The sequence below is a fragment of the Solanum verrucosum genome, unplaced genomic scaffold, assembly GCF_900185275.1.
Source record: "Solanum verrucosum unplaced genomic scaffold, falcon-dt-bn FXZP01000098.1, whole genome shotgun sequence".
NCBI lineage: Eukaryota > Viridiplantae > Streptophyta > Magnoliopsida > Solanales > Solanaceae > Solanum > Solanum verrucosum.
In genome coordinates, this window is record NW_026020320.1 from 110,608 (window position 1) to 398,965 (window position 288,358).

General features: G+C 35.5%; 6 protein-coding genes across 14 annotated transcripts; 5 read left to right on the forward strand and 1 right to left on the reverse strand.

The window, feature by feature from the left end:
- The first annotated feature begins 55,617 nt into the window (after positions 1 to 55,617).
- LOC125835359 (uncharacterized) lies at positions 55,618 to 56,757 on the forward strand. The gene is made up of 2 exons (XM_049514477.1): positions 55,618 to 56,186; positions 56,256 to 56,757. Exons 1-2 carry the CDS (start codon positions 55,618 to 55,620, stop codon positions 56,755 to 56,757), a joined length of 1,071 nt encoding a protein of 356 aa, XP_049370434.1.
- Positions 56,758 to 112,851: 56,094 nt separating this feature from the next.
- Positions 112,852 to 171,654, forward strand: LOC125835363 (helicase protein MOM1-like). 8 transcript variants are annotated; one of them, XM_049514487.1, is made up of 21 exons: positions 112,976 to 113,091; positions 114,435 to 114,965; positions 118,973 to 119,237; positions 119,346 to 119,864; positions 130,574 to 130,655; positions 131,271 to 131,410; positions 131,680 to 131,873; positions 132,034 to 132,164; positions 132,767 to 133,027; positions 133,376 to 133,516; positions 142,440 to 142,691; positions 145,302 to 145,442; positions 145,527 to 145,835; positions 146,442 to 146,612; positions 153,214 to 154,135; positions 154,243 to 154,421; positions 165,288 to 165,392; positions 166,997 to 168,961; positions 169,321 to 169,935; positions 170,012 to 170,237; positions 170,498 to 171,654. In XM_049514487.1, exons 2-21 carry the CDS (start codon positions 114,443 to 114,445, stop codon positions 171,406 to 171,408), a joined length of 8,052 nt encoding a protein of 2,683 aa, XP_049370444.1. In that variant the 5' UTR covers positions 112,976 to 113,091; positions 114,435 to 114,442; the 3' UTR covers positions 171,409 to 171,654. The 8 variants fall into 8 exon arrangements, with proteins under 8 accessions (XP_049370437.1, XP_049370439.1, XP_049370444.1 ...); XM_049514485.1 differs by having other exon boundaries at positions 118,973 to 119,129; positions 119,238 to 119,864; XM_049514486.1 differs by having other exon boundaries at positions 112,977 to 113,091; positions 118,973 to 119,398; positions 119,507 to 119,864.
- A 16,317-nt stretch (positions 171,655 to 187,971) lies between these two features.
- Positions 187,972 to 188,454, reverse strand: LOC125835360 (probable galacturonosyltransferase-like 10). Its single transcript, XM_049514478.1, has 2 exons — positions 188,317 to 188,454; positions 187,972 to 188,253 (listed from the first exon to the last, which is right to left on the reverse strand). The coding sequence occupies exons 1-2, from the start codon at positions 188,452 to 188,454 to the stop codon at positions 187,972 to 187,974; spliced, it is 420 nt and encodes a 139-aa protein (XP_049370435.1).
- Positions 188,455 to 189,610: 1,156 nt separating this feature from the next.
- On the forward strand, positions 189,611 to 228,201 carry LOC125835362 (protein CNGC15b-like). Its single transcript, XM_049514479.1, has 8 exons — positions 189,611 to 189,639; positions 189,901 to 190,453; positions 190,587 to 190,799; positions 191,298 to 191,590; positions 192,109 to 192,220; positions 192,300 to 192,536; positions 192,671 to 193,403; positions 228,106 to 228,201. The coding sequence occupies exons 1-7, from the start codon at positions 189,611 to 189,613 to the stop codon at positions 193,364 to 193,366; spliced, it is 2,133 nt and encodes a 710-aa protein (XP_049370436.1). The 3' UTR covers positions 193,367 to 193,403; positions 228,106 to 228,201.
- Positions 228,200 to 236,701, forward strand: LOC125835356 (uncharacterized). Of its 2 annotated transcripts, XM_049514474.1 has the most exons (15): positions 228,200 to 228,288; positions 228,407 to 228,518; positions 228,610 to 228,711; positions 231,331 to 231,435; positions 231,573 to 231,611; positions 231,711 to 231,794; positions 231,886 to 232,001; positions 232,236 to 232,337; positions 232,453 to 232,566; positions 232,694 to 232,750; positions 233,033 to 233,099; positions 233,260 to 233,313; positions 233,466 to 233,540; positions 235,481 to 235,516; positions 236,563 to 236,701. In XM_049514474.1, exons 1-15 carry the CDS (start codon positions 228,269 to 228,271, stop codon positions 236,659 to 236,661), a joined length of 1,182 nt encoding a protein of 393 aa, XP_049370431.1. In that variant the 5' UTR covers positions 228,200 to 228,268; the 3' UTR covers positions 236,662 to 236,701. The 2 variants fall into 2 exon arrangements, with proteins under 2 accessions (XP_049370431.1, XP_049370432.1); XM_049514475.1 differs by lacking the exon at positions 231,573 to 231,611.
- Positions 236,702 to 284,529: 47,828 nt separating this feature from the next.
- LOC125835355 (UDP-xylose transporter 1-like) lies at positions 284,530 to 288,063 on the forward strand. Its single transcript, XM_049514473.1, has 7 exons — positions 284,530 to 284,672; positions 285,439 to 285,623; positions 286,004 to 286,071; positions 286,144 to 286,276; positions 286,671 to 286,832; positions 287,256 to 287,528; positions 287,939 to 288,063. The coding sequence occupies exons 1-7, from the start codon at positions 284,552 to 284,554 to the stop codon at positions 288,041 to 288,043; spliced, it is 1,047 nt and encodes a 348-aa protein (XP_049370430.1). The 5' UTR covers positions 284,530 to 284,551; the 3' UTR covers positions 288,044 to 288,063.
- Positions 288,064 to 288,358: the final 295 nt, after the last annotated feature.

Genomic DNA, 288,358 nt, shown 5'->3' on the forward strand with positions numbered 1-288,358 from the left:
CTCTGTATCCTTTTCGTGATGCAGAGAGGGGTGATTATCTGGGGATTGAAATTCTAAGCGCTTTTGCGACACGGACCTAGGCGCAATTATTTGCCCGACCTTTTCTTCTCCTTCCTAACTCGATTCAACGCATACCCACTGCAATTCTAAGGTCAAAATTCAATAATTTTCATTACTCAAAAAATAATAGCAAAACCCACACGAAGAACTATCAATTAACTCAACTCATTTGCAAACCCTCGCCTCAAGAACTCAAAACAACACTTCATTACCAATTAAATTCAAGAACTTAATAATCAACTTCAAGAATGAATTTCTGGGTAAGATTATACATGACTGGCATGAGGGAGAACAAACCCAACACTATGAAAGCTTACATACCTTAAAAGAACTAAGTTCTTGGCGATTTTTCCAAAATCTTGAAGAACTTCTTGAAACTTCTATTTTCTCCTCTTGAATTTTGCCCTAGAATTCTTGAACACTTTAGACTTAGGCGTAAACTTATTTTAATCATCTTTGACCCCTCATTGGGTGAAAAAAATGCTTAAGGCTAATGGGGTAAGGAAAAGACCAAAATACCCCTCCATAATTCGGATGAATTTCCTTAACTGGATAGGCTAAATTCAAACAGGCATATCTCCCTCACCCAAACTTGAAATTTATCAAACTCAATGCCGTTGAAAAGAGGATTCAATGATATTTCATTTGATATCTCATGGGACACCTAACTCATCTTGTGCTGAAAGTTATGGTCGTTTGAAGTTGAGCCAAAACTCACAATTTAATTCTAACTTGCACAAATCTCAAATTAGTTCTTTCTAAATTTAGCTCTTTCTTAGACCTAGGTGTTACATAAGAGGTCTTCGTCAATAAAATTACCCAACTAAAATTCGAGGTTGAATCCCATAGAGAATGAAATAGCGCGAAGAATTCTATTAACAATTTTGGAATGTAAATTCATTCATTTGTAGTAATAAGAACAACTGGGCGGATGATTCCACCAAATTTAACAAAAGGGTTTGGTTATTAATAGTCACAATTAAACTAGAATTTTAGGAAACTAAATAAGTAATAAGAAATCTAGGGGTGCGGGGATTAGAAATCGATATCACGTAGGGGTAATTGTGTTTCTCTATAGTGATGAACATTCATGGATATGTTAGGTCATCTTCAATAACACTAATCTTCTTTCGATCTCATAGCATCAGTTCCTCAATCTCCTTTCAGTCTCATCTATGTGCATAATTAAACAACTAAATATCTTATTGTCATGACCCAAATTATAACCTAGAAGTGACATGGTGCATAGAACCCCGAAAGGGCTCTACACAAACCACTTAGCATACATCATACAAGATAATAGAGTTTAAGAGTTTAAAAGACAGTTTATATCATAAAAAGCTTGTCAAAACGTAGTGGAAGTCTAACATATTCACAAATTCGTGTATTACATCAAGAGTGATTGGGGCGTAACGCATACATCACATACAATCTATAAAAGTAAAGACAATAAGCAATAAAGGGTTCGGTCCTCAAAACATAAGGAATCAACACTCTCCAAAAGCTACTAAGGTGATCACTAGCCACGTTGATGCGGAATCGAAGCATCGAACCCTACATTTTGGAAAAAATGTAGGCAAGAGTATGTGTTAGTACAAACAATGTACCAAGTATGATAGCTATGCATAAACGTTACAAAATCATGCTAAAAGGACATTTCATGTTATCCAAAGACCAAGTTAAACATAAGACAAGTGGTTAGAAGCATAATCATGATCATGCACTACTAAAAAACTTTTAAAAACCACGAACAGAAAAGCGACGAACGGTGTCGCATCAAAAAATGACGCAATTTGCCACATTGTCCATCGCTTTTTAATAAAAATAATTATTTTACAAAAAGCAATAGATGGCATCTCTTATTTTGTCGCTACTTTTCACGGATATTTGCATCAATTATATATATATAATTAATAATTAATTATTTAATATATATATAGACGTTGTCTGTCACTTTTAATTTAAAATAATTATATAAAAATTAAACAATAACTACGTTGTTCGTCGCTTTTATTTTATTTTATTTTATTAATTATTTTTTTATGAAATGACGGACGGCATCTTTATGCCCGTCGATTCTTGGTCAAATATTTTAAACAAGTGACAGAAAGTGTCTCTTTGTCCGTTGCTTTTTTGTCAAAATGTTGGTCAACTATTTTAAAAAAAGCGACGGACATAGAGACGTTGTCCGTCGCATTTCATTAAATATTTGATAGATATAGACGTGATTTCCCCCGTTTCCCATTTCCAATTTCCCATTCTCTCCGCTCCTCACTGCCACCGCCGTCCCTCCGTTCGTTGTAGCCGCTGGTTCGAGTTATCAGGAGCTGCCAGAGCCACCGTGAGCCTGTAACTGCCAGAGCCGCTGCCGCTTCCTTCCCCTCTCTCTTCATTCTCTCCTTCTCCTTTAAGGTTAGGGTTTAATTTATAAAAAAATCAATTTGAGCTATATTTGATTTTGTTAGTTAATTAATTGTAATTAGTTTATTGATTGTTTGTTTGAATTAGGGATTATTAGTTAGTGAGTGAATTAAAATTTTTAATGTTAGGGTTAGTTTGAATTAGGGTATCTCAGGATTTGTTTTAATTTGGGTATTTCTTGAGTTAATTAGTTTGATTTTGGAATTTTAGGACTAGTTTGAATTAGGGTGTTTAAGGAGTTGTTTGAATTTGGGTATTATTTGAGTTAGTTTGATCTTCGGATTTTAGGACTAACTAGTTTGAATTATATTTGAGATTTTAGGACTAATAGTTTGGATTTGGGATTAGGCTAGCTAGTTTGAATTTGGGATTTTAGCACTATTTGATTTTGGGATTTTAGGACTTGTTTGAATTTGTGATTTTAAGACTAGTTTGAATTTGGAATTTAGGAATAGTTTGAATCATATTTGAGATTTTACGACGAATAGTTTGAATTTGGGATTTATTAGGACTAGCTAGTTTGAATTTGGGATCTTAACACTAGTTTGATTTTGTGATTTTAGGACTAGTTTGAATTTGGGATTTTAAGACTAGTTTGAAGTTGGAATTTAGGACTTGTTTGAATTATATTTGAGAATTTAGGACTAATAGTTTGAATTTGAGATTTTAGGACTAGCTATTTTGAATTTGGGATTTTAGGAATTTGAATTTCAACTTAATTAGAACTTATAATTTATTATAACTTGAATTTAATTAGAAATATGAACTTGAAATCTTGTTGACCTTAATTAATTAGAACTTAATTAATTTATAATAACTTGAAAAGTTAATTAGGAATATAAACTTCACTTTGAACTTAACTAGATCTTGAACTTAATTAATTAGTATTCATTAATTAATTAAGCTTTAACTTTGTAGATCTTGAAATGTAGTATTTATACTAGCAATATAAATTAGTTTAATGTAGTAAAATTATTATTAAATTTAATTTATAATATAATTGAATATCTATATTTTTGTAGATGGATCATCGTTTGTGGATGTATAATATGCATTATGAAACTGATGCTGGTTTGAAACTTGAGTTTGTTGACGGTGTTAGAGATTTTATCGAACATACATTAACACTTGATATTTTCAAGAATAATGGATTGGTTAGGTGTCCTTGTAGTACATGTAGGAGCTTAAAAATTTTGAACCAGATACACTCATGGTTCATTTGTACCGTTATGGATTTAAGCCTAGATAATTTGTATGGGTTGATCATGGAGAAAAAGATGGATTGAATCGTATGTTTTGTAATTCAATGCTTGTGAATGAATATAATATATGCTTGCACCACATGGCCAAATTAGGGTTGAACATGATGATAGGGTTGAACATGATAGGGGGTTGAACGTGATAGGGTTCATGAAATGATCAATGATGCTTTTGGGGTTCAGGGTGGGATGAAACCCGAACAATATTTTAATGAAAATCCTAATGAAGAAGCAAGACGTTTCTATGATCAATTAGAAGAGTCTAGTCGTCCACTATGTGAAGGGAGTCTACATTATGCCTTGTCAGTTACAGTTAGATTAATGAATATTAAATCAGATTGGAATGTTCCTAATGCGGCTATGGTCTCAATGATTGATCTTTTGGGTGAATTATTAAATTTGGAGTTTAACATACCTAAGAACTTCTATCAGGCAAAACGTTTGGTTTCAAAGTTAGGATTGACGTATGATAGAATTCATTATTGTGTTAATGGTTGCATGTTGTTTTACAAGACTGATAGTGAATTAGAAATTGTATATTTTGTGGACATGCTCATTATAAGAGGACTCCGGCTAGAAACATGGTCCTAATTAAGGCGATGCATTATCTACCTCTTATTCCTAGGTTAAAGAGGTTGTATGCATCAATGAGGTCTACCCTACATATGAGATGACATCGTGAATATAGAAGGCCGCCAGGTGTCTTGTCTTATCCATCTGATGGTGAAGCATAGAAGCATTTTGATAATGTATATCCAGATTTTGCTAGTGAAACAAGAAATGTTAGATTGGGGTTGTATGCAGATGGCTTCACACCATTCTCTAATGCTGTTTTGCCTTATTCTTGATGGCCGATATTTCTTACTCCGTATAATCTTCCTCCTAAAATGTGCATGACCAGTCGCTACATCTTTCTAAGTTGTGTTATTCCAGGTCCTCGTAATCCAAAAAAATTGATTGATGTCTATCTGTAACCATTGATAGATGACCTCAACCAATTGTGGTTTGATGGCGTTTTGACTTATGATATATCAACTAAGCAGAATTTTGTTATGTGTTCTTCTTTAATGTGAACTATTCATGATTTTCCTGCATACGGGATGTTGTCTGGTTGGATGACAGTTGGAAAGCTAGCATGTCCATACTGCATGGAAAATAGTAAGGCATTCACTTTAAAGCATAGCAGAAAAAATACATGGTTTGACTGTCATCGTCAGTTCTTACCAATGGACCATGAGTTTAGAAAGATGAAAAATGCATTCAGGAAAAATAAGATTGAAAGTGACCCCCCACCTTCATTACTCACAAGGCATCAAATTTGGGAGAGAGTTTCCCAATTACCTAAAGTTACAGAAGTTTCACCTTCTAGACTTCCTGGATATGGTGTTGAACATAATTGGACCAAACAAAGCATATTTTGGGAGTTGCCGTATTGGAAGGACAATCTGCTACGACATAATCTTAATGTGATTCACATTGAATTTTTTTTTTTAACATAGTGATGGATGTTAAGGGAAAGATAAAAGACAATCCAAAAGCTATAATGGACATAAAGGAATGTTGTAGGAGAAGAGAGTTATGGTTGCAGGAATTACAAAATGGTAAAATAGTTAAGCCCAAAGGCAGTTTTTCATTCACATTGGATGAGAAACGTGACATTTATGTGTGGGTTAGAAATTTGAGGATGCCGGAGGGCTATGCTTCTAATTTAGGAAAGCGGGAAGATATGAATGAAGGAAAATTGATAGGTATGAAAAGTCGTGATTGTCATGTATTCATGGAAACTTTATTCCCTATCGCTTTTAGCCATCTACCCGAAAGGATATGGAAACCAACCACAAAGATAAGTCTTTTCTTTAAAGGTTTGTGTTCTGGAAAGTTGTTCGAGAGTAGTTTAGACAGGATGGAAGAAAATATTTAGGTTATAACTACTAAGTTGGAGAAGATATTTCCATGTAGTTTCTTTAACGTGATGGAGCATCTTCCAATTCATTTTGTACAAGAGACCCGCCTTGGAGGTCCAGTTCAAACAAGATGGATGTATCCATTTGAAAGGTAACATTGAAATATTCACTAAGTATTTTTTCCTTTATTAACATATATAGATATATACATGCAGAAAAATTGACAGTTCCAAACAAACAATTAAGCAAAGGGGAAAGATCGAAGGATCGGTTGTCCAAGGTCATATTGGGAGAGAAACTGGTGATTTTTATTCTTATTACTTTGGGAATGGTGTGTCATGTAGGAGAAACAGGCCCAATCGCAATGATGAAGGTGATATTTATCCTTTATTTCCACCGATATCAATTGTTAATCAAAATGGACGAGGATCTAAAAAGTGTGGAAAGCGAGGCTTCACTAGTATGGAAATGCAATCAGCTGTGACACATATTTTGCTTAATTGTCTATAAATTCAACCATATCTTAAGTAAGTGTTAAAAATATGTTATCAAATTACATACTAATAAGTGTTCATTAACTAATGAAATATCTGAATGTACAATGATCAACTTGTTCATAAACACATGGGGTAATGAAGCCATATATACGGAATTTTCCAAATGGCTAATAGAATATGTAAGTGGGCAAGCTTACATTGAATCAGTAATTATTTAATAATGTATTCATGTTATACTAAATTATATAATTTTAAATAACAATATATTGGTTTACGATGTATGCTCAAATGTCGAACATCTACAATTAGTGAGAGAAGTTGCACTTGGACCTGAATCTCAAATTCAGACAATGAATAAGTATTGTGTCAATGGTTTTAAGTTTCAAACTGAAGAAGTTTCTAGGAATAAGAAAACAAATAATAGCGGTGTCTGCATACAAGGTGATGTTGATGGTACTGGCCAAACTATTGAATATTATGGTGTCATTCATGAGATTATTGAAGTACGGTATTTAGGTTGGCCTAAAAAGAAGATCGTATTATTTTGGTGTAAGTGGTTTGACCCATCACATAGAGGCACAAAAGTGGACCAACAACATAATATAATTGAAGTTAACCACACCAGAAAATACAGAAGTTATGATCCTTTCATCATTGCACATAATGCTAAACAAGTGTATTACGCTCCATATCCATTGCGTAGAGACAAAGTTGATTGGTGGGTTGTTATAAAGACTAAACCTGTGGGAAGAATTGAAATTGACAATGTCTTAGGTGTGGCGTACCAAAATGAGGTTGCAATTGTTCAGCAACAAGTTGATGTTGAATTGGAAACCACACCAGAACATCCTCAACATATATTAGAAGAAGTATCTCATGATGAGATAATGATAAATGTTGAAGAAGAAATAAATGAAGATGGGGAAAATGATTTATTTGATAACGAAGAATATGACAATGAAAATGAAACAACTGAGGAGGAAGAATGGGAGAATGGTGGAAATGAAACAAGCGAGGAGGAATAAAAGTATAATGATAGACTATATAGCTAGTATGTAAGTTATTTATTTTGATAATACTAATTTTATTTTATTTATACTTTTTATATATTATCCATGTAAATTTGCATACAGAAATCATCGGGGTCACGATAATAGTCTCGCGAGCATATTGGAGTTAGTCAGCCTAATAAGACTAAAAAGAACAAGTCTAGGAGGATATTCCAGGATTTCTTTCTTTTGCGTCGGAGCGCATTACTCATGATACTTATTTATTGGATGTTCCATTTGGTACGGCGGATCCTCGGCAATATTATCCTAATTACCGTCGACCAGCCGGTGCTTCCTCTACTTTACAATCACTGCCTCCACGGTGCTACGAGGACCTCCCTTTACAGGCTATTCATCGAGCACGACCCTTATCAACAGGTAGGTTATCGGCTGGCCATACTCCATCTCCCACATGTACATCTCCTCAGCTATCTTCCATGAGGATTAGAGATTCTAGTAGTGAGCAGTCAGATGCTATGGACGATACACCTCTATTGACTCAGCATTATGTGTATCCTAGTGTATCACCTACACCTACACCTACACAATATGAGACGTCTGCTCTAGCACCGGGACAGAGGGACAAGATTAGCAGAGTCATGATTGAGTCGGATGGGTCATCGTAAGTTTGTTTTGTTATCAATTTGTTACTTTATTTTACTTATTTGAGCATCTAATCTATATTATTCATGAAGTAACATGTTTATTATGTGTTTTGCTGGTGGTATCCTGCAAAGGCTGTTGCCCGGGCTTTAAAAGACTCTATGAGAAGGCATTTTACACAGGCTTATCACTCCTGGAGTGAGATCCCAAACAGTATACGTCAGGCGATGTTTAATGAATTTAAGGTACATAATTTTTAGTTAAGTTTATTAATTTTAGTATCCTTTAATTTTTTTAATTATCTAACGCTATTCATTTTTTTAGACCGTGTACTTGGGAATCGAGATTTCATATGGTCATTGTGACCACATTTGAGAGGAGGGCATCCTCGAGACTGTCTAGCTGGCTAAAGAAATCTCGGGATACTGATTAGTGTCAGAGTTGAATGTTGCCTCATGTGTTTGATGGATTGCACCAATATTGGAAAACAGATAAGTTCAAGGTGATGTCCGAACAAGCCAAAATGGCTAGAGGTAGTCTTAAGGGTGGCTCATTGCACACTGGAGGTGCAAAGAGCGTCAGAACAATTATAAGAGAGATGGTAAGTTCTAATTCAAACTTTTAAATAAATAATTAGTTGATTAATATTGTTATAATATAAATTTCATTTTTATTTATAGGAAAAAGAAATGGGGCGCACTCCCCTTGTACCGAAGGTTTTCAAGAAGACTCATGTGAAGAAGAAAGAAAATGAGTCAAATTCGGATGTGTGAGTGGAGGAAAGGGCCGAACAAACTTTTGTAAGTTATTTAATTAATATCAATATATATATATATATATATATATATATATATATTGATGCTAATTTCATTTTTAATATAAAGGGTGTGCATCACCAGTACGTGAATGATAATCTAGATAGTTCGGTCCAAATGATATATGAACTGTCCAATCAAATTTGGACAAAAAAAGTTGTAGGGGGGACACATAAGAGTAGAGTCTATGGTTGAGGCTCTCGAAATGATGTACGATGACTCTTGTCAGGCTTAAAAGGTATTGGATCGTCATGTCAAGCCAAGGCAATTGACGGTGTTCAAATCGTTGCTATACTGGCACAGATAGAAAAACTGACACCAGCACTGAACGAGTCTGAGCAAAAATGACTAGTTGAACAAGAAAGCATGAGTATGACAATTTAGCAAATCAAAGAACAAGTATTGAACCTCGCTTGTCGACCTACATCTACATCGTCACTTACCAAGGGCACTAACGACGACAGTGAGGAGGATGATGATTATATAGATTGTACTACTTGATTATCTTCTCTTCCTTTAGTTTATGAACTCTTTTTTAGTTTTGAAACAAATATTGAAAGATTTTATAAGTTTTTGTATTGTGATTTAGATATTTTTGAAGATTGATTTAATTATGTTGTTTCATATCTTGTGTGGGATGTTTAGATTGTATTTTGTTTGATTGGGATGGTTCAATTTGAATTGAAATGATTTATATTTGCAGGTGGACTGTCAAAAAATGCAAAAAAAAGCGATGGACAAGGTGATTTAGTTCGTCGCTTTTTTGCATTTCCTTTTCAAATAAACCCAGAAAAGCAATGGACAGGGTCCTCTAGTCCGTCGTTTTTCTGGGTTTTCCAAAAAATTAATTTCCAGTAAAGCAACTAACAGGGTCCTTTAGTCCGTCGCTTTTCTGGGATTTTCAAAATTTAAATTTCCAGAAAAGCGACAGACTGCGTCACTTTTTGGAAATTAAAAAAAATTAAAATATAAAAAAAGGGACATTGTCCGTCGCTTATCAAACAAATTCTGGGAAAAAAATCGGTAAGCGACGCAATCCATCACTTTTGGAAAAGCATCGACCTAAAGAGCGGCGAACTTGACTGCGTTGCTTTTCCATCGAATTTGTCCAAAAAAATGACGCAGTCCGTCGTTTGCGGTAGGTTTTTAGTAGTGATGGTCAATGCAAGTAAAAATCATCTTTGAACACATGTGAGAAACTTTGAGAAGTAACCTTAGTTCATCATTATTGTGGGAAGAAGCCTTAACCGACATATAGACCATGCGAGCTATGACATGGAATTTGGTGTCTATCCCAAACCGAAAAGGGATGTACTTGGCAAGGTAAGAACCATAACTTCTAGCTTAAGTGGATCCACTAGCTAATGTCTATCTACAACAATCATTCTATGTTGGCACATAGGTATGGGATAAGGATATTGCTACTAGAAACCCAACCTCTAGCTACGGGAGAGCTTCCTTCTCAATATCGTCTCGGTGCTAAACATAAGTCCCACGGAATAGTCAATAGTCTTTACTTGTCTTGTCTTATCATTTGGAGGCATGGGTAATCGCCACTTCCCTTATCATTCATGGAAGGCACATCAAGTGGCCAATCCAATCTAGGTTTCATTAGAATAGGTCCTAAATCTTGACTCAAAGTTAGTTGAGAAAGCCTTTCAACCCTATGAATCATTTATGTAAGAAATCTTTTCACAACAACAATAATAACATTTATGCTTTACTTTCAAAGCAACTTAAATCTTTTTTCATCATTTTCATAAAGGACATGCATATCTTCATAAATCCATCTTCATAGTTCAAAACCCACCTTTGATCATCATAGTCCAGAAAACATGGGTTATACATGAATCACAGGTATTCAACTTAAAAGCATGCAATTACTTCAATTCATGCATAAGAAAATATAAAACAATTAATTGAATCAACACTGAAAGGAACTCATGGCAATTGAATAAAACCCTAGTTTGATTGGAAAATCTACCTTTCAAAAATTGGAAAATTTAGGAACCTTATGGAGGAAAGAGCTTCATATGTGAAGACTATCATACCTTGGAGTTCAAAGCCCAAAAGATATGGTGGATTGGAGACATGATCTTAAAACCCTAGACTTCCTCTTCTTCTTTAGAAAGAGAAATATTTGAGAGGATGACTTGATCAACTTTTTGAAATTTAAGAGAATGAAATGAATTGGGTGATTTTGGGGGTAAAAATCATTATATAGGGCCTAGGGTAGAAGGTAAAATGACATAGTATTGAGTTAAAATAATTGGGAAAAGACCAAAAGCCCCTTTAAAATAATTGTCGAACCCTCTCCAACGGGTCTGACCTACGTTCTTTAAGTCCTACCATGGACCGTCCTGGTTGACCGTTGGTGGGTTCAGAGACCTCAATTTTGGACCCCTAATAATGGGACCGTATGTACAGTTCGTGGGTCCACTAACGGACTGATACGTCCAAACTTACACTTCACTTAAGAAGTATAAACGGTCGATGTCAATTTATAGAACTCAACTGGAGTTGAGGTCAATCCCACAGAGAATTTACTTATAAAAATAAATTTTACAGATGCTTTTATTTAATTGTTGTTACTATTTCCTATAGAAAACAATTAGGAAATATGAAATGGGGTTTAGTTGTGATGTTCAAGTTAACATTAAGAACATGATTTTAACTTCCAAGTTGTGATAGTTGATGAATAAAACCAGGATTGTGTTCCCTATGACTTTATCAGCTAGTGTTGAATCATTAACAAGTGTCTATTTGATTTTTTTGTCGCAAATTACCAGCGAGTTAGGTTCATCTAACACTTCTCACTCTTATTAGATAACTTTACTCTATTCCTCTCAGTCTTAGAGTGTTGTCAATGTTTACCCTTGCATATTTGGTGTAAGATTCTTTTCTCTCAAACTTGAGATTTTACTCCAAAACAACAAATTAATTCTGCTTTTTCCTAACTACCACTTTTCTCTCAAACAAGTGGTACATACAAGCAAGTTCTAATGTGTGCACTCATTAGAAAGAACAAATAATGAAAGCATGAATTAGGTTTTGCAACTAACAATAGCACTCTACTAGTTCTACGAATTCACACTTAAATTATTGTCATGGTTCCCACAGCCCTAGTTATGGTGTTTAGCCACTCATGATTTCAACAAAATAAACAAAAATAGATATAGAATACATTAAAAGAAATCACTTACGAAGATTGTAAATTCAAAGCAAGCTTGATAATCAAACAAGTAATCAAAAGCTTCAAGTCTTGATCCAAAATTTATCGATAAAAACCAAAATTCAAAATGAGGAAAAATCGTACTACATTCATACAATGACGAGGTAATTCCAAAATTAAACCTAGTTAATTCAAATATTATGTCCAACAAGAGTTATACTCGAAGTAGGACTGAATTGTCGGGACTTTACACTGACATCAACACAGTCCGTTAAGAGCTTCACGGCCCGTGAGGGAAGTTGTGGTCTCACACTTAGACAGTGTGAGACTCCTTTTCCTGGTGTCTTTCACGGGCAACCAAACAGTCCGTTAACTTTACCACGGCCCGTCAAGGGTCTTGTGGTCTTCATTCCACACTTAGCTTCTTAAGGTCTCATCATTGGTCCATCTTCACGGAGCTCAGGATGGTCCGTGAAAGAGACCACGACCCGTCAAGGAAGTCGTGGTCTTCACTTAGGCATTTTCTCAGTTGACCTTCTTCACTACTTCCACTCCACAAGTCTCAGCATGGCTCTTTATGAAGACCACAACCCGTCAAGGGCTCCATGGTGCTCCTTCAATGCATTTCTTTCATAATTCCTTTCTAACTTTCCCACACAAGTGTAAACCTGTCTAAACATCATCAAACACATCAAATCTACATAAACTCACTCAAGTTCTTGCATTAATCCTTAGTTTTGAGTGTTAAATGTGTCATGGTTTCACGGCTCATCAACACCCTCAACTTAGAACCATTTCTTATCTTCAACCGATGAAAATAAAACATTTGACGATATAACACTTGAGCTACAATACTAGTAAGCAGCAGTTATCTCAACTAACGCTTTTGTCAAAAATTATTTGTCTAACATGCAATGATCAATGTACTACATCTCATTACTCACAGTCAATAATGCTTACTAGTGTCAACTATCAGTTAACTCAATTCAACTATCAAATGCAAACAAAGTGCCCTCACACCTGAAAAGTAGGACTAATCAGTACACTCAACTCCAAAAGAACTTCTAGCACTACAGATAAACCGACTATAAGCTTACCCTTGTTTTTTACGCTTCATCTATCAAACAACCAGAGTAGGATCACTATAGGACTTTATTGGCTTGTAGCGTTGGCTTGGGTTAGGGAATGGAACTTTGGTTTTATGAGTGACTAAATTACCTTGATTCTCCAAAGTTCTTGTTAGCACACAACTTTTCCTCAAGTGGTTACAACCTCTATTTCCTTAGCACATCCCAACAGCCACACATTGCTTTTGTTTTTTTCTTCTTTATTTTATTTCATATATATATATATATATTGAACCATTCACATTCTACCCATTTGACCATGCATTGTAGTTTCGTGCCTTCGGAGTAGCCAAGGATATGATTTCTAAATTGATTTCCTTTTATCTAGTCCATGAACATGCTCAACTTAGGCTTTTGGCCTGAGTTGTGGCATCATGCTTTCGGAGAACCATGGGTACAATATCAAAAAGGTGACAACAAAATTCTCTTCCAGGCTCAAATAGGGTTCAAGTGTTCCTGATTTCATTTGGTAGTTGTTTTTGGTTTTAAGTGACTTTAAAAAAAAAGGCCTAATGATCACTTCATATCCATTTATTCACAGACTATAACAAGACTACTCAAGCAAGTTCTAGCTTCTATAAACAGTGTTAGACTTCACACTAATCTCAAACTCGTATGGCACATGCTTGCATTTTCAGTATTATACTCAGCCAATTTATGATCCTAGCTAGCAATGCTCAACATGCAAGTATCTAATATGTTGTACAAAGAGCCTAACAATCAGATTTCAGATTAAGCACATTTTTCTTGATTTTTTAAGACAAAACACAAGATTTAGCTATTGTTAGCAATTGTCGACACATCAGAACCAATAAAAATCTAACAAAACTTTCAACACAAAAGAACCATTACACATACATCAGAATCAACACAAATCCACAAACAAAACTTGCGAACACAAAAGAGCCAACCTCCATGCATGCTAACACCTAATGACAAGTTGCTCACCACCCCCTCCCGAAACAAAATGACTTTGCCCTCAAAGTAAAGAAATAAACATAAAACAGGGGTTGTGAGAAGGGGTCATACCTACAGCACACATGGTGCCGGCAGTCAGAGCAATGCCAGCACCTTTACCAATAGGTGCGTTCTCAGATACCTGAACTGAGGCAGGTTGAGTGCTACCAATCGGGTATGTTAAAGTACTACTAGAAGCGCTGACCAACACCGCTTCTCGTCTCTGCTGCTCAAGTTACTTCCCCTCTTGCCAGTCTCTTAGATTCCTTCCTGTCTTTCTTGAGCTATCGTTTTTCCTCTTTGGAGAGGTCTGTCTGCTGCTCCTCATAAAAAACTACATCCTTTTGTTTTCTCTTGTTGTATTTTTCTTTGGGTACATTAACCCAGATGTCGTCTAGAGCCTGAGTGGTAAGGGGCTCACTGAATAAGCTCATCAGGGAATTTGGAACAACATGAGAAGGCACAGTGACTGGATTTTTGGCCAGTTTAGCAATGTCAGCTCGTATCTCAGTCAACTGCACCTTCAGCTCCTCAGTATTTACCAAATATGTAGCTTGTAGTTGATTGTTCACACGGACCTAAAGACCGTCAATCCTATTTTTTAGCACCACGAGCTATTTCTGAATCTCATCCTTCAGTTGTTTCTCCACTGCTAACACATCCCTCTGTACTACCTGAGGTAGTTTGAGCACAATCTGGTCTACTATGTAGCGGGTCTGCCTCTAATCTGCAACTAAGCACTCGAAAATCACAGTAGGTATATTAACAAAGGTACCTGTAGCTTGGGAAGATTAAACTAGTGGTGGTGTTGTTCTGGCATCTAGTTGAGAGGATTCACCCTGCCCACTACCACCATCAGCTCGTGGTATTTCAACTGGTATATGTGGTACTATTGCCAAAGATCCCACCGCCCCAGATTTTACACCAAAAAGATGGTTGCACACAACTTTTATTTTGGATGACGTGGTGACCTTGGATGCCTCGACCCAATTTTCCACTAGTTTATTTGGTGGAAATTAGCCTGCATGCAAAGTTTCCCTATCAGACAGGGAAATGACAAACAAACTCTCTCATTCAATGCTATGTCCCGCATCTCTGTGGCGATGATACGACCTACATTCACTAGGTAACCAGCCATGAGGAAAGCAACCAAGGATGCGAGAGAGGGTGACAAAGTATTAACATTAGTTGTAGGTCACAATTGTGCGGGAACAACAACCCACCAAACCTTGGTCGAGAATGACAGTGACACCTTCGTAATATGCACCTGTGTCCCTGACACCCACGTTGCAGCCTCTCCCTCTGTGGCAATCAAACCAGCCATCCAATGCATGACCCGCTCCCGCAAACTCGGATCATCCATCTCAGTATCACTCATCACTGCATGGTGCTTACCTTCAAAAAGTCCAACCGATGATGGTGTTGTGTATTTTGGGTTGTGTAGCATCCTTTTGATTGTGTCTTAAGAGATATCTGCGGACTGGCCCCTTACCAATACTAAATCAAGTTGTCCCCATATGCCTGCAACTACTTTCTGCCTCCCCCCCCCCCTTCTTTGTTGTTTCAGTGTATGCAGCAAAATTCATAAGTGTGGCTGCATATGAGGCATAGAATTCTCTTGTAAGGTGGCGTGTGTACTCTCCGGGTGATTTGTTCATCCACTCGAAGTGATGCATTTTGAAAAACTTATACATATCAGGAGATGCATGGATATCGGTTACCACCACCCTGGACTCGGGTAAAATTGGTCTTTCGCCAAAACCTCTCATTTTGGACACTATCCCATGCTAAAAAAATCTCAGGATCTGTCTACAGTCCACATCCTACGAAAATAGTCAATTAATTGTTGCCTCACCACTGGGTTAGATTCAAGTCGGTGAACAAATTGCACCATCGGCACCCAGTACTATCATCACCAGCATCTTCTTAGACCACTTCTTCCGACTCTGCTTTCTACTCTAGCTGAGGCTCATTCATACTCTTTTGAGAACCGATGTTAGAGTCTTCACCACTCTCGAACTCACTACCTTCCTCTTCAGACTCAGAAGGAGTGTGCTGAATAGTAGCTTGTGTTGTTCGTGACCTAGTAGCTCGTGGGGAGTGATCTTCAATTTCAATATTTATTCAGACCTCTGAGCTACTAGATTTCTCCTTATTTTCACTCTAAGTTGGGGATGGAGGTGGTGAAGCATGAAGTAGTGCAGCCTTTCTTCTAGGTCCCATCGAACCTGGAAAAAAAAGTGATTTAATACTGGCATTAAATCAATGACGCACTAATAGGTACTTAGAGTTCCTCTGTGTTCGTACAACGTGACGCCTTGCCTTAAGAATGTCGTCACCCAATCTATCATTGGTAGGGGCCACGTAATAAATATGAAAAGCTAAAATGACTAAAAGGAATATATTTATATATATAACGGAGGGCCACACGGGTCGTGGTGGGTACCGCAGCTCGTATCGAGCTTTGTGAACATGATACATTGTACAAGGATTGTAGCATACTTCACTAGTTATTGTTCAGGAGGGCTTTACGGTCCGTGAAGTGCATCATGAGCCATTTTGGCCCTCGTGAACATAGCTAGTGATTAAACTATCACCCAAGTGTGGTTCACGAAGGGTTTCATGGCCTGTGTTACTACACGGTCCGTTAAACCTCTTGTATACTTACACTTTGGCCAATTTCTCAATCATTTCTATGCCATATGCTCTCTTAACAATTTTTCATCAATTAGCAGCACACAACAACAATTTAGTAAAGCTCTCTCATACATGGATGCAACTAATGTACGAATTCCACAAAGAACTACCCAATTAAGAGTAATTTCCCTCAATTTCAATCATGCCCATATCTGAACAACCCCAATTATCAATATTACAATGATCCTTACTCAATGATAGAAAGTGCACAAACTTAATAGAGTATTTTAAGATTAAACTACACCTATTACGTTCATTCATTCTAATGTCATCACAAAACACACATACCCCTATAGATGAATCCCAAAAATGCAACCAATATCAATATACCCACAATATACAAACCCCACAAATCAGTCTATCAAGTAAGAAATACAAAAAATCAAACAAAAATTAGAAGTTCTAAGTTGATTATAGATAAGATAAAACTTATATCAAGTAGGGAGATGAACTTACTTTAAATTTGCCCAATTTTTCGCAAAGAAAAAAAAGAAGAACTTGATTATAGTGTTTTCTTGCAATGTAGACTTAGGGTTTTGATCTTCTCTTTGATTTGGCAGTTATGAGTGATGAGAAACCGTTTAATAGCACTAAGAACCGTTACAAGTTGGAAAAGAGAAAAAGAACTCCAACCTTTGGCGTTTTAAAGGATTTTAAAATGTTTCAATTTGATTAGGTTGTGCGCGGATCAGTTCGGGTTAATTGGGAACTGCCGACTTAACTGAGACGAGTCGTGAACATGCTCATGATGAGCATCACGGCCCGTGTGAGAGCCCATGAATAATCCTTAAGCGAGAAAACTTACTTGTAGGTTACGAGGCAAAATGGTCTGTCTGAAGCCAAACGGACTGTAAACCCTGTCGTAAACCATTTTTGCTCCTTTCCCAGTAAACCCTTGTTGTTGGCCTTTTGTTTCACGAATCGTGAGGGGGCTCGTGAAGAGCACCACGGTCCATCATGTTTGGCGTGACAAACCTTCAGTTTTTAACTTGTCTCCAATTTCCCAAACTCTTTCCTGCACACATTATGAAACTATAAAATCAATGAAAACATACAAAAATTTAAACTACCTATTATAATAACAATCATGGGTTGCCTCCCATGTAGCGCACAATTTAACGTCGCGGCACGACACATGTTACTTGATTACTTAGAATTAATCATGCTTGAACTCCTCAACTATTTTCACCTCTTCCGAGAATCCCTAGTATGCTTTGACTTTCTAGTTGTTGGCTTTGAACCTCTCGCTTTTTGCGTTCTCAAGTTCAATCGCACCCAACTGAAATACTTGAGTTACCTTGAATGGCCCTGTAACACCTCGCTATTTAAAAGAACTAGAAAAAACAAAATAATAAAGAAACCATTTTTGGAAATAATAAAATTTGGAAAGTTTGACAAAGTGAAGCTACGTTTGAGTTTTGGGATAACTTCAAACGACCATAACTATGAGCACAGGAGGAGTTAGGTAGGCTAAAAGATACCGTAGGAAATATCTTTGAATTATATTTCCAACATGACTGAGTTTACTCAATTTTGAGTTCGTATGAGGGAGATATGCCCATTTGAAGTTGGGCTAATTAGATAAGGAAATTCAAAACCGAATTTTAGAAGGGTATTATGGTATTTTCACTACCCGATTAATTAAATTTGTTTTTGGTAATTAATTTGGGGTCTAAACTGATTGGATTCAGTTTACGCTTCATAAAAATAAGTTAGGGTTTTGAGAGAAGAGAAAACAAGAGGAGGAAAGAAGAGAAGAAGCTTAGAATCGTCGCGTTCTTGAAGATTTGCTTGTGGATTTCGCCAAGGGTTGATCCCCTACGAGGTATGTGAGATCAAAAGGCATTGGGTTCGTTCACCCACGGGTCAATCATGATTTAATTAAGCGAAATTATGTTCTTGAAAGTATAGAAATTGAGTTCTTGATGGATTTATTTGAAGTTTCTATTGGGTTCTTGATTGTTGAAGTTGTTGAGAAGTTCTTGATTTAAATTCATGAAATTAGATGTCATTTTGAGTAGATTCTTGCATATTTTGGTTATGTAGTCGAAATTAAGTGTTTGGGGAAGGAACCAATCTAATATGGAGGATTTAGAGATGAAAAATGACCAAGGAAATTGGTCAAAAATTAGGGAATCGGGGTGGGGCGCCGCGCCACTCATAGCGCCCCACATCAGGGTCTGTAGCTAGGGCTATGGGGCACCACGCCAGCCAGTGCGCCCAAACCCAGACTCTGAAGTTTTGAGGCTGGTGCCCCGCACCACTCAGAGCGACAGGGTTGCCAGGCCTTCCACCTTTTCAAACTTCTTTCCGTTTGAGTTCCCTTGAAATGTACCTATAATTTCTAGTTGAATTCTACACTGTAAGGTACGTCTAAACAACATGAAATCATCTATAACATGAGATCATGAGCCTTGAATCTATAATTCAATTCAAGTAGAGTTAAGAGTCAAGTCAAGAGAAGTTCATAGAGTCTTCCAAAGGTCTTTTACAAATGTTTTAACTTGTTTTAAGACTTGAGTTTTGAGTTGAGTAAAGAGTAAATATTGAAGTTCTTTTCTTCAAAAGAGTATATCGGGACTATGTATTTCCAAAGAGTAAATGTTTTCACATTTAAACAAAAAAGGAAACTCCGATTTCCAATAGACCTTATGACCTAGTTTTCAGTAAAGAACAAATGCTTTCACAATTAGGCAAGAGAGGAAACTTTGATTTCCAAGAGAGCCTTTGAGCTAAGTTTTGAGCAATTTTCTCAAACCACAGAAAGAAGTTATGTTTTTAAACATATGAGCTAGTATCTTTTGGGAGTAGTATTGAGTACCGATATGGGGGATAGTTTAGACAACTCCCAGCCCCCATAAACATGTAGCCATCATGGGTTGAAAAAGGGTCATGCTTTTTAGATGATTCCTTAGTGTTTTTTAGCACAGACTAGTGGATCTACATAGTAGTTAGGTTATATGCCCTTGGCAAGGTATAGGACAACCCTAGCAGCGTGAGGTAAAACGTTGTATCATCACATAACTCTAAAGTGATGCTTGTCGGTTAGATATAATCCCACAGAAGTATTTTGTATTCTTATATACATAGAGTTAATTGTGGCTTTATATACGTCCAGAGTATTTTTGCACACATACATAGTTACTATTGTATTTCTAAATACACAGAGTTGTTATCCATATTTTAAAAGTTTTTCTTTATATTGCATTTATATTACTGCTTTATTTTGAAATGAGTTAAGTTGATATGAGTTGAGCCCATGTATGTTTCTTCAGTTCCTTTCAAGTTTATGTCTTGGTTTAGAATTCCTCTCGCATGCTCATACATTCAATGTACTGATGCCATTTGGCCTGCATCATTTTATGATGCAGATACAGGTAACCAGGATCAACATCCAGCACTTCATTGATTCTAGTTGAGCTTCAGAGTTATTGGTGAGCCTCATTGCTTTCGGACGACCCCTTTTTACTGCTTTATAGTTAGTTCATTAAGATGTCGTGTGTCTTGTCCCGACGTCCATCTCAATTGTTAGAGGCTTTATAGATAGTTAGTTTGATGTTAGTTCTCGAGTCTTTCCATTTCAGTTATGCTTGAGACTTGAGTTGCCACTTTGGACAACGAATGTCTATTAATAATACATTCTCAGTTATCTTTGAGCTTTCAGTTTACTTTTAAAGTACAATTATGTTTGAGTAAAGTCTTCCGCTAATAGTTAAGCCAGGCCAAGGGTTCGCTTGGGGCCAATAATGGTTCTCGAGTGCCAGCCATGTCCAGGGTGTAGGCTCAGGACGTGACAAACTTGGTATCAGAGCACAGAGTTCAAGAGTCCTAGGGAGTCTATAAAATCGTGTCGGTAGAGTCCTAGTTATCGGTGTGAAGCGCGCCACATCTATAATTTGGAGGCTACAACATTTTAGGAACTAACTCACTTCTTTCATACTCATTTCGTGCGATAGAGTGTATCTCTATTAAAGTCTTTTTCTAACTCATGTTTGCGCGTGTCTTTCAAATCATGCTTCCACGAAGAGTTGTCAGAGGTCACCCGTCTAGTAGGAATGTTGAACCACAGGAACAAAAGGTACCTAATGCACCAGAAGTATAACCCCAAGGAGAGGTCACCAATTTTGAGTTCTGTGAGGCCATCCGGATGTTGAGCAAAGTTGTGACCAACCAAGTTGGGCAGCAGAGAGAGAATCGGCAGGAAGTGGCTGATACTTCTAGAGTTCGTGAGTTCTTAAGGATGAATCCTCCAAGTTTCACAGGTTCAAGTGACATTGAGGACCCAGCCAACTTTGTTGAGGAGCAGTATGAGTTTATTTGTTGATGGGTTGTCTTGTCTGTAAAGCAAGGAATGCAAGGCAGCTATGCTGATAGGGGATATAAATATAGCAAGGCTAATGATCCATGTGCGAAAATTTGAGGAGGACAAGCTGATGAATAGAGAAGATTTTAAGAAAAAGAGGGCTAAGACATCAGGGAACGAGTCCGGGCAGCAAAAGAGTAAACTGATCTTCCTTTCAATAGAAACAAAAGGGACCTGCTCCATCATCTTCTAGTGATCCTGCACCAAGAAACAAAGGTGAGTTCCAAAATCAGAATTCCCAGAATTTTAGAGCTAGACCTGCATATTCTCAAGGTAGTATGGCACAAGGAGGTACTAAGACTCTGCATGTGTTAAGTGTGATAGGAGCCACTCAGGGGTGTGTCGTGATGGCTCCACTAGTTGCTTCAAGTGTGCTCATAATGGTAATTTTATGAGAGAGTGTCCTAAGAACAGTCAGGGTAATGGTAATGGGGGCAATAGAGCCCAATCTTCTTTAGTTTCTCCACCAGACAGAACTGCATTTAGAGGAGCTACTTCAGGGGGCAGGCGGAGGAGGAAATCTCCTTTATGCTATCACTAGTCGCCAAGAGCAAAAGGATTCACCAGATGTTGTCACTGGTATGATCCAATTCTTTAATTTCGATGTTTATGCTTTGCTAGATCCAGGAGCGAGTCTATCTTTTGTGACTCCTTATGTTGCGATGAATTTTGATGTTCTTCCTGAGCAACTTCTTAAGACTTTTCGTGTTTCTATTCCTATTGGTGAGTCTATTATAGCAGAGAGTCTATTGTGATTGTACAATTTTTGTCAATCACAAGAGCATCATGGCTGATTTAGTTGAGTTAGACATGGTAGATTTTGATGTCATTCTAGGTATGGACTGACTTCATGCCTGTTATACATCAATAGATTGTAGAACTCGAGTAGTCAAGTTCCAGTTTCCCAGTGAACCAGTTATAGAGTGGAAGAGTAGTTCAACAGTGCCAAAGGGTCATTTTATTTCATACCTTAAGGCGAGAAAGTTAGTTTCCAAGGGGTGTGTCTATCAGTTAGTCCGAGTTAATGACTCTAGTGTTGATATACCTCCTATTAGTAAAAGAGTTTCCAGATGATCTTCCCGGAGTCCCTCCTAAGAGAGAAATAGACTTCGGTATAGATATTTTTCATGATACTCGTCTTATATCTATTCTATCATATAGGATGGCACCAGTAGAGTTAAAAGAGCAATTGAAAGATCTCCCAGAGAAAGGTTTTATCTGACCAAGAGTCTCACCTTGGGGTGCTCCGGTCTTATTTGTGAGAAAGAAATATGGTTCTCTTAGAATGTGTATAGATTACCGTCAGTTGAACAAGGTTACTATCAAGAATAAGTTTCCTCTTCCGAGAATTGATGATCTCTTCTATCAACTTTAGGGTGCCACTTGTTTTTTGAAAATAGACCTCAGATCTGGCTACCATCAGTTGAGAGTAAGGGGATGTGATATTCCAAAGACAGATTTCAGGACCCGCTATGGTCATTATGAGTTCCTAGTTATGTCCTTTGGTTTGACCAATGTGCATGCTGCATTCATGGACCTTATGAATAGAGTATTCAAGCCTTATGTAGATATGTTTGTTATTGTATTCATTGATGACATAATAATCTATTCGAGGAATGAGGAAGATCATACTAGTCATCTCAGAGTAGTTCTCCAAACTCTAAAGGATAGAGAGTTGTATGTTAAATTCTCTAAGTGTGAGTTTTTGCTTGAGTCTATGGCATTCTTAGGCCACATTATTTTCGGTGATGGAATTAGAGTTGATACTCATAAAATAGAGGTAGTGCAGAATTGGCCTAGACCCACATCTCTAATTCATATTAGGAGTTTCTTGGGGTTGGCTGGATATTATAGAAGGTTCGTCGAGGGCTTCTCATCTATTTCATCCCCTTTGACCAAGTTGACTCAGAAAATGGTATAGTTTCAATGGTCTGAAGCTTGTGAGAAAGCTTTCAGGAATTGAAAAAGAGGTTGACTACTACCTTAGTATTGACCTTACCAGAAGGTACATAAAGTTTTGTGGTATATGGTAATACGTCCCAAGTTGGACTAGGTTGTGTGTTAATGCAAAATGATAAAGTTATAGCTTATGCCTCTAGACAGTTGAAAGTTTATGAGAAGAATTACCCAACCCATGATCTAGAGTTGCCTGCCGTAGTATTTGCTTTGAAAATATGGTGTCACTATCCTTATGGTATTCATGTGGATTATGACATGAGTATTCTTTATCACCCAGGTAAGGCTAATGTTGTTGATGATGCCTTGAGTAGATTATCTATGGGTAGTACTGCCCATTTCGAGGAAGATAAGAAAGAGTTAGCAAAAGATGTGCATAGACTTGCACGATTAGGAGTTCAACTATTTGATTCCACAGAAGGAGGAGTAGTGGTGATGAATGGGGTTGAATTATCATTAGTGTCAGAAGTGAAAGAGAAACAAGACCAAGATCCTATTTTGCTTGAATTGAAGGTAAATGTTCATAAGCAAAAAGTAATGGCTTTTGAACAAGGGGGAGATGGTGTATTTAGGTATCAAGGTAGGTTGTGTGTACCAAGGGTGAATGAACTCCAAGAGAGGATCATGGAGGAAGCACATACCTCCAAATATTTTTATCCATCCGGGTTCCAAAAAGAAGTATCATGACTTGAGAGAAGTTCAACAGATTAAAGTAGAGCACCAAAGGCCCGGTGGTATGGCTCAGAATATAAAACTTCTGGAATGGAAGTGGGAGATGATCAATATGGATTTCATCACAGGTTTACCAAGGTCTCGCAGGCAACATGATTCTATTTGGGTGAAGCTGGGTTGATAGGACCAGACTTAGTTGATCAAGCTATGGAGAAAATGAGAGTTATTCAAGAAAGGTTGAAAACAATGCATAGTCATCAGAAATCTTACACCGATGATAGGAGAAGAGACTTAGAGTTTGAAGTAGATGATTGGGTATACTTGAAGGTTTCACCCATGAAGGGTGTTATGAGATTTGGTAAGAAGGGGAAACTTAGTCCCCGATATATTGGTCCTTACAGAATATCCAAGAGGATTGGAAATGTAGCTTATGAGTTGGAGCTACCCTAAGAGTTAGCAGTGGTTCATCCAGTATTTCACGTCTCCATGTTGAAAAAGTGCATGGGCGATCCTTCACTTATCATACTAACTGAAGATGTTGGTATCAAGGATAGCTTATCTTATGAGTAGATTCCTGTTCAGATTCTAGACCACCAAGTTCGCAAGTTGAGGATGAAGGAAGTAGCATCAGTCAAAGTTCTATGGAGAAATCAATTTGTTGAGGGAGCTACTTGGTAAGCTGAGGAGGATATGAAGATGAGATACCCACATCTCTTCGAATACGGAGAATTTCCAAATTAAGGTACTAATCTTTTTTCTTAGCATTTATTTTAAGTTGGCATGTTGTATTTACATTTTGCTTGTTGGGTGTTTGAGCTAGGTGTTAGACGTTACGCCCTAGCTTACTAAGAGTATTCTCATTCAAGGACGAATGTTCCCGAGGGGGATATATTGTAACACCTCGCTATTTGAAAGAACTAGAAAGAACTAAAATTAGAAAGAAATCATTTTTGGAAATAATCAAATTTGGAAAGTTTGACAAAGTTAAGCTAAATTTGAGTTTTGGGATAACTTCAAACGACCATAACTCCTAGCACAGAAGGAGATAGGTGGGCTAAAAGATATCGTAGGAAAGATCTTTGAATTATCTTTCCAACGCTACCGAGTTTACTCAATTTCCAGTTTTTACGAGGGAGATATGCCTATTTGAAGTTAGGCTGATTAGATAAGGAAAGTCAAAATCGGATTTTAGAAGGTTATTATGGTCTTTTCACTAGCCAATTAATTAAATTCGTTTTTGGTAATTAAGTTGGGGTCTAAACTTATTGAATTCAGCTTACGCTTCATAAAAAAAAGTTAGGGTTTTGAGAGAAGAGAAAAGAAGAGGAGAAAAGAGAAGAAGAAGCTTAGAATCGTCGCATTTTTGAATATTTACTTGTGGATTTCGCCAAGGGTTGATCCCTACGAGGTATGTGAGATCAAAAAGCATTGGGTTCGTTCACCCATGCGCCAATCATGATTCAATTCAGCGAAATTATGTTCTTGAAAGTATAGAAATTGAGTTCTTGATGGATTTGTTTGAAGTTTCTATTGGGTTCTTAATTGTTGAAGCTGTTGAGAAGTTCTTGATCTAACTTTATGAAATTAGATGTCGTTTTGAGTAGATTCTTTCATATTTTGGTTATGTAGTCGAATCTAAGTGTTTGGGGAAGGAACCAATCTAATCTAGAGGGTTTATAGTTGAAAAATGACCAAGGAAATTTGTCAAAAACTAGGGAATGGGGGTGGCGCCCCACATCAGAGTCTGTAGTTAGGGCTCTAGGGAGCCGCGCCAGCCGGTGCGCCCCAACACAGACTCTGTAGTTTTCAGGCTGGCTCCCCGCGCCACTAAGAGCGCCAGGGTTGCCAGGCCTAACACCCTTTCCCACTTCTTTCCATTTGAGTTCCCTTGAAACGTACTTATGTTTTCCAGTTGATTTCTACATTGTAGGGTACGTCTAAACAACATGAAATCATCCATAACATGAGATCATTAGCCTTGAATCCATAATTCATTCAAGGAAAGTTAAGAGTCAAGTCAAGTGAAGTTCATAGAGTCTTCCAAAGGTCTTTTATAGATGTTTTAACTTTGTTTTAAGACTTGAGTTTTGAGTTGAGTAAAGAGTAAAGATTGAAGTTCATTTCTTCAAAAGAGTGTATCGGGACTATGTATTCCCAAAGAGTAAATGTTTTCACATTTACACAAGAAAGGAAAAACTGATTTCCAATAGACCATATGAGCTAGATTTAAGTAAAGAACAAATGCTTTCACAATTAAGCAAGAGAGGAAACTTTGATTTCCAAGAGAGCCTTTGAGCTAAGTTTTGAGTAATTATCTCAAACCACATAGAGAAGTTATGTTTTTAAACATATGAGCTAGTATCTTTTGGGAGTAGTATTGAGCACCGATATAGGAGAGATTTTAGACAACTCCCAGCCCCCATAAACTATGTAGCCATAATGGGTTGAAAAAGGGTCATACTTTTTAGATGATTCCTTAGTGCTTTTTAGCGCAGACTAGTGGATCCACTTAGTAGTTAGGTTATGTGCCCTTGTCAAGGTATAGGACTGCCCTAGCAACATGAGGAAAAACGTTGTATTATCACATAGCTATAAAGTGATGGTTGTCGGTTAGAGAAACTCCCACATAAGTATTTTGTATTCTTATATACACAGAGTTGATTGTATTTTTATATACATCCAGAGTTTATATTGTATCTTTGCATACATACAGAGTTACTATTGTATTTCTAAATACACAGAGTTGTTATCCATGTTTTCAAAAGCTTTTCTTTATATTGCATTTATATTACTACTTATTTTGAAATGAGTTAAGTTGAGATGAGTTGAGCCCAGGTATGTTCCTTCAGTTCCTTTTAACCTTATGTCTTGGTTTAGAATTCCCCTTCCATGCTCGTACATACAATGTACTGATGTCATTTGGCCTGCATCGTTTTATGATGCAGAGACAGGTAACCAGGATCAGTATCCAGCGCTTCGTTGATTCTAGTTGAGCTTCAGAGTTGTTGGTGAGCCTCCTTGCTTTCGGAGGATCCCTTTTTACTGCTTTATAGTTAGTTCATTAGGATGTAGTGGGTCTTGTCCCGAAGTCCATCTCAGTTGTTAGAGGCTTCATAGACAATTAGTTTGATGTTAGTTCTCGAGTCTTTCCATTTCAGTTATGCTTTAGACTTAAATTGCAACATTGGCCAGCGAATGTTTATTTATAATACATTATCAGTTATCTTTGAGCTTTTACTTTACTTTTAAAGTACAATTATGTTTGATTATAGTCTTCCGCTAATAGTTAAGCCAGGCAAAGGGTTCGCTTAGGGCCAGTAATGTTTCTCGAGTGCCAGCCACGTCCAGGGTGTAGGCTCGGGGCGTGACAGGGCCAGACCATTTGGATCTCAATTTCCCAGAAAATAGACGAAACCTTGAGTTGAAAAGTAGCACTAAGTCACTCCAACTGAAAGTCCTCTTTTCAATGTGCTTATCCTCTCATAAGCTCTATAACGGAATTCATCCATTTCTTCATTCCAACTCAAGTTCAACTTCTTCAGCACTCAAAGTGCCTTATTCTCCAACTCTACGGGAAAATGACATGCCATTCAAAATACTAATTGATATGGAGACATACCAATAGGTGTCTTGAAAGCGGTTCGATATGCCCACAGAGCATCATCTAATTTCCTTTCCCAATCTATAATATATTGGCATTCACTGTCTTCACCAATATTGCTTTGATCTCCCAGTTCCACACCTCTACTTGACCACTTGGTTGCAGATAATACAATGTTGCTACTTTGTGTTGTTTAACCCCATATTTAGCCAAAAGTGCAATGAAAACTTTATTACAAAAGTGTAAGCCTCCATCGTTGATAATAGCTCTAGGTGTGCCAAACCTTGAGAATGTGTTCTTCTTTAGAAAACCAGCAACACTTTTACCATCATTTTCAGGCAAGGCCACTACCTCAACCCATTTGGACACATAGCCTACTGCCACCAGTATATACTTCTGCCTATAGGAGCTCACAAATGGCCCCATGAAGTCAATCCCCCACATATCAAACAACTCCACCTCCAGAATCGGTGTCATTGGTAGCTCATGACGATAAGAGATAGCTCTTTGCCGCTGACATACATCACAACCCTTGACCAAATCAAACGAATCATGATGGATTATAGACCAGTAGTATCCACTCTGAAATACCTTGTGGGCAGTCCCTGCACCCCCATGGTGACCACCTACCGGAGATGAGTGACAGGCTTCTAAGATACTCAACATCTCAACTTCAGGTACACATCAACGGATGATGTTGTCAGCATACATCCTGTATAGATACGGTTTATCCCAGAATTACCTACCCACATCATGTAGGAATTTCTTCCTTTGTTGAAATGCCAACCCTTCAGGCATCAACTCACTGATATGCCAACCCTTCAGGCATCAACTCACTGACGCGATAATTAGCAAAGTCAGCAAACCAAGGAATGAGATCAAGAGTGGCAGTTAATACATGTTCATGTGGGAATGATTCATTAATGTCTAACTCAACTTCTTCTTTCTTCTCTGCCTCCAGCCTAGACAGATGATCAACTACCTGATTTTCACAACCTTTTCTATCTTTGACTTCAAAATCAAATTCTTGAAGTAACAGCACCCATCTTATCAATCTTGGCTTTCCATCTTTCTTCGCCATTAAGTATCACAGTGTTGCATGGTCAATGTGAACTACCACTCTAGTACCCAGCAAGTATGACCTGAACTTTTCAAATGCATACACTACAGCAAGTAGATTTTTCTCAGTGACAGTGTAATTTCATTGTGCTCCATTCAGTACCTTGCTAGCGTAGTAGATCGGGTGAAAGATCTTATTACACTTTTGACCTAACACAACTTCCAAATTAGTACCACTCACGTCGCACATTACCTCAAATGGTTCCGACCAATCTGGGCCAATAATCACTGGGGTAGAGACCAATTTTTCTTTCAAGCACTCAAAAACTTTTATGCACACATCATCAAAGACAAATTTCACTTCTTTCTCCAACAGCTTGCATAAAGGGTGTGAAATTTTTGAGAAGTCTTTGATGAATCGCTGATAGAATCATGCATGATCCAAAAAACTCTAAATTTCTTTTAGACATATAGGTAGCGGCAGCTTTTCAATTACCTCGATCTTTTCTTTGTCTACCTCCAGTTCTTTCCGCGACACCTTATGGTCTAGGACTATGCCTTCCTTGACCATGAAGTGGCACTACTCCCAATTAAGCACCAAGTTAGCTTTCTCACATCTCTGTAGTGCCCTGTGAAGATTTAACTAACAATCATCAAATGTGTCATCTACCATAGAGAAATCATCCATGAAAACTTCCAAAGTCTTTTCTACCATGTCCAAGAAGATGGACATCATACACCTTTGAAAAGTTGTGGGTGCATTACATAATCCAAATGGCATGCGTTTGAACGCAAAGGTACCAGAAGGACATATGAAGGTGGTTTTCTCTTGATCTTCTAGTGCAATTGATGGATGGTTATACCCAAAGTATCCATCTAAGAAGCAATACCAACCTTTACCAGCTAACCTATCAAGCATCTGATCCATGAATGGCATTGAAAAGTGGTCTTTCAAGGTCCACTTGTTCAACTTCCTGTAATTCATGCACACTCACCAACATGTGACTAGTCTTTGTGGAATCAACTCATTCTTTGCATTCGCAACCACTGTCATACCACCAATCTTGGGGACACACTGCACTGGCTAACCCAATGACTATTTGAAATGGGGTACACCACCCCTACGTCCAACCACTTAATAATCTCCTTTTTAACCACCTCTTGCGTTTGTGGATTTAGCCTCATGGTGCTCTATACTCGAACTACAATCTTCCTCAAGTTGGATTTTATGGGTGCAAATACCCGAAGGTATTCTAATGATGTCAGCAATAGTCCAACTGATTACCCTTTTGAACCTTGTCAAGACTTGGACTACGGCATGCACTTGTACATCATTAAGATCTATAGCCAAAATGACTAGCAATATGTTATTAGTACCCAAAAAGACATACCTTAGGTGGTTGGTTAACTGTTTCATCTCAGTAGACGACTTTACTGGATGACTTGGCATGTTCTTTAAGTCTAAGTCTAACTTCTTCAGTGTGTATGAATATGACATCATGCCTTGCAGGGCATTCAGAGTCTCCACGTAATCGTCCCGGGGATCCTCTTCAAAATTCATTATCATTGCCGCCAGTGTCTCCACAGCAAATCTTTTCTCAATCGCAGCTTCGAAATCACCGTCATCAATGACATCAATTGCAAACACCACACTCATTTCATGTGGTTGCTTCATGGACCTGCATATTCTGAATTTCACCTCTTCATTGTTGATTCTGAATTTTATCTCTCCACTCTCAACATCAACCAAAGCTCTACCTGTGGCCAAAAATGGTCTTCCCAAAATTATGGGAACTTCAAAATCTACTTGGCAATCCAGAATCACAAATTAAGTCGAAAAGATAAAATAGTTCATTTTTACTAGTACATCACACAAAATACCCACAGGTCACTTCACTGACCTATCTTCCATCATCAACCTCATCGTCGTAGGTTTTGGAACACCTAAACCCAATCGTTTATATATCGCTAGTGGCATCAGATTGATGTTTGCCCCTAGATCACATAGGGCTTTTGCAAACTCAAATGCTCCGATGGTGCATGGGATAGTGAATGCACCTGGGTCCTCCTTTTTCTGCACCAAGGATCTCGTAGCAATGGCGCTACAATGACGGACATTGTCGGTCAGCTCAAAACTTATAGATCTCTTCTTTGTGACTAAGATCTTCATGAACTTAGCATAACGTGGCATCTGCTCGATAGCTTCTACTAATGGGATATTTACCAACAACTACCTAAGCATGACTATAAACTGTGCGAAGTTCCCATCTTCGGCTTTCTTCTTAAAACTTTGAGGAAATAGGAGAGGTGGTCTTAGTATCTATTGTAAAGGCAAATTTACCTCTGCTTCTGTTTCCTTTAGCTTAGTTGCTTTCTATGTTTGTTTAGCCACATCTACATTGCTTGCATTTTCAGCTTCAGCCTCTGCTTCCTAATTTCTCATGATATTTTGTTCCTGCTCAATACCTGCAGGTTAAATAATTCATTTAAGATCTTACTGCTTCTGATGGTGATTGCCATGCAATGCCCATCCTTTTTGGGGTTCTCAATAGTGTCACTAGGTAGTGAACCATTCTTTCTTGGATCTAGCGATGTTCACAATTGTCCCAACTGTTTCTCTAACTGTTTGATGGACGTTGTGTGAGAATCCACCAACTGACTCATACCGGAGAAATCACTTTTCATCTCTTTTACACCTGCATCAATTGAGTCAACCTTTTGCAATACCTTAGCTAACATATCCTTAATTCGGGACCCCCTGGAACTACCACCTACTCTCTCTATTACCTAGAGGCACATATACCCCACTGCAGCCATTTCTGTACCCATCTCTATTCTTCCAGTTGCCTTGCTCTCGGTTTCCTGACCTTTCATATTGCCCCTCTCTTTGGTAGCTCAAACCTTGATTTCCTGAATTATATCCTTGGTTTCCTAAGTTATAATTTTGGAAACCCCCTGATTACTCAAGTATTTGGCCTCCTCATCTAAGTCAATGTCCTGATCTTCATACTTATGTGACGCACCAACGACATTTACCTTCTATGGACCTGACATGATGTGTTTTGTGAGCAGATCCATCTGAGTCCTCATGTGGGCCATGTCTTCATCATTTTCTTCTTCACGTTTCTTCTGCTCAGCTGAAAGCTCGAATGTTAATCTAAGATCCCTGACCTCAGCATCTCTTGTGTGCCATGCTCTATTGTTCTTTGAGATTTCATCCATTATTAACATAATTTCTATGAATGGCTTTCTAATGAATGAACCTCCACGCGCATCAACAACAGGCTTAGTGAAAAAATTAAGTAATCTATAGAATGCCTGTTTTAAATGCCTTTCAGTAAGGCCATGGTTCGGGCACTTCTTCAACCTTTGGCTGAATCTCCACCAAGTATCATGCATTGCTTCCTATGGTTATTGCTTGTGTGTACTTATCTCGTCCTTCATTTGCAGTTCTTTTGATTCACGAAAGAACCATTCCAAAAATGCTTCCTTCAGTTCGGTCCAAGTCCTGATTAAATCATCTGGCAGTCCATTCAACCAGTTTGTCACCTCCATAGTTAGAGACAATGGAAAGAGCCTCCGCCTCATAGCGGTTTGACTAACCCCAGAAATTTCCTGTGATTTGGATATTGCTAAGAAGTTCATCAAGTGCTGGTTGGCATCATCACCAACTGCACCTCTGAACATTCCCTTCAAGTTCAACAACTGAATCATTTTACTGGTAATTGTGAATTTCACACCTGGAGGTAATGCTGGTAGCACGATTGCTCTGGTGGCTCCAACCCCATCCAAGTCTAAGGCATTCTCTTCGAACGCCATATGAGTTGGTTGTTGAGCTCTACCCCTTGGAGCTAATGGTTGTCAGTGAGGAGGAGCTATCTCTTCCACTCCATCATGTTCCTGAACCATCCTAGGTGGTTCATTCACAGCGATTCGCTGATCACCTCTAGCAACAGTCTCAGCCTCAAATCCTAGTCTCTACCTCTGAGCTTCAAGTTCTTGTGTGTTAACCATCTTGCAAATAGTTTTGCTAAGTTCTGGATTGTAAGGAATTGATAGAGCATCCTTACTTCTGGTATTTTCCATACACAATTGAACTTACATGTCAAAGACACAAACAAAGAACAAGATGTAAAATTAGGAAATATATCTACAATCAGAATAATTGATAGTAAAATATTTCTGAATTGAAATTCCCCGGCAGTGGAGCCAAAATTTGACACGTCCAAACTTACACTTCACTTAAGAAGTATAAACGATCGATGTCAATTTATAGAACTCAACTAGAGTTGAGGTCGATCCCATAGAGAATTTACTTACAGAAATAAACTTTACTGACGTTTTTATTCAATATTTGTTACTATTTTCTATAGAAAACAATTACGAAATATGAAATGGGGTTTAGTTGTGAAGTTCAAGTCAACACTAAGAACAAGATCTTAACTTCAAGGTTGTGATAGTTGATGAATAAAACCAGGATTGTGTTCCACGTGACTTTATCAACTAGTGTTGAATCATTAACAAGTGTTTATTTGATTGTTTGGTCACAAATTACCAGCAAGTAAGGTTCATCGAACACTTCTCAGTCTTATTAGATAACTTAACCTCTATTCCTCTCGGTCTTAGACTGTTGTCACTTTTTACCCTTGCATATTTGGTGTAAGATTCTTTTCTCTCGAACTTGAATTTTTTCTTTAAATCAACAAATTAATTCTGTTTTTTCCTAACTACCACTTTTCTCTCAAACAAGTGGTAGATACATGTAAGTTATAATGTGTGCACTCATTAGAAAGAACATATAATGAAAGCGTGAATTAGGTTTTGCAACTAACAATTGCACTCTACTTGTTCTACGAATCCACACTTAGATTATCGTCATGGTTCCCACAACCCTAGTTGTGATGTTTAGCCACTCATGATTTCAACAAAATAAACAACAGTAGATATAGAATACATTAAAAGAAATCACTTACGAAGATTGTAAATTCAAATCAATCCTGATTTTCAAACAAATAATCAAAAGCTTCAACTCTTGATCCGAAATTAATCGATAAAAATAAAAAGTCAAGATAAGGAAAAATTGTACTACGTTCATACAATGACGAGATAATTCCAAAATTAAACCTAATTAATTCAAATATTATGTCCAACAAGAGTCCTACTCGAAGTAGGACTGAATTGTCAGGACTTTACACGGACAACAGCACAGTCCATTAAGAGTTTCACGGCCCGTAAGGGCAGCCGTGGTCCCACGCTTAGACAGTGTGAGACTCTTTTTCATAGTGTCTTTTCGGGGCAACCAAATAATCCATTAACTTTACCACGGCCCGTCAAGGGTCCTGTGGTCTTCATTCCACACTTATCTCCTCAAGGTCTCATCACTGGTCCATCCTCACGGAGCTCAGGAAGATCCGTGAAAGAGACCACGGCCCGTCAAGGAGGTCGTGGTCTTCACTTGGGCATTTTTTTAGTTGACCTTCTTCACTTCTTCCACTCCACAAGCCTCGGGACGGCTCGTTATGAAGACCACGTCCCGTCTGGTTCTCTGCGGTGCTCCTTTGGTGCATTTCTTTCACAATTCTTTTCTAACTTTCCCACGCAAGTGTAAACCTGTCTAAACATCCACAAACAGATCAAATCTACATAAACTCACTCTAAGTTCTTGCATTAACCTTAGTTTTTAGTGTCAAATGTGTCATGGTTTCACGGCACATAACGAACCGTACACCTCAACCGTGGGACCCAACTTTTGATCCTAAAATTTCACCAAGTCTGAGATAGACCTACGGACTAACCTACGACTCATACATTGAATGATATACCGTCCTGGTGAATTGTCAAGAGTACTGGGATTTCACAAACTAAATCATTGGGAGCTTGACAACGATAGTCCCCACTTACGGTACGTGGTCCGACCTACGGACCGTTGGTGGTTCCGTCTGTACTGGCACCAGATCCATGAAACCTACAATTTTTACCTTCTTTTCAAATCTGAGGTGTTACACTAACTCTATTCTCTTTTTCGATGCAGAAACAAGGCAAATTGATTTGATACATAATCTCTATTTTCAAGCAAATTACAGATATTAAACCTAAATTGATAGTATCGAACTAATTACCCACTCTAATCAATCAGAGATCGGAAGTAGGAATTAAGTTTGAGACATTAACCCATAAATTAACCCCATGCTAATTATTCCAAATTCATGTATGAACAATAACAAAACTGAGCATAACACAATACCACTACATTAAATCAACACTAAACCCCATAAATCAACAAATCATAGTCTGCCTTTCACATTCGGCATATTGTCGAGTACCACATTTGTTCGCCTTTCAAGCCTTCAATCTTTCTCCAAGTACTGTCACCTTCGGCGATGGTCACCTTGTTCGCCCTTTGCATTCAGAGAGTCGTTGTTCCTCTTTTAGTTCGCCGACCTGTCTCAATTAATTCAATTGTTGTGCACTGTTAGCTAACGGCAAGGGAACTAATAGGGCAATCTGCCCTTCATGTTAGGCGATCACCAATGTGGAGTTTACACTTCTTTTCATGGTTTTGGCCCTTGTTCACACATTCATCCTTGCCTTGTCCATTAGTCTTCCTAGCTACAAACTGTCAAAATATCATTAGAATAGGATAAAATTAGGCATTGAGGACATGAATTATTGATCTAAATAGGTCTCAAATGAGTGTAAATTTACCACATTAATGCTCATCAAATAAATATATGACTTATCATTTCTCTAACAATTTGACGCGATATAGTGAAACAAACAAATCAACTGTAAATTTTATCATATAGTGAAACAAGACATATAATGTGAAATTGCATCAATAAGAGTAGATGTAGGGTGAAGGCTACAATTGCATGTTACATCCAGAACATAATATTAAATTTTTTTATGTGAAGTGTGAGATGAGCGAATGTAGTGTAGTGTAGTGTACTGATATAGTGTATAGTAATGTTAAATTATTAATATTTAACTTTTATGAAGGGTAAAGTAGTATATTGCTATCTTTTTAATGGGTTATCGGTTTAACTAATAACCCAATACTAAAAATTGATACCGAACCGATAACCCAATAATTTTTTTTATATAAAATTATTAAAACCCCATTAAATCAATAACCTGATAACAATAATCCAATAACTTTTTTTTTTGTTCGATTTATTGGTCAGTTCGGTTTTTGCATACCCCTACTTTATATGTAGCACTTCTTTCTTTCGTTTCAACTACAAATATAAGACTTTAACTTATTTACATACCTAATACTTACGTCAAATAAATATATACCCAAATCTATAATATTTATAAAGTATATTCCTTCATCTCAATTTATGCAATACTTTTCACTTTTCGATATTCAAACTATATGATCTTTGATCAACATTTTAAAAAAATCATCATATTAATGAGAAAATTGCAAGTTTACAACTTACTATACTTTTTAATATCTAAATTTCAGTCTGAAAAAATTAAGTTGATCTAAAATTAACATTTGAGAAAGGATAAGTGGTACATAATTTATTTGAAACAAGCAAATTAAAGAACACAGAATGGAAATGGAAATTAAATAAAGACAACAACTTGTTTCTTCTTCTAATTAACATCAAAGACAACCATTTGATAGGGGGCGCTTTACCAACTGAGCTAATAGCCCGCCGTGTAAGCCTCTTACGTATCTTAACAAGTAATGGTGCAATAGCACTCATAGCCAAAGCATTCTCCACTGACACTGCTTTTATAGTAAGGACAAACATCGTTGCAAAAATTTGGACATAGGGCTACATGTTGGCTAGGAACTTGGCACCAATTTATTGCCTTCACGCCCATCTCTGCTCATTATCATAAGTTTAAAAAAATTGACACAAATTAAAATAAGATATAACAAATAATTAACCTATTTTTAGATGAATAAGTTCATATAATATATATTGATGATTGGAATGAATCTCACATCGATGAAAGAGAAGAATTATGGATTTCTAATAAGATTTGGATAGTTCTCCTTTTTAGCCATCTTTTAAGGTGTGAACTAAGGTCAGATCTTAATTCTACATGATATTAAAGTCAAGTCCTACGTAGAACATAATATATATGTGAGAAATTATTAATATCAAATCATGTATTCATAATTCCAAAAGGGTACGTACCTTTGTTGGGTGCAACCATCAGAAGTATGAAAATGGCCAGAAATAAACAAGTGTAGAAGAACCCCATTATATTTTATGTTTATTTTGTAGAGAGAAGCTTATTCAAGTGTGATTTTGTTTGATATGGATGTGAGAATTTATAGAATTATTTCTTCATAAGATTCAAAACCCTTTTACCTTTTCTATTATATGGTGCATGGGGTACGCTCAGCAGCAGAGTCAAAATTTTCACTAAAGAGGTTCAAAATTTGAAGTAGTAAATATATGATTTAGTCAAAGGAGGCTCAATGTCTACTATACTCTCTCTCTCTCTCTCTCTCTCTATCTCTCTCTCTCTCTCTCTCTCTCTATATATATATATATATATAATTTTCCATTCAAAGGGGTTCATCTTGAGTCCTAATCCAAGTTTGCTCCACCCCTATATACACTTTTATTTCATTACCAAATAAAGGAGATGATGATCAGAAACATATTTGAAGTATCATTATTTTTGTGAATTTTGTATATGAACTATTGTGACTCGACTCAAACTCATCATAACCTTTTTTGTCACTCTAAAGGGGCTCATCATAGCCCTTTTTGTCATTAACTATAACTTGCACGAGGTATCACAGTGGGGCCTGTCTTCTGTCCGGTTCTTGGGTCCAGTCGAACCTCTTTGAAATTACATACTATCAGGTGTTTGTGTTTACAATCTAAGCTATCACCAACTATTCATCAAAAAAACATGTCGAATTCAAATCAGATTAAACAAGGTATTTGAATACAAACTGCTAAAGGCGATAAACTTAATTTGCCTATAAAATTTTGTCCACGTGACCATATATGACTCATTAGTTTCAAAATATGTTTTGATAAATAGTTGGTAATAGATTAAATAAAACACACAAACATCTAATAATTCATATAGAAAACTCGAAAAGAATAATACTTCCAAGTATTATTTTACCATTATTATCTCTTGCTTCATTAATTAGTCAACTCTTTGATCCTTGTATTTTCATCTAGTTGTATTTTTTGAATCAGCTGGAAAAAAAATTAAAAGAGATTCTCGGTATTTGGCCCTCAGATACTTACATAAATATACTATATTAAAAAAATAATTACCATTTATAGCAATAATATTTTTTTCACTTGATCACTTTTAATATATTTATAATACAATTTGAATACATATTACTAAGAACAATTTATTATTCACATATAATACAAATTTTATTGATGGATAATATATTTATCACGCCTTTTAATACATTTATAATACAATATGTTAATTTCTTACCAAACAAGCATAAAACAGTTATAATACATATATATTGCATACATAATTCACTTTTAATATATATCGCAGATTTAACATAGTATTGCTATATATTGGTATAAATGGTAATAAAAAAAAAAGTATCACTAAAATGAGTAATTATTTATTAAAATGTACTCATTCAAGTAATTTTTCCAAATAATTACTCCTATTTAGTCACTATAGGTAAGAGCCTGTGCCAGCACGGGCCCAACATTGGTGATTTCTCATCGGACAACTCATTACACTTTAGCATAAGGATATGTACTATAAATTCCTTGAGAAAATCATAAATGTCTTCGATGGAGTATAACATTCCTCTACTATGTAGAAAAAGACTCCTTTTCCAGTCAGCTTTACATGGTCAAACACTTTGATAGGTATCTTTGTTTTATAGTTTGTACCAAAACTATTAAAATCTTAGAAAAAGAAATGAAAGTCAGTATTTGCAGACCAAAAAAAATTATTTGCTAATAATTGTAACAAAATGCTAGATATTGTATCATACACTTTTTGTTTAGTAGTAGATGACATGAGCACTTATCTAATTTTTTTAGAATTGCTGGAAAAAGGGTGTGTGACATCACCATTTGAAAACTCACTGAATATGCCAAGGCCTGTAACAAAATTGCATACTTCAAAACTTGTCAAAACATATGATTTCATGTATGTTAAATACTCTAAGTAGAGCGTAATAGTAGATACACAAATAAATGGATCCAGCAGTCGAAAGTTCAAATTATTATAAAAGAAATTTATCATACAAACAAATCGAAAACAGATACAAACTAAAATCAAGTTAGCTATAAATGATTGAAAAACTAAATCACCTTACCTGTGTATCACGTAATGTAATCTTGGGGATTGGCAATGACTGAATTTAGAAGCTCGTGCTTGGAACTTTTAATTACATGTGAATAACAGTGCAAGTCAAATTCTAGCATACAAAATTGATAGATCAACAGTAGAATTTTGAAGTTCGATATTTGGAGAATGTAATTTTTTTTTGTTTGCAAATGTTCGAAGAAAGAAAGCATGTTTTTTTACAACTCGAGTTTTCCATTCACCTTCTCAAATTGTTCTGACACGATAAATAAAACAGTTAATAGCAATCAAGAACTTACCTTTACAGTTAATAGCAATCAGAAAAAAAAGATGGAGACTTATAAGGACGGTGATCCTTTACGCTTACGCTATTTAAAGACTACACATGGTGAACACAACACAAGATCAGAAGAAAAATTCAAAGGCATAAAAGAAAGTAGAAGGAGAAAGACAACACTTACAATCACAACAGTTGGGAAAGAGTAAATCTTTTACAAATGTGATATAAATAGATAATAAATTTCCAGTTGTTTCTTCAAATAGCAAACCTCATCGGGGCTAATTTTCTAATCCCGGAAAGAACCAAAAAAAAATCTCAAATTCAATTTTATGTTCATTCATATATCATGCATCACCAAATTGAAGCTAAAGTAGAAACATATAAACATCCCAACAGGCCAAATTGCACAGAACAGATACTATTACTCTCTCCGTTTAAAAAAGAATGACCTCATTTTCTTTTTAGTCTGTTTCAAAAAGACTGACCTTTCTTTTTTTGGTAATATTTTAATTTCAGTTTTTTACGTGGTATGTTTAAGGCCACAAGATTAAAGGATAATTTTATACATTTGACGTAACTTTAATTTAGGACCACAAGATTCAAATCTTTATTTTCTTAAACTCTGTATCAAGTCAAACTAGATTATTCTTTGTGAAACGAAAAGAGTATTACTAAATCCGATCGAAGAGGCAAGATAAAACACAGAAAGAGAACAACAAATTAAATCACCAGACCCAAAAACCAAGGAGTCACTCAAGAGAGCAGGCAAACGATAAACCCAGAAGATGAAAAAGATACATACCAAAAAGGAGAGGCAGCACAAGCGAGTAAACTGATGAAACATGGCGGACTAAACTACAAATGGTTAAGACATTCATTAGAAGGAACATTATTCTACCACACAGAGGGATGAGATCCTTGCAGAAACACTTTAGTACACGTGTAGTTTTCCAGAAGTGGACAAAAGAAAATCAAACGAAAACACTAAAATACCCCTATAGTGAAACAGGTATGGTGACGAAGAGGCCATTGCTTGTAGCCTCTTCTATATATTACTAGATGAGTTTTTCCCATGCGAATATCATAATTTAGTTTCAACAAAAAAAATTTCTTGTAATCTTTTATGAAAAAAAATATATATATATCGACCTGCTCCAGTTCAGAGCATTAGATGTAAAACTTTATTGCCTAACTGAACTGAAACTAAAAGAAATAAGGATGAACATAACTATAACTGCAATACATGAGATCAGTGGCCGACGGAGCCAGGATTTTTAATAAGGGGTTCAAAATTCAAAGGAGTAAACATACGAACTAGTCTAAGGGGGTTCGACATCTATTATATACATCTAAAAAAATAATTTTAACCATGTATATATATATATATAGTAATATTTTCCGTCGAAGGGGGTTCGGATGAACCCCTAAAGACATGTTGGCTCCGCCCCTGCATGAGACATGCTTTCATTTTGTATGAATCCTCTGCAATGTATTAGATTCTTAGAGTGTACATTTCCATTCTATTTGTTGGAGAATAAAAAAAGAAGAAACAACGTATAAGAAGATAAATGAAGGATTGCAGAGAACTTTCACGTTATATTTCTGATATTTTTTAAAGAAAATACATAGGACACTTTAAATAGAAATTAAGACTCAACCACCTAAGAGAAACATGACTCACTAACTTAACCACAACCTTATCCACTAAGCTAAATATTAGCAACTAATAGAAGATATGTTTTGACTCAACTAGGACTCCTAACAAACGTGTTACTCTGCCAACTAAATAGGAACCTCTAATTACGTTTGAATCAATATTCAACACTATCTAGGTTTGCAAATTTTCGACCTGCCAGGAAAGTGGAGCAACTGAATGAAAAACAGGATTTTTTGAATTTGGCCTTCCATCCAGCATCATCTTAATTTTTAGCACAAGTGAACTCAATGACCAAGAAAGAGCAACTTTATTACTGAGTATTTGCTTCAGCTGTAGAGAATCTGCTTCTAAGAAAATGATACTTTCCATGTTGTCCATACTATGAAACAACAGTGAAATCAAAATGGAAGAAGCTTCAACAATAATATTTACGTATATTCCTTTTGTATCTGCCTCATCATTTATCACTGCAATGCCAATATGTTAGTTTACGTGATTCTACCTAACTATTTTGGCGATATAACATAACCTTGTAATCCGATAACTGAAAAAAAGGACATGGTTACAATTATTATAGATTAGGATAAGACTATCATATTTAAGTATTTGTAAACAACTATCTACCGTAATCTGAAAATATTACTTACTATCTGGAAAATAGAAAAGTAAAACTTAACAGTTGAAAAGAGAAATTTAATGCTCCTCCTGGATATTAAGCTAAAAACGCAACTTTTTGGGGAAACATCATTGTTCAATTATGCAGACATAGATGCAAAATCCAACAGCTGAAGGGGAAAATTTATCTATCGTTTATAGTTAAAATTATAGTGTTATCAACAACAAAAGGTGTAAAAAATCTCCTAGGGCATCTCCAATCCAAATACTAAATTTTACACCAAATTTGGTGTCAGCACTATTTGTGGTGTAATCAACTCCAATCCACTGCACCAAATTTTACACCAAATGGAAATATTTTTCTCTCTCTTCATTATTATATTATTATTTCTTATTTCATTTATATTTTTTTATTTCATAAAACAAATTCTTTCTAAATCATTCACCATATATAATTCATATTATTTCCTTTTATAATCATTTAATATAAAATTATTTTGTACCATAATTTTTTAAATAATATAAATTGCTAGCAAATATTATACATTATACATAATAATGAATAATATAAATAAAAGTGAAATCATTAATGAAATACAATTAAATAAACATTACATAATTTAAAAAATTATTTTAAATTCCACATAAATATTCAACTTTCAAGATCACTATGGTGCTCCCAGAATGCTTTATTAATGCATTACGTAGTTCAAAATGAGCAATGTTTACATTTTTAATTTTTGTGAAGGTTCATTGTAGTTATATCCAATTATAATTTATAGTAGAATTAACATAAATTTAAATTTTAAAAAAAGTCATATATAGAAAAATTAATTTATAAAAAAACTAAATTTTATATCTAAAATTAATATTATAAAAATATTACATAAAAAATAATTAAATATACAAGAGATTTAATTAAAACATACAATTTATATAATGTTTAATTAAAAGTTTGTATAATGAAATAATATTAAAATATTCAAAAAGTGAATTGGTGTGATGAATAGTGTTACACCAAATTTGGTGTAAAAATTGGTGTGGGTTGGAGCTAAAAACACCAAATTTAGGGTTGTGTAAAATTTGGTGTTGGGTTGGAGATGGTCTTAGGTTCGTTGGGGCTTTAATGGCAAAACGTAAATAAAGTGTGGGATTTAATTAAAAAATGTATAAAGGGAGAAAAAATACAACCAAGATAAACAATTGTAATCATTAATTAATGACATTTAGTGACAAATATATGAACAAAGAAATTCAAAAAAAAAAATTACGATTAAGTCAAATATCAATTGTTTAGTGTCGCCTCTTCATAGAGGTTCACTAGCAAGGAAAAGTATACCTTCGGACCTTGATGACGACATTGAAGAGCACCTTAAATGAGGCGAAGCATTCAACTCATTTTGAGCCTCGCTTCAGGGCTTAATCGTGCCTTCAATAACACTAACTAAAATGTCATAAATAACAAAAATTTCTTACCTTGGAGATCTACTCTTACTTCAGACTCTACAATCAATAGTTGTATTTAGAGGTGGCGGAATGGGTAATTTATGTGGGTATTCACTCATATTTACCCATTTTAAATGGGTTGGGTACCCAACTCATTTTAAAATGGGTAAAAACTAATAATACTCATATTTACCCATTTAAAAGTGGGTAGTTAAATGTATAATATGGGTAAAAAATGTTCATTCATAAAAGAAAGAAAAGTGATAGGGGCGGGTGGTAAAAAAAAGCTTTTCTAAAAAATATATATTTTTCTATAAAAAAAAATTTTACATTTTTTTGGGCTAGGGGAGGGGAGGGGGGCTGGTAGGGGTGGGGTGGTAATATTTTTTACATTTTTTTGGGAAGGGGGTTTGGTTGGGGAGTGGGTGGTAAAAAAGATTTTTTAATTTTTTTTAATAAAACAATTTAAATTTTTTTGGGATGTGGAGGGGGGGAGGGGGTAGAAAAAAAATTACATTTTTTTTTAATGGGGGGTGGTTAGTAGGGAGATTGGGTGAGAAAAAAGAACTTTAAAAAAATATTTTTTTAATAAAAAAAGAAACTATTTTTTTTACATTTTTTTGGGACAGGGGAGTAGGGAGGGAGGCTGGTAGGGAGGGTGGAGTGATCAAAAAATTTAAGAAGATTTTGTTTTTTAAAGCTTTCTATTATAATATTGGTATCCATATTATCCATTGGGTAGCTCATTTTTACCTATTTAAAATGTGAGTCGAGTCGAGTTGAGTTTTTTATCCATTTTTATAATTAATTCATTTTCGATCGATTCATATTCGACTCGACTCACTCGTTTGTCACTCCTAGTTGTAGAAATGGAAATTTCAAAAGGTAGCATATAGGTCATGTTCGTAACATGCTTCAATAGTCACTTTATCATTTGATAATAATATAATTGAATATCTTCCCCGTGTAATTAACTATCTCAAAGCCATTAGCTTCATCATGTGTAAACGAAGTCTCCTAGCATCTATTTTTTTTTTTTGGAGGGGGTGTTTGACAAAGAAGTTTCCTCTACTTCAACATTAAGATGCATCTGATTTATTGTATTTAATAGGCAAAAGGTTTTGTGGACCCTTATACTTGCATGTGTTTGCATTATGAACTCTTCTACTGAACTATTTATCAACTGAACCATTAAACTCAATAAAACACAATATATCAAACCCCTCTGACCATTGACCAGACTTATGTGGCATTAAGATGGTTGAGTTGGCGAGAGAGTGTAATTACACGCATCTGAAGGCAAGTGAACATCATATTTAAACTTAAAATATTTAAAAAATAAAATAAAAAATTTTAAGAAGAAAAAATAAGTTTTAAAAATACCCTCTTCTTCCCTCAACTCCACGTACTTTTTCGCTGCCATCCCCATCCCTACCTCAATCCTTTTTTCTTTCTTCTCCACACCTATTGTCATCTTCTTTAACGGATCCTTGCCATTAGCACCTCCTTGACGTCAAGTTTCAAGTTGTTATTAGTGGAGGGAGAGAGTAGCACTGGTTGATTTTATGGTGATGCTCGCTGGAGTCCACTGATTTGTAGTGGAGTGGGAGAGAGAAAGGCGATGTTGATACCTTTTTCCCAGAACGGGAGGCGGCGAGGGTATTTGTTGATACAAAGGATAGCATGGAGAGGAGAGGCGGTCCCTGATGATTTGCAGGGGGTCATCGGTGGTGTGGGCTATGGCGGCTTAGGGTTGCTGATTTTGTGGAAGTTGGAGAAGGAGGAAAGGAAAAAGGTGAGGGTTTGTGATGGAAATGGAAACGAGTGAAAGAGAATGTACAGGTCTCGCCAACAAGAGGAGCAGTGGGGCGATGACTTTCGCCGATGGATTTTGGATATTACACGGTTGAAATGAGATATGAGGCATGAAGTCCCAAATTTTACTTAAAGAATCAATTTAAAATTTATTATTTACCTTTTATTTAATAAAATTTTGGTTAATAATTTTTAAAAATAGTTAATGAAGATAATTATGACATGTTATCAATTTATGTGACATGGGTTTGACATGTCATCTATTTAAGGATGAGTGAACTACACACATGGTGAGGAACATGGCTAAATAGAAGGGATCATAATACAAACGCATACAAGTACAAGGGTCCACCATACCCCTTTGCCTATTTAGTATGCTACTTTAATGAAATATGGTGAGGAACATGCTATATTCAGCTTCAAGTACATTTTCTCTTCCCCCCACCCCTATTTTCATACCCAGCTTTTTCAAGATCTTAATATTTCAATAATCTTCGGTGTTAATTGTGACATCAGAAAAATTTAAATACTATTGTGTGTTGTGATAGATACTATTAACCATATGTTAAGATATAATATTTATTATAAAATTAATATTTACTAAGTTTTAATAGATCATATATCCGTTTAAGGTGTTTGTTTACTTATATAGTAGATGATTAAGTGTGTAGAGTTTTAGATATACACAGAGGATTAAATCATCGGTTCTTATAAGTATAAAGTTTTTTGTTCACAATCTAGGATGGAAATTGGACATGCCATCGGTGTGATTGTAGCACAAGATTCTTTGTAATTTATCTTGATTATGGGAAAGATATAGTTCCAACTTCTTGTGCTAATACATTTTGTATGTATTAAACGGGACCAAGTAGAGATAATTGTTTTAGACTGACTGACAAAAACATATTCTCTAAACATATTATGATTTGTATATATTAATTATCGTCTTGATTCATTAAAAGGTAGATTCATAAGAATTTTTGGTCATATTTGATTAAATAGTAGTGAAGTATTAGTTTCATGCACTAGCTTAGACCTTCCTCCCTATCGGATGAATTGATACAAGTCATTATGCATTTAATCGTCTAGTTTTGATAACTCTCCTAAACTGAGTAATATATGATTGGATCAATGTAACTAGAGGATTTTCACTTGACTTGAACAGTAGACTCTCAGTCTGAGTTAGGTATGTATAAGTTTATGGAGTGAATAATCGGTCATTGTACATGTGTATTGCATGGGTAGTTCTCCAATCCCATCGATTGGCTATTCGAGATGCATGGATATATATGTATAAATGAGCTCTGAATTTTGCTATTTAGGATTATTCGAAATATTATGATCTATATAATGTATTATATCTCATATTCTCAATAGACTTTACGCACTCACTTAGTACTACTTAAGCTTTTCTTTTGGTAGAGATAAGATATTAATTCAAAGAATGCATTGTACATGTACCTGATGTTAGAAGGAATTATTTTTAGTTTCTAACTAGTTAAGAGATGAGTATTTAATATATTTGTTTGTAACTCTCTTATCATTAAGTTTGATGAACATTTTATTTCTTATGGTATATTGATGCGTGATTTTTTTATTAATATTATATCTCATGAACTGAATTATATTAATTTGTCTCACAAGGGAAAATATCTTTTAAATTGAATGAAACTTATTTGTACATTAGCGTCTAAGTCGTTTACTCTGAATAAAATTTTGAGGTTGATTAATGAATGGACATAACGGTTCATTGAACGTGAAGTCATTATCAACATGTGACTCTTATTTAGAAGGAAAAATGACTAAGAGACCTTTCCTCTTAAAAAGGAAAAAGAGGTAATGATAAGTTATAATTAATTTATTTTGATTTGTGTAATAAATGAGCATTTGGGCAAGAGGTGAATTTGAGTATTCTAAGTTTTCAAGAAGGTTACTCATGATATGAATAAATTTTATGATGTTTTGTAAGTCTAAATGTCTTGATAAACTCAAAATATTTAAGACAAATGAAAATAGCATCATGAAAAATATATAAAGTCATTGCATTCTGATTGTAGTGACGTAAACCTCTCTGCAGAGCTCATGAGCCACTTATCTTATAAAATAATTGCATTTCAATTGTCTACATCAGATACTCTATAATAGATTGGTGTAGAAGAGAAAAGAAGTAGACTCTTATGAAGATGATAAGATTAATAATTGACTTATTATTAGTTATTTTGTTTCTTTTGGGATAGGTTCTAATAACTATATATCACATTATGAATTCAAATTCTTTCAAATCAGTACCTTGAACAACTATAGATGTAACACCCAAAAATTTCTAAGTTAAGTCTCGAACCATTCTTCATTTACTTATAGGGTCATATCGGGTGATTCTTAAATATCCTATATGTGTAAAGGTATATACTTTAGTGTGGAAATGATTTTGGATATCAATTAAGGTCACTAGAAATTCCTAGTACAAAGTAGAGTTGAAAGTTTCCTTATCGATTAAGTTTTGATGTAAGATTCTACATGGGTCAACTTCAAAGGACCATATCTCTTAGAATATAAAGAGTTACATGGCTCATAACCTATCAAATTAAAGGTATTTGAATCTTCTTTCCAACGCCACCTATTTCGTGTCAATCCAACTTTTGAGTAAAAAGTTATGACCATTTTAGTAACCTGATACAGTGCAGTGACGACTTAACCGACGGGAAAACATTAAAAAGGGTCTTTTTATCTTTTTACCTCTAAGAAAACCCTAAACAAATTTCTTGACTAATTAAAGTCCCAAAACAATCATATTTTCATCTCTTAATCCATCATTTTGTTCTCTCTCAAACCCTAAGGAAAAATCAAAGTAGAAGACTACATTCAAGATTCTTTCAATCTTTTTCAAGATTCTTTTTCAAGGTAAGTCTTTCTCCAAGAATTTCATTCTTTCCAACTCAAATTCCTCCATACAATTATGAATCACTAATGAAAATCATAATTCTTGGCCATGATGTTTCAAGAAACTAATTCAAGAATCTCAAGAAATGTTTTCTTGATTGTTTACCCTCAAGCTAGGGTTTCAAGGCTTCTAATAAAGTTCTTCCTTAAGATTCTTCAAGAACCTTGTTCTTCCAGGTATGTAAGGCTATCATAGTGTTGGACTAGTTCCTCCTCACGCCCTACAACTACTTTCAAATCAGTAAAAGAGAAATCTAGGATTCTACCCCTATATTTGAGTATTCCTGAGATGAGTTGATTTTGAGTTCTATAGTTCCTGTTTCTTTTTAAAACTATATTCCTAATTATTGAATTCCAATATGTTATGCATTAAAATTCTTTATTTGATTCGTTCATGTTTATATTTCAGTATGAATCCTATGAATTGAGTATTTTTTAGAGGAGAAATATCGTTGAGTTATGAGTTTTGAGTTCTTGATTCCTTGAGTTCTTGAGTATGGAGTTATGAGTACTGAGTTTCCTTATTGCTATTAAAATCCCTGAGTTGAGTCGTTCATGTCCATAATTCCACATGAACCCTACGATTTGAGTTATAAATTTTGAAAAACTTTTTAAAGCCAACACTTGAGTTCTTAAATTGAGTTTTTAGAAAGTAAAGATGAGTTTTGAGTAAGGAATTTCTAAAACATGATTAGTATGACAATCGAGTATGTCATCAATGTATGAGCGGTATGGTATCTAGATATACCATCAATGTTTATGCAGTATGACTTCCTGAGTCATCAATGATCATATTAAAATATGATTTTTATATGTTTTTAAGAAAGAATTTTCAAGTATGAATTGAGTAAGAGTATAAAGGGACTATGTATTCCCAGAGGAATCAATTTTTACATTAATAAAAGAGAAACTGAGATTTCTAAATGTGTTATGAGTTCAAAAGATATTTCAAGAGCAGATACCTCTTTGAAGAGGATAGTTTGAGCAATTATCTCAAACCAGAGGAAGAGTTATGTTTTTAAACATATGAGCATGATATATATTATTGGGAGTAGTATTGAACACCGATATGGGGACGAGTTCAGACAACTCAAAGTCCTCGTAAACCATGTATGCCAACATGGGTAAAGGGTCATACTTTTTAGATGTTTCCTTATTGCATTTTAAGCATAGCTTAGTGGATCCACTTAATTGAGGTGTTCTATACCCCGAAAAGGTATAGGACAGTTCTGGCAGCGTGGGCGAGACGTTGTATCATCATGTAGCTCATAGTGATGATTGTCGGTTAGAGATTCTCCTAATAGAGTTAAAGTGTATTTTTATATATCACTTATTATGTTGAGTTCAGAGATGAGAAAGTATTTTGTAAAGCTTTAAATGATTTAACTCATTTATTTCTTTACATCCAATTAGAGTAGATTGTTATCTATTGCAGTCCTTTCTTTCAAGTTTTTGTTATTCAACTATATTACATACTCGTACATTTAATGTATTGATGTCATTCGACCTGCATCTTTTAATGATGCAGATACAGGTTCTTAAGATCCTCAACAAGAGTCTGTTGAGATCACTTCATCCACTCGTCTGCTTATGAGTGAGACCTCCTTACTTTTGGAGTATTCCAGTTTTATGAGTTGTTAGTAGTGTTCTTTTGAGGAGTCATGGGTCCTGTCTCGACACTCATCTTTATACAGTAGAGGTTTCATAGATAGACAGCTTTGGAGAGTCTTTTAGTTTTCAGATATTTTATTTAAACTTATGATTCATACTCAGTATATTCAGCAAAGTTTTGAGATTTAGTAAGCTATTTTAAATGCTTCTTTCAATTTGATGCTTGAGTTAGTCTTCCGCTTGTAGTCAGTCAGGATGAGGGTTCGCTTGGGGACCAACAACGATTCTCGAGTGTCGACCACGTCCAGGGTGTAGACTCGGATCGTGACAATAGAACAAGTTGGATTTGACGTAAGTCTAATCTATGATATGTCCAGATATAATATTGTCCAGCACATGTGCTGAGTGGGAGAATAAGAAAATTGGAATTAAGAACGGAATGTGTGTGTTAATTTGATATCCTAAAGAATGAAATAAGGTTTATTATATTGTCCTAAAGAAAATAAGGCAATTGTTAACACAACCACCTGATTTCTAGAAAATGATCATTTAGTAAACCATATTCCTAGAAGTAAACTAGTTTTACAGGAATTGAACAAAGAAATAACAAATGAGTCAATTATAAATTCAGACGCTCAAGAACATCTAATGGGTATGTCAGAATTGACGTTCCATTGCATTTAAGTAATGGGAAAAACGTTACTAGACATAATAAAACTACTATCTCAAGTAGTGAGAGTGATGTGAGCAAAAGAACACTGCATGAAAAGTTGTTGATATTTCAATAACCAAAGACTTTGAAGAAAATATTAAGACTCAAGAACTTGAAAGTGTGATTATAGTATTAGTACTTAGTCGTAGTGGAGAATCATAATGAAGATTGATTGGTTTTGTATGCTTGAGAGAACTTTCATGATAGAACTCCTGAAAAGAAGTACACTCTTGGAGGGTTTCATGATAAGATCTCTCAAGATCTAGTACAAAATTAATATGTTACGACAAAACACTACTATACAAAGTTGCATGAGAAAATAGCTTGGTAAATTTATTTCGATAAGAAATAAATGAATGCCCGTGAAATTTGTAAATGCATAGTTAAGAGTCTAAGTGGGAGATTGTTAGGGTATATACTATTAATCATGTGTTTAGACATAGTATTCTAACAATTTTCAAAATTATATATCTAAGTGGGAGATTGTTAGGGTATATATTATTAAACCATGCATTTAGACATAGCACACTATAACAATTGTGATGGTTAAAAGTCTAAGTGGGAGATTGTTGGGATATATACTATTAACCATATGTTAAGATATAATATTTATTATAGAATAAATATTTATTCAGTTTTAATAGATCATATATTTTCTTATGGTGTATGTTTACTTATATAGTAGATAATTTAGTGTGTAGAGTTTTAGCTTATACACAGAGAATTAAATCATCGGTTCTTATAAGTATAAAATTTTATGTTCTCAATTTAGGATGGAAATTGGACATGTCATCGGTGCGATTGTAGCAAAAAATTATATGTAATTTATCTTGATTGTGGGAACGGTATAGCCGTACTTCTTGTGTTAATGCATTTTGTATGTATTGAATGGGACTAAGTATGAATAGTTAATTTAGAATGGCTGACTAAAACATATTCACTAAACTATTAAATGTACTTATATTATTAATCCTGGTATAACTATTATGATATGTCTATAAATTAATTATCGTTTTGATTTATTAAAATGTGAGATTCTGAGATGGGTCAATATGTCTGGTAGATTGGATGATAATAATATATATTGGTGAAATACCAAGTTAGTTGATGGAATCCATGTCTCTTTATAGAGATTGATCGATATGCCTTTTTGAGAAATTTATAAGTTTTCATCGTGTCAAACCTTGCAAGTGGATTTATGAATCCGACACATGAAATAAGTTAAGTAGTGCTCAAAAGGAAATTAATCATTAAATTAAATTCGTTAGTAATTTAATTTATTGATTAGTATATATGTAATTTTAACATGGGGAATGACATAAGTGTTTAATGGAGAATTTTGAAATATAAATAGAGGAGTGCAATTACAAATTTCGAGTGGAATGATTTGTAATTTATTATGATAAGAATAATTCAAATTAATTATTTGGAATTATTTCCATAATAGGAAGCCTCAATCATTAATTTAGTGGTCCCTATAGCGCCCATATTTAACTAGAACTCAGAATCCTATTTCTAAAGGGAAAAAAAGAGTCATGCGTGGTTTTCTTGTTTTTTCAAGAAAACTAGGTTTTCTTCTCCTTTTTGGATTTGGAAGGAATCTCTACACTACAACAAAAACGACTTTTAGCGGCAATAAATATAGACATTAAGAAAGAGTGTTAATCAATATCGCCAAAGGCTTTAGGGACATATACAAAGAGTGTTAATTGCCGCTAAAAATACATATTTAGTGGTAATTAAGAATTAATTGCCGCTAATGATCATTTTTTCTGTAGTGCTATAAATAGAGATTCTCCTAACCTAGAAAAAGATTGATTAGTTTTCTATTCGATACCTGTCCACCCAAGTATTGAGAGAGTTTGGATGTGAACTTGGGATCATTGTAGAAGACTGCAAAGTTGTTGTCTATCTTGAGGATTCGCTTGAAGATCTTTCTAACTTGGGGATTCGTTTGAAGGTATTTGCTCACGCTTCAAGAGGTAATTCTTGAATTAAATTTCAGCATGTTTATGTGTTCTAGCATAATTGTATATGTTCTAGCATAAACGTTATCGGTTATCTATTATTCATGTAAGATGTAAGATTCTGATATGTTTTCGTTGTGCATATAATTTTCCAACACTATGTTTAGACATTTGTCCGTGTTTTATGTTTTTATCTTACAAGAACATATATTCCTGGTCTTCATGACCGTTTGTGATCATTTCTTCTTTTTTTTCTCTATAAGAATTCATTATTAATTAATCTATAAAAATGTCCAAACTGCAGATTGTACAATCAAACCAACATACCTTCACACTTTGACAAAAGATTTTTTTACTCCTCACCACATTTTGTAATATTTATATTTGTGGTAGCTCATAAACCACTTATGCTGGCATAGAAAGACTAATAGTTATAGTAGTCTAAGGTTGTATATTTTAATGCTGCAAAATTGTATTTCTTTTGGAAGTTAGACCTCACTTTTCTCTATATTTTTTATTAAAATGAATAAAGGACTACTAGGTCAAGAGAAATAAAAAGAACTCACATCTTTAGTATCAAGAATTCAACTGTGAATAAAAGCTCGTTGTTTCCATGAAACATCTGATACATTTCAGCTAATAAAGTTGTTATCTAGCCATGTGAATCCAAATATGATAAAGTAGCACAAGAACACAAAAGTAACATTGGAATGTTAGAATAGTTCTCTATCAAGCAAAAGTTTAAATGTGAACAAAACTAAGTCAAAAAATTATTGAAACAGTCAATCATCAAATGCGAACAAGCAAATAGTAAATACCTATATTTTCTTCTGCGAGGTCTAATATACCGTGAGTTTACGGTATTTTTGATGCATTTCACTTGGAGTTTTGTGTGATTCTTGAGCATTTTGTTATCAGATATGATGGTTTTTGTGTAATTCTTGCAGGAAATAGGTTCGAATGCGGTTGATTGAGATAAGAGCTGAAAATTGCAGAAGTGGCCAGTGACAGAGCTAACCACGAACCATAGGTCCAGTGATGGGTCGTAGGTGCTACAGCGTAAATGAGGGTTCAAGGAAGTCTGACCAAGTGTGGAACCACAGAGGTCAACGACGCCCCGTAGATTGAATGACGGACCGTCTTGCACGTCCGTCGTTTGTGATCAGAAAGTTGAAGTTCCAGTACTTGTACTATGGAGGCAAGTGACGGATCGTAGCTCAACACACGGACCGTAGGTGGAAACCATCGTATGAAGGCCCTAAAATATTTTCCAAGTGCTGATCTACGGAGGGAGACAACAGACCGTAGGTTGACCCATGGTCCATAGGTCGTGTCGTCAATTGAAACCGCGTTTGAGCTGTTATTTCCTTATTTTGTTTCCTACTTGGTTTAGGATTTGTTTACTATAAATATTAGTTGTTATTTCTATTTTTAGGGGTTAGAAAATATTGGAGACTTTTGTTTTGGTCTTTTGGAATTATTTTGCAAACTCTTAGCAATTAATTTCCGAAATTTGGTTTTATGCAATTTCACTTTGAATTTCAATTCACGATTTAGGTTTTCATCTATTCTAATTGTAAGTTCATGATTTCTTTTAACCCTAATATGAATTATGAACTTTCAAGCATGAATAGCTAAATCCACAACTAGGGTTGTGGGAACCATGAGCAATTAACAATGTATGACTAATAACTAAGTAATTCTTGAATAGTATTTATGCATGTATTATTAATCTTTTCGTTTAATAGTCTTTCTAGCGGTGCACAACGTTAGAACTCGCCTCGTTCCTACTTGCCTTACCAAGGGGGTAATGAATGAGAAAAAGATCCAACAACAGATATTTAGTTAAGGATTTGTTGTTATCTAATATTTTGACTTTAACAAGTTGACGTGAGGTTGAATACCCAACTCAATTGGCATGAGGACTAATCTGGGGTAAAGGTAAGGGTTAGTAAAGCACACACATGTAGATTTACCAAGTTGCGAGTGAAAGTTTCAACTTAGATCACCAATCACTTAGGAATACATAACTTATCAGCCCTGCATGTCAAACACTAGGATAGAATTAATATTATTAGGAATACTGCGTTAAGAGCTCGTGGGGAACACATATGCCCTAGTTTTCATCTCCTATTGATATTTCAAAATTGCAAACATGGTTACTTGTTACTGATACAATCAACAATCTTTTATTTTATTTGCAAAATCCCCCCCTTTTTGTTACTTTTCTCGAAATAGTTTGACTAAACGAATATAATAGTGAGTTAGCTGAAGTTTAAACCATATTTCTCATGGGATCGACCCTAACCTTCAAGTTAGGTTCTTTACTTGATAATGATCACTTATACTTCTTTCGGGAGGTGTAATTTGAGTGGATCAAATTTTGGCGCCGTTGTCGGGGAATACGACTTTTAGATTTATCTAACTTCATTATTGAACTTTAGTCAAGTATTTCTTAATTTTATATTTCTTTGTTTTTATTTTCTACAGGTCTTACCTCTTGTGTATGCCAAGTACATGGATTCAAGGCGAAACCTTGACCCCCTATGATCTTGAAGTGCGAAGAACTTTAAGAAGAATGGCAAATTAAGGGGTACACAATAATACAATCGGAGAGGGTCAAGGAGATGGAGTTAGGTTGCAACATCCTAGATTTATGAATGTGCCCACTCTGGTTCATGGTGGTAATCTAATAGGGTAACCCTCAGCCAGCACCGAGGATTCGTGATAACTACAGAGTTAACAACGATGCGGTTGAATCAAATGGGCCTATTGTTCTCCCTCCTCTACCTCCAGGACATACATTTGTGGTGACCAGTAGTCTTATGAAAATGCTTACAACAAGAGGGTTGTTTGCTGGGTTAGCTTCAGAAGATACATATGCTCACATGGCTAAATTGACAGTGTCTATAAGAGCTGTGTGGGATGACCAGAATTGAATATGAATGTCATAGGTTTGAGAGTATTCCCATTGTCGTTGGCTAGTGATGCTACTGTGTGGTTTTCTGAGCTGCCATACAATTCAATCTATACATGGGACCAATTATATAAGGTGTTCATGGCAAGGTATTTTCTGGTGTCCAAGAAGTTAAATCACAAGGATAAACTGAATAACTTCACAACACTACCTAGAGAGTCGGTAAGCAGTTCTTGGGATAGGTTCACTGGGTTCATGGTGAGTGCACTTTTGAGGAGATCGCTGAAAAACTTGAGAGAATTTCCCAAAACAATAAGGCATGGAGCACTAGAAAGGAAAATATTGGTAGGAGCACGTTTGTTGTCCAAACTGCACCAAGTAAATCAAATGATGATATTCGTGAAGAGATGGCTCAAATGAGGACTGAAATTGGCTTGGTATTAAAGAATGTGAGTGGAAGTGCATAGAAAGTGAATGTAGTGAATAATCTTACTAGAACCCCACCATCGCCAATTGCGAAGTGTTACTATGAGGAAGATGTGAATTTGGTGAATGATCAGACGGGGGTTTCCGAACTAACGCCCAAGGTTCCAATTCGGATAATTGGTGCCAAGGTCAAAAAAACCAAGGTCGAAACTATGGAAACTACAACCGAAATGGAAACCTCAATCGTGATAACAATTACAACAGATATAACTATGGAAGCATGAATGAGAGAGTTGGGCCCTATGTTCCACCTGGTAATAAAGAACCTGGTAATAGAGAGGTTGGTACTAGTATTACTCCCAAAAAATGATGAAGAGGTTCGATGCAAGTGATGAACATGTGAAGGAGATGCGTACTGATTTATTTGGGATTGATCAAAAAGTTGATTCCCATGCAGTGTTGATCAAGTAACTTGAGCAGCAGTTTAGTCAGTTGTCTGCTATTGTGAACCCACGTCAGCCTGGCACACTTCCTAGCAAAACCATCCAAAATCCAAAAAATGATGGGCATTGTATGACAATCACTACTCGTGGAGGAAAACAGACTATTGATCCCCACATGTCGTCTGAGATTAAAAGAGTGGTAGAAAAAGATTCGGATGAGATCGAGGTTACTGGAGATCCGAAAGATGCTACAGAAAAGAAAGCTGAGGTGACCTAAAAAGTTGTTCCCATGCCTAGACCTCCACCTCCCTTTCCACACAGGTTGGTGAAAAAGATTGAAGAAGCAAAATACCACAGGTTTATAGCAATGTTGAAACAACTTTCCATCAATGTCCCGTTGATAGAAGCTTTGGAGCAAATGTCTGGGTATGCAAAATTCATGAAGGACTTGGTGACCAAAAAGATGGCTGACAGTTTTGAGGATGAAGAGAAGTTACAACATTGTAGTGCTATTTCTACTACGTCATTTATGCAGAAGAAAGAGGATCCTAGAGATTTCACTATTCCTTGCACCATCGGTATGCTGCGCTTCGTGAAGGCCTTGTGTGATTTGGGTGACAGCATTAATTTGATGATATTGTCGATTTATAAGAAGTTGGGTTTAGGAGCTCCAAAACCGACTGCAATGCATTTACTTATGGATGATAGAACTGTGAAGAGGCCCATTGGAGTGTTGCAAGATGTCCTTGTGAAAGTAGAATCATTCATCTTTTCGATGGACTTTGTGATATTAGATTGTGAGGTTGATTTTGAGGTTCCCATCATTTTAGGGAGACTATTTCTTTCTATTGGACGTGCGTTGGTTGATATGAAGAGAGGGCAGATGAAGTTTTTATGAAATAATGAGTTAACTTTTAACATATACAGGTCTATTAAGCATGAAAGTGATCTTATTTCTGTATCAACGGTAAATCATAAGGTGGAGCAGGAATTTGAAGTGTCCATTGAAGAGAGGTTAGGTGTTGATGCACTAGCAGTGGTGAAGATGAATTTTGACAGTGATGGTATTGATGACTATGATGAGCTAGTTGTTGCACTTGATAGGTTCGAGTTTCGTTTCAAGCCAAAACGGTTGGAATTAGATATGAAGAATCAAGACACCCCACCTGCAAAACCGTCTGTTGATGAGCTTCCAAAACTGGAACTTAAGGTTCTTCCATCCCACTTGCGGTACGTATTCTTGGGACAAAATAGTACATTGCATGTAATCATTATTGCTGACTTGAGTGAAGGGAAAATAGAGGCCTTAGTATCGGTACTGAAGCGGTTCAAGAGGGCAATTGGATGGATTATTGCGGACATTATTGGGATTCCTCCGGGCATTTGTTCTCACAAAAATCAACTCATGCGACAGCAAGCCAAGTATTGAGCATCAAAGGAGACTGAATCCCCATATGCAAGAGGTTGTGAGAAAAGAGATTATTAAATGGCTGGATGCTGGAGTTATATATCCCATTGCTGATAGTAGTTGGGTCTGCCCATTTCAGTGCGTACCAAAGAAGGGAGGAATCATCGTGGTTCCCAATGCTAAAAATGAGCTTGCTTCGATGAGGTCAGTGACTACCGCAAACTAAATGCATGGACAGAAAAAAATCACTTTCCAATGCCTTTTATAGACCAGATGCTGGATCGTCTCGCTGGTAAGGGTTAGTATTGTTTTCTAGATGGGTATTTGGGCTACAATCAAATCTCCATAGCTCCGGAAGACCAAGAAAAGACCACTTTCACTTGTCCATATGGGACTTTTGCCTTCAAAAGGATGTCATTTGGGTTATGTAATGCTCCAGCGACCTGTTAGCGGTGTATGATGTGGATATTTTCAAATATGTTGGAGGACACGATAAAGGTATTTATGGATGATTTCTCTATGGTAGGTTACTCGTTTGATGACTGTTTGACACATTTGGCTAAGGTACTAAAATAGTGTGAAGAGTACAATTTTGTGCTCAATTGGGAAAAGTGCCACTTTATGGTAAATGAAGGTATACTTCTGGATCATCGGATTTAGCAGAAAGGTATTGAGGTTGATCGAGCTAAAGTTGAAGTAATATAAAAACTTCCACCCCCATCTATGTTAAAGGTGTTAGAAGTTTTCTTGGGGATGCAAGTTTCTACAGGAGGTTCATAAAAGAATTCTCAAAAATTGCACATCCATTATGCAAACTGTTGGAGAAAAAGTGTAAGTTTGATTTTGATGATGCTTGTCTGAGAGCATTTGGAGAGTTGAAAGAAAAGCTAACTTCGCACTTATCATTATTTCACCAAATTGGGGACAACCGTTTGAAGTGAAGTGTGATGCAAGTGGGGTGGCGCTTGGCGTAGTATTGGGACATAGGCGAGAGAAGATTCTTCATCCTAAATACTATGCAAGCAAAGCCTTAAATATTGCACAAAAGAACTACACTATGAATGAACAAGAACTGCTTGCTGTGATTTTCGCATTCGAAAAGTTTAGGTCCTATTTTCTTAGCACTAAAGTGATTGTTCATACTGATCATTCAACATTGAGGTATCTGATGGTTAAGAAGGATGCAAAACCGAGGTTGATTAGATGGGTTATTTTGTTGCAAGAGTTCAATTTTAAGGTAAAGGATAGAAAGGGAACAAAAAATCAAGTCACCGATCATTTGTCAAGATTGGAGGAGGAAGCTATGTTTAGGCTAGGAGATGGGGGTGAGATTAATGATGCATTCCCTGATGAGAAGGTATTGGTTGCTTCTTATGACCTTATTCCATGGTTCGCAGATTTTGCTAATTATTTGGCAAGTGATTTAGTGCCTTCGAATTTGTCATTTGATGAAAGAAAAAAGTTCATGTCTGATGTGAAGAAATTCTTTTGGGAAGAGCCTTACTTGTTTTGTGTTTGCGCTGATGGGAGTATTCGTCGTTGTGTGCATGAGGTTGAGATGATGAGTATACTTGAGGCGTGTCATTCGTCAGCTGTTGGTGGGCACCAAGTGGTATTCGGACTGCTCATAAGATTTTGCAGTGTGGTTATTACTGGCCTACCATCCACCAAGATGCTCATGATTTCGCCAAGTCTTGTGATCGTTTACAACGAGAAGGAGGAATTTCAAAGAAGCAAGAACTACATATGAACCCGATATTGGTGATTGAGTTGTTCGATGTTTGGGTTCTTGACTTCATCGGCATGAGTTTGCATGGGATGAAAAACATTGTTGTTGCGGTTGACTATGTATCCAAATGGGTGGACGCAATTGCTCTTTCAAACAATGAGGGAAAGAGTGTCACCGCATTCTTGAAAAAGAGTATCTTCTCCAGATTTGGTACACCTAGGGAAATCATAAGCGATGGACTCACTTTTGTAAAAAGTTTTTCAAGGCGTTACTAGAGAAATATGGTGTTCACCATAATGTAGCCACTCCTTAGCATCCGCAGTCTAGTGAGCAAGATGAGGTGTCAAATAGAGAGATAAAGCAAATCCTTGCAAAGATTGCGAACGCCGATAGAACTGATTGGTCAAGAAGGCTTGATTATGCTCTATGGGTCTATCGCACCGCATTCAAAACTCCCATAGGTATGTCCCCCTGCCAACTTTTATATGGGAAGTCATGTCATTTTCCTATAGAGCTAGAGCATAAAGCAATGTAGGCACTCAAAAAGTTGAATTATCGGGGCGCCGCTTCAAGTCAAAGATTGAATGAGATGAATGAGCTCGATGAGTTTCACCTAAAAGCATATGAGAGTTCAACCTTGTATAAGTAGAAGATGAAGATGTACCATGATCAAAAGATTGAAAAGCGTGAATTTGCTCCCGGTGATCTTGTATTGTTATTTAACTCAAGGTTGCACTTGTTTCCTGGCAAACTCAAGTCCAAGTGGACCGGGCCATTCAGAGTAACCCAAGTATTTCCACATGGAGCGGTTGAACTCAAGAACAAGGAAGGAACGAGGTTCAAGGTGAACGGTCAAAGGATAAAAGTCTATTTTGGGCAAGCTGAGAGTGTCAATGAGGTAATAGAGAAATGAAGTCTTGGGGAAGTCTGAGTAACCAAGGGATATACGTCGTGTCACGACATTAAATCAAGCGCTGCTTGGGAGGCAATCCAAGATGTATATTCTAGCCAACTATTGGAATTTACTTTTCGATATAGGGAGTTTTTCTTAAATTTGTAGTTTTCTAGATAGTTGTTTATTAATTTTTCGTTTTAGTGTTGGCTAGATAAAGATAGAATAGGGTTTGTGTCTAAAAGGTGTCCAGAAAATGTAAAAAGAAAGTCCTAATGTTTGCTAGGTGTTTAGGGAAGAAAAGGCAATTCTGCAGAATTTAAGTTGATGTAGTGGTCTACGGGTCCCATCGATGGTCTGTCGGTCAATCCGCAGACCGTGGATGGCATATGTAGATCCCAGGTATGTTTTATGATTTTTACTAAGTGTTGGAATGAACAACGGTCCCCATCGACGGACCGTAGGTCGACCCACGGACCATCGACGAGGTTTTGTGGGTCCAACTTAGGGTTACAGTCGACCCGACCCGGACCACATTAAAATAAAACCTTTCATTTAAAATACATTTCCCATTTCCCTCTTTTCCCCCAAACCGTTTCCAATTGTTACTACACCCAAAAGGACCCCTCAAACTCCCCAATTACATCTATAAAATCCTCCCCTTCCATTTCTAATCACTTACTAATTCCATTTCCTTCATATCTCTCCCAAATCCTCTATTTCCCCTCAATTTTCCCCCATTACTACCAAGCAAACAAGGTTCGGGTTCGGTGTCAAGTTCTGCCTTAGGAGAACAGAATTTCCCTAACTACGCACTCACCAACTTTGCTTACTTGTCAGGTAAATCAACTTCACCAAAACTATGAATTTCGTTTCATTGTTTAAATTGGAAGTCACAAAGTTGAACTAGACCTTGGGTAGTTAATCATGTGTGAAATTGTTTAAAACTAGTTCATAGACTACTCTTGGAACGATGGTGTGTGTGTTATTGTTTTGATTGCATAATTGGGTTTGATAGGTCTAAGTGGTGTTTTGACTTAGGGTTTCACTATCAATTTGATTGAATGTGAAATGTGAAATGATCGAAACACTAGGAATGATGAATTACCACATAATATGTTGAAATGCATGTTTAGACTTAGATTGATTGATTGATTGTTGAAGTAAATGTGTTTAATGAAATTTGGAAATTCATGTGTGGCACAGCTCTGGTAAAGGGCCACAACTAATGGACTGTAGAGCCACCTACATACCATAGGTCATGGTCCGTCAATTGGATAAACACAAATAGTTTCTAAGTTGCGAACCACGGTGTGGACTACGGTTCGTCGTTCCATCAACTGATCGTTCTGCGCATCTGTGGTTCCAACATCAAAGACCCAAAAATGGGCTCTCTGACCTACGGAGGGGACCCACGACCCTTCACTCCATCGATGGAACGTAGGTACCCACTGTAGGTCTCTAAACCAGCTACTGCCTGGAAAAATTATTATTTTTCGTCTAAGTCCTATTCTTGTTCTAAAAAACTTTCTTAGGTCTTTTTAAATTCTTCAAGTACTAACTAAGCTTCTTCAGGTACCATGTCACAAAAACAAGCTCTTGTTTACTCAAGGAGAGGCAAGTCAAAGTATGTCGCCCTAACCAACCGCCTGCTCAATGAGTCCAATGAGGAAGAATACGTCCAAGAGACGACCAGAGGTTCCCCCCAGCTTACGAGGAATAGGGCCAGGCATGTTATATCATCCAGTGACGAGGTCAAGGTCATTGCCTCCCAATCTGAGGAGGGGGATTCACCTACAGGAGAGTCGCAATCCGACTCTGAGTCGCATACCGGCTCCTATTCCAGAGTCACTTCCGCTTCTTTTTTTATGCCGATAGCAAGGGAGATGCCCAAGACCCACCCAGCATGAGAGTTGAGATGGTTCCCAGCACCACAGAGCTGAACAGATGAAGCGATGCGGGTCAGTACCATATATATGATGACGGGAAGGTGTTAAATGAACACAAGAAGATGGCCAGGATAGTTACTGAGGAGCACTGGGTACTGACAAAGAGCCTTCATACTATGCCCGCTAATGAGGAACTATTCAAGAGGCACAAATGTGAGTGGATGGCACAGAGTCTAGGTAATTTTAGCGATGAGATGACTCGTGAGTTCTACATCTCATACGCCGCTACTATCCGAAATGATATGCCCATACGAGTTAAACCACTAGCCCAACCTGCACTTCAGGCCACACTGATATGGAACATCTCCGAGGTTACCATTCGTCATTTTATTTATGGCCCAGCCAATACTCTTCTGATTAACACCGCAGAGTACGACTATAGGATGGGTATTGTTCAGAGTGGGGCATTTCAGAGGGATGCCAAGAAGAGAGAGACATTACTGAGGTGGATGGCCCGTCATATAACTAAGGATGGAGAGGACACTTAGTGGGTGAGAAATATTACAGTGCCTATCAAAAAGGCAACCATGAGCTTCGTCGTCCCCTACACAGGCGGACAACATTGTTACTTGGGACAGGGTTGTGATGTTAGCAACGATTATGGTGGGGATGGAGGTTGATTTCTCCCGTATCTTGATTGTCGAGATACATGAGAGGGCATTCAAGACTACTATTACTCAGCTCTTCCCATGCCTTATCTTCCATCTCTGCAGGGAGGCTTCGGTGCCTATTTGGCATTGTGATAGGTTGACAGAGGCAACCAAGACTTTGTACATCGACCTTATTAGAGATGATGCCAATCTTACTGCTACGCGGATGGAACCATATGTTGACCTACCTCCCCTGGGTGTTGATCTTGCTGAGGATGTGAAGCATATTTAGGCTGATGACACTACCATACCTCCCACTTCTGCGGATGCACAGCCCACCTCATCTACCGCCATCAGTCAGGCTGTGAGCTCATCTCGAGCCACTCCCCCTCCAGGATCCACTTTAGCTCCTCTGGCCCGAGTCCAGAAGTTGGAGGCCCAGATGGCTACCTTGTTGCAGCACATGGGGCCCTAGATGTAACTATTTGTTTGTCACGACCCAGGGGTACACCCTAGACCTAACATGGCGTACAAGACCCCGAGAGGCCTCATACAAGTTACTTAGCTTTCATAACATAAGATAATCGCAAATGGTACGGAAATTTAAAACATTTTTCCAATACAATCAAAAGTCTCATAAAACGAAACAGAAGTCTTTAACATTGTCTCAAACCATCTAATACTTGAATAGTCTTGGGACACAGACCATACAAAAGTTCTAACATAAAAGAAAGACATAAAAGGAAAGGCGATCAAATCCTCGATGCTATGAGGACTCACCAAGTCTTCACTTCCTTACTTCTACTATGATCCTAGCCACGAGAATGGAAGTCAATATCGCCGGACCCTACATTTGATAAGAATGTAGGCAAGAGTATGGTTAGTACAATAATGTACTAAATATGATGGCTAGCATAAATCATAAACCTACGCATAATGTAGGCATTAGTCAACATAAGACATATACCATAATCATAAGAGACAACAACATAAGGCATAGGCTATATGCATAAGAGATATCAACATGGTCATAGGCATAATCAATGCATCTAGATCAACATAATATAAGAGAACACTTCATAAGAACCCTGAAAGCATGTTTGTACAATGCATGGATAAGACCCAGCTAAGCAAACCATTTTAGGCCCTCATTCATAATCATCATCTTTTGATCTCATTCTTAGCTTATTTCTCATAGACAAGGGAACATTCACTTTTAGTCACATATATCAAGGAAGGCAACTATAGCAACAATCCAAGCTAAGCATACATCATGCAATCAATCTCATATAGAAACATACTTACAATACTTCTTTGAAGTAATCTTGGTTCATCATACACATGCTACTTTGATTAGGGACTTGTCCCTATTTATTCATTCTTACTAATCATGGAAGAGTATCTCTCTACTAGTCCAAGACATACCATTACTCATGAATGGTTACGATTTACCAATTCAAGGCTATCAAGGAAAAGCACCTTACTATGCTAGACCAAGTTATCATGGAAAGCACACTCTCATGCAAGTCCAAGCTACTCAATGAAGAGTATTATTGCTCAATCCAAGCTATAATGGAGTAGTGTGGCCTCACCAAATCAAGCTATCATGCAAGCATTCTATTATGCTAGTTCAAGCTACATTGGAAGGGTACGAGTTCTAAATCCAAGGCTATCCATGAGTTCTACTACCTCAACCTACCATGTATTGTTTTGTCTTAACAAGTCAAGCTATTCATGAAGGGATACGGAGATTACTACTAGAAACCGTAAGACAAGCTATTCATGAAGGGATGGAGATTGCTATTAGAAACCCGAACTTAACTGACGTAGAATGTTTCCATCTCATAAGACATCCATGGGAAGCCCAGACTCGACTAACGTAAAACACTCCCATCTCATTTCAATATCCACTCAGTGGTAAGAATAAATCCCACATAGTACTTATGAAGTCTTACAAAACTCATGTATCATGGAAGGATGTCCTTGACAACCAATCCAAGTTAGTTCACTAGGATAGCTCGTTAGATCATGCGTAAGAAACCTTTCAACGTCCATGTCTACATGTAAATCTTAGATTCATTTAGTGAGAAAGCCTTTCAACCTTAGAATCGTCATTATGTAAGAAAACCTTTCACATCATGTTCATTATGTGTTCATGAGAATGTCCTTTCAATCAACACAACAACATTAGCTTAATCATTGACACCTTACTCTCAAAGTGTTCTCAAGCAATTACATAGATTCTATAACAACATGCATATGTTCATAATATAGGTCATGTGGGTAAACCTTCCACAACAATACCATATACAATTCAGCATTCATCATATAGCTTCCCTCTCAAAGCCTCACTAGTCTTAACTCATCATGTTAGCTTTACTCCCAAGCCCTACTAGTCATAATTCAACATATAAGCTTTATTCTAAAATCCCTAACAATAATGATTCATCATCCATGCCTTAGTCTCAAGACAATTCTAGTCTCAAGCCTTCCAATTTATAATTCATCATACATACTGATCTTAGTCAATTCATGTCTACAAGTTTTACTCTTAGCAATTCATCTCTATGTGCTTCCATCTTAAGCAAATCTATAATGTAATTCATCCATCCTAGAAGATCACATCTAAGCCCTCAATTTCCCCTTTCATTGCCTAAAACCCAACTATATCAAATTCACTCTAGAATCATAGGTTAAGCATGAATACATGTATAATCATACTAAAAACATGAAATTCCATCATAAACAATCATAAATAATCATAATCCACTCTATTATATCATAACCCACGACATTAGAAGAAACCCTAGTTTGACTTGGGGAATTCTTCTTCTAAATTGGAGAACACATGGGGGCTTCGTGGATGAAAGGAATCCATGAATGAAATAGCCATCATACCTTGATTACAAAGCCTACCAAGCTTGAAACAATGGAGACTTTACTTAACCTAGCTTGACCCTCTTTTTCTTCTTCTTCACTTTCTAGAGACAGAATTATTTGAAAGGGATTTGGGTTTTCTTTTGAGGGTTTAGAAATAATGACTTAGAATGACTTAATTTAGGGGTATAAAGCCTTATATAGGTGGTCTAGATTAGCGTAAAACGACACCACTTAATCCTAATTAAAACTAGAAAGCCCCAAAGTACCCCTAAATTTAACCACCAAAAACTGCCTTTCTGCCTCATCCATGAGACCCCGACCACGGGGCGTAGGTTGACCTATGGCCCATACTGGATGGGGGTGGTTTGGGTTCAGAGAAATGTAAAAATTTACACTTGACCTACGGACCCAACCACGGGGAGTGGACCCATCCACGAGGCGTGGGCCCTGGCGTAGGTAGGCCTTAGGCAGTTTTCTAGGGAGCTCATCCATGAGGCTTCCCATGGAGTGTGGGTCCAACCACGGGGAGTGGATGGCCGTCATGGGTGACACCTTGATATTCTAACATGCTAAACCCTCTATTTAAATTTGGGGTGTTACACTGTTGAGAAGTCTGAGGCTTGTATGGAGCAGATGATGGACGCCAAGATTTAGGCAGTTAAGAGGCGGTTAGATGCATTCGAGTTGAGATTCTTGAATAGGCTTTCCCCCACCATTGATGTTACCACTTTCCAAACGGAGTTGGCTAGGATTCGTACTGATGTTGATGCTCTTTTGGCCCTGCAAAGGTTGTACCGGAGATTGCACCTGAGGCTAAGGAGGAAGAGGTGGCGATGTTTGTATTCATTGGAGATTCTATGCCACCACCAGACTCTTCCCGTGCGGCTGGGAAGCGCCACCGCTCTTCTGAGCACACTTCAGATACTGATGAGGCTCGATGGGCAAGAAAGAGAGAGCGGCAGGAGTTGGTGATGGCTAGAGATAGTCAATTATTGATGAGGAGATGGGGCAATAGAGAGCCCATGAGATAGGTGTTGGTCCATCTAGTTCGAGGAGCACTACTGAGGGTGTTCCCACTATTGATGAGGGCGATACTGATGGCGTTCCTATTGTTGATCCAACGGGTTTCGGGAAATCGGACCCACTCGCTTCCTGATGAGTCATCGGAGCTTATGCGACATAGGTTTGCTTCACCCTATGTTTTATTTTTCTTTAATGTGCATTGAGGGCAATTGCACCAATTTTTCATGGGGGTGGGGTAAATGGGTTGTGAGTAAAATAAGGTGAAGTCTGAGTAACCCAACTCATAACCCTCCCTTGGGGTTTTCTTGTCTGTGTTCTTTTTCCCCAAGGGGTTGTTTTACTTTTATGTTGAACCGGCATATGAAGGATTGTATGTGTAGAAGTAGATAGAAAGAATGGAAGCATGATGGCATAAAACGTATGATATTGATACCTGTCCAAAAATTTTGAAAATGTGCTAGATCTATAATCTGAATGTGTTGGATCTTCATGTGACATGATAGGAACTGGTGTGAAAGCATACTTAAGCTAAAACTTGAAATAGATGCTTCAATAATTCAATAATGAAACAATATGCCAAGAGTGTGTGAGATGATTTTGTATGTTCATGCAGTGTGTGCCTGTAACACCCCTAAATATTAACCAAGAGTCGCATGTTGATTTACCATTGCTTAATTACTACAATATGTTTTACTCTCATTTTAGGAACTTGAAATGTTGTGATAATTGCTAACTTGCTTAACATAAATTGTGATAGTAATTTAAGGGATTGTGATGGGGTGTTTAGGTAATATTCTAATTAGAATTATGTATAACTTTAAAAGGAGATGAGGGATATATATATATATATATAGGTGTATATGTATGCATTTTGGGCAGCATACAAATTTTTGGGCAGCACCTTTGAAGGACAGCTGCCCAAGGGATAAACATCACTTGTTTGACTATATATTTTCACCCCTCCTTTAGTAATATCATTTTCCTCAAGCCTTAGAACCTTAGAAACATATCTAAATAGATTTTTCTTCAAAATCACAAGAGAAAACTTGGTTCTTGTGGCTGGAATTCGAGACACACACTTCTTTTTTGGTAAGTAACGAAATTTGTTCATGAGCTGGGTAGTGTTTGGTAATTTATGCATATATCGTCCTCTAGAACTCCGTTTACAGTGAATAAATATGATTCGGAAAGCTAATTTGTAGACCTATAACTTTTATGTTTATGTAAAACTCTGATTTAGCTTTTATAGAATCGAAATATGGGACGCAACATAGGACAAGTTCTGTCCAGATTTGGAAATTTGAAATCCTGTATGGACAGCTGTTAGTGTTTTGAATATATCTTTTTATAAAAAAAATATTTTACGGTGATTCTTGTTTTTTTGTAACCTTAAGAGGTGTAGCTTCATCTTTTATGAAGGTTATAAAGTCTAGTTTTTCCGTTTTCCTTTTCAAATCCAAGTTGCGACATAAGGTACTAGGCTTGCCAGAATCACTATTTTGGGAGCATAGTCATGTTTGTACAGGCTAAGCTTACTTGTTATGATAATTCTATTTTACACCAATATTATTGAGCTGCTGGGAATTAAAGAAGTTATTTAATTGTATTTTTTAAGGTTGTATATACTCGTGAACAAGTTGAGGACCTTGATACGTAGTGGTCTACGGTTTGAACTCTTGAAGTTGTATTGGACTGTTTCTTTGTTAAAGCACTGAGGTTTGTGTATAAACTTGTATTTTCATTCTTTTAACTGCTAGTATATCTGAAATTTGATCTTGGTACCTTGGTTACTCTTGTCACTTTGCATTGTTATATTGGTATCCTTTGAGAAGTTAAAGACGCTTGTGTAACTCGCCCACTTGTATGGATTGTTTGATCACCTGGCACTCTTGTTGGGACCTTGTCCTTCTTGTGGTTGTGACTTTATCACTATTGGCATGCCTCTTGATTCGGATCATTTGCCATCTTGACTCTGAATTTTTAGTTCGTCTTAAGTATGGAAGTTGTCCATTTTAAGTACGAATTAGAAAGCCATTTTTAATATGGTTCTTGGTTCTCTTGATTATTGGGCTTTGACCCTTCTTGATACAGGGCGTCGGCCCTTCTTGATACTTGTTTGTGCTTGGTGTGAAGACGTGATGTACATATTGGGCGAGCCTTGTTATTGAATCTCTTGGAAAATGGTGCTATGAGCGTTCTTGACAATTGGACCTGTAAATATCGAACTTGATACTTTTGATATATTGTTTACTTGATTTATTTATTATGTTCGATTATGCTGCCCGTGACTTGAGAAAGGTAGTTTTTTTGAATTTGATGGCTCCGAACCTATAGTTTTACACCACTAAGCTATATGCTTAGCGATAGTTTTTTCTATCGTAGGGAATGAGCGAGTGGATGTGTGAAGCTGGCCATTGGAGAGGGAAATTTCGAGAGCGTTAAGGAAGATCACATTTGCATATAGGCATCTATATTTTGTATAAACCTTGGGATTTGTACATGATCTATGTGTTGTATATTTACATGGAATTTTGAGGACTAATTTGATCATGTCACCATGGGTTGTAATATAAGTATGGCTCTATGTTTTATTCTTTTGGGGTGTGTAAGCCCAAGTCTTGTAATATATTAAATTTACCACTAATTTTGAATGAATGTGTGAAGCATGAACCACCTAGTTTGGGTACTTGGAAGTTGGTAATATTTTTTTATGTCATTTTTTTTCTAGTGTGAGTACAATATATGCATAAAAATCTCGTGAGTTATTGGCTTATATTATTTTGGAAGGGTCGCTACAGTGCCAATCTAGAACATACCCCGTTAGTTCTGTTAAGATCATCTAGGCTAGGAATTGGGAAATTATCATAGGCCCTTGTTCAAATAAGTCCACTTAAGCCTAAAATGATCCAACCAAAAGAAATAAATGCTCCATTTTGATCCAAATGTTTGAGCCTAATGAAGACCACTTCTTTCAATACACATAACTCACCTTCCCTAAAAGATTGTTTTGCCCCTAGTCCCTCCTTGGACATGTGCACCTTAACTTAGGCCAAAAGCCTGAGTTGAGGGTGGCTAATTCAGAGGTTACCTTAATCTCAGCCCTGGTCCGACCTTGGACATTGTGCACCTCAACTCATGCAAAATACATAACTTGAGGGTGGCTATGAAAAAGGAAAACTGCAAGAAAAGGGTATGAAAAGAGTTTTGTGTAGAAGAAGAAAAAGGATAGAAAAAGACGTGGTTGAATTCAAAAGAAACAACACAAGTGATAATGAGGCTGAATACCAGAAAAATAAAAGTGAAAAAGAAAAGTGAAAAAAAAATAATTAAAAAGGTAAGTCACACATGTGCTGAAGAAAGTCAAGGAAAAGAGCAGAAAATAAAAATATGTTAGAATTTGTTGAGAAAAGAGGTAATAAGCCAATGTAATGTCAAAGAGGGCGGAAAAGTCACTAAAAATACCCAAATGTATCCTACCTGACTCTGAGCCTACGTTACAAGCTAAGAAAGTCTTTTAGTGATCCTAATGATCTGGAGAGTCTATGCAGTGAAAATAAGGGCAAGCCTATGGTATTGAGCACTAACTGTATTGAATTCACTTCTGAGAGTGAGTGTTTACCGAATCCTTAAGCTTAAATATCTTGTTATTGTGTGAAAAAGGATTTCTTTGAAGTAAGGGCACTAGTTACATTGTTGGAGAGTTGGTACCATGGTGATTGTTGAAAGTGTATATGATGATATCTATTGGTCCGTCTATGTCATGTTTTGATCCGCATGAGTTAGCTTATTGAGTGTAGATTAAAAGATTTGCACTGAGGGAAGGACTTGATTGAGAAAGCCATTTGATTGCTTGAGTTTGTATGTTTGCTTCTACATAAGTATCGTTTAGAGTGTTAGTGTGTCGCTTGAGGACAAACAACATTTTTAAGTTGAGGGTGTTGATAAACCGTGAGTTTACGGTATTTTTGATGCATTTTACTTGAAGTTTTGTGTGAGTCTTGAGCATTTGGTTATTATATATGATGGTTTTTGTGTAATTCTTCCAGGATATAGGTTCGGATGCGGTTGATTGAGATAAGAGCTGAAAATTGCAGAAGTGGCCAGTGATAGAGCGAACCACGGACCGTAGGTCTAGTGACGGGTAGTAGGTGCTACAGCGTAGATGATGGTTCAAGGAAGTCTGACCAAGTATGGAACGAGAGAGGCCAACAACTCCCTGTAGATTGAATGACGAACCGTCCTGCGTCCGTCGTTTGTGATCAGAAAGTTGAAGTTCATGTACTTGAACCACAGAGGCAAGTGACGGATCGTAGCCCAACACACGGACGTAGGTGGAAACCGTCATTTGTAGCCCCTGAAATATTGTCCAAGTGCCGATCCACGGAGGGAGACCACGGACCGTAGGTTGACCCACGGTCTGTAGGTTGTGCCATCGATTGAAACCGCGTTTGAGCTGTTATTTCGTTATTTTGTTTCCTATTTGGTTTAGGATTTGTTTACTATAAAATTAGTGGTTATTTCCGTTTTTAGGGGTTAGACAATATTGGAGACTTTTGTTTTGGTCTTGTGGAATTATTTTGCAAACTCCTACCAAATAATTTTCGAAATTTGGTTTTATGCAATTTCACTTTGAATTTCAATTCAAGATTTGGGTTTTCATCTATTCTAATTGTAAGTTCATGATTTGTTTTAACCCTAATATGAATTGTGAACTTTCAATCATAAGTAGCTAAATCCACAACTAGGGTTGTGGGAACCATGAGCAATTAACAATAAATGACTAATAACTAAGTAATTCTTGAATAGTGTTTATGCATGTATTGTTAATATTTTCTTTAGAAGTCTTTCTAGCGGTGTGCAACGTTAGAAATCGCATCGTTCCTACTTCTCCTACCAAGGGGGTAATGAATGAGAAAAAGATTCAAAAACAGATATTTAGTTAAGGATTTGTTGCTATCTAATAGTCTAACTTTAATCAGTTGACGTGAGGGTGAATACCCAACTCAATTGACACGAGGATTAATTTGGGGTATAGGTAAGGGTTAGTAAATCACACACCCGTAGATTTACCAAGACACGAGTGAAAGTTTCTACTTAGACTACCAATCACTTAGGAATACATAACTTATCGGCCTTGTATGTCAAACACTAGGATAGAATTACTATTATTAGGAATACTGTATTAAGAGCTCGTGGGGAACACATATGCCCTAGTTTTCATCTCCTATTTATATTTCATAATTGCAAACCTGGTTACTTGTTATTGATACAATCAACAATCTTTTATTTTATTTGCAAAAATCCCCATTTTTTACTCTTCTCAAAAATAGTTTGACTAAATGAATATAATTGTGAGTTAGATTAAGTCAACCATATTCCTCGTGGGATCGACACTAACCTTCAAGTTAGGTTCTTTACTTGATAACAATCGCTTATACTTCTTTCGGGAGGTGTAATTTGAGCATATCAAGGTCTACAAGAGACACAACATTTATTTTCAATAGTCTGGATTTAACCATTTTCTTGAGTAAATGTATGCTTATAAACAAACAACACTACCTGCGCACAACACAAAAATTAGATGCATCAATGACTACCTATTTAAGCTAGTACAATATGAATAATATAAAAAGGACCAATACACAAGCCCATGAAGCACATCTAAACCTATCAGCCACTCATACCTCCAAGGGAATGATTAATAACTATATTGCTCGGACACGGGTGCGGCATCAAAAATGAAGAGTTTGTGCAACTAAAATTAATAACAAGCTAACTATACATTTTGGATTAAATGGACAACAAGTGTCAACTGAACAATAAGATCAGATTTTTTCTATATATCGGATTCAACTCAGTTAGTTACATTAATGACAATAAAGTTATAAAATAAAAAAATAAGGCTTCATCAAAAATTCTAAGAGTTACATACTACATGAATGAATAAGCCAAACAGTTCTCATTCTGTGGATATACCTCTCGAGATTGAAGGACCATAAGGATGGAAAGTTTTCTTTCAAACAAAGTACACTACTCTTGAACCCACAAACTGTATAGCCATAAAATCATGATCTAGCAAACCTCAAGAATTAAAAGGAGACATTAGAAGTTAGATCAAAAAAGTAATATTTTTCAAGAAACTCATCAAACATGTGTGACACAAATAGTTTTACCTAAAAATCTAACAAAACTCAATTCTTATCTAAAAAGATCTTTTATTATTTCCAAAAGTGGGGCAAAACAAATTCAAACTTCAAGTAGGATCATTCATATGTCATATTAAACACAATTTCATTAGCAGTGACTTTTTGATAAGAAGAGTCGCAAAAAAAAGAAGGTAAGGAGACCAAATAAAAAAGAAACAAAACTAAAATTTAATTTAAGTTTAAATAATGTCTTAGACCACGATTAAAGTGAAAAGTACACTTATATGTTCTGCTTATGATAACAATGTTATAGAGCACGAGACAAGGATATTGGAAAGATTGTGGCCTTAAAGAAAGTTTGTTTTTATATCACGGGAAAAAAAGCCCAAATTAATTGAACAACAATATGAAAGTAGAATAGCACAAAAAATAAATGAAACCTAAAGTGGAAGAGACACCAACCTGAACTTAGTTATATCAAAAGCAGAAGACATATGGTCATAAATAATTCAAGCCAAAAATTTGATGACATTGAAAATAAGCCACTAAAAGAAAAAACTGAGGAGAAGATTGAAAGAGAGAGGAGTATATTGAAGATAAATATAGAAGCAGTCGATTATTGAAAGAGTAACTGAAACACTTGTATAGACATTTCTTCCCCGATCCCCTTCTTTTGTATCATTATGCACTACGAAAAAGGGAACTTAAACAATGTAACGACCCGAACCGTCGTTATTTAGGAAAGGCAAAACTTTGGGGAAAAAAAATTGGACCCCACCATCCCGCCATAGCGGGATGTTGCCGCCAAGGCTACAACACTCCAGCGGGTCAGAGAGCGCTAGGGCAGGATATTCAGGGGTACAACTTAAATAACACAAAACCTTATTTTCTCTTTTTTCCAAAAAAACACCAAAAAGAGGCGAGAATCACCCCAGAAACCCTCAAAAGGTTGCTCTAGGCTTGGGAAGGAAAGATAAAGAGATTTCTAGCATAAAAAGGTCGATAGATTGCGGACTTCCGGTTAAGATACACCGTCCCGTCGTCCGGAAAACCAGATTTTGAGCTACAATCCCTCTGTGAATGTTTGGCGCCAAGGTAGGCTAGGTTTATTAATTGAGTAGTTATAAATCCATGACTCACTCGTAGTATATTGGTAATTGACAGTAGTATTCATGCTTAAGCTTTTGTGCATCGAAAAAGAGATGATTATGTGTATATTCCTAATTTTTACATCAAAAGTATACCATAAGAGGAAGACCTATCCCATGAACTAGGTTTATGTGATGGTTGATTCTCTATGTTGTGAAATAAACTTGTTAATGATTTTGTAAGATACATACATGTATGGAATTAGGGATATAATAGGTTATACCTAATGAGAAAACTAAAATATGTACAATTGCATGCCATGAACCTAATACTTGATTGTATGGTTATAAGTATGTGTATTATGGATGTGATTGTGATTGTGATTGTGATTGTGATTGTGCTATTTGGATCGGGTGTCACGAACTGACACACTAACTGGGATTGGATGTCATGTACCAACATACATATTGGAACGGGTGTCACGTTCCGACACACTAACTTGGATCGTGTGTCACGATCTGGCACACTAACAATTTGGGTATGGTTCCCTGAGAGGACCACTTGTGATTAATATCTTCGTATCTACCTGTTATTGATAATGTGGAATTGAACATTGTTCCTGAAAAGATAACTGGATTGTACATTATATTTATATATGTGAGTTTGGGGTGTCGTAAGGTAATTATGTATATTTAGTTAATGAATGAACTATGAATGGTTGGGTCCAAATCGGGATGCGGTATGGTAAGTGGACACCAAGGGTCCAGGTGTTACCTTGTGTACTTTAGAGAAGTGGTTTGTGTCCTTAAAGTGCAAATTGGGGTGGTGTTATGTCGTAAAGGTTAAATAGATAGGTGTCACCCTGGAAGGGGCTAGTATTAAAACGGTTAACAAGACTTGATAGACGTACTATGGGGTTATGGGTTTAGTAGTGACATGGGTGAAGTAAAGGTGTGTCGTGAGTATTGATCGGGTCGGTAGTGGTCATATCTGAAATCTCTCCTAAGAGATAGACGATTAAGTTATGACTAATGATATACCGTGATTTTAAGGTATTTTTGATGCGTTTCACTCATAGTTTATGTGTATCTTGGGGTATTTTGTATTAGAAATAATGTTTTGTGTATCACGCTTGCTGGGAAATAGGCTTGGATGCGATTGATGAAGACGCGAGCTGAAAAGATGCAGAAGTGACCACCAACGGAGCCTCCCACGGACCGTAGGTCTAATGAGGGGACGTGGGTGGACAGTCGTAAGTCTTGGTCTGAGAATTGAGTTTCAGAACTCAAACCACGACTAGCAAGATGGACTGTAGCCCAACCCACGGACTGTAGGTGATGCATCATAGGTGGAACATCAGGGAAGTCTGACAAAGTGTGGAACCACGGAGCAGTCGACAGATCATACGTCAACCCATGGTCTGTCCTGCATATTTGTCGATGGTGATCTGAGAGTTGGAGGTTCCAGTACCTGATGAAATTTTCTAAGTGTTGAGCCATAGAGGGGACCTATGGACCGTAGGTCGACCCACGATCCGTAGGCAAAGCATCGTTTGAAACCGCGTCCTGGCAGTTTATTTCCTTATTTTGTTTCCTATTTTATTTAGGATTTGTTTTCTATAAATAGGATTTATAAACCTCATTTTTAGGGGTTAGACATTACTGTAAACTCTTAGTTTTTGGTGTTTTGGGGATTAACTTACAAACTTTAGCAATTTGATTTTTGGAATTCGTTTAGTACAATTTTCACTTTGAATTTCAATTGAAGATTTTAGGTTTCATCAATTCTACTTATAAGTTCATGAGTTCTTCTTATCTAATTATGAATTGTGAATTCTCAAGCATGAGTAGCTAAATCCACAAATAAGGTTGTGGGAACCATGAGCAATTAACAAAGTATGAATAATAATTAAGTAATTCTTGAATAGTGTTTATGCATGTATTGTTAATTCTTTCTCTTAGAAGTATTTTTAACGGTGTGCAACGTTCGAACTCGCATGGTCGCTACTTGCTGGACCAAGGAGGTAGTTAATGAGAAAAGAATTAACAATAGAGATTTAGTGGATGCTATCTAATAGTCTAATGTCAATTGGAGCGAGGGTGAAAACTAAGTCATACATTGATGTGATGTCTAATCTAGGGTAAAGGTAAGGGTTAGTAAAGCATACATTCGTAGCTGGACCAAGGTCCGAGGTGAAATTCCCTACTTGGAGGACTAATCACTTAGGGATACCTAACTTACCAACTTTGCATGTAAAACACTAGGAAAGGATTGCTATTATTAGGATTACTGCGTTAAGAGCATGTGGGGAACACACATACCCTAGTTTCTCTACCATATTGATAACTCAAAGTTTGAATCTTGCTTACGTGTTACTTAATCAACAATATGTTACTTGCTTACAATCCCCCCCCCCCCTTTATTTACTTGTCTCGAAAATAGTTTGACTAAACGAATATAATAGTGGGTTAAGTTTAAGTCTGAACCATATTCCTTGTGGGATCGACCCCAACCTACAAGTTGGGTTCTTTATTTGACAACGATCGCTTATACATCTTTAGGGAGGTGTATTTTGAGTGTATCAAATTTTGGTGCCGTTGCCGAAGAATACGGCTTTTAGATTAAGTTTAACTACATTATTGAACTTTAGTCAAGTATTTCCTGATTATACGTTTTCTTTTCTTTTCATTTTCTAGAGATTGCTACTCTAGTGTATGCCAAGTACACGGAGTCGAGGTGAACCATTAACCCCCTACGATCCAGAGATGAGCAAAACTTTGAGAAAAATAATAAATCAAGGGGTCCACAACAATCCAATCGGAGAGAATTTAGGTTGGAAGAAGCACGTTCATAGTTTAAGTTGCACCAGATCAATCCAATGATGACATTCGTGAGGAGATGGCTCAAATGAGGGCAGAACTGGGTTTTGTATTGAAGTATGTGAGTGAAAATACATAAAAGGTGAATGCGGTAAACTACCTAACTAGAACTCTACCACCGCCAGTTGAGGAATGCTACTATGAGGAGGGTGCGTATTTGGTAAATGATCAGACGGGGGGTTTTCGAGCCAACGCCCAAGGTTCCAACTCGGATAATTAGCACCACCGTCAAGGAAACCAAGGTCGGAACTATGGAAACTATGTCTAGAATAGGAACTACAATCGTGATAACAACTACAACTAGAACAACTATGGCAATAGAAATGACAGAGTTGGGCCCTATTTTCCACCTTGGAATAGGAATCTAGCAATAGAGGCTGGGGATAGTACGTCACGCATTAAGGATATGATGCAAAATATGATGAAGAGGTTTGATGAAACTGATGAGAATGTGAAAGAGATGCGAAATGACTTGTCAAGAAATGGTTAAAAAGTTAATGCACATGCAGTGTCGATCAAGCAACTTGCGCAGCAATCTAGTCAGTTGTCCACTATGTGAACCCACGTCAGCCTGGCACACTTCCTAGAAACACCATACAGAATTCAAAGAATGATGGGCATTGTATGGAAGCCACTACTCGAGAAGGTAAACATACTATTGATCCCCCTATGTCGTCTGAGGTTGAAATTATGGTAGAAAAAGATGCATATGAGATTGAGGTTACTGGAGAATCGAAAATGCTAAAGAGAAAAAAACAAAGGTGACCCAAAAAGTTGTTCCCATGCCTAGACCATCACCTCCATTTCCACAGATATTGGTGAAGAAGACAGAAGGAGGAAAATACCGCAGGTTCATAAGTATGTTGAAATAGCTTTCCATCAATGATCCGTTGATAGAAGCTTTGGAGATAATGTCTGGGTATGCAAAATTTATGAAAGATTTGGTGACAAAGAAGAGGGCCGTCAATTTTGAGAATGATGAGAGGTTTCAACATTGCAGTGTTATTGCTATTAAGTCACTTGTCCAAAGGAAAGAGGATCCGGGAGCTTTCACTATTCCTTGTACCATCAGGATTTTGCACTTTGCGAAAGTTGTTTGATTTGGGTGCTAGCATCAACTTGATGTCGTTGTCTATTTATAAGAAGTTGGGTTTAAGGGCTCCAAAACCGATTGTGATGTGTCTACTCATGGCCGATAGAACTGTGAAGAAGACCATTGGTGTTCCCCAAGATGTCCTTGTGAAAGTGGAGTCATTCATTTTTCCAGTGGATTTTGTGATACTTGATTGTGAGGTCCCACCATCTTAGGGAGACCATTCCTTGCTATTGGGCGTGCCTTAGTAGACATGGAGAGAGCGCAAATGAAGTTCTGACTGAATAATTAGGAGGTAACTTTTAACATTTGTAGGTCTATGGAGTAGGAAAGAGATCTTAAGTCGGTATAAGTGGTAAATCATATTGCGGAGCGAGGTTCTGATGTGTCTATTGAAGAGAGGTTGGGTGTTGATGCATTGGCAACGATAATAATCAATTTTAATGGTGATGGTATTGAAGACTATGATGAATTAGTTGCCGCACTTGATAGGTTCGAATTCCATTCCAAACCAAAAAGATTAGAGTTAGATATGAAGAACCGCGACTCTCCACCTGCAAAATCGTCTGTGGAAGAGCCTCCAAAATTGGAGCTCAAGGATCTACCATCTCATTTGAGATATGTATTCTTGGGTAAAGATGACACTTTATCGGTAATCATTACTGTTGATTTGAGTGGGGAACAAGTAGAGGCATTGGTTTCTGTGTTGAAGAGGTTCAAGTGAGCTACTGGATGGACTATTGCGGACATTATTGAGATTACTCCAGGCATTTGTTCTCATAAAATCCAACTCATGTCGGAAAGCAAGCCAAGTATTGAGCACCAAAGGAGACTTAATCAACCTACGCAAGAGGTAGTGAAAAAGGAAATCATCAAATAGTTGGATGCTGGAGTCATATACCCCATTGCAGATAGTAGTTGGGTTTGTCTTGTTCAGTGTGTACCTAAGAAAGGTGGGATTACTGTGGTTCCCAATGCAAAAAATGAGTTGGTCCCAATGAGGCCGGTGACTGGTTGGTGAGTATGCATGGACTACCGCAAGCTTAATGCCTGGACAGAAAAAGATCATTTCCTTATGTCATTCATGGACCAGTTGCAGGATCGTCATGCTTTAAATGGTTGGTATTGCTTTATAGATGGGTATTCCAGCTACAATAAAATCTCCATAGCTTCGAAAGATCAAGAGAAAACCAGCTTCACTTGTCCATATGGGACTTTCGCCTTCAAAAAGATGCCATTTGGGTTGTGTAATGCTCCAGCGACTTTTCAGAGGTGTATGATGTCGATATTTTCAGATATGGTGGAGGACACGATTGAAGTATTTATAGATGATTTCTCTGTGGTAGGTGACTCGTTTGAAGGTTGTTTGATTCATCTGGCCGAGGTAATGAAACGATGTGAAGAGTGCAATCTTGTGCTCAATTGGGAAAAGTGCCACTTCATGGTGAAAGAGGGTATAGTTTTTGGTCATTGGATTTCTAAGAAAGGTATTGAAGTTGATAGAGCCAAAGTTGAGGTAATAGAATAGTTTCCACCACTTATCTCTGTTAAAGGTGTTAGAAGTTTTCTTCGGCATGCAGGTTTTTACTGGAGGTTTATCAAAGATTTCTCTAAAATTGAACACCCATTGTGCAAAATACTCAAAACGGAGTGTAAGTTTGGTTTTGATGATGCCTGTTTGAGAGCATTTGGAGAGTTGAAAGCAAGGTTAGCATCAACACCTATCATTATTTCACCGAATTGGGGGAAACCGTTTGAAGTGATGTGTGATGCGAGTGGGGTGGCGCTTGGTGTGGTATTGGGACAGAGGCGAGAGAAGATTTTTCATCTGATTTACTATGCCAGCAAAGATCTAAATGTGGCTCAAAAGAACTACACTGTGACTGAATAGGAACTCCTTGTTGTGGCTTTCGCATTCGAGAAATTTCGATCCTACTTTCATGGTACTAAGGTCATAGTGCATACTGACCATTCTGCATTGAGGTATCTGATGGCTAAAAATGATGTAAAACCGAGGTTGATTAGATGGGTATTATTACTGCAAGAGTTTGATTTTGAGGTGAAGGACAAAAAGGGAACAGAAAATCAGGTTCCCGACCATTTGTCCAGATTAAAGGAGGAAGTTATGCTCAAGTTAAGAGATGGGGCTGAAATTAATGATGCACTCCCAGATGAACAGGTATTGGCTACTTCATATGATTTTATCCCTTGCTTCGCAAATTTTGCTAATTACTTGGCAAGCAATTTGCTTCCATCTGATTTGTCATTTCACCAAAAGGAAAAAGTTTATGTATGATGTGAAGAAGTTCTTCTGGGATGAGCCTTACTTGTTTTGTATTTGTGCTGATGGGATTATTCATCGTTGTGTGCCCGAGGTTGAGATGATGTGTATACTAGAGGCGTTTCATTCATCGCCTGTTGGTGGGCACCATAGTGGTATTCGAACTGCTCACAAAATTTTGCAGTATGGGTATTACTGGCCTACCATCCACCAAGATGCTCATGATTTCGCCAAGTCTTGTGACTGTTGCCAAAGAGAATGAGGAATTTCAAAGAAGCAAGAGTTGCCTATGAATCTGATATTGGTGATTGAGTTATTTGATGTTTGGGGCCTTGATTTCATGGGTCCATTTGTGAGTTCACATGGGATGTAGTATATTCTTGTTACGGTTGACTATGTATCGAAATGAGTGGAAGCAATTGCAATTTCAAACAATGAGGGAAAGAGTGTCACCACATTCCTAAAAAAAAGTATCTTCTCCAGATTTAGTACACCTAGGGCTATTATCAGGGTGTTGCTAGATAAATATGAGGTTCGTCACAATGTCGTCACTTCTTATCATCCACAGTCTAATGGGCAAGTTGAGGTGTCAAACAAAGAGATAAAGCAAATCCTTGCAAAGATTGTGAACGCCAACAAAACTGATTGGTCAAGAAGGCCTGATGATGCTTTATGGGCCTATCGCACCACTATCAAGACTCCTATAGGTATGTCCCCCTACCAACTTCTATATGGGAAGTCATGTCATTTGCCATTAAAGCTAGAGCATAAAGCAATGTGGCAATTAAAGAAGTTGAATTTGGATTGGGGCACCGCATCAAGTCAAAGATTGAATGACATGAATGAGCTTGATAAGTTTCACCTAAAATCATATCAAAGTTCAGCCTTGCACAAAGAGAAGATGCAGAAATATCATGATAAAAAGATTGAAAAGCGTGAATTTGTTGTGGGTGATCTGATGCATTTATTCAACTCAAGGTTGCGCTTGTTTCCTGGAAAGCTCAAGTCTAAGTGGACCGGGCCATTCAGAGTCACACAAGTATTTCCACATGGAGCGGTCGAGTTTGAGAACAAGGAGGGAACGAGGTTCAAAGTGAACGGGCAGAGGAACAAGGTCTACATGGGAAAATCGAAGAGTGTGCAAGAAGTGATTCAGGCCCACTATCTTGATAAAGTCTGAGTAATCAAGGTTTTTGCGTCGTGCCGCAACGTTAAATCAAGCACTACTTAGGATGCAATCCAAGATGTACAATCTAGCCAACTATAGGTTTTTCTTTTCGATATAGGAGTTTTCTTCTTTCTTTTTTATTTTTGTAGCTCTTTAGATAGGTGTTTATTTTTATGTTTTAGTGTTGGCTAGATATATAGGGTCCGTGTCTAAAAAGTGTCCAGAAAATGTAAAAAGAAAGTCCCAATGATTGTTATGTGTACAGGGATGAAAACGCAAAATCTACAGAAAATAGTTGTGCAGTGGTCCATAGGCCCCATCGACGGTCCGTTGGCCAATCCACGGACCGTGGATGGCGTCCGTAGATCCCAGGTAAGTTTTAATTTTTTTCTAAGTGTCAGAGTGGCCTACGGACCAGACCGACGGACCTTAGGTCGACCCACGCACCGTCGACAGAGTCTCATGGGTCCAACCTTGGGTTTCTGCCTGACCCTACCCAGACCCCTTTTTAATAAAACCTTTAATTGTTAAAACGTTTCACACATCCATATTTCCCACCAACCGTTACAACCATTCATTCACCCTATATTCCTCCATTAATCACCCTCATATCACTCCTAAATCACCCATATCAATAATCAATCTCCAATATCTCCCTCTTCTCTCCCTAATCACTTCCATTTTTCTACCCCAACGATTCCAAGGTCCGGGTTCGGTGTCGAAGGCTAGCAAAGGTTCAAGGATTTTCATTGCACTAACACACTCACCAACTTTGATTACTTGTAAGGTAAACGATTTCAACCTAACTTTGAATTCATTGTTCATTGTTCATTGTTCAAATCATGAAATCACGAAGTTGAACTTGACCTTGGGTTGTTAATTTCCTATTTGAATGTTAAAATATAGTCTAGAAACACCCTAGGAATGATAGTATGTGAGTGTGTTAGTAAATTCAACCAAATATGTAGGTTGTTAGATCTAATCGAAAGTTTTAACTTAGGGTTTCATTGTTTTGGTTGTGTTAACAGTTAAACTGTGTGTAAATTACAACCCTAAGGATGATGAACTATTGAATAATGTGTTGAAATGCATGTTGAGACTTAAATTGAGTAATTACTTGATGAAATTGTGCATTGACTAAAAGTTGAGGATAACCTCGCACAAAACTAACCCACGACTTCAACCCATAGACTGTAGATCGAGGTCCGTGGACCAGTGGCACATACAAAATTTCTTAAGTGTAGAACCACGGTGTGGACTACGGTCCGTCGTTCAATCGATGGACCGTTTTGAACATCTATGCTTGCCACATCAGAGACCCAACTTTGGGTACTTTGACCTATAGAGGGGACCCACGGGCCGTCGTTCTATCGACAGACCGTAGGTACCCACCGTGGGTCACAGGTTCAACTACTGCTTGAAATTTTTTTGAGTTTTTGTCTCGGTCCGAATCTTGTTCTAAAATTCATCCATGTGTTTTAACCTTGTTTTGATAATAACAACTCTTCCACAGGTACCATGGCTCTGAAACAAGCTCATACCTACGCACGAAGGGGCAAGTCAAAATCAGTCGCCTCTTCCCGATGCCTGTTGAATGAGGACACGGATCAGGAGTATGCTCCACCTACCACCAGAGGTTCCCCTACTGTACCACGGACCACTAGGAGACAGTCCCGGCAGGTGGTGTCCACTAGTGATGAGGCCACACCCCCTCCCCCCGTATTAGGAGGGGGCCACTCAGGTTGGAGAGACACAGTTTGACATAGAGACACAGTCCGCCTCCAATCCTAGCGGCAGCACCGCTTCTTCATTTGAGGCTGATAGCTCAAGTGACATCGTGACACCTACTGAGCCTGCTTCTAAGGCTGATGAGCCAAATAAATGGTGTGTTAAGGACCAGTACTAGTTGGATGAGAATGGCACTATGTTGAACGAACACCGGAGAATGACAAGGACCATTACTGAGGAGCGTAGGGTCCTTACAAGCAGCTTCCACACTGCACCAGTTATTAAGGAGCTTTTCATGAAGAATAGATGCGAGTAGATGGCACAGGTCCCAGGGAACTATAACGAGGAGATAACCAGAGAGTTTTATGCCTCTTATGCTGCCACCGTCCGGAACTCCATCTCTAAACGGGTCAAGCCCGTAGCTCAACCTCCACTTCAGTCCACTTTGGTGCGGGGTTTCCCAGTTGACATCTCAGAGGCCACCATTCACCGGCGCATATATGGCCCAGCCCACACTCTGTCTATCAATACATCAGAGTTTAACTACAGGATGGGCATTGTCCAGAGAGGGTCTTTCCAGAGAGATGCTAATCCGAGGGATACACTCTTGAGGTAGATAGCACGTCATATTGCTGCAGATGGGGAGCGATCTCAGTGAGTTGGGACACCTAGCCTGGGTATTAGGAAGGCTACACTGAGCTTCGCTGTAAAGTTCTTCCGGTTGTTGGTTCGGAATAGACTGTCCCCAACTTAGGCGGACAATGTGGATACATGGGGCCGGGTCATGATAATTGCAGCCATTCTAGAAGATTTGGAGATCGACTTTACTCGCATCTTCATAGCAGAGATCCATAAGAGAGCCTTCAAGACCACCACCACCCTGCCATTCCCGTGTCTCATTTTCCAGCTCTGCAGGGATGCTTCTGTTCCCGTTTGGCATTGTGACCGGTTGCTAGAGGCGACCAAGACATTGGACATCGGCCTACTTCGAGATGATGCCAACCTTGCTGGACCACGGAGAGAGCCCTAGGTTGATATCCCGTCATTGAGTGTTGATCTTATTGTTGATGTGGAGCAGGTCTAGGCTGATAAATCTACTATTCCAGCCCCTACTAATGCACAGGTTCCACCCTCTACTGCCACTAGCCAGGCCCCGAGCTCATCCTGAGCCACCCCCTCTTCAGGGTCCACTATCGTTCCGCTGGCACGAGTCCAGAAGCTGGAGACACAGATAGCCACATTGTTGCAGCATATGAAGCCATGAATGCAGTGTTCTATTGAGGAGTCTGAGGCAAGGACGGAGTAGATGATGGGTTAGAATATTCAGGCCGTTCATAAGCGCCTAGATGCTTTCGAGTTGAGTGTCTTGGAGAAGCCTACCCTACCATTGATGTAACTAATCTCCAGATATAATTGGCTAGCCTCCGTGATGATGTTGCTGCCCTACTATCCCCTGCTGAGGAGGTACCACAGTCTGCCCCTGTGGTACCGGAGGATGAGGTGGTGATGACTACTCTATTTGGCGATACTATGCAACCACCAGACTCTTCCCGCACTGCTGGGAAGCGCCCCCACTCCAACCGCACTTCTGATACTGAGGAGGCTCGCGTCAGCAGTTTGAGGTGTCCCAAAGAGCATCTATACTTGATGAGGAGAGGAAACAGTAGTTGGCCGTGAGGTGGATGTTAGCCCATCAGGCATTCCGAGCACTTCTGATGGTGCTCCCATAGTTGGTGAGGGTGCTACTGATGGCGTCCCTATTGTTGATCCAGCGGGCTCCAGGAAATCGGACCCACCCGCTTCTTGAGAGGTCTTCGGCATATTTGCGCCACACATTTTCTTCACCCTAAGATTTACTCTTTATTTTTTTGTGCATTGAGGGCAATTGCACCTTATTTTGTTGGGGGTGGGGTAAATGGATTGTGAGTGCTAGGGTGAAGTCTGAGTAACCCAACTCATAATCCTCTCTTGAGGTTTTCTTACATGTGTTCTTTTCCCCCAAGAGACTGTTTTACTTGATGTTGAACCGGCATGTTTAAGACTGTATGTGTAGAAGTAAGTAGAAAAATGAAAGCATGATGGCATAAGAAAATCATGAAATTGATACCCGTCCAAAAATTCTGAAATGTGCTAGATCTTTAGGTTTGATGAGTTGAATGTGTTGGATCTCAATATGACATGATAAGGAACCAGTTTGAACTCATGACTTAAGCTAAAACTTGAACTGGTAATCTAATAATCAGATAATTAAACAATGTGCCAAGTGTGTGTGAGAAAAGTTTGAATGTTCATATAGTATGTATCAATCTAGAACTTGCCCCGTATGTCCTGTTAAGATAATCTAGGCTAGAAGCTGGGAAATGATCATAGGCCCTTGTTCAAATAAGTTCACTCAAGCCTAAAATGATCCAACCATATGAAATAAATATTCCATTTAATCCAAATGTTTGAGCCTAATATAGACAACTTTTTTAATACACCTATCTCACCTTCCCTAAAATAATTATTTTGGCCCTGGTTCTTCCTTGGACATGTTCATCTTGACTTAAGCCAAAAGCCAAAGACCTAGCATCCGTTATTAGTTAAGCATCTAATCCAAAAGAGGAGTACAAGGCAATCACAAATAGAAGACAAGTACAGGTTGTCTCTAAATACAACATAAAGACAAAGCCTAGCCAACACAGATGGACATCAGTAGCTCTAGACGCCAAGAGCTCACCCTAATCCCCAAAATCCCAAGCTGCTCCGCACGACCCCAAATAAATGGCGATAATTCAATTGCAATTTGCAGGGGACAAAACTATAGTATGACTACCAAAAATGGTACTCAGTAGGCAACGAAGTTGTAATGACCCTCAAGGTCATCTTTTTCATCTTTCGATCTTTCCAGCATTTAGATTATTCCAATAGCGACCACAAGTCATTTATGACACTTGTTGAGACTAACAGTTTGATCGTCTGGTCATTCATTTAGATTTTATGCAAGTTCTCATATTTTGGAGCTTTTGAAACTTGAACGGTTGAATTTCAATCAAAAGTTTGTGAATATGGCCTCAAAATATAATTCTGACGGTTTCAGCAGCTCTAAAAGGGTTGTTTTTTACTAGGGGCATGGTTTGCTTGGGCCTTGAAACTTCTGGTGTGAGTTTGTGTCGTTAAGCATTTTAACTTTGATTTGAAGCTTAAGCCAAGGGTTGACTTTGGTAAACATTCTCTGTAAACATGCTCGGATGAGAATAATTATGTTAGAGCGGTTAGCTCCGAAATATTGAGTTTGAGGTAGAACGACCTTTCGTGCGGTTTCCTAGGCTTTCGGTCTCATTTTGAGCCTTCTTGTGGTTTTTAGTTTAAAATAAAACTTTGGGTGTGGGACACACTTTTTATCGAAACGGCCTTGGATGGAAATTTGATGGGTTCATTGAGTCTGGAATGTTGAATTCAACGAGGTAGCATATTTTATTTGCACGCATAGGGTTCAAATTGAATCTGCAGCACCCCGTCGGAGAATTCAGAGTCTGAGCAACCTAGTTGAAGTGATGATATATAGTGCACGCTTTTAGCTGTCACGACCTGAGTCTACACCCTAGACGTGGTCGGCACTCAAGACCCATTGTTGGTCCCGAAACGAGCCCTCATCCTAGCTGTCTACAAGCGGAAGACTAACTTAAGCATGCAAAAGCTTAAAACTGAATAAAATTCAATAAACTCAATTTTTCGAAACTTTAACTCAAATGAACAACTTAGAATAAAAATAATATATTCAACTTGCCATAAAATAGGCAACTTAAGTCTTTAAAACATTTAATAAAATAGATTAATAATACAGACTTCTAAACTATACTGACTATCTATGAAGCCTCTAACAGATAAAAATGGAAGTCGGGACAAGACCCACGACATGCTGACTAAACAGAAAAGTAAATGAAATCCTCTGAAAATAAGGAGGCTCACCATAGCAAACTCGAACTCCCGGATGTATCAACGAATCTCCTGTTGATGATCCTGAATGCATGTGTCTACATCATGAAAAGATGCAGGCCAAATGGCTTAGTACGTGAAATGTACGAGCATGTAAAGGGAATTCTAAAACATAAAAATAAGCTTGAACTTGATAAATAGAAACATACTTACCTCTTCTCAAACTTACTCAACTCAAGGAATACTCAAGGATATTCAAAACTACCCAAACTTACTCAACTTAGAAGTACTCAAGGATAAGATACTCAACTAAGAGATAAGATAGTCAACTCAAAGATATGATATTCGACTCTGGGTACTCAACTCAATATAAAGCAACAATACACATGCAATTTATGGAAAGCTTTATAAAACAGTAAAAAAAACTTAGTTCGTTAAAGAAAATGCAATAACAAACTCAAATTTACATATATAATAAAGTAATATAGTTTATATGGGAGTTTCTCTAATATGAACCTAAGTGGTGATACAGCATCCTACCTCACGCTGCCAAAGACCGTCATATACCTTGTCGGGGGTATAGAACCTAACTCATTAAGTGGATCCACTAGTCTATGTTAAAAAACACTAAGGAATCACCTAAAAAGTATGACAATTTTCTACCCATGATGGTTACATGGTTTGTGGAGACTTGAGTTAATATGAACTCGCATCCCCATATCGGTGCTCAATACTACTCCCAAAATATATTTAGCTCATGTGTTTGTAAAAACAAAACTCTTTCTTTGGTTTGAGATAATTACTCAAAACTTAGCTTAAAAGCTCTCTTGTAATAGATGTTCCCTTTCTTGCTCAAAACTCTTTTGGAAATCTCAGTTTCCTCTCATCTTAAATGTGAAAACATTTACTCTTGAGAATACTTAGTTCCCATATATCATTTTAAGGAAAATGAACTTTACTCTTACTCTTTACTCAACTTCAAAGCTTAAGTCTTAAAACAAAGTTTAAACATTGGTAAAAGACTTCTTAAAATATGGTTCATGCCGAATTATGGACTTGAACGACTCAATGCAAGGTTTTCAATAACCATGGATAGAACTCAAATACTTGGAACACAAGAACTTCGATGATACTACTCATTTCAAGAATGCTAAACTGAGAGAGTTCATGCGGAATTTATGAACATGAACTACTCAAATCAAGGACTCAAAGATACATCCCATCTCAAGATTGTTCGACTTATAGTGTTCATGCGGGATTATGGACATGAAATGGTCAACTCAAGGACTCAAAAATACTTCTCAAAATTGATTAGGAACTAAACACTTAAAGGCTTAGAACTTGAAGATACCACTTCTCTGCTGGATACTCAACTTACAAAGTTCATGCGGAATTATGGGCATGAAACAACTCCACTCAATGGTCTACATAACAATATAGAACTCATGTATACGATTCTTCTTATTCTCTGACTTACTTCCTCAAAGCTTAGTTCAAATAGATAGTTGATCTCAAAGGATTCGCAATTGAACTCAAAGGCTTTCTTGAACTCTACTCTTAACTCTCTCTTGAAAGTGAATTATGAATTCAAGAGTCATGGTTCATTATAGGAAAGATCTTGTGATGACAAAGTAGACTCATGAACACGTTTTCCTCAACCTATTACCCACTTACTCGAGCCTTGAAACAAATTACTAGAAGTTGTAAAAGACTCCTCATAAAGGCTCAAAGGGACTTTCTTAGAATGTTCGAATGAATTCTCAAAACTTAACCATTAACTCTACCTTGAATTTGAATTATGGATTCAAGGGTTATGCTTCAGAATGTAGTACCTCTCAATAGTTTAGCAGGGTTAAGATAGTTGATCACAAGAACGGGAGAAGACCCAAATTAAAGACCACTGGCGCGACGCGGAGATGGAATTAAATATTTGATCGCAAAAATAAATTTTAGCACAGTGGACTCCGTATCCTCTCCGCGACGCGGAGAGGGGGTTACTTTTTGGGGGACTGATTGTCTAAAATACCTCTGCGACGCGGAGCTAGGCACATATTTTCGCCCGATCTTCGCTTCCTCTCTCTAACTCGAATCAACTCACACCTACTACAGTTCTAAGTTCAAATTTCACGAATTCTTTTAACCCAAAACAATTTCAGTGAAACCCACACAAGGAACTATTAATTAACTAATCTTATTTGCAAACCCTCGCCTCTAGTACTCAATGAGAAATTCATTATCAAAGAACGAAACAAAAATCTCAAGAACTCAATAAGATTATCAATATTGGCTAAAACTCAAGAACTTCTCAAGAACTTAATAATTCAATCTCAAAAACGAATTCAAGGATAGAATTAAACATGATTGGCGTGAGGGCGAACAAACCCAACACTATGAAAGCTTACATACCTGAAAGAATCATCTTCTTAAAGAACTTGAAGGAAAATCTGGGAAGATGAACTTAGCCTTAGCGTTTCTTGATTTTCTTGAACGTAGAATCTTTGGAGTGAATGAGAGGGTTTGATTTATGAAAAACTGGTTTTCTACATGTTTAGGGCAATTTAGATTACCTCCTAAGGGGATTTAAGACTAAAATACCCTTAAATAAATAAATAAAATGAGTTGGGAGTCGGAATGATTTTTCACTAGGCAATGAGGTCCGTATTGGCTCCATAACGTGGAGCCATCGCGGAGTTGCTGCCAGGCTTGAGCGTCGTTAGTAAATCAGTCATAACGTTTTACTCAAAGTTCGGAATTTAGCAAATTCGGAGGAGTTGGAAAGAGGACTAGAAGGGCTTTAATTTAATATATTATGGGTCTCCTAACCCATCATGTACTAAAAGGTATGGTCATTTGAAGTTGACCCAAAACTTAAGAAAAACTTAGGAATGACTTGAATGAACTTTCTTAAGTTCTTCTTGGAACTCAAGGTGCTATATCTAGTGACCTTAATACTCAAGAAATTTTAAATTCCTTGCAAAAAATCTCACTCGCTACGAAGAACGGTTTGAGTCTTAGCTCAAAAAATTTCTGGAGTGTTACAATATCTCCCCCTTGGGATCATTCGTCCTCGAATGACGACTGGACTGGGTCAAGAATAGGGTTACTCCAATTAAGGTCTAAGTCTAATGGTATGCTCTTACTATATTCAAGCTTAACCCAAATCCTTAAGTTCGGATTATATACCTCTCTATAAGAAATCTCATCCCAAACTATTACTCTCTACCACCATATTGGGCTCATATCAAGAACCACCAAATATTTAACAACACCACATGCAAGCTTAGTACACTAACAACTCCATGGACTCCTACTAATCAGCTCCTTAAGAAATTAGCAACACTTGAATTGATTTCTCATCTTATCATCTCCCCCTTAGGTCTAAAGCTAACACTTGAAATCTATGGACCTATTCCACATTAACAACTCAATTATGCTATCTAGGCACACATGGAAAATCATAACTTAATTGGAACCTCATCTGGTAACATACCATCTCGGCACACCTCTTAATGCTCTTGTGACTTAGCCACACTTCACTGCCCTTATCTAAACGTTAGGGTCTCTCACTGGTACCACTCATATCTATTGCAGCTAATCACCTCAATTCCTCACCTACTCTTGTCAAGTCTTCTAGATCAAATCTTAAGACTAACATAATCACCCTCATGTTGACATTCCTTTGATCATGACACTCATCTCAAATTCAAGCGTAATGTTTATGACTAAACCCGAATATTAATATGATTGATCACTTACTATACTAACTTACAACTACTAGTTACAAATTCAGAAACACTCGTCCACTAGGACCTTATGACAAATAGTCAATCCCCACCTCTTAGTATTCATACTTACAATTTACTATCACATTTCCAATCACAACTTGAGTACTACGCACTCATTCACTATACATCAATGCCTAATTTGTTCTATAACACTTTGAATATTATGGGCTCTCCCTCAAAATCATAAGCCTAGCTTAGATCTATCACCTCATGAATACTCCTGCTCTTCTATTCAACACTTACACCTAGTTTTTACATACACAATGACACTTAATCACAAACTCCTTTCTAGCTACAACACACTTTACCTCCTATGATGGAATCTTCACAACTCATCACTTCTTAATCTACCCATAAGGGAAAACTCCCCATTACTAACTTACTAGGTGCATGACTATAATAATATAGCTCTTCAAAACACTATCTCCGTTTCTAGGATTACTAAACCTCTACATACTTTCCTCTAACTCTGGGCTCTTTCACTACTACTGCTCATGATCTCGTAACTCGTGCTACCTTTTCAGGTGAAAATATTACCCATGCTCTAAACATACTTCCTCATAAAGATCTCAGCTGAAAACACGGCTTAGGGAAAAGAGTATAACTCTCTTTTAGCTCAAACGCACGATTCATATGAATATGAGTATATTCCTCTGAAACTCAACACTTAACACTCTTGGGCTTCTCTCAATCCCCTTTGGAGTCTCATTACTTTCTCAAGACTCTTGCTAAGAACAACTCATCGACAAAGAATTGACTCTGGTTTTCAACCACCTCTAGTATGATGGGTAGTCGAAGGAATAGGAGAACACACGAGTTAGAATAAGTCTCTAAGACATAGCTCTATTGCACGATTAAGAGTATGAAAGAAGAGAAACTTTTGTTAAATGTTTGCAGTCCCTCGTTTATAGTAGTGGGGGCCTCACAACCATAAACAAGATCCTACTGACACGGCTTCATAGACACCCTAGGACACTTGAACTCTGTGCTTTGATACCAAGTTTGTCACGACCCAAGTCTACACCCTGGACGTGGTCGGCACTCAAGAACCATTGTTGGTCCCCAAGCGAATCCTCATCTTGGCTGACTACAAGCGGAAGACTAACTTAAGCATGCAAAAGCTTAAAACTGAATAAAATTCAACAAACTCAACTTTTCAAAACTTTAACTCAAATGAACAACTTAGAATAAAAATAATATATTCAACCTGCCATAAAATAGGCAACTTAAGTCTTGAAAACATTTAATAAAATAAATGAATAATACAGACTTCTCAATTATACTAACTATCTATGAAGCCTCTAACTGATAAGGATGGAAGTCGATACAAGACCCACGACATGCTGACTAAACAGAAAAGTAAATGAAATCCTCCGGAAATAAGGAGGCTCACCATAGCTAACTCGAACTCCTGGATGTATCAACGAATCTCATTTTGATGATCCTGAATACATGTGTTTGCATCATGAAAAGATGCAGGCCAAATGGCTCAGTACGTGGAAAGTACGAGCATGTAAGGGGAATTCTAAAACATAAACATAAGCTTGAACTTGATAAATAGAAACATACTTACCTTTTCTCAAACTTACTCAACTCACAACTCAGAGATAAGATACTCAACTCAGAGATAAGATACTCAACTCAAAGATATGATATTCGACTCTAGGTAATCAACTTAATATAAAGCAACAATACACATGCAATATATGGAAAGCTTTATAAAATAGTAAAAACAACTTAGTTCCTTAAAGAAAATGCAACAACAAACTTAAATCTATTTATATAATAAAGTAATATAGTTTATGTGGGAGTTTCTCTAACCGACAACCACCACTATGAGCCTAAGTGGTGATCCAGCGTCTTACCTCACGCTACCAAGGACCGTCTTATACCTTGCCGGGGGTATAGAACCTAACTCACTAAATGGATCCACTAGTCTATGCTAAAAAGCACTAAGGAATCATCTAAAAATTATGACCCTATTCTACCCATGATGGCTACATGGTTTATGGAGACTTGAGTTAATATGAACTCGCATCCCCATATCGGTGCTCAATACTACTCCCAAAATATACTTAGCTTATGTGTTTGTAAAAACAAAACTCTTTCTTTGGTTTGAGATAATTACTCAAAACTTAGCTTAAAAGCTCTCTTGTAATAGATGTTGCCTTTCTTGCTCAAAACTCTTTTGGAAATCTCAGTTTCCTCTCATCTTAAATGTGAAAACATTTACTCTTGGGAATACTTAGTTCCCATATATCATTTTAAGGAAAATGAACTTTACTCTTACTCTTTACTCAACTTCAAAGCTTAAGTCTTAAAACAAAGTTTAAACATTGGTAAAAGACTTCTTAAAATATGGTTCATGCCGAATTATGGACTTGAACGACTCAATGCAAGGTTTTCAATAACCATGGATAGAACTCAAATACTTAGAACACAAGAACTTCGATGATACTACTCATTTCAAGAATGCTAAACTGAGAGAGTTCATGCGGAATTTATGAGCATGAACTACTCAAATCAAGGACTCAAAGATACATCCCATCTCAAGATTGTTCAACTTATAGTGTTCATGCGGGATTATGGACATGAAATGATCAACTCAAGGATTCAAAGATACTTCTCAAAATTGATTAGGAACTCAACACTTAAAGGCTTAGAACTTGAAGATACCACTTCTCTGCAGGATGCTCAACTTACGAAGTTCATGCTGAATTATGGGCATGAAACAACTCCACTCGATGGTCTACATAACAATATGGAACTCATGTATACGACTCTTCTTATCCTCTGACTTACTTCCTCAAAGCTTAGTTCAAATCTATAGTTGATCTCAAAGGATTCGCAATTGAACTCAAAGGCTTTCTTAAACTTTACTCTTAACTCTCTCTTGAATGTGAATTATGAATTCAAGAGTTATGGTTCATTATAGGAAAGATATCATGATGACAAAGTAGACTCATGAACACATTTTCCTCAACCTATTACTCACTTACTCGAGCCTTGAAACAAATTACTAGAAGTTATAGAAGACTCCTCAAAAAGGCTCAAAGGGACTTTCTTAGAATGTTCAAATTAATTCTCAAAATTTAACCCTTAACTCTACCTTGAATTTGAATAATGGATTAAAGGGTTATGCTTCGGAATGTTGGACCTCTCAATGGTTTAGCAGGGTTAAGATAGTTGATCACAAGAACGGGAGAAGACCCAAATTAAAGAACATTATATTGGTGCGACGAGGAGATGGAATTAAATCTTTGATCGCAAAAATAAATTTTGGGACAGTAGACTCCATATGCTCTCCGCGACGTGGAGAGGGGGGTACTTTCTGGTGGACTGATTGTCTAAAATACCTCTGCGACGCGGAGCTGGGCACATATTGTTGCCCGATCTTTGCTTCCTCTCTCAAACTCGAATCAACTCACACCTACTGCAGTTCTAAGGTCAAATTTCACGAATTCTTTTAACCCAAAACAATTTCAGCGAAACCCACACAAGGAACTATCATTAACTCATCTTATTCGCAAACCCTCGCCTCTAGTAGTCAATGAGAACTTCATTATCAAAGAACGGAACAGAAACCTCAAGAACTCAATAAGATTATCAATATTGGCTAAAACTCAAGAACTTCTCAAGAACTTATTCAATCTCAAAAACGATTTCAAGGAAAGAATTAAACATGATTGGTGTGAGGGAGAACAAACCCAATATGATGAAAGCTTACATACCTGAAAGAATAATCTTCTTGAAGAACTTGAAGGAAAATCTGGGAAGATGAACTTAGCCTTAGCGTTTCTTCATTTTCTTGAGCGTAGAATCTTTGGAGTGAATGAGAGGGTTTGATTTATGAAGAACTAGTTTTCTACACGTTTAGGGTAATTTAGATGACCTCCTAAGGGGTTTTAGGACTAAAACACCCTTAAATAAATAAATAAAACGAGCTGGGAGTCGGAATGATTTTTCACCAGGCAGTGAGGTCCGTATTGGCTCCGTAACGCGGAGCCATCGCGGAGCTGCTGCCAGGTTTGGGCATCGTTAGTAAATCAGTCATAACTTTTTACTTAGAACTCGGAATTTAGCAAACTCGGTGGCGTTGGAAAGAGGACTAGAAGGGCTTTAATTTAATATTTTATGGGTCTCCTAACTCATCCTGTACTAAAAGTTATGGTTATTTGAAGTTGACCCAAAACTTAAGAAAAACATAGGAATGACTTGAATGAACTCTCTTAAGTACTTCTTGAAACTAAAGGTGCTACATCTAGTGACCTTAATACTCAAGAGATTTTAAATTCCTTGCAAAAAATCTCACTCACTATGAAGAAAGGTTCGAGTCTTAGCTCAAAAAAATTTTGGGGTGTTACATTATCGACCAGAATTTAGCGACTAGTTTCGGGTATTTATACCCAGAAATTTCAGTTTTCATACCTCATTTACAAAAGGCAATTTCTCCCTCATCCATGTTCGGATTTGAGTGATTCAAAGTCCGGTGTGATCATTGGGAGTGTGGCAACTTTGTTATGTGATTAAAACTTGTTGAGGAACCTTTTTTTTAGGTGAATATGAGCTCGAAGCTACTTCCTTAGCTTGGTTTTCTTGTTAAATTGTGCATGTTGTTTATGGTTGTTTTCAGGCCTTGGATTGTGTCTAATTTTGGAACAAGTTCAAGGCGTAGTTTAAGACCTCTTGACGGAGACAGTTTTGGTACTCCCATCGCGGGTCCCACATTTCAGTTTTGACTTAATTTTGGGTCCATTTCCAATTGTTGCGATTTTAGTGTCAAAATATCCATAATGGCGTTGTGATTGTTAATTTGATAGTTTGGCGGTGGTCGGAGGTGTTTTGGATGTGGATAGCTCGTGTGTGGTGGATTCAGATCACTCGTGTTTGACTTTGAGGTAGGCTTCAGTCTATTTTCTTGATTGAACTTCTTAGATAATGCCTAGTATAGAATTCATATAATTTTGGATGGTATTTACCGGGTATTTAGCTTTCCTCTTGTTATTCCATCCTTTCTTGATTCTGTAGGAGCCTTGGACTTATTGTGGGTGTTGGAATCCTTAGTTTAGGTTGTGGCTTCTCTTATGGTGTAAATGATCTTGCTAAATCTTGTTAGAGTTGATTCGTAGTGGCCTTAGACTAAGTTGTACATTAGATGCTTTAGGTTGCATTTTATCACCTCATAGTTATGATTTGCTCCCTTTTGAGCTTGTTTTGGTTGATTTTTGTTGTGCTCAGTCTGGGACTAGAGCGGTGTGATTAGGTTCTGGCGTCGTCCCTTGAGTTTTCTCCCCCTTTATTGATTTGAATTCTCTTCTTGATCCCTTTGCATGTTGATAAGCGATAGGCATGTTGTATCCTTATTGATCTTATGATTATACTGTTGGACCTGAGGCCGTATGTGAGGACTAGTTGGATCCCAATTTAGTACTCTATGCTTCGGTATCGTGGTTCATTAGTTGTATAATTATTTGATTTTGAGTGCATTTTTTGAATTCTGGTGATGGCATGCATTGCATTGTTTGTTCATTCTCATGAATTTTGTGGTACGATCCCAGCCCATGTATTGGCATAGTTATCGTTCATGTTGAAATACTAGTTTACTCAGTTTTTGTTCTAAATTGGTTTAACGAGAATCGTACCACTTGGATCACTTGACTTACTTATTTTTAAGATTACGAGGCATTAGGGAAGTGCTTCTTTTTCTACTTGAGATATTAGAGGCATCTGGGATGTGCTCAGCTTTTACTTGACTAGTCGGTGCATCTAACCCTTTCTTGCATCCTTTTGATATTTGATAACGCTCAACTACACTTCGTCCAATTCTAAGTGTAGGCGGTCGCTAACAAGTATAATCTCAACTAAGAGTTGGGGTCGATCCCACAAGAGTGATACAGTAAATAATTCAATTGAGAAGTAAAAACTTGTCCTAATCGTTTGTAGAAGTAAAGGTTTTGCAACATTAAAATAAATCACAAAGTTTTAACGATTAATATCAAATTATGGGATTTGGGTAACCGATTTAAGACAAACAACACGGGAAGTAAGCAAGTAGAGATTAGACCTTATGAGTGTGATCAGTTGAATGCTAATTTCGTGTAATAGGTGATTACTAGTTGTCAAAGTTGTTGAATCTCAATTGGTAGTCTAGGTTTTGAGTACAATAGTCATTTCTCAATCAACTATTGCGCTTAAAGTGAGTTCTTTCGAACCTCAACAAGCATAACACAGCCAAACAACTCATTCCTTAATTAACCCACTCTTTCGAGCTGGGTTTGCAAAGACGCAACCAAACTCACTTTCTCAAGCTAGATTTTAAAGATATAATCAATACAACTAACAATCAATCATTCTACTATATTACCTCTTTCTCAAGCGAGCATAGAGAACTAAGCTAGAATTGTATTTGCAACAACAATTCCTCAATAAAAACATGAACAATTAATTAAACCCATTTCAAAACAACATTAAAATCAGCAACTAACAATACCCATTAGCTAATTAAAGCATTCAACTACATAATCACACCCCTAAGGTAAAGGGTTTTAGCTAAGCATAATGAAAAACAAGAAATCGTTACCAACTAAGTTTTCCATCTGATTTGCTATGATCAACAATTTCCAAATGATGAAATTGAAGTTAAAATCTCACGATATCTCAATCTCTACAAAAATTGCAAAGACAATGTTCTAGAATGTAAAAAAAAAAACTCTAAAAAACCCAGAAGTCAACAGTGTGGGAACTCATTTTCTTCTTTCATAAATTGTATTTATACGTTCCCAAAATTTCAACACGGAGCCAACTCGGTGAAGTAAGTCGGGATCGCCGACTAGTTCGACGATCCACTGAGTTTCTCCTCTTCTCGCCTTTTGGCCTGGCTCCTTCATCAAATAATTTTGGAACTTTTGGCGAGCTTGATCCTATTGCCGATCCTTTCGGCGTGTCGCTGAATTTCCCGTTTGCTCGCCAAGTTGGTTTTTCCCATGGGCTATTTTGCTGGAACTTTTGGTGAGCTGAAAGTCCACTCGGTGAGTCGTCGAGTGACTTTGGCGAGCTCCACCTTTGCTTTCCTTTAACTTTTTCGCTCATTTTTGCATCATAATGTCCTTGCCTCACTCTTATACCTTCATTGATACACATCAACATATTAACATCAGTTATGAGCGTAAAATAGGCATTGAGGACACTAAATCCTTGAATAATAAGCCCTAAATGAGTCGAAATCCCCTACTCATCAATCTTGTTGGCACCTTGGGAGTCAACTGGCTAGGAAGGCATTATTGGTTATTCACGGTTTGAGGTCGTTACTTCTTGTTCGAGGCTGATGCTCATGGTTCGAGGTCGTTATTTCTAGTTTGAGGTTGATGTTGATGGTTCGAGGTAGTTGTTCCCACTGATGTTGATGTTTTATGCGAGGTCCTAACCTCTGGTTAGAGGTTTGAATGGTTACTAATGGTTTTGATGCTCACCATGCATTCATATGCATTGCCTATCACCAGTATACTTGTTTTTTGTGTGTACCCTCCGATTTATGGGTGTCGGTTGAGTTATGCTTGTTGTTTGTACCTATTTGGCTTATGGGGTACCGATTAGGTTATTGTTTGACTATATTCTACTATTTGTTGTTGATTTATTGTTACCTAGTAGGTTTTGACTTTAGAATTGTAGTTGTGGGTCCTCCTGACACTAGTTAGTTGACTTGGTATCTTAGTTGCTTGCGATTAGGTTGTTGGTTTGCGATTCAGGTACGTTCTTAAATCGACTTGTTACCCCATGTTTCGTGTTTCTATTCTATATTTATTGTCTACTTTAGTATCTCATGTTTATTTACTTGTGCTATATTTTCCTTATTACTTTTTATTTATGTTTGTGTTATCTTTTGACCTCAGTCGGTTGTTGCCTACTGAGTACTGTTTTTGGTACTCAAACTACACTTTTGCCCCTAGAAGATTGCAATTGAGTTATCACTGTTGATTTGGAGTCGTGCGGAGCAGCTTGGGATTTCGGAGATTAGGGTGAGCTATTGGCATCTGGAGCAATTGGTTTTCGTCTATGTTGGCTAGGCTTAGTCTTTATAATGTATTCAGAGACGGCTTGTACTTGTCTTGTATTTGTGAAAGCCTTGTACTCCTATTTTGGATTAGATGATCAACTACTAACTGATGCCAGGTCTTGGTATGGTTCTTGTATTGTTTTTGTTGATTATCCTTTTTCTGCTTTGTTCTAAGCTCTCACTTTTTGTTGTTGGCTTCTGCTTATGGCTACACGCTAAGGTTAGGCTTACCTACTGGTAGGGTGTAGTAGGTGTCATCATGACCTGAGAAATCTAATCGTGACACATTTATACCTAGAAGTAATTTTTCAGATTTAGGAAATTTGAACTTAAAAAGGGCAAATAAGTCAACAAGTTTTAGTGGATAATTTGGTCAATCAACATTTATATTCATGCTTTTATAATAATAATAATAATAATAATAATATATATGATTAGTTATTTACTAGGAATTTTTGCCTTTATTGGAATAATTTTAGGAATTTGTTGATTTTATCATGTGAATTATTGCATGTCTAGGAAGGGCTTTTTTTTTTTTAATAATTTCTTTCATAGATGTAATAAAGAAAAAAGTTGGACACCATCTGTCTATTGATTGTTTTTTCTGATATATTTATTTTCTTTTTCAAAGTTCATGTCATAAAATTATATAATAGTTTTCCATAAAAACTGTGGCCTCTAATATTTTTGGACACATTTATAGCATTTATCAAATTGTATATCGTTATTAACATAATATTGTATCAAGAAGAATAGTTGTACACATGTAAGAGCATACTTTTTTTGTTTGAGCTTTGCATTAACTATGTTTGTGTTACTCGTAAGGATGGTTCTATTGGTGGAACAGATGGTATCTCATAGGAAGGTCAGAGATCAATTATTTTTATTAATGTTTTTCACTCGAGTTTGTCGCAGCGGAATTTTCTAGTGAGCTTTATATCTCTTGTGTGATTTGAGAATAATTGTACATGACTGAGTTTATTAAAAGGAAAAGTACACTAAATAGACTAGAAATTTAAAATATTATTCTCACATACCCCATCCTTTAATAATTTTAAATGTGTTCAGTCGGCACAAAAAATTTACATTTCATGCCCCACATAAGATTACATGTGTGTGTTTTAATATAATACTTAATTTAATCAATTAAGTTGTCTGCTTGATTTCCTTATAAGATTTTATATTTTTAATTTATTTGTTCTCCAAATTTCTTCATCTCCACAATAATTTAACCCTACAAATAAAATACACAACGTGAGAATAATTCATAAAATTCATGCTCAAAAACGACAATAAAAACACTAAATATGATTAAAGACTTAATTTTTTTTATTTCTTTCTTCCTAACAATTCAGAATATTTTCTTTTTTGTTCCTTTTTCTCTTTCTTTTTCTCCTATTAACTATTTATTTTTTACTTTGTTAGTTTCAATTCTTTTTTGTTTTGTTTCATTTCGTTTTGTTTTATCATAATTTTTTATATTCTTTCATTAGATTATCTTGTTTCCTACCCATTGCAATAATTTTGTATTTTCTATATCTCTTTTAAAATATTAAAAAATATATATTAACCTATTTTTAGATTAATATAAATTAAAGAGTAAATAAAGTGTGTTGGTAACATTCTGTAAATTAAAAGAGAAGAGAAATGTTATAAGTGTGTTCATTTTCTCTAGTACTTTCATAATACTAAATTCAGCCCTCATTTTCACAGAAGAGAGAAGTAGAGCTTAAGGACTTCAATTCCATAAGCTACATGAGAATTTTTTACTATATTGTTGTTGAGTTTCTCAATATGATTATGGTTAAGCTGAAAACAAACACACAACTAAGGGAAACAGATCAAAACTTAAGGAAATAGCTAATTTTTTTATCAATGATATGAGTTCTGCTATTATGTCGGTTGTGTCTCTATATGGATATGTTTCTTTATAGCCTCTATGGTAATTTCTCTAAAAAGTCTCGGTTGTCACCCTCCTATTTTCTTCTTTTATCCATCCTTTTAGATTTCTTCTAGGTGTGAATTTGTATAACCTGCTTACTTTGTTGGAAAGAAAACATGCACAAGAAATATAAATCAGTTAATTTAAATGTTAAACATACAACCGAGGAGCTCTGATAATTGACTACTTAACGCATGATCTTTAGCACATCTACTTTTAGCAATTAGTTGTTGTCTTAGGATGGCTAAGTGAAATATCTACTTGAAAAACATTAGTAAAATAACTTGCAGATCCACTACTTCCAGCAATTCGTTGCATCCCAGCTACACCAATAAAGCTCGAGAAAGAGCTATAACGACGACTTATCTTATTACACTGTTCCAATACTTTGTTTACTGTAGATTTGTCCGACAATTAGACTAGCAAATCTCCGAGACAAAAATAGTTTAATCTCCTTCAACATTTATTTAAGAATATTAGCTACATCACAGAAAATTTCTTGCTTCTTTGGAATTCCTAAGTGAAATTTCTACTTGAAAAACATTAGAAAACCACATGTATCATCTCTACTTTCAACAATTAGTTGCTTCCTAACTATATACAGAATCAAGGTTTGAAGTGGCTTTATTTTTATCCTGACGTACTTTGTAACTTTCTTCCAGTTAATAGAGAAAAAATATATATTAAGTGTGTTCATTTTCTCCAGTAGTTCCATAATACTAAATTCAGCCCCTATTATTATAGAACATAGAGTTTAAGAACTTCAATCACATAAGCTACTTGGAAGTTTTTACGTGTGTTCATTTTCTACAGTGGTTTCATAATACTAATATCAGCTTTTATTTTCAGAGAAGAAAGATTTGAGCTTAAGGGCTTAATCAAATAAGCTATGTGGGGTGTTTTTATGTTTTTACTATATTGCTGTTGAGTTTCTCAATTTGATTATAGTTAAGGTGACAATAAACACACAACTAAAGGAAACATATCAAAACTTAAGAAAATAGCTAAATTTCTATCAATGAACATGAATTTTATTATTGTGTCGGTTATGTCTCTATATGGATGTGTTATCTTCTTTTTTTCCATCCTTTTATATTTCTGTTAGTTGTGTGTTTGTATGATCTTCTTTCTTTGTTGTCAAGAAAATAGGGAATATAAATCAGTAAATTTAAATGCTAAATCAATTGTCGAGGAACTCTTATTATTGACTATTTAATGTATGAGCTATAGTAACACTTCTACTTTTAGCAATTAGTTGTTGCTTCAGAATTCCTAAGATAAATTTCTATTTTAAGAACATTAGCAAACTCACCTGTAGATCATCTCCTTTCAGCAATTAGTTACAGCCCATCTACATCGACTAAAGCTCGAGCACAAGCTGTTAGTGAAAAACTGACAAGATAACAAAAAATACAAGATACAATTGAAATAAAATGAAGAAACAAAAATCTCTTCAGGCTGAGGCGCGGATATCTCGCTCTCTTTAAGGAGATTCAAGCCCACTGCAGCAAATGTTTTCACCGGTCCAGCAGTAGTTCTTCTTGACTTGTCTCCTCCAAGATACAACAGCCTAATCACAATATATAACTCAACAACTCTGGACAAGAGTTGAGTCCAAAGCTCCACAAAAAAGAACACCTCCCTTCAACTAATAAGAACTCTCTTTTTGACAAACTTTTCCTCTCTATCTTTTTCTTATGTGTTGTGTATAACAAATCAAATGAAGACCACCACTATTTATACTACAAGAAGTCTTCCTAGCAATGAATAGGAAGATAATGGGGTAGTAAATAGTGAAGATAATGGTCTTAGGAGTTATATAGGTTACAAAGAATAATGGGAATAAAGTGTGAAATAAAGTGAGTGCATCCAATGGCACTAACGGGCAGAATGTAGAGTTGCACAATGGCACAATAATGTGCACCAAATGAAAATGTCAGAAACGGCACAATCAATGTAATTAAGCCTCCTAAAACATTGTTCCAAGGATAATGCAAAAGAGACTAACGTTCTGAAAATGGAATGTGCATCTTAACTATAATTGTATAATATTAAAATGCTCCAAAACCAACACAAGCTATAATTGCGGCTGGTTTCAACTTTACTACTTCACACCTATATTTTGTGCAATTCTCTCTAGTAGTTGGACTCATAATTCTCTCGGACAAGTTGTTGGATAGATTCCTTTGGATGAGTTGCTAAACTAGCAAATCCTTTTCAGCGCACACTACAATTCACTTCTCGCCTTTTCTGATTGCTCATTTAGTTGACCTTTGTTATGAGTGGTTTGCTTCCCCAATTTGATGAACTTCAATTGTAGCATTTTCTGCCTCCATGCCTTTTTTATATTTTCTGAGAGAATATGATATCTTGTTATTGGATGCTTCTTGCTTGTAATTTGTCCAATTGGTCACACTACATGCGATGTTTTATATATTATATACTTTGATCTCTTGACACATTTATTCTCTTATTTCAGGTCTTACAATATGAAGTTCACAAAGTTTACATGTCAGAGATATCAATATGAAGAATAGTTGCGAAAATAATTTAAAGATATTATTCAATATATTAGTAGGAACAATATAAGATTTTATAAGTGTGGCATTCATATTTTGAATTAGTACTTCCTTTTATTTGTCTAGATATTATGTGATATATTTTATTTTATGAATTAATAGTAATATTTTTTTAGTATTTGCTAAACTTTGTCGTTACTAATCTAGATAAATGTAGTATTATTATTAATGGCGGCTAAACAATTGTATCTTTTAATATTGCCTTCAAACAATTGCCATTAAAGATGTCAACTATTAGAGGCAATTTTATTGAATTTACCTGCCATAAAAATCGACGTTAAAAGGGAAAACTAAGACATTTTATTGGAAGGGATATTGCAGCCATTATATGCCATAGAAAAATTGTCGTTATAACTACTAACTTTTAGCGACTATTTATATGGATTTACTGTCTAAAAGAATGGATGCTAAAACACTCTAGTTAGCCGTTAGGAATTAGCTTTAGTAGCTAATACAAATGCCGCAAATAATTACAGTAAAAGTTAATGATTTTTAGCGGCAATGCATGCTACCTATTACCAGCATTTCGCACAATGGCCACGAAAGCCTTTGCCGACCTCGGCATTGCCGGCCAAATACCATTGGCTGGTACATGTTATAGAGGCAAATATTATTGTCACTAATGCTGTATTTTATTGCCATTAAAGGGCACGTTTGTAATAGTGACGTATTAGGATAAAATGTTAGTAGGTAGTGTAGTATTATTTTATTTATTTTGGTTGTTATTTGTCATTGTTGTTATACTAGTATTATTGTAGTTCTTGTTTTTATATTTCACTAGTTTTTCGACACGTGCGTTGCACGTGATTACCAATTCAGAAAATATATGTTATAGTAAATAGTATTGTTTATTTAAGCGAAGATTTGAATAATAAGCTTTGCACAAAATAATATTGCAGATTTTTTCGTGAATGTTCAATGTGGATCATTATATATATCTCATATTCACGCGAACCTATGAAGATGGTCAATGAAAATTTTTATTTGCTAAATGCATATATTTATTTCAATTTGCTGAGGTTCAATCATGTAATTGGCCGTATCTCAATAATATTACCTTATAGACAATATTTGTTGTGTATTTTTCTTGTCATCTAACCAGATGTGTTTGCACGTGTATTTCACGTTAAACTGTTCAAATGTCATATAAACATGTGAAGAGAACAACTATATTTTATATTTTAGAACTAATTTAAAATAATATATTTTGAAGTTAGAATTTAAATAATATATTTTAAAGTTAGAAGATCTTGTTAACTTGATAATACATTTGTGACATATATAAAACTTTAATCTAAATACAAATACCTACCCAATATATATATATACTGTAATATTAAGAAATAGTAAATAAGTAAAACAAAAAAACAATGTTTATATAGTAATAACTATTTTGAAGCAAACTTCCTAACATTATAAATCACATTGATAAATAAATTCACTATTTTGTCTTGAACAGCAAAAGAACAAATTGTGACCATTCTTTAACTCTTGAAAAGTTTAATAATTTTGAAAAAAGATGATCAAAAGCATATATTTACATCACATGAGAAATTGTAAAAAAAAAACAAAATAAATTTAGACTACATCATGTTAACTTTATATATTGGAACATTACATACTAATGTATATATTATGCAAATTGATGGCCTTTCGGTAGTGCCATCTAGAAGTTCATCAGTCAACAACTTTGAGGAAACAAAACAAGGCAGTTTACTCAAACATCAAAGATCACTATAAAAAGGGGAGGTAACGACAACCGCATTTTGACAATAATAATGACGGTGTGTTCCTTCACAAACAGTTAAAAAAGAAGAGAAAATGTGAAGGTACAATATGCAACATAGAGACACCAGAGAAATATTTAGTGAAGGAAAATGATAGATACATTTCTTGTAATCCCCATAATAAAATTTCCCCTCTTTTTGCTTAATTCTTCTATTGTTGGTAGAACATTGAAGCATATCATCAAAGGAGAGTTAACACAACAACCATGTACTTAGCAAGTTACAAATGGACCTGTATTAGCAATTGATTTAATTTTGATATGATAAATTATTGCAGAAAAGGCAGCACCAGGCTGTCATACAACTAATGACACAAGTAATACACCGACGAAAATGTACATTTTCTTTTTCACCAAAAAGAAATCTTTCTTTCCACTCACAAACTCAACAGTAATCAACATATACTAAGAGCAAAGGAATCACTTACAACCTTATTCGAACTAACTCAATGACAATAAATCTCATGAAATCTATTAAAATGCAAGAAGAAGAATAAGAGTAGAAGATTAAAAAAAATTGTGGTTGAAAAAAATGAGAGGACGCCCCTCTATTTATAGTCAACAAAGGGTGGTATGAACAAGTATTTTTGTGTCTTATTGTAAAAGTCATGAACTTTTGAAAAGTCACAACCCTTTGGAAAAGTCACAACTTATTGAAAAAGTCACAATTCTTTGGAAAAGTCACAATTCATCGAAAAATCACAACCCTTCGAAAAAAGTCACAACTTATCAGAAAAGTCACAACTCATCGAAAAAGTTACAACCTAAGTTAGGGATATAATAGTAATTTAACATTTAAGTTAGGAGTTCATGCTTTTAAGGTAATATAGATTATCACACTATTTTTGTTGTTACTTGATATGTTTCTCATTGTCTCTGTTTTCTTTGTACATGGATTTGTTGCATGCACTTGAGCCAAGGGTCTTTCGAAAATTGAATCTCTACCTCCAAGAGGTAGTGGTAAGGTTTGGGTGCATTCTACCCTCTCAGACTCCACTTGTGAAATTTTACTGGATATATTGTTGTTGTTGTAAATTATGAATATAAGTTAGAAAATAACGAAAATGTATGATTTATTGAATAATAAAATGATAAGTAAAGGAAATTAAGAAATAAATACTAATTACTTAGTAAATAACAGCCCGGGTGAGTTACATGAAGGTCAAAATTGGGTGTCAACAAGGATTTCTCCTATAGTTTATGGTCCTTCGGTTTCTATTATAATTTGTGCCTTATACTTTGATGACTATCATATTATTTGTTGTAGTTATTTTCGTGTTACTATCAATTGTTATTGTTACAATTTGTAATTTCTTGTACTCCTATTACTTCTTAGTCTGAATTTTCTTGGATTTTTTATTTTTTTTTTAGTCAAGGGTCTATAAAAACAATCTCTCTACTACTGAAATAGAGGTAAAAATTGTATACACTTTGTCATCTCCATATCCAATTGTATGAAATCATATTGGATATATTGTTGTAAAAAAATGTTGAACAATATATTATATAAATGGATAAGAATAGGAAATAACACATTTTTATAAATTTGATAATATGCGTCAGTAATATTTATGTAGTTTTTAAAATTTGTGTGCTCAGTAATATGAATTGCATTTACAAACGTAACTATTCATTCATTACATCTATATTTATTAATTAACGTACATACGTGCAAAACACATATAGTAAGTTTTGAAGCGGAGGAAGTAACAATAATGAATTACTATTATTAATTTATTTTTATTTATATTTAGAAGTATGAAGAATGGAAAGAGCAAGGTAAAAATTATCTTTTAGATCTAAATAATTTCGAATACATGGTTTACTATTCTCAAAATACGTACACATTTAATTGGCTTGGTATGTATTATGATGTTTATATAAATGCAATTTATGCTATTTGATATTGAATACTCCAGTGCGAGATGTATGCACTTCTTTATTCTTTGGATGTAATATGTACTTAATATATTTTTTTCATATTAAATATACTATGGAATTAGAGAAGGTCACTATTTTTTTTTAGTAATCTGATTACCTTTTAAAACTTATGTAGGAGAAATCTTTTGATCTAAGAACTTTGTCTTATCACGTATTTATTTAATAATTAATTTAATTATTATAATGATCTATTGGACTCGTTAACGGATCCTTTTGAATCTAGTTGGTGAAAATATGCGTAAATGACTATTTATCCTTTTCTAGGATATTCTAATTTTTTTGGTAATTAAGTTTTTTTTTTCTAGTTTATTCTTGTGTCCCACTTCCACATGTATAATGAGGCCAAAACTGGACTTACATAACCCACACCTAAAGTTCTCTATCACTGAGGTAGAGGTAAAATCTGCATACAATTTGCCCTTCTTAAACCTCATTGTATGAGATTATACGGGATATGTTGTTGTTATAATAAAGTACAAAGGAATAAAAACAGAAAAGTTATATAATTATAAATTTGATGATATGGGTTAGTACTATTTATGTAAAATATTTATATATTATTAACGCATATACATGCAAACACGTACATTAAAGTAGTAGATTAAAATTAAGGGAGTAACAATAATGATTATTATTATTGTTATTATTACATTAGAAGCATGAAGAATGGAACGATTAAGGGAAAATTATATTTTATATATAAATAATATCGAATACGTGGATTACTATTCTCAATAGTTATAATAGACCTTTTCAGAATTAAAGTTTCTACTGAAATAAAGGAGAAAAGGCCCAAAATAGTCCCTCATCTTTGATTTAAGACACAAAGTCATCTTTGAGTTTTCACATGAAGCATTAATAGTCCCTCATGTTTGCATTATTGGTGCACTTTTGGTCATCTTTCAAAATTTTGCCTATTTTTTAACATTGATTTTATTCATAATTTATGTATGGAATGTTTAATCGTCATTTTATATATTTAGTAGAAATAATAACTTCTTGTGAGATATTGTGAGAAAAAAAACAACTTATTTTGTTTAGTAGAAATCGTATTGCAGGTAAAGTCGAAAGGTTCATAACGACGATTTCACGTACAATAGTATAATTTTTTCTTTTCTTGCAATGTCATATATTAAAATGTTCTTAGTTTAGCTGCAGTAATATTTATATTGAATAGAACAAGGTGTTCTTCTTCTCACCTTCTCTCACATAGAGTTATTATTTCTACTAAATATATAAAAAGACGATGGGACATTCCTTACATAACATTATAACAAAATTAATGTTAAAAAATAGGCAAAAGTTTAGGGGAGGACCAAAAGTGCACCAATATTGCAAACATGAGGGACTATTAGTGCTCCATGTGAAAACTCAAGGATGACTTTGAATCTTAACCCAAAGATGAGGGACTATTTTGGGCCTTCTCTCGAAATAAAGAGACCCTATCACTCCTCACTTTCCATTTTCAGTTCTCAATTCTTTCCTTTCTCGTTCCTTATCCGATAAATTTCTTTTCCCTTTTATGTTTTGTCTTTTCCATTTTCATGATTTCAACTTTTTTTATCAAAGGCATAATACATAAATATGTCATTTAACTTAACTTCACTTCATATTTATGTCTGCCAACTCTGAGTGTACATAAGTAGACATTTCAACTTGTATAAAGTTGAACAAGTAGACACATGAGTCCTACGCGACATAATACACATAGGGTATCACGTATGATGGAAATTGTCATGTAGGATGCCACATAAGACGTGTGTGTATATTTGTTCAATTTTATACAAGTTTTAGTGTCTACTTGTGCACACACAAAGTTGGAGGACATAAATGTGAGTTGATGTCAAGTTAAAGGACATACTTATGTATTATGCATGCCCTTTATTAAACTAGTTTCTGGGCATGTGTGTTAGCACGTGGCTCTCATGTAAGTATTTATAGATTTGTGTAATGAAAAATAAAATGCAATACTTACAAATCTATCTATCTATTACCTTAAAAACATGAACTCCCTAACTTAAATGTCAAATTACTATAATGCCCCTAACTTAAAACACCCATCTATAGTTGTTTGAATAACATATATTCTTTAGAAAGATTGTGACTTTTCCGATAAGTTATGACTTTTACCTAGGGTTATGACTTTTCCAAAGGGTTGTGAATTTTCTGATGAGTTGTGACTTTTTCAATAAGTTGTAACTTTTCCAAAGGATTGTCACTTTTCCAAAAGGTCATTACTTTTCAAATAAGGCACAATAAATATAGGAATTTCCTCTCATTTTCAACAACAATTTTTTTCTAATCTTCTTCTTCTTGCAGTTTAGATTTTTAGTATGATTTATTATCGTTGAGTGAGTTTGAAGATCAGTGGAATTTGCATTACCACTATTCTGATGAAGTAAATCATTCTCTCCTAAGAGGGTATATTTCAGAACTCGAGTACTTGAGGGAAATAATTTTTGGTGATACAATAATCATTTTTTTTGCTTAATATATATAGTTGTATGTCATGTTCCAATATATGAAACTAATGTGGAAGTAGTTTAAATTCATTTGTTTTTGTTAACAATTTCTCTTGCGATGCAAATATATGCTTTTGAAAAATTATTGAACTTCTCATGAGTCAGAAAATTGTCACGAGTCGTTTTGTTGATGCTCAAGACATAGAATGATTTTATTTACAATGCTATTTATGTGATTGAGATTGTCAGAAAATTTGCTTCAAAATAGTTACTACAATATATACATTTTCCTTTCGTTTTACTTATTTACTTCTTCTTTTATAATATTTATGTATTTTAGTCTAAGGAAATTCATATAATTTATAATGACACCGGGTTGAAGGGTGTAGTAGTTTAATATTAATTTTTATTTAATTGCTCTTTTTAATGATATAAACATTTTTATTACATGTCAATCTTAATATATATATATAAGCAAGGCCTACTCCCTCCCATCTCAGGAACAATTGAAGAGAGTTATCTCCAGTCACGAACATTGGCATACAAAAAGTAGGAATGGATAAATAACACATAAATTGAGGGCTATGCGGATCCTCATACATATATGAAATGGAATAAAGTTGGACCAATCTACTTATGAATGTAACCACAATTAATATCACTACGGTCGGGCTATTGAACACGGGGGTTTTTGTATTTAAATTAAAGTATCATATATGTCACAAAAGTATCATCAAGTTAATGTGAAATAAATGTGCAACACGTGGAAAGCTTTAAAGTGTAAAGTTGGATTACTAGTTTTCCCCTACAGTAAATTAAAATATGATTAACTATCTAAAGAAACAATGAAATTAACTAGAAGTCCTATTTCTTTAAGTAAATGCAAAATTAATAAGAAATTCAGTTATTGCACTTTAATTCTTTAGTTATGACATTATAAATTCTCTTAGTTATTACTGATTATTGCAAACGTTATTCACACCCTTTTACATCCTTTAGTTATAACATTATGAATTCTGTTAGTTATTACATTAACGGAAAAAGGCCTAAAATATCCTCGAAGTATTGAAAATGGTACACAACTACCCCCATCCACCTATTGGCTCCCAAATACACCTCCCCATCCACCTATTGGCTCCCAAATACCCTCCCCCATCCACCTTTGGGTTCAATTTTAGTCACTTCATTAACGGAGCACCATTTAAAATAATTAAATAATCCTTTTAATTATGTGGCGCTCAACCATTAGTTGCAATTTAATTATTTAATATAATTTTAAACCCACCCATTTTTAACTAAACTTGCCTGCCCCAATACAAAAAAACCCAACTAATAAAAAAGAACCCTAAAACCTCGTTCTCAAGTTTACACTCCATTTCCCCAACTTATTTGCAAGAGAAATCATCCCATCTGCAGTGTAATTATACTATATCATCAGCACACTCACAGGTGGTAGAAAAAAACTTATGGAAAGCTTTTCAATTGTATCTTCCAGGCAGGACGACATTAAAGTATGAGACACATAATTTTGAGTTGTAATACATGTTTTAGGGTTGGGGAAATGGAGTGTAAATTTGGGAACAAAGGTTTTAGGGTTCTTTTTATTAGTTAGGTTCTTTTTGTATTGGGGCAGGCGGGTTTAATAAGTATTGGGGCGGGTTTAGTTAAAAATGGGTGGGTTTAAATTATGTTAAATAATTAAATTGCAATCAATGGTTGAGTGTCACGTAATTAAAAAGATTATTTAATTATTTTAAATGGTGCTCCGTTAATGAAGTGGCTAAAACTGGACCCAAAGGTGGATGGGGGTATTTGAGAGCCTATGGGGAGGGTATTTGGGAGCCAATAGGTGGATGAGGGGTAGTTGTGTACCATTTTCAATATTTCGAGGATATTTTAGGCCCTTTTCCGTTACATTAATTATTCCTATCTTTTTTCTTTCCTTATATTAATTTTTTTCCCAATAATTGTTCACATTCTTATACCGCTCCTATATTCCTGATAACACAACATTGTTATTTACCCTTGAATGAATCATGTATGGTTGAATAAATTGAAAATCGCTTACAAAGATATGAACCAACAATGAACATCATATATTATGTACCTTATAAAATAAGAATTAATGTACTAAAAAATAGTTCTAAAATATAAATGTAGTTGTTTTCTAAATATTTTCATATGACATCTAAAAAATTAATTCACGTATTTTAACTTTTAAAATATTTATACTATTAAGCGTAAAATACACGTACAACACACATGTTCGAGAACTAGTAAATCTTTAAAAGTGTGACAAGAAAGGCCAAATAAGGGACACATTTTAGTATTTAAAATTAATTCATTTTAAACAACGAACTGTATATTTTGAACTTTGGTTAGTAATTAGCAAACTTGCAATAAAGTCACAAATGACTAATTTGTGCCCAAATAAAAATAAAACTTACGACAATTAGAAATTCATAAAAAATTAAATTAAAAAAGTCTAATAGAGAGAATACACACAAAAAATAGAGAAAAAAAAATACAACATACACAATTACACATCTTTCTTTAAGTTTTTAATCACTACAATATAGATGAAAAAAAGAAATATAGAATCATTACTTAACTATAGAATAAAAATGATAACCTAGGTTAAAGGTCTCGTGAAACAAAATAAATAAATTTATAAAGATAAAAAATGAAGTATTACCAAAAGATATATTAAAAATTTTAAGAAAATATTTGGAGATTAGGGATATGAAAAGATAAGAGTTATGGATATTAAAGTGTAACAATTGAATAGGTAATTAAGTATGTGTTATTAATGTGAACATCTAAAGCAAAAAGAAAAAAAAGAAGAGAAAAATAATAAATAAATGAAGAATAGAAAATAAATTAAAATTAAGAAACCATGTAAAAAATACATGCAGAAGATGATGAAATTAGTGATCTCGTGAGCACAAATTTGAGAAATTTCAAGTTTCTATCATGCAAGTATTAATGAGTTTAAATTAATAAAACTAGACCCATTCTTTAATGACAATCAAGAAGGCATTATCAATGTGCATCTTTCAAACCTCGCTTGTAGAGGAAATTTAATACAGCATACTGTTTTTTTATATTGAAAATTTCACTCGAATATCTTTACAAAACAATTTTTCATGTGCCTACAAGCAAAAATAGAATTCTCTCTCACACACATAGATAGTTTGTAAACCAACTCTAAAACGTTTTAGTAACTAATTCTAACATAAAACACACTGAAAGAACCTTTAATAATGAATTGAACGAGGAGAAGAGACTTTGAAATAATGTTGGCTAACTTTTTCCTTTCTTATTATATAAATTTTAAAGTGATGTTTAACATGACATATCAATAATCATACTCCCTCTGTCCCTAATTACTTGTTCATTTTTCCTTTTATAGTTGTCTCTAATTACTTGTCTATTTTGACAAATCAAGAAAGGATAATTTTTTTTTACCTATTATACCTTCAATTAAATGATTAATTACTTTGAAAAATATAGAACTTTTCACCCACTTCATAATTAATAGGGGTAAAATGGTAAACTCACTATGTCATTAATTGTTTTCTTAATTGGTGTGTCAATTCAAAAGTGGACAAGTATTAGGGACAGAGGGAGTAATAAATAAGAAGTTATAGGAATATTACCTTTTCCGTATGCATGCATCTATTTTTTTTTCTACCCGATATTTGATGCTCATTTTGAATTTCGATTAAATTTGGATTCGCATCGAAAAGTTCTACATTGAAGTTAAAACACTCCCTAATAAATACATGAATCTATTTACTCATGTTCATCATAAAGGATAATACTTTATTCACATAAATTATATTTATGGGAGAAGTTATAGAAAGAAATTGTGGGAAAAAAGGAAACGTTGAATAATTTATGTAGAGATTTTTGAAATTATTAATTTAAGCTAAACGTAATTGTTATTATTAGTATTATTATTAATTATTATATATTAATATAGATTATAGATGATACAATTTTATATTTAAATAATTAAATATTTTATAACATTTTAATTTATAGCATAAGTAATAGTGTAATTTTATTTTTAACTTTGAGACTTTCCACCTTTAATAGTAAGGAAAATACATAAATGCCCTCGGCTAAATGCACATATTTCGATTGGGGTCCCACTTCCACGTTTTTAATGGGGTCAAAGTTGGAATTAGCAACACACGCCCAAGGTTCTTTTTACCCTTTGCTATTTTCGGTTTCTGTTGTGTACTATTTTCTTCTCTTTATGCCCAGCAGCTTAAGGGACTCGTTGATTTCGAGGAGAAATCCTTTCGTACTATAATGTCGAATTGTTGATTCGGACGACAAATTTCAGTTTACAGGTTGAAACTAGGGTTTTGTTCAGAGCAATTTGACTGAAACTTTTCTTGTTTCAGGCTGTGAAGGATTTAGGGTTTTTTGAGGTAAATTTTTTTTTCTTCAGTCATTAGGTAAATTGTTAGTGGTCCAACAGTTGATTTGGTGTACATAGGGGCATGAAAAAAATATGCTAGTAACCTCATGCATTGTTCTGTAAGTGACTTTTCAGTTATGGTGTTTCTTCTAATCTGATTTTAATGCGAATAATCGGAATATTGGGTGTTAATATGATATATTTTGTGACAAGTTGGAATTTTGCTTGAAGGTGTAATTCTTACATTGTCTGTCTGAGTGGAATCGGGTTCTTGAAATTGAGCTAATCTTAGACCCCTGATATTTGATTTTGTTCCAATCATATTATTATAATATATGATACATTTTGCACAAATTGGAATTTGTTTTAAAGGTGTAATTTTTTTTTTTGGGTTTTATTTCAATCCTCAGAAGTTGGCTTTTGGGATAATACGTGAATTAGATAAAATATTGATAATTATTTCTATATTTTCACCTGAGACTATAGTTTTAAATCCTGATATGGGGTTTAACGATACTACGGTTTACTGTTGTTATTATTGTTATGTTCTTTCAGAATTTACATGCAAATGCAATTTTTTTTTTTTGAGAAAAGGGTAACTTTGTATTCATAGAAAAAAAATCATCATTCAAGAAATGATGAATTGAAAACTTACATCCCATAGTGTGATGGGCCCACCCCATACAGTTTACATGCAAATGCTATTGTAGTACTGTTCTTTTCTAATGTTAGGAAGAAGAAAAGAAATCCATGTGTTTTGATTGATTACTGTTGTTGCTGTCAAACCTTGTCTTGTAGGTCAGACTGTATTGATTTAGAACAATGAATTCAGGCATTCGTGTTTAAAGCTAATTTTTATGGAAGAAAGTATTTGGATGTAGGAAGTGAGTAATTTGTCCTTGTCTTGAAGAATACGGCATGTAGGCATGGGCAAAGATTTGGGGGGAGGGGGGGGGGTCGCAAGGGTGGTTTATCCAAACCCCTTCACTTGAAAATTACACGGTATATACAAGGTCAGAATTGTTTTTAGTGTATATAGTAGATGCCTAAAAATTGTCGGTCCACCACTGCATGTAGGTGAACTGGTGTGGTTGGGGAAATCTGTTTAACTGGTCCAACTGAATGAAATGCTTCACAGGATAACTATTTTTTTTAGACTGTTACATATGGCATATTTCTGCAGACTTCAGTAATTTGTATATATCTGATTAAGGGATGGTGATCGCTATCATGCTCTTCATATGTTATCTTTTTTAATCGTCATCAAGGGATCACTAGTTTCCTGTTGTTTATTCTGTGGATAATGGGTACTACAAGAATAATCTGACTTAATTTATGGCTTGTTGTTCACAGCTGAACGGATGGCTAGTGAAACTCGGTCTGGGAGGAAAAATAAGGATACTGAGAGCAATAAATCAAAGAATAAACAGTCTGATAAAGGTTCATTAAGTTCTGGCTCTGGGAAGACAGATGGGTCCAGTGTAAGAAGGTCAAGTCGAGAAACAAAGCAAGCTGCTTCAAGCCCATCAAGTATAAGGAAGTCGAAGCGTCTTGAGAAGCAGTCACCAACCCCGCCAGCTGTTAAGAGGAGAGCTGCATTAATTAAGAAACCAAATTCTCCGAGCCCTTTAAGAAGGTCTGACAGGGGTAAGAAACATACCCCATCTAGCTCGTCAAGATCAAGTTACTTAGGAATAGGATCCGATTCATCTAGTGTCAAGAAGGAAAAAAAAGAGAAAAGTGTGAAGGAGCTGATAATGGAATCTGAAAGATATAACACTAGCAGGGAGAATGGTGCAGCTTCGGTTGGCTTGAAAAGGAAGAGAATGGATGCGCGTAGTTACAAGGCACTGTTCAAAATGCAAAGAAAGAGATATACTGCAGGTTGACTAATCTTTCTCTTGTCTCTCTCATCCTCCTATAACAAGGGGTACCCTTTCTTGTTAATGTATTCCTTGTTTTTTCTTCTTGTAATAACAAATTAATGCAACATGAAGTGCACTCTCTCCTGGAATGGTGGGATGAGTAAAAAGACTTACTGAATTGCCTATAGCTTTATCATGGCAAAGACACTTTAACTGAAGTCATGACGTATTGACCACCAGATGGCTGTGCAAAATGTGCCTATTAGATAGGAGACACTGAGAAAGTAAAAAAGATAGAACGCCTTTAGTTCAGACGCTGTTACATGGAAAAGAAGCCATTAAAACATGTGGCATCCAAATTATTTTAAAGATGTTTTTGAGCCAAAAAGATTTAAAAATCTCCTTTTACAACCCCTTCCCCTCGGGGCAGATCCAAGATTCCGAGAAGGTGGGTGCACTATTACGAAGAGGTGAATTCAGGATATAAATTTGATGGGTACCTTTAGGTTGTTACTATTGAACTCATTACACATTTGAATTTATAACAACAACAACATACCCAGTGAAATCCCACAAAGTGGGGTCTGGGGAGGGTAAAGTGTACGCAGACCTTACCACTACCTCGTGGAGGTAGAGAGGCTGTTTTCGGAGGACCCTCGGCTCAAGTACATCCAAACCAAGTAAAAGAAGAGGAAACAGTATATAAAACATAACATCCAATAAGAAAAATAGTGCATAATCAACAACGGAGACAATAACATCAAGAAAATACTGTGAGAGGTGAAACGCAGTAAACAACATATGGCTATAGGATCACAGACAAGAACTACAAGTGCCAGGCTAGGACTACTACAAACGCTACCAACCCATACCCTCGCAAGGAAAGACAACACGCTAACCCTACTAACCTTCAACCTTAATACGTGACCTCCACTCCTTCCTATCTAGAGTCATGTCCTCGGTAATGTGAAGCTGAGCCAAGTCCTGTCTAATCACCTCTCCCCAATACTTCCTAGGCCTACTTCTACCCCTCCGCGTACCCTCTACAACCAGCCCCTCGCACCTCCTCACTGGGGCGTCTGCGCACCGTCTTTTCACATGCTCAACCCATCTCAGTCTCGCTTCCCTCAGCTTGTCCACCACAGGGGCCACTCCCACCTTCTCCCGGATAACCTCATTCCTAATCTTATCGCTCCTAGTGTGCCCACACATCCATCTCAACATCCTCATCTCCGCAACATGCATTTTTTGAACGTGTGAGTTCTTGACTGGCCAACACTCCGCTCCATACAACAAGGCTGGTCTAACTACCACTCTGTAGAACTTACCTTTAAGTTTAGGTGGAACTTTCTTATCACACAAGACTCCAGAGGCAAGCCTCCATTTCATCCAAGCATCCCCAATGCAATGTGTGACATCATCGTCAATGTCACCACTTCCTTGGATTACAGCCCCAAGATACTTAAAACTTTCTTTCTTAGGAATGATCTGTGTGTCAAGTCTCACTTCCCCATCTGCCTCATCCAACGCATCACTGAATTTGCACCCCAAATATTCCGTTTTGGTCCTACTCAACCTAAACCCTTTGGACTCCAGCGTTTGTCTCCACACCTCCACTCGCATTAACTCTGTCCCGCGTCTCATCGATCAGTACTATGTCATCCGCAAATAACATACACCATGGGACCTTCTCCTGAATAGACCGCGTCAACTCATCCATCACCAAAGCAATTATAGGTTTATAATTTTCTTACATATATATCTGAACTCCATGTCAAAACTGCTGGGATCTGTTAAGCCCATTGACTCTTTGTACATCCTCAATTGATACTAGTTTTGATATTCACGTTTGGCATAATTGTATAAACCCTTACAGTGAAAAAAGGAGAGTAGGGATTTTAATGTGTTAGACTTGGATTTTTTTGGAAGAATGATCAAACAAAGGAATAAAAAAAAGAAGAAAAAAGTAGTAACTTAGTGGGTGCTTGGATTGGCTTATTTTAAGTAGCTTTTGGCTCTTAACCTCTTTTTTAATTTTGGAAGTGTTTGGGGAGAGGTGATTAGACAGGACATGGAGCAACTTCGGATTATCAAGGACATGAAATTAGATAGGAGGGTGTGGAGGTCGCGTATTAGGGTAGAAGGTTAGTAGGTTTGGAGTTGTTGTGTTGGTCTTCGAGGGTTTAGGCTGGTTGGTGTTTGTCGTTGTACTAGCCGTATTATTATGGTTCTTGCTTTTGATATCTATCATCGTCTGTTGTTTACAATGTCTCGCTTATCGCACTATTTTGTTGCTCTTGTTCCATTCTGGTAGGTTTTGCACTGTTTAGATGCTATGATATCTGCATTGTGTTTTTCTTTTTTGTACTTGGATTTGTTGCATTTGAGTCGAGGGTCTTTCGGAAATAACCTCTCTACCTCCACGAGATAGTGGTAGATAGTGGTGAGGTCTGCGTAGACCCTACTTATGGACCTCATTGGGTATAATGTTGTTGGGAAACATAAAAAGTGCTTGAAAGCACTTTTTTTAGGCTGAAAAAGTACTTTAAATAGAGCCAAAAGTCAAAAGTTGGGTGTTCCCAATATATGGCTTTTAGTTTTAGCTTATAAGTCACTTAGAAAAAAAGCCAACCCAAACACCCCCTTAGAATGCAAGGACATGTCCATTCCCATGGGTAGGCCCAATTTTGTAAAGAGAAATGAAAAAACAACAAGATAAACATAGGATTTGAACCCCCTACCTCACTTAGAGAGGTGTACCCTATAACCATGACTCTTTGAGCTTGGGTGCACACATAAATATTTAAGTATTTTTGAAAAAATAGCATTACTATACATGATCTAGGGAGGGGAGCATGGGTGCACATGAACCCAAGCCCAGCCTAGATACGCCACTGCCTTTCCTCATCCTTTCTTCCTTTCTCATTTCAGTTTTACATTTTTTGGGTGTGCAGTCTCGTGATAAGTTCTGGTCCTTCAGATATGAGTCCAAAAATGCTTTCCCTTCCCTGTTTTCGTCGTGTAGTGGTGCAGTGCATATTCATATTGGTTATGGGGGCTGCGAGTGTCATTTAGTGGTGAAGTAGGAGGGGTTTTATCAAGAAATATGGAGCAGTCATGTTCTTTTAGGTGAATGGGGGTGTGCATGTGTTTTATGTACTATATGGTCTGTCACAGGATGGTGTTTTGGATTTGTATACTCAGAGTTTCTATGGGTGAAGGAGGGTAAGAGAATCTCAGGTGGTATTGGTTTCCAAGAAGGTGCAGTGGAGGCGAGTCTATATTGTCCCCTTTCAGCATAGTGAAGAAGTTATAAAGATGAGTCTTTGGTGTATGTGGGTGTTACTTTAAGAGAAAGGTGAGTGTTTTGGTTGAGGGTTTTTAGAAGATATGACTGTTTGCGGTTTTTATTTTTTTTGATTGGAATATGGACAGTAAAGACAGTGAAGGAATTTTCTGGTGGTGGAAAGAAAGTGTTTAGTGATGCTGTGTGCTTTGGGTGGTTGAGTGAGGAGGACTTCTCGTCCCTGATAAAAAATGATGATGAGTGAAGAAGCTGGAAAACCCTCAAGTTGGCTTCTTATGGCAGTGAAAAAACGGTGCATCTTTTAGTTTTCTTTTTCACTTGGTTCTTTTAGGTGTTTTTGGGAGATGAAAGTCAAACGATGAGAGAGAAGAAGCATCAGAAAAAACAAAAAAAAAAAGAAATAGTTGTGTATTTTTCTTGTATTGACGTGTGTCTAGGACATGTATCTGCATAATTTAAAGTAAGTTATTGTACCATGTCATTAATGTGTGGTTAATAGGACACATTTTTGACTTAACATTAGGTTTATCATAGGTCATACCCTCAGATAAGGTGTCTAAATGAAGAATTCGGACAACTTTGTGGGGCTATCTATGTATTCTTTATAATTTCAATGCTTGGAGTGAAGTTTTTTAATCTAACTGAGTTGGCATTGTCTTATTTGGTGTTTTGGAATTGCTGAAATTTTTATACTGATGTAGATGTTTTCTCCTGAACAGAAAATAATGACAAGTTGGAAAGCCCAAAGAAGCCATCAAGAGTTGATAGCATTGCCAGTGATGAGACAGACTGCAAGCTAATCAATGGGGATAATGAATCTCATCAAGGAGTTGTAAATGAGTTGAAAGAACATCCTGATGAGGTTGCTTCTGCGAGGTCCATTTCTAGCTTAGAAGCTTCTGCTGCAGATGCTTCGGTAAATGATGTAGTGGAATTACCATATTCAAAGTTGAAAGAACATCCTGATGCGGTTACTTCTGCCAGGTCCATTTCTAGCTTAGAAGCTTCTGCTGCAGATGCTTCGGTAAATGATGTAGGGGAATTGCCATATTCAAAGTTGAAAGAACATCCTGATGAGGTTGCTTCTGTGAGGTCCATTTCTAGCTTAGAAGCTTCTGCTGCAGATGCTTCGGTAAATGATGTAGGTGAATTGCCATACTCAAAGTTGAAAGAACATCCTGATGGGGTTGCTTCTGCCAGGTCCATTTCTAGCTTAGAAGCTTCTGTTGCAGATGCTTCGGTAAATGATGTAGGGGAATTGCCACATTCAAATCGCAGATGCTGTTCTACAGAAAAATCTGTTGCTCTTCCTGCAGAAAATGGTTTGGAAGTATCTAAAAATGGTTGCACAGTGGGAGAAATTTCTGGAGATTCCGAAAGGTCACCAGAGAGCTGCTCTGTGCCTGAAAATAATTTGCATATTGCTGGGTTGGCGTGTTCTACTTCTACAGATGGTGATATTATCTTGAAAAGTGGTGAACTAGGCACTGGTAATTGTTCTGAGACGCATAATGATACATGTGACTTGGCTGAAGTGTTTCCTCCACCACTAGGAGATCTTGAAAAGCTTGGTTACAGTGGGGCTTGTGCTTCATGCTCTAGACAGAAAAGGTGACTTTTCTGCTTTTTCTGTTTACATTCTGTTTCTACCAATTCGGCGTAGCCATAATAACTCGACGTTAGCATAGTGAATCATCACATTAAAACTTAATAGCACAGTGTCCTTCTGATAATTTAGGGGTCACTTATGCTAAGACACAAACGTATTACATGCACTTGACTTATAAAGTATTCCGGGGATAGCCAAAACTATCTTCATAGTGCTTTATTTTTATAGGTAATGTGAGAATATTATTGATGTAAACCAGCATTCAGAGAAAGCAAGGGGCTTGGGACTTCCATGTTTGAGGTCTCAAGCTCGAAACCCCTTGCCAGCAAAAGCAAGGGGTTTGCTTTTTGGGTTGAGCTCGTCGCACCGGGCTTGCCTAGTGCGGGTTACCTCTCCTATGTGGTTTGCGAGCTATGGCATAGGAGCGGGGTTTTTACCCTGTGCGCACTCAAAGGGTAGCGGCTGCGAGTTTCCCTTGTCATAAAAAAAAAGAGAGTAGTACATCCAAAAAATAACGTTACAATGTGTGTAAAGAACTGAGGAAGTCAACCAAGGCTTCCTGCTCTTAACACATTTGCCGTGGCCACTTCAAAAGTATACACTTGTGTTTAAGATTAACTACATTGTCCTTCTGTTTCAAAAACTCGAGCATTTCTTTCTCTTCATATGACCCACCAAATCATAGAGTTCGTGATGCCCTTAGTGGATTTAATCTTATCCATTTCATGTGGTCAAATGTTTTAATGTGTACCTTAGTTGTGTTGAGATGTTTCCAACTATTTTGTCTATATTGCACACTCAATTGGTGTGAGAAAGTTTAAGGAAATGTGGATTAGTTTCTCTGTGTGTCTTTTGGGGGTCGTTTTTTTTTTTTGAGAATTAAACAAATGGCAGTAAGCGGGATTTGATCCTTTTGGGGATATTTTTTTTTGTTCATCAAGACTGCTATTTCTTTTCCAAAGCATCAGTTCAGAAATGATATAAACAGTATGTTCCCCAAAACCAATATGAAGACGCCCAATTGACCCTATTTACCTTTTTAGGATAAAACAAGATGTTATTAGGTTCGAACTTTGGTAAAACTGTATCCTATACAACAAGAACAGCAACAATAATGGCTCATTGCCACACTATTTGAGGTTGGCTATATGAATCCTCTAATTCTATTACACTCCAATTGGGACTACTTTTATTCCAATATGCAATAATTCGTCCTTGATCACAAATACGGGTTCTTAAACCAAATATTTTCTAAATCTCACACTTTTTTTTGATAAGGTAACTTTGTATTCACATAAAAAAAAACTCATCAAATAACAACTGATGAGGTGGGATTTACAACCCCATAGGGCATCCTGATAACCAAAAACCCAAAAAAGAACTTTACAATTGTCCTATGAAGTCCACTAGACTTACTACCTCCCCACCATATCCTGTTTACACCAAAAATACAGCAAACTCAGACTCTTCATCTTGATCTTCTGAATGCTGCTAGCTTGCCCGTCATGGGATCTTTCATTCCTTTCCCTCCAAAGTGTCCACCAGATGCAAGCTGGAATATATTTCCACCCGTCCTCTATTGATCTTCTTCTTCTGCTCATTCCTTCCCAGTGTTTCAGCATGTCTAAAGAAGTTTCTGGCATTACCCAACTAACTCCAAGTATACATAAGAACATGTGCCACAGATTTACAGCTGTTTTGCAATGTAGGAATAAGTGGTTGTTAATCTCTGCCTCTTTATCACACATATAACACCTTGAGCAAATCTGTATACCTCTTCTCTGTAACCTTTCGTGAGTTAAACATGCTTTTCTGATCACCAGCCATGAGAAACATGACACCTTTAGTGGAATTTTGATCTTCTAGATTAGCTTCCATGGCCACTCCATTTTCATCCTCCGGTTATGATTCATATTCCAGTAGCAGGAGTAGCAGGATTTCACTGTGAAACTCCCTTTGTTGTGTAGCTTCCATATTGGACTGTCAGGTCCTTCTGTGACACCTGGGAATGGGTTCAACACTTGTAACAGCCCAACTACTCTACTAATTTCCCAGTCATTTAGAGCCCTTCTACACTTGCAACAGCCCAACTACTCTACTAATTTCCCAGTCATTTAGAGCCCTTCTTAAAATTAGGTCCCACCCTTGAGGAGTCCATACCTGTGCCACTGTAGCCATCTGTTGTAGACTTAAAATAAATAGATTTGGGAATAAGGTTTTCAAGTCCCTATCCCCTATCCAAATCTCATTCCAAAAATCAGTTTTAACCCCATCTCCATTTTTGAATGATATAGTGGAGGCGAAAGAAGGCCATAGTCTTCTGATAGTTTTCCAAACAGAGCACCCAAAAACACCTGTTGTTACTTCATCAGTGATCCAGATAGACCATATTTACGTGAGATGAATCTTCTCCATAATGCCAAATCTTCAATACAGAACCTCCAAAGCCACTTTTTCAAGCCTATTAGTCTAATAGGGAGCATATATAAGATCATTTCAAAAGTTTTAACCGAATGACTTAAGAAAGTGGTCTATAATTTGGTGGATGCCCAACAAATGGCCTCCGTAAAAGGTAGGCAGATCATGGATGCAATTCTGATTGCAAATGAATGTGTGGAGGAGAGAAAGAACAGTAAGGTGCCAGGCATTTTATGCAAATTGGATATTGAAAAAGTCTACGACCACTTGCATTGGGGCTTCCTCTGGAAGTCTTTGGAAAACATGGGCTTTGAAGGAAAATGGCTAAAATGGATTAAGTTTTGCACTACAACTGTGAAGTTCTCTATTTTGATAAATGGTGCCCCCTCTGGTTTTTTCTCATCAGAGAGAGGACTAGACAAGGAGATCCTTTATCTCCTTTCCTCTTTATCCTGGCGATGGAGGGCCTAAATGACATGCTCAGAACAACCCAAACAAGAGGATGGATAAGAGGATTCAATGCTAATATGAATAACAGACAAAGTCTGGCCATCTCCCACTTACAGTATGCTGATGACACATTGATATTTTGTGATGCAGACAATTCTCAGCTAAGTACTTGAGAGTAATTCTGATCCTTTTTGAAGCCATCTCAGGCCTACACATCAATTGGGGAAAGAGCTTCATCTTTCCTGTCAATGAGGTGCCTAGGATAAACATGCTTGCAAATATTCTAGGGGGGAAGGTAGGGGATCTCCCCACAACATACCTTGGCATGCCTTTGGGTGACGAGCAGGTCAAAAGGTATCTGGAACAACATTCTAGAAAAGTGTGAGAAGAAGCTGGTGAACTGGAAGAGTCAATATTTGTCCTTGGGAGAAAGAGTCACACTCATTAACAGTGTGCTAGATGCTCTACCCACATATATGATGTCTGTTTTCCATATGCCTACAAATGTGATTTGACAGAATGGATGCAATTAGGAGGAATTTTTTGTGGCAAGGAAATTGTGATCCTAATAATCATAAATTCCATCTAGTGAAGTGGGACCAAGTCATTCTCAGCAAAAAGGAAGGAGGTTTGGGGATTAGGAATCTGAAAATCCAGAATCAAAGCTTACTTATGAAGTGGTTATGGAGATTTGCCTCACAAGAACAAGCTCTCTGGAAGGAAACAATAAAGGCTAGGTTTGGTATGGAGAATTTGTGGATCACCAACCTGTCCACACAGCCCTATGGATCTGGAGTATGGAGATCCATCAGAAATTTATGGATCAAATTCTTTAACAATGCAAAGTCAAGGTAGGGAATGGTGGACGGACGTTGTTCTGGGAAGATAAATGGGTGGATCAGGTGACTTTGAGAAATAGGTTCCCTATTTTGTTCAACATGACCCTTCAAAAAGAGGCTACAATCAGAGAAATGAGAGATAATCAAGGGTGGGATCTAAGGTTTAGAAGACATCTAAATGATGGGAGGTCAATAAAATAGTTGAGCTACTCAACATTCTAGGGCAGTGCAAAGATCTAAACACAAATGAGGACAATCTATTTTGGAATCCAGATGAGCAAGGTAGATTTTCAGTTGGCTCGGCTTATAGAAGTTCACAAAGACCTGGTACTGGCCTTGGAAGATGATTTGGAAAGTCAAGATACCATTCAAGATAGCATGTTTCACTTGGCTGCATTCACTCAACACAACCTCATGAAAAGAGGCATGCAAATCTGTTCCAGGTGTTGGTTTTGTGAATGTGAGGTCGAGACAATTTGAAGTTGAATTGCCTGGTTCTTTTCTTTTTTTTGGTGTAAACATGAATATCCTCAAGATGCAGAGGATATTCCTAGTATTTTAGAGTTCTTATGACCTCCATAGGAGTTCTTTGCTTTTTGCAACTTTTGGATGTAAGTATTACTAGAATACTCATTATGTATTCTTTTGTTTATAATACAAGTTACCTTTCTAAAAAAAAACCACTTTTTCAACAAACTAACATTTTATACTTTCAACTTTTTTTATCCCCATACCCCCTTGTATTTTGTTGAGGGTCACCTCATCCCATTTGACTAGGTTGTACCCAAGCTTCTCTTTGTTCCCCCCTGCCACAAGAAGTCTCTCCTTAATTTGTTGATTTTCTTCTCTATGTTTCCTGGGATTGGGAATAGGCTCATCATGTAAGTTGGGAGGGCATCCATTACTGACTTTATGAGAGTTAATCTGCCTCCCATAGATAGGTATTGGCTCTTCCATTTTGTCAGCTTTCTCTCACTTCTTTCCAACACTTTACTCCATACTTCCACTTCTTTATTTTTTGCACCAAGAGGCATTCCAAGATACTTAGTTGGTTAGGAATCCATTTGGCATCCTAGGTTCTCAGCAAGTATCTGCATATTGGTAACTTGGTTAACAGGGTACAAGCAACTTTTATGCCAGTTAACATGTAAACCTGAGATGCCCTCAAAAATGGTTAGGATGGCCCTCAAGTGCCTGATTTGCATTACTTCAGCTTCACAGAATACCAAGGAATCATCTGCATATAACAGATGTGTGATTTCCATAGTATTTCCCCTATTAGCATTTGCAGGGAAGCCTCTTATCCACCAGTTCTCACTTGCTCTTCTGATCAAGAATTGAGGCCTTCCATTGCTAAGATGAATAGGAAGGGTGATAACGGATCACCTTGCCTTAGACCTCTTTGTGATTGGAAGAAACCTTCTAGACTACCGTTGATGATAAGAGAGAATTTTGCGGTAGATATACAAGTTTTGATCCAGTTTGTCCATTTGTTCCCAAAACCCATGTCTCTCAAAATTTTTAGAAGGAAAGACCAGTTGACATGGTCATAGGCCTTTTCAATATCAAGTTTACATAGGACTCCAACTAGCTTCTGCTTCACCTTACTGTCCACCAATTCATTGTCCAATAATGCTGCATCCATGATCTGTCTTCCTTTCAAGAATGCCATTTGGTGTTCATCTACCAATTCTCCCATGACAGTCTTCATTCTTTCTGTAAGGAGCTTGGCTATGATTTTGTATATTCCACCAATCAGGCTTATTGGTCTGAAGTCCTTCAACTCTTCTGCTCCATATTTCTTGGGAATTAGTGCTATAAAAGTGGCATTGAAAGATTTCTCAATCATTTCATTCTGATGGAAATTTTGGATTGTTTGCATCAAATCATCTTTCAAGGTTGCCCAACAAACTTTGAAGAAACTCATGGTGTAGCCATCAGGCCCTGGGGCCTTATCCCCATCACATTGTTTGATAATATTTAGCACTTCTTCTTCAGTGAAAGGCCTTTCTAGCCAATCTTGTTCCTCCTGGGAGATTCTTGGACAGTTAACATACTCAAAAGAGTGCCTCCACATCTCAGATTCAGTATAGAGTTTCCAGTTTCCTGTAGAACTCAATCATATTAACCTTGATAGCTTCTCGATCTTTAACTTCCTCCCCGTTGATTATCAATCTATCAATGTTATTGTATCGCTTGTGGGATGTTGCCATTCTCTGGAAAAACCTAGTGTTATTATCCCCTTGTTTTTGCCAGAGAACACGGGACTTTTGCCTCCATCTAGATTCCTCATTTTTTGCCAAATCCTCCAACTCCACCAGAACTGTTGCCCTCACCAGTAGTTCATCCTCAGATAAAGTTCTAGTGTTTTGAGCTAGATCAATATCCACTAATTCTTTGAGAACACTATCTTTCCTGTTGCATAACTCCCCACACACTGATTTGCTCCAATCTTTGAGTTTTTGCTTCAACATTTTTAGCTTCACACTCAGCTTGTAGTTAGGGCAGCCCTCCACTTCAAATTCGTTCCACCAACTATGGACAAGCCCTTCAAAACCATCAACATTGAGCCACCAGTTCTCAAACTTGAAGTATGACTTCCTGTGGTCAGAGTGACTCTGGGCATGATCAATTATCTGATATTCCCGAAAGCTTCTTCCCATTCCGTTGAGTACATAAACCTGTCTAGTCTGGCAGCACTGTGGTGATTAGCACCCCTGAACCATGTGAAAATCCCTCCATTTTGGTGAGGGTCGTGTAATTCCATTTCTTCAATCCAGCTGGAAAAATCAGTCATCACATTTGTGATCCGGTTGCATCCTCTCCTTTCTGCCATAACTCTAACCGTGTTGAAGTCTCCACAAGTTACCCATGGTCCTTCGCATAGTTCTTTGACTGCTGCCACCTCTTCCCAGCAGTCTAGTTTCTCACTCCTGGTGTGAGGAGCATACACACCAGTGAGAAACCAACTAAAGGAACTTTGTACTGCATCAAATCTGTAAGTAATAGAGTATTGGCCAATTTCTACCATACTCCCTGTCCAGATTCTGCAGTCCCACATGATTAGGATTCCACCCCTACTCCCATCTGCTTCTATATATCCACACCTCATCCATCTACTAGACCACAATTGTTTGACAATGTTTTCAACCCCCTTATTCACCTTTGTTTCTTGAAAGCAGTAGATATCTGCTTTCCATTTCAGCAAAGCACTTTTAACAATATTCCTAGTGGACATCTTGTTAATCCCCCTTACATTCCATGATAGTAGCTTTATCTTCATTTAAAAGTCAAGTTAAGAACTCTCCCCCTTGTTCTGGACCCCTCAACCTCCTGATTTAAACTGGATTGTAGATTTTTTAGTTCATTTTTCCCAATCCCCCCATGCTAGGTGTTGTACTTGTACCTTCTATCATCTTGTTCTCCAAAGCAAACTTTCTCTCGTCCAATCTCATCAATAGGGCAAGAGTCTCTTCCCTAAAACCTTCAAAAGCAACTCCATAGGTGGAGCTTAATTCCAAAATGTGGGAATTAATCCAGTTGGATGCTTCAATCTCCTCTCCATTAGTTTTTCTAGGGATGTTCGAATCTACTGGTTCAACATCATGAATTTGCATGTTTTGTTCTTCACAACCAACATCTGTCTCCATCGAACAGTCCCCTTTTTCCTGCAATTTCATAACCCCGCTTTCGTCAATCATATTCTGCGAAGCCGTCTCTTGGTGAATATCTGATTTTTCCCCTTGTGTCTTCATTGGAGTGGGTCCTTTCTCCATAGAAATTTCACCTTGTGGAAGCTTCGATGGGGACTCCCAGTGGCTTAAAGCTTCTAGGAATTGAGATGCCAATATTTTAATTTCATTCATGCCCTCATTAAAAGGCATGTGCCCGTCATGTGCCACTTCTTTATTTTTTCCTGAAATGTTTGGGCTAAATTGGCCCAGTTGGCCCAAAGTTGCATTTAAGCTTTTACTGCCAGAAACCCTAAAGCTCAAGTCTGCATTTAAACTTTTATTGCTAGAAACCCTCAAGCCCAAGTCAACATTTAAACTTTTATTGCTAGAAACCCTCAAGCCCAAGTCAACATTTGGGGTTCTAAAATTCTCCCCACGTGTCTCTGCCATTGCACGTGGCTGGACAACTTTATCTGCTGCTCCTCTTAACACTACAGAGTCCTCTACAAAAACCTTTGGTCCATCAATGGGAGACCGCTGGGTAAAAACCTTCTCACTGGAGCTTTGAATGTTGTTTTCTCCGATGGTCACCTTCGCCGGAGCTTCCCCGTCCACACCTGCATCGTGTAGAGAAAAGCACCATCATCTATCGTCACTTCCTTTGGCACGTCAGACCCGTTTCCTTTGATTTTAATTCTCGCCCATTTAAGATGATTTCGCAGTTGGGTTTCTTCTGTTTCTATCCACCCCCTACTGAAGTCCCCAATAGCTTTGAAGGTGTGGTGCTCCCAGAAGTGTAACGGCAAACCCACCACCCTGATCCAAATTGCGTTGGTTCTATCTCCCCCTGCTGACGCACACACTGTTGGACTCCACCACTGCATTTTCGCCGGCAAGTTTCTCCATACCCAGTCCCCTTCGACTACTTGTTCCGCTGTTACCTTGGATGCAAATTCGAAAAGGACAAAAACCCTCCCCCATATCATAAATGTTCAGGCCATGGACTCTTTTCCATAAACTACTTGCCCATCTTCTCACCTCTGTCAAGGTAGGTGCCTTGCCTTTACTAGTCATAAATTCGCCCACCAAACTCTTCTTCAGTACCTTGCTTTGGCTGTTTGCATCTCCATTAATGCAGATTACCCCCCCCCCCCCCCCCCCTCTTATTATATTTTCTGGCATGTCCTTCCTCCCCTTATTAGTCCATTTGCTACTCTTTAGCATATCCACATAGGGAATATTACTATCAACCAGTCTATGTGTCTCTAGATTCCCCACACGCTTGTAACTATGGATGAATCTTCCAATCTTCTCTGCAATACCTGACCATCCTGAGTTAAAAGATAATTCAGGGACTATAATGACTGCCCTTCTTTTACCTCAACATTTATCAGGCTGATGTATCTTCCATATTTGTTAAATTCCTTGCGCAATAAATCTCTGTGAGATCATCTTTTTTCTTCGACCTTCTGACTGTGTTCCCCTTAGCCTTGAATGCTTCTCGCATAATCGAAGATATCCATTCCATGGCCTTGCCGGTGAAAGATATCCTCGTTATTGACTTTCTACTCCTTTCTGTCCAGTCATACCATTCCCTGCTGTGCCTGATGTTCTTGTAATGTCATATGATTTGAACCCTACTGCAAAATAGATCGTGTCGTCCGTAATGGAAAGGAAAACGAGCCCAGTGACAAGAAAGAAAAGAGATGAAAGAAAGAAAAAAGAGGAGGAAAAGAAAAAGATGTCCGGTGATCGGAAGGATCACCGGAGGAAGATAGTGAAAACTAGGCTAGATCATGTCCTCGGGAGTTGTGCCTGGGAGCTTTTTCTTTTGTAAAACTATTGCTATCTTATAATTTTTCATATCTTTCTAAATCTCACACTTATCCCTACTTAATAGAAAGAAACTCACTTATCCCTACTTATCAGAAAGAAACTCACTTATCCCTACTTGTCAGAAAGAAACTCACTTATCCCTATACTGAAATACAAATCTCTTAATCAAATGGACAAACAAAAAGGATTCATGGCAAACATCAAACGGTTCAAACCTAATGCAACAGTGTACCCAAAACGATTAAACCTCAATTCTAAGTATAACCTATTTTTCACCAAGTCCTTACGAATCCCAAGAGCTTGTAGGTCTTTTGAGACAATCTCTCAATATGATTTAGCTTTCAAAGACTTTAAATTATTACAGTCCACACCTTTGGACCAGCACAATAAGCAATTTAGAGGTCTACGTAGGATATGAAAATATCATTTCAGAAGACATTATCTTATTTTATCCTTTGTGTACCCGGTTGAACATAATGTCAGATGTTGTCATTTCTACTAAGGACTTTTTTTTTACATCTTGTCAATTATCTTTTTTGACAAAGGTAACAAGTTTGTTTATAAATCTTCAGCACTAAGGCTGGGATCCCAAGAATTTCTGCTAAAGAATTAATTAAGTAAATAAAAAAGTGTTTCTCCCTAACAACTTGAGCTTTGATTGTCATGCACTTCAAACATTGTATTAGTTAGAGAAGACAGAGGTCCTGAGGTTGAGCTCGAGTCTTTCCGCCACCCATTGCAAAAAAAGAATTTCCATATGCTCGGCCATCAAAAAGAATGAATCCGCATGTGAGGGTGTGTTAAAAGACATAATTTAGTAAATAAAAGTGAGCTCTCTAGCTTCACACTCTTCAACAATCTCTAATATTGGCTTATTTTGTATAACACATCCATCTTAACATTGTCATTGACTCATTTCTGCGATACACTTGTGGATTTATTGGGTTGTAGAGGTCTTATATCCACTTGCTTGATGCTTTGCACACTTACATTTCAGTCGTCCAATATGGTCTCTGTGTTACATCTTCACGTATCATGCATCTTAACTTAGATATTTGTATTGCATGCATTGAGAAAATGTAATCCATTTAATATTTGCCTCAACTTCAAGTTGATGATGTGTGTAAACCGTCTTTAGTCTCATACGGCTGTATACATCCTTGCAAGGAAAATTGCTCCTAGTTTTTTTGCACATTGTTGCTAAATCGTCCCATGGCTTTTTATTCATCATATTTTTGATGTATTATTACTTTTTGGTTCTCCCCACTTTGCTCCCTTGTTGACTCAAACCCACAAACTTGGGGTTGGAGGTGGAGGGTGCTTGCCACTAGATCAACCCTCTCTTGTCTTATTGATGTATTGTTACTTTTGGGTCTTGGATATATTTATTAGATTAACAGTCTGTACTTCCATATGTCAGAGACAAAATTATGGTTTAAAGTTTCTATCTTTTACTTTTGCAGTTGTTTACTATTTTCCATTCACAACTTGCAGGTTAAATCATGATTCACCAGAGGAGGAGCTGTGCTCATGTGCTGGAACAGGCAGGGATTGTAGTAACCTTTCTAGTCTCAAGGTTCGTGCCTTTAGACATGGACAGGTAGAAGCAGCTTGTATTCATAGTAGACGCGGCGGTCGTAAAGACCCAATAAACTATCTAAAATTGAAGTATCAATAAGCAATGTATGCAACAAGTTTTTCGGTGACTTCAAAAGAAAGCAGTTGATCATTAATTGGTAATTAGATTTGGAGAAAGATTATAAGACCAACTATACATGTATACTAGATAATAGAACATGTGACAAAAATATAGAAGCAGCTGAATCCAACGCATATTGTATGGTAGTCAACGTGAGAAGCTTTTCAGTTTTCAAAAAACTGGGAAGTCCTAAATCGCCAACTAGCTGTCAGTTTGTTCGTATTATACTTTTCTTCTTTGTAGTATGAGTATCATCATGTCCTTGCCACTTTGTCTTAACATGTAATGGGTCATGTTAGTTCAATTATCAGTTATTCTCACCGTTTATGGTCCATTTCATTTAACGAAGGGGATTCACATGCCAGAATAAGAAATTCTGTTTTATGGCCAGCAGCTGTGCATACACCAGAATTCAGAGTACTATTTTACTGTTATGAATTTGCTTTCTCAATATTTAATAATTTTCTTATGCTCAAATGCATTCCATTTTAGGATGGAGTTGGTTCTGAAGCTGCAATTCTTTTCGATTCTGGAGAAAGATGCAATATACAATTGAATGAGGCACTTTCAGTTTCTCAAAGGGGCAGTGATGAAAAAATGTGCGCCATATGCAAGCAAGCTGGAAAGATACTGTGGGTACCATTTGCAATTATGCACAATTATGTGATGATCAATAATGTCATACTGAGAAAAAAGTCAGCTCTACCTAATATCATTTGCTTTTTCTGTTTTTATTATTTTGTTCCCAAGACATTGTCTGGTTACTGGATTGTGGAAACACCCAGTAATGATTTTTCCATTTGGGTTATGCATTAATAGTTGTCAGTAGTAGTATAGCCTGGATTAGAATGTCCATGTCAATGCCTTGATTTTTATCATTTGCACTCAACATACTTTTCAGGATCTGCGATGGAAGAGGTTGCAAGAGATGCTATCATCTCTCTTGCTTAGATCCTCCACTAGATGATTTTCCACCAGGAGCTTGGCATTGTACCTTGTGTGTCAAGAAAAAGATTGAATCTGGTGTACATTCAGTGACGGAAGGAGTAGAATCAATTTTGGATGTTAGAGAAGTGGAAGTAGCAGATGCCAAAGGTTTGATGTAAAAGTATATTACATGCATAAGACATTTGTACTGGAGCTGTGATTATGTGATATGACTAGTTATTGACCTGTGTCATATCTCTTAATGTTGCTTGACTTCTGTTGATTCTTTCTCCTTACTATTATGTTTTCTTCTTTGCTTTTATGTTAGGAACGCATAGGCAGAAGCAGTATCTTGTTAAATACCATGGTCTTGCTCATGCACACAGTCATTGGGTTGCAGAGGCACAATTGCTTGTTGATGCACCATTGCTTATTGCAAACTATAATCATAAGAATCAGGTCAGAATTACTTCTCTGAAGACTTTTAGGGGTCGTTTGGTAGAGTGGAAGCAAAATTAATGCATGCATTAGCTTTGTGTATTAGTAGTACCTTGTTTAGTACACTTTTTCATGCTATGTATAATTAATGCTTGCATTAGTTATACAGTCTATTGTGTATAATTATTACCATGGATTTCTAGGTATTAGTAATGCAAGGGTTTTAATACATGCATTAGCATGGTTAAAGACCTCATTGCCCCTCAAAATATTTTTTACATCTTTTCCACCATAATTATGAAGGGTATCTTTGTAATAAATATTTTTAAACCATGCATGCTATTTTTAATTCACCAAACCAAACAATGCATAAGAAATCATCTATGCATAATTAATGCAAGCATAACTAATGCAAGCATTACTAATACACTTGGTTTAGCATGAGTTTTATACACTCTACCAAATGACCCCTTATATGTTTTCTTTATTCTTCTCGCACATTTTCTGCCAAGTTGAGGAAGTGGATCATTATATGCGCAAACACATGCAAAGAATGATATGCATTTATCATAACAAATACTTTTTTGGAGTTTTCACAAGTAGCAACTTTTCCATCATTTTAGGATGTGAGGTGGATCTCAGAGTGGACAGTGCCACATCGTCTCTTGAAGAAAAGATCACTGATGTTCTCCAAGCTGCATGGTCAAGATGCAGGTGAAAATAACAAATGCCTGTTTGAATGGCTTGTGAAATGGAAGGGCCTTGGCTATGAGTATGCTACATGGGAATTGGGGAATTCTAATCTTCTGAACTCACAGCATGGTGAAAGCCTCATCAAGGATTTCAATATTCGTCGCGAAAAGGCAAAACGGAGAATTGACAAGGTGCTTATTATCATGATATTGCATGAATTTCTGTCAACAATTTCACTTTAATCTGATAAGTGATAAGTATCTTGCTGTTGCTCAAGTACTTTAAAGTGTCTTGTACTAGTTGGTTTTATAACTCAATATTCAAAATTTTGCTCTGATTTTTATGCAACCTCAGTTTCCTGCTGTGTATTGACATAAACGGTAGGACATTCCCTGCACTAAACATAAAATTTTGGCTGTTGTTTGAGGATATTTTGAATGATTAGTCACGAAGAAATTTGTTATGTTTTGTGTGCTTCAAGTCATATATTGGAAGTCACCAACTTTGTAATATTATTTGTATGTCTTCTTCTGCTGCAGAATCATAAGGGGCAACTTGTCAAACTATCGGAACTTCCTGCTGGAGGTTCACTTATAACAGATTCTAATCTGCTGAACAATTTGAACAAGCTACGCGAGTGTTGGTTTAAGTGTGAAAACACCGCTGTCTTTGATGACAAGGTGAGTTCATTTTACAGGGAATGCTTTTCTAGGTGGGAAAAGAGATACTGCTAAACATTCTATATAATGCGGAATAAATAATGGATGGCTATATAATTATAATATATGCACGTCAAAGCAGTTGAAAAGGATTTGAATGTCGAGTTTGATTGATAGTTCTGAAGTTCTCATTTGATGCTTGGTCAATGTTATTGTTCTTCATATGCGCATTGACCATCTTTGGAAAAACTTTGTATTCCCGTCTCCCTGCATGGGCCACAACACCCTGGATCTTTGCCTCCAAGCTATTTTTTCCCTTTTAGTGCTCTTCAAATTCCAAAAAGAGGTGCTTTTTTGATCATCTTCTCCTCATTCAGACACCTTTGTTATTGAATAACATCCATTCTGAATAAATAATTTCCCTATCTCCAGGTTTCCATGGTTATTTTAGTTCCATTCTTTCAATTTCCCTTTGATAGCTTTGAGTTTTCCTGCAAGAATGTAATCTTGCAAGAATGTAATCTTCCCCTCGATGATCCATGTGCGATTTCCCCCTTCCAGCTGAAGATCCACTAGCTCCATATCTTCAATGATTTATAAATCTGGTATTTCTAGTGTAGTACCTCTTTTCCGAGGGGAATCCAATTATGTTGAAATATCCACCTACCACCCAAGGATTTGTGGAAAAACCCTTAGATCCCTAATTTCCCACCAAAATTCTTGTCTTTCTCTGTTGCAATTTGGAGCATAAATCCCTGTCATATGCAAATTGAAATCCCAAGTTTGAGACTCAAATCTACATGTCAAAGAACAAGAACTAGTAATGATCATCTCCTCCTTCCATATTTTTTTTTTTATGACAAGGGAAATCCGCAGCCGCTACCCTTTGGGTGCGCACAGGGTAAAACCCCCGCTCCTATGCAATAGCTCGCAAACCACATAGGAGAGGTAACCCACACTAGGCAAGCCTGATGCGACGAGCTCGACCCAGAAGGCAAACCCCTTGCTTTCGCTAGCAAGGAGTTTCGAACTTGAGACCTCCAACATAGAAGTCCCAAGCCCAAACCAAATTGAAATTCCAAGTTTGAGACTCAAATCTGCATGTCAAAGAACAAGAACTAGTAATGATCATCTCCTCCTTCCATATTTTTTCTTTTTGATGACAAGGGAAACCTGCAGCCGCTACCCTTTGGGTGCGCACAGGGTAAAACCCCCGCTCCTATGCAATAGCTCGCAAACCACATAAGAGAGGTAACCCACTCTAGGCAAGTCTGGTGCGACGAGCTTGACCCAGAAGGCAAACCCTTTGCTTTCGCTGGCAAGGGGTTTCGAACTTGAGACCTCCAACATGGAAGTCCCAATCCCAAACCACTGGGCCACCCCGAAGGGTCTCCTTCCATATTTTACTATTCCAAATTGTTAGATTACTCCATATCAGTTGTTTTTTCTTCTAAAAATGAGAAAGACTACCCTAATAGTTCCACTATCCTCCAAATGGCTGTACTTATTCCCATGAGTTTCCATATATTGCTTGGGAGTCCCCATGACTAATGGTTTTATCTCTCGTCTCTTTGATAGCTTGCAACTATTGGTTTTCTTAAATAGAGCCAATGCGTCCTTTTCATATCCATAAAGATCAACCCCGATTTGCTTGCTTAATTCTATAACATTCAAATGAATCCCTAAAAATGCGTCCATTTCTCCCTCAATCTTCTCCTCCTGCAACTATATCTTCAATGGTTTTGCTTCCTCAATTTACTAGAGGCAGACTTGCATATGCATGTCTTTTTTGCCCCTTAATAGTGTCAATTTGTGTTACCTCTCTTTTAATGTAGTCATGACATCTTAATAATCATCAACTTCTTAAATGACCAGTGGCTAAGGGTGTGGCCTAGCGGTCAATGAAGTTCTTGAGAACCTTGAGGTCTTAGGTTCAAAATTCAGTGGAGACAAAAAACACAAGGTGATTCTTCCCATCTCTCCTAGCCTTGGTAGACAGGGTTACCTGGTACCTGTTGCTAGTGGGGGGTGGCAGGTATATCTTGGAATTAGTCGAGGTGCGCGAAAGCTAGCTCAGACGCTTGAGTCATAAAAATGACTCAATCTATAACATTCAAATGAATCCCTAAAAATGCGTCCATTTCTCCCTCAATCTTCTCCTCCTGCAACTATATCTTCAATGGTTTTGCTTCCTCAATTTACTAGAGGCAGACTTGCATATGCATGTCTTTTTTACCCCCTAATGGTGTCAATTTGTGTTACCTCTCTTTTGATGTAGTCATGACATCTTAATAATCATCAACTTCTTAAATGACCAGTGGCTAAGGGTGTGGCCTAGCGGTCACTGAAGTTCTTGAGAACCTTGAGGTCTTAGGTTCAAAATTCAGTGGAGACAAAAAACACAAGGTGATTCTTCCCATCTCTCCTAGCCTTGGTAGACAGGGTTACCTGGTACCTGTTGCTAGTGGGGGGTGGCAGGTATATCTTGGAATTAGTCGAGGTGCGCGAAAGCTAGCTCAGACGCTTGAGTCATAAAAATGAATAAAAAATCACCAGCAGCTTTGGTTCTTGAAATTGAGGTAGATGGAGAATATTCTCTTTCTTTGTTCTCCATATTTCCAGAGCTGTAGGGAGTTCGCAAATGTAGACTTGTTTGCCTCAATTTCAATGAGCATTATGTCCATTCTATTAGAGAAAAGTGGAGACCGGTTTTAAAAGTTGACTTTAGTGAATCAAATTGAGCATGTTGTGAAACTTTCGTTCCACCACCGCTTTGGGTCACTTGGGCTGTTGAGTTGGCCCAAAATTTTACTCATTTAAATTTATGGCCCTCTGGTTGCTGCCACGTAGCCTTTATTTTACTTAGCTTAAATTTTAAGAGATATGTTCATGTACCCCCCCTTCCTCCCGCCTCCATCCATAATACAACTACCTACTCTGCCCTCCTCGATATAGGGCTTTATGCCCGACTATCTTTCATAGGCTTTGCTTTTTTTCCGGAGAACACCCTCGTCGGGGTTTCACACCAAATGGGTACAGTGAAAACTAGACCTGTGTTTGCAATGGTTATCTCCTTCCGGACTTCCCCACCATCTCCTTTAGTTTTAATTCTCACCATTTTAGATGATTCTTTGGAAAAGTTTACTCTTTTGTTTCCACCCATATGCCACAGGGATATCTTAAGGCTTTGAAGACTTTTTTTGTCCAGAGATGAATCGGTAAACCCATAGCTCTGTTCCATGTCCACTTCCCTTAAATCCTTTATTTTTGATTAAACATGAGAAACTTTCCTCCATTTTTTTCTTGTTTGTTTCTGGAAGAGTTGCTAGTCATTCTCTTCTTTCTCCATCCTCTTTGAATGTTTTGACATACCATCCACATCAAAATCAAATGGCTTCAAAGTTATGTGTGCAAACCTATAATTGTAGTATTACTTCACAAATATATAATTAATCTCTTTGTTCGTTGTTAATTGAAAAGTCCTTTTCGATATTTCTACTAGCTTGTATTTGTTGATAATAAGGGGTGATTTGATTTGAGGTACAAGCAAAAGTTAATCTTGGTATATAAATCAGTGTTGCTTTATACCATGCTTGATTTCCTGGAACATAAATTGTATACGTTGTGCCGAATTTAATACTGAAGACCAAATGTTGTATAGTTAATACATGTATAAGTTATATGGGAATATATGTATTATTTTATATGCAATAGCAACAACATATGGATGAATATGGTATTCAACAACCCAGTTAGCCACTCCAAACCTACTTCATCCTTAACCCTAAACCGTCTCATGTATGCCTTTTCCACCAGTATTTCTCCATTCTCGTCCTTGATAAACTTTATTTGGTCCACATCATGGACTTGACTTGGTCTGCCTATGTAAATTTTTATCCCTGTCTTTGCCCTTAAGCTCTTCATACAAGTGCTCAAAAGTTGGTAACCTACTGTAAAATTTTTTGCCCGTCTTTGCCCTTAGCCGTTGTAACCACTAGCTTTGCTTTCTTCTCCACCTTTTTATACTTCTTCCTATTCTTCCGCTTGTCCTCCTTGTCTAAGCTTTCTAATAATGCCATTTACGCAACCTTCTTAGCTTCCACTTTTTCTTGGACCTCCCATTCCACTACTACTCCCATTTATGTCCACCTACTTTACCCTTTGAGACCCCTATCACCTCTCTAGTAGCTTCCTTGATGCAGTCCACATACTATTTGCGTCCCCGCTACTCCTAAGCCCCCATAGCAACCAACCTCTCCCCAAGTTCCCTGCCTTTGGCATTAGTCAAGTCTTCCCATTTGATCCTTGGCTGGTCATAAAGAGTCCCTCCTCCGTCAATATTCAAAACCATAACTACGAGCTTATGTTGGGTTGTAAGATTCTTTCTTGGGATAACCTTGCAGTCCTTGCATAAATCTATCACTCTTACTAAGGAGTAGGTAATCCATTTAAGTCTTAGCCACCACACTACAGTAGGTTACCAAGTCCTCCTCCCTCTTTTGGAAGCACGAGTAGCTATGACCAAATGGAGAGCTTTAACGGTAGAGCTCCTCCTTCATTTCTATCCCCAGAGACGAAGCTGCCTTGTACAACATCATAGCCCTTGAAGTGGTCCCTATGTGACCATTAAAATCTTCACCTAGAAATAGCTTCTTGGTGTGCGCGATGCCTCTCACAACCTTGTCCAATTCCTCCCAGAAATGCATTTTGACCTTGTCCAAACCTGTGGTGCATATGCCCTAACCATGTTTAAAGTCAGCCCTCCCACAACTAGCTTAATGACCATCATCCTATCATTAACCCTCCTAACCTCTACCACTTGCTCCCTAAATGAAGTGGGTTTGAATGAGTTGAGTTGATAAAATAAGCAGGTCATTAACCTGCCCAAACCTAAACGGGTTGTGCAGGTCATGATTTTGCCACCCCGAAGTATAGACAAGCAAGAAAATACAGAGCTTTAACTAGAGCAACTTAATTACTTAAAACTAGAGAAGAACAAGAAAATTAATAGGTGAGCAAAGGAAACCAACTCAAGAAAGATAGAACTTGGAATCTACGTCATAGATGTCGCCACATGCTGCCACCGCCGCCTCCTATCACCGACACATCTTCCTCTCATGACCTCTGATGGCTGTCGGAAAATTTGGGTACTTGTGCAGATCTGACCGAGAACCTAGAAGTGAAAAGAAAAGAGAGGAGAAAGTGGAAACGATCTGGCTGGAACGGATTGTAGATGAAGAATAGTTAGACGGGATAGGAGGTGGAACTAGCAGTCTTCTGAACACCTTCATGTTTGCTATCATGTATCCCAGACAAGACAGAAGATACCAATGGTGGGTTTGGCACGAGATAGACCCTATCTTTGAAGAACAACAACCCCTCTCGAAAAGCCCAATTGTCATCCATCTCTCCCTGTTCAAATTGAAGTTCCTGAAGAACTTGATTTCTGACCGAACTTTCGGCTGATAAATAACAAATAACATATCTTCAACCTCTTCTCGCCGTGATAATGCATCTGCAGCAGTATTCAATCTCCCGACCTTGTATTCCACCCGAAAATCAAACCCCGTCAACTTGCTAAGCCATTGTTGTTGAGGAGTAGTAAGCCGTTGATTTAACAAGTATTTAAGGCTGTAGTGATTTGTTCGAATTAGAAAGGCTTGACCTAAGAGTTGAAGCCTCCAATGTTGAACTGCCTTTGCCAAGCCTATCAATTCATGTTCAAATGTTGGAAGTTTCATGTGTCGGTCTACTAACTTACGACTTAAAAAAGCAATTGGATGTACTTGGCTACTTGCTGTGGAAGGATTGCTCCTATTCTAACACCCGAAGCAATACACTCAACAACAAATACTTCTTCAAAGTTTGGTAATGGTAACACAGAGTCAACAACCAATGCCTTTTTAAGAGTTTCAAAAGAAGCAAGTGCATCATCACTCCACTTAAAAGAATTCCGCTTAAGCATACTTGTTATGGGGGCAACAATTAAACCGTAATTCAGGATGAATTTACGGTAATATCCTGTTAATCCTAAGAATCCAAGCAATGTTGTTGTTGATCGCGGTTGAGGCCAGTCCACCACGACTTCAATTTTGCTAACATCAGCTGACACACCTATGTTTGAGATTATGTGGCCAAGATAAGCTACTTGATTTGTGCTAAAGGAACATTTGGATCTTTTTAAATAAAGGCGATGAGCTTGCAACAACCCAAAGGTGATTCGTATGTGTGACAAATAATCCTTCCAGGTCTTGTTATGCATAAGGATGTCATAAAAAAAATACAAGTACAAATTGATGTAGATACTTTCGAATTACTTCATTCATCAATGCTTGAAAGGTTGAAGGAGCATTAGTCAATCCGAATGGAATGACAAGGAACTCAAAATGACCATGATGTGTTCTGAAAATCGTCCTCTCAACATCCGTAGATTCCATGTGGACTTGATGATAACCAGAGCGAAGATCAGGCTTGATGAAAAATCTTGTTCCATGCAATTCTTCAAGTAATTCCTCTACTACTGGAATATGGAATTTGTCTTTTACCGTTTTGTCATTTAACTCCCTATAATCCACACAAAAGAGCCATGTTTTATCATGTTTCCGGACTAGTAGTATAGGTGATGAGAATGGAGAACGGCTGGGTTGAATAATGCCTTGCTGAAGCATCTGATTACATTGTTTCTCAATCTTATCTTTCTGAAAGTGAGGGTAGGATAGGGCCGAACTACCACCATACTAGTTCTTGGCAGCAAACATATGCTATGGTCACAGGACCATAATGGAGGCAGATCTACAGGTTCTTGGAATAGCTCCTTGAATTCAGCTAACATCTTCTCGAACTCACCTTGCTTAGAATCCTGCAAAAGATGTAGTTGTGGTTGATATAGTTGTTGTTGTCCATGTAAAATGATCTGCTTCCCCTTTACGTGAAAGCTCATGGTCAATAATGCAAAGTCCCACAGAGTAGGCCCTAGTGTTTGCAACTACTTGATACCTAGGACAATATCAAAAGCATCCAAAGGAATCACATATAAATCAACACAGAAGGAATGATTTAACTACACAAAATTGCATTGCTGTGCAAATGCCCAAATTGAAAATCTTCTCTCCATTTGCCACTGATACATTGAGATTTCTTCGCTGTTGGATAGGCAAGTTTAAACGTTGGGCCGCCGTTGAGCTAATAAAATTGTGTACTGTCCGAATCTACTAAGCTAAGCAACAACTTCTTATCGATTACAACTTGCAACTGCATAGTATTTGCATGTTGTTTGGCTGTGATAGCATGGAGTGAGATGGCAGGCTCTCCACGGTCCGTTGGTACTTCTTCAGATTCCCCATCCTCTACTTCCAACCAAAATAACTTTTTTGCACCGATGGCCTTGAACATAAGGATCATCACAGTTGTAGCACAATCTCTTTGTACATTGGACAGCCATCTTGGCGCGAGTCAACTTTTTCACAAAAGGATTAGAAGCACCTATCATAGGACTCAGAGTTACTGGTGTAGTGGAAGCCATTGCACTAATGTTTGAGGTTGAACCATAGCCCCTTTGTGTGCTAGAATAAATTTGGATTTCTTCTCAAATGCTCTCGCTAGACTCATTGCTTGTACTTGGTTAGATGGGTTGTGCAATTCCACATCTTGATGAATAAAATAAACTAACCTTGCTGTGAATGTATTTACTTGTTGATCTATACGTACAGATGATGCATGAGCCAAAATTTTTTGGAAGTTCCTCTGATAGTCTTCAACTGAACTAGTTGTTTCAAGTTGATCAATTCTCCTAATGGATTGCTTTTCATTGGTGGGCCAAAACGGAAAGTACAATATTCCTTGAAGACCCCCCATGTTAAATTGGGTTCCTCTTATTCTAGTTGATAAACCCACAATTGCGCCTCCCCTACCATGTGAAAAGCAGCTAAACCTTCTTTTTGTTGGTTGTTTGTGTGCTGGTTAGTGAAGAATTTATCACAATGGTGAAGCCAAATCAGAGGATCTTCACTGCCATCATAAGTAGGAAAATCTAATTTAGTGTATCTGGGAACAATACCTCTTCCTCCGTTGTTGTCATAAGTACCAAAATATTGTTGTTGTTTCTTCCTCCCAAGACGCACCTCTAGTTGTTCACCTGCCTTGCCAATTCGTTGGACAGAAGCAGCGCTATTGTCTCCAACTTCAACTCCCTTCGCATGTGCCGTGGTGTGGATTAAGGTTTCAATTTGCTGCGATAGTTGCTAGAATTTGGCATCCATCCTTGCTTTTGAAGTTGCTACTTTTGCTTCAGTTTGAGTTTGGGCTTCGTGTAACAGATTTCACAACTTTGCTTCTACCGTATTATCGTCCATGGTGACAATCTCTGATACCAATTTGTTAAGGTCCCTAGTTTTGGATCGAGTTGCTGGACGATTAACTGAAAAGTCAGGCCTAACAGTCAGGTCTAAGCCCTTGTTCTTGTTCCTTGACTTGCCTATGATTGCTGAAATTTGCAATTCATTCGGGGAATTGCAGACCTAGGAACTTGTTTGAGAAAGTTCCGAATCTCTAAAACTTGATAAAATCCAACTTATTTTATTAATAATGTCAGCTCTCTTAAATAGAGGCTTACAATAGAAAGCGTCCTAATAAATTTGAAATTATAAAAGTCCTATAAAACTAAAATAATTGGAATCCTAATCCACTCAGGGAAGTTCTGTTCAACTATAACAGCTAAAACAATAATTCAGAAATATTAATCATTCTTGCGTCTGTTATATTGTTTTCTGACAAATGCATCGATAACATAATCCCCATGTAAATAATCTCTATTCAAACAATCCATGTATAATTAATACAACAAACAAAACAATTGCTCAGTTCTCGAGTTTAAGACAATAACCTGAAATGATCATTTATGGGCGCATAAGATATGGTTTGACTAATATGATAATATTTTTTGCAGGATCGTATAATGAAGATGGTTTTGTTTATTCTATCTTTGTCTGATGTCTGCTGTCCTTTTCTTATTGTCACAACTTCAAGTTCGCTTCCCCAGTGGGAAGCTGAATTTACACGATTGGCACCAAGTATTGATGTTGTAGTGTACAGTGGAAGTAGAGATTCTAGAAGGAGAATCAAGTCATTGGAGTTCTATGATGAAGGTGGTTTCATGATGCTTCAAATACTTTTATCATCTCTGGAAGCCTTCATTGAGGTACGGCTTAAAATAGATTATTTTGGATTTAATTTTATATATTAGGACCTTGACAGATATAATCAGCGCCAAGATTCCTAACTAGTAGCTTGCGATGATGTTTTCATCAGGTCTATTGGATATTCCACTGAAGGTTGTATCATTTTATGAAATGTTCTTTGTTTAACTCTTCTATTATATCCTATTTAGTTGGTCGTTAGTTTTAGTTCCCAATTTCTTGAGGATTCATGTTTCTCAGAGGATGAGAGCTGGAAGCTATTGGAAATTGACCTGTATTCATGCAGACATGCTTCTCCTCAAAAAAGTTATAACTATCTCCTAAAAGCTTGTGCACTTGCATGATTCTTGTGATTCTGAATAAATTCCTCCTTTGGCTAATTTCACCATTAAATTTTATCTGGAAGCAACTTTTAAATCCCAAGCGAAGTTATAAAATTTCACTAACACTTCTATATGCTGCTTTGTGGATAAGACATGACTATTTGTTTTCAAAGAATAGGATTTCACCTAATATTTGGGGTTAGTTTGTGATGATGTAAAAGAAATAAAACAATCTGTACTTGATAAAAAAAAAAGAAGAAAGAAAAGGCAAAATAATGAGCAAGTATATGTTAATGAAGAAATGCAGTTTCTTTCTTACCTATTCCTCCCAATCTGTCATTATGTAAATGTGGTACTTGAAGTAGAGAGCTACCTCTATAATCCTTGGGATTAATATTAAGATCTTAACTTTATAAAAATATAATCAAAAGAATATGTGTATTAACTGTTAGTTGTGTTAATGCAAATGGAGCTTTGGTGTTTCTAGTGTCTCTGGGTTTCTTTCTCGTGCAAGCTTTCTTGTACTTTTTAACATTCGTTGCTGCCTTTGAACTCAAAGGTCACCCTTAGTATCCAAGCAACTTTTAATTTTTTTTTTTTATTTAGACTTTGTTATGATTTTGGTTGATAGTTAAGTTAAAGTTATGTAGGAATTAGTCAGCAAGCTAGTTACTTCCAATTCAGTTTTGGGATCTCTCTGAGTTGGCAAATCTTCGTTTTGAGTAACCTAAATGTTTTTTGTTTTTGTGATAAAGGTAATGCTTCAGTTTGAAAAGGCGCATTGCTTTACTATTAGTTGTCATGTTTGTCTCCACTTCCTTTTTTTGGGTTAATTACTGCTTTGATTTGCTTGAGCCGAGGGTCTTTCCGAAACAGCCTCTCTAGCTCAGAGAGGTAGTGGTAAGGATTGCACACACTCTACCCTCCCAGACCTCACTTTGTGGGATTTCACTGGGTATGCTGGTGTTGTTCAGTTTGAAAAGTTTTTCTGCCGTAGTACCCTTGTATTGCATTGAATTCTTTTGGTGCCAAACAGTTCAATTTTTCTTCTCTATGTAAAAGAAACTTGGAATGTTGTCATTCTATCCTTTGGTGTGTGACTTTAGATTATAAATAGTTCCTAAAAGTTATGTTTTGCTTATTCCCTTGTAATATTATAGCCTTAGTTTTTAATACCATTATTCAATTGGGTTTTCAGTGTATTTTTGACTTAGTTGAGAGGCCAAACATTACTCTCTGATACTCATGATTTATGATAAGGGAAAAGTTCAAGAACAAGCACCCTTAGGTAATAGTTCTTCCTCCTCTCTGCACCTAGAGTAGTCCTTTATTCTGTATTTTGGGCTACTTAGCCTTTTCTCATCTTAAATATATTCCAAGATCCTAATTCAAGTGTTGTTCTATGCTTCATGCTGTGAACTTATTGACAAGAAATCCTTGGTAGATCTTTTTAGAACCTTTTGGTGTGGATTTTCACTGGTTTAACAAGAATATAGTAGTCATTCTAAGCCATCCTAAGTTTCATTAGTTTGTCAAGGGAGGTTCCACTTCTTATGCATTGTAAATTGGGGCGTTGCCCCCTTTGCAACTATTTCCTCTTCTTGTTTGGGGTTTTTGTGTGTGTGGTGGGTGGGTGGGTGGTGGTGGAGGGGGGGGGGTGGTGGTGGTAGAAAACTGTTGGGTCTAGCAGTAGGCTATGGATGGTTGTTCTTACACTATCATGTGGTTGCTGAGCTGTCTGTACTTGAAGTGGATTGAGCGAGTGGATCAAGTCCTGGGAGATGCTGGGCCTCTGGTTTTCCCTGAAGTATGTTGATGGATAAGCTGGTATAAACTATATACACAACCTGTAAGTTAGGGATGACATACATCATAGAGACAGAGATTGAAGAGTTTGTTAGAATATAGTCTTAGGAGAGGAGGTGAAACTTGTAAAATGCTGTTTAATCTTTTCCAGTTGTCCCACAAACATTTTGTGCTTTGAGTTTCATCTAATTATTTAGTTGCAACTTGTAACTGTAGTCCTGATGGCCTTTACTTTAAAGAAAAAGGAAACTATATTTCCTGATGACTGATGAACTTCCTAGGTCTGGGCCAGAAAATGAAACTTGCAGAAATCATTCACAGATGATGTTTCGAATTCCGCCCTAAAGTTTCTCTTTTCTGATTTGGTTTTCATTTGATTCCCCAAAGAATGAAAGTGTATTCTTCTGTTTACCCAAATATTCGAAAGTTCTTACTGCTTCAAAGTTCTGTAGCTGTGCTTCTTATTCTCTCTTATTTCTGCAGGATGTAGAAATATTGAGCGGCTTGAGTTGGGAAGTGACTATTATTGATGACTGCCAAAATGTAGGAATTTCTGGTCGTGTGGAGCAAATTAAACTGCTTGCTACTGGCGTAAGGGTGCTTCTTTTCAATGGTCCAAAGAAGGTATCTTCCATATCTTGCCTTTTTCCTTAGTATAACTGCTTTCATTTAACACATCATCCTTATAAGACCCTCTATTTTTAACAGATCACCTCATCTGAGTACCTTAATCTACTCACGTTGCTCGAATGTAAAATTGGTCTGGACAAGACTGGTGGCCTGGAATCTGACTTCAATGACCATCTTGGAAAAATGAAGAGAGTCACAAAGGTCACTGCACCTTGCAGCAAGCCTGAATCTTCCAAGTTCGTGGAGTATTGGGTTCCTGTTCAGATTTCTGACTTGCAGCTTGAGCAGTATTGTGCTACATTACTCACAAATTCTACTGCTCTTCGCACTTTCACTAAAAGTGATCCTGTTGGGACTCTCCGAGATATTCTTCTCTCTGTGCGAAAGGTTAGGTGTGTCATTTCATTTGACATTTTTGCATTTATGGATGATAGAAGTGTTGTTACCCTTTTTCTCTGTTCTGTTTTCTCTTCGAGATGGCAAAGGTGATTGGTTCTTGCGGCATTGAACATTGAGAAAAAGAGAGCTTCTGAACAAAAACATTTATCTTGACGATAATTAACTAACTAGCTTAGTGGCAGCCAAGGGTGACGCGTAGTGGTCAATGAAGTGGGAGGAGAATCATGAGGTCTTAGGTTCAAACTACAGTGGAGGAGGCAAATAGTACTAGGTGATTTTTTTCCATCTGTGTAATCCCGGAAGGCAGAAGGCAGAGTTACCTGGTACCTGTGCTGGTGGAAGGTAGCAGGTATCCAGTGGAATAGTCGAGGTGCATGTAAACATGCTTGGACACTAGTGTCATAAAAAAACTAGCTTAGTGGCACAATGAAAGTGAAAGCACTGTTTTGGAATTACGATTTACGTTGAACTGTTGGTGTTCCATTGCCATAGACAATATTAACTTTTAATGTTCATTCTCGTTGTCAGAAGTCAATGAAAGCCACTGCTATATTGATAGTTCTCTGAATTATATGTGCTTGCTTTTGTTTGTAGTGTTGTGATCATCCATATATTCTGGATCCTTTGCTGCAACCCTTCAATAAAGGGCTTTCTCCTGCTGAAATGCTGGAAGTAGGAATAAAAGCAAGTGGAAAACTACAATTCCTTGACAAGATGCTCGCAGAGATGAGACTCCGACAACATAGAGTGGTTGTCCTTTTTCAGGTATGTATTTCCGGTACTGTCTTAGAACTAACTATTTATTCATGGAGTCATATTTGAGTGCCTATATAGAATGGATCAAGTAAGATAGACTCATCTTGTCTATAGCATCTCACAACCATTTAAAGACAGTTGCTTGAACATATTGAGAGACGGAATTGAAGGGATATGAATAACAAAATAAAATTTGTACAAGAACCACATAGGCTAGACTTATGTGAATTATACACAATCCAGACAAAGGCCAACGCAGCCCATTTATTTTCTGAACTGCAGGTCATGGGCTGGTCCTGTTAACTGTCTTTAGGGTCAGCTGTGGGTTCATCCTGCTAAAATATTTAATGGTCCCGGCTCAAAAGTTGAACCTCTGAACCATTTTAAGCAGGCTGTACTGGGCCTGGTAATTAAACACGATTTCTTTTTTAAAATTTTCATATGCCTTACCTTTTGTGTTAAGTTATGTTTACTAAATCATGTTATCATAAGTAAATTGTTGAAACCATTCATAAGTAATATGGGCACATCTAGAGATATTATCTTTAGCAACAGTAACATTTTATTCAAATTCATCACCAACTTCTAGATGTGTATAAAATAATTCAGTAAATTGTTCTGCTTTACCTAATTTCATGACGATTTGATAAAATATCTATTTGACAAATGTCAGGAATAAGATGAAAGTATTTTTGAATATCTTCTTTCATCACAGGAATAGCCAGTCCAATTGACTTATGAATCTTAAAACTATAAAACAATGAACTTTCAGCTAAATGAAGCAATATACTCTGTTTGATTGGACATGGAGTTCAAGAAATAAATGGAGACTTTTGACACCTAAGCTAATATATGCAAAGTACCAAAATTCCCTTACAACCAGTAATTAAATGCACGGTGGTGAAAGTTACACATATCGTTTCATTTTTTCTTTCCTAGTAATGCCTTTGAATTGGGTAATCCAATAAAAGCGGATTCTTCTTCCGTCTCTCGTCATCCAGAGGAAGAATCACTATCTATCTATTCATATACACTAGTTACGGTAGCCCGTGCTAGCACGGGCCCACCATATGTTATTTCTTTATTTCAATTTATATGACATTAATAGAATTTTAAGAGTCAAACAAATTTTTTGTATGTCCTTTAAATATTTTTTTTTGAAAATGGCAACGTCATGGGTTGTACTCAAACCTTATATACAAATGCACTCTAGACACTCCTACTCTATTTCTATATTGAGTCTAAAACATCAACTATAGAGGCAGTGTCATTTGAGTATAATTGATTACACCAAAAACATAACAACAAAATGCAGTTTAGTTTAACATCCTGCACACTATTTTCTATGCCTTCAAAACATCTGGAATTCCTTTCTTTCCAGATTGCCCACCATATTGAAGCAGGGATAATTCTCCATCTAGTTCTGTCTTTTGCAAGGGCACCTGCCTCCTCCCAGCTGTACAAGGCCTCAGTAACTCCTTTAAATATTAAGTTGCTAATTATTGTGATTTATAATACTTTATGTAATTTTCAATAATATATGTTACTCTCTTTGTCCCAATATATGTGACATTGATAGAATTTCGAAAGCCAAGCAAATTTTGTGTATGTCTTTCAGATTTTGAAGTTATTTAATTATAAAGAGTTATAGTACATTTTATGTCATTTTCAAGTAATATATGTTACTTTTTCTATCCCAATCTATGTGACATGGGTAGAATTTTGAAAGTCAATCAAATTTTTTATATGTCCTTTAAATTTTGAAGTTGTTAATTATTGTGATTTGTAGTACTGTTTATGTTATTTTTAATAATATATGTTATTTCCTCTATCCCAATTTATGTGGCACTAATAGATTTTGAGCTTCAACCAATTTTTTTAGATGTCTTTATAATATTTTAGGTTTAATTACCTCTTTCTGATTTTTGAAGATCCATTAATATGCTTTCTTCATAATTATTGGTAGAGCTACCTTTCAGTGTTGATGGTTTAGCAACATACCCTTAAAAGAACAGACCAACGAAAGCTTCCTCTTATTGCTCGTTATGTGTATTATTAAGTAAACAGTACTCTAATTAATTCTACTAGAGATCCACTAATTGAGTGCTGAGAGAAATTAATGTGAGAAAAGTATTGAAAGAAAGATTTAATCCTAGTATATGTCAGTCACCAAAGCAGCCATGTGGTAATAAGAAATACAACTAAGCTAAATTTAAGTGGGCCCCATGTTTTAAGAAAGTTGTACGAATTATTTGTATTTTTAAGGGACAAATTAGTCCAATAGATACAAAAAGTTGAAACGCAGCCACACTACTCCTTTAACTAACCAATTGAATTACTTCTTTCATGTGAAATTACAAAATAGCCTCTTAGGACTTTTCTGTCAATTCCCATAAACGGGAAGCCCCTCACATTCACTCTTATTAATAGTAGTAATATCAACAAATGTGGTTCCAGGGCTCAGTCGTTTGCCAAGCTTTTATTTTATATCAAGTGGCCCCAAATAGTAATGTCTTTAAGGGTAAAACTGGGATGCTAATTTTTAATAGTTTCTAGATAGAAAAAAGTGTCATTCTTTTTGTGACCGGCTAAGAGGAAAGTTTGTCACATAAAATGGGGCAAATGGAGTAGTATTTATAGTAGAATAATAAAGCTAGAAAAGTTTTACATAATAATGTAAAATTGCTCTAATATTTCCTAATTACTATCTTTTAATGTGTCATCGTCTGACTAAACTAATGTGTTGTATGTGTCAGGAGTAACTTAAATGTTATTGTTTTGTCTAACATTGAACAAATTGAGTTTCACTTGGCTAGAGTATCTATGGAAGTTGTGCATACTCATAATTTCTGCTCCTTACAGTCTCTCTTAAGGTTTAGTCGTCTAAAAATAGTATCAACTACAAATATAATTGTGTTTCTGACATTTGCATTTGGCACTTCGAATATTTAAGGATTGTTTGAACTATCAAATTCAAAATATGACAGGCACTTCTAACATGAAATATTCTCGAAATTGTAAACTCAATTGACTTTTAAAAGTTTTCACTATGTTATCATCATTGCTGGATTGTTGAAAGCAATTTAAAGCATTTTAAGATCAGTACCATGAAAAGCAACTTGTTGCCAGAAAACTGGGTGTCTCCCTCCTCTGGAAAATGCTGTCACATAACTCAAGGTAGGGAAATATCACTGTCTAGTTTCTAGGTGCACATTCTGGGAGCACTGAGGGCTCTCCGGTGTACCTGCACAGGCAAGATATCAGATGGGGGAAAATAGAATGTACTTTGCGGTGGGGTTTGATTCTTATGACATCACTAGACTTAACTCAAGGTCGCAAGTTTGGTTCGATTGGGTGGAGCACAGCCGTAATCTGATGCACAGAACTACATTCAACAGAAAAACCATGGGGTAGATATGCTAGTCTTACTGGAAGCTTCAAGGATAATGAAGCACAGACAAGAAGATGTAAAATAAAAGAGGAGCATGCTCTATTTTTCTACTCAAGTAAAAACAAGTTTGCCAGATTATAAGCATTGTAGCTGTACAAGGTGACAACAAATCTGTCATTATCCCAGAAGTTACTTTTAATGTTGGTTGGAGGGACATCACATTTAAGATTAGTAGGTTCATAAAAGAAGACTCAGATCCAAAAATTCCATATTCTAAAACTATCATAACCAGTTAATGGAGAACCAGTAAATGGAAGTCGAAGGAGTCAACCTTATTACAGTGACCAATGTTATCAAAAGCAAAAAGCGCAAAATAGCTCTAAGGTCTGTTAGGGCTTTAAGCGCAAAATAGCTCTAAGGTCCGTTAGGGCTTTAAGCGCAATGGGGCTAAATAAAACATGGGCTTTAATGAAAAGAGGCAAAGGCCAAAAGAATACAAATATATATGTTTAGTGAAAGACCAAGACTAATAATAGTAAGCATTAATGACAAATATATGAGCAAAAAAATTCAATTTTTGATAAAGTGAAATATCAATTATTAATTGTCACCTTTTTAGAAGAGGCTCATTCGCAAGGAAAAGTATGCCATAGAACCTTGAAGATAATACTGAAGCTCATATTAAGCCAGGCGAAGCACTCAACATGTTTTAAGTCTTGCTTCAGGGCTTAAGCATGCCTTTGACGACATTGCTAGTGACAACAAAATTATTGTACTGGAGTGCACACAACTGCTGAGAATGGAGTGTTAGGAAGATGTTTGTTTGGCCATTTTGACAAAGAGATGAAAGAAAAACCAACACTATCAAATATGAGAAGATGGATGGACGTATCAACATGAAAGAATACTTTTTGGGTGAACATTTATGAAATGGCGGATGATAAATTCTTATTTGAGTTTCCAACAAAATACATGGTGAAGCATGTGCTCCAAAAGGGAATGGAGTTGGATAAATTAAAGATTCCATTGGAATAGTGGACTGCGGTAGTTGGATGTTTTACAATTAGATGAGGTAGAGAGTGGACATGGGTCAGAGCCATGATATTTCCCCTTCATCTATGGACAAATAGGATCTTCAAAGCAATCAGAGTGCAGTGTGGAGGTGGCTAGAAACAAAGGGGGAAGCATCTATGAAAAACCACCTTAAATGGGCAAGATTGAAGGTTAAAGGAGATGAAAGAAGTGTCCAAAAAAAGCTGAAGATTGAGGATAAATGTTTAATCTTTATTATATCATTTTGGAGTGAAACATCGACCATGGTGATTGCTTGTGAAGAGAAGATCCTTTTGGAGTACTCTCAGGTTTTAGAGATGCACAATGAAGCTCTTAGATTGGACAACTGTTTTAAAGAGTGAGGAGGTCACGTAGGACCCGTAGACTCCAACACACATGTCGGCGTATTATCCGGAGAGGAAAAATAGTGACAATTTTTCTCCTGAATTTGTTGCTATATTGCACAACAATGGCTCTGATATCATGTTAGAAATAATGGGGAATTTTTTAATTGAATTGTGTATCTGCACTATTACACTGAGCCTTTTTATAGACACTATATTACAATTCTTTTCCACATACGATGGCATATACAAATCCTTTTCCTATTCTAACAACTATCTTAAAGCAGTTTTAGGAGAGATATGATTAGTGATGAGGATATCTGAGACAAGATGAGAGTGAATTTAGTGGAGGACAAGATGTTGGAAGTGAGGTTGAGATGGTTTGGGCATGCGATGAGGAGATGCACGGATGCTCCAGTGGGATGGTTCATAAAAGGTAGAGGTAGACCGAGGAAGTTTTGGGGAGAGGTGATTAGATTGGGCATGGTGCAGTTTTAGCTTACTGAGGCCTTGACCTTAGATAGGAGGTTGTGGAAGACCGGATTATGATAGAAGGTTATTAGGTAGGAGTGCATTGTCCTGTTGTTTGTCCATACTAGTAGTCATATTATTACTCTTGTAGTTTTTTGTGCTTTGGTTTCTATTATTATGTGCTGTTTCTTGTACTTCTACTATCGTAGAATTTTGTTGTAATACTATTCTGTAACTATCTACTGCTTTTGTCACTATCTTTTCTTTCTTGTACTTTCACTACTATTTATTGTTTTTTCTTGAGGCGAGAGTCTATCGTAAACAACCTCTCTACCTTTGAGGTAGGGTATGGTTTGCGTACACTCTATCCTCCCTAAACCCACTTTGTGGGATTACACCGGGTTTGTTGTTGTACCTTAAGCAGTTGTAGGGTTGCTGCCTGGACTTGTCTTTAGATGCTAAAGTATTATTAATAACTTACTAAAATTACCTATGGAAAAAAAATGTAGACTGTCCTCCTTTGTGCAATTTCATGAATCATCAAGTTGTTTCTCCTATAAATTTGTCTGCTAGATTCTTTTGAATCTTTTTATGATTAATTCTATCTTTAATGACCTTCTTACTAGCCTATAAGCTTAGACATGCCATCTGAAAATCTCTCTGGCCTAAATAAGAACAAGTCCACTTTGTTTAGGATGTCCTACATTGATTGGGAGAATTGGATTGTTGTTTCATTTATGATTTTGGGAATCTTTTGACCCAGTTCTTCAGGCGTATGCTGTGTTAGAGTGTCCCTCATTAGTTGAGGGGATGCGGCGTTGTTTCTGTATGTGGTCTTGGTCAATTCTCACCTCATGTGTTAGCTTTTTAGGTTGTGTAAACCTAAAGTTTATATTCTTATCATACTTGAACAGGCATGTCAGTGGGCATCCATCCCATGTGTACCGTCAAGCATAGTGGTTGCTTTATTGCACTAGTGACTTTTTTTGTGTTTTTTTTTTTGGGGGGGGGGGGGGGGGATGGTGTTTAGGCCAGTTGGCTGCACCTCTAGTCCTCTACTTCCCACCAACTCAAGTATGGCATAACTGTGTCCGCCAAAGGTTAGGTAGATGGGAAGAAGTGGAACAGTACGTAATATATGTGTCACACACACCGACAAACATACATCAGGACACCAGCATCCTCTCTCTCTCTCTCTCTATATATATATATATATATATATATACATATATACACTGATAGACGTACACAAGGACGCATCATTATGATGTCTGAAGTTCTGTGAAAGTTTTTTGTCACTTTCTCTTCAATTTCTTCACCTGATTGTCAAAATCCTCCTCCTTGAATGCAGTCTATTGTTGGCTCTGGCTCGGGGGCATCTATTGGTGATATTCTGGATGATTTTCTGCGTCAAAGGTTTGGTGAAGATTCTTATGAAAGAGTTGAGACAGGTGTTGTTATGTCCAAGAAACAAGCTTCACTTCACAGGTTTAACAAGGAAAGTGCGCGCTTTGTTCTTTTACTAGAGAACCGTGTTTGCAATCCGAGCATTAAACTACCGTCAGTTGATAGTGTTATTATATATGACAGTGAGACAAATCCTGCAAATGATTTGAGACAACTCCAGAAGTTATACATAGATTCACAGTCTAAATATATCAGTGTTTTCCGACTGTATTCATGTTTCACTGTAGAAGAAAGAGCCCTTGTCCTTGCTAAACAGGACCTGAATCATGATAGTAACTTGCATAGCATAAGTCGGAGCCCCAATAACACCCTTATGTGGGGAGCCTCAAATTTGTTCAGTAGATTGGATGAGTACCACTCTGGAGGCATTCCAACCTCAATTTCAAATAACTCATCAGGGCAGTTGCTTTTAAATGACGTTATTAGTGAGTTTTCTGCAATAGTTTCTACAAGCTCTGACAACAAGGACATATGCCATTCCATTATTTCAAAAGTTCAAATGAGCACGGGAACTTACAGTGCTAATATCCCGCTGCTTGGTGAGAAAAAAATGGAGTTGAAAATCGGAGTAGAACCTCAAGTTTTTTGGAGAGGGCTGTTGGAAGGAAGAAATCCGGAGTGGAGAAATTTAAGCAGAGCAACCCCAAGGAACAGAAAGAGAGTTCAATACTTTGATGAATCACCAGATCCACCTAATGGTGATGATGAAGCAGGAAAGAAACGCAGGAAGGTTGTAAATCATAGTGTGGATTCAATCCCCAGTCACCCCTCACCTGGAAGAGGTGAAGTTGCAGCCTCCAAAGGAGGTATCCCTTCAATAAGCTATTTTCAATACATTTCCTGTTAGAGTTTGTCGTCTCATTTGTATAAATATGTTGAGAAATATCAGCTGCTAATTCTTAGTTGGATCCAGGTGCTCATGAAAATGATGATATTGGTGGGGAGCATGTTTCTAGGTCTCCATCTCATCTGTTGCACGAGGCAAAACCTGTCAGGCCAGAAGAAGGGAGAATACTGTACAATGAGCAGAAAAGCCTTCATGTCCATCTGAAAGCTGAGTTTGCAAAACTGTTTGAAGTGCTAAAACTTTCGGTATCCATTTCCTGCCTGCCCTTTCTCAAAAGTTAGTTTTTTAAAGTTGTAGTTGTCTTTAGAGAGTATACAGGTGCTCTGATGAACAGTGAGGGTAAATTGGCAATCTTCGCTTGTCCAGATTAATCATAATGCGTGGGTTTTGGGAGGGCTTCTGAATCTATGAATCTGTTACGTTTAAAAGAAAAGTTCTTCATGTTAGGAAAATATACCTTTCATATTCATGGTGAAAGAGTTGTATGCATTTGTTGATAGCTTCTAGTGAATAAGTATGATATTAACCTGTCGAAGGTTTAATCTTTTTATGTATGAGTTCCTGGCCTTGTGATTACCCCTGAATTGGCATCTTTTCCTTTATTTAAACTCTCTTCAAGTGGATATATTATTCTGCAGTTTTTGGCACAACAGTAAGCACCACAACATCCTTCCTGCAGTACTTGTACATCCAAACCTGTCCAAGCTTGGGAAACCTAGTATGGTTAATAAGACCTCCATCCATCTGCCTTGGTGAGGGTGAACTGTGCTAGTCAATTCGCCAAAAAGCAGAGAGTCAATTCACATTGACAAATGGTATAGAGCATGTTTTTCTGGGATAGGGTGAATAAATTTCATTAAAATGGCAAGGAACCCAAGGTATACCCCCAAACATAGAAAACCTACAATAAGAGATGGTTTTCTATGAAAGACACCCAATTTTCTTTATTTTTTTTTTGATGACCGATACCCAATCTTCTATACAACAAGGAACCTCGTGGGTGCACCAAAAAGAAATAAGGGGTAAGAGACTACTTCTCAACTTTACAAAAGTCATCTCCACCTCAAAAGCTGTCCTATTTCTTTTTCTCCAAACAACCCACATCAGTGCAAGTGGGGCAACACTACAAGTCCTTCATCTTCTCCTTCTTCCGTATTTCAAGCTAAATATCAATCCTTTCACAATGCCTGGCATCACACAATAAATTCCAAACATAGGATTTCCCACCATAACCTCGAAAGCAACCCGACAATGAATCAGGACGTGGTCTACATTTCCTTACAGAGAAAACACCAACAAAATTTGCTTGCCAAATAAGAAACACACGTTCCTTGGTACCTCAGGGAACCGAATTAGGTGGAAAAGTAACCCCTTCCAAATTAGTAGCTTTTCATAAAAAGTCTTGACAGAGAAGATACCATTGTTGCCCTCCCCAACCTCCATATGTCATGGCTACCTTGTGGGACACTTTGTTTGTGAAGTAAATCATTCAAGCTTTGCAACTTTTGTCACCTCCTGCTCTTGAAAATTCCTCCTTAAAGCTCAGGTCCCAAGAAACTTCATCTTGTAGCTTTCAAACTCTTTGGACTGTGATTCCTTTTGGCAAGAAATTCTGAGTATATCTGGGAACGATACCTTTGCATATTGTCCCCACACCACCTATGCTCCCAGAAACATACCTTCCACCCATCCCTCTACCTTAAAAGACACATTGTCACTAAACTCCTCCAATCCCCTTAAAATATTCCTCCATAATCCACATCTATAGGGCATACTATGTTGTTCGGACTCTTCAAAAAGGTCCACGGGTGCGTGTGGGATTCTCCAAAAGTAGTGTATTTTTGAAGAATCCGACACGGGTGACGCTTTTAGTTCTCCAACCCCCTTCCAAGACCACATATTTTTCTGCTATGATCTCTCACCAAAAAAACATCTTCCTCATCCCAACTCACCGTAATCATTTCCCTAATAATGCTTTATTGAAACCTTCAAACTTGTAACTCCCAGTGTTCAGGAAAGCGAGCGCTTCATCGCTTAAAGCGATGAAGCGAAGCGATGCGAGCCTTATACGCTTCACATACTAGAATGAGTATGTGAGCGCTTCATCGCTTAAAGCGTGAAGCGGGGCCTTATCGCTTTTTTCCGCTTCACGCTTCCCTGAACACTGGTAACTCCTAATCCACCCCAATGCTTAGGGGTCATAACTGTTTCCCAGTGCACCAAATGGTATAGAACATGCATAGCATGAGAAATGGCGTCGTTCATTTGATTGTTCCATTTAGCATATATGTGTATGTTCTGGCTGTTAAATAGCTTTCATACCTTTGTTTTAGTAGCTTTAAGTTAAATAACACAGAATCAGGAATACATGAGCAGTATGCATATTGCATTTTCATCTTTGGAATTCTACACATAACGGGATAGTGTGCTGGTATAGCTCTTTCTTCTAACACTTGCAGCATCCATTTTTTTAAGCCATCCTTCAAAATAAGCCGGTAAACTAGTTCAGCTTCCCATTAACGGGGTAAAATTGTTTCTACAAAAATAATCAAGGGCACTAAGTTTGCTATTTGAACTTCTTGTATTGCTGCCTTTGTGATAAAGGATAACAACTTTTATGTCTGGGTTATTCCTCAAATTTGTGAATTGCGTAGATTTCCAGTACTTTAGCAATATTAAGGTTTTATTTTCCCGTTCTTCTATTATCTGAAGATTTTGTTGCTATGTTTTTTTTTTTTGGGAAATGGCAACTTTTTCATGTATATATCTGTGAAATTAGGTATTGGGCCTAACTCACACCCCAAAAGCTAGCTCAAAGGGAGGAGGATTGCCCAAGCCTTATAAGGAGTCCACCCATTTCATTGACCACCAATGTGAGACTTTTGTCATTCTTTAACAATATCCATAGATATACTACATCAAAGTGTAGTCCCCTTCCAAAAGTGTTACAATCTAGGAAACCTATTTGCACTTTTTGTTACAGATAGTCTAAAACATTAAAAATATCTTGTCTGTCCTAACACTTTTTGTTCACACCAAAGTAATACAAAGCTAGGCAATTCATCTTAAAATTCTATAAATTGCTCTGCTTGCCCTCAAAACATCTTTGGATTTCTTTCTTTCCACACTGTCCACCATATGGGACAATCTTCCATCTCTCCGCCTTTTCCTTAGCATTATGAACTCTAATCCAACACTTCAACACTCCTATATTTCTTGGTTTCACCCAAGTGATTTTCCTCAAAACACATGAATAATCTCCATAGCTGGTCTACACATTTACAGTGTAAAAAGAGATGATTTCTTTGTTTGTTCTTCACACAGATAACATCTGGAGCACAATTGGTACTTCCTCTTCTTCATGTTTTCCCATGTCGGTACTGCTTCTCTACTTCTCTGGTCAGCAACCAAGTGAAGCAGTTGACCTTATATAGAAATTTTAGTCCCCATATCATCTTTCAAGGCCACTGATCCATCCTATTGTTTGAAGTGGTGAGATTACCGTATGCTGAATTTACAGAGAAGACTCCTTTGTTGCATAACTTTCACATTGCAGTATCTTCTTCCCCAGGTAGATTGTTGAAAGGGGAGAGTGTTGTAGAGGGCACCTATCCTTTCCACCTCCTCGTCATTTAGATTTCTCCTGAGGTGAAGGTTCCATCCCTGGCATGTCCTCATTTTTGAAACAGAGGCATGTTGCTGAAAGCTTAGTAGGTGTAGATCAGGTAATAATTGCTTCAAAGGTCTCTGATCTATCCACTTGTCCTCCTAGAATGACGCTTGCAGTCCATTCCCCACCTTGAAATTTACTCTAGGCAGTAGTAATAGCCATAAGTTATACTGCAACCATAAGGGGTGGCACCATTTTGCTAATCCATTTATCCTCTATCTCATACTTTGCATTGATGGCCTCCTTTCACAACAATTTTTCTCATGTGACAAATTTCCATAGTCACATCGTCATTAGGCTTCTGTTTTGCATCTTTATAGTTTTGATCCCGACTTCCCCTTTCTTCTTGCTTTTTATAGCCTCTTCCCATTTGACCAAATGAAATTTTCTCGTCTTCATTTCCTTGCCAAAAAAAGTTTCTTCTTAGCATGTCGATTCTCTTGATCACATTGTCAGGGGCTGGGAAGACTGACATCATGTATGCAGGCATTACATCCAGAACACTGTTGACCATGGTCAATGTAAAGGAAAGGTACCGACTCCTCCAATTTGTTAACCTTTTCTCACACTTTTCTGTTACCCCATTTCGTATCCCCTTTAACTTGCTTTTGGCTCTCAAAGGCATTCCTAAGTAAATAGTAGGTAGTTCCCCTACTCTTCCACATGGAAGAGCTACCACATTGTCCATCGCTATCACTTCATTGATAGGGTATATGTAGCTCTTACCCCAATTGATTTAAAACCAGAGACAACTTTAAAAATAAGAAAATCACCCTAAGTATCAGCATCTGGTCAGTAGCTGCTCCACAAAAGACTTCGAGTATCATCTGCATACTGCAAATGATTTATCTCCAGGTTGTTTATGGTTCTGTTGTCCACCTGAAACCCCCTGGCCCAATCTTTTTCTTTGGTTGTCTGTATCAAGTTACTTGGACCTTTTTTCCATGGCTAGGATGAAAAGGGAAGGTGATACGGGATCTCCTTGTTCAGTCCCCTTTGAGAGGAGAAAAATTGACAGAGGTTCCTATTTATTAGGACTGAGAACTTCACTTTGCTAATGGATTATTTCACCCATCTTATCCACTTGGCGCCAAAGCCCATCCATTGCATTATATCATTATCAAAAAATCCAAGTTCAAGTGATCATAAGCATTTTGGATATCAAGCTAGCATAGAATCCATGTTGTTTGTTTATTTGTCTAGACTCCACACACTCATATGCTGCATCCATAATTTGCCTTCCTTTTATGATGGCCATTTGTTGTCCGTCTCTTCTTCAGTCGTTCTGCCAAAAGCTTTGCAATATGTCACGACCCAAAAACTCAAGTCATGATGACACCTACTAAATCCCACCCGTAGGTAAGCCACCTCTTGGCACGGAACTAATGATAATGGGCCTAGGATGTGGAAGAAATAGACAAAAGCATAATAAACTAGATTTGAGATAGAAAGAATGGAAATGAGACCATACTTATATATACAATCCTTGAACGAGGACAAAATACAAAGATCCATCCAAAACCTGATGGATGCTAGTGCAAAGCTACTACAAAAGACCAAGTACAGACTAGACATATACAAGAAATATACAGACTGTCATGAAATACAAAAGACTAGCCCAAAATGTACAAAAGGAGACGAGTCAACGACGAACTCCAATAAGCTCACCCTCAGTCTCCGAAATACCAACCTAAGCAACACGAGAACAACAGGGTCAACTAGAGCTCAAATTTGCATCAGGGAAAAAGATGTGGAGTGTAGTATGAGTACTAGAACAACGGATACTCAGTAGACATCATAAGTCGACCGAGTTCACGATTGCAATAGCATAATAATAGGCGAGTAACTAGCAGGGTAATAAGGCACAAGTAAAGGCATAGCTAGACATGACACAGTAAAGATATAACGAAAGCAATAAAGTAATCTAAAACCTAACTGGACCCATAATCCCAGAAGGCACATACAAGGCAATAATATACAATCATACAATCAATAACCCAATTGAATCCCCATAAGCCCGACAAGCACACATCCGAGCTACACTACAAGGCATCACTCAGAAATAACCATGAAGCTTTCTCGGAATCTGGCATCGGGGCAATACCATGTAACCTAGCATCTCTCAGAATCTTGCATCGGAGTAGCTAGTCCCTTGAACAATCTTACATCGGAAAGCCTTGATAGAACCTAGCATATCTTGGAACATTACATCAAAACTGCTTGTCCTTTTCCGGAACCTTACATCGGAAAGCCTTAGAAACAAAGTCAATTTCGGAATCTTACATCAGAACGACTACACAAAACCTAGCAGCTCTCGAAATCATACATCGGATCAGCTTACAGAATCTTGGAATATTCCGAAATCTGACACTGGAATCAGTGTTATCAAAGGCGAAAAGCGCAAAAAAGCTTTAAGGTCCGTAGGGGCTTTAAGCGCAAATCAAGCGTGGGTTTTAACGAAAAAAGATGCAAAGGGAGAAAAGAAAACAAATATATATGTTTAGTCCAAGACTAATAATTATAAACATGAATGACAAATATATGACCAAAAAAATTTGATTTTTTTTTTTATGATAAAGTGAAATATCAATTATTTAGTGTCACTTCTTCATAAGAGGCTCATTAGCAAGGAAGCGTTTGCCTTAGAACCTTGATGACGACACTAAAGCGCACATAAAGCGAGGCGAAGCGCTCAACACATTTTGAGCCTCACTTTAGGGCTTAAGCGCACATTTGATAACACTGACTGGAATATCATTACCGCTATTTAGCTCCGTCCTAGAATCTCACTTCGGGTCAACAGTCAGATATATCACTAAAAGGAGTAGGGTTTGGAACGAGTCTAGGTAGTCATCACCATTGGAATTGCTTAGTTCTCCCATCCCTTGATCCCCAGTTCCTCAAATCTGTTGTGAGTTTGTCTTGCATGTATCTCAATATTAACTATGTCAAAAACTTGGGCTACAACATTCTTCTGCTATGTTTTTTAGGCCCAAGGTTTCATTCCTCATAAGTTGGCCTGCTACAACAAATAAAGGTCCTTTCCCTTTCCTGTTCGCCTCACGTACCTCCAATTTAAAAATTCGCTAGCTGTTTAAGTTCCCACGTGGTGGACTGTCTGATCCACAGAGTTTATCACTAAGGGATCGTTTGGTAGGGTGTATACAAATAATGTTAAATAGAGTGTATTTTTTTGATAATGGTAACTTTACTTCTATATATCCACAGGTATACTACAACTAAAGTGTAGTTCCCCTTCAAAAGTATTACAACTTACAACTTGTAATTCAATTCTGTGCCTTACAAAAAGTTTAAAACATCACAAATATCTTTTGTTGGAGCTAATAGTTTTTGCTCACACCAAAAATAACAAAAGGCCTATACAATTCATTTTAAGATTCTGAATGTTGTTCTGAGTCCCCTCAAAGCATCTTTTGTTCCTCTCAATCCAAATTGACCACCAAATGCATGCCGGGACGATCTTCCATTTTTCTTCCTTCTTGCTCACATTACCATCCATATTCTAGCATATTAGAACATCTGCAATGCTTCCAGGTTTCACCCAACTAATCCCTTTCAAACTGATGAACATCCTCCAAAGCTGGTCTGTCCATTTGCAGTGCAAAAAAAGATGGTTGATTGTCTCAGCTTGTTCCCCACATAAAAAGCACCTAGCGGTTAGTCGGTGACCCTTTTGTTCAGATCATCATGAGTTAACATTGCTTCTTTGGCCAAAAGCCAGATGAAACAGTTAACTTTGTAGGGAATTTTTGGTTTCCGTATCATCTTACAATGCCAATCTCTTTCCTTCACCACTCTTACATTTAGCTCCCTGTATTTGACAGAAAAAATTCCCTTACTGTTTCAGTTCCATTCTAGTCTATCCACTTCTTCGGTCAGATTGTTGAATCTTGCTACTGAGTTATAGAAGTCTGTTATTCTCCCAAACTCCAAACCATTCAGAGGTCTCCTTAGATATAGATTCCATCCTTGTCCAGTCCACATCATGGCAACTGTGGCTTGTTGTTGCTGGCTTAGAGTGTATAGCTTCGGATGTTGTTGTTTCATTGTTAAATGCCCTTCCCACTTGTCATGCCAAAAAGAGGTTTTCTACCCATTTCCTATCCTCACCTTAGTTCTAATCTGCATCATTGGCCAAAGATTCCTAATGGCTCTCGAGACTGAACATCCATAGGGTGTTGTGACATTCTTAGTTATCCAATTATCTTCCATACCATACTTTGCAAGAATGGCTTCTTTCCACAACATTCCTTCTTCAGTAGCAAATTTCCACTACCATTTCATCATCAGGATTTGATTCTGCTTTTTCATATTCCTGATACTTAGACCTCCTGCTTTCTACCCATTTCCTATCCTCACCTTAGTTCTAATCAGCATCATTGGCCAAACATTCCTAATAGCTCTCGAGACTGAACATCCATAGGGTGTTGTGACATTCTTAGTTATCCAATTATCTTCCATACCATACTTTGCAAGAATGTCTTCTTTCCACAACATTCCTTCTTCAGTAGCAAATTTCCACTACCATTTCATCATCAGGATTTGATTCTGCTTTTTCATATTCCTGATACTTAGACCTCCTGCTTTCTTGTTCACTAACAGCTCCTCCCACTTGACTAGGTGATACTTCTTATCTTCATTCCCCTGCCATAAAAAGTTCCTTCTATGGACATCTATTTTCTTGCTAACACTAGCAGGCATTGGGAAAATGGACATCAAGTAGGAAGGCAATGTGTCTAATACACTGTTTACTAGGGTTAGTCTGCCTCCCCTGGAGAGGTATTGACTCTTCCAATTTGTAAGCCTTTGTACATTTTTCCACCACCCCATTCCAAATTGTTGCGGACTTACATTTAGCACCCAAAGGCATTCCAAGATATGTAGTTGGAAGCTCCCCTACTCTTCGTCCTAATTTGCTTGCTAGAGCATCTATCTCACTGACTCTGTTGATAGGGATATAAAACTCTTCCCCTAGTTTATATGTAACCCAAAGACTGCTTCAAAAATTATGAAGATGACCCTCAGTATCATAACTTGTTCCGCTTTTGTTTCACAAAATACTAAGGTGTCATCTGCATACTGTAAGTGTGTTACTTCTATACTATTTGTCTCGCTCAACTTGAAACCTCTAATTCACCTTTTCCCTCGTGCTTTATTTAGTAGATTGCTCATGCCCATCATTGCCACTATGAAAAAAAATGGAGACAAGGGATCACCCTGTCTCAAACTTCTCTGGGATGAAAAGAATCCATTTGGTTCCCTGTTTATTAGCACTGGGAATTTGACTGTGCTAATGCAATGCTCTATCCACTTGATCCCTTTTGTAATGCTTGCATTAACAATGCTTGTATTAATTATGCTTGCATTAATTATACATAGATTATTACTTATGCATTGTTTAGATTGGTGTATTATTAATAGCATGCATTGCATAAAAATATGTATTTCCAATGATATCCTCGACAATTATGATGGAAAAGATGTAAAAAGGATTTTGAGGGGTTATTGGGTCTTTAACCATGATAATGCATGCATTAAATCCCCTTGCATTACTAATACCTAGAAATCCATCATATTAGTAAATAGTAATACACACCTTAATACACAATAGCTATACATAGCATAAAAAAGTGTACCAAACAAGGTATTACTATGCATGCATTATTTTTGTTAATACACTCTACCAAACGACCCTTAAAGGGGAAAAGAAACCCCTATTGTCCATCTTCCATTGCATTGTTCCTCTCTCCTCCTTTTTGAAAGTCACCAGCGCTTCACTTCAGATCAGTACTTTGTACACAAAGCCATCGCTGGTGACTTTTGCTATTCTATCATCTTGTCTCCCTTCACCTTGATGTGTGCCCAGTGTAGGTGAGTTTTAAGGGTTGTTTCTTCCTCTGTTTCAATGAAGCCCCCCACATTGATCGCTGATTTTCTTGAAATCTTATGGGACCATAGGCTCAGGGGTAAGCCTAACACTCTTATCCACACCCAATCTCTCACTATATCTTTTGGCCAGCAACCTGTGGTTGGTCTCCACCAATCTAGGTTTAGATTCATCTTTTTCCAAACCCATGTTCCGGGCATGACATGCTCTGCTGCCACTTTTGTGGGAAACTTGATAGAAAGTGCCTGTCATTCATTACGAAGACGCTGACTCCTATGGCTGACTTCCAAGTGTTGCAAGCCGGCCTTACATCATTGAGAATTGGGATCTCTCGAAGTGGGTTCTGGAACTTGCCGACAGCGCATCTATTGAGAAGGTCTCTCTGATGTCGGTGTTTCATTCGTCACTCTTATGCTAGCACCTTCCACCTGTAAATGCACCTTCTTTGTGGATTCTGTCGTCCATCTACTGTTACGTATTGCCTCCCTGAAGGATGTTCCCAGTGGCTTCCCTTTGTTTAATAGTACTTTCTGCTCTGTTGTAGGCTCATAGGTGATTTTGCTATTTTATGAGCAATGTTTCCCCATCTCCCTTTGTATGAAGATTCCGGTGTAATAGTGCCTGTTTTGTTTTGTCCTTCAATAACAATGAAACTGACGTATCTGCCATTTTCATTGTATTTAAGGGTACAAAAGAATTCTGAATAGAGGTCCTTTACATTTCATCTTTTAACAGACTTCCCTTGGACGTTTGATGCCTCAATAAATACTGATATCAGCCATCTCAGCAGTTTAATGCTAATCTTCACTCTCCTCATTAAATTCCTGCTGCGTTCGGTCCACTCTATCATGTATCTGCTCCTTCTTTACATCTGATGATTTCATAAGACTTGAAACTCGTGTTGTAGTGTTATCCCCCATTGATACGGTTCCGGCCATGGTTGCCAGAAAGAGATCCCTTGGACGTGAAATAATTTGACTTTAGGTTGAAAGTTGGCTGACCTCGAAATTCGTGTGGGAGAGCATTCTCTCTTTCATCTTTACCTTTTCTAGACATTTCTTATGGTTTGCTGCTAGTTTTACAAAGTGCCTTTGATTTCTCATTGTTCTATTGGAGGCATTCAACCTGGTTCTTTTCTCTGTGTATGTTATTGATTTCTAATTGCTTTTTCTTTTTCAACAGTGCCATCTTGTTTGCTTTAATCCTCCATCTCATCCTGTAATTCAATTGTTACAACAGTGGTTTATTGGGCATTGTTTTAGCATCTACAAATTTTAATAATAATAACCAGGTTCTGATCCCTACCAAATTTCTTACTGCTAATTGTTTGTGTGAACCAGGCTTCAACCCTGAACTACTTGGTATTACCCTCTATGTAAATTTTAAAAAATGATTTTTCTGGAATGATTGACATACTTGTGGCATTTCCTATTTGCGAGAACTCTCTACTATAATATACCTAAATAATATGTTAGCCAAGGTATTATGTCCCACTCTTGGCTTGCTGGCCATGTGACCAACATTTAAATGCAGGATGCTGTCAAACATACAGTGGGAAAGTTTCTGGAATATGTAATGGAGAATCATCGTGTTAGTAGGGAACCTGCAACAATTCTACAGGCTTTCCAGTTATCTCTGGTCAGTATCTTTTTGTCTCCACTGCTCAGCCTTTCTGCTTGCATCTTTCTAAAAATTTATTTGTCAGTGGAATCGATCCTTCTCTTCATTGACTATCTTAATAGTTCAGGTAAACAATTATCAAGTCATAATAATTAGGAATCTAAAAAATGAGGATATTATTTTTATAAATTTCATGTAGCTCAATATTCTTATATTTAAGACCCTTTTATTAATATAAAGTCGATAAGAAGCTAAGTTGCTCGGACTCGGGTGCGGGTGTCCGATATGGGTGTGGATCTAGAGGTCGGATCCTCTATGAACTAAATTTTAAGATTCGGTGATATGGATCCATGTCTGGATACGGGTGCGGGGATTTGGCTAAAAACAGAGTTATAAAACCTAAATTTTGAGATATTATGTAGAGAACTCGAGGAGAAAATCATGATCAAGAGGAGAATCTTGGAAGAGATAAAAGGAAAGGGATTGGCGACAAAATATTATATATTCAAGGTATTCCATTTTCATCAATTTCAATTTATATATAAAAGGAAGGTTTTGATTACAGAAATCATTAAATCTGTCCAAAATTTCTCCCTCGAATTTGGTCAAAGTATCCAAAACCGGTTGACCAAATCGGGTACGGATTCCACACCCACACCCATGTCGTGTCGATACGGGTGCGGCACCGAAAGTGAAGAATCTCAAGGCACAAACACTAGGTGGTTTCTTACCACCTATCCAAGCTTTGGTGACCCAATACCTGTGTGGGTGGGAGGTAACAAGCTACCCATGGAATTAGTCTAGGTGGCACAAGCTGACCAGGTCACCATGATTATGAAAACAGTAAATAATAATACACTGTTTGATTGGTGTTTTTGTTTCCTACATAACTAATATGCGTATGTTATGTAGGACTATTGTATTGAGAAAATTCTCTAATATGCCATCAAACTTTGAGAAAAGGCTCATTTATGCCTTCATTTGAAAGTTTGGCTGATCTATGCCATTTCCATATGAGAAAAGGCTCATCCATGCCATTATGTGTTAACTGAAAAATGTATTGATTTTGCTTAACTTTTTTTGACATGTTAATCTTTTTTTTTAAAAGGAAAAAGGCTCAAATATGTCATCAAACTTTGAGAAAAGGCTCATCTATGCCATTCGTTAAAAGTTTGGCTCATGTATGCTATTTCAGTGAGCAAATAATGGCATTAATGAGCCTTTTCTCAAACGAAAATGAGATAGATGAGCCAAGCTTTTTATGGATGACCTAAATGAGTCTCAAAGTTCGATGACATATTTGAGCCTTTTCCCTTTATTATTTTATGTGGAAAAAAGTTGGAATAGGAATACAAGGATTAGTATTACACAGATTAAAACACTCCTAATATGTCCAAAATAACCAACATGTATTAAATCATCATTTTCTATAAGTAAGCAATACACATCTTAATACCTGCATAACAAAAAGCAATACACATCTTAATCCACAATCCCTGCATTATTAATCTCCGCACGTTGTCTCTACACCAAACTACCCTTAGTGTGCTTCTTGCTTCAAGCAAAATCATCTTTCCTGTCGCTGTGATTCTTCTTATTTGACATTTACTGTGAATTCTCAGTGTTGGGTTGCAGCTTCAATCTTAAAGCAAAAAATTGACAAAGAGGAGACATTCTTGCTAGCCAAGCAGTACTTACAATTTGGATGCACCGAAGAAGAGACAAACAATGTCTGTCTGAAGATCCGTTCCTTGAAAAAGTTGTTCCTGCACCGGTTGGATCAAAATGATAATGCTTCAAGTTCTTCTAAGTGTTCTTTATTAGCTGCCAGAACCGTTGCAGAAAAGCCATCAACAGGAAGCATGTCACAAGTTGTGGAATCTCCCCAGCTGAATGTGCAAAAGGAAATGGAAGAAAGATTGCAAGGTAAAAAATTATACAGGGAATGCATTATGACGCCTAAAAAAGAACTTGTGGATATTGAACGGGAAACTTTCATTAAGGAAGTCCAGTGTAGATGTGAGAGGCGAATGTCAAACCTGGTACAAAAGCAAAAGGAGGAAATTGAAGAGTTCCAGAAAATATGGGAAAAGAAGAAGGAAGAGCTTGTGCAGGATTACAGATTGCAGTTTGCTGTTCTTCGGTCTGTACATGGTAAGACTGCTGTAATGAAGGATAAACTAAAAAATTCAGAAACTGAATTTTCAAGAAAAATGCAAGAGCTCAAATACAGCAAGGATCAGAAACTTAAAGAGCTTGAGGTAGAACACTCTGCTATGAAGAACAAGGAAAGGCAAAAGGCTTCTTTGTGGTTGGCCGAAGCAAATTCCTTTAGGGGTGTTGGATCTCATCCGATAGATGGCATAGGGTGCTCTCAGGAAAATGTAAATGTCTCACTCAATTCTCCCAAGACTGTTCACCCTGTAACTGGACATCATGTTAAGGAACTGAATGCAGGTAATATTTTGGATAACACGCAGTCTGATGTACTTGCATCTACTTCTGATGAGTCGGATATTCTTCCTATTGAATCTACAAGTGTTTTAACAACTCCAGCAACAGAGGACCAAGCTGGGGTCAAGTCTGTCGATGGAGGATTGGCTATATCCAAGCGGTCTAATGAAGTGGGTGATCCAGATGTACCTTCATCTACTTATGACAAGTTGAATATTCTTCCTATAGAAGCGACAAATGTTTTAACAATGCCAGCAATGGAGGAGCAAGTTGAGATTGTGTCCATGGCTGAAGTGTTGGTTGCTAAATCCAATCAGCTAGAGCCTAATGAAGGAGGTGATTTATGTTGTAGTTCAGAGGGAATTGGAGCACTGGGTGCTAGATCCAAGAAGCCCAATGAAGTAGGTTATCCAGACCTACCAGCATCTACTTCCAATGAGTCAAATATTCTTCCTGTTGAAACATCAAATGTTTTAACAATGCCAGCTATGGAAAAGCAACTTGAGATCGCGTCCACAGCTGGTGCGTTGGTAACCAAATCCAACCTGCCTAAAGAAGTCGGTGATTTTGGTGGTAGTTCAGAGGAAATTGGAGCATTAAGTGCTAGTTCCAAGCAGGCTATTGAAGTAGGTGATCCAGATGTACCTGCATCTACTTCCAATATGTCAAATATTCTTCCCATTGAAGGTTCAAATGTTTTAACTACGCCAGCAGCTGAGGAGCAAGTTGAAATCACCTCTAGCACTGGAGCATTGGTTGCTAGATCCAAGCAGCCTAATGAAGTGGGTGATTCAGGTGGCAGTTCAGCGGAAATTGTTTCTGTGTTTCCTCTGCCTCATGAAGAACATACTGAGGTTCTATTAGAGGATCCACCTAGAGAACATTTGTCGGAGGTATCTGGACTGGGTTTTGTTCTGGGGAATGATAATTCAGAAGTAAATGTTACTGAAGAATTGAATACGGAACATGATAGTCCGGAAAATAATTCTCATTTGCTAAATGATGAAGATAACCCGAGAGATGCAGTTAGATCCACTGATACAAACTCAATTTCTCCTCTGAAATTGGTAGTTGACTTGCCTTTGGTAGAAGCAGTTCTTTGTTCTGATGATGGTTCTTTGACTCAAAATCAAGTAAGTGGCCTTTGTTCGAAATTTATATGGTGTTTGTATTGTGTTATTGTGTAGAACATCTGGGTTCAGAATCTGGGCACAGGTATATATGATCTTCCTAGGAAAAGTAAAAAATGTCTCAAATTGCAAAGACATGCTCTGTTTAGATAATTTTGAGCTAGTAATTGGCAAGTTATCTCTTAGTTTTGTTCCAAGCTGTAGAACAGGTAATTTGTACCAATTTGTCGGTGACTTGCAGTTCTACCCTCCAAAAAACACATGTATTTTTTCCTGATATATTGTGGAAAAATATTGGGTGTTCCGTATTGATGATTTTGCACTTAAAACTGGATCAGCTAAATCAGTTTGAATGTTTCCAGTTTTCAGGAGATAATCTCTCTCATGAGATGCCACTCCCAGAAAATCAGAGGGGAACTCAAGTTGAAGTTGATGCCGGGCAGTATGGAACCAACAGTTCTGATGCTGTGTTAATTAGTAGTTCTGAGCAACAGCTGCCAGCTTCTGATGGTTTTTCGCTTGCTGCTCACGATCCACCGAGCGACATTATGCATGATACCCCTAATGATGGAAGGAGCTTTATGCCAAACCTTGGATCTTCTCATCATTTGGATGGGGAGACGATGGAACCTTTACAGGCAGGTGGTAATTCGGACGAGGATCCATCTGTCTATGTTGAGAATTTCTCAGAAGTCAGTAGAGCGGATCCTCAACCGATTTCAGAACAGGGTGCATCTTCCCATAATATTGGAACTCCAGTTCAACTGCCAGGTTCCACTGAGCTTCTTAGTCGAGCAGTCCTGCAACATAACAGTAATGCTGCCGTTGTTCAAGGACCCAGGAATATACCAGTTCATCCTGACCATCAGATGGCCACTTGGAATTCAACTCTTCCTTTCAATGCTGATCCTCTGCACAAAGATTGGGAAAGGATACATAAAGAAAGAGAACAAGGCACCAAGATTCTTGAGGACATGGTTAATTCCAATTTTGTTCTTTTTGATTCTTTGCTCCTAGTCCTTTATTTCTTAAAGTTCTTCTCTTTTTTAACAGAAGTTGCGTCTGAGATCTGATTGCGAGAAGGAGATAGAGGAAATGATTGCCCAAATCCGTAAGAAATATGATCATAAACTTCAAGAGGCTGAGGCAGCATTTCTTCGGAAGAAGAAAGAACTTGATGTTAATCAGAACAAAGTTCTCATGAATAAGCTCTTGGCAGATGCTTTTAGATGCAAGTGCATGAATCTTAAACCTTCGGGGTTCTCAGGCATGCATCAAGGTATGCAATTAATGTTGGTTATGCATTTCCAATGAGTAGTCAAGTTTTCTTGTCATAATTTTGAACGGACAGTTGCGTCCAGATTTTACTTGGAGTACATTTTTAATTTCCTTATAGGGGTCTCCCATTACATATATCATCAGGGTGATAGAAAAATGGTGTTAATTTTTGCAACTTTGCTAGGTTATACAAGTCAGGCTAGTAATTTCTCAAGTAAAAATATCTTTTCTTGTGTACTGAAGTATTATTGTTCTTTGTAGTTGTGCCTTCTAGTTATTTGCAGCATCTCCATCAGGTATCCCAGCAGCCTAATTTGAGGTCTTCTCCTGTGACTGGTTCATCTTCAGCTAGCCAACAAAGTTCTGTCCCAGTTTCTTTGAGAGCTTCCTCTATCACCAGTTTGTCTTCAGCTGGCCAAGCACAGGTTAGACAGGAGACTTCTGTCCCCTCTAATCGTTCAGTACATTCTGGTGGGATTTCTCAGCCTACAGTAAGATGTGCACCAGTTACTGGGTTATCTTTAACTGGCCAACCTGCACCTACTCAGCAGACAGTTGCTGTTAGTCGTTCAACAGCACATTCTGCAGGAACTCCTGGCAGGCCACCTCTCATCTGTGCAATTACCCCTTCCACTGGGAATCTTAGGGTAGCTAGCGAGATCCGTGCTCCAGCCCCCCATCTTCAGCCTTTCAGGACTCCTTCATCCATGTCTTCTAGCAGCAGCCCGTCAACCATTGCTCATAGTATGCAAAATCACCCGCAGTCCACTTACATGGCTGCATCATCACCCTCACTTCCCCGATTAACTTCTCTGCAAACATTATCACCATCCCCATCCCAACGTCTGCAACATCAGATACCTATACCAATGGTTCCACAGTTAGCTGTAGATCTTTCTAGTTCTCGGAATGTGCCTCCGCAGCATGACATTGGTGGATTGCCTGCTACACGAAATCCGTCTATCTCTGCTCAGGAATTGCTTTTTAATGTGGAGAGTCAACCTCATGCAAACAGGCCGAACATTCTGCCACCTTTACCAGATGTGGACCCTGACTTTGATTTATTGGACCTATCTGAATTTCAAATACTGGATAGTATACAGGGAGTTTCTACTTCCTCAGCCGGAGCTACTAATGTAACTGATGTTGTCTGTGTGTCTGATGATGACTGATCTGTTGACAATGAAGTGTATTTTGTTGTCCGTGGGTCAGTTTTATCACATGTTTGTAAAAATGAATTTAAGAAAAGATCAGAAAGGAAGAGAAAGGTAAGAGGAGGAAGCTTAACAAGATTAAATAGGATTTGCATGTCCTTTCCCCCTCCCCCATTTTTTTCCTCCAGGATTCCATGAATGCGGCTGTAAATGGATCATTAATCTTTCTATATTATAATAATAGGACGCAATATAATCTCTTCATGTGTTCTCTCATTTGTTGTGTGTTCTATATAGATGTTTGGTTTATACATGCTAAGAGGCTTTTGATTGATGTTTGAGTTGTACTTGGAAAAAATGAGTATTTGAAGTTGAAAGGTATGATTGTGAGAGCTGAAATTGTGTTCGACTTGAACTTCACTTGAAAATTGAAGATTTTTGTAATCTGTTTTTCACTTGAAATATTCCTTCAAACTAATCACTTTTAAATACTGAAATTCTATTTAGGCCCCAAGTTTCTGGTGCTGCGGTTCAATGTTAGTTTACAAAGTCTGCTCTAAAGAATTTGTTTGGATTGATTTCCAAGGTAAAGACTTCAAGCTGATCTAAGAACACTATAATATGCAGTTCTGGCTAAAACGGAAATTAACATAAAAAGGGATTTAACCATTCATTTAGGGTGTGTTTGTGATGAAGGGAAATGTTTTTAATGAAATAATTTATTCAGTAGGTAAGCACAAATTAGTGTTCCAAAAATATTTATACGTGGGAGTTGAGACTCTGGTGGTAGGGAGGAGACTGAGTTTGGTTGGGGGTGGTGGGGGGGGGGGGAGTGGAGTGGAAATACGTATCATAAAACTTTTATTTTCTTGTTTTCCTAAAATATATTTTGATCAAATATGAGAAAAAATTCATCTATACCAAAAACACCCTTAAGGTTTAAGACCTAGGCATCTTTACAAGGGGAAATTAAGTAGGCGTTTGGCCGTGCGATGTCATATCACAATATAAAATCGTGAGATGAAATTAACATTTGAACATGCGATTTTACGATGATTTCATATCATGAATGAAATTTCATATTCTCCAAAACTTATGATTTGAGATTTTTTCAAATATAAAAATTGAACCACAAGTTTATATTTTGTTAAAACAACTCCACATTTATATCTACTAACCATTTATTTCATATGTAAATAAAAATTTTATAATCATATCATTACCTTATAAAAATTAATATTCTCACCAACATAAAACTTATTATTACATTAAATTTGGTGAATATAAATGATAAAATAGGAATTGATTTGGTGAATATAAATAAAAATGGATGGAGTAATATTTTTTTGTAAATAAATAAGAATGGAGACATATTACTTTCCAAATATTTCTCTAAATACTTCTATCCATGACAAGCTGTGTTATCGTTGGAGAATTCTCACGTCTAGAATTAGAGAAATCAAGTTAATTATACTTAGAGTTCTACTACAATACATATTACTACTATGATAATAAAGCAATTATAAATAATCTAATTCTGGTCGTAACCTAATTGTAGTAGCCTAGTTGATATAAGTGACCTAAATGTAGAGTGACTCTAACTCCGTCGTACACGTTGATTGGACTAGGTTGTTCAACCTGGTCCGTGTCTTCAGTTTCCTTTATCTTCAACACTGCCCCTCAAGCTAGAGAGTGGAGGAACAGTTACTCCTAGCTTGGTTTGAAAATCCAGCAAAAACTTATTTTGTCAATGCTTCGGTAGGAATGTGATGTCAAGTCGTTGCTTGTGGTAGTTCATTTGAACATTGATACGAGTAGTCCCACTAGTAAAAACATTTAAGAGCAATATGCATATTTTTACCACAGATTTGACATGACTCAATATTGTTCCTCTCCTTATTTCTACTTGAAAAACTTTGATTGTTCGTAGAACCTGGTCCATTTTTTACTGTTTTAAGAACCTGTTCCTTGTCCAACAGGCTTTAAACCTCTTCCTCTGGAGTTGATGGTGTTGTTTTCTCTTCCCTTGCCTCTTTGGACAGAGAATACCATGTTATGATTTTATTGTGGCGTCTATTCTTTATCTTCCCTTATATCAAAACCCGTGAAAGCACTAACAACTTGATTAAGGGTGGGATATGATGTCTTACCTAATATGATAGTCATGAAGGTTTTGTATTTGAGACCTAAACCTCTAGTAATATTGATTTCTTTGTTATGTTCATCCACAAGTTTGTGAATGGCTGCAAGGTCATCACATATGCCTTTGAATTACTTAATGTATTCATTAATCCTTTAAGTTTCTAGCCTAACACTTTGTAGTTGTTGTTTAAGCTGAAACTTTTTATCTTTTGTTGCTTGAAGATAAACTTCTTCCAAGCATTCCGACATCTCCTTGGCAGTTGAGCAGCCCACAATTAGGTACATGTTTTCTTCTATCAAGGTGTCTGAGATCCAACTCCTTAGCAACACATTTTTCTCTTTCTAGTCATCAATGTTGCCACTATCTTTTGCATCCTTCTTAAACGCTACAACTTTCCCAGCAATCTGTTTAGTGGAACAACTACTTTTACTTGGTTCATTCTCTGTGATGAGATAGGTTAGTCTCATCAAGTGAATCAATTGAGATATTTGTGTCCTCCAAATGAGATAGTTTGTTGGCTTAAGTTTAATGGAGCAAGCGACAATGAGTTGGTGAAGTGAGGAGGTCGACATAGTATTGGTAGAGGGCGTCATTGTATTTGAACGTGTGATTCTTTTTTTTTGGATCAATATTCAGAGAGCGGAAGAGCTTTTAAGCTCTGATACCATATAGAATTCTTATGTCTAGGATTAGAGAAATCAAGAATTGTATTGATGATTAAAATTGTAGAGTACATGCTCCTTATATAGGGAGAGAATTGTAGAATTCTAAGTTAAGTATAATTAGAATCCTACTACAATACATATTAATACTATAATAATAAAATAATTATAAATAATCTAAACCTAGTACAAGAAGTAGCAGCCTAGTTGATGTAAGTGACCTAACCTAAAGTGACTCTAAGTCCACCGTGCACATTAATTGGATGTCACAACCCAGGGGTACACGTACCCTAGATGTAACATGACGTACTTGACCCCGAAGGGGTCTCATACAAGCCCTTAGAATATCACAACATAAAATAATAGAAAAGTATGAAAATTTTAAAAACTTTATCCATACAATCGAAATCTTTTATAAAAGCAAGTGGAAGTCTTACTACACTTTGTCTCAAACCATCTTATACAACTTTTGAATAAACTCTTGGGACATTGCCCATGCAATAGTCTCAAAACATGGAAATAAAAGACATAAAGGAAGTAGTGGCTTTGTCCTCGAAGCTATGAGGACTCACCAAATCTTCAACTCCTTGCTCCTTAGAAACCTATCCTCAAGAATGGAACTCAATCATCGAACCCTACATTTGATAAGAATGTAGGTAAAGTATGCGTTAGTACAAAATGTACTAAATATGTTAGCTAGCATAACATCTTAAGAGCATAACATAAGGGTTAGTCAAAATAAGACATAATCCATACTTATAAGAGATAATAATATGGTCATAAGCATAATTTCCAACATGAGCATCATATAAGTATTATTCAACTCTTAATCTTCCATATCATAAGAGAACTACTTCTCAAGTAACCTCAAAGCATACTTGTGCAATGCATGAGTAAGACCTCATAATCCCATCCAAGCTAAGTATCCCTTTTTGGTCATCATAAACATAGTCTATATCCATATTCAAGTCTTAGGCTTTCATATCATAAGAGCATTATACTCTTAAGTAACCTCAAATCATACTTGTGCAATGCATGAATGAAACTCCATAATCCCACTCACACTAAGCATAACCTTGAACTCATCATAATCATACTTACCCTCCTTTGGTCTCATTCTTAGCTTACTTCATATAGACAAGGAGACTATCACCTTTAGTAAATCATATCATGGAAGGCAATTATAGCAACAACCCAAGCTAAACATATACATCATATAAGAGAACACTTCATAAGTAGCTTCAAGTCATACTTGTGCAATGCATGGATAAGACCCCATAATCCTGCCCACACTACGTACCACTTTAGGCTATCATACTCAAATGACTATTATTTATCATTCTAGACTACCAAAGAATAGCACATTATTAGGCTAGACCAAGCTATCACAGGAAATATATTAATCATGCAAGTCCAAGATATTCTAGGAGGGGTACAAATGTTCCATCCTAGATACCATGCAAACATTCTATGATGCTAATGCAAGCTACCCTTAGGAGAGTATGAATTCTCAATCCTAAGCTACCATGAAATGGTCTTGGCCTAACCAAGTTATGCTATCATGAAGGCATTCTAAAATGCTAGTTCAAGCTACCCTTAAGAGAGTATGTGTCCTCAACCCTAGGCTACCATGACTACCACTAACTCAAGCTACCATGGAAGAATCCTACAATGCTAATTCAAGCTACTCTTAGGAGAGTATGGTTCCTCCATCCTAAGCTATCAATCTTGGTCTTGTATTACCAAGTCAAGTTGTACATGAAGGGATCATATGTCACAACTTCAAGCTATTCTAGCCTAACATGCTTTGATTCATTTTAGGTGATTAACTCTTCAACCTAGAATCATTCTATGTGAGAAGACCTTTCACATTCTACATACATATCTAGATTACAGGACATTCTAGTCATAAGCTTCATCTTTAAGCAATTCTAATTATAATTCATCATATAGCCCCAATCTAAATCATTACTAGTCATGATCCATCATATATACTTTACCCTAATTTAATTCATGTTCACATACTTCTATTCTTGAACAATCAATTCTAGAAGATCACCTATGAATCTTCAATTTCACTTCACAAGGCATAAACCCACAGTCTTCAATTAAACTAGGGTTAGCCATGAAAAGCATATAAATTCATCATAATATCATAATTTAATGCTAAATCAATCATAAATAAGTATTATCCACTCAATTGGAATCATACTCAACACTACCCACAATATAGAAAGAAACCCTAGCTAGAATTGGGGGTTTGTCTTCAGAATTGAGGGAAATCTAGGGGGCTCTATGGATGGAAGAATTCATAGATGAATAAGCTAACATACCTTGATTCAAAGCCCTCACAAAAGCTTGCAACAATGGAGGAATTTGCCCTAGCTTTCTTCTTTTCTTCTTTTTCACTTTCTAGAGAGAGGATTTTTGGGAGGGAATTGGGTCTCTTTTGTGAATCTAAAATAATGATTTGGAATCATCTAATTAAGGGTCTATTAGTTTTATATAGGTGGTCTAATTACTAATAAACTGACCCTACTTAATAACTAACTAATTTTAGAATATTCCCTAACCCCTAAACTTAACCAACTTAAAGAAGCCTACTGCCCAACCCACGAGACCACGTCCACGGACCGTGGGTCCACCCACGTCCCGTACTGGTCAAGCGTGGATGGTGGTCTGCGGCTAGATTTTGCACGGGGCGTAGGTCCCCCTCGTGGGTACTGCCTAGGCAGATTTAGTGACTGTTTTGGGGTCCTTCTCAAGGACCCATTTGGTTGGTCCTTGGGGAGTCGTACCTTGACGTTTAACCCCTAAACCCCTCATTTTAAGTACGGAAAGTAAATTCTACAACTCTAACTCCCACGTAAAGCTCTAGAACCCTCACATAAGGTCCTAGTTTAGTCTATTAGTTTTTGGGGTATTACATTGGACCAGGTTGTTCAATCTGTTTCATGTTTTCAATTTCCTTTATCTTCAACAATTGTTTGTATAGTTACTAAAACAACATACCAAGTGTGATCCTACTAGTAGGGATTGAGAAGGGTGGTGTGCGCGTAATCTTACCCCGCCTTATGAGGGTAGATAATGTATTTTTTAAACATAGATTATTATTTTAAAGAGTTTGAGAATTGACGCCCGAATCCAAAATGGAAGGTAGTGTCTTGACACTCTTACTGGTATTCCACCATTCATTCTGATACAATGGAAGTAAGTTTTTTTTCTTATAATTGAACCAAACACATATGTAAGACATTCGATTCACTTCAGAGGGAAGAAGAAGCCAGATTAAGATAACATTCTGAACAAAATAACCATAAATAGAGTAGGAAGAGTTAGATGAAACAGACTTTTACTACTTTTTACAATGCTACAAAAAAAAATTCTTATTTAAGTGGAGAACAAATAGTTTTATAATAATTTATAATGCGATTTTATAATTTTTTTATTTATTTGGTAAGTTGAATAAATAATTGAAGCTATTTTAATAATTTTACAACTTATGTGATTCTTATGTTTATGGAAAAATATACAACACAAAGAGTCCAAATCACATGCCAATCAAAACTTCAATTTCGTCTCATGATTTCATATCGCATGTTCAAATGGGCCCTAAGCATATGCCCCTCAAAAACAAACTAATTATAGACATATAACCTCATACATTTATTCTCCCTAACTAATTATAATAAATACTCATTTCCTTGTATCATTAGTTATTTAACTCCTTTTAAATTCTTTTACTTTTTATTTCTCTACTTCTTTTTTTCTTTTTATGTTTCTTTGTTCATTTAATTTTAAAACTTATTTTATTCTTTATTTCTTTTACACCATAGTTTGATTTATACTCAACTAGATAATTTATCCACGCTTCGCACAGTAATTCATGACCTCATTAAGATTATGAATGATCATTTTATAATATCCAAATATTAGAAATTTGGTATTGTCACATATATTAAGGACTTGAAAGATTGTTTCTTTGATATGATTGGCTTCTCAATATTGAATGATTTTTCATAGATTAATCAATTGTCATTTTCTCTATTGTTTGGTACATGTGCATGCAAAAGTATAATATACTCAATTTGATGGGCTATTATTTATTCTTTAGCCAGTAGTAACTAGTTTTCCTTGTTTTTCTGTCATTGTGCATAAACACAGTGGCGGACCCACATGTATAGGTGGGGGTGCACGTGCACCCGTTAACTTCGTAAAATAATCATGTGTGCGTGTATATATATATATATATATATATATATATATAGAGAGAGAGAGAGAGAGAGAGAGAGAGAGAGAGAGAGAGAAAAAAAATGGTCAAATGCCCCCTTAAGCTATGACCGAATTCTCAACTACACACTTAGTCTTCACGGGAGTCCTATCACCCCCCTATACTGTTTAAAATTGAAATTTTACCCCTCTTAAAAAGCCACAATCATATTTATATTGGCAGGTGATGTGCTCGCGTTTGACAACTGGAAATTTTATTTAAAACTTTTTTTTTCTCTTTTTAATTTATTATTCTAAAAACTATGTTGAAGGTCAAAATGTTGAAATTTGTAGATTTGTGTCTTGGATCTTCATATATTGAAACTTTTTTATTATAATGTTGATTGCTAATTGTTTGAAGCTGAAAATACTGGGTTAATTAAGTTTATATATAACTGCAATTTTTGAATCTGAAGAATGCCGGAACTCCATAAAAATCGAAGAGCATTCATATGAATTTTGTGAATCTATATTCTTAAATTAGGAGAAACTGAGTTCGTCGATGGTTCGAAGAAGTTCGTATGACTGAAAATCGAAGCTAAATGTTGAAACTTTGAAGCACAACCTGAAACCACCATTAAAGTTAGTTTATAAGTTTGAGTTCTAATTTTGACTTATGACAAACGAGCTCCGTTTTGAATGGGTAATAAATCAAAAAAATCGAAATGTTGAGATAAACTTTTATCTAAAATTTGAGGCAATTTGGAGAAGATTTAGGGTGGTTTTGCATCAATTTTTTTGTAGCAATCATACAAAGAAGATGAAGAGCATGAACTGCATTTTTTCAGATTTGGAAGAAAATTACAAGTTGCTAAATCAGTTGAGGAGTATTATTCGAAGCTAAAATAAAATTTATCCATTAAATTGATTGTCTGAAAATTAAAGAAAAAACTTTAAAGCACCATCGAAATTAGCTTTGAACCGGAAAAAAATCAAATCCTAAAAATTACAAGCGCATACAAAAATTTTCGTGGGTCTTTTGGGTGTTGAATATATGATAAAAAAATTCCTTGTATTGAAAGTTTAATCAAAGAAAATCAGTTGAGTGTCACTGTATTAAGCTTAAATTTGTTTGCTTTGAAAGATTTTGGGTTCGTAATTCCTAATTGTGGAGAAAATGGATGGAATTATTATCTACGATTTGTGGTATATTGATTAATATAATAATGACGGTGATTTCAAAACGGCGAGTTGTGGTGTAATTTGGTGGCTGCCATTGATGCTCTACTAAGTTGCTATGGAGAAGAAACCAAATTAGAATGAGAAACAAATAAGTAAAAAGATTTATTTTAAAATAAATAAAAAATAAAAAAATAAAAAAAAATAAAAAAAAATAAATAAAAAATATATATATGATTATGAAGAAATATTAAAGTAAAATTTTGATTTTTTTTTTATCTTCACTCTCTCAAGGAGAGTGAAATACACTCACTTTGCCATGTAGGCATTTAGGGTGGTAATAATTTTAGTTTTAAATTGTTTGGGGGGGGGGGGGGTGATAGGACTCCCGTAAAGAATAAGTGTGTAGTTGATAATCCAGGCATAGCTCAAGGGGGCATTTGACCATTTTATCTCTCTCTCTCTCTCTCTCTCTATATATATATATATATATTATTAAGAAACTGATAGAAATAGGAATATAATAAAAAGCGCACCCTTGAATAACATAGAATTGCCCTTAGTCTGCTGGTAGAAGTGAGGAGATAAGCAACAAATTTTTTAAACTCTTTTTATTAGTACAAAGTTAAGAGTTTATTTATAGTATCAAAATTGCCAAATAGGAGGATACGAACTCATGACCATCCAATAGTGTTACCAATGACTAATCGAATATGACATTATCTATTAATCGTCACTGAAAATTTTGCTTTGCTAATGGTTAAATATTATTGGTGCACCCAGACTCTTCAAATCCTGAGCTCGCCTCTGCATAAACACCCCCAAATATATCACAATAAATTTATCATGTGAAAGATATCAGTTCGCATATTCTCAAATGTGTGTTTCTTGATTATCCTAGAACTAGCAAATCATAAAACGATCTCATTAAGTTTTAAAAAAAACATTTTTAACCATAATTAAAATACTGAAAATATTTGAAATACATTATTTTTGAAAAAAAAAGAACTTCTAAATAATTATGAAAAAAAAAGTCATGTGTTTGTTATTCTAGAGGGCAACAACTAGAATACTTTTTTTTTTATAGGAAATAAAAACAATTACAAGTAATTAGGAGAATCAAGAAAGGTTACAAGTAACACTAGTTTTAATAATTGAAACTCCCCAATTTTTTTCTACATTAATCACCAACAAAGAATAGAAAAGTAGTAATTGAAACATTTAAACTCTTCTTAATAAAGAATGTGAAAGGTTAAGAAGTAACTTTATGGACCATTGGTCTGATTTATTGATTATCTTAAGGAAGCTGGATTAGTACTAATACCAAGTCTTAGCCCGAATCCTGCAAATTTTTCCATACTATATCTATTTATATTATAAAATATATTAAAAGCAAACATCTTTTCACATTGAAGGATTGTAACTTTTCCGATGGGTTGTGACTTTTTAGAAGGATTTTGACTTTTCCATATCGGCCAAACTTTACAATATTTGGGAGATATGATTTATACAACAATATTTTAACTCCCAATAAAATATATTAATAGGTACAAGTACCTTACCAAGTTGCGGCAAAATTTATTCTTTCTTTGTTGTCTCTTCCTCAATTCCGATTCCATCAAGAATGCTTAAAAAATATTCATGGGATAAGGCACAAGTATCCCTCCCCCCCTAGACTATGACTGAAATCCCATAGACACACATAAACTTAGCTAAGTTCTTATTACCCCCCTAAACTAATTTTAAATGACATAAATATACCACAAACACTGACATGGCATAGAGAGTGTACACACTCTCTTGAAGGCAAGTGATGAATGCACAAGTTGGACACATTTCATTTTTTGATTGGTTACTTTATAATTAGTTAGTACACATAATTATTGATATTAAAACTTAAACTATCATTTTTTAGTTTGAGAAACACACCCCAGTGGTGTGTGTAATGCACTCTCTTTTATTTTGAAAAAACCTTGACACATGACATTCCACATGGATAAAATATTTCACCTTGATAAAAATTAAATAATAAACTATTAATATTAATTAAAATTAAATATTAAAGTATTACTATCCATAAAAAAAAATTAATTTTTTTTTACCCACTCCACCACCTCCTCTACATATCCCTCCAAAAAAAATTGATATTTTTTTATTTTATAAAAAATAAAAATTCTACCCCATTCTAACCTCCGGTCCTTTTTTTTTTTTTTACATTTTTCTCATTTTGTGTTAGATATGTCCGTACATATATTTTTAGAGTCTTGCAGTGGCAAGTAAAAAATATTTTTGATATGTACTTATTTAACACTAAATGAGAAATTTTTTGGAAGCGGAGGGTTATGTGGGGAGAGTAGAATTATTTTTTTTTAAAAATAAAATAATATCTAAATTAGTATTTGAAAAGGGGGGAGGGAGAGGAGATGAAGTAAAAAAAAAGTACTTTTATAAAAGAAATTGAAACAAAAAAAAAAAAAAAAAAATGGCCGGGAGGTGGGGGGAGGGGGTGAGAAAAATATTTTACATTTTATTTTATAAAAGAAATATTATTTTTTTGGATAATAATTTTTAAATTTTAAATTTTAACTAATACTAATAATTTATTTAATTTTTGTCAAAGTTGAATATTTTGTCCATATGGAGTGTGATGTGATAATTTTTTAAAATAAAAGAGACAGTGTATTACACACACCATTATGAGAGTGGTATAACAGATATATGTGTGTATCTCAAACTAAAAAATGATAGTTTAGGTATGAAACTCACACTCTCAATAGCTTAGGTATGAAACTCAAAAAAATGGTATAGTTTAAGTGTGTTTTGACACTTATCTCATTTAAATATTTTAATTTCTTTCTCATTTTAGACTTTTCTTTAATTAATTTATTATCTTTTCACTTTTAATTAATTTAAAAAAATTATGTGTATTTTTTTTAAAAATAATTTAAAAGTGTCCTTTAATTTTAACGTTTTAATTTTTTTAATGTTTTATTTGATTTTCTTCACTTATTTTGATATCTGTTCGAAATTAACTTATTTTAAATACAAGACATTTGGAATTAAATTAAAATCAAATCAAAAGAAAGACAAAGAAAATTACAAAAGAGAAAAAACAATGAATGATGGTAACAAAAAATGTTTCGATATACGGTAAAAAATATGTGTAATAACTTAATTTAAATACAAGATAAAGAAAATAAGATTTTTTTAAAAAAATTTAAATAAATAAATAAAAATAATGTTTGCGCACATGGCAAACGTGTATGTACAAACACATTCAACTTGGGTGGTTGAAGGTGCCACATCAGCACAAAAGGTGCACAAAAATATGAAAAAATTGAGTTCGTGCATGGGGGGAGGGAGGAGGGAGGAGGGTAATAGGACCCTAGTTAAGTTTAAATGTGTCTCTGAGGTTTCAGTCATAATCTAGGGGATATACACAAATAACAATAATAATGAACAATAATAAATAAAAATTATAATTCGAACTCCATTTCGAATAGCTTAAATGGAAAACAACTTCGTGTACCTGTAAAAGACACTTAGTAAAAGTGTTAGTACTAAATAAATATGAATAAAAATGAATAACTCAAATAATAACTTAAAAATAAAACTAGTCTTACTAACATGGGAGGCCTTGGAAATCGACGATAATTTCTTCATCGGCCAATTTCAACTTATAACAAATATGAACTTAAACTAAATTTCTGTCTTTTAAAATGGGGAGGCCTCTAAAACCGATGGAGAAATTTTTTCATTGGCCAATTTCAACTTATAACAAATATGAACTTAAACTAAATTTCCGTTCTTTAAAATGGGGAGGCCTCTAAAACCGACGGAGATATTTTTTCATTGGCCAATTTCAACTTATAACAAATATGAACTTAAACTAAATTTCCGTCTTTTAAAATGGGGAGGCCTCTAAAACCGATGGAGATATTTTTTCATTGGCCAATTTTAACTTATAACAAATATGAACTTAAACTAAATTTCTGTCTTTTAAAATGGGGAGGCCTCTAAAACTGACGGGGAGATTTTTTCATTGGCCAATTTCAACTTATAACAAATATGAACTTAAACTAAATTTCCATCTTTTAAAATGGGGAGACTCTAAAACCGACGGAGAGATTTTTTCATTAGTCAATTTCAACTTATAACAAATATGAACTTAAACTAAATTTCTGTCTTTTAAAATGGAGAGGCCTCTAAAACCGACGGAGAGATTTTTTCATTGGCCAATTTGAACATTTTCTAAAAGTAGCTTAATAAAAAAAATAAAAAATCCATCAAATAAATTTCAAACAACACAAATAGAATCCAATGTAAATGATACTCAAGCTATTTAACGAATAACAACAAATATATAGCACATCAATAATAACAAAAATAACAAGGCAAAACAATAATTAGAAGCCTTTCCTAAAATAAAATAAACAATTCAAAACTTAACAGAAATGATTTTCAACAAGGAATACTATTCAATCATTGAATTATAAATATCACTTTAAACTAGCAAAGGACAAATAAAGTAAAATAAGATGACTTGTGAGCAGTAACCAAAACATAACAATACAAATTAAATTTTAAAAAAATAAACCACTAATTCCAACAAAATAAAAAATGGCCAAACATGATGGCCCCAAGCGAACCCTTGACCTGACTTACTTACTCAGCGGAAGACTTAAACATAAGAAATAATCTCAAACAAGAAACTTATGAATTAAACTTAGAATGTCTTTAAGGAAACATTCAAACTAGCCAAAATGGCTACTCAAGTCTCATAGCAAAACATCTGAATTACAAGACTAAAGGACTATAACCACTCGTCTATGAAGCCTCTAAAACAAAGAGGGATGTCTGGACAAGACCCCCGATCATCCTAACTACTGAAATACTAGAAAACAATGTAAAAATGAGTCCTCTAAAAAACAAACAGGCTCACCAACTGACTCTGAGTGCTCAATTGGACCAACGATGCGCTGGATGCTGATCCTGATTACCTGTGTCTGCATCATAAAACGATGCATGCCAAATGACATCAGTACATTGAATGTACGAGTATGCGAGGGGAAAACTAAAACATATAGTAAGCTTGAAAAGAATCTGAAAGGAACATTTACCTTGACTTTACTCAACTCAATATAAAGCAATAATACACATGCAATATATAGAAAACTTTTTAAAATGGTAGAAAGCAACTCAGTTTGTTAAAGAAAATGCAATAACAACTCAACTTACTCATATAATAAAGTAATGTGATATTGTGGGAGTTTCTCTAACCGACAACCACCACTATGAGCCTAAGTGGTGATACAACATCTTGCCTATGCTGTCAGAACTGTCCTATACTTTGCCGTCTTATAGAACGCCTTAACTAAGTGGATCCACTAGTCTATGCTAAAAAGCACTTAAGGAATCATCTAAAAAGTATGATCCTTTGCTACCCATGATGGCTACATGGTTTATGGAGACTTGAGTTATTATGAACTCGTATTCCCATATCGGTGCTCAATACTACTCCCAAAAATATACTTAGCTCATATGTTTTTAAAACAAAACTTCTTTCTTTGGTTTGAGATAATTACTCAAAACTTAGCTTAAAAACTCTCTTGGAAATTGGTGTTTCCCTTCTTACTCAAATGTGAAAATATTTTAACTTTTTGGGAATACTTAGTTCCCGTATAATCTTTGAAGAAATGAATTCTTACTCTTACTCTTTAGTCAACTCAAAGCTTAAGTCTTAAAACAAAGTTAAAACGTTTGTGAAAGACTTTTGAAATACTTTATGAACTTCTCTTGACTTGATTCTTAACTTCTAGACTTGACTCTTAACTTTCCTTGAATTGAATTATGGATTCAAGGTTCATGATCTCATGTTTATGGATGATTTCATGACGTTTAGTCGTACCTTAGAGTGTTGGAATCAACTAGAAAACATAGGTACGTTGCTAAGGAACTAGTACGGAAAGATGGGGGAAGAATGGGAAGAACTGGCGTCCCTGGCGCTCTATGAAGCGCGGGGTGCTAGCCTTAAAACTTCAGAGAAGGACTTGGGGCACTCTGGCTGGCGCGGCGCCCCAGAGGTCAAACTTCAGAGCCCCTTTTGGGGCGCTCTGGCTGGGACGACGCTCTAAGCCCCTGCCTAGGTGGGTTTCGACTTTTCTTCTTCATCTCTAAACCCCCTATTTTGACTTGGTTCTTTCTTGAAACACTTAGAATCAACTATACCATCAAAATACATCAGATTCTACTCGAAATCACACCTAAAATCATGAATCAAACTCAAGAAACTTCAACAACAAGAACCCACAAGATTTCAAATGATATAACATCAAGAACTCATAGGATTTACTTTCAAATCAATATACTTCGCTAAATTGAATCATGATTGGCGCGTGGGTGAACTAACCCAACACTATGTGATCTCAAATACCTCGTAGGGATCACCCCTTGACGAAACTTTTCTCCTCTTGTCTTTTCTCCAAGCCCTAGCGTGAACTTCAACTTTTCTAAACTGATCTGATTCTGATTAGACCCCAAATAAACCCCTAAAAATGAATTAAAATAATTGGGTAAGGAAAAGACTAAAATACCCTTCCAAAATCCGGATTAGACTTTTCTTAATCGAACAACCCAACTTCAAATAAGCATATCTCACTCACACAAATTCAGAAAACCGCAAACTCGACGGTGTTGGAAAGATTATTCCAAGATCTTTCCTACGATATCTGGAATCACACCTAAATCATCCTGAGCTAGGAGTTATGGTCGTTTGAAGTTGACCAAAAACCCAAACTTAACATAACTTAACATAACTTAACAAATTTCCAGATTTTTCATTTTTTCCTAAAATGACTATTTCCAATTCTAACTCTTTCTAGTTCTTTCAATTAGCGAGATGTTATAGAATTTTTTGAAAACCTTAAGTTTTTAATTCATCCACTTTATAATTAATAGGGGTAAAGTGGTAAACTCACTATGTCAATTATTGTTTTCTTAGTAGGTGTGTCAATTCAAAAGTGGACAAGTAATTAGGAACAAAGGGAGTAAATCTGAATGAAGGGAGTATTATAAAAATTCTTAACACATTTATGATTTTCAGAAAAATCCCCAACCCACATACCGACCCCGCCCCGCATGTTTTCTTCAAAAACATTGTGTTACCCGCCCCGCCCCCGCAAAAATACTAGCGTGCTCCACAAACACCATAATCTACCCTGTCCTGCAACCGCCCTACCCCGTTGCCATTCCTAATGTTTACTCAATTTAAGCTTTTCCTAACAAGAAGACGAACTATATTTGTGCAATTTTCTTTGTCAATGGTGACATAATCATGCATGATACTCTTTTAGTAAAATATATTAACGTTTGTGTGGGGGTGGGGGGGATCATTATTATCTTAATTTTAAGCTTACTTTTTCATTAGGTTGGTGTGTTAATTTTTCTCAACTAGTTGATAGTACCCCCCATCTAATTTGAACCAAAAGGCACTTAAGTGGTTGAAAAAGTTGAGGAAATATAAGGGCCTTTAGCCACTCATGTTCTACAAAAAAACACAAGAATTCGATATATTCATATATATAAAATTATCGCTAAAATAATTAAGAAGAAAATAAACCTAATGGTGAAATCTCAACTCCGATGTATGGTTGCTTAAAAATTGACCAACCAGTTACTTATTTCAGGTCGTTAAATTTACGTTGAAATAAAATAACAATAAAAATTCTTCTATTCGTTATTTAAACACTTGTTTATATTGATGTATTAGAATAAACTAGATCCTTGCTAAGTCACAAGTCATTTGAGTAGGATATTTGAATTTCACCAATCTATATTACTTGGACGACCACCTACACTTGTATGTGTGTTGACTAGAGTTGTCCCGAACAATTTTTTGGCACCATTACTGGGGACTCTACCATATTTATCCTTTTCTTGGAGGAGAAGTTTTGTACTTTGTAAAATATAATACAGTCCACAATATAGTCGTTTAAAGAGTGTCATTTAGGTAGAATTTTTCTCTTTAATCATTCTTTCATATTAGTTTTCCCACATGTAGACTACGTGGGCATATCATATTAAATTATCGGAAAAGGGTCAAAATTATCCCTGAACTATGCGAAATAAACCATTTATACCCTCAACTATATTTTAGGATAAAAAATGCCCCTGCCGTTATCCTAAGAGACCATAATTACCCTTAAGACTTAACAAAAGTGATTTGGCAAGCCACATGACACTAATTCCACCACATAGACTTGCCAACTAGGATACCCACTAAATTTTTTGACCCAATTAGTAATTCAACCCTAACCCATTTTTGCTAGACCCTGTCCACTCAAATTAGGAGGGAAACATCATCTTTTTCACCTAGATCGTTTTCACTATTCAATTCACCATATGGAGGAGAATTTTTTGAAGAACATCTTTGCATCCTAGTTTTCGAACTAGGTATGTTCTGAAATTTGCTTCACAGTACTCTGGAGCTCCAATAATTTTTGAACCAGTTAAAGAAATTGACCATAACTTTTGGATGTCATCAACCAAAACAACATCAGAATCAAGATAAATTACCCTTTCAACACAGGGCTGGATGATCTCAGCTAAATAAGTCCTAGCATAGTTCAATGGATTAACTAGAGCTTGACGAATCGAAGATGATATCAATTTCTTCACTCGAAATTAATTAAAGCTGTAAACTTTGAAACTCAGAGATGGAAATATGGACTTCACCATCTTTCTCAGGTCTTGAAAATCCTTATTTTTCGAAGCCACAAAATGGAAATAAACATTTTCTGGGCAAGATGAATGCTTGAGAACAGAGTGAACTGCTGCTGCTGATCTTCTAAAATATTTGGCATCAAGAGTCATGGCTACATGTATCAAATTTGGGTCACAAGTCAACAAATTCGAATAAAAAATTGGACATTCTTGGCTATTACGATACTCTGGAGATTCTTGCTACAAAGATGTATCAAATTTGGGTCATTTTCTTGCTGCAAAGATGCAGTACTACTGTTTTTTTGAATGCAAAGATGTTCTTCAAAATATTCTCTTCTGTGTGGTGAATTGAATATTGAAAACATTGAGGTGAAAAAGATGATGTTTCCTCCTAATTTGAGTGGGTTGGGTCTAGCGAAAATGGGTTAGGTTAAATTATTAATTGGGTTAAAATTTTTAGTGGGTATCCTAGTTGGCAAGTCTATGTGGCGAAATTAGTGTCATGTGGCTTGCCAAATCAATTTTGTTAAGTTTAAGGATAATTGTGGTCTCTTAAGATAGCAACAGAGACATTTTTTTTCCTAAAATGTAACGGAGGGTATAAGTGATCAATATCTCATAGTTCAGGGGCAATTTTGACTCTTTTTCGTTAAATTATTATATTTTGTTAGTATAGTTTTCACAGTCATAAATTTATTACTCCCTCTGTTTCAAAAGAATGACCTACTTTGATTTGGAATGAAGTTTAAAAAAAAAAGATCATTTTTTAATCTTGTGGTTCTAATGCCCTTTAATCTTGTGACCTTAAATATGCCACGTGAAAAATTAAAGTTAAGTGTTGCAAAAAAAAAAAAGGGTCATTTTTTTAAAAACAAACTAAAGAGCTTAGCTCATTTTTTATTTTTTTGAAAGAGAGGGTGTATTAGCTTTCACATGTACTAACTTGATTAATTTCTTTGACTTTCATGTTGCTTTGTTCTATTTATATCAACTCAATTTTCAGGATTGTGATCACTGTCTGTCTGATTTCTCCAATGTACTGTTAACTTGTACACAAGTTTGATGAAAATTATTGCTTCAAGATTTCTCACATGAAATTTATGTCTTTACTACTTTTTCTTCACATGATTTCTGTTGATGGAAAACCAACTAGTTTTTCTTTTGGTGGCTTACAATTCATCACGAGTCATTTTAGGGTGATTATTTTGTGAAAGTCAAATATTTTTATCTTTCCTCTGTTTCTACAGAAGATGATCGATAACCTTTAACCGAAGCCTACAGGAGACTGTTTTGTTTAGTCAGATTTATGGCTTATGGTAATTCGAGATCTGTAAGGTTTGTCGAGTTCTTTCGTTATTTTACTTCATACTATTTGTCTCTACAGTAGAAAATGTAGAGACTTACCACTACTTCTTATTAGCATTTTTAAATTTTGTTTTATATAATATTGAAATGACATGTGCTTAAATGGCGCGACATAGATAATGAGGATTCATATAGAATTAGATACGTACTTGTTGCTATTGTCGTAAACTGTTTATGACATTGGTGTAATATATGTTTACTGAATCTCCTTTTGCACATACCGAACTTCAGATTCCAAGATGATCTTGAAGCAACAAAGTATGCACCAGCTCATGAAGATAATGTGGTCAAGGTGAAGCATAAGCTTGATGGAGTACGACAATCAGAGCCAGCCAGTAGAAAGAGTGATAAGAAGTATGACGGGGGTAGAAAATCCCTGAAATCTAAAGTACTATCACGAGTTTTTTCAGAAGACTATGAAAGAGTGAACAAAAAGATATTGGATCCTCGAGGACATGTAATTCGTAACTTGAACAAGATTTTCTTAGTATCTTGTTTAGTTTCATTGTTCGTAGACCCCCTATTGTTTTACTTGCCAGTCGTTAACCAAGATATCTGCTTAGATATAGGAGTTACTCTGGAAATTATCCTCACAGTTATTAGATCAATAGCTGATATCTTTTACGTGATTCAGATTTTTGTTCGATTTAGAACTGCTTATGTTGCTCCATCTTCTCGTGTATTTGGGAGAGGAGAGCTTGTTATAGATACTTCGAAGATAGAACAAAGATATATTAGAAAAGGTCTCTTGATTGATGTCATTGCGGCCCTGCCTTTACCTCAGGTTAGTCACTAAAAACTTGGGAAACTGATTTTAAAAGTATGTATTTACGTGTTAATTAAGAGTAGAATTGTTTAAAGTGATCATAAGTATAATGAACTTGTTTAAAGGATTTTATTGCTTCTTATTGTTTTAGGTGTTGATTTGGGCTGTTATCCCTAATTTAAGGGGCTCAACAATGGCAAACACGAAGAACGTCCTAAGATTCATTATCATTTTTCAGTATCTCCCTAGACTTTATCTCATATTTCCATTGTCGTCGCAAATTGTCAAGGCTACTGGTGTTGTGACTGAAACAGCATGGGCAGGAGCTGCTTACAACTTGATGCTCTACATGTTAGCAAGCCATGTAAGTAAAGTCTGAGTTCCCTGTTTGGTAGATGCTTCATTTTTCGCTAAAATATGCTATACTGCATTAGATATTTATAGACGCATATCAAGAAAGTACTCTTCTATTTCATTTCCCAATTGCAGTACACAAATGAGAACATCATGGTTTTGTCTTTGTCACCGTTCAAGCCCATGACATAATATTTTCTGTTTTGTTCTAACAGACCTCACATATTTGTTCCTTGGGATACGACATATTGAACACAAAAGCATGCATACCATGTGAACTTTTGCTCTGTGTTATAAATAACTTCACATTCCTCTCCCATTTTGATGTAAGAAAGTAAAATCTTCTTCGGGAGCTCAGTAACCTATATGTCTGCCAGTCATTCTCCTTGGCCCTCCCTCATTAGCCCGACTTGGCTTATAGGCGTCACTATCTTTCATGTCTTACGAAATCCTCTCTTATAGAAGAAAATAATCATAAATAGCACTTGTTTTTTGTACAAAAATATAGGTACTGGGAGCTTGTTGGTATCTTCTATCAATTGAGAGGCAAGAAGCTTGTTGGATGTACGTGTGCAATCTTGAGAAGCCGTCTTGTGATTATGGATATTTTGACTGTCAGAGTATAAATGATCCACAAAGGAAGTCCTGGTTCAATTCCAGCAACATTACAAGACAATGTGACCCAAATAAAAGTGATTACCCATTTGGTATTTATGGTGACGCGGTGACAGTTAGCGTGACATCTGCTTTGTTTTTCAACAAGTACTTCTACTGCCTCTGGTGGGGCTTGAAGAACCTAAGGTAAGTAAATCAATTTGATGTCTATTTTATCTAATCTTAAAAGTTAAAGGGATCTGAATACACAATTGGCAAACAGCAGCTCATTTGCTGACCTGATTCAGTTGGGGGTTGTTTGGTTGTTGGTTAGAGTTATCCAGGGATACGTTATGCAAGCATTAGTTATTCATATATTACTTATTCTGGTTTTAATACATGAATTACTCAGTTCCAAACTAGCAACCAAACGACCTGGTTTACGTACTTCATTTGCAGTATGTGCAAATCAGTTTCATATTATATATGTTGACAGTAAAGGAGTTAAAATTAGTTTTTCTACTTTTTCCATGAAAAAGATGAGAAGTTTCATATATTCAGTACTTTACAATTGTGTAAGGTATAAAATATATATGTCTTGTGCTTATAGGAGGAGATTTCTTTTCTGAGAAAAGATTGGAGATTTTCCTCATTCATCCAAGAAATCAGCATTGCTGATTTTCGACGTGATCCTCAACTTCAGTTTTGTTTTGGTTGATATGCAGTGCTCTAGGACAAGATCTTTCTACAAGCACTCATATTGGAGAAATAAGTTTTGCCATCATAGTTGCAACGCTCGGCCTGGTTCTTTTTGCCTTGCTCATCGGCAATATGCAAGTTAGTTTTGCTCACTAACATTTACTATATTCCTGTATTATAAGCTATTCAGGCACGACTAATTCACTTTTTCTGGCAGACATACCTTCAATCGACAACAGTCAGATTAGAGGAGTGGAGAATCAGGAGAATGGATACAGAACAATGGATGCACCACAGGCAGTTACCTCAAGAATTAAGGCAGTCAGTAAGGAAATATGATCAATACAAATGGATTGCTACAAGAGGAGTTGATGAGGAAGCTCTTATCAAAGGACTTCCTCTAGATCTTCGCAGAGATATCAAACACCACCTCTGCTACGATTTAGTTCGAAGAGTAAGTTCTACAAGAATATATACTAAGGGATGTATTACACTTCATTTGCGTATGCTAGAAGTTCCATGGGATGGAAAAACTTAGTATGCAAAATGATTGTATACCTTTTTTATATATCTTTGAAAATTTGGTAGGTACCACTGTTTGATCAAATGGATGAAAGAATGCTAGACGCAATATGTGAGAGGCTAAAGCCTGCATTGTGCACTCAAGGCACTTGTCTTGTGCGCGAGGGTGATCCTGTCAATGAAATGCTCTTCATAATTCGAGGGAATCTTGATTCTTACACCACGAATGGTGGCCGCACTGGTTTCTTCAATTCTTGCCGTATAGGTCCAGGTGATTTCTGTGGGGAGGAGCTGCTGACATGGGCTCTCAATCGACGTCCAAGTGTGATTCTACCATCCTCCACTCGAACAGTGAAAGCAGTTTCTGAAGTAGAGTCATTCGCACTTGTTGCAGAGGACTTGAAGTTTGTGGCAGCACAGTTTCGGAGGCTGCATAGCAAACAACTGAGGCACAAATTCAGGTTCTATTCGCACCAGTGGCGTACTTGGGCTGCATGCTTCATTCAGGCTGCATACCGTAGATATAAAAAACGAAAGGGTGTAGCTGAACTTGAGGCTCTAGAGAATTTGGTGAATGCAACAGAGTCGTTTAGTGGGCAATTGGATATGAATGCACCATCACCTAGATCAGGTTTTGCAGAATATGCAACAAGATGGGCAGCAAGTAGAAGGGGTCTTCACAAGCACTCTGATTCAGATTCCTCTGCAGTTAGTTCATTACAAAAGCCAGAAGAACCTGATTTCTCTGTTGATGATGAGTAACTTTGAAAAGTGATCCAGTTGTAACTTGTAAGATAAGGTGGATATGTACATCGGTTTGCATATTCTTTACTAAAATTTTGATATATAGGAAACGCATAATACATAAACATGTCCTTTAACTTGCTCTCAACTGACATTTATGCCCTCCAACTTTGGGTGTGAACAAGTAACTTTTAAACTTGTATAAAGTTAATAGACACATGTGTCCTACGTGACATAATACACGTGGGACACATGTGTCTACTTGTTCAACTTTATACAAGTTTAAGTGTCTACTTGTGTATACCCAAAGTTAGAGGGCAAAAGTGACAATTGAAGTCAAGTTAAATGGCACGTTTATGTATTATGCCTATAAGAAACCTTACTGCAGCTTATTTACCATTAACATAAAGATTGTAAAGTTCAAAGAATAGAACAATGGCCTGAAACTTAGAAGCCTCTAACATGGAATCTGGTACAATTTACACTAAAAACATATCAATTTGTTTAAATAGGAGTCATCAAATCAATTTTCAAAGCATGTTTTCTTTGTCATGGTATAACCATCAACACAAAATATTGAGAAAAAAGAGTATCTTGAAATGGAAGAGTCTCGTGTTGGTGTTGAGGATTATGTAACTAATTAATGGTTCACATAGTTAGTTAGTTAGTTAGTTAGAATGGAATCTTTGGTAGTTAGTGAATGACAGGCTGACAATTCATGCCTAAGAAATATTGTGTATTATGTATAGCTAAGATGTAAATCACACATTATGAATGAAGAAGCAGTTTCATTCTCTCTGATTTTTTTCTCTTCAGTTCTACTCATTACTCCATCAATGGAGCTCCTTCACATGGTATCAGAGCACACTGGAGTCTCCTGTGTGTAAAGTTCATTAACTGATACAGTGAAGTCCTCCTTTCTCAGCTCTTCAATTTGCTGATCGAGTTACTTTCTGATGCACACACAATTTGGGAAGATCTTCATGAGAGATTTGATAAGGTCAATGCATCTAGGGCTTCTACCTTCATAAGTCTAATTACTTCTCTCGTTTGAGAGAACTCTAGGATGAGTTTGAAACTCTAATGCCTCCACCTTCATGTGCATGCCCTAAATCAGAACAATATGCTGAACACATTCAATTTCAGAAGCTATGGCAGTTTCTGATGGGTTTGAATGAGACTTATGCATATGCTAAGAGCCAAGTCCTGATGATTGTGCCTGTCCCCAATGTCTATCAGGACTATGCCATGATAATTAATGTTGAAAGTCAGAGGTTAAATGGCGCTGGTAGTTCCTCCTCCGCTGATTCACAATTGTTAACAGCACTCATGAGCAACAGGTTGTCTCAGGGCCACTATATTGGTCCTAGTAGTTCTCATTCCTCTACTTATCATCATGGGAACAATAGTGGTTCTAACTCAGGATATGGGGGAAGTAATGCTTACCGTTCTGGTAATGGAGTTAATGGTGGTTATAGGCAGAGAAACTATGGTGATGGTCAACCTAATGGGAAATCTCATCTTTACTGTGACTTTTGTCACTACAAAGTTCACACTAGGGAGTCTTGTTACAAGTTTCATGACTATGTTAAGAAAAAAGGAGTTGCCTCTACTCCTCATGTCAACAATGCTGCTACTTGGGGAAATCATTTACTGAGGCTAGAGTATATGATCCCTACGTAAGTTCAACCGGTTGATCTTATGTTTCTTCCACTAACACACCTCCAACAGATACACAGTGCCTGTCTCTATTCACACCTGAGTAGTACACTCAAATTCTCCACCTACTAATCAAAGGGAAGGATGTAGATTCTATGGCTAATGTTGCAACTACTAGCACTGCAGGTATAATCACAGATCTTATGTATGATGTGGTTAATAGCAATTGGATTATTGAAACTGCTGCTTCCAATCACATGTTTCATAATCCTAGTTTAATGCATCAATATACAGACTTGGGTGCTAAGAGAAATATGAGTGTAAATCTACCTACAGGAGGTCAGGTTCCTATTAGTCATATTGGTGAATCCTTAGTTCTTAAAGAAAAAACTGTGAGAGATGTTCTTTTTATTCTAGACTTCAAACACAACCTTTTGTTTATATCCCAGCAGACTAAGCAATTACAGTTTGTTCTGCTTTTTTCTGACTTTTGTATCTTTCAGGATCTCTCAAATGGAAGGGTCTTGGGGATTGGTAAAGAGGATCAATGCTTACATCTTCTTCAGACTGAGCTCAAGGATACTGGTGGTTTGCAAGTTGCAAAGAATCACACTCCTATAGGTCTTGTTGTTGACCAGTCAACTGCCCCTACTAGCTCTATTAATCTGACTTCTTCTGATTCATTTGTATCTTCTCTGAGTAGCCTATGAAATAAGAGGCATAGACATGCACCTCTTAAGGTTCTCAGTAGAATTGAATGTTTATATACTTTGTCTTTGGAGGATCATAATTGTATTGTATGCCCTATTGCAAAGCAATCTAGACTTCCATTTCCTATTAGTCTTTCTACTTTTACCGCTATCTTTGATATTGTACATGGTGATGTATGGGGACCTTACAGGTTCCTAACCATGATGGTAAGAGACATTTTCTCACATTGTTGGATGATAAGTACAGATACACTTGGGTGTTTTTGATGCACACTAAATCTGATGCTTTTGTAGTCTTGAAGGAGTTTTTATATATGGTGAAAACATGGTTTGGGGTCAGTGTCATGTGTTTTAGAACTGATAATGGGACTGATTTCTTTAACTATCAAGTGACTAATATGTTCAAAGAGTTTGGGGTTCTGCATCAAAGCTCTTGTGTCTATTATCCTCAACAAAATGGAGTGGTTGAGAGGAAGCATAGATCAATCCTTGATATGACTAGGGCTATGATATTTCAAGCAAGTGTACCACTAAGGTTTTGGGGTTGTTGTGTTTCCATAGCAGTTTATACTTTAAATATGCTACCTACTATGGTGTTGAAAGGTAAGTCTCATTTTGAAGTTTTGTTTTGGAAAATCTGCCTCTCTTCAACATCTTAAAGTCTTTGATTCCCTATTCTATGCCACTACTCTTAAGCATCTTGATAAGTTTGCTCCGAGCGTCATTCCTGCAGTTCACTTAGGATCCCCTTCATCTCAAAAAGGTTATGTCCTATATGACTTAAGCTCTAAGTAAGTAGGGACAATGTATTCAAAGAAGAGTTGTTTCCTTTTAAGGATCTTCAATGTTCATCTAATCCCTTGCTTCCTCTATTGACTCTTCTCAGATACTTCTCCTGTTTCTCTAGATGATTTTGTATCTCACACCAGTTCAGATACTTCTTTACCACATGAGTCTTGTGTTGTCCCTGCTACTACGCCTGTGTTTGCTGATTCTACTGATAGGATTGATTCTTTAGTTATTCCTCCTCCTAGAAGATCCATTAGAACTTCTAAACCTCTTGTATGGCTTGACAATTATGTCACTCCTAGTGCTAAAGTTTCATGCTTGTATCCTATCTCTCAGTATGTCTCCTATTCTAGACATTCTCCTTCCTATAGAGCTTTACTTGCTGCCTATTTTGCTATCACTGAAACTCAATCACAAGGAAGCCTGTAAAAATTCTCATTGGTGAATGCTATGAAAGCTGAATTTTCTGCTCTAGAGGATTATTGCAGTTGGTCTATTCTTCCTCTTCATCCTGATAAAGTTCCTATTGGTTGCAAGTGGATGTTTAAAGTTAAATACAAAGCATCAGGTGAAGTTGAGAGGTATAAGGCTAGGCTAGTAGCTAAGGGGTATAGCTAAAGACTACATTGAGACTTTCTCACCAGTAGCTAAAATGGTCATTGTCAGATCAGTAGTTGCCTTAGGTTCTTCTTGTGGGTGATTTTTATTTCTAATGGATGTTCACAATGCATTTCTACAGAGGAAGTTTATACGCAAATCCCTGAGGGCTTTGCGACCTAGGGGAAAAAACCCATGATTTGCAAACTACACAAGTCCCTATATGGTTTGAAACAGGCACCAAGGCAATGGAATCTAAAATTGACTGAAGCACTGATTAATATGGGATTTATACAGTCTCACTATGACTATTCATTGTTCACAAAGAAATTAGAAAAATAGTTGATTGTAATCCTTGTATATGTTGATGATCTTCTAATCACTGGAAACAATTTACAACTCATACAACAAGTCAAAAAAGACCTGCAACATAGGTTCAAAATGAAGGATCTTGGAGAGCTAAAGTACTTACTTGGAATTGAATTCTCTAGGACTATTGATGGTATTCTCATGAATAAAAAGAAGTATGCATTAGGGCTTTTGTCTGAATTGGGATTAGTAGGGTGCAGGCCTGCATCCACTCCTTTAGAGTCCAACCACAAGTTAACTTATGTCGTGTTTGATGAATGCACATGTAGAACTAATAATACATAAGACAAATTGTTGGATAACTTTGGGAAGTATCAAAGACTAATAGCAAGACTATTGTATTTGACTATGACCTGCCTGATATAGCCTTTGTAGTTCAGGTACTAAGTCAGTACATGCATTCACCAAACATGTCACACGGAGGCAACACTCAGAGTGGTGAGATACATTACAGGAACAACAGGCCTTGGGTTGTTTATGCCAAGCAACAAAGGATAAGAACTAGTAGAATACTGTAACTCAAATTAGGGAGCTTGTGTAGAGTCCTAAAGATTAGTGACTGGATATATAGTGAAGCTGGGAAATGTAATGATATCCTGGAAGGCAAAGAAGCAAAGCACCGTGTTTTGAGGTTCTGCAGAAGCAAAATTCAGGAGCATGGCTACCACTACAGCTGAAATAGTCTGGCTAAAAAGCTTATTCAAGGAGTTGGGTATAAACATTTACTTGCCTGTAAAACTGTTTTGTAATAGAAAAGCTGCAATACAAATAGCAACATTCCCTATGTTTTCATGAAAGAACCAAATACTTTGACATAGACTGTCCTTTTTGTTATAGAAAAGATTTTAGAGGGACTCATACAGACAACATATAAGCACCAGAGATCAACAAGCAGATTTACATACTAAAGGGCTATGCAAGCCTCATCATGAAGCACTTATCAAGAAGCTTGGAATGAAAAATGTATTTTCTCATTCTCGGCTTAAGGAGGAGTGTTGAGGATTATGTAACTAATTAATGGTTCACATAGTTAGTTAGTTAGTTATAGATGTTAGAATGGAATCTTTGGTAGTTAGTGAATGACATGTTGGCAGTTCATACCTAAGAAATATCATGTATAACTAAGATGTAAATCACACATCATGAATGAAGAAGCAGTTTCATTCTCTCTGATTTTTCTCTTCAGTTCTACTCATTACTTCATTAATGGAGCTCCTTAACAGCTAGAAACAACTTTCTTCCTCCCGTTAATGTAGAAAAACAAAGAGGACAAAAATAGGAAAAAAAATCGAACTATACTTCTTCATTGTTTATTCAAAAACCGGTACAGTTGAATTTATCACGAGGTTAAGGACATGCTGGTCGATTCAACTTGTAATTTGAAGATTAAACATATCTTTATACCTTCGAACCTTTCCAGATTTTTCCCACAATGTTTTCATCCATATATCTTCAAAGATCTTCTCTCTTCGATTTTGTCCCGAAGAAGAATAAACGCATAGAGGGTGAGGTCCTAGAACTGTGTGTTTTTGATATGATAATTCTGAGAAATTGGAACTTTCACAATCACTTTAAAGCTTGATCGGCCTTGTACATTTAATATAGAAATCGGGATAAACTATCCAGTGCATGTCTCTTCAACTCTAGTGTTTGGGATGACCCCAAATGACCCAAAGATAAAGTCCGAAAATTCACATCCAGTACTATCGAGAGTGAATTTATCAAACCTGTAGAGGCATCTTGAAAGTGATATTTTCAAGTGGAATACCGGTGGAGCCTGCATGTAGAGGCAATCCAAGGCCCATCTATGTAGCTTTTTGTGAAAGCAACAATGAGGATAACTTGAGATAGGTTGCTGCCGGAACAGTAAAGGATGGAGCTAATATTTTAGTGTCATAATACAGTAACATGACCCTTAATTTGGTTTCAATCGGTAACTATGACCTTTAACTTTGGGTGCGCATAAGTAGGCAGTTAAACTTGAATAAAATTAAATAAATACACACATTCGTCCAATTTGACACCCTATATGGGAATTTTGTATCCTATGTGGCATCCTACGTATATTATGTCTTGTATGATACGCGTGTCTACCTGTTCAATTTTATACAAGTTTAAGTGTTTATTTGTGCACACTCAAAGTTGGATGTCATAGTTGTCCGTTGAAGCCAAGTTAAGGGCCATGTTTATATATTATGTCTATCTTAGCAGAGACAGAAGATATTAGAGCTGATTTAGAGTTTTGTATTCATAATCAATGCACTCCAGTGATCATGGAGAAAGACCTTGCCTATGAAAAGATCTTGGAAGGGATCTTTGAGGTCTGATGTGTTGACCAAATCAAATATGATTCCAAAATATTATATATGATTCTAAAAAATCGCATGAATATTCTGCATTAACTACACATAATCGAATTCTTGATATTGTGTAAGATATGATTTGATATTGTGCAAAATATAGTATTGAAATCATGATTGTAGTACGTGTAGTTATATATCTTTGTATATAAATAGTCTCTACTTTATCAATTGTAGACAAGAAAATATAGAATATTTTTTCAACTCTTTTGAATTTTGATTGATCAGTATTTATCATGATATCAAGAGCCTAGTTTTTTTCAAAATTATTTTACTTCTTACTCTTTCTTGCTATTTGATTTCTGTCATTGAATTATCTTTTGTTTTCCTAATGGAGCACGTTCTCTTGATATTTTTCTATCAAATTTGATGAAAAACTATCCAATATGAGAATTTTATTTTTGGATCTTTGTTCAAAGAAAAAGCTTGTTCGGAATTTTGGATGGATCAACAACTGAGCCTAACGAGGACAAGAAAAAAAAAGTTTGACATGCTAACAATGCTCGTGTGATTTTGCAGATCCTTAATTTTGTACATGTAGATGTTGCACTCAGTCTGCGTCCATTCAACTGGACATCGAAAATGTGAAAGCATCTAAAAAAGATATGTGCTCAGTATAATCATATTCGTGAATTTAAATTAGAACATACTCTCCCAGAATTCAAGCAGGGAGATAAAGACATTTAGAGTTATTATTTGGGGCTTATGACAATCTAGTCAGAACATGACCAAAGTTTTAGAGGAAATGTTTCTTCCACAGGTTTCAGAAAAATCATGTTGAAGAGAAGTTGTGTTGTAGAGGAGGAAGACTCGGATTGTCCAATTTCTCATGAAATTGAGGCCTGGCATTAAGCCTGTTAGAGCAACATTCTTAAAAGAAAAACTCTACCATAAATCAATATAGTTTTTGAAGAACTCATTTGTGAGGAGATATGCATCAATACTAGCAGCCATAGATTTGTCCTACACAATTGACGTTACTATGTCTACATCAAAATGTACCCATAAATCTTACACTAAAAGTTCATCTCAAAAGTCCGAACCGAATTCTTTGAGTGTAAAAAGTATGATCACATTGTGTTACATTGCTAGAAAAAATATATATGCAATTATTGTAAAAAAGTCTAACCATATAATTATTGAGTGAAATCATTGCCCAAACATGTGTAAAACTAAGCAAAAAGCTTATCAAGCGTGAGCCAAACAAAGATCACACCACCATCTTCCCCGGATCCAAAAACACTTCAAAGATGATACAAAATTTAGTTGTAGTTGCTCTCCCCGGGCTATTTTCAATGCTTTCAATGTCTCCTATCCTAGTAAAAAAATTAAATAAGCGTTCAAAGATTTGACATATAGATCGGGCTACTTCTAATCATATGACATACGATATCCATAATTTAAACTCTCTATCAACTCCATCAAAAATTCATCTTGTTGTTACAAGCAATAGTGATACATTACCTGCTTCTAGAATTAGAAATACATCTTGCTTCACGAATTTCCTTTTTGTCCGTAAACTCATTGTTAATCTTACTTCAATTGAATAATTGATGGAAAAAATTACTTTATTATTTTCTCACATTTTGATGTGTTGTTTAAAATATGAAGACAAAAAAAGTGATCGCCAAGGATTGTAAAGTAAGGAGAATGTTTCAGTTGTCCATGTCTAAAACACCTTGAACATGCATGTTTTTGCAAGCCACTAAAGAAGACATTAGTCATTTGACCAAATTGTGATACTCGTGGAATCATCATCTTGGGCATCCACATGCTCTAAAACTTTCTTCTATGATATTATATATCTTCATTTGAATAAGAAATCATGAATTTTGTCATCAAAATTGTCTTATAAAAATTGTGCTTAATTCAAAAGTCATAATCTGTTTTTTCCTTGTAGTACTACTCCATAAAATTCTACTTTTGATTTATAGAATACTATATGAGGTTCTGCACCTATTTCTTTTAGATTGAAATATCAACATTTTATTTTATTTATTGATCTCGTATCACGGTATACTTAGGTGTTCTTTTTTAGAAACAAGAAGTTCCTAAAATCATAAAATAATTTGTCACCTATTTTGAGACTCAATTCAATAAGAGAATAAAAAAAAATTGATCTGATTCGAATGGGGAATATATGAAGTTTGAACTCGTAATTTTTCTTAAAGAGAGACATTATTTCAAAACACTCTTGTTTATACACACCTGAAAAAATAAGGTTGTATAAAGAAAAAATGGACATATTCTAGGAACCACGCTAGCTATTCTCGAAACATCAAATATTCCTAAATTATTTTTGGTTGAGGCCATCCAAACTTTTATCTATCTTATAAACAAACACACCATCACCATTAACAAAGATGATAGTACACACTCTGTTATTTTTGATGAACTTCATGATTATTTTCATCTAAATATTTTTTATTTTGTGTCTTTTGTCAATTTACCTAGACATGGACGTCGTAACTAAAATTGCGAGATGTGTTTTCCTGAGAATATATTCAAAAGAGATATCTTCGTTATGATTCTTCTAAACGACAGTTATGAATTTCCAGACTTGTAATTTTCTTTGAGCATCTATTGACTTATTTTATAACCTCTTCAACAACATCTGACTCTGACTCTTTTCTGTACAAGTTTGAGAATCAATAGATACACAATTCTACATCTCTTGACGAAGATTCTAATGACATTACTAATGATCCTAGTTAGCCCGATATATTCACTATAAAAAATTTAGATAATGGTACCTCGTCACCTAATTCATTGAATATCTTTTTCATTCCTCCATCTGACAATAATAATGATTTCGATGGTGAATATGTACCAAATGACCAAACAAATCCCTCCATTCATGCTATCCGTCACTCTAAACTTAAAATATTTGCCGTAGATCAATATGAATACTCTCCAGGTATATATGGTCGATCTTACCTTACTACTTGTGAATTTTATTTTTTTCTCAATTACTTAACAACAAACATTGAGTCACGACATTGTAAAAAAGTAATGAAATAGGAATTTTTGACTTTAAAAGAAAATCATACATAAGATTTGATGTTTAGATTAGTTAAAACATCTGTTATTGGGAATAAAACAATTTATCCTGTGAAGATGAAGTTCGATGGCCTATTTGAGAGGTATAAATCTCGACTAGTTGCTCAAGAATATAGGTTGGACTATGAGTAGACTTTCACCCTTGTTGCAACTGACGAAAATTTGTGTGTTGCTCACTATTTCATTTGTCAAACGGTGGCAACTTCATCAAATAACTGTGAAAATGTATTTTTTGCATGGTGAACTACATGAGGTAATATACATGAAGCCCCCTTCAAGATACAATCAAGTCCAACCTGCATGATTTATCAGCTTTGAAAGTCTTTTTATAATATCAAGCAAGCACTACATGCATCATTTGAGAATTCTTAATCTACCATCATTAATGATAGATTTTCTCAGTTGATATATAATTATTTATTATTAGCTACTCGTGCTAATAAAAAACATCAACACAATTATTTTTATGAAATTCAACAACTAAGAACGAGTAGTAGAAAAGAAACCTAAGGTGAAATTTTATCCATTTGCTCTTGCACTTGAAAAAGAAAATGTAATCCTACAAAAGAGGTCTAAGGTTCTATTTATAGGGTTTTAGAAAATAACCCCTTTTCCTTGTCGGATTCGGAATCTTGAAAAATCTGAGAATTATTTGGGGTCTGGCTGGGGCGGCGCGCCATTAGTGCACCAATACTGGGCGCCAATAGTTTGTAGGTTGGTGCGGCATGCCTGCAGAGCGCCAGCCCAGTGCACTAGCAGTTTGGCCCTAGTGTGGAGCACCTATGATACGCCTAAATTACACCTTCCTAAAGAAGTATAAGCGTTCATTGTCAAATAAAGAACTTAACTGACTTGATCCTAATAATATTAACTATTTCCTAGTGTTTAACATGCAAAGTTGGTAAGTTAAGTATATCCTAAGTGATTGATCGTCCAAGTAGGAAATTTCACCACACAACTTGATCGGTCTACGAGTGTATGCTTTACTAACCCTTACCTTTGACCCCAAATTAGCCCTCGCATATTTGGGTCAGGCTATTAGATAGTGTATTATCACGCAAAACCTATGTTGTTTAACCTCATTCATTACTTCATTGGTCGGGCAACTAGGAATGAGGTGAGTTCTAAAGTTGCGCACCGTTAAAAAGCATTCAAAACGAAGAAGTTAAAAATACATGCATAAACACCATTTCAGAATTACTTAATTGTTAGTTTTACGTTATTAATTACTAATGGTTCCCATAAACCTAGTTGTGGATTTAGCTATTCATGCTTGAGAATTTACAATTCATATTAGGGTTAATAGCATAAATCATGAATTTACAATGAGAATAGACGTGATCCAGAATCTTGAATTGAAGAATAAACGCAAATTTGATAAACCAAACTTTAAGAATTAAATGCTTAAAATGTTTGCAAGATAATTCTCAAAGCCAAAACAAAAGTATCATAAAAGGTCTAACACCCCAAAAACGAAATTTAAAACTAATATTTATAGAAAATAAATCATAAATCAAGTAGAAAAACGAAGTTTGAGGAAATCTGGTTCTGAGTTGTGTCATAAATGGGTGGTCACCTACGGCTCGTCACAAGAACGACGGCTCGTAGGTGCAACCGTTGCTCAACAAATAGCTAAATATCAAATGGATGTCATCGACGGGCATGACCTACAGCTTGTAGGTCTAAGCACGACCCATCATGTTCAATCGTTATTTATGGACTGAAACTTATCTTCTCTAAAGTCATCTATGACTCATCATCGACGACTCGTCATAGGACTTACGACTCGTCAATTTCTCTGTTGTTCCATACTTAGTCCATTTTCCTCATCACGTCACCCACACATCCACCTACGTCTCATCGAAGGAATGACGACTTGTAGGTGACTCGTCTGTTACCAAGTATCTGTTGTTTCAAGCACTTTCAACACCAACTTCTCCAAAATCTATTTCCAGCAAAATTAGATCAAAATACCATCAGATCTAATAACAAAATGCCTAAGACGCATGCAAAACTTCAAGTTTAATGCATCAAAAATATCATAAACTCACGGTACATCAGCCTACAGTCCACCAGGCTGGAACTTCTATAGTTTAGGGCCTGAGGCGACACGCCACCAGTATGACCCAACCCAGTTCTTCTTTGTGTGTTCCTTCAATTTGCGTCAATGCTTTCCTCTTATGCTCTAGCTCTCATTTTCTCAATTTTCCCCTCAATTCTTCTGCATTAACTAATCACATGTCTTAATGTAAAATAATTGCAATCTCAACCAAACATAAGTATTATAATAAATAATACTCTTAAACCTAAATATATATGCTAGCAAAAATTAGCAAATGGGCATATAAATATGCCCAAGATCACACACTCAAACTCCATTTTAAGCCAACTAACACAAAAGGGCTGAGAATGAGCTCGGAAGTGTCGAGATTTCCAACGAAGATCCTACTACAACAAACTGGACATTCAAGAGATAATAAAATCATGAAAAATGCATTATGAGGCCGTCTTCCTAGAGTTTTGACCTAAGTCAACCATTCAAGTTTCAAAAGAGCCAAAATATAGAAACTTGCATAAAACCCAAACCAACGACCAGAAGATCAAACTGTCAGTCCTAACAAGTCATAAATAATTTGAGGTCGCTACAGAAAAGCTTTAAATGCTGAAAAGATAAAAAAAACTAAGGAAAAGGAATGGAGGGTCATTATACATAAAGTCGTTAGACAAGATCTTATTTTTCTAGAATAGGATACCTAATCCAACGAAAAGAAAAATTCAATAATTTATAATTGATGATTAAAAACGGGACTCTTCGTTTGTTTTAGAATCTTTTATTGACACAAAAGGATCCACAACTCCAAGGAATACATGATTAATAACGTTTCAAAGACACTTCATCCAATACTAAGCATCAACTATCGTTAGTTGGTAATATAACCCAACTAAGTGAGTTGGGGTCGAGTCCCAAGGTAGTGGTACGTATTTGAGAATCAATAGAAAAACATGAATATGTTCGAGTCAATCATAGGTAAAAATATTTACGAATAAAAGCATAGTTCAAGTTTGGGGTGACACAAGTGTCAAATAACATGTGATTTGGTTTCAACTATCAACTACAACAACAAATAACACGAAAATAGCAAGTATAGAGACGGGTTCTTGGGATGTGATTGGATTATGGGCTTAGGTAGACAATTGGGTGATTGCAATTAATAGTGAATAGCTGTAAATCAGTGAATAAGCTAGACTTTAGTGGGGATAAATTTTCTCTCGAACAATTTATCCCGAATCAAATTGGTTACTCTCGAACACCAATAATTAGCAATTAAGAACAACCTTCGCTTTAGTCCATTCACTCTCTCGATCTGAATGTGTGGAAAGGGTTTAGGATTCACTCTCTCGAGCTGAACCCATGAAAACTCAATACCCACAGACCATTAAATCAATAATCTTGGTTTTAGAACCTCTCTCTCGAGCAAGCCAAAAACACGAAGGTAGAGTTGCATTTGCAACTATAACCCTTTAGATTAAGCCACAATTACTGAATGAAATCACTTTTAAATAACATTTACACTATCAATTAACAACACCCAACAACTAAATCAACCCATAATCACATAATCACACCCCAAGAATTGGGGTTTTAGCTAGACATCATAAAAGGATAGAAATTGTTACCAAATTGTGTTTCCATCAATTGGGTAAGATTAATATTGTCTTTACAAAGGTCTTAGATGAAGAATCTTCAACACCCACTTTCAATTTCTCAGAAATAGAAATCTTCAAATCTTCAAAGCTAAGGAAATATTGTCTTCAAACTCAGTTCTAAGCTCTCAAACTTGAAAACTGAACATTAATGAAAGCTAGATAAAAATCTGATACTAAACTAAGAATTTAAAAATGTATTTATAGTCGCCAAAAATGTGTTGCGAAGGACCATTCGGTGCAATAAGTCAAGATCGCCGATCCACTCGGCGATCCACCGTTTGATCAATTACATCGCCTTTCTGTTTTGGCCTTCAGCATCTTCAAGTTCTGTAACTTTAGGCGATATAGTACTGCATTGCGAAGCCGTTCGACGACTCGGCGACTGCTCATTTTTATCACCGACTTGATTTTCTCCTTCAAGTCTTGGCACACTGGAACATTAAGAGAGACCATGGCCATTCGGCGACTCGCCCAATGGTTTAGGCGATCCTTAGGTCTTTTTTTCTTCGTTCTTTTAACTACCTTGTTCCTTTTTACTCATTAGTGTCCATGCTTTGTTTCTCAATCCAAATACCTGAAAATCAAGGATTTACATCAGGTATTGGCACAAAATATGCATTTAAGGACACTAAATCTATTAAAATAAAGCCCTAAATGAGTCCAAATCGTGGACTCATCAACACCCTCAACTCAAACTTTTGCTTGTCCTCAAGTAAAACTCAAGTTCAGCAGCTCAAAAAGGATGTCTCAAATAGTGCTACACAAAACTCAATCATGAATGCACACAAAAAGACTCAACTTACTCATGCAAGGATCAATTGTGCACTCAAAGATTCAAGTTATGACTCACCATTATCAAAGACTCTCAAGTTCACAATACTTGCTTCAAATGCAAGCGCAAGCTCAACAAAGGTACTCAAATGCCCTCACACAAAGAATGATTCCATATTCACACACCATGGTTTACAATTTAAAGCTCCGGAATCAAATGCAACACTCACACTCACAAAGATCAACACAATGCATGATTTCACTTATAGGTTTGCCCTTATTTTCCAATCAACAATTGTTTCAGGTCACTCAAGATTTAAAAAAAAGGCCTTTACAAGGCTTGTAACGGGGCTGAGTGCAAGTGTATGGTCATTTAGGCTCAATGGTTGTAATCCTCATGAAATGTGGTGTGAACAACATTTTCTTTCCTTTTCTTCATCATTTTCAATCGTGCTCACAAGTCACCCCATTATTCACTTTCCATGGACCGTTGGAAACCCCATTTTCTTTGCACTTTCACAACTTTTTCATTTTTTTCTTCTTTTTCTCTTTTTTTTATATGGAGGAGTTTTATTTTTCTCAAAATCATGGGTCAAAGGGGACTTTCTTGTACTTCTTAAAGGTCGGCTATTCACACAAACCACAAATCATGAGGATTATGGGTGATGGATCAAGAAAGATCACAATTTCATCAAGTTTCTTCCAAGAAAAGGTTAAGGCTCAAAGGGTGTTCAAGCGGAGTTCACACACTCACAAGGTAGGCCAAAAAAGAGGTATAATGTCAAATTGTTTCATACTCTTCAAAGGTGCCTAAGATCATATCAAGAGATTGCATCACTTAGTCAATCGGACCAACGGGGCAAATTCTAAGTGTCATCACACATGATTCACGGTAAGCTCATCACACAAGGCATTGACACCAATGTCAAACAAGACTCCACACTTTCGTTAGTGTGCAATATTCATCACAAGAGACTCAATTTGATACTTGGCTAGTAACAACGAGATGCAAAAAATTTCACATATTGTCTATGCAACTTCACTTGGCCTCATCGTAGCCACGCATTCATTTTTGTTCGATTATGAGAATTATTCCAGTCATCGATATTGATCAAAACTGAGACTTAAATTTGCAAAAGAACAACCACATTCAAACACAAACAAGAGGTGGCACAATTTTTTCGGAAGGGTCCAAAAATCATTTACATTTAAAGCAAGGAGCCACAAGCTCAATCATCCACAAAATGCAGTATTAACACAATGTATAGCTCAAAACCCAAATATATACACAAAACCATAGTCACAAAAGGTGGGCCTCACCCCACCACAAATAAAAATCATTTGTCCTCAAATGCAATCAAAATAATATCCAAAAGTAAAAATAAAGTAAGACAGAGAGGGAGGTAAAGAAAGGATCATGTCTACTTAGTCACTCCATCTATCGGGGCATCAGTGCCCGGTGCATCAATCTGGACTTGGGCATCAGTGCTCAGAGTCACCTCAGAAGGAACAGTAGATGTATTAGGGTCAGCCAAGAGTGTATCCGCCAAAGAGGTCTGCACAACTGCATCAATCATGACCTCATCAGTCTTTGTAAGGCCCTCGTAAGAAACCTCCTCAGCAACCCCCATCATCTCATCATCTGTCTCTGCCTCAGACTCGGTATCAGCTGCCTTCTCAACTCTAACCTCATCTCCGGTGGTAGTCGGAGGCATATCAGGTACATCTGGGATCTCCACCATCCCAAAAATCATGGACATGTTGGTGGATTTCATCTGATCCACATCACTCCTCAGCACAATAATACCGGCCTTTAAAGTCGTCACTTCCTCGGTGGCCTCTTGACCACGCTCACACACCGCTACCCTAGCCATATGGGCATCAATGGTAGCGCTCAATGGTGTCATTGCATCAGCTAGGGAAGTTTGAATCATGCCTGGAATAGAGGCCTAGAGTCTAGCAGCACGACATCGATAGAATGGGCAAACTGCCCCATCTAGAGTAATGCAGCCTGAGTGAGCGGGGTTCGGGAGACAACAATAGCAGGTCTAGGAGGAAATGCATCAGTAGAAAAACTAGGGATGTCAGAAGGAACAACATTAGAGGTACTTGAAGGCCCTTGGGCCGGAGTAGGCAAAGATGCCTCTGTAGGTAGTGAGTATGTGTCCACAACCGGGGAAGAGTCCACCGGGGCTGCCTTCTTCTTTTCTACCTCATCCTTTAAATACTCCACCTCAATCTCTGGATATCAGTAGAGGATGTGGGAATCACTTCCACATCCTTATTTACATCTCTAGGAAATCAAGCCCGTCTGCACAGCTCGGTGATCAACACCGAAAAAAGGAGGGAAGTTTGGCGTTGCTTGGCCCGCATGAGCATTTCCTTTGCGATGATCATCCCAAAGTTTAGCCTTGACCCCTTAATGAGATATCCCAAATAGGCTGCTTTGGCGTGGCGAAGAATAGACTCATTTTGGGAGGGCATGATCGTGCTGCTGATGAAGCCAAACCAATACCTCGCTGCCACATTGAGGTCCTTCTTTTCAATAGCTTCCCCAAACTCAAGCCATTGGGGAGTGCCGTCTGATATCAATGGAGCCAACCACTTCTTCATATTCTCTAGAGTCGTCATCCTGATCTTGTAGAGACAGTCATCCTCAAGCCTCGTAGTGCATTCTAATACTACATTGATGGCAGTAAAATCACACTGCACTTTCTTACCCCTGACAACCACGTAGTCAACTGGCTTGAATTTAGCTGCCGACTTCTTCCCTTGTGGTATCAATGTACTGTAAGTATTGTAGAACTCTCGGACCCAATTTGGAATATACGGGCCACGAGGCTTGGTGAAAATCTGGAATTTATGAGCCTTCGGATAGCTCATAATATCTGGGTACCTGTCAATGACCCCATCAGTGGACAGACGTTTCTCCTCAATGATTGTCCTCGAGCCCCTCAGTCTTTAATCTGTTCATACACTTGGAAGGAGGACCCTGTACTGGTGGTGCTAGGACCACTGCATGTGCTGTAGCTGGAGTAGGAGAAGTGGTGGCCTGAGGAGTCCTGATCCTAGACGGATCATTCATCCTTTTGGAGCGCAATTATGCCCTCTCTGTTGCTACTAACTCATCATCCTCAAAAGTTGCAGCCTGATGCTCCTGGTGCTCACCCTCACTCTCATAAGTAGTGAGGTGTGTGGCGTAGATATTGTCACTATCGAAGCTGATCTCCGATGACGCAGGTGCCTTCCCTTTTCCTTCGCCTTTCCCACCAGTTGTGGGAAGTTTGGTGGCCTTGTCCCTAGATGCAGTTGCAACCTTATTAATTTTAATCCTTTTAGCCTTATTTCGGAGTGGCATGTTTCTACCAGCATCTTTCGGTCTAGCCATGTCTGCAAAACATCGGGAAAAGTTAGAAATAATTCAATCAAAAGCACAAAAAAAAATAGTTGCAGACAGACTCGCCGAACCGTTCGGCGAGTCGTCAAATCACTTTGGCAAGCTAGATCGGGCTCGCCGAAAGAATTGGCTCAAAATTCTTAGAAAAATTTGGCATATCGGCGATGGGAAGGCCTTTGGCCTTTAAAAACCATTTAGTTCTCGCCCATTCGGTGGCATTAGTTTTGCTCGCCAACCCACTCAGCGACACGCCGAGTGGCGAGTGTGCACTTACCTCTCCGAGTTTTACAGGACCTCCAGTTAATGTGGGGGTCCAAACGGTGGACTAGATCGTGATCGCCGACCTGGTCGGTGAATCGCCAAGTTGCTCCTAGGCTCGTCGAGTTTTACAGACTCCAATTTAAAATTGTCTTGAGTCCAACGGCGGTCCAAGTCGGGCTCGTCGACCCCTTCGGAGATGCGCCGACTGGACCTTTACCTCACCAATCTTTGTCTTTCTAAAACTTTCTACACTTCAACCTGCACAATCAACACACCATTATTTCTAAAACAAAAATAACACGATAAACATTTGGGTTGCCTCCCAAGAAACATCGTAGTTAACGTCATGGCACGACTTTCCCACTCAATCTTGATTTGTGGGGTAGAGACGAGACAACACATGACCCATTTGGGTCTTCAGCAACTGAACAGATATGGAATGGGAAGTAGTCATCTGATTCAACAGTGAAACATTCTCTTTTATCTCATTCAACACTTTGTCGTGTTCTTCGACTTTGTGAAGAATGAGTGAGAGTATTTCTTCTATTTGTCCACCCTCGTATATCTTGGGCTTTATACGCTCATGAGGGGGAGTATACCAGTCTTTCTTTTTGTTCGGTGCTTCCAATTCCATAATCTTTTTGGTCAATAGATCGAGCTAAGTCAAAAGTGTGGCCAAAATCTGGTCCTTCTCAGTCTCTTTGTTGGTTTTGGCCATGTGATCAAGGAGTTGTACTGCTATTGCATAGGGTAGCCGTGAGAGACCTCCCAGGGACATTTGGTCAGCCACTCCTCTATTTTTCGGACCAAGACCTCTATAGAAGCAGTACAGTAGCATGTTATCTGAGATTTCATGAGTTGCGCACTGTAGCAATAGTGACTTAAATCTCAGCCACAACTCACGGATTGACTCACCCTCCATTTGTCTGAAACTTAGGATGTTATCCCAAAGAATCATCATTCTCAAAGGGGAGAGGTCTATTTGGTCACCATTGCTATAATACATGCTCATTTATGTTGCTCTAAATAACAACACACACACCAAAACAAAAAAATTAAGTAAGTTCAACTATGACTAACAAGACCAAAATTCAACTTAACTAAAAATTCTCAAGTAACACCACTCTCTGGTAGTGGCGTCATTTTGATTAATAATGTTTCAAAGACACTTCATCCAATAATAAGTGTCAACGATCGTTAGTTAGTAATATAACCCAACTAAGTGAGTTGGGGTCGAGTCCCAAGGGAGTAGTACGTATTTAAGAATCAATAGAAAAGCATGAATATGTTCAAGTCAATCATAGGTAAAAACATTTACGAATAAAAGTATGGTTCAAGTTTGGGGTGACACAAGTGTCAAATAACAGGGGATTTGGTTTCAAATATCAACTACACAGCAAATAACACGAAAATAACAAGTATAGAGACAGGTTCTTGGGATGTGATTGGATTATGGGCTAAGGTACACAATTGGGTGATTGCAATTAATAGTGAATAGTTGTAAATCAGTGAATAAGCTAGACTTCAGTGGGGATAAACTTTCTCTCGACCAATTTACCCCGAATCAAATTAGTTTCTCTCAAACACCAATAAACAGCAATTAACAACAACCTTCGCTTTAGTCCATACACTCTCTCGAGCTGAATGTGTGGAAAAGGGTTTAGGATTCACTCTCTCGAGCTGAACTCATCACAACCAAGTACCCACAGACCATCAAATCAATAATCTTGGTTTTAAAATCTCTCTCTCGAGTAAGCCAAAAACACTAAGGTAGAGTTGCATTTGCAACTACAACCCTTTAGATTAAGCCATAATTACTGAATGAAATCACTTTTAAACAACATTTACACTATCAATTAACAATATCCAGCAACTAAATCAACCCATAATCACATAATCACACCCCTTTGGGGTTTTAGCTAGACATCATAAAAGGATAGAAATAGTTACCAAATTGAGTTTCCATCAACTGGGTAAGATTAATATTGTCTTTACAAAGGTCTAAGATAAAAAATCTTCAACACCCACTTCCAATTTCTCAGAAATAGAAATCTTCAAATCTTCAAAGCTAAGGAAATATTGTCTCCAAACTCAGTTCTAAGCTCTCAAACTTGAAAACTGAACAATAATGAAATCTAGATAAAAATTTGATACTAAACTAAGAATTTAAAAATGTATTTATAGTCGCCAAAAATGTGTTGCGAAGGACTATTCAGCGCAATAAGTCGGGATCGCCGATCCACTCAGTGATCCGCCGTTTGATTAATTCCATCACCTTTCTGCTTTTGCCTTCAGCATCTTCAAGTTCTGTAACTTTGGGCCATATAGTACTGCATCGCGGAACCATTCGGTGACTCACTGACTGTTCCTTTCTATCACCGACTTGATTTTCTCCTTCAGGGCTTGGCACACTGGAACATTAGGTGAGACCATGGCCATTCGGCGACTCGCCCAATGGTTTAGCAATCCTCAGACCTTCTTTTCTTCGTTCTTTCGGCTACCTTGTTCCTTTTCGCTCATTAGTGTCCATGCTTTGTTTCTCAATCCAAATACCTGAAAATCAAGGATTTATATCACTTATTAGCACAAACTATGCATTTGAGGACACTAAATCTATTGAAATAAAGCCCTAAATGAATCCAAATTGTGGACTCATCAATACACGCGATGAAATTATTTTGAAGTACACAAAAACATGAAATTGATACTAGATACACATATACATAATATTAATGAAACTCAAATATACTCTGAAATATAGATACATAGGAAGAGATGTGAGTGAGAGAGAAAAGAGGAGAGCGAGATATGAGAGAGACAAATGAGATAGGAGAGAAGTGAGCGAGAGAGTCGCTACAGTCCAGATACATTCAAATCAGGCTTAGATACAATGTATCCAAAATAAATTACATCTAATTTGACCCCATGTATCTGAGCCCAGTAGATATATGTATTTAGCGAATAAAAAGTGATACGAATGGTAATTTAATAAAGTACCATCTCCACATATAATTACAACCTAAACTAGTAGAATTTGTGTTGTTTATTTTTATTTTTTTTATAAATGGATCCAAGCCTCTCAGGCTTTATAACGAAAAAATTGTTTGGATATGTAAATTGTGAATGGTATCAACATTACAAAAATCTGAAATGAACTACGACTTCAAGGGTGTTTGTATCACGACCCAAAGTATATCCTAGGCATAACATGTTGTATAGAACCCCGAAAGGCCCTACACAAGCCACTTAGCATACATCATACAAGATAATAGAAATAAAAGATTTCAAAACTAACAATCTTATATCATAAAAGAGTTTGACAAAGAAAAGTCTAGCATAGTCTCTACAAGCCATCCAAACATCAAAAGCAGTGGTTGGGAAAGTAACCCATACACCACATACATCATTCGAGAAATAGAAAGACAACAAGCAAGTAAATGTGTCTCTATCCTCGGAACATGAGGACTCACCAACTCTTGAATCCAAAAGAATGATTAACTAGCCACGAGTGTGAGAGGTAGGAGCATCGAACCCTATTTTAATGAGATAATGTAGGTACAAGTATGAATTAGTACATAGAAGGGATAAGGGTGTAAAAAATACCTCAACTTTGGTCGAATTTGTTGTTGCGATACTAATCTTTCATGAGGACCTATTACCTCCCTAGACTATTTAAGACCGTATTTTAAACATATATATTTGCCCACATGGACATAAAAAATAATGCAAAATTATAAATAGTAATGTGTTCACGTGGGCACATATATAACTTTAAAATACATTATTAAATAGTTCAGGGGGTAAAAAATACACTATTAAATAGTCCAGTGAGGTAATAGGTCCTCATGAAAGTTTAGTATCGCAACAACAAATTCGACCAAAGTTGGGGTATTTTTCAGACCCTTATCCCTACATAGAATGTACTAATTATGGGGCATTGTGCATAAATAAACATGTTGACATAGATAGTTAAACATGTAATACATGACCAACATTTCTATATTTAGAAGCTCTAAAGAAGCAACAAGATTGTCAATTCATTTAAAATGAGATACATAAGAAAGCTTTGAAGAAACATATTCAATTTTGTGGGATATTGGCTTTAACTGACAATAAAACCATGAGAGTTATGTCATGGAATTCGGTATATCCCTTATACCGAAATAAGGGGATTCTACTTGTCAAGGTACACATCATATTTTGTTGAAGTGGATTCATTATCTAGGTCATTTAAGACAATCCCGTGGGAGTACATAGTTTGGGACTAGCGGTTGGTACTAGAGACTATCATGTTTGAGTCTTGACCTTAAAGTCCTCCCGGTGCTAAGTCTAAATTCCAACGAAATAAATAAAAGTCAAATATCATTATAATTTAGGAAAGACAATGATAAATACCAATCCACATCTTAAAGTCAAAACATAGAATAACTCCTTAAATAACTATTCAAGCATATGTGAGAAAATCTTTCACTAATGTGAATCCATATGTGAGAAATTCCTTTCACAATCATGATCATATCAGTATGAGAGAAAATATTTCACAATAACATTGATACTTTCATCTAAAAGCACCCTATCATTATAAACATCATTTTCATAAGACAGGCATATTCCTTCAAAATTCATAGTTTATGTGTTCATAATTGAAAGTCATGGGTCATGCTTGGGTTCATATAAATTCAAATAGATATCATGTAATTTACATTAAATCATGCAATAGAAAACTTAATGAACAATAAAAATCATAATTGAATGAAACCCATGTAGAACTAAGAAGAACCCTAATTTTTGTGGGGTTCAACCTCATTATTGACTTCAACAATTGTTGCATGCAATTGTCAATGGTTGGCAAGGTTGGCAAATTTGCAGTGACAACAAATGTTGAGAAACATAACAATTAAATACTTTCGGTGGCACAACTTTGACATATTGTGGATGGTGTTGAAATTTGCAGTTGCAAATTTCTTCTATAAAAGGGCCATCAACTCATCAGTTCAAGACACACCAAGATAAAGAGAAAAAATATTTGAGAGCAAAGTGAGATATTCCATAGACTATGCAAGAAAAATAGAATGCGAGCGATTAAAAGTGTTTCCATGTAAAATTCTTAGTGTCATTATTTTCTATTTTAATTCCATCACTTTGACCATATATATTTTTGTGTTAGTCTGCATTTTTCCAATAAACTGGTATCAGAGCCAATGTTTTATCTGAGTATGCTCTGTGGTTGCAGCACAGTCTGAACTTTCACATCAGAAAAGATTTACTTTGGTTAGCAATAACTATATTTTTGGGGGAAAGCAATGGAAGCCAACACAAGTAGAATGGTTATTTTGAATGGTGTTAATTATGCCATTTGGAAGGGGAGAATGGAAGATCTGTTTTATGTCAAGAATTTTTACAAACCAGTCTTTACCACTGTAAAGCCTGATAATAAAATAGATGAAGAGTGGAATCTATTGCATAGACAGGTTTGTGGATTCATTAGGCAATGGGTTGACGATAATGTGTTGAACCATATTTCGGGGGAGACACATGCTCGAACCTTTTGAGAGCATCTTGAAAGTTTGTATGTTCAGAAAACTGGAAACAATAAAATGTTCTTAATAAAGCAGATGTTGAGTTTAAAGTATCATGATGGTTCTCCGATGACAGACCATCTGAATAATTTTCGGGGGATCATGAACCAATTATCTGCTATGGGCATCAAATTTGATGAAGAAATTCAAGGCTTGCTTTTACTTGGTTCCCTACTAGACTCTTGGGAAACATTTAGAACTTCATTGTCAAATTCTTCTCTGAATGGTGTGATCTCTATGGATTCTGCCAAGAGTAGTGTCTTGAACGAAGAAATGAGAAGAAAATCTCAAGGCTCTTCTTCGTCGATGTCCTGATAACTGGCTTCAGAGGAAGAAACAAAACACGTGGTTCTTAGAATAGAGAAAAAAATAAGAGAAAATCTTGAGGCAGACTTAAGGATATTGAGTGCTATCATTGTGGCATAAAAGGGCACATAAAGAAGTTCTGCAAGAAGTTGAAGAGGGAGAACAAAAACAAAGAGGAAACTAAAAAAGATGGCAATGAAAATTGCCTAGCCACCATTATCACTGAAGATATTGTTACCATCCTTAATGCGGATATGATAAGTATTGCTTGTGATGAGTCAAGTTGGGTTGTGAACACCGGTGCCGATCTCACGTGACATCAAGGAAGGATTTTTTCTCTTCCTATACTCATGGTGATTTTGGAACCTTGAGTATGGGTAATGAGACTGTTTCTAGGGTGGTTGGTATTGGTACAATTTGTTTGGAAACTAGTATTGGAACTAAACTAGTTTTGAACAATGTGAAACATGCTCCTGATGTTCGTCTGCACCTGATTTCTGTTTGTGTTTTGGATGATGAAGGATATGTTAATACTAACGGTGATGGAAAATGGAAACTCATTAAGGGTTCTTTGGTTGTGGCCCGTGGTAACAAACGTCGTGGTTTATACTGGACTACGACTTCTGCTTGTGTTGATATGGTGAATGCGATTGAGAGCGATAGCTCTTTAATGTTATGGCACAAGAGGCTTAGCCACATCATCGACAAATGACTTAATGTTCTAGCCACAAAATAAATTATTGTTAGATTTGCAAAGTGCTAAATTAGAAAAGTGTGAGCACTGCTTGGCTGGTAAATAAAATAAAGTCTAATCCTCCTTCGAGAAAGACAGAGTTGCTGGAATTGGTGCACTCTGATTTATGTGGTCCAATGAAGACAAGGACATTGGATGGTGCACTCGACTTTGTCACTTTTATTAATGACTGCTCGAGAAAACTTTGGGTCTATGTCTTGAAGACTAAAGATCAAATGTTAGGTGTCTTCTAGCAGTTTCAGGCTTCAGTTGAAAGAGAAACTGGAAAGAAACTGAAATTTATTCGTACTGATAACGGTGGTGAATATTTTGGGCCATTTGACGAATACTACAAGCATCAAGGTATTAGACACCGTAAGACTCCTCCCAAAACTCCTCAACTTAATGGTTTGGCTTAGAGGATGAATAGGACCTTGATGGAAAGAGTTAGATGTTTGTTTTATGAAGCAAAGTTGCCAAACTCATTTTGGGGTGAGGCTTTATTGACCACTGCACATGTTATTAATCTATCTCCTACTGTTGCTTTGCAAAGTGATGTGCCAAATAGAGTTTGGTATGGAAAAGATGTTTTTTATGACTATTTAAAAGTATTTGGTTGCAAAGTTTTTGTACATGTGCCGAAAAATGAGAAGTCAAAGTTAGATGCCAAGACAAGGCAGTTCATTGGATATGGCTTTGATGAATTTGGTTATAGGCTATATGATCTAATTGAGAAGAAACTCGTGAGAAGCCGTGATATTATTTTCATGGAGAATCAAACAATTGAAGATATTGACAAATCAGAGAAGCTAGAATCTTCAAGTTTTGATGGCATAGTTTATTTAGATGAAGTTCCTCACATAAGTATGCATGATGTTGTTGGGCTTAATGATCATAGTGACGCCCATAATCATGTATCAAATCAACATGTTGATGTTGATAATAACAATGATATTGTTATTGATGATCCTCTTGTTCATGAAGTTGTGGACGAATTAAATATTCCGCTTAGGAGGTCCACAAGACAACGGGTTCCTTCCTCTCGTTATTCATCCAATGAGTATGTATTACTCACTGATGGGGGAGAGCCTGAATGTTATGAGGAGGCCATGGAATATTAGAACAAGGATCAATGGATTGAAGTCATGCAAGATGAGATGAAGTCTCTACATGAGAACCACACTTATGAGTTGGTGAAATTTCCCAAAGGCATGAGAGCTTTGAGGAACAAGTGGGTGTTCAAAGTTAAAGTTGAAGAACACAACTTAAAGCCAAGTACAAAACTAGATTGGTTGTTAGGGGATTTGGTCAAAGGAAGGGTATTGACTTTGACTAAATATTTTCTCCATTATGAAAATTTCCTCGATTCGTACAGTTCTAGGTTTGGTTGCTAGTCTTAATTTAGAGATTGAACAAATGGATGTGTAACGACCCGAGAGCACCCCCTAGTCGTTACCGGCGTATTCGACCTCTCGGAGGTCTTATACAAGCCCTTAGCATTCGTCATAGCATTTATCATAGAAAAATAGCGGAAAATTTAAAACTTTTCTATAATATAACACAAGACTTAAAAGTCACCTCATTTAAACCTTTAATACAAAATCGGAGTATTACGTCTCAAGGTAGCCATCTTAAAACATGACTACAACACAAGAAGGACACATCCCTTACAATACAAAAGAAACTACTATCTAATACATTGAACTTAAGGAAACTCTTTAACATAAAGGTCCTTGAATCTTTAAGGACATACCCGAACTTGGGAATAGTAAGTCAAGCTCATCACTTCTAGGAAAGACCCTTTTGTCACCATCACCTACACTTGGTGTAAAAAAATGAATAAGAATGGTGTTAGTACAAGAATGCACTAAGTATGATAACCATGCAAAACATGCTCTTAAAAGGACATTTAGTTGGAAACCATGCATCATGCCTTTTTAGAGAAACTTAAAGAACATTTAGTACATTAGGAACAATATAGACCACATACATCATCATACACATGGAAACCATTCATAATAGCACATAGAGCCACTTATAACATTTTAGGCACATTCAATGCATACAATACATTACCTTCCTCTTTATATTAACTCCTTTCCTCAAGCAACCCTTAGGGAATACTTGGTGCAATGTATCGCCTTAAGGTTACCAAAGGTGAACTTACATATAACCTTCATCAATCCAACCACATATATTCATAGAGTCATAAGCACACCATAAGACATAGTCTTCACATAGGAACCATCACCTAAGACAACCCCCAAGTCACACTAGTGCAATGTGCAAATAACATCCCATAATACTACTCACACCAAGTGTTCCTAGGAAGCCACCATAGACTAGGCACATCATATTCAACAAGTCATAACATCTTTATTTAGACATAAGACCAACATACTTCATAACATCATATAAGGACTCATTACTTTACTACATCATTAGACATAACCTATTTAGTTCATATCATAGGTAAACCACCCTCACAACCCCTTCATAAGATCACTTGTGCAATGTACACATGGAGTCCCATACCCCCACATATACTAAGCAAACCCATTAAGAAGTCATAAGTGTAATTCACATGCATAAACATACTTCATGTCTTTACATAAGTAATGTCAACCATAACATGCTTTCATATTAACATACATAGACCATAGTCTTCATTACATAAAGAGCCTAATCATAACCTCCCTTAGAGTACACTTGTGCAATGCATAAGTAGGGTCCATAGTCCTACCTACACTAAGTAACTCTTCAAGAAATCATGACTAGAGTTCAAATCTTATCTTAGTTCATTTCTTAACTTTCGGGAGACATCGTCATAACTGACATAGACCATGTGAGCTACATGGAATACGGTGTTCTACTCCCACTCCGAAAAGAGAGGGTACTATTTGCCAAAGTAGGACCTGCATACATAATAGCTATCTAGTGGATCCACTAAGCCAAGACTTACCGGGGCACGTAGTTATGGAACAAGGAGATTGCTACTAGAAAACCTTGACTTACTAAGCGTGGAGGTTTCCATCTCATGAGACAACATCTATGTTGGGAACCCAGACTTGCTAAACGTGAAGGTTCTCTTGTGGGAAGCCGGACTTGCTAAACGTGTTGCCCCCACTCTCATTTTTCATGTTCACTTGGTGCTAAGCTCCAACTCCCTTTTTAAACATCTTTAAGCCTTTATTTAACATTAGTTCATAAAGTAGGCTTTAGGGACTTAATCCCTCATATCATATAGCTCAAAGGTTTCTAAGATGAGAATGACCTTTCATCATAGAACCTACATTATGTGAGAATGACCTTTCACATAATCATACCATATTCATAACATAGTCTAGTTTAGAGTACAATTGAGGAAACCTTTCAAGAGACTCACTTTCACTAGATTATCATAACCTTATTCATTCATTCATGTGTGTGTGTACATATGTGAGAAAGCCTTTCACATAAACACCTCTATACAACACATATTCGTACCTTGCTAATCATACACTTTGCATTCATAATAAGATATAAGGGTGCATATAAGAGTTCACCTTTCAATAGACACCATAACACATCATATTCATAGTTATACATGTAGAGTGTGTGTGCGTGCATATTGGTCCTCATAGTGACATAATAGCAACGACATTGATATTGATTGCACTTCCTTTCAAGGGATCACAACATATTCACAATGTCCCCACTTCATGAGCAATTCACATATAAATCCTTTAGGAATTCTAGACCACACACCCACACTTCATCATAGGAGACAAGGACACATTCAACATTGAATAGGTACTCCTAACATGTATATGATCAAACATTCATATATGGGTCATATAGGTAGGGGTCATTCCACAATAGTACTTAACATAATCAATCATGTAGACCACACCTTATCCCTAACATTATCATTCACATTATACTCTTCATCATCAACATACTTTAACCATCATGCTAGCATTGATGATTTCATACATAACCTTCATAACACAACTTCATAAGCATATGCATCATAATCATCAATTCACTTCACATTTATTGACTTCAAGGCCATGATCTCAACATGCATAATTTTTCAAGAAGTAAACACCTCCACCATAAGTGGATTAACCATACAACATCAATTCTCATACTATAGACTAGAAGTTAGGTCAACTTACCAATTCTCCAAGCCATGATCACCATGGATCAATCCTCAACAATTCATAATCAATTGACATAGATAGCAATAGGAATCAACAATGTAATTCACTAACATAAACATAATCTAAGTACAATTCTATAAACAAAGGGATCAACCCATAACTTTGCCCATAAGGCCATAATTCTCAACTCATCAATATACCAACAATTCAACATGAATAAGTATAGATAATCATAGGAAACATCAATACAATCTAATCTAAACATAATTTCACCAATAGAGATCATATTCACAAAGACCTACACATAGGCCAATTTTCTAGAATTTGGGGATCATGGGTTCTTTAAGAATTCCTTAGAAAATTATCTTAAAACCTTAATTCCACATTAATTCATCAATAGAATGATTTAGAAAATTGTTTGACAAGGAACCCATGTTTAGATTGAAAATTGGGAATTTTGGTCTTTGAATCACTTTTGAAAATCTTTGATATAACTCCTTGAATGAGAGGTTATTCAAGAATCAATAGTTACCATACCTTAATTATTGAAGACCCATGAAATTGAAGGAGAAATCAGTTGAAAACCCATCTTCTAGCTTGAGCTTCATCAAGGTCTTCAATGGAGTTTTTGAGAGAATCTATTTTGAGAGGGAAGGGTCAATTTGAAGAATAGGGTCTAATTTTAGGTTTTAGGGGTTTTAACCAACTTAAAATACCCTAAAATAGGTAGAATAATCATTTATAATAATTTCCCAAAGTACCCAAACTACCCCTCACTTAGTTGGACCTTTTAAACAAGTCAAACTTGAGTTTTATTTTTGCAGATTTCGTCGGGAATCAAGTTCGCGACGCGGAGATGTTCCCACAAGTTTCTGGAAATTAAATTACGAGACAGTAGAGTCTGCGATGTGTCCGCGACGCGGATCAAACTTTTTGGCCCTTGGTGGAGCAGGTCTGCGACGCGGAGCCACTCCCTCCATGCATAACTTCAAGCTGCCTTGGCAGCTTGCTTGGCCAAGGTTGGGGTCCTCCTCCCCGAGGTGTCGTATCCAAATGTTTTGACCCTAAAAATATTTATTAAAACACTAGGGTCACCTCCACTGATTTTAGACTCCAAACAACACATAAAACATGAACAACATACTAGAACACACCAACACGTAAAAGACTAGTTTTCGAACGTCTTGGTCGTCCCTTGACGTTTGACTTCCAAACTCTTTAAAACTAACTTACAAGGCTATTCTTCATTATTTTGACAAGCTATTAATGCATAAAACCCATGTGAGGCTCTACTTTATCCTACTTTATTTTGAGGGTCGTTACAGGATGTGAAGACGACTTTCCTTCACGGTGACCTAGAAGAAGAGATTTATATGGAACAACGTGAGGGCTTCAAAGTAGAAGGTAAAGAATATTTTGTGTGTAAACTCAGAAAGAGTCTCTATGGCCTAAAGCAAGCTCTTAGACAGTGGTACAAGAAGTTTGAATTTGTTTTGGGGAGCAAGGCTATAATAAGACTTCATCAGATCATTGTGTATTTGTACAAAAAAATTCTGACGGTGATTTTATCATCCTTTTGTTGTATGTGGATGATATGTTAATTGTGGGCAGGAATACTTCAAAGATTGACGAGTTGAAGAAAGAGTTGTGTAAGTCTTTTGCTATCAAAGACTTGGGTCATGCCAAACAAATTTTGGGCATGAGAATTACTCATCTCAGAGATGAAAGGAAGATTTATTTGTCACAGAAGAAGTACATTGAACATGTACTAGAGCGCTTCAATATGAAGAATGCTAAGCCTGTTAGCACACCTCTTGCTGGTCATATGAAGTTGAGCAAGAAGATTTGTCCTACATCTAGGGAGAAAAAAGAGAGCATGGCCAAAGTTCCATATTCCTCTACCGTCGAAAGTCTAATGTATGCAATGGTATACACTAGACCTGATATTGCTCACGCAGTTGGTGTTGTTAGCAGATTTCTTGACAATCCGAAAAAAGAGCATTGGGAAGTTGTGAAGTGGATACTCAGGTATCTTAGAGGAATATCAGATGAATGCTTGTGTTTTGAAGCATCAAATTCAATCTTGAAGGGTTATACATATGTTGATATGGCAGGTGACCTTGATAATAGAAAATCCACTACTGGATATTTGTATAATTTTTCAGGGGGAGCTATATCATGGCAGTCAAAGTTGCAGAAGTGTGTTGAACTATCTACAACTGAAGCTGGGTATATAGCGGCTACTGAAGCCGGCAAGGAGATGATATGGCTAAAGCGATTTCTTCAAGAGCTTGGTTTACATCAGATGGAGTATATTGTCTATTGTGACAGTCAGAGTGCAATAGACTTGAGTAAGAACTCCAAGTACCATGCAAGGACAAAACACATTGACGTCAAATATCATTGGATTCGTGAAGAAGTGGATCAAAAATATCCACACAAGTGAAAATCTTGCAGATATGTTGACCAAGACGATACTGAAAGACAAGTTTGAGTTATGAAAACAACGTGTAGGTATGAGCTCTCTATAAAGAAAAAGGAGATACCTCCTTTCGGTGAATGGGACTGGAGGGGGAGATTTGTGGGGTCCATCCCCATTATTGACTTCAACAATTGTTGCTGCAATTGTCAATGGTTGGCAAGGTTGGCAAATTTGCAGTGGCAGCAAATGTTGAGAAACACAACAATTAAAAACTTTCGGTGGCACAACTTTAACATATTGTGGATGGTGTTGAAATTTACAGTTGCAAATTTATTCTATAAAAGGGCCATCAACTCATCAGTTCATGACACACCAAGATAGAGAGAAAAAAATATTTGAGAGCAAAGTGAGGAATTCCATAGACTATACAAGAAAAATAGTTTGTGAAGAAAAATATAATATGAGAGATATTTTAGTAAGGTGGAAATCAAAAGAGTGTTATTCATTTTGAGTGTGTTGTAATCACTTTGAGTATTATATTCGTGACTACACAGTGTAAAATTCCTTACTATAGTGATATCAGTTGCACCTCTTGGCTTGTGGTTTTTTTCCTTATTTAAAAGAGTTTCCACGTAAAATTATTGGTGTCATTATTTTTCCATCACTTTGACCATATATATTTTTGTGTTAGACCCCATTTTTCCAACAATTTGATCAATTGAAATTGAGTTGAGAAATTGAAAACCTTGGGGACCACATAAAGGAACGGACTCTATGGGTGAATACCCGCATACCTTGCTACTCAAAGCACAAGATGAATGGTGAATTGAAGGCCTTGGAGAGAACCGTAGCTTCTTCTTCTTCCTTAGGTTGAGAGGGAATTTGGGAGAATGAATTTGGTTGGGTTTTTGAGGAAATAGGAGAAATAGTTTAAAGTTGGTACATTTAGGACTTAAAGTCTTTATATAGGACTTTGGATAAAGGTCAAATCGACATAGTATAGGCTTAAAACATTTAAGAAAAGACCCAAAATCCCCTAAGAATTAACCGTCAGACTAGTCTACGGGTCTGACTTACGGACCGTCGAATTTTCTACGGTTCGTACTGGTCAACCGTAGACCAAGTACTGAGACCTTAATATTTACTCAATTTTAACAGAATCCTTCTACGGTCTGTAGACTCTAACCGTAGAACTCAACCTTAACCCCAAAAATTCTCCAAGTATGAATTGTTTCTACGGAACCTATCTATGATCCGTAGACCATACGATGGACCGTCATGGCCAACCGTAGGATAAGGTAATGGGACTTGATTTTCAAAAAATATTTTCCCCCTTTTTATGAGATTGGTCTACGACCCGTAGATAGCTGCAATTTATGCAATCTTTTCTCTTTTTGAAATCTGAGGTGTTACAGTTTGAATTGACTTTGAAAGTTAAAAGTCATAAGTAGAGGGGGGGGGGGGGGGAGGGGGGAGGCATAGTATGGTATATACCGAATTACCATACCATATTGAAATTTTTAATATCGTGATTTTTGGTATTATTGTATTTGGTATCGTATATGGTATGCATTTTAATTTTTTTTGTATTCGGTAAAGTATTTGATATTTAGAAATAACATTCTGAAATATCGAATACCATACCCAAGTATATAGTTACATAAATAACACACACACACACACACACACACACATATATATATATATATATATATATATATATATATATATATATATATAATACTAACAAATATGCAACCTTGTATTAGTATAAACTAAATGCTTACAAGTTGAAACTTTGACAACTCTATTCTGATTGAAATGTATTTGAATTGTAATTGATTAACAAAAGGAGTTGTTTGTACTTTATTTTGCATGTATATTTCTACATGTGTAATGTGTTAGTATGATACAATTGAGATATTTTTTTAATTGTCGAAGTCATAATACTCTATTATACGAGTATATATTAGTCGAACTTAAACAAATTATGATTACTAATTTACCATACCGTAGAACCAAAATCAACTTTAATATACCAAATCATACCGAAATAAATTAGTATGGTAATAGTGTAATATTTTAAAAATCGAATACCGAAATTACGTTATCGAAAATTCCATTATAATACTCAAGTTTTAGCTTTTCTTATTTTTGTACTTTTTTTACCTAAAAGTACGCACTATAAAATATTTTTATCTTTAAAAGCTTAAAAGCCAGAAACACTTGAAATAATTCAATTCAAACATCCTCGGAGTATGAAATTAGCAAAAATGGGTATAGTTTAGAGGGATTTGATGTATTTTCCATTCATTTGGCATGAAGTTCCATGATGGCATGAAGGTTTAACCAGATCTCATCTGAAATATTCAGTGAAAATCTGTAAGTTATCAACACTCTTAACCTTTTAAATTGCGATCTTAATTTTTCCTAATTTACTTTTGCATGCTCTATACATTCCACTAATTTGTCATATTTTTCCCAATTTTATAAATGGACGATTGCAGAAATGATACTGAATTTAATCATGATTTTCTGGAATTTACTGTCTTTTGGGACTAGAAACACACATTTTTGAACAATCAATTTTCATGTTGAATCGTAGGCAGTCTTGGAACAATAGTAAAGTTGTCTCTGTGTATTGACGTATAGGTCACCGGTTTGAGTTGTTGAACCACTAATGTCTAATGCTTGCATATGGGTAGTGTATCTACATAGATGCTTCCCTTCCCAAGACCCTGCTAACACAAGGATGTTTTGTGCACCCAACTGCCTTTTGCCTAATTTTCATGTTGAATCCGAGCAGCGTAGTTGTCCGGGATACCGTATACTTTAATTTAATCATTTTGGTAAATTGATTTAGTTTAGATAAAGGGTATTAGTTTAGACAAATGATCAAATGATTAAATGATTAAGGATGTTAAGGAGTTGTTTGGACATAGATTTTCCCCCTCCTCCCTTTTATCAAATATTATAAAATAAAAAACTTTGTTTGGTTATTCATTGGATTAGATTTTTGAAAATGTGTTTTTTCATTCATGTCCAAACACAACTTCAATTTCTAAATACCATTTTTCTAACTTCGTTTTCCAAAAACTCCTTTCCTTCAAGTTTCAAACAAAATTATTTCCAAATGCCTACTAAATGTTTTTCTTAAGGGAGTGCAAAAATATTAAAAGACAAATAATATGGACTGCAGGTAGTTTTTTTGTCTGGTTGTTTAGAAATTAGGAAGAAAATCCTAACTTGAAGTGACATTGTGTTTTGTGTTCACTAGAAGTCTTATCAGTATGTTAGAAACTTGTAAGGTAATGTAGGATAGTTGTGAGATTTAGAGAGTTTTATTTCTTCAAAAAATACTAGCATTGGCATCAAATGAGCCTAAATAATGCGAAATGACATAGCCTGCCTCAACTAGTTTCCGATTGAAAAGTAGAATTAGTTGATTTGAATGATTCACTGTAACTAGAAGTTGAATATTCTTCTTAGCTAACATTTTGATCTTAGAAATTTGGCTCACATAGCAATAAGACGGGAGTGAGCATGGAACCTGAAAACTAGCTTTCTTATTTCTTCCCGAAATTTTCTCTGATGGAGCTTACGAATAGCTTAATTGGTTTCTCTTAGAGGCCTTCTTCAGTGAATTCGATTACGAGAATATTTAGACTTTTTTCATTCTAATACTCAATAATTTGGATTCTCCAACAGTAGACGTTGCCAACGTACAAGTCTCTAAACATGCACACTGAAAAGACTCTTAGCAAACCAGCAACATAATTAACATATTAATCTAAACTAGTTGGTATTGCCTACATAGATCTATCGCCTTGATTTTGCTCTATTGATTAATATGTGGAGATAAAGATTTGGCGAAGACATGAAATTATGCAGGTTACTGGGAATATCTCACATTTCCCCAATGATTAACAGATTCAGCTCTTCTGGCATGACAAGATTGCTTATTCTAGAAAGTGTAGGATGCTGAAGATGCTCAAGGAATTTGTTTATGGTTAGTGCTAACTGCTAACCTTTGGATTACGCAACTTTTATCACAATGACAACCTTGTACCGCAGGTTTGTGGACAATACTTGCACTAGAATCAATTTTATTATACATTTGGATTTGAACTCAAGCTTGTGATCTATTCATATATCTTAGAGTTACCATGTTTTTTCGTTTATTCTGATTCAGTGGGACTTTCAGAAGAACGAACGATAGATCCAGACTAGTTATAACGTCAATTATGGGAATGGTTTTAGGATATTTTATTGGCATTTCATCTCCATATGTTTCTCTAACAAAGGTAAGGTAGCCCAATCTTTCCATATCTGCTCTGATGGTGATTAAGAAACATTTATCATTCCTTGTAAATTTTTCTTTTGTATCTTTTGTAGATTAGTTTACCTTCAAATCTTGTATCATCTCTAGCGTTTGGCGATGACCATCGTAGACCTTCTATTGAACGCTTTTTTCCAGAGCATCTTGTAACTCCACAGGTACTTATTTCACTTGGATACTCTACTCTTTATCTTCAACTCTACCTTATTGTCTTACTTGTCTAGCGTATGAACTTTGGGGACTCCAGTAAAACACAAATGGTATATTAATTTGGCCAGTAAAGTCATGCAAAACTCTTGTAATCTGTATCTTTCTTCCTTACGGTGTTGAATATTGAAAACATGTAATTCCAAATAAACAAAATCATAAAACCAAATGGATCCATTGTGCTATTAGTACTACTTAAGTGTATGTCATTATGTCGATAAATATCTATTTTTATAATTAACGGCTCTTGTACCTTTTCATTTGCATCCATGTTCTTCTGTCTTAAATATAATGGAAGTCAGCATTTGCAAAAGAACTAGTTGTGATTATTTTAAGTTGTAAAAGCCTTCTTTTTGGTAGCTGTTGGATCTCAAAAGTTGATTTTCTTATAGTTGTTAACTCTCCCTTTTCCTGTGGTCTAGATGATATCCATATAAAGGCTTACAAGTTCATTAGAGAGTTCAAGGTTGTATGACTAATAAATTGTTTTAATGTAATATTAAGGAGTTGAATATGTCAAATGAGTGAAGAGAAATTATCTTGGCGTCGACATATAAACACAGATATTTAAGTTATGGGAGCTACTGCTATATTAAGATGATCAGTGATATGATGAAACTTGTGTTATACTGATAGAGCATAGATGTGGAAACATTACAAGGTGACAGAGAATCAATTTGAATTCATGCTTGGTAAATAGTGTGGGAGGTTATATTTTGGTAAAAAGATTGATGCAATTTATAAGAAGAGGAAGAAGGTTCGCAACATGATATTCATTGAACTAGATAATCATATGATAAATTGCGAAGAAGAATCTGTTCTGGATGATTAAGAAGAAATAGAAGTGTAAACAAATTTATAAATTTCATAAAGGATATGTACGAAGAAGCAATCCCACAATGTTGAAGGAAATACAGAGGAGTTCCCTATAATAGTCAGTTTACTCCTTTGAGCTGCATAGTGGAGCTGACTAGAGGTTATGGGTTTTTTCCACCAATTGGGGCTCTCAACTCGTACTTACTTTTCTTTAGTCATATATGAGCTAACCAATAATATAAAAAATGTGGTTCCATGGTGCTTGTTATTTGCAGATGATATTATTTTAATTAATGAGACTAGTTGGTGTGTCAAGCAAAACCAGATCTATGGAGAACACAAGATAGATAGAATTTAGGATCAATTGAAGTAGACAGATTACATGTATCTTTAGTTAGCCTCATAAAAGATGAAGGTGATATGAGATTATATGAATTATGGTGGATAAATACGAACATTTCAAATATCTGGATTAGTTTTTCATGAGAGTGGCATGACTTGTGAAGATGTAACATAAGATTAAAGAAAGATGGCTGAAAGTGCAAAATTAAGAAGATACCAGCAAATCCCAATTCTATAGAATGATTGTGAAACTAGCAATGTTATATGGACGTCAAAGCCCAAAATATTTACAAGGTGTATTTCATAGAAATACAAATAGTAAGATGCACATGCTGTCATACCAGATTGGATTATGTTAACACCGGCCATTGATAGTGCAAATAGTACTATAGAGGATGAATAAGAGAGGTTATTTTGAGATGGGTTGAATATATCTTGTATAGATCCAGTATTATCAAAAAAGCAAAAAGTGCAAAAAAATTCTAAGGTCCGTTGGGGCTTCAAGAGCAAATCGCAAATAAAGAGAAAAAAATACAAATATATATATATATATATATATATATATATATATGTTTTAGTCCAGGACTAATAGTTTATAAGCTTGAATGACAAATATATGAACAAAGAAATTAAAAAATAATTACTATAAAGTGAAGAATCAATTGTTTAGTGTTGCTTCTTCAAAAGAGGTTCATTGGCAAGGAAAAGTATGTCTTAGAACCTTGATGATGACACTGAAGTGCACATTAAGCAACGCGAAGTGCAGCGCTTAACACGTTTTGAGCCTCGTTTCAGGGATTCATCTCGCCTTTGACAACACTGTATAGATCTCCATATGCACCAATATATTCAAGGTGCTCTAGGAAAGCTTCAAAAACTTACAATAATGCAAGCTCCGCCAAGAATACAGTATTATGGAATTTAAGGATAATTTCACTATACGAGCCATATTAACTAGTTGGTATTAAGAAGTATTTTTTTTGATAAAAAAAAAAAAAAAATACTTCTTAATACCAACTAGTTAATATGGCTCGTATAGTGAAATTATCCTTAAATTCCATAATACTGATTCTGGTATTAAGAAGTATTATTCTTACATCTCTCATTAAACTTGTATCTCCATGTACAGACAACTGAGTATAGTAACATCAGAATCAAAAGCACTATTTTATGATTGGGACATTCTTATGGTTATATGCATAGCTCATATTCTGAAGTATCCAAACTTATATTAGTTACTGGTTCAATAATAAGCTTGGTGGTTGCTTGAAGAAATAAGAGAAACTTGAGGATACACTTGTTGATCCCATGATTATTTTGCGTATGTAAGGAGATAATGATATATGTTTCGACTGCCATGATAGACTTGAGATCAGAGCATCTATAAAATGTTAATCCATTTCATTTTCTAGATATATGTTCCAACAAATCCTCGCGGTGCAGAGTCCTTGCCACCACGGATTGTGGTCCCTGAATCAGATTTTTATCTGAGAAGGTTGTGGGGTGAACCAAGTAAGGTATGAACACATGTGTCAATAATCATTGGTTAACTTCAATTTTGGGGGAAAAAAATGAAAAGGAATATCTGCTCATTGTATAGTGTAAGATACGTGCAATTTACACTTTTGAAAAATAAATAAATGGATACTTCCAGCGTCATTTGGACATTTGCATTAACAGAAAGGAGAAGCATGTAGGTTGTCATAAAATTTCCCACATTTATTTTATGTATTACTTCCTGGTGCTTTATATTTAGGTGCAGTTTGTCTTATAAATTTTGTGAAATTATTAGGATCTAATAAAGAAGCCAAAGTACTTGGTGACATTTACTGTTGGTTTGAACCAAAAGGACAACATTGATGCAGCTGTTAAAAAGGTAATAACAATGAAGCGATATCATTACTACTTTGTCTCTTTCACTTAACAATGCATTCCAAGTGTGATCTTATTTTCTATGCCTTAATTAGTTTTCAGAGGACTTTCAAATTTTGCTTTTCCATTATGATGGTCGAACAAGTGAGTGGGATGAGTTTGAGTGGTCCAAGCGTGCAGTTCATATCAGTGTTAGGAAGCAGACCAAATGGTAAGACTTAAAATTTCCCTATTAGTTTTGTGATTTTTAAGTCTTATCTATCTGATGCAACAATCAAAGAATAACTTTGTTCTATTCAAACAGAACTATTTTAACTAACATATTTGGTTCTATTATTTTGTTCCACCAAGCTGATCGATTGAAGGGAAATGGATGCTGTTGGATATAATTACTTGTGTTCATCAAGATTTATTCTAATATTGGTCTTTCTCTTGCCTTTATAAGGTGGTATGCAAAGAGATTTTTACATCCTGATGTAGTAGCTGCCTATGATTACATATTTATATGGGATGAAGATCTTGGAGTTGAGAACTTCAATGCAGAGAAGTATGCGCTATTCCCTGGATGTCTTAGTTGGTTTCTCATTTTCAAAAGTGAAAGTATCTGTGTTTTCTCGTATATATGTTGTTTTGGACTAATCTTGGACACCTGAGTATGCCAGGTATATTAGACTAGTTAAAAGACATGGTCTTGAGATTTCTCAGCCTGGTCTTGAACCCAACAGTGGACTGACATGGCAAATGACTAAGAGGAGGGATGATAGAGAAGTTCACAAGTAACATATTCCGTTAATCCTTTCCATCTCAAATTTTACTTTATTTTCACTTACTTTGAATGGGAGTCTGTATAAATTAGCTTATGTTCCTCCACGTGTAAAACTTTTTGTGTGGATTGATTAACAGGAATACTGATGAGAAACCAGGCTGGTGCAGTAATCCACGTTTGCCTCCTTGTGCAGCGTACTCTCTCTCTCACTCTCTACTCCCTCCCCGTATATGTCTCTATGAGTTCTACTTGCCTACTTCCACATGTTTTACACATTAATATTGAGAGGCAGTTAGCTTGTTTCTGCCTTTCTTCAGGGTTGAATGTGCCAACTGCACTCATTTTCTTTTTCCAAGTGCATAAATTCTATTTTCTGAAAATCAGACATTTAAAAGAATTATGACTCCAAACCATATCTTGAGCCCTTGCATATTTTTATAGGATTTATCATACTTTTCATCTGATTTCTTGGTCAGCTTTGTTGAAATAATGGCTCCTGTGTTCTCTAGAGAAGCATGGCGATGTGTTTGGCATATGATTCAGGTAGTTCCTTAGACTCTAGGGATCAGATGCATTAACTACCAATGTCATTATTACTCTTTAGTCGTTATAATCCATTCAAGATGAAATCACCCTGATCATGAGTATCTTCTACTATTTCATATGCAATTTATACTAATATTTGTACTTGATTTGATTATAGAATGATTTGGTGCATGGATGGGGATTGGATTTTGCATTGAGAAGATGTGTAGAGGTTATTATTTCTTATTTCCTCCAGATACATTCTTTATTTGTAATAGAATGGTGGGAAAGGATTCCACTGTGGTAAAATGAGAACTGCAGCGAACTTACTTGAGATATGTTACTTTGGCAAAATCCTAATTTTCTTTTCCATGGTTAGTGCAGCCTGCTCATGAAAAAATTGGCGTTGTTGATTCGCAGTGGATAGTACATCAATTTGTTCCTTCTCTTGGGAGTCAGGTCAGTCAATGTTCATTTCCGGAAAGCTACTTATTTGTGAAGTAATTAGTTTATTGTTATGTGGGGAACTTTCCCTACTTATTTGGGAGTCAGGTCAGTCAATGCATTACCCTACTTGCCCAACCAATTTCATACTCCGTTTGTGATTTCTTCAGCCAGCGATCTGTTCCTTAAATATGTAAAAGTTGAAATCAACCACCTGGAATTTCCCGAGTGCTTGAGATGATAATGATCAAGTGTGGCCTATATATTGTTATGGCAAGTGTTGTGTAACACCACCAAAACTTATAGTGTATTTGGTACGAAGGAAAATATTTTCCAATTTTCTCATGTTTTGTTGCACTTAATACTTGAGAAAATATTTTCTTTTAATTAGTGGAAAAGGACGTCCCTTTGACCCTAGGGAAGTCATTTACCAGGTTAATGATAAAAGGCCCTAGAGTACACCTGGTGTTTCTCAAAGCTCAGCTAATAAACCCCAACTGAAGCACGTTGGGAATGCTTAACCATGCCAGCAAGGGCTTCATGGGATGGTAAAGGACGGGATGTGATTTGATTTATTTTCCAAAAAAGGTTTTCAGCTCACCAAACAAACATGAAAACTTATTTTTTAGGAAAGCATTTCCTTCATACCTAACACAACCTCAATGGGTGGTTTTGATCAAGAGAAAGAATGCGAAAGTAGCCAAAAAGGAGAAAAGAGGAAAGGTAGGAAATGGAAAAATAAGAATATTATTATAGTTTTGATTCATTAGAAGATAAACAAAGAAATGAGTTTTTCTTAAAAGGGTAGCCCGGTGCGCAATGAATCCCATGTTAGTAGGGTTCAGAGAAGGGCTGCATCCCAAGGGTTAAAAAATGTTTCATCTGATGAGATCTCCTTCCCTCTGATTCTACCCACTTTTTTATGGAAAGAGCATGCGTTTCATCCTTATCCAACCCTTTGTCTCCCTATTAAAAGTTTGTCCATCGAAAAAAAAAATAACATCTCCTATTCATCTCCTTTCGTTTATCTTCATTCCTTTCAATTAGGAACATCCATAAAAGAATCTAATCCTATGATTTTTTCGTGTTTGCTATTTGATAATTTTGTAAAAGTCTTTAGAAGCATCGTCTAAAGACTAACACAGGAGTAGGACTTAATATTGTCTTCCTTTTGTTGAACTTGTGGAAAGATGACCTAATCTTGTATTACTTTTTAAAAATTAAAACAATAATGGGGTAAGGTGTTACTTTTTTTTTTTTTAAATGGGGTAAGGTGCTACTCAAAAAATGAATCAGGTCAAGCTAGTTAGTTTTGTCATATCAGCAGTTAGTTACCGGCTGTTGAATTAGTTAGAAGCAGTTAGCAAATTAGAATCTTTCTCATTTCTATAAAAGGAATTGTATCATTACAGATTGAAACATCAATTCAAATATACAAGTATACTTTTCCTATTGAATTCTATTCTTCATCTTCTTCTCTTCTCATCCTCCATAGCTGTCAACTCGGTAAAACTCCTGGCCAACTGCTAAAACCTCAGATTCCTCTGAGAATCCCTGCATTTTGGCTAACAAAGGGGGAGGGAAAATTGAGAAGGGGATTACAAGGTGGGGAATTGAACCATCACTAGTAAGGTGAAAGTTTAGATAGTCAATTAAGTGAGCTATTAAGATTTTCGACCCCTTTGTATTACTTTCTCTTCTTGAGGAGAAGAGAAATAGTTGCTTTCTTCCAAATATGACCATGAACATCCCGAGAGTTTGTTCTTCTCCATATGTGGCTATATATCCTACAGTATATGTCCTGCGTTGAATTTGTGTTTTTATAACCATGCCATATTTCTTTGTATAGGACAACAAACTTGCTCATAGATTGCATATATATCATGCTTGAGTTATTCATTAATCATTAATTCTTTGTCATGTTCTTGTTTTCCTTTTCTTCTTTTGGATCACAGGGTGAGACTGAGAATGGCAAAGCTCCTTGGGAAGGGGTAAGCATGTCCATGCATTGCCTGAAATTTATATTGGCAACTATATATCATACTCCCTCCTGTCTTTTTTCATCTGTTGTTTAAAGTTACTTGACTTACTCATTAACCTATACTCCCTATGTCTTAATTTATGTGGCACACCTTCCTTTTTGGTCCGTCACAAAAAGAATGTCACATTTTATAGTTGAAAACAATTTAACTTTAAAATCCACCTTTTATCCTTAATGAAATGATATATGGGGAAACTACATAAATGGGTCATAAAATCCAAAATAATTACAAGTTCATACTCAAATCTAATGTAATTCCTGAAATACCATTCTCTCATATCCATACCCCTCATTCATTAAGGCTGATAATTTTCGCTTAACCGATACTAAATTAGTATTATATACTGTATTGGTATCATTAAGGCTGATAATTTTCACTTAACTGATACTAAATCAGTATCATATATTGTATTGGTATCATTAAGCATGATAATTTTCACTTAACTGATATTAAATCAGTATCATATACTGTATTGGTATCATTAAGGCTGATAATTTTTGCTTAACTGATATTAAATCGGTAATGTATTGGTATCATCAAGGTTTCTTGGCTAATGAGTAATTTCTAAACAAAAAACCTTAATGATACCAAAAGGGATATAATTTGTAATTATTTTGCTTTTATGGGGTATTTGCTTAGTTTCCCCATGATTTATAGCCACACAAATGGTCAAGGAAGTCGTTTAGGCCACAACATTTAATACTCTTCATTTTCTTTCTTAAACTTCGTATCATGCCAAAGAGACGGAGGGAGTAGCATTATTCATGAAGAGTAGTTGTCAAATTAACAATTATTTCTTCCGTAAGTAAACAATTAATGACAATACGCGTTTTTGGTGTAATTAAGTTTGAGTTGAAAAGCATCAAATGTGTTTTCTTAATTTTCCATAAAAAGTGACTGAATATTTTGAAACAATTATTTTATGGCTGAAATAATAGATAAAAAGCATTATTTGATTACTGTATTGGCTAAAGTAATGAAACTATGTATTGTAGGTAAGAGAGAGGTGTACAAATGAGTGGGCTATGTTTCAAGATCGTTTAGCCAATGCTGATGAATCTTATTTTGTGCAACATGGAAAGAGTAGAATATAAAACTCTTGCAATTACTTTCGAACATCACACATTTTTTTTTCTTTCTATGGTGCAACATATTTGGTAATACGCATTACTAGTTGCCTTGTTAAAAAGTTTACCAAGAAACATTAATGGGACATTTTTTGTTAAGGAATAGTACAATGTGTATTTTACTTTGAAAGTCATCTAAGTTTCCTATGTTAATTATAACCCTAATGACATGATTAAGGTATTTCCCGGATGTTGCCAAATCCAAGTGAGAATGGTGGGCAAATACGTCCAAATTACACCTCCCAAAATAAGTATAAAGTGGTTGTTGTTCAAATATAGAACCTAATCAAGGTTAGAGTCGATCCCACAAGCAATACGGTTTTGACTCAGTTCAGTTTTTATTATTTGGGCTCTTAGTCATATTATTTGGGCTCTTAGTCATATTATTTTCGAAGGGGAGTTGTGTAACAAATCAAATTCTATAGTTATTGCAACCAACAAGTAATAAACATCAATTTCATTGGTTTTGAATCAATAAAAGACGAAATTAGAGTTTTGTGATCACCATGAAGTCATAACTTAGTAAGACCAGATATTAGTAACATTTTCTAGTGTGTAGCATGCAAGATCGGTAAGTTAGGTTCACCTAAGTGGTTGGTCCCCAAAATAAGTGCATATCACCACGTATCTTGGTCCATCTACGAGTGTTTGTTTTACTAATCCATACCCTTAATTTCAAATTAGCTATTTCCAGACAAGGCAAAGCTATTAGATGAGGGTTGATAGCCTCAAATCTTCGTTGTATAATCTATTTTCTCATTCGTTACCTCATTGGTATGGCAAGTAAGAATAAGGCGAGTTCAAATGTATGCATCTATTAAAAAGCAATCAAAGTAAAGAGAAAAATAATGCATGCATGCACACTCTATAGGGATTACTAAAAATTAGGTCTACTTCGTTAATTATTCATGGTTCCCACAATTCTAGTTGTGGATTTAGCTACTCATACTTGTATGATAACAATTAACAATAATTAAATTTAACGAAATCATGCACTTACATGATGAACAGTACAAATCCAAAATCTTGAGTTTGAAATTCAAAGTAAAAAAACAAAGATCCAATTGTAGTTTTGCTCCAAAATCCAAGAATAAAAGCAAAGTAGTTGTTTACTTCTATTTTCAGAACTAAAACGAACATAATCCATAAAAGAATAGGAAAAGTATTTATAGACATTAAAAATCTATCCAAATCAAACTACAAAAGTTGGGTTTGACATTTTTTACAAACCAATCTATGGGTCGTAGCCTCTTTTACGGCTCGTGGAAGCCTATCGTAGATAGCAGGAACTTCATAGTCTCAAGAATTTTCCACGGACAAGAACTACAATCTGTGAAACCTTTTACAACTTGTATTCTTCCCTCATAAAAATTAGACTTCTTACACCCTTCTATGAATCTTGACCACGACTCCCTTCTATGGCTCGTACTGTCTCTTCGTAGACTCAGGGTTTTTTCAACTTTCTGAATCTTACTTATGACTGTCGTCTACGGCTCGTGGATCAAATCACGACTCATAGAATGACTCGTAGATGGTCCTGCATCACCATTTTTTAGCACTTAGCCTTTGAGTCCTATTTTTCTGCAAATTTAACACAAAAACTCATCACATCTGCTAAATTTCACAGGAGAACATACACAAATCTTAAGTTTTAAGCATTAAAAGTATCGTAAATCCACAACATATCAACACCCTCAACTGAAAATCATTGTTTGTCCTCAAGCAACTGACACAACTAACACATCACGACAAACTTAGCAAAATAAGACTAAGAACCTACATCAACCACATGGCTTTCAACAATTGAATTCGCAAAACACGGCGTCCTCCTTTTTCTTATAATCCGTGTAAATTACCAAGTTCTTAAGCTAACACATGCGGATCAATGAATGGCATCATCATACTAACAGACAAGGTTACATGCACAAACAACAATCACCTATCTAACCAATAATTAACAATGCTACTCTTATATCCTCACCACAAAGAAGTCATGTTTGCACACAATATCATGATTTTCAAAATCGGGGACTAGGTAACACTCACTCTTACAAAAGAAATTCAAATCATGCATGTACAATATCATAGACTTGCCCGTATTTTCTATATCTTAACTTTTGGACAATTGAATTAGGATCACTATAGGACTTTACTTGGATTGTAACGTAGGCTCGAGAATGGTACAATGTCTTTACTTCACTTTCGCCAAACTTTTATCCTCCCTTTTCTCCATTTTTCATTCTTCCATATCGACTTCCAGATGCGCCAGTAATTTCTAGCAGCTCTTTGATTTTAAAAAAAAATTATATTAGTATCTCCACATCTGTTTTTTTTTTTCATTTACACTTGTTCTTTTTATACCCCATTTTTCAGATAACCTCTATAGTAGTCATCTTCAGCTTAAGCATTTTACCTAAGTTGAGGTGCACAATGTCCAAGAAGGGACCAAGGCAAAAATAAAAGCTTACATGACAAAAAAACCCGAAAAGGTGATTGGGGTAACACAAAAAAGATCTTTTTTAGGCTTAAAGTCGTGGATCAAGTAATAATTAATTTTATTTGGTCGATCATTTAGGCAAAGTGGAGTATATTCAAAAATGGCCTATAATCCTTTCCTAACCAACACTCCTGTCATTTCGGTGAGACTAACGGAACAAGTTATAGATTGACACACAAAGTAAAAATAATGCAAATAGCTCACTCAAACATGACACAAAGTCTTGCTACTAACTACTAACTATCAGGTCTATTCCCTAGCTTAAGTTACACTTGTCACATCAATATACGTAATGTCATGAAAACATCCCACATTGTCACACTATCAAAGCAACAAACACAACACATTAAAACTCGGAGGGGTCTCAATTTTCATTTCAAATAAAAACATACCATGGATTTTTGCATCAGCTCTTATTCTTTTTTTACATTCACAACAACATCCTAAACATGATGGTTCAACATAAATTAAAGTCCTCGCAAAAAGAACACAACAAGAAAACCCCAAGGACACAAGCAAGTATCTAAGCTACTCAGACTTTGCCGAGATACTTTACAAAAACCTGGACAAGTACTCTGGTTACTCAAACTTCACCACGATACTTGTCAAGGCATACAGACTACCCCCACCCCATCAAAAATTGTGCATTGTCCCCAATGCAAAAAAAAATAAAATAATAGAGGTGAAGGCATACATGTATCGCCTAAACGACGATATCCGTATGTGCAGTCTCACCCGGCGTCTTAATACTACTGGGGTGGTACCATCAATAGTTGGTTCCAAATTAGAAGCACCAGCAATGCGCTGCAGCTTCCTATCCTCTCTCAACTGCTCGTGGACTATTGACCTCTGCCTGGCCGTCTCTGCCTCTCGCTGCTCTCTCGGACTCATCCTCATATACAACATCATTTCCTGTGTGCACTCACTTCCTTGCGTTGGTGAGAGCAATTCATCAGCAAATAAATCAACTACAATCAGAAGGGCATCCGACATTGACATAGGGAAGGTGGATATGACTGGTGCTTGTGTGGTGGACAAAGAAGTGATGGCTGATAAAAGATGGGCCACCTCTGCCAGTAGACCCTGCAAGTCTAGACTTTGCACATCCTTAAGCCGCTCAATCACACGACGCCCAAAAGCATCTACCGGACTGTGTAATGAGCTACCCCGTGAATTATTGACTACATTTTCATAGCCACTCGCTCCTCAGCCCGAGTAATAGAGGTTCTAATCCATGGCTTCACCGGTTGGATCAACTGTGTTAACTGCATCTCGATCTACGTTTGGTGCTGGACTAACTCATGTAGGAATTCCGCAATGATCGTAACCATGCCCGAAGACCATGGGTGTGGGACTCCGATACGAATGCTAGTAGGTGGTGTGACAGATGTAGTGGCAGCCACTGTAGGCTCCTCTTTAGAAGCCCCTGACTCAAGGGCTAAACCCTCTTTACCCAACTCTAAGGTCGGTCCCTCAAATAACTCTGGCAACTGAACCTCGGGCTGAGGAGCTCATCTCATATTTGTCTCATCTTTTATCAACCCCAAATCTTGCGTTCGAGTCACCTAGATCTGACAGTCCACAAACTGCATGGTCACACTCCAAGTATGCAAGTTCGGCTCTCAAATCAACCAATGTTACAAGTTGAAGTTTTTAAAAAGTTTCAAGTCTGTAAGTTGGGATCTCAAATCAACCAAGTATGTGAGTTGAAGCCTTAAAATTCTTCAAGTATGCAAGTTGGGGTCTCAGATCAACTAAGTATGCAGTTGGAATCTTCATATTCTTTAAGTTTGCAAGTTGAAGTGTTCAAATCCTTCAAGTATACAAGTTGAAGTCTTCAAATTCTTCAAGTATACAAATTGGGGTCTTTAAATTCTTAAAGTTTGCAAGTTGGGGTCTCAAGGCAATCATGTATGCAAGTTAAAGAATGTAAATTGTTGACGAAGTCTGCAAACTATTCATGCCTAAAAATTGAGGTCTCAGATCTACCATGTTTGCAAGTCAAATTCTTTAAAGCCGTTGAGTTTGAAAGTTGTCTTGATCTTTAAATTTACCTTTCGTAGGCCGGGGTTGAGTATCCATCCCTTTAAGCCGTAAGAATACCTTCAAATTACCTTTCTTAAGACGGACACGAGTAACCATCCCTTTGCACCGTAAGAATATTACCATTAAATTTTCATATCTTAAGGTACACAAAATTGTCTCTTTGCACCTTAAGCTGACCTTTTCACAGATTTATCCTTAAAAAGATCTTTAAATTTTCATGCTTTAAGGTGGACAAAATTTGTCCTTTCACACCCTATGTCAAAGTATTTGGGATCTCATAAAGTCTCAATTTGTGATCTCAAGGCGGAGACATTAAACTCATCCGATCCCTTCACACTTTATGCTCAGGTGTTAGAGATCTCATAAAGCCTCAAATTTGTGATCTCAAGGCGAAAACATTAAGCACATACCTTCATACCTTATGCTCAAGTATTTGGGATCTCATAAAACTTTAAATTTGTGATCTCAAGGCGGGGACGTTAAATACATTCTTTCACACATTATGCTCAAGTATTCAGGATCTCAAAAAGCCTCCATATGTGATCTTAAGGTGGAGACGTTAAATACATTCCTTCACACCTTATGTTCAAATATTCGGGATCTCAAGAAGCCTAAAAACTATGATCTCAAGGTGGGGACGTTAAACAGATCCCTTCACACCTCAAGACCAATTTTTTGTCAATAAAACTCTCTATTGCGTAGCCTCCACAAAATACAAATATTGCTTCCATTAGTTTACAAAAAAAAACACACACACACAAATAAAAACATGACAAAATAAATAAATTATAGTACCTCGTTACAAACACTTGAAAATTGGCTTCGAAGTTTCATTGAAAAAATATGGGGAAGCATACCTCTATTTATAGAGTTGGAAAGGTGATATTTAGCAATTCCATGTCCAAGAAGGAGAAATCTAAGATACCTATGTCCTAATAAAAATAAATCAGACTTTATTAAGAATAATAAATACAAAGTCATTACAAAAGAAAAAAAGGGAAGACGGCTGAAAAGTCATTAGGTAATTGAAATTGATGTAATTATTAGGGTAATAATTATCAGCCTAGTAATTACACAACCTAGTAGTAATTACACAACTACAAGTGTATTGCTTGGTTGCACAAGTGTAATCATAAGGTTATATTGAATTTTAAAAATTAAAAATTTACATTAGACAAGTAAGGGCCTTTATAAATGATATTAGATTCAATATTTAAGATATATATTGTCTTTTAAAAATATATTAATTAATAAACATATGTTTTTAACTAATATTATAAAAAATTATATTTTTAATTTAGTATAGTTTGATTAAATTAATCATAAAAACTAAAAGCACAAAATTTATATGAACATCATGAAATGCATGTTTGACAAAAGGATTAATTTTATAAATATAATTTCATAAAATTATAAAACATTTGACAAAAAGATAATTATCTATTAATAAGCCTAACTTTTAAAAAATAACTTGCAATGTAAAATATTGAGTCAATACTCCTAAAATAAATGAAATTGAAAATAAACATAAGTTCTAAATTCAAAACAAAAAATTTAAAGTAATACTCTTATGTCAAATTTCAACAAAACATACATAAATATAATTTAAAAGAAAAGGAAAACATAAATCCATAATTTTATTCAACAATGAATTCTACTTTAATTTAATAATTAGAATACTAAAAAAATTGTAATAGATTCTTTTTAGATAATACAAAAAATTGCATAGAATCACACGAAGTAAAGGTTGAGAATAAGAAGGAAATGAAATATAAATAATATTAAAAAAATATTTTTAGAAAATATTAGAATAATAAAAAAAATCAAAATAATAAAAATAAAAACCATTAAAAGGAAAAAATAAAAATAGAAATAAAAGGAAAATTTAAAAGTAATCATCTTGTAATTACACCATGTAATTACTAGCAATTCACAGCCCTCCCCTGTGACTTGGAGAGTGTAATTACACCCTGTCAATTACACTCAATTACATGGACAACCAAACAGGACGGACAATGTAATTACACTCAATTACACCAAATCCAATTATCAAGTACTACTTCACCCTTCGTTCCATATTAGTTGACCACTTTCCTTTTTACACACATTTAAAATCATAAATAAAAAGATAATTTTACTAATTAACCCCTTAAAAACATCTTGAGAATTTTATAAACAAATGTAAACACTTTCAAAATAGAATTAATTGCAAGGGTAATATAGAAAAGATTTAATTAATGATTTCTTGATTTAGTAAGGTAGGCAAATAATATAGGATAACTATTTTTTGAAAGATGATCAACTAATATGGGACAGATGAAATATAACTTTGTAAGTAGTGTAATTTATCTCCTAGAAAAAATAAAACTTCAAATATGAAAGGGCAAACATGGAAAAAAATTTCAAAGATGATAAAAGTAGGAAAGAGAGAGGGATCCGAAAGATGATAAACCTCAACGTGTTTTAATAATAGAAAGAAAAAAAATCATTAATCTAATGTGAAAATATATTAATTAAACTAAGAAGAAAATAGTATTTCTAAAAATGAGATGATAGTATATCTCCAACAGATTTTGTGAAAATATATTAATTACGCTATCATCTCATTTTTAGAAATACATAACAATTTTTTAAAAAATCACATAATATTAATATTATTGAAAAATAAAAATAAAAATATTATATGGTAACTTGGACTCTAAATTAATTAAATGAGTTTGTTAAAAATTCTTACTTGACGAAGGATTGTTTTCATGCTTGCTTTGTCCTTATTATTTTCACGCTCATTCAACACCATTAAAGTAATTGACATACAGAATTGAAGCAATTTGAGATAAAAAGATGATAATTTTCTTACTCATTATTATTTTCCTTTTCAGAATCTAAATTAGTAAATACTCAAAGTCGATTGTATAAAAAATAGGAAAAATTACAAAAGTATACTACTTAAGACTTTTATTAACAAAATATCAATATACTTATATTTAATTACAAACTAAGTTTTTAAATTACATACATAACAAAATATTTAATTTTTGTATTTAATTGAATTTTGTTTTACTCGTTTTTTCTCTCTCATACTATTAGTATTAACTGCCTTTTTATGTGGAGTATAATTAGGTATTAAATTTTATCAAATATTATCTCTTCTAATACAGATTCAAATACACATGTTTCATTAATTTAGTTATTCCCTTTTTTATGCTTATTGGACCTTTTTGGGATCATAATTATTTATTTTTATAAAGCTTTTTATTTTACCTAGAAAGTTGGTGTACTTATCAATGTGGAGTTATAGTTTCAAGAAATCTTGAAAATATTTTTTCTAGCAGTCAAAAGGGTTAACTCTTCAATATTATTCTCCATATTCTTCTTCCATTTTTCTTATACCTTTAATCTTCTTCACCGAATCGTTTGACAATCCAATTAACCAATAATTTTACCATTGTTCAATGGAAAAGACTCCGCGTAAAAGTCCTAGGCTTAACAAATTTGTGGTAGTCGTTGATAGCCGCCGATCAGTTGTTCAAGACCATCTTATGAGTTGAATGCATTTACGCAATCGCCTGTCAAAGTTGATTGGAGATGAAAACAAATTCGAATCTCACATCCCCTAAAATTGCTTTTACCTATGTAAAAATAATCAGTAATTTAACTACACCAACACATATACCACAAACACATACACACGTATAAATTGTCAAAATATTGGTATATAATATGATATATAATGATGTTTAATATTGATGTTTACGGTATATTTTACCAATAAACATACTTACACCATTCACATTCTATATTTAATGCCTTGACATGATATTCCATTAAATCGTAAGTGAGTAATAGTTATGCATTTGCAAATAATTACTATATGAAAACGTTAATGAATTTGAACTAATTTGACACCTTGTTGCATCATTATAACCATCCGTTATTCACACATTTTGTTGGAATTTATACCTCAAGCTATATCAAATTAGTTGAAAGTTGTATTAAATTTTATATATTCAAATGGTATTATTATATCACAACGAAGACTTGGATTTTGACACTATTAACTTCTAGTTTCAACAATATAATGAATTACATCAATTCTTAAACAACTTATATACCAAATTAGTCTTACCATCAAAGTTAATAAAAAATATAGTAATTCATAATAACCAATATCTTAATACCACTAAAAAAATTCAGAAAATCTCATTCTTAAAAAATGAAAAATTAAACTCTGCAATGTTATTATTGCGGTGGAAATTTGGTACAATCCTTTTTGTTGGATGATCATCGGTAGACATCGATCATTCACACTATATTTAATTTTCAACTCAAATATTGTTGTATCCACACCTAATTGGGAAGCAATAGTCTTAATTAAGACATCGTTATTGATATTTGTGTCATATACTACTCCTTCAGTCTTGAAATCTACACACCGTCCTATAATATCATTCAAAATATAGTTAAAAACATACTAACTTTCAATGTTACTTAAATTTAAACAAACAAACTCGAAATTCCTTCATAAATCAGAAACTTCTTGTATTACCAATAGAATTAGTATGCAAAATGGTGCACATGATGGTTTAAAGTTGGTGTCGAGTTCAATTATTAAGATAATGCAAGACTTACACCGATCATTAATAAACTACATATAAAAATTGGAGTATAATTGGTTGAGAACTTGGTTTTGATTGTTCCATTTACAACACATAACACCATAATTTTATAAATCAATTTCTTAGTATCATCAAATAAATTAAATTAGTGTATATTATAATTTAAAATTGATGTTTAGTTCAATCTATCATAATGAATAAATTACACCAAATATGGTGTTTACACCATCATTATGTACCAAACCATAATCAATATGTTCACCATCTTCATGTACAATAATAAACCCAACTCCGAATGACACCAACAAAAAATCAGTAGTATACCAAATAAATTAAAACGATTAATTTCACCAAATAAAACCAACTCTGAATGCAGTCCATCATTGTGATAATTAAAAACGATTAAATTTACAAAATAAATTACCAAAACAGATAATCACTAGATATTCTTTCTATTCTGTATCTCAAAACCATACAATAAACCAAATAATTAATAATAAAAGATCAACCTATATTACACCATTATTTAAACAACTCCAGATAGACAAATTTTAATTTTTTAAAAGTGATTTTTAACGTAAATATGGTGTTTAAACCATCATTACATAACCTTATATTATCAATACGTTCACCATAATCATGCACAATAAAACCTACATCAAATGACACAAAAAAAAACCAGTAGCACAATGTATATGCTTTCATAATTTTGTTAATTAAAAAAATTAATTTCACCAAATCAATTACCAAAACAGATAATCACTATATATTATTTCTATTCCGAATCTAAAAATCATATAAAAAACCAAACAATTAATAAAAAAATAATCAAATCACGGAATTGGTGAATAACAACAACAACGATCATGTTTTTCAATTACACGATTAAAAAACACCAATTAAATATTGAATTATCATTAATATCTGATGCGACCCAATGTCCTTTATGTTGAATTAGGATTGAATAATTGTTGGTATGCATGATTGAAGAATGAATAGAAAGAGAGTTTTATATTTGTTAAGAAACCTTTTATTGATAGGGAGAATATTTATAACTAATTTGAGTAAATCATGGGATTTGAGAAAATATCATAAATTTGGAGCACGCATTGGTGTTTTTTTTTTTAATATTAAAACATAACTTTAAAAAAAAACTATTGTTATATAGGCAGAAAAAAACTATTGTCATATAGTGGTAATTAAGAAACTTAATTTGTATACTTAATTTTTTTGCCCTAAAAAATATTTCAATGTTATTTCAAAGATTTTTTTTTCTTGTTCCAATGTATGAAGAATTTTATGTTTTGTGGTAACAATGATTTTTAGAGAATGTTGTTTAGAATTTTTCAGTGAATTGGACAAACCCCAAAAATCAAATGTAATAGTCTTACACTTGAAAAAATAGACACACCATTTCTGCAATTTTGCATCATATTTTGATATTGATAGAAGAAGATCCAAAAACATAGATGAGAAAGGTAGGAAAGAGAGAGGGAAAAAGATGATAAACCTTAACGTGTTTTAGTAAAATAAAGAAAAAAAATCATTAATCATTAAAAGTGAAAATATATTAATTAAACTAACAAGAAAAATAAGTATTTCTAGAAATGTGTTGATTGTGTAATTCACTTGTCCACTATCAATGAATAGTAGTTAATCTCATCTCGGGATAGAAGAAAATCCAAAAACATTGATGAGAAAGGTAGGAAAGAGAGAGGGAAAAAGATGATAAACCTCAACATATGTTTTAGTAAAATAAAGAAAAAAAATCATTAATCATTAAAAGTGAAAATATATTAATTAAACTAACAAGAAAAATAAGTATTTCTAGAAATGTGTTGATTGTGTAATTTACTTGTCCACTGTCAGTGAATAGTAGTTAATCTCATCTCGGGATAGAAGAAAATCCAAAAACATTGATGAGAAAGGTAGGAAAGAGAGAGGGAAAAGATGATAAACCTCAACATATGTTTTAGTAAAATAAAGAAAAAAAAATCACTAATCATTAAATGTGAAAATATATTAATTAAACTAAGAAGAAAAATAAGTATTTCTAGAAATGTGTTGATTGTGTAATTTACTTGTCCACCGTCAGTGAATAGTAATTAATCTCATCTCTCATCAATTGTTTTAAACAATAAAAAAATGCTCAAAAAGTAAGTTAATATGAAAAAGAGGGAGTATCAATTTCATGAAAATTTGGATTTACAAAAAACAATTGATGATCACTATAATTATTATTATTATGGGAACTGCAAAATGCCCATAATTTTATGGCCAAAAAATGGCCAGAAATGTAGAAAACAATATAAAGTGTAGGATTTTCAAAACTCTAAAAGCAAGTGCAATGAAAATTGTTATGCTAAAATAATTACAATTATCATTAGTTATGAGGGGATTATTTAAGAGAAGGAAAAATCTTTTTGGCCAGAAAATTTGGTCAGAATAGTATTTTACCTATATTAATTTAATTTTTTGAACATTTTTACAATTTTAACTTTAAGACCTTTTAATTAAAAAAAAAAGATTAATTCATTTTTGTATAAAAAAGATATTATAAATTTTTTAATTTTCAAGCTAAATTTTAGTCAAATTTTCTGGTTATTTAACATTAGCCTTTGAGAGAATTGTTTTTTATCATGTCCATAGACCCACCACATCCAGGGGCGGCTCAAGCATATTAGTGGCCTAAAGCAAAAATCAAACTGGGCCTTAAACTTAAATTGTTAATAAATTTTATATAATTGATTTGTTCTTGTTTTCAATTTGATAATATAACCATTCTTATTTTAAATTATTTATCATGAGATATAGTACTTCGAATATGTCAAATTTCTTCTAATAATTCCTTCATTTTTCATGAAAATTTACTTTTTCTACAAATAGTATTCAATATTTGTTAAAAATAATAATAACTTATAACCTATTATTATTAAAAATGAGGCCCCTTAAATTTCGGGGCCTAAGGCACATGTCTTTTTTTTAACACTATCGAGCCGCCCCTGACCACATCATTTCACTTCAGCTTCATTTTCTCTCTCTATTTTATCATCAAAATTTAAAATTAATTTTATTATATGTAGCTCATAATTCTTTAAGATTATTTTTGGATGTTATTGTCATCTAATTTTGAATTTTTCAGGTAATTTTTTTCTCTTTTACATCATATGAACGTCATTGTATTCTAGAAATTATCATGTAATTTTATTGTTTTAATTTTTATTAAAAAGTTATTCAACTTTAAAATATATTGCATAAAAATCTTTTTTATTTTTTATGACTTGAAAATCTTCAACCTTGATCAATTTAACTAGAAAGTAAATTTCACCTAAATTTTAATATTTATATAAAGTATGTCATGACACTTAAAATTATATTAATTACATTCAGAATAATTTTAAAAATATCCATTAATATTTAATTTCATAACACAAAATCTGTTGGAGATATACAATATTACATTTGTTATCTTTATTTTAATTTCTTTATAGTATATTTAGTCCAATATTATTAATATCAAAAAATATTTTTCCTTCACTAATATAGTCATTTGCATATTATATTTTATAATCATCTTTTAAAAATGAAATAAAATAATTGTTGTATGATAAACTTTAAAGATTAATTTTTTTAGAAACTAATGAATCTCTTTTTTAATAAACTTCATACTTTTATGTGATAAATATAGAAAGTTAAGTTTGTGTGATAAATTTTAAAGTTAGATGACTTTTATGTAACAAAATAAAATAAAATAACAAAGTAAGTTTTTGAATGGTAAACTTATAGTTAGATAATCACAAATAAAATTTATCCAAATATTTTTAAGTATACTATTCAATTTTTCAATTTTTTCAATTTTCACCGACTTCAATCTTTTTCTTCAAAATTCTGAAGAAGAAGAAGAAGAAAAAAATTAATTACTCGAAAAAATTTATTTTGTGAGTCACGTAACAAACACTACTTATGAAAATATTTTCACCACTTAAGAAGTGAATTCATGGGTCCCACAATCTTCTTAGAAAATAGGTTTACAAAAAAAAAAACAATCTTATAATTTATTTCCTAATTATTATATTTAAATAAAACTAAATTCTATAAATAAATAATTATTAAACATAATTTGTGAAACATTGTAGTAACGCTTACTCAAAACACTTTAGACCCGGTAAATATTGACATAGAAATCATTCATATAGATTGAACCAAAGAGAGTCAAACATTAATAGTATTGATCGTACAATTTTTATCCCCTATTTTATGTCGATTTGATAATTGTGAATCATTACTTATATTTGTTGCTAAAATCACCCTAATTAAGTAATTATTTTAATTATTATATTTGAATAACATTAAATTTTATGATATAATAATTTTTAAACATAACTCGTAAGACATTGAAATACCGACAACTCAAAAAACTTTAGGCCTGGTAAACGTCAATAATTATAGAAATCATACATATAGTTCATATGTGTCGAACCAAAGAAAGACATTAGTGTTGATTGTACAAGTCTTTCAGTCCTATATTATGCCGATTTGATAAATTGTGAATCATTACTTATATTTGTTACTAAAATGATCTCTAATTGATTATTTTTTAAATTATTATGTTAAAATAAAATTACACTATATAATTAAATGATTTTTAAACATAATTTGAAAAAAAATGGAATAACGATAACTCAAAACACATTAGAACTGGTAAATGTCGATAATTATAGAAATCATAAACATGGTTCGAACTTGTCAAATCAAAGAGAGTTAGACATTAATAGTATTAATCGTACAAGTCTAATATCCTATATTACATTGATTTGATAAATTGTCAATCATTACTATAGTAAATATGTCTACTCTACTCAGTACTCACGGTTATAAAAATAATTTAATATATTTTTAAAAATTCTTAATCAGTTTTTTTAAAAAAGAATATTAATTTGAGGGCAAAAAATATTAATATTGTGAATACCTTAATATTTTAACATATCATTCAATAACGAATATTTTCTTTTATAAAAACAATAAATACTACTAATAAAGAAAAATATATATGTGATGACACTTTGATCTAGTTCATCCTTGACAAAATTGTGTTGTCATTATCATCGAAGAACTATAAAGATCTTTTTCTTTCAATTTTTTTGATAAAAGTTTTGAAATCATAAAGAACTTTAAATATTCTTTCTGTGTTATTATAATTTTTCAGTGAAACACCATCAAAATTTATTCAAAAAATATTTTTATACGTCTCTAGTATTAAATAAAATTATAAAAAAATACTAAATTATATTGAGTCTTTACTTGTGTATGATAGAATTCATATATGGTCGAGGATTTGAAAGCAATCACATAATAGAGGAAACGTGATGGTAATTTCAATTTTCTTCATATTTCGCGCGCATACATTTTAAGTGTAATCGGATAAAATATATTTTTATTATTCAATTTTTTTCTAGAAAATCGATGTGTAACAACAATTCCTTTAAATAAATAGGAGTAATTGTTTGGTCATAATTTATTTTTTTACAATTAGAAATAATAAATTAAAGTAGATAATTTACACTTTACTCCTCTTTTGTACTTTTTGAACTTTTTAATTTTTATCAAGAGGAAATAAGAAATGAAAATAAATAAACAAAAAAGAATAGTAAAAAGGAGGAAATTCAAAAACTGAAAAAGAGAAGATGACACGAATGAAGTAAAAAATATGTATTTTTTTACGGAAAAATCCTTTTGGCCAGAGAATTTGGCTTGAATGGTATTTTACCTATATTATTTTGCCTTTTTGAATATTTTTACCCTTTTAACTTTAATACATTTTAACTAAACAAGGAAAAAAAATCAGTTTCTTTTAAAATAAAAAAAATATTATAGATTTTTTAATTTTTTGGCCAAATTCTGGCCAAATTTTCTGGTCATTTAGAATTATCAATTTTTTACTAGTGAAGTCAAATTTTTATTTTTATTTTTGTTTTTGTAAAACATAATTTGTAAAACAATTTTTTTCCAGAACTTGAAAATTTCAAGAGAGAAAATGGATGAGATTTATGTTTTCTTTGGTGAACTTTGTGGTTCCTTTTCCAAGTTTGACTATGAAATTATTAATAATTAATTTCATTAATCATTTTCAATGTATTGGAAATACAATTGAAGAATATATTCAATTTTTAAGTTGAAGGGTAAAAATGTCCAAAAAAAAATTAATTTATAGTGTGAATATGTCATTTTACTATTTTGACCAAGTTTGGGCCAAAATTTTATGGGAGAAATGCTAAATGACCAGAAAATTTGGCTAGAATTTGGCCAGAAAATTAAAAAAACTATAATATTTTTTTAAAAAAAATAAAATGATTTTTTTCCATTTTTTAATTAAAAGGTATTAAAATTAAAAGGATAAAAATGTTTAAAAAGGTAAAATAACATAGAAAAATATCATTCTGGCCAAATTCTGGCCAAAAAGATTTTTCCTTTTTATGGCCAAAAGGATTTTCCCTCTTATTATTAGAGTAATGTTAAATTGCAGAAAAAATTGGCCAGAAATGTAAAAAGTCTATGATATAAACTCTTTGGCTGCCAAGGGAAATGAAAAGTGTTTTTGTCTATATATTTTTTGTGTGTGTATAGTTCATTCAATTTATTTTAAAAAATAAATATTGTTTAGTTAATAAAAAAAATTGTACGCTTTAGTTAAAAAATATTTTGTAATTTCATTTTTATATATTAATATCTTTTTCATTACTATACCACAAAAATATGTTCTACATATACATAACATACACTCCCTTCTCTACCCCTCTCCCAAACTTAATTATGTTCATAATGTATCGATGCATACCTTGGATAAATTATTTTTTTCGCTTAAAATGAATTTCTTTATTGAAGAAGACAGTTAAATTTCTCATTAATAATAACTACAAATGATTATTTTATCTACTTAAGATTACATTTAATTATTTTGTAATATAAATTTAGTAAAATATAGTAATTAATCGCAGATTTCAAAAAAATTATAATTGAATTTTCTTTAAATATAATTAACTAAATACAATTATTCTATATAATGGATGTTTTTCAAGAGAAAAAAAATAATGTAATTTTTAAACTTAGATATTATCATTTTTTTTTATGATAAGACATTTATAACTATGCCATGAATAACACATTAATTTTTGGATAAATTACCTAACTACACATCATTTGTTACCATATTTTCTTATTTTCCCTACCATTTCAAAAATATCAAAAACCCCTTCTTTTCCTATCATCTCCTTTTTCGGATACATTAATTTGAAATCTAATACCCATGATTTTCCTTCCTTTTTTCACGCCACAAATCTCTCCACAGTTACCTCTATTAATTCATTTTTGAATTTCAAATCTTTTCTCTTTCCAATTAATGATTTCAAGTTATTCAAGAGGTAGATTTTCTTTTCATTACTTCAATTTTCGATTCCTTTTAACTTTTTTTTTTTTTAGTTTTTTCATCTTAAAAAATTATTGAATCTATTAGTTCCGGTCTCTTTACTGAAACATCAGTGTACTCTATAACTTGATTGCTCATTTATTCATGTACATACTTGATACCTTAGTTGTAGTTAGTTGTTGATTCATTATTAGTACAATTTGTCAACAAGTTTAATTCAAAAATTGAGAATTTTTTGGAATAAATGGAAGATTTTTTTTAAAAAGTATTATAGTATTTATCAATCTACTTAATATTTTAGAAATAGTAATGTATCATGAGTAATATATCCATCTCGAGATCATAATTTAAAAAATTGACTAGACAACACAATACATGTAGTTCCATATCTTTCATTATCAGATCTATTTACACTAAAGTTAACATTATAAATAGTAATGTATCATGAACAATTTTATGGGCATGATACATAAATACATAAAAGCTGATAATTTTATTGTATCAAATACATTATTATCAACTACAAAATGATACATTTATAGATACACTTTATTTCAGCTTACATACACCCTTCTTTCACAACTTTATTGTATCACATACATTATTATCAACTACAAAATGATACATTATATAAAAAATGTATCTTATCAACTTGAAATCTTTCACATTTGCATATTTACCTTTCAAGTCAAACAATGTATCTTCTTCCAGAATTATAGACTGAATAAAGATACTCAGATAATGCAACAACCTGTTAACATTAAAAAAATTAGTGATACATTCTATAAAACAGTTATTTCTATGTATCTATCACAAGCAATCAAACAACTAACTTATACTTTTATATATATATATATATATATATATATATATATATATATACCCTCATTCTTGAACATTTTGATACTTTTACAACAAATTACATGTATAATAGTATTTCACCAACACAATAAGATACAAAAATAGTAATGAATCATGCTAAATATTTGGTCATGATACAATAATTCAAATTAATACTACATGTATCACACAGTAATGTGTCAAACTCTAAGCAAACACTTTATGTGCAAAATTTACTTATTTAATGTATCTAATTAGTAGGAATATAATACTTATCAATTTATACAAGATACATAAATACTAATATATTACGATTAATATAGTCATCTCAAAAACACAGATCAAAAATCGAATTAACAACACAATATATGTAATTTTATACCTGTGATTGTCAGATCTATTTAACTATGAAATTAAAGTTCTGATCTGTTTTATACATTACAAATTCAGACTCATATTTTTTTCAGATACCTAAATGTCAGATCTTTTTTTTGCTGAAGAAAACCCCTAATGACAAAGGTGGGTAGATCAAACTCCTGCGTCTTGAAAACACAAATATAGACATAGATGTTGAACCAACATGAAGACATGTACAACAGAAAGTTCAATTAGATGGAGAACCCCGTGAGTGGAGCAAATTTGGTCAATATCTCAACTTCCTTCTCTGCTGATTTTTGTTTCTTGAGTTTTCATTATGAACTTTCGGAGTTAGCCACCTATATTTCGTCATCTTTGGAAGATGGACCACCACAATTCTTTATTTTGATTTCTCTTCAGCTATCTTTTAGTTGGTTTTGTTGGCAACCTTGGCTAATGTCGCTCGACGTGATTGCAAGAAAATTGAGAGAAGAAAATTTGAATTTTGATTTGATTGAATCTGTTAAGATTTGGAAGAGATTGAAATCAACTAGATTAGCGTGATTTGGGGAACTCATATTCAATTCAATATTCTCTTTCCTTTAAAAGTGTAACTGATTTTGTTTTAATGTATCATATTTAATGTATCCAGCTTCTTTGCTATGTTTCCGGATAGCACTGATTTTGAGGAATTTTTGTAAATTGAAAAAGAGTAGGGATAGAATGTAATTTAGATTCTTAGACTATGAAATTTATGTAAGTTATACTTAATTTGTTTATACTATAAGCATTCCAAACAAGAATTAACATATATAGAAATTGGTAAAATTATTTCACTAATTTTAACCATGAATAAAAAATTCAGTTACTCCAGTAATACTAATTACAAGGATATTTCAAAACAAATAAATATAAGATCCTTCAATTCCTAATTATCAATTATAATACTTTAAAATAGATGTATTTTAGTTTTTGATATTCCCCGCTCGTCCGAGCTTTTGTAGGCTGAAGCAAATGCTTAGATGAGAAGAAGCCAGAGCAAAAGTCAAAACAAAAAGGACAAAGAGGTCTCCTCCACTCCTCTAGAGGATGAGGAAGTGATGTGGACGACGATGCTCATTCAAGATAAGATGACGACGGGCTGACTTACCAAAACCTATTTCACTCGCTGATTTTGCATCCATGGCTGAATGGAAATCCTCTTTTCGAATAGGAATTGATTTGATCTTATTATTAAAATATTCAGATTCAACTGAATATACTGTTTTCAAGATGCTATATATTAAATTACAATATGTTGAACGAATGTAAATAAAGTATAACATAATTAGGATATCTATTTTTTTAAAATTATTTTCACTTAATATAGAATTTTTTCTCGAATGAGACAATTAAAATTCATGTTAATTGTCATGATCCGAGTCTACACCCTGGACGTAGCTGGCACTTAAGAACCATTGCTGGTCCCCAAGCGAACCCTCATCCTGGTTGACTACAAGCGGAAGACTAACTTAAGCATGCAAAAGCTTAAAACTAAATAAAATTCAAATAAACTCAACTTTTCAAAACTTTAACTCAAATGAACAACTTAGAATAAAAATAATATATTCAACTCGCCATAAAATAGGCACTTAAATCTTTAAAACATTTAATAAACTAAATGAATAATACAGACTTCTTAACTATACTGACTATCTATGACGCCTCTAACTAATAAAGATGGAAGTCGGAACAAGACCCACGACATCCTAACAACTGATATAACTGAAAGGTAAATGAAATCCTCCGAAAGAAAGGAGGCTCACCATAGCTAACTCGAACTCTTGGATGTATCAACGAAGCTCCTGTTGATGATCCTTAATACTTGTGTCTGCATCATGAGAAGATGCATGCCAAATGGCTCAGTACGTGGAATGTACGAGCATGTAAGGGGAATTCTAAAGCATAACATAAGCTTGAAACGTGATAAAAGGAAACATAACTCAAGGAATACTCAAGGATGCTCAAAACTACTCAACTTACTCAACTCAGAAGTACTCAAAGATAAGATACTCAACTCATAAATTAGATACTCAACTCAAAGTTATGATACTCGGCTCTGGATACTCAACTCAATATGACTGAACTCATTTCAATATAAAGCAATTTAAAACAAGTGCAATATAAAGAAACAAACTGTTTAAGAACATGATGTCAACTCTGTGTGTATGCAAGGATACAACATAACTCTGAAATGTATGTAAAAATACAAATAACTGTGTATATAAGAATACAATAACTTATGTGGGAGTTTCTCTAACCGACAACCTTCACTTAAGAGCTATAGTGATGATACAACACTTTACCTCACGCTGCCAAGGACCATCATATACCTTGCCATCAATATAGGACCTTAACTTAACTTAGTGGATCCACTAGTCTATGTGAAAAGGATTCATCTAAAAAGTATGACCCTTTTCTACCCATGGTGGCTACATGGTTTTATGGAGATGTGAGTTATCTGAACTCATGCTCGCCCCCAAATCGGTGCTCAATACTACTCCCAAAATATACTAGCTCTTATGTTTTAAAAACATATTTCTTTCTGTTGATTTGAGATAATTGCTTAAAAACTTAGCTCAAAGGCTATCTTGGAAATCTCAGTTTCCTCTCTTGCTTCATTTAGAAAGCAATTACTCTTTTCTGAAAACTAGCCCGAAAGTTCTTTGGAAATCTCAGTTTCCGTTCTTATTTAAATGTGAAAACATTTATAAACTCTTTGGGAATACTTAGTCCCCATATACTTTTGAAGAAAAAGACTTCAAACTTTACTCTTTACTCTTTACTGAACTCAAAGCTTTAAGTCTTAAAACAAAATTTAAACATTTGTAAAAGACTTTTTAAAATATGGTTCATGCCGAATTATGGGCGTGAACAATTCGATGCAAGGTTTTCAATAACCATAGATAGATCTCAATACTTGGAACTCAAGAACTTCAATGATACTATTAATTTCAAGAATGCTCAAATCAGAGGGTTCATGCATAATTTATGAGCATGAACTACTCAACTCAAGGACTCAAAGATACTTCTCATCTCAAGATTGTTCGACTTATAATGTTCATGCGGAATTATGGGCATTAACAACTCAACTCATGGACTTCATGAGTAATATAGGTAATAGTCCCATGATTAGGATTATAATCTCAAATGGGTTAGAAACTTAATACTTAAGACTTAGGACATGTAGATATTACTCCTCTCATAGATACTCAACTTATGGAGTTCATACATAATTTATGGGCATGAACGACTTGACTCGAAGGTCTACAAACTACATGGAACTCATGTATACGACACTTCTCATTCTCTTACTTACTACCTCAAGACTTAGTTCAAATCGATGGTTGATCTCAAAGGATTCACAATTGAACTCAATGGCTTTCTTGAACTATACTTTAACTCTCTCTTGAATGTGAATTATGAATTCAAGAGTTATGGTTCATTATAGGAAAGATCTTGTGATGACAAAGTAGACTCATGAACACATTTTCCTCATCCTCTTACTCACTTACTCGAGACTTGAAACAAATTACTAGAAGTTGTAGAAGACTCCTCAAAAGGGCTCAAAGGGACTTTCTTAGAATGTTCGAATGAATTCTCAAAACTTGACTCTTAGCTATACCTTGAATTTGAATTACGAATTCAAGGTTATGATCATGTTAGGAATGATTTTAGGTGTTTAGAAGTAGCTTAGAGTAGTTAGAATTGAAAAGGAGTGAAGGTGCACTTTAAACGAACTCAAACGGGGAAACCGACGACAAACTGGATGGGGCAGGCGACCCTGGCGCTATGGGTGGCGCGGGGCGCCAGCCCCTAAACTTCAGGGGAGGGTTTGGGGCGCTCTGGCTGGTGCATCGTGCCAGGCCCCAACCCAGAAAATCCAACGAAATTCTTTGCTCGTTTTCTCACCCTATTTCGCCTAGAATCGAATGGTTTCTTCCCCAATCGCTTGGATTCGATTAATTAATATAAGTACACTCTAATCTACTCAATACAGCCCTATAAACACTCACTTAATCTCAATAAATTCATCAAAGCTCAACACAACAAGATTTAGAATGAACTTCAAGAACACCTAACAAGAACTCATCAAGAACTCAAATCTTTCAACTTCAAGAATGAAATTTGCACTGAAAATAACATGTTTGGCGTGTGGGTGAACAAACCCTACTCTATGGAAGCTTACATACCTCTTAGGAATCAAACCCATGGCGACAACCCGCAACAACTCTCAAGAATTTCGACGAACGCTTCGATCCTTTCTCTTTTCTCTTCTTCTTTTATCTTCTTGAACTCTCAACTAAAACCCTAGGCGTAAACTAGGATTATAAAACTGAAACTAATCATATTGGACCCCTAAAATATTAATGAAAACGAACTAAATCTGATTGGGTAAGGAAAAGACCAAAATACCCCTCTAAAATCTGATTTTGACTTTCCTTATCTAGACAGCCTAACTTCGAATGAACATAGATCCCTCATACGATATCGAAACTGAGAAAACTTGGTGGCGTTGGAAAGATAATTCAGAGGTCTATCCTACGGTATCTGGTAGCACACCTAACTCATCCTGAGCTAGGAGTTATGGTCGTTTAAAGTCAACCCAAAACTCATACTTAGCTTAACTTGCAAAATTTCAGATTTTTGCTATGTCCAATTTAGTTCTTTTTGATACTCAAGGTGCTATATCTAGTGACCTGACCTTAAAACTTAAGAAATTTTAAATTCCTTAGTAAAATCCTACTCACAACGAAGGACAGTTCAAGTCTCAGCTCAAAAAATTTCTGGGGTGTTACATTAATAATAGATATAAGTAGATTATTCTCCAGTTAAAAATTATACTAATTACTCGGTAATACACAATTTAGTAAATTGAAGTAAGTATGAATTTTCAAATTTACAATTAATTTTTCTTTAAATATAATCAGCGAATAAATTTATATACAATTCTATCATGACTAATAGACCGTTCATACAATGTGTACGCTTTTATTTTAAGAAGAAAATAAGAATATAATTTAAAAATAAAAATAGAAATAAAATCATATGCATATGTATGTAATGTATGTATTGTATATGCTTATAAATATTAGGCCCAATTCTTAATTAAATAATCAATATATATATATTAACTTTATGTAAGCATCTTTTTAATTATATAATCAATAAATTCTATTAACTTTAATTATCAAGATTGAAGAGTATATAACTTAAACAAACAAATAATTACAAATACATATACAATGTATAATTCTTGATTTGATATAACTTAAGCAATTATTATTAAAATTATTTAAATATATGATTTAAATTTATTTAAAATATAATAATTAATAAAGTTACTTAATTAGAGGTTATATTAATAATTAATAAATATATGTGGTCATTCTCAAGTTATCAAATAGGCATAACACATGAACGTGAAACTACAACATTGGTACATGATTCTCTTGCGTTGCTATTAATCTGGGTCAATACATATGAACTATATTATTTTTATAATGTATTGATATTCACCATGTCTAAAGTGTTTTGAGTTTTAAATGTCGTTATTGGAATAATTTTAAATAATATTTAAATATAAAAAAATTGAAATAATTTTTATAATGTGCCAATTTCTAACATATTATTTGAGCTTTATAAAATTTATTTATTTTAATTTTTTATTAAAACAAAATTCATATAGGGATATATGATCCATCTCACAAAGTTCAGTAATGTATTTGGCACTGCTCACAGATGATTTTGTTTTGAATATTTTATTTCAACGATTAATTTTAGTCCTAAATATCTTATTTGTGAATTTATTCGCTTATCATTATTTGAACATTTTTTTTAAATTCAAATCCAATCCAATTAATACACTCGTGACCTGCTCCAAATTATAATTGTCCATCTATTAAACAAAATTCTTCTCCCTTTGTTTCCAACACCTGTTAAAATCATTGTTTAATTACTCCATTATGCGTCTCTTCTCTGTATATTTTCAGCTATATTAGATTTGACTTAATTTTCTATTCTAGCAACCTAGTCACTCTTGCTTTGATGAGGGAGATGATGATGATCTGCCAACATAGAACTTTTGACAATATTAATTGGGTCGAATTTTGGGCGGGTTTAATTAATAATAGGTAGGTAATAGGTGAGTTTGTAAATTATATTAATTAATTAAATTATAACCAATGATTGAACGCCATGTATTTTAAAAAAATTAAATAATTTAAATGGAAATCTTTTTTAAAAAAGTGGTCAAATTTGGACCCAAAGAAAAATGACAATGGTATTTTGGAGCCAATGGGTGGATGAGGGGTAGTTTTGTATCATTTCCAATACTTCGAGAGTATTTTAGACCCTTTTACAAATCAGAAAATGATTTGGATTATAGTAGATTTCTGTTATAGTAGTCCAAATACATTTTGTGGATTAATATAATTAGATTAATGATTTAAATCCAATGAATATGGATTTAATTATAGTCTAATTACATTGGACTAGGACTAGTCCATGAATTTGGGCTACAAATTATGAGCCCACTTTGCAAGCAATGTCATTTCATCTCCGAGGCCTAGTTTGATGTCACACGTCAAATGATGTGACATTTCAAGTCAAACAAAAAATTCAATAGGATCATGCCATTTGTCAAAATGACATGACATTTCTATCTTAATCAAAAGCCAAGAGAAATGTGTCATGTGTACAAGTGAATTGTTTCGACCAATTAAATATTGCCATGTCACTCAAACCTTATTGGACGAAGGAAACTTGTCTTCATCAATACTCCCTCACCATGTCACCAAAATTTCATGGGCCGAAGAAAGCATGTTTTAATCGCAATTTATTTATTCTACAACAATAAATAGTGGTCTTCTTAATTTAGAAATCACAACCAGAATTCTAACAAGAAGCAGAGAGAGCTCGTGGATCAAACGCCACATTTTCTCTATAAGCTACAAGTTCACGAATTCAAGCACTCAAGTTCAAGAACAAGACTAAAAGCCCTTGAACTCAAGTATAAGTTAATAACAAGTTCAAGATTCAAGATCATACTCATGATGTAAGTTTTAGGTTGTGGATCGCTCATGTGGACCGACCCGACCCGATCTAATCCGGCTTGATCCAAGAAGTTGTCAGAGAAGAGATTAGAATTAATTATATCTTATTTGAAAGGGGGGGGGGGGGAACATTATTAAACTGAAAAAATAACCCCTCTTGATAAAATGATTTATTCCTTTACAAAATAGGAAGACAACGAAAAAAACAACAAAAAAAGATAACACAAACCAGAAGAAAACAAACTTTTTGTCTGAAGATAGGCATTTAGTTTGTGAATCCAACTTTATTTCCTAGTGATTCAAAGAGGGACTTTGGAGAAATCATGTTAAAGTAGCAAAATCAACGACTTTCGTTGCAAATATAAGGTACTCAACTCATCAATTTTGATCTGTATATCTAACAATGGTGTCAAAGCCATGAATTTTGTTTCTTGTAATTTGTTGTTAATAGATAGTTGTTAATAATATCTCTCAAATTTCGTGCAAGAAGATTGTTTAAATAAATGATAGAGTACATGTTACTCACTTGTTAGAAAGTATAGGAGAACAAATATAGATTGAAAATTAGAACCCAATATTGTGATTTTTGATTTTGAATCAAATACGCTGTCTGAGCCCCACGAATTTGGGGTTTATTTTATTTTTTTCTTTCATGAGTTTCCCGAGAAGTAGAAGCAATTCAAGTTATAAATCAGATTCTTTCTGAAAAAAAGGGTTGATAACTTTTTTCAACATATATATGATGTTATCTACTGTTCTCTAAAGGACAGGAAAAAGATTGTAGGGACTGGGAGGGATTTTTTTTTTCTCAATGAAGATGTTTTGTTTTGCTTCTTGAGATGATATAAGACCTACTTGTAGTAAATAAGGTCCAAAAGTCAAGGCTGCCCCATTTTTTATTTTTATTTTTTAAAAAGAATTGAGTAATGTTATTTATGGGTTTTGAAAAAGACTTTTTTCCCTAATTTCTTCGAAAGTTGTTCCTCGAAAAGTATTAGTATTATTTTTATTGTTTTATAAATAAAGACAAAGTCAAGTATTATTGAAAGAGCATCATCTACCCTAAATTATATATTTATTCATATGAAAGAGTAGTCACTATTAATTTTTCTTTCTATTGAAATAAATTTGCAGTAGGTTGTACAAGTTTTTTTGTATACAAAAACTTGTTACTTGAACTTGGATTATTAACAGTACCTCTTACTTTAATATTTGAGGAAAATTATTTATGACTATGGCAGATCTATAATTTAATTTTGTGTGGTCAAGAAAAAAATATAATTTTTGACTTTGATAATTACATTTTTTATATATAGAAAAAGAGCCATGAGTTATCTTCTTTTTTAATAAAGAATATTGACCAACTGTTTTGACTAGATTATTAGTTTAGTTATGTGCATTAAAATGGTCTCAATAAGTTCGTTTAGTCCTTATGCTTCTTTAATTTTTTTTCTTAGACATATATTGTCACATTGAATGGTTCAACCATTCTTATTATTTCCTTATTCCTATTTTAGACATAACTGAACAGGAAGAAACTCGAAATACTCCAAGTGGAATTTTTTGAAGTCGAACAAATAGACAACGTAGAAGAGCACGTCGCCATATGCATATTTTCGAGGGCGTGAAATCGTATGGATTAGTGTTTCGAGGGCAACAAAAATCTGTTAAGGAATCAGAGAGCTATTCGAAGGACAGGAAAAAAGAATTTTAAGGAGTTTAAGTCTTTGAAGATGTCCCCTAATATTTCAGCGTGTGATTTTATTCACTTTTTTGAATCAAAGTGGGCTGAAGTGGCTGATTTTGTTGAAATTTCAGATTGGAGAGCCTTAGATTACTTAACAGACTCTCTTCATGAATCTTGGAGTAGTAGACTGTGTGATGTTTATCATGATATTTGACCTAGTCAGCCTTTTAGGGTGTATATTTGTTGTCTTGAAGACTTGTGGGAGGATTGTAGTCTTTAGATGACTAGTAATTTGTTACTGCTTATTTGCATTTCAATATATAAAGTATGTAGTTTTTTTTTCAATTTATCTTATAAGACTTTAAAAATTCTTGTTATTAAAGTCTTCAATATATTGGTATACAAATTAAAAAAATAGTTTTCAATTTTGATTGAATTTTTAGTTGATAGATGATGATTAAATGCTTACGTGTGTTTTCAATTTTACTTTAAATATGAAACCTTTATGAGAATGAATTTGCTTGAATGTGTATGTCACATGTATCAAAAAGTATCATTGGTGACTTAAATAAAGGTGAAAAACTGATTGGTGACAATTACGACATCTAGAGTCTCAAAATATGATATGTATTGAAAGAGCACAATGCTCTCGAAGATATAAATCATATTTTGAATCAACCAGAAGAGGGTAACACTGCACAATATAGAAGGGATCTTGAAGCTTATAAAGCTTGGAGAAAGGCTAATTTCACTGCAGGTGGAATAATAATTAGTTCTATGGTTAATAACCTCATACATGAATGTGAGGAATTCCCTATAGCTCATATGATGTGGACACATCTATGGGGAATGTATAGGGGTACGACTGTGACACACCTCCGACATTTTACTATCAAATTTGACACTTACAAGAAGCGTCATAATCAAAATATCAAACAACACCTTAGGGTGATGTCAAATATGATAATTCAACTCAAGAGTGATGGTCATGTTCTTTTTAAATGAGCAACAAGTTCAAGAAGTGATTCGATCTCTTCCAAATAATTGGGAACATTTGAAGGTTAACTTGACCCATAATGATTACATCAAAACATTTTTTGATGTTGCCCGTAATGTTGAACTTGAAGATGAGTGTCTTAGTTGCTGCGAAATCTGCTTCTAATGCCTTTGTGGCAGAGGCAAGTGATACAAAATCTTCAGGTTTCAAGCGCAAGAAGAATTGGAAAAGAAATAGAAAAGACAAAGAGACTGGAGAAGGACCCTCTAAGAAAAATAAGAAGTCAAATTCCAAGAAAGAAAATTATTTTTTTTAAGAAGAGAGACAACAGTAAAATGAAGTGCTACAATTGCCAAGTGCTGGGGTATTTTTCTAGTGAATGTATTGAGCTGAAAAAGATATCATTTCTAAACGCATCTCTAAGTGCTAGATATGTTTCTAGCACTTCTTTACTAACTGAATCTTATTCAATGTGGATTGTAGACAAAAAATCCACCGATCACGTGAGTCGAGATAGAAAAGCGTTTGTAGAGTTTAGTCAAGTTTCATATAAATCAAGGTGGATCTACGTAGAAAATAATGCTAAACTAGAAATCAAAGAGATAGGCACTTGCGAAGTGGACTTGTGTGGTGGTTGTTCCTTGATGTTGCATGACATCCTATATGCTCCATAAATATAACAAAATTTAGTATATGTGTCTATTCTTTTGGACGTTGGTTTTGATTTGTTTTTTAGTCGTAATGGTGTTAGAATAACTCTAAATAATATTTTATATGATTTTGGACTTCACTATGATCATTTTATAATTTTAGATTGTAATCCTTTAAGGGAAAATACATAAAATCCCCCCTGAACTTGGCAGCGAAACTTAGTTTAGTACTTTAACTTTACGGGTAATTATTTACCCCCTTTATCTCTTTTCAAGTGAATTTAAATGCACCCAAACAGCTGACGTGGCAAGTCAAAAAATTTACTGCGCGTAAATAGCTAAAATTAAAGAGAAAAATAATAATTGGGCCCCATTTTTTTTATTTTTAGCCAATAATCTTTTTTTCCTTCATCTTCCTCACACCCCACCACCCCTCTCTCCCTCAACCACCATCCCCACCTCTTTTATTTCTCCTTCTTCGAAACCCCCATTTCGATCCTATTTCTCCTCTTAGAAACCTCACCCTCTTTCTTTCTCTTCGGATCTGCCGCCTCAACCACCATTGCATCACCCTTTTCTTCTTCTTCTTCTTCATTGAACTTTCCATCTTCTTTCGCTTTCTTTGGAATGCCCTCACCCCACCTCCATTTCTTTTGATCCATAAAAGTGTGATGAATAGGGAAAAAAATAGAAAAACCAACATTTGTTCTTGCTTCAAAATTATTGTTTATGGTAGTGTTTGAATGTGATGAACTTGAAGCTCTTTTTAATGAAAAATATATAATTTCTTCAATTCAAATTTAACTTTCAATCATTATTTATTGTCTTAATAATGTGTCTTAAAAATTGAATGTTTTTTGTAAGAATGATTTTCACATTTTGGATCAATCTTTCAATTGTGATCGAATTTGTTCAATTGCAATCGTGACTGAGTTGAGGAACACGGACCTCATTTTTTGAAATTTTTTGTCATTCTAAAGTTGAGAATAAATAAAAAGAAACAAAAAAAATATTAAATAATGTTCTACGTGGTGCTGATGTGGCGCTGACATATCAATGACATGGCGCGTGTGGAATGCACTTGCCATTGTGAGACTGATATTATAATTTTAGGGTGATATTAAATTCACTTGAAAAGAGATTAGGGGGGTAAATAATTACCCGTAAAGTCAAAGTGTTAAAGTAAGTTTTGCTGCCAAGTTCAGGGGGATTTTATGTATTTTCCCATCCTTTAACTTATGACTATTATATTGATCATTATGTAATGGCATGTTATTCAAGTAACAATGATTTTAATGTTATTACATGAAACACAATATTAGATCACATAGGGCAAGCTCGAATGAATAGATTGACAACAGAAGGGCATTTGGGTTCTTTCACTAAAATTGACATGCCAACTTGTGAAAATTGTCTCGCTGGAAAGATTACACGTAAACCATTTGGAAAGGCTTAGAGAGATGAACTCTCACTTCAGTTAATTCATTCTGTTTTTTCCATCCAATGAATGTAAGGGTAAGGTCTGGTGCTACATACTTCATTACATTTATTGATGATTTCACGCGCTTCGGTTATGTCTATTTGATTTCACATAAATCTGAAGCGCTTGAGTGTTTTATAAGATATATGAATGAAGTTGAAATCAAATAGATAAAAGCATAAAAGGTTTAAGAACTAATCGAGGATGTGAACATTTGTCAAAACAATTTGAATAATTATGAACTGAAAAGGATATTATCACACAGTTAACTATTCCTTATACACCTCAAAAAAATGGTGAGCTGAAAGAAGGAATAAAACATTATTGGGAATGACAAGATCAATGATGGCACAAACAAATTTGTCTATCTCTTTCCGGGGGAGATGAATTGTTAATTGCGGCCTACATATTAAACAAAGTGTCTTTTAAATCAATGTCTTCAAATCTTTATGAACTTTGGACTGGTCATAAAATAAACCTGAATGATCTACGATCGTAAGGTTGTGCATCATATATTAAAAATTATTTTGGTGAGTTTGGTAAACTAAGTCCAAAAGAAAATAAATATATTTTTATAAGATACTCACAACACTCCAAAGAGTATGTGTTTATTGATGAATTAGAGGATGAAAGTATTACTGAAACTATATGATGAGATGTCAGATTTTTGGAAAATGATTTTTTCAAAAAGGATGAAATAGATGAAGGTGAGCCTCTACACGAAATGTTGAATTCAGAAGATTAGATAATGTCGTCAGGTATACTAGGTAACTCAATGGATCAAGAAATGATTCCTGGTCCAAGTGGGAGTTATGAACCCCACAATCCTATAGAGAAATCTGAACTTCAATTACGTAAGAGTACAAAAAAGGTTTACCTAAACCATCTTATGATATTAAGGATTACATTTTCATGGTATCTCCTACAAAATTGGATGAACCTAATTTTGTAACTGAAGCTTTATCGAGTCCTAAAAAGGATGAATGGTTAAAAGTGATGAAAGAAAAATTAGAGTCCATGAAAACCAACAATGTCTGGTATCTAGTTGACCTTTCTAAGGAACGTAAAGCTATTGGGAATAAATAGATTCTGAAAATTAAATGTAAAGCGGATGGGTCAATAGAAAGATACAAAACACGATTGGTAGAAAAACAAGTAGATAGTATCAAAAGATGAACTCATGAAATAAACTTAGAATGTCTTAAAAGAAACATTCAACTAGCCAAGATGGCAACTCAAGTCTCAAAACATAAGCCAATAACAACGTAAAGACAAATGAACTAACTAACTGTCTATGAAGCCTCTAAAACTATGAGGGATGTCGGTACAAGATCCCCGATCATCTTAACATCTTAAAACTACTAAGCTATGTAAATAAGGATCCTACGGAAAGCAAGGAAGCTCACCATAAGACTCTGAATGCTCAATTGTATCAAAGAAGCGCAGGATGCTGATCCTGGTTACCTGTATCTGTATCATAACAACGATGCAGGCCAAATGACATCAGTACATTGAATGTACGAGCATGCGAGGGGAATTCTAAAACAAGACATAGTTTGAAAAGAGAACTGAAAGAACAAACCTAGACTCAACTCAACTCAACTGAACTCATTTCAATATAAAGGAGTATAAATAGGTGCAATATAAAGAAAAGCTTTAAAACATGAATAACAACTCTGTGTATTTAGAAATACAATAGTAACTCTGTATGTATACAAAGATACAATATAAACTCAGAATGTATGTAAAAATACAAGTAACTCTGTGTATATAATAATACAAAATACTTCTGTGGGAGTTTCTCCAATCGACAACCATTACGTAAGAGCTATTGTGATGATACAACATTTTGCCTCACGCTGCCAGTGTCGTCCTATACCTTGCCGAGGGTATAGAACCTGACTACTAAGTGGATCCACTAGTCTATGTTAAAAATCACTAAGGAATCATCTAAAAAGTATGACTCTTTTCTACCAATGGTGGCTACATGATTTATGGGGGCTGGGAGTTGTCTGAACTCTTCCCCATATTGGTGCTCAATACTACTTCCAAAATATACTAGCTCATATGTTTAAAAACATAACTCTGTGGTTTGAGATAATTACTCACAAACTAGCCCAAAGGCTCTCTTGGAAATCAGTGTTTCCTCTCTTGCTTAATTGTGAAAGCATTTACTCTTTACTGTAAACTAGCTCAAAGGCTCCTTTGGAAATCTTAGTTTCCTTTCTTATTTAAATGTGAAAATATTTTACTCTTTGGGAATACATAGTCCCCATACACTCTTTTGAATAAATGAACTTCAACCCTTACTCTTTACTCAATTCAAAACTCAAGTCTTAAAACAAAGTTAAAACATTTGTAAAAGACCTTTGGAAAACTCTATGAACTTCTCTTGACTTGACTCTTAACTTTCCTTGAATTGAAGGCTCATGATCTCATGTTATGGATGATTTCATGTTTTTTAGACGTACTTGTGTAGAAATTGCCTAGAAAACATAGGTACATTTCAAGGGAACTCGTGCGGAAAGAAGTGGGAAATGGTAGGAGACATGGCGTCCCTGACGCTATGAGTGGCACAGCGGCAAGACACAATACTACAGAACTGGGGATGGGGCGCACTGGCTGGCGCGTTACCCCAGAGCCCAAACTACAGATCACTGGTTGGGGCCCTCTGAGTGGCGCAATGCCCCAAACCCCTCTCTAGAAAATCCCTGAATTATCTGCTCGTTTTTCAACTCTAAATCCTCTAGATTCAATTGGCTCTTTCCCCAAATACTTAGATTCGAATACATAAACAAAATATGCAAGAATCTATTCAAAACGACATCTAATTTCATGATTTTGAATCAACAACTTCTCAACAATTTCAACGAATCAAGAACTCAATAGAACTTCAACAAAAACCCATCAAGAACTCAATTTCTATACTTTCAAGAACATAATTTCGCTGAATTAAATCATGATTGGCGTGTGGGTGAATGAACCCAATGCTATGTGATCTCACATACCTCGTAGGTATTAACCCTTGGCGAAATCCACAAGTCTAGCTTCAAGAACTTGACGATTCCTTGCTTCTTTTCCTCTTTTCTTCTCTTCTTTTCTCTTTTTTCGAAACCTTAACTTATTTTTATGAAGCGTAAATTGAATCCAATCAGTTTAGACCCCAACTTAATTACCAAAAATGAAGTTAATTAATTGGGTAATAAAAAGACCACAATACCCTTCTAAAATCCGTATTTGACTTTCCTTATCTAGACAACCCAACTTCAAATGGGCATATCTCCTTTATATGAACTTGAAATAATGCATACTCGGCAGCGTTGGAAAGATAATTCAAAGATATTTTTTACGGTATCTTGTAGCACACCTAAATGATCCTGAGCTAGGAGTTATGGTTGTTTGGAGTTGAACCAAAACTTCTACTTAGCTTAACTTTGTCAAACCTTCCAAATTTGATTATTTCCAAAACGGATTCTTTCTAATTCTAGTTCTTTCTAAAGTGGGATGTTACAATATCTCCCCTTGGGAACAATCGTCCTTGAATGAGATTACTCTTAATAGGCTAAGAGCGTAATATCTAACATCTAGCTCAAACACCCAACAAGCAAAATCTAAATACAACATGACAACTTAAAATAAATGCCAAGAAAGGATTTGTACCTTAATTTGGAAATTCTCTGGATTTGAAGAGATGTGGGTATCTCTTCTTCATATCCTCCTCAGCTTTCTAAGTGGCTTCCTTATCAAACTGATTTCTCCACAAAACTTTGACTGATGTTACCTCTTTTGTTCTCAACTTGCGAACTTGGCAATCTAGGAATATCCTCATAAGATAAGCTATCCTTGATACCAATATCTTTAGTTGGTATGATAAGTGAAGGATCGTCCATGCACTTCTTCAACATAGAAAAGTGAAATACCGGATGAACCACTGCTAACTCTTGTGGTAGTTTCAACTCATAAGCTATATTACTAATCCTTTTGGATATTCTATAAGGACCAATATACCGGGGACTAAGCTTCCCCTTCTTACCAAATCTCATAACACCCTTCATGGGTGAAGTATACCCAATCATCTACTTCAAACTCTAAATCCCTTCTCCTAACATCAGTGTAGGATTTCTGACGACTTTGCGCTGTTTTCAATCTCTCTTGAATAACTTTCACTTTCTTCATAGCTTGATGAACTAAATCTGGTCCTATCAGCCTAGCTTCACCAACTTCAAACCATCCAATAGGAGATCTGCACCTTCTCCCATAAAGAGCCTCATAAGGAGCCATCTGGATGCTAGAATGGTAACTATTGTTGTAAGTGAACTCGATGAGAGGTAGGTGATCATCCCAATTCTCCTTGAAATCAATCACGCAGGACCTCAACATATCTTCTAAAGTCTGAATAGTGTGCTCTGCTTGACCATCTGTTTGAGGATGAAAAACAGTACTTAAGTTCACTTTTGAACCCAAGACTTTCTGGAATGACTTATAAAACTGTGCAGTAAATTGTGCCCCTTTGTCTGAAATAATGGAAACTTGAACTCCATGAAGTCTTACTACCTCTTGAATATACAACTTAGCATAATCCTCTGCTGAATGGGTAGTCTTTACCGACAAAAAACGGGTTGATTTAGTCATCCTATCAACAATCACCCAAATAGAATCATGTTGCCCGCGAGACCGTGGCAAGCCAGTAATGAAATCCATATTGATCATCTCCCACTTCCATTATGGAAGTTTTATATTTTGAGCCATACCACCGGGCCTTTGATGCTCTACTTTAACTTGTTGACAATTCGGCCACTTAGCAATGAACTTAGCAATACATTTCTTCATACCATTCCACCAATATACTTCTCTCAAGTGACGATACATGTTTGTGGAACCCAGATGAATAGAATATCTAGAGCTATGATCTTCCTCCATGATCCTCTCTTGGAGTTCATCCACCCTTGGTACACATAATCTACCTTGATACCTCAATACACCCTCTCCCCCTTGTTCAAAATCCATCACATTTTGCTTATGAACATTTGCCTTCAATTCAAGCAAAATAGGATCTTGGTCTTGTTTTTATTTCACTTCTGACACTAATGATGATTCAGCCCTATTCATTACCACTACTCCTCCCTCTGTGGAATCCATTAGGCGAACTCCCAATCGTGCAAGTCTATGTACATCTTTTACTAGTTCTTTCTTCTCTTCCTCAACATGGGCAGTACTACCCATAGACAACCTACTCAAGGCATCAACAACAACATTAGCCTTACCTGGGTGATAGAGAATACTCATGTCATAATCCTTGAGTAAGTCTAACCACCTAATTTGTTTGAGATTAAACTCTTTCTGACTAAACACATACTGAAGACTCTTGTGATTGGTAAACACATCTACATGCACATTATAAAGATAAAGACACCATATTTTCAAAGCAAAAACTATGGAAGCCAACTCTAGATCATGGGTTGGGTAATTCTTCTCGTGAACTTTCAGTTGTTTGGAGGCATAAGCTATAACTTTGCCATTCTGCATTAACACACAACCCAAATCAAATCTGGATGCATCACAATATACCACAAAACCTTGAGTACCTTCTTGTAAGGTCAATACTGGGCAGTAGTCAACCACTTTTTCTCAATTCCTGAAAGCTTTTCTCATAAGCTTCAGACCATTGAAACTTAACTGTTTTCTAAGTCAACTTGGTCAAAGGGGACGAAATAGATGAGAACTCCTCTACGAACCTTCTATAATAGCCAGCCAACCCCAAGAAACTCCTAATATCAGTTGGAGATGTGGGTCTAGGCCAATTCTGCATTGTCGCTATTTTTTGAGTATCAACTCTAATTCCATCTCTGGAAACAATGTGGCCTAAGAATGCCACAGACTCAAGCCAAAACTCACACTTAGAGAACTTAACATACAATTCTCTATCATTTAGAGTTTAGAGAACTATTATGAGATGACTAGCGTGATCTTCCTCATTCCTCGAATAGATTAGAATGTCATCAATGGACCCGATAACAAACATATCTAAATAAGGCTTGAATACTCTATTCATAATGTCCATGAACGCTGAAGGCTCATTAGTTAAACCGAACGACATGATCAGAAACTCATAATGACCATAACGGGTCCTGAACGCTGTCTTTGGAATATCACATTCTCTTACTCTTAACTGATGGTAGCCAGATCTGAGGTCTATCTTAAAGAAACAGGTGGCACTTTGAAGTTGATCGAATAGATCATCAATTCTCGAAAGAGGATACTTATTCTTAATGGTAACCTTGTTCAACTGACGGTAATCTATACACATTCTAAGGGAACCATCATTTTTCCTCACAAACAAGATCGGAGCGCCCCAAGGTGAGACACTTGGTCGAATAAAGCCTTTCTCTAGGAGATATTTCAATTGCTCTTTTAACTCTTTTAACTCTGTTGGTGCCATCCTATATGGAGGAATAAATATAAGACGAGTATCAAGAAGAATATCTATATCGAAGTCTATTTCTCTCTCAGGAGGGACTCCGGGAAAATCATCTGGAAAGACTTCTGGAAACTCTTTACTACTGAAACTACTAAATATGAGGTATCTCAACACTAGAGTCATCAAATCGGACTAAATGATAGACACACCCCTTGGAAACTAACTTTCTTGCCTTTAGGTACGAAATAAAACAGCCCTTAGGAACTGCTGAACTACTTTTCCACTCTATAACTGGCTCATTAGGAAACTTGAACTTGACAACTCGAGTTCTACAATCAACTGAGGCATAACAGGCATGAAGCCAGTCCATACCAAGAATAATATCAAAATCTACCATGTGTAACTCAACTAAATCAGCCATGGTGCTCTTGTGATTGACGAAAATGGTACAATCACGATATACTCTCTCTACTAGAATAGACTCACCAACAAGTGTAGAAATACTGAAGGGCTCACTAAGTTTCTCAGGAAGAACATCAAAATTCATTGCAACATAAGGAGTTACAACTGATAAACTTGCTCCTGGATCTAGAAAAGCATAAACATCAAAGTGAAAGACTTGGATCACACAAGTGACAACATCTGGCGAATCCTCTTGCTCTTGGCGACTTGTGATAGCATAAAGATGGTTTCCTCCTCCGCCTACCCCTGAAGTAGCTCCTCTAGATGCAGCTCTGTCTGGTGGAGCAACTGAAGAAAACTGGCTCTATTGCCCCCATTACCTATTCCCTGCCTGTTCTTAGGACACTCTCTCATAAAATGACCATTCTGGCCACACTTAAAGCAACCAGTGGAGCCATCACGACACATCCCTGAGTAGCTCCTACCACAGTTAGCACATGCAAGAGGCTTACTACCCCCCTGTGTCATACTACCTTGAGAATGGGCATGTCTAGCTCTGAAATTCTGTGAATTCTGACTATTGTATTCATCTTTGTTCCTCAGTGCAGGTGCACTAGCAGATGATGGAGTAGGTCCCTTCTGTTTCTGTTGGAAAGATGACCGGTTGGCATTATTCTTCTGCTGCCCGAACTAATTCCCTGTCTTAGCCCTCTTATTTCAAAACTCATCCATATCTTTCAGCTTTTCTTCTTTAACCTGTTGCACATGGATCATCATCCTTGCTATGTCCATATCTCCTTTTGCCCTGCCTTCCCTACTAGAAAGATGAGACAAACCAACAATAAAACAAACTCATCCTGCTTCTCATATCAACAACCATCTCCGGAGCATAGCGTGAAAGTTGTGTGAACTTCAAAATATACTTAAAAACACTCAAAGAATCCTGCTTAAGAGTGAGGAACTCTCGTACCTTTGCCTCTCCCAGTTCTCGGGGAAAGAAACACCCTAAGAAGGCCTTCTCAAAACAAAACCAACTCACAAGTGGTGCATCCTCAGCTTGATTCTTCTTCCATTGATCAAATTAGATTCTAGCGACGCCCTTCATTTGGTATGCAGCTAGTTCCACCCTCTCAGTATCAACAACATGGATAATCTCAAAAACCTTCTGAAGCTCTTCAACAAAGTATTTCGGATCCTCAGTGACACTTGAACTAGTGAAGCTTGGAGGATTCGTCCTTAAGAATTGACAGATCCTCGAAGTATCAACTCCTTACTGTTGATTCTCCCTCTGTCCAACTTGATTTGTCATAGCTTGACTTAACATCCGAATAGCTTCACGAAATTCAACATTGGTGACCACTCTTTAGGTTGCACTTCTGGTGCAATGGGTACCCCTTGTTCCTGTGGTTCAACATTCCTCCTAGCGGGATGACCTCTGACAACTCTTCGTGGAGGCATGATCTGAAAGATACATGCAAGCACGAGTTAGAAGAAACTTTATAGAGATTAACTCTATCGCACGAAATAAGTATGAAAGAAGTGAGAACATTCTTAAATGTCGCAACCTCCTAATTACAGATGTGGCGTGCTTCACATAAAAAACTAGGACTCTACAGACACGGCTTCATAGAATCCGTAGGACTCTTGAACTCTGTTCTCCAATACCAAGTTTGTCACGCCCCGAGTCTATACCCTGGGCGAGACTGGCACTAGAGAACTATTGCTGGCTCCAAAAGAACCCTTGGCCTGGCTTAACACTCAGCGGAAGACTTAAATAACAAGAAGATATCAAAAGATGAACTCATGAAATAAACTTAGAATGTCTTAAAAGAAACATTCAACTAGCCAAGATGACAACTCAAGTCTCAAAACATAAGCCAATAACAAGTTAAAGACAAATGAACTAACTAACTGTCTATGAAGCCTCTAAAACTATGAGGGATGTCGGGACAAGACCCCCGATCATCCTAACATCTGAAAACTACTAAAACAATATAAATAAGGGTCCTTCGAAAAGCAAGGAGGCTCACCACAAGACTCTAAATGCTTAAATGGATCAACGAAGCGCTGGATGTTGATCCTGGTTACCTGTATCTGCATCATAACAACGATGCAGGCCAAATGACATCACTACATCGAATGTACGAGCATGCGAGGGGAGTTCTTAAATAAGACATAAGTTTGAAAAGAGAACTGAAAGAACAAACATGGTCTCAACTTAACTCAACTAAACTCATTTCTATATAAAGCAGTATAAATAAGTGTAGTATAAATAAAAGCTTTAAAACATGGATAACAACTCTATGTATTTAGAAATACAATAGTAACTCTGTATGTATGCAAAGATACAATATAAACTCTGGATATATGTAAAAATACAACTAACTCTGTGTATATAATAATACAAAATACTTTTGTGGGAGTTTCTCTAACCGACAACCAACACATAAGAGCTATTGTGATGATACAACGTTTTGCCTCACGCTGCTAGGGCCGTCCTATACCTTGCTGAGGGTATAAAACTTGACTACTAAGTGGATTCACTAGTCTATGCTAAAAAGAACTACGGAATCATCTAAAAGTATGACTCTTTTCTACCCATGCTTGCTACATGGTTTATGGGGGCTGAGAGTTGTCTAAGCTCTCCCCCATATCGGTGCTCAATACTACTCCCAAAATATACTAGCTCATATGTTTAAAAACATAACTCTGTGGTTTGAGATAATTATTCAAAAACTAGCCCAAAGGCTCTCTTGAAAATTGATACGCTCAAATTACACCTCCTTTCAGAAGCATAGCGATCGTTATCAAGTAAAGAACCCAACTTGTAGGTTGGGATCGATCCCACGAGGAAAATGGTTTAGACTTTACTTTTAACCAACAATTATATTCAATTAGTCAAATTATTTCCAGAAACAGGTAATAAAAAGGGGGGTTGTGCTTGTGTGAAACAAATAGTAAGAACTTAATAAGTAATCAATAATCAAACTCAACTTTGGTTGTTATCAAGATAATAGAAAGAACTAGGGTATACGTGTTCCCCACAATCTCATAACGCAGTAATCCTAGTAATAGCAATCATTTTCTAGTGTATTATATGCAAAGTGATAAGTTAGGTATCTCTAAATCCTTGGTCCGGCATCTAGAGAATTTCACCCCGCACCTTGGTCCGGCTACGTGTGTATAATTTACTAACCCTTACCTTTACCTCATATTAGACATCATAATCGATGTTTGGCTTTGTTATTACTTCGCACCAATCGACACTAGCCTATTAGATAGTATCACACTAAATCTATGTTGATAATTCTTTTCTTGTTAATTACCTCCTTGGTCCGGCAAGTAGTAACAAGGCGAGTTCTAACGTTGGCCATCGTTAAAAAGACTTCTAAACGAAAAAATTATCAATGCATGCAAAATACTAGTCAAGAATTGCTTATTTACTATTCATACTTTGTTAATTGATCATGGTTCCCACAACCCTAGTTGTGGATTTAGTTACTCATATTGGCAAGAACACAATTCATAATTGTAGATGAAGAAATCATGAACTTACGTAAAGAGAATAATAAACCCAGAAATTTAACTTGAATTGCAAAGCCAAAATCTTCAAAACGAACTTGGGAAATCAATAATTGCTAGAGTTGCAAATTAATCTCCAAAGTTACAAAGCAAAAATAGAATAATAGTGTCTAACCCCCAAAAACGAGGTTTACATGTCCTATTTATAGAAAACAAATCCTAAATAAAAAAGGAAACAAATTAAGGAAAGTTTTGTTCAGGTATGCATCTTCAATCCACGAGACCGACTTACAGACCGTCGATGGATCTACGGTCCGTAAGTCCCTTTCGTCACTCGAGACTTAGAAAATATTTCAGCTTCCAAAAATCAGCTTCTTTGAAGCAAACGACGGACCAGCAGTACGGACCGTAGATCGACCTACGATCTGTCGATCCCCTCCGTAGCTCCATACTTAGAATCTTCAAAAATCAAGTACTGGAACCCTCGCAGTCTCACTCTACGGATCAACAGTACGGTCCGTAGATCAATCTACGGACCGTCAATGGGCACCGTGGTTCCACACTTGGTCAGACTTCCCTGATTTGTCCTCAATAGCCTGCCTGCTGATCTACGTTCAAAACCTACGGACCGTGGATGGATCTACGGTCCGTAGATCACCTCCGTAGATGCCTTTTTTCTGCATTTCCTTCAGCTGTCTCTAAACTTTCATGCCTGAACACCTTTCCTGCAAAACATGATAAAAACCATAAAAACCAATATAAAAAGGCCCTAGACACACACAACTTGTAAGTGAAATGTATTAAAAATACCGTAAACTCACGGTATATCAAAAATCAGTGTTTTCTCTCTTGCTTAATTGTGAAAACATTTATTCTTTACTGAAAACTAGCTCAAAGGCTCCTTTGGAAATCTCAGTTTCCTTTCTTATTTAAATGTGAAAACATTTTACTCTTTGGGAATACATTGTCCCCATATACTCTTTTGAAGAAATGAACTTCAACCCTTACTCTTTACTCAACTCAAAACTCAAGTCTTAAAACAAAGTTAAAACATTTGTAAAAGACCTGTGGAAAACTCTATGAACTTCTCTTGACTTGACTCTTAACTTTCCTTGAATTGAATTATGGATTCAAGGCTTGTGATCTCATGTTATGGATGATTTCATGTTGCTTAGACGTACCTTAGAGTGTGGAAATCGCCTAGAAAACATAGGTACGTTTTAAGGGAACTCGTACGGAAAGAAGTGGGAAAGGGTAGGAGACTTGGCATCCCTGGCGCTCTGAGTGGCGCGGAGAGCCAGGCACAATACTACAAAACTGGGGATGGGGCGCACTGGCTGGCGCGGCTCCCCAGAGCCCAAGCTACAGATCACTGGGTATGGCGCGCTGAGTGGCACGACGCCCCAGACCCCTCCCCAGAAAATCCCCAAATTTCTTGATTGTTTTTCAACTCTAAACCCTCTAGGTTCAATTGGATCTTTCCCCAAACACTTAGATTCAAATACATAACCAAAATATTTAAGAATGTACTCAAAACGACATCTAATTTCATGAATTTGAATCAACAACTTCTCAACAATTTCAATGAATCATGAACTCAAATAGAACTTCAACAAAAACCCATCAAGAACTCAATTTCTATACTTTCAAGAACATAATTTCACTGAATTAAATCATGATTGACGCGTGGGTGAACGAACCCAACGCTATGTGAGCGCTCACATACCTCATAGGGATTAACCCTTGGCAAAATCCACAAGTCTAGCTTCAAGAACTTGACGATTCCTTGCTTCTTCTCCTCTTCTTTTCTCTTCTCTCAAAACCCTAACTTATTTTTATGAAGCGTAAACTGAATCCAATCAGTTTAGACCCCAATTAATTACCAATTTTTTTTTAATTAATTGGGTAATGAAAAGACCATAATACCCTTCTAAAATTCGGTTTTGACTTTCCTTATGTAGACAACCCAACTTCAAAAGAGCATATCTCCCTCATACAAACTCGAAATCGCGCAAACTCAGCGGCGTTGGAAAGATAATTCAAAGATGTTTCCTACGGTATATTTTAGCACACATAAATCATCCTGATCTAGGTGTTATGGTCATTTGAAGTTGACCCAAAACTTATACTTAGCTTAACTTTGTCAAAATTTCCAAATTTGATTATTTTCAAAAACGTTTTCTTTCTAATTCTAGTTCTTTCTAAAGCGGGATGTTACATTACTAATAGCCATGAGTGATTCGACAATGCAGTGCATGTCTAGGAAAGCAGTTGATATGGAATAGATAGATTCGAGTAGAAAGGGGAGATGATTAAAATGAATAATTTAACTTGCATATGCTTAATTTGTGGCAGTTAACTTGTGAGAGATTTTAGAAATCCCACTTATAATTCATTTTGTGACATTTTCTTTTGACCCCACAATATAAAACTTTTTGTAGTGGTTTTATTAAGGAGGTTAGAAAATCACAAAAAAAAAATATTGTTTGTGGCGATTATCGACCCCCAAAAATTTATTAAATTCATTACTTATTTATTTTATTTATTTTTATGTTTTTTCAAATTATAAAATATAAAATACATTTGATATTGAAAGTTAATTTCATCATATATACACACCCTTTTCCTTCTTCATTTTAACTTGATCGTAATTTTTTGATCCTCTATTTCTTTTATCTATTAAAATAATTTTTGAATATTTTTTTAATTTGTAAATGTAATTTCACTTCAACATTTTATCTAATATGATAATACTTTACTTTGTATTATTTAGTGATTTTGGTTATCATAACACATAATTTTAAATTTTATAATTATCAATTTTTATATATATAAAAAAAACTCAAATGCCAAATAAATAGTCATATGCATTTATATTTATTTTGTTTTTTTTAAACTTTATTTAAGCTTTTATAGTACTCATTGATTTTTTAAGGTGAAACATTTTAATCAATAGTCATTACAAATTAATAAGATTAAATAATAAAATCTTGTTCTACGTAATAAAAAAATCTTTTATCTTTAATTTTGAACCAACTCAACCAAATTTTAATACCTCTCCCTCCAAAATATTTTTAAAGCCTAATTATATAATTAATTTCCCCCTAAAACCTTTCAAATCCAATCAAAATGAAATAACTACCCCTCCTTCCCACCCATTCCTACGTAAAACACACGCACACATCTCATTTCCTTTTCCCCTTAACCCTTTTCTTTTTCCATAACTCCTCTCCTCTCCTTTATCCCTTTGTCTCTCTCACTCTTCTTTACTTTATTTTTGTTTCATTTTTTTGTGTGTGAATTTGCTAATTACCTTTTTTTTTAGGTAGGCTTTGCAAAGTGCTACAAATGGTAAATAATTATTTAAGTATAAAGGTAATTCTTTGTTAGGTGAGTTTGATGATTCATATTAGAATTTAGAATTTATATTATTATTTAATTTATAGATATTTTTTATTTGCAAGTTGTTAAATTTAATGTATCAATATTTTTACATATCACATGATTTGTTTAAATTCTCACCACATCGTAAAGTAATTCATACCCAATCTTTGATTGATTTATGGTAAGCCTCAATTTTGTTTTTGTTTTGTTAAGGATGATGTTATCATTTTATTCTTGATTGAATTTGACTGTTACAAATTAAAGGACGATTTTGCATATAAGATTGTGATCGATTTCAATATAACTTATTCAATATGGTAAATTGCTGAAGTTATAATTATTTTTTTGGTAATGAAAAAAATAAGGTCAAAGAAGAAAGTCTAACTTGTAAATTATCAAAAGTGAGAAATATTTGAACCAACATGTTAAATAGAATGAGCATCTTTACATGATTTTGAAAAATATAAATTTAGTTTGTGCTTACATAGGAATAATCATGAAGTCGTTGTTATTCACATTATTATTATTAGGGTATAAGAGAGAACATCAAATACATAATCTTATATTTTTTTGTCAATCAAAACTTTATATGAATTTATGTTTGAAATGAATTGATTTAATTTTTTTTTTTATCATGTACGAAGATATATGTATCAATATATGTTTATCTAATTATGTATAATGTTTTTCATTGTTTCAGCCTGATGTGGAGATTGAGCTTATTTCACTTTGGATAAAAATATTGGATGACAAGTTCAACAACTTAAATCACCAAATAAATGCATGCTATAGAAATTTTAATATTTATTTTGATGTAGATTTTAAAGGATTTAAAATTGTAATGTCGAAGTTGTTATACAAAAGTTTAAATTATTTTTATTTGATATAATCGAATTTGTGAAACTTATTAATACAAATTTGTTTAATGAAATTTGATTTGCTTTAAATGTGTTATTTAGAAAAATTATTTATTATTTTGAAGACTTGATGTAAATCAAATTCCACATTTATTGTTAAAATAATAATAATAATAATAATAATAATAATAATAATAATAATAATAATTTTGTAAGATTCCAGAAATCAAATTATATATTTAAATACTAATCTCATGTCATGAAAATTTTAAATTCACACAAATTTAATTTTTAAAATATTGAGATCATACTGTGAAGGTTCTAAACTGTCACAAACTGATACTAAAAAACCTCCACAAATTTAAAAGTCATTTTGCGGGGAGCGTCGTGGAGGTTTACTAAAATCGCTGCAAATATGCTCGTGGCAAGGGTAATTGTAGTATTTTTAGAAATCGCCACAATTTAATTTGTGGGATCCCTAAACCACCATAAATTGACAAATAACCCCCATAAATTGAACATTTTTTTGTAGTACGCGAGTGTAATTTTGTATATAAAGTTGAACATGAACTCGAGTTCACCTCTTTAAGAGGATGAGAGATCGAATAAGTAACTACTGAAGTAGTGAAATAAGTCTGGGGTATTGTGAGTAATGATACCTTCATATTAATAGTGAATTTTTTTTAAAAGTGATTAGATTTCTATATGGAGCTAGTAAAATCCTATCGGTAAGCTTTTGATGCTCATGAGTCGCACGAACTATTTGTTGTATGATTTATGTGTTTAGTTGATGTTGTATTGACTTGGGTCTTGTCCACCATGTGCGAAGTGAGAGATGTAAATTTTGGGTCGTGGGTCGCCCATGTGGACCGATTCGACCCGATCTAATCTGACCTGACCCAAGAAAATGTCTGAGAAGAAATAAAAATTAATTATCTCTTATTTGAGGGCGGGGGGGGGGGGGGGGGTTATTAAACTAAAAAACAACCCCTCTTGATAAAAAGATTTATTTCTTTACATAAAAGGAAGATAATGTAAAACACAACAAAAAAAGATAACACAAACCAGAAGAAAAAAAAACCTTTTTTGTCTGAAGATAGACATTAGTTTGTGAATCAAACTTTATTTCCTAGTGATTTAAAGAGGGACTTTGGAGCGATTCTGTTAAAGTACAAAATCAACGACCTCCGTGGCAAATATAAGGTACACAACTCGTCGATTTTGCTCTATATATATCTAACACAAGAGCCCTTGAATTTGTATTTGAAAAGACGAATCAAAAGATTCATAGAGATTGTAACACTCATATTTGAAATCAATAAAGAAAATTGTTACGATATTTTCTGTTCTTAATTATTATTTTCTGAACGCGAATTTTATTATCTACCCTCTCGGCACGTTTTATAAATACATCTCTTTTATTTTATGTGTATATATATGCGTCATCTCCCTTGTTGAAAAGCTAGGGTAGGGTACTTTGTGTCTCAATATTAGCAAAGATATTAAAGTTATTCATTTTGTATAATTTAGGAAATAAGAAGGAAATTACTAAGTTCATGTACTTGGAATAATCTTTATGTCTCAAGTCGCAAACAACTTTACAATTTCCTACATGTACTTTGTAGTTTAAATGAAAGACACCAAAAGGGTACTTGAGAAAATGCATGCATATATAGATCAGGAATTCTTAATATAAGCTTTTCAAACACCATTTTCTATTTTAATATAAGATGTATATTTGGAGTAAAATTGAAGTTTTATATTTTGCCACCAAACACATTGGTTTTGACTTTGGTGGGGGTGCCAGCAGTTTGTTAGTTTAGGTTGGTACATTGTCTCATAAGAAACGTTCACTTCACCTTTCTCATGACTTCAATATCAAGATGAACATAGAAAATACAAAATAAAATAAAAAAGTATTTCATTAATATCTCACTACTCTTTCTTAGTATTCATTAAAAATAAAAACTCTAAACTATACTCCATTTTATTTATTGTTCCACAAATTGAAACCATTATTTGATTCATTAGATTATAATAATGAACATAAAATTAATGCAAACCATGCGTTATTATTATTATTTATTAGGATCATCCAATTTCAAGATTTTAAAATTCAAGTACATGAATAGTTAAAACTCAAAATTCATGCAATTTAAAAATACTTTCTTGCTTTGTTGTGAAATGATTGCTCATAGTTTTTAGAGTTAATTAGGGAATATTTGTTAACCTAAAGTCAGTCAAATCATGACTTTGCTTATACCAGCCGTTAGCTACCAAAATGATCATCAACCGCTAGGCCTTGAAATTAAACCAAACTACTGAAAAAAATAGAACAAATAGAGATGTTGTTTCCGATATAAGAAAATTATTTTCAGAATAGGATTGTTATTTTAATTTTAAAAATAAAAATAATTATTATTAGGATAATTCTAGTTCTATACATTGACGGTGCAAATATTATTTTCACTACCAATACAATTTATCGTGTTATAGCAGGTTATTACTTTAATTTTCATATTACCATATCAAGCTTATTATAAAGTGTCACATAACATTGAACATTGGCCTAATTTAATAATGTAAGAAATTTATATTATTAATGCACATGATTAATTATTTAAACTCGAATTACTAATGTTGTTAGACCCAACCACCCACCCCACAAGTGTAAATAAAAGATGTGGCTTCTTTGTTCTACATTCTCAAAAAGACTTTTCAAATTTTCTTGAAATTTGGCCTGTGTTTCTTGGAGTTGTAGGAGCCTATTAGTTCATTGGTATAGTCACAATTATATCACTAACATTTTCGAGAGGTATATTTTTCATTTTGTTAATTGCAAGTTTCTTCATGTATTCTTTTTTCCCCTTATATATGTTGGCTATATTGATATTATTGGTGTTTTACATGTACTTATTTGCTTAATTATAGGGCTCGTCAGTATATTTAGATAGATTTAAGGTATATAATCTCCTTTAATTTTCAATTTTGAACATTTACGACTACGGCAATTTTAGATTCATTAAGGTAGACAATTGTCATGTCCCGCCACTTTGCCAGTCAAATTTTGCATCCACACAATCCTCTCTTTTTTAAAATCAGAGATTACTAGAAAATATCAAAAAAAAAAAAAACTCAGTAAGAAAATATCGAATTAGCTACAAATTATTTTAGTAATCTCTAGTTAATCAGTTGTAAAATAGCTCCTACATAATTGGATTTTCATAGAATCCATCACTAATCCGCAATTAGATGTGATTAGCATGATTTTTTTGTTGTTTAGCTATGCAATTTATTCCGTCACTGATTGCTTATTTTCGAGTAGTATATAGTAGGACTCCATTGTGTGTCTCAATTTTGAATAAAAGAGAAGGGTTATGATATAATGATGCACATGATTTTTCGGAATACTGAATTACGTTGAGAGATCGATATAGACAATTATATGTAATTCATATAGCCGATCTTCACTTATTTAAAAATGAGGCCCAGTTATTGTTTCAGTAGTTAATACTAATCAAAGATAGAAAGAGATCAATTAAACAACTAATTTTTATTTTCAATTGTTGTTTTGATTGATAAATAAGATGGGTGAGAAGACAAGCTTCCAATTGGGTGTGGTGGGAGCATTGTTTCTCTCAGTGGCATCCTCAGTCTCCATTGTTATTTGCAACAAAGCTTTGATGAGCAATCTTGGTTTCCCATTTGGTAATTCATCTTCCTTTATTAATTAATTAATTAATTTGCACCAACTTGGCATATTAATTAATGTAATTGTGATATACGTTTATTATTATAATAATTAAAACCACCAAACTTTTAAAAAGAGGAAATCTAAAATAAATTGTGTTAGTTATGTATGTGTTTGGTGTTCAGGCATGTGTGGTGGAAAATAAAAAATTACTTCCTTTTTAATTAACTTGAATATGTAGTCATGTCAAGATCAGTTTATATTACTTGAATAAAATTCATCTATTAATGAAATCAATATATTAATTGTGAAATTAATTTCTGTAATGTATTTCTCACACACTAATTAATCAATTTTATGAGGCTATGACCTTAACAGTACCTTGATTATATAAAATATTTTTGGCTTAATACGAAGATTTTTAAATTTTGTCGATAAATTTATTTAGACACTCGAATTAAGACTTATTTCAATTGAGCTCCTAAAACCTGAACGCATGATAGAGTGTTCTTATTAGACACTTTTCGTTCAAATTTATTTAAAAAACTTTTGTGTGTGTTCTCCAACATCTATTAGGTAATTGAGTGATTTAAGTTTTAACCACATAAAATATGTCATCTCTTTTAATTATACACATCAACCTCAATTGCAACAAATTAATAGTGACATTTTATGACTTACAAAATACGTGTAATAATTAAAGGAGATGTGATATTTTACGTACTGATTTACTCTATCAATGTATGGACACTGACAAAAAAAGAATTCAAATTTAATTTGCAGCAACAACATTAACAAGTTGGCATCTGATGGTGACATTTGTTACACTTCATGTGGCTCTCAAATTCAATTTGTTTGAGAACAAACCCATTGATATGAAGACTGTGATTCTCTTTGGTATCTTAAATGGCATTTCCATTGGCTTTCTCAATCTCAGCCTTGGTTTTAATTCTATTGGCTTTTACCAGGTACATATATTCAAATAGTATTTTTTTATAAGTAAATTCTTTTGGTCCATAAAAAAAATAATGCTCCCTCCGTCCATTTTTAATTGCCATGTTGCAGTTTTCGAAAGTCAATTTGACTAATTTTCAAAGTTAAATTAGATTACATTAATTTGATATTTTAAACAAAAAATTTAGATATTCAAAAAATATACGAAAAATACTATAAATTGCAATTTTTTGCATATCAATATAATAAAGAATACATGTAAAATATTAGTCAAAATTCTTATAGTTTAACTGTAAAAAAGAAAACCATGATAGTTAAAAGTAGACGGAGGGAGTAGAAGTTATTATCAATTTGCTAACTTTCTTTCTTTCTTGTGTGTACGTTTCGTTTGCAGATGACAAAGTTAGCAATTATACCTTTCACTGTACTTTTAGAAACTATATTCTTAAAAAAACAATTCAGGTAATTCGAAATTTCAAAATAAATAATTACGAGTTGTTTTGTTTCTACATTTTAATTTTATTTTTTTTGCAGCCGAAATGTGAAATTCTCTCTATTAATTCTGCTGCTCGGAGTGGGTATTGCCTCCATTACCGATCTTCAGCTCAATTTTGTTGGCACAATCCTCTCTCTACTAGCCATTATTACAACTTGTATCGGACAAATTGTATCCTCTTACGATTTCGTCTAGTTAAGTTATTTCCAATAATAGCCGTCTGTAATTTATAACAAAATATTTGGTCTCATAACCTTGAAAATCGAATAATTAAATAACATGGTGTTGGACTAATTATATCTTACTTACTGGTCCAAGTACTATATGTAATGTGCACTGACGGTAAATAAGAAATTTACATCATAACAAACATGATCATTTGATAACCTGAGAAATAGAATTGAATATTTACTTGATATATAGTCATTTAACTTAAAAGTTATCTTCCAATTATTATAGCCTATATTATTAAATTATTTTTGTTTTCACAAATAATGTAATTTTCTTTGTTTCCAAAAGAATGTCAATGGTTATTTCATGATTTGACTTGACCCCTAGAATTCAGCTCACAAATACAATTCAAAAGAGGCTCAACATTTCATCTACACAATTATTGTACCAATCAGCCCCTTTCCAAGCAGGTATTCTATTTGTGACAGGGCCTTTGGTGGATCAATTCCTTACCAACAAGAATGTTTTTGCTCACAAATACTCCAATGTTGTATTGGTAAGCAAAACCCTAATCCCATTTTTCTTATGCGTAGTATAATGTGTATGTTCTACCTATAAATTATTTGTTACCGATAATAGGTTAAAGTACACTAATAACGTAGAAATGTTTTACATTAACGGTGTATATCAAATAAATTCAAGAAAACTTACTTTTATTAAAAATTTTATGGAAACATTCTTAGAAAACTCGTGATTTTATGGAAATTCTTTTAGAATGAGAAAATGGATCATGAGTGGAGCTAGGATACCATACGAGGGTTTATCTGAACTCCCTTTATTAAAAAAATTACACTCACACATATAAAAAATATTTTTTGTGTATATATAGTAAATGTTGAATTCTTTTAAGTGTTTTCCTATGCTTAGAATTTGCTTAGTGAAAATTCTGATTTTGCCATTCAAATGAATGATGTTGTAGGGCTTCATATTGTTGTCGTGCTTGATTGCTGTGTCAGTGAATTTCAGCACATTTTTAGTGATTGGGAAGACATCACCAGTGACATACCAAGTGTTAGGTCACTTAAAAACATGCCTTGTTCTAGGATTTGGCTATACACTGCTGCATGATCCCTTCACATTAAGAAACATTGTTGGTATACTTGTTGCCATTGTTGGCATGGGATTGTATTCCTATTTTTGCACACATGAAACTAAAAAGAAACAGCCTGGAGATCATTCTTCCATTTCTCAAGTAAGAATATCTCCCTCTATTTCTCTTTTTTTTTTTTACCACTTTCAACTTTTATACATTACTGGTGGTTTAGTTGATTAGAGTCATACACGTATTAATAATGTTGCATGCAAAATTTAGTTATTCATGATAACCAAAGTCCTACTTAGTGTGCTGAATTTTATACAAATTAGAAACTAAAAAACTATAAAATATGGGAGTATTAATTATGCCAATTATTTTAATAGATGAATAATTCTCTTCCTAAAGAGCAAGCGAATGACCCTAACAGTCAAAAATATATTTATCTAAAAAGTATGAAATAATTTTCAGCTACAAACATGTTAAAATATACTAACAGTGTAAAAGTTCATGAGTTATATGATTGTATTTTGTTTTTTGGTAATATTGATTTTGTTATATCATCTCAGGGTAAAGAGAAAGATACTAGTACCCCACTTCTGGGTGGGAAGGATGGTTATCAAGATAAGGAAAATCATGAATCTAAGAAGTTATCCAAGGACTCACTTGTTTAAATTTTAGAGTTGAAATGAGGATGTATAAAATAAAAAAACTGAATTTGGACACATTCAATGGATGTAAATGATTTTTGGTTCATTCAATAACATTTCCACAAATTTGTTATATTAGTTTTTTTTTTTTTTTGCAACCAATACAGACTTGTTATATTAATGTATAAAAAGGTTCAAGGAGTTAAATGATGTGATAGCACCACTTACAATCCATTTAGAAAAAAACATAAAACTAAGCAACTTTATATACTAACAAAATATAAAACTCTGCTAAATTATGCGCTACTATATTCCAAGATCTAGGAATCTGCACCACAT

Excerpts from the sequence above, each read along its gene's own strand:
- LOC125835359 (XM_049514477.1), top strand. The coding sequence starts at position 55,618 with ATGCCTAGACCTCCACCTCCCTTTCCACACAGGTTGGTGAAAAAGATT. Across the intron at positions 56,187-56,255 it reads TTTCTTTCTATTGGACGTGC|GTCTATTAAGCATGAAAGTG; the intron begins GTTGGTTGATAT and ends TAACATATACAG.
- LOC125835363 (XM_049514480.1), top strand. The coding sequence starts at position 114,443 with ATGGCTAGTGAAACTCGGTCTGGGAGGAAAAATAAGGATACTGAGAGC. Across the intron at positions 168,962-169,320 it reads GTTCTTTGACTCAAAATCAA|TTTTCAGGAGATAATCTCTC; the intron begins GTAAGTGGCCTT and ends GAATGTTTCCAG. Across the intron at positions 170,238-170,497 it reads GTTCTCAGGCATGCATCAAG|TTGTGCCTTCTAGTTATTTG; the intron begins GTATGCAATTAA and ends TGTTCTTTGTAG.
- LOC125835360 (XM_049514478.1), bottom strand. The coding sequence starts at position 188,454 with ATGACTCTTGATGCCAAATATTTTAGAAGATCAGCAGCAGCAGTTCAC. Across the intron at positions 188,254-188,316 it reads TTCAAGACCTGAGAAAGATG|AAATTGATATCATCTTCGAT; the intron begins GTGAAGTCCATA and ends TTTCGAGTGAAG.
- LOC125835362 (XM_049514479.1), top strand. The coding sequence starts at position 189,611 with ATGGCTTATGGTAATTCGAGATCTGTAAG. Across the intron at positions 191,591-192,108 it reads TGGGGCTTGAAGAACCTAAG|TGCTCTAGGACAAGATCTTT; the intron begins GTAAGTAAATCA and ends GTTGATATGCAG. Across the intron at positions 192,537-192,670 it reads GCTACGATTTAGTTCGAAGA|GTACCACTGTTTGATCAAAT; the intron begins GTAAGTTCTACA and ends AAAATTTGGTAG.
- LOC125835356 (XM_049514474.1), top strand. The coding sequence starts at position 228,269 with ATGACAACCTTGTACCGCAG. Across the intron at positions 232,002-232,235 it reads GTTAGGAAGCAGACCAAATG|GTGGTATGCAAAGAGATTTT; the intron begins GTAAGACTTAAA and ends TGCCTTTATAAG. Across the intron at positions 235,517-236,562 it reads GCAAAGCTCCTTGGGAAGGG|GTAAGAGAGAGGTGTACAAA; the intron begins GTAAGCATGTCC and ends TATGTATTGTAG.
- LOC125835355 (XM_049514473.1), top strand. The coding sequence starts at position 284,552 with ATGGGTGAGAAGACAAGCTTCCAATTGGGTGTGGTGGGAGCATTGTTT. Across the intron at positions 284,673-285,438 it reads CAATCTTGGTTTCCCATTTG|CAACAACATTAACAAGTTGG; the intron begins GTAATTCATCTT and ends TTTAATTTGCAG. Across the intron at positions 287,529-287,938 it reads ATCATTCTTCCATTTCTCAA|GGTAAAGAGAAAGATACTAG; the intron begins GTAAGAATATCT and ends ATATCATCTCAG.